The sequence below is a fragment of the Pecten maximus genome, chromosome 13 (assembly GCF_902652985.1).
Source record: "Pecten maximus chromosome 13, xPecMax1.1, whole genome shotgun sequence".
NCBI classification, from domain to species: domain Eukaryota; kingdom Metazoa; phylum Mollusca; class Bivalvia; order Pectinida; family Pectinidae; genus Pecten; species Pecten maximus.
The window spans coordinates 4,571,742-4,860,099 of NC_047027.1; the positions used below are offsets into that span (position 1 = coordinate 4,571,742).

The 288,358-nt window shown below is 38.2% G+C and overlaps 5 protein-coding genes across 23 annotated transcripts; 2 read left to right on the top strand and 3 right to left on the bottom strand.

The window, feature by feature from the left end:
* Positions 1 to 2,907: 2,907 nt before the first annotated feature.
* Positions 2,908 to 13,227, bottom strand: LOC117340274 (E3 ubiquitin-protein ligase DZIP3-like). The gene is made up of 3 exons (XM_033902036.1): positions 13,141 to 13,227; positions 12,128 to 12,325; positions 2,908 to 5,833 (listed from the first exon to the last, which is right to left on the bottom strand). The coding sequence occupies exons 1-3, from the start codon at positions 13,210 to 13,212 to the stop codon at positions 5,744 to 5,746; spliced, it is 360 nt and encodes a 119-aa protein (XP_033757927.1). The 5' UTR covers positions 13,213 to 13,227; the 3' UTR covers positions 2,908 to 5,743.
* Positions 13,228 to 23,724: 10,497 nt separating this feature from the next.
* Positions 23,725 to 60,429, bottom strand: LOC117340273 (E3 ubiquitin-protein ligase TTC3-like). 4 transcript variants are annotated; one of them, XM_033902034.1, is made up of 30 exons: positions 60,314 to 60,429; positions 55,290 to 55,427; positions 53,982 to 54,150; positions 53,192 to 53,279; positions 50,496 to 50,623; positions 49,347 to 49,426; positions 48,742 to 48,818; positions 46,477 to 46,580; positions 46,043 to 46,105; positions 45,704 to 45,758; positions 45,241 to 45,551; positions 43,648 to 43,702; positions 42,577 to 42,681; positions 42,131 to 42,187; positions 41,141 to 41,317; positions 40,520 to 40,600; positions 40,067 to 40,176; positions 39,467 to 39,590; positions 38,934 to 39,056; positions 38,416 to 38,523; positions 37,299 to 37,388; positions 36,471 to 36,541; positions 35,765 to 35,928; positions 34,966 to 35,090; positions 33,362 to 33,519; positions 31,675 to 31,791; positions 29,276 to 31,185; positions 28,317 to 28,456; positions 25,477 to 25,545; positions 23,725 to 23,830 (listed from the first exon to the last, which is right to left on the bottom strand). In XM_033902034.1, exons 2-28 carry the CDS (start codon positions 55,375 to 55,377, stop codon positions 28,425 to 28,427), a joined length of 4,770 nt encoding a protein of 1,589 aa, XP_033757925.1. In that variant the 5' UTR covers positions 55,378 to 55,427; positions 60,314 to 60,429; the 3' UTR covers positions 23,725 to 23,830; positions 25,477 to 25,545; positions 28,317 to 28,424. The 4 variants fall into 4 exon arrangements, with proteins under 4 accessions (XP_033757925.1, XP_033757924.1, XP_033757922.1 ...); XM_033902033.1 differs by lacking the exon at positions 60,314 to 60,429 and adding an exon at positions 60,220 to 60,307 and having other exon boundaries at positions 42,592 to 42,681; XM_033902031.1 differs by lacking the exon at positions 60,314 to 60,429 and adding an exon at positions 60,220 to 60,307.
* Positions 60,430 to 73,400: 12,971 nt separating this feature from the next.
* On the top strand, positions 73,401 to 77,352 carry LOC117340239. Of its 2 annotated transcripts, none has more exons than XM_033902000.1 (3): positions 73,401 to 73,571; positions 74,388 to 74,724; positions 75,932 to 77,352. In XM_033902000.1, the coding sequence occupies exons 2-3, from the start codon at positions 74,406 to 74,408 to the stop codon at positions 75,949 to 75,951; spliced, it is 339 nt and encodes a 112-aa protein (XP_033757891.1). In that variant the 5' UTR covers positions 73,401 to 73,571; positions 74,388 to 74,405; the 3' UTR covers positions 75,952 to 77,352. The 2 variants fall into 2 exon arrangements, with proteins under 2 accessions (XP_033757891.1, XP_033757890.1); XM_033901999.1 differs by having other exon boundaries at positions 73,446 to 73,575.
* Positions 77,353 to 77,405: 53 nt separating this feature from the next.
* LOC117340237 lies at positions 77,406 to 106,849 on the top strand. Of its 11 annotated transcripts, none has more exons than XR_004535408.1 (11): positions 77,406 to 79,734; positions 79,933 to 79,991; positions 81,035 to 81,094; positions 81,456 to 81,767; positions 82,247 to 82,823; positions 86,032 to 86,541; positions 86,737 to 86,795; positions 88,350 to 88,661; positions 89,602 to 92,948; positions 102,435 to 102,762; positions 104,525 to 106,849. XR_004535408.1 is itself a non-coding variant. In XM_033901994.1 (6 exons), exons 2-6 carry the CDS (start codon positions 79,961 to 79,963, stop codon positions 89,622 to 89,624), a joined length of 738 nt encoding a protein of 245 aa, XP_033757885.1. In that variant the 5' UTR covers positions 79,362 to 79,746; positions 79,933 to 79,960; the 3' UTR covers positions 89,625 to 90,724. The 11 variants fall into 11 exon arrangements, 6 of the variants coding, with proteins under 6 accessions (XP_033757889.1, XP_033757885.1, XP_033757884.1 ...); XR_004535406.1 differs by lacking the exon at positions 86,032 to 86,541 and adding an exon at positions 87,928 to 87,987; XR_004535409.1 differs by lacking the exons at positions 79,933 to 79,991; positions 81,456 to 81,767; positions 82,247 to 82,823; positions 86,032 to 86,541 and adding an exon at positions 87,928 to 87,987.
* On the bottom strand, positions 106,348 to 202,914 carry LOC117340235 (nephrin-like). 5 transcript variants are annotated; one of them, XM_033901989.1, is made up of 24 exons: positions 202,070 to 202,914; positions 201,735 to 201,892; positions 169,163 to 169,294; positions 145,216 to 145,392; positions 142,685 to 143,017; positions 141,998 to 142,288; positions 141,094 to 141,393; positions 133,663 to 133,788; positions 133,153 to 133,317; positions 129,754 to 130,056; positions 128,371 to 128,655; positions 125,718 to 125,996; positions 124,194 to 124,312; positions 123,777 to 123,954; positions 122,955 to 123,152; positions 122,628 to 122,726; positions 121,796 to 121,954; positions 121,129 to 121,286; positions 119,831 to 119,911; positions 118,074 to 118,184; positions 115,698 to 115,863; positions 114,385 to 114,503; positions 112,606 to 112,831; positions 106,348 to 110,659 (listed from the first exon to the last, which is right to left on the bottom strand). In XM_033901989.1, the coding sequence occupies exons 2-24, from the start codon at positions 201,790 to 201,792 to the stop codon at positions 110,529 to 110,531; spliced, it is 4,194 nt and encodes a 1,397-aa protein (XP_033757880.1). In that variant the 5' UTR covers positions 201,793 to 201,892; positions 202,070 to 202,914; the 3' UTR covers positions 106,348 to 110,528. The 5 variants fall into 5 exon arrangements, with proteins under 5 accessions (XP_033757880.1, XP_033757879.1, XP_033757883.1 ...); XM_033901988.1 differs by having other exon boundaries at positions 201,735 to 202,914; XM_033901992.1 differs by lacking the exon at positions 125,718 to 125,996 and having other exon boundaries at positions 201,735 to 202,914.
* Positions 202,915 to 288,358: the final 85,444 nt, after the last annotated feature.

Sequence of the window (288,358 nt, forward strand, 5' to 3'; positions counted from 1 at the left end):
GAATTGGGGAGATGATGTTTGTGCCTGTTATGATTTGGGGAGATGATGTTTGTGCCTGGCCTGTTATGATTTGGGGAGGTGATGTTTGTGCCTGTTATGATTTGGGGAGGTGATGTTTGTGCCTGGCCTGTTATGATTTGGGGAGGTGATGTCTGTGCCTGGCCTGTTATGATTTGGGGAGATGATGTTTGTGCCTGGCCTGTTATGATTTGGGGAGGTGATGTTTGTGCCTGGCCTGTTATGATTTGGGGAGGTGATGTTTGTGCCTGTTATGATTTGGGGAGGTGATGTTTGTGCCTGGCCTGTTATGATTTGGGGAGATGATGTTTGTGCCTGGCCTGTTATGATTTGGGGAGGTGATGTTTGTGCCTGTTATGATTTGGGGAGGTGATGTTTGTGCCTGGCCTGTTATGATTTGGGGAGGTGATGTTTGTGCCTGGCCTGTTATGATTTGGGGAGATGATGTTTGTGCCTGGCCTGTTATGATTTGGGGAGATGATGTTTGTGCCTGTTATGATTTGGGGAGATGATGTTTGTGCCTGGCCTGTTATGATTTGGGGAGGTGATGTTTGTGCCTGGCCTGTTATGATTTGGGGAGGTGATGTTTGTGCCTGGCCTGTTATGATTTGGGGAGGTGATGTTTGTGCCTGGCCTGTTATGATTTGGGGAGGTGATGTTTGTGCCTGGCCTGTTATGATTTGGGGAGGTGATGTTTGTGCCTGGCCTGTTATGATTTGGGGAGGTGATGTTTGTGCCTGTTATGATTTGGGGAGGTGATGTTTGTGCCTGGCCTGTTATGATTTGGGGAGATGATGTTTGTGCCTGGCCTGTTATGATTTGGGGAGATGATGTTTGTGCCTGGCCTGTTATGATTTGGGGAGATGATGTTTGTGCCTGGCCTGTTATGATTTGGGGAGGTGATGTTTGTGCCTGGCCTGTTATGATTTGGGGAGGTGATGTTTGTGCCTGGCCTGTTATGATTTGGGGAGGTGATGTTTGTGCCTGGCCTGTTATGATTTGGGGAGATGATGTTTGTGCCTGGCCTGTTATGATTTGGGGAGATGATGTTTGTGCCTGGCCTGTTATGATTTGGGGAGATGATGTTTGTGCCTGTTATGATTTGGGGAGGTGATGTTTGTGCCTGGCCTGTTATGATTTGGGGAGATGATGTTTGTGCCTGTTATGATTTGGGGAGATGATGTTTGTGCCTGGCCTGTTATGATTTGGGGAGGTGATGTTTGTGCCTGGCCTGTTATGATTTGGGGAGGTGATGTTTGTGCCTGGCCTGTTATGATTTGGGGAGATGATGTTTGTGCCTGGCCTGTTATGATTTGGGGAGATGATGTTTGTGCCTGGCCTGTTATGATTTGGGGAGATGATGTTTGTGCCTGTTATGATTTGGGGAGATGATGTTTGTGCCTGGCCTGTTATGAATTGGGGAGATGATGTTTGTGCCTGGCCTGTTATGATTTGGGGAGATGATGTTTGTGCCTGGCCTGTTATGATTTGGGGAGGTGATGTTTGTGCCTGTTATGATTTGGGGAGATGTTTGTGCCTGGCCTGTTATGATTTGGGGAGATGATGTTTGTGCCTGGCCTGTTATGATTTGGGGAGATGATGTTTGTGCCTGTTATGATTTGGGGAGATGATGTTTGTGCCTGGCCTGTTATGAATTGGGGAGATGATGTTTGTGCCTGTTATGATTTGGGGAGGTGATGTTTGTGCCTGGCCTGTTATGAATTGGGGAGATGATGTTTGTGCCTGGCCTGTTATGATTTGGGGAGGTGATGTTTGTGCCTGGCCTGTTATGATTTGGGGAGATGATGTTTGTGCCTGTTATGATTTGGGGAGGTGATGTTTGTGCCTGGCCTGTTATGATTTGGGGAGATGTTTGTGCCTGGCCTGTTATGATTTGGGGAGATGTTTGTGCCTGGCCTGTTATGATTTGGGGAGGTGATGTTTGTGCCTGGCCTGTTATGATTTGGGGAGATGTTTGTGCCTGGCCTGTTATGATTTGGGGAGATGTTTGTGCCTGGCCTGTTATGATTTGGGGAGATGATGATGTTTGTGCCTGGCCTGTTATGAATTGGGGAGATGATGTTTGTGCCTGGCCTGTTATGATTTGGGGAGGTGATGTTTGTGCCTGGCCTGTTATGATTTGGGGAGATGATGTTTGTGCCTGGCCTGTTATGATTTGGGGAGATGATGTTTGTGCCTGGCCTGTTATGATTTGGGGAGGTGATGTTTGTGCCTGGCCTGTTATGATTTGGGGAGGTGATGTTTGTGCCTGGCCTGTTATGAAATGAGTAGATGATGTTTGTGCCTGGCCTGTTATGAATTGGGGAGATGATGTTTGTGCCAAGACATACCTTACCTGCAATAAGCCAAGGGAGATAATCCAAAAATGAGCGGACTTCTTGCAAGTCCGATAGCATGTGTCATTCCCACTTGACATTGGTTCTTATGCGATTGACTTGTTAGTCCCCGACCAGGATATTGGGTTATGGACTGAAGACATTCACACACGAATGGACCCCAACACAGATGTTCAGACTGATATCTTTATCTCCCCTTATTAGGAAGGGTTATATAAATACCTCATAAAATTAAGAAAATTAAATTGACTTTACTGGGTCGCGAGTTCGAAACCTACGTGGGCGCAGTTGCAAGGTACTGACTGTAGGCCGGTGGTTTTTCTCCGGGTTTCCTCCACCTCCAAAACATGGCACATCCTTAAATGACCCTGGCTGTTAATAGGACGTTAAACAAAATAAACTTCTCAAGTAACTGACCTGTCTGAAGTAATTCACCGAGTTTATATATAGCTGACCCTTCTGAAATAATAGTGAGGTTATACTGAAGTGCAGCCCTTGAACTGTCTTGGTAAGTAAAGTTAAAACAAATAGATTGCGTTTCAAAAGAAATTTATTTTATTCTTGATCATTAATAATATTTAAGTTACAAATTGAGAACAGACGACATCACACATTACTAGATAACACCAATGATTGTATTGATAAGGATCAAGAGTCTCGCATCATAAATATTTTATCATACAGAAGTTGATTAAAATCAATATAAAAATCAATTTAACAGTGAAGCACGTAAAATCTCTTATTAAGACATACAATACTGGATTACTTCACATTTATCTGTCACTGGTAGATTAAAATATACAATTAATAATCAATTTGTGAGTTGTCTTTCTTGTGTTGTTTTTCTATCATTTTTTTTTTTTTTTTTTGAGGGAGTTGAAAAATTAGGCATTTGAGTGGATTAAGGCCATTAAGCAGCTTGTTTCACATAATATATCAAACATCTACATTCTAATGAATTGATCTAGATTTCAAAGATCTCGAAAAACTGTCATCAAACCAAGTAAGCTATAATTGCTATGAATAACTTTATATATATATGGAAAAATGACAATTTAGCCAATATGATATTAAAAAAAAAAATTAAAAAAAAATCCCAATACATGTACATGACAATTCTTGTTTTGGCGATAACATTCCTAGTTAGATAATGATAGGCTAATTCTTGTTTTGGCGATAACATTCCTAGTTAGATAATGATAGGCTAATTCTTGTTTTGGCAATAAAGGGCCCCGGCGAGACATCAGTCCATTTCTGGTCAGGAGATACATTTTCTAAATTTCGCTAGTGTCCGTTTCCATTACATACAATTTAGGAAATTCAGGATTTCATGAGAACTACACTCAGCCCTCTTCCCCATTTTAACTGCCTGGACCTGGGACTAAAGCAATAATATACAGTGAACACAGAATTCAAGGCCTTTTCCATTTATTTGGACCAACTGCTTCAATGGTTCCAACATGCATCAATCATAGGCTTTAGGATATTCGTGTGAAAAATGTAAAGATTTCAGTAAAACGACTCTTAAAAAATACCTTACATAGACACACTCATAATCGTAACTAGAGATATTGATGATCGTTTCCCGCCAACACCTTTCATTACAGATTATACATGTATAGTTAAATCAATTAAAACATACAATGTTGTTGTGAGGATCAATATACCATAGATTGTACATGTGACTTTAGATGTTTATACCTTGGAAGTCTTCAGAAAGTAAAATAAGATCAATTACATAACATCTTATTTCCTAAATGAAGAACTCAGGGTCCAACAATTCGGACCACGATAAAGGAAAAAGGTCCTGGTTTAAAATGAGAACATGCTAGAAACTTGTGATGTAAACAGACTACATTATAAAGACATTCTCATCGGGACTTTCACACTTCTAACATAAAGATGAAAACTATGGTCCTCAATTCTATAGTGAAAAACAAACATTTACATTTTGTTGTATTTCTCTTAATGAGAACTTAGGTCAAGACTCGGGTGAGTTTTGTGACAAGATGTAAAACTCAGTACTAAAAAAATCTGTGAAACAAGTGTAGACAGAGGATCACAAGCTTTCAATAGTAAAGACAGACAAATGTAGGTTCAGAGCCCCTTATGAAATGTTAAAAAACATTATGCTGGATAAATGAATGGTCTCGGCCAAACAAGAAAGCACTCCGAAATTCTCTGGATGTTTTAATTTCTAAATGTTAGGGCTATTCCAGTAAAATATCTACCCAATGTAAGGACTCCAGGTTTGTCCAACAGGGACCAGTGATTCAATCACTAATCATAATAATAAGCTGGGTTTTCTTCAGTAACAACCACATATAAAATTTCTTTTCTTTTTCTCGTTGTCTCGTAGGATATATATTTTACTGTAATATCTCTTTAATACATGATACAAAAAATATGTAGCAATGAACGATTTATTACCCCATCAACATCCAGAGTCAGAATTTCCTTGTAGTAGTTAGTGGCTACATCACTGAACAGCATGAAACCACAACAGCATGAACAGCATGAAACCACAACAGCACAGGATGGTCCATGATCTATGATTTTCCTGAGTAACACAAACCACCCTTGCCTGAATCGAACCACACATCTCGTATCTTAACATCCTTGAAGTGTATTGACTAACAGGTGTTGTAGACAGGTTGTAGTTATAGACATGGTGTTAACTATAGAAGCCGAGCTGTATAATTTAACCATATAAATATACACCAGTTAACTTAAAATAAACAAATGTAAGTTTCTAGTAGTTGTACTCGCAAGCAGGATAATTCTCAAAGGAGAAATATTGTTACGGGTAGTTCTGTGATCTGGCTGAACATTGAAGATGAAATCTGAGACCCACTACATAAAGACATACATATAATATCATCATCAATGGTAAAACTAAAGGGATTACAATAAAACTTCAAACATAACATTATAAATAGAGACCAACAATATCAATCATAAAATCAACAATAATTACAAATGGATCAGTTTAAAAGCAGTATAGATCATTAAATAATAAATAAAACAGCATAAACTCCCCCATTTTAAGGTTCTAATGATAAGCCCCTTGCAAAACTGAATGTGATGATCTTGATTGATGTAATCCACTTTATATTAGTGACGAAATTCAATCATTTTTAAAATAAATTATCTCTGATGATGTCCTCTTAGAGTCAAATGATTTTGACCTGAGGTTTGACTTATACAGTCCACCTGAAGTCAAAAGTATGCAGGATAAATGAGATGATTGATAAACTCGATACAATAAGCAGGGTTCAAATTTCAAATGATGAAAGTTCACTCCTAAAAGACTCCAGTTGCTTTGAAAATGCTAGCTCTCCCAAGAGGTTTACTCCATAGACAGAAGCTCACTTGAGAGAAGGGAACTCGTCTGGCAGCAGTGCGTGGATCCTACAATTAGGACAGGTGCTCTGTTCCTTAAACCACTTACGGATACACTGTAAACCAGAGAAAGTACAAGTTGTTAATATAAAATCTCAGTTTGAATTATATTTGGACATTTGTAAGCAAATAATTCCTCAATCAAACATTACTTCTATCAAGTCTACCTTCTATCAAGTCTACCTTCTATCAAATTTAATGAATTGCATAAAATTGGTAGGAGACCAAACCCCATACAGTACTAAATCTATTTTGGAGTCCGTAGGAAACCAAGCCTAAATCAAGTATTTGAGTCCATAGAAGATCTGGCCCTTTACAATATTTAACCTATTTTGGAAACTGTAGGAGACCCAGCCCTGTACAGTATTGGGAGTCTGTAGGAGACCCAGCCCTGTATAGTATTGGGAGTTTGTAGGAGACCCAGCCCTGTACAGTATTGGGAGTCTGTGGGAGACCCAGCCCTGTATAGTATTGGAGAGTCTGTAGGAGACCCAGCCCTGTATAGTATTGGGGGTCTGTAGGAGACCCAGCCCTGTACAGTATTGGGGAGTCTGTAGGAGACCCAGCCCTGTACAGTATTGGAGAGTCTGTAGGAGACCCAGCCCTGTACAGTATTGGGGAGTCTGTAGGAGACCCAGCCCTGTACAGTATTGGGGAGTCTGTAGGAGACCAAGCCCTGTATAGTATTGGGGGTCTGTAGGAGACCCAGCCCTGTATAGTATTGGGGAGTCTGTAGGAGACCCAGCCCTGTATAGTATTGGGGAGTCTGCAGGAGACCCAGCCCTGTACAGTATTGGGAGTCTGTAGGAGACCCAGCCCTGTATAGTATTGGGGAGTCTGTAGGAGACCCAGCCGTGTATAGTATTGGGGAGTCTGTACGAGACCCAGCCCTGTACAGTATTGGGAGTCTGTAGGAGACCCAGCCCTGTACAGTATTGGGAGTCTGTAGGAGACCCAGCCCTGTACAGTATTGGGAGTCTGTAGGAGACCCAGCCCTGTACAGTATTGGGAGTCTGTAGGAGACCCAGCCCTGTACAGTATTGGGAGTCTGTAGGAGACCCAGGCCTGTACAGTATTGGGGAGTCTGTAGGTGACCCAGCCCTGTACAGTATTGGGAGTCTGTAGGAGACCCAGCCCTGTATAGTATTGGGGAGTCTGTAGGAGACCCAGCCCTGTATAGTATTGGGGAGTCTGTAGGAGACCCAGCCCTGTATAGTATTGGGGAGTCTGTAGGAGACCCAGCCCTGTATAGTATTGGGGAGTCTGTAGGAGACCCAGCCCTGTACAGTATTGGGGAGTCTGTAGGAGACCCAGCCCTGTACAGTATTGGGGAGTCTGTAGGAGACCCAGCCCTGTACAGTATTGGGGAGTCTGTAGGAGACCCAGCCGTGTACAGTATTGGGGAGTCTGTAGGAGACCCAGCCGTGTACAGTATTGGGAGTCTGTAGGAGACCTAGCCCTGTACAGTATTGGGAGAGTCTGTAGGAGACCCAGCCCTGTACAGTATTGGGAGTCTGTAGGAGACCCAGCCGTGTACAGTATGGGGAGTCTGTAGGAGACCCAGCCCTGTACAGTATTGGGGAGTCTGTAGGAGACCCAGCCGTGTACAGTATTGGGAGTCTGTAGGAGACCCAGCCCTGTATAGTATGGGGAGTCTGTAGGAGACCCAGCCCTGTACAGTATTGGGGAGTCTGTAGGAGACCCAGCCCTGTATAGTATTGGGGAGTCTGTAGGAGACCCAGCCCTGTATAGTATTGGGGAGTCTGTAGGAGACCCAGCCCTGTATAGTATTGGGGAGTCTGTAGGAGACCCAGCCCTGTATAGTATTGGGGAGTCTGTAGGAGACCCAGCCGTGTACAGTATTGGGAGTCTGTAGGAGACCCAGCCCTGTATAGTATGGGGAGTCTGTAGGAGACCCAGCCCTGTACAGTATTGGGGAGTCTGTAGGAGACCCAGCCCTGTACAGTATTGGGGAGTCTGTAGGAGACCCAGCCCTGCACAGTATTGGGAGTCTGTAGGAGACCCAGCCCTGTATAGTATTGGGGGTCTGTAGGAGACCCAGGCCTGTATAGTGTTGGGGAGTCTGTAGGAGACCCAGCCCTGTACAGTATTGGGAGTCTGTAGGAGACCCAGCCCTGTACAGTATTGGGAGTCTGTAGGAGACCCAGCCCTGTACAGTATTGGGGGTCTGTAGGAGACCCAGCCCTGTACAGTATTGGGGAGTCTGTAGGAGACCCAGCCCTGTACAGTATTGGGAGTCTGTAGGAGACCCAGCCCTGTACAGTATTGGGGAGTCTGTAGGAGACCCAGCCCTGTACAGTATTGGGAGTCTGTAGGAGACCCAGCCCTGTATAGTATTGGGGAGTCTGTAGGAGACCCAGCCCTGTATAGTATTGGGGAGTCTGTAGGAGACCCAGGCCTGTACAGTATTGGGAGTCTGTAGGAGACCCAGCCCTGTATAGTATTGGGGAGTCTGTAGGAGACCCAGCCCTGTACAGTATTGGGAGTCTGTAGGAGACCCAGCCCTGTATAGTATTGGGGAGTCTGTAGGAGACCCAGCCCTGTACAGTATTGGGAGTCTGTAGGAGACCCAGCCCTGTATAGTATTGGGAGTCTGTAGGAGACCCAGCCCTGTATAGTATTGGGGAGTCTGTAGGAGACCCAGCCCTGTACAGTATTGGGGAGTCTGTAGGAGACCCAGCCCTGTATAGTATTGGGGAGTCTGTAGGAGACCCAGCCCTGTATAGTATTTGGGAGTCTGTAGGAGACCCAGCCCTGTATAGTATTGGGGAGTCTGTAGGAGACCCAGCCCTGTACAGTATTGGGGAGTCTGTAGGAGACCCAGCCCTGTACAGTATTGGGGAGTCTGTAGGAGACCCAGCCCTGTATAGTATTGGGGAGTCTGTAGGAGACCCAGCCCTGTACAGTATTGGGGAGTCTGTAGGAGACCCAGCCCTGTATAGTATTGGGGAGTCTGTAGGACACCCAGCCCTGTATAGTATTGGGGAGTCTGTAGAAGACCCAGCCCTGTATAGTATTGGGGAGTCTGTAGGAGACCCAGCCGTGTACAGTATTGGGAGTCTGTAGGTGACCCAGCCCTGTACAGTATTGGGGAGTCTGTAGAAGACCCAGCCCTGTATAGTATTGGGGAGTCTGTAGGAGACCCAGCCCTGTACAGTATTGGGGAGTGTATAGGAGACCCAGCCCTGTACAGTATTGGGGAGTCTGTAGGAGACCCAGCCCTGTATAGTATTGGGGAGTCTGTAGGAGACCCAGCCCTGTATAGTATTGGGGAGTCTGTAGGAGACCCAGCCCTGTATAGTATTGGGGAGTCTGTAGGAGACCCAGCCCTGTACAGTATTGGGGAGTCTGTAGGAGACCCAGCCCTGTATAGTATTGGGGAGTCTGTAGGAGACCCAGCCCTGTACAGTATTGGGAGTCTGTAGGAGACCCAGCCCTGTACAGTATTGGGGAGTCTGTAGGAGACCCAGCCCTGTACAGTATTGGGGAGTCTGTAGGAGACCCAGCCCTGTACAGTATTGGGAGTCTGTAGGAGACCCAGCCCTGTACAGTATTGGGGAGTCTGTAGGAGACCCAGCCCTGTACAGTATTGGGGAGTCTGTAGGAGACCCAGCCCTGTATAGTATTGGGGAGTCTGTAGGAGACCCAGCCCTGTATAGTATTGGGGAGTCTGTAGGAGACCCAGCCGTGTACAGTATTGGGAGTCTGTAGGAGACCCAGCCCTGTATAGTATGGGGAGTCTGTAGGAGACCCAGCCCTGTACAGTATTGGGGAGTCTGTAGGAGACCCAGCCCTGTACATTATTGGGGAGTCTGTAGGAGACCCAGCCCTGTACAGTATTGGGGAGTCTGTAGGAGACCCAGCCCTGTATAGTATTGGGGAGTCTGTAGGAGACCCAGCCCTGTACAGTATTGGGGAGTCTGTAGGAGACCCAGCCCTGTATAGTATTGGGGAGTCTGTAGGAGACCCAGCCCTGTATAGTATTGGGAGTCTGTAGGAGACCCAGCCCTGTATAGTATTGGGGAGTCTGTAGGAGACCCAGCCCTGTACAGTATTGGGGAGTCTGTAGGAGACCCAGCCCTGTACAGTATTGGGGAGTCTGTAGGAGACCCAGCCCTGTATAGTATTGGGGAGTCTGTAGGAGACCCAGCCCTGTACAGTATTGGGGAGTCTGTAGGAGACCCAGCCCTGTATAGTATTGGGGAGTCTGTAGGACACCCAGCCCTGTATAGTATTGGGGAGTCTGTAGAAGACCCAGCCCTGTATAGTATTGGGGAGTCTGTAGGAGACCCAGCCGTGTACAGTATTGGGAGTCTGTAGGTGACCCAGCCCTGTACAGTATTGGGGAGTCTGTAGAAGACCCAGCCCTGTATAGTATTGGGGAGTCTGTAGGAGACCCAGCCCTGTACAGTATTGGGGAGTGTATAGGAGACCCAGCCCTGTACAGTATTGGGGAGTCTGTAGGAGACCCAGCCCTGTATAGTATTGGGGAGTCTGTAGGAGACCCAGCCCTGTATAGTATTGGGGAGTCTGTAGGAGACCCAGACCTGTATAGTATTGGGGAGTCTGTAGGAGACCCAGCCCTGTACAGTATTGGGGAGTCTGTAGGAGACCCAGCCCTGTATAGTATTGGGGAGTCTGTAGGAGACCCAGCCCTGTACAGTATTGGGAGTCTGTAGGAGACCCAGCCCTGTACAGTATTGGGGAGTCTGTAGGAGACCCAGCCCTGTACAGTATTGGGGAGTGTGTAGGAGACCCAGCCCTGTACAGTATTGGGAGTCTGTAGGAGACCCAGTCCTGTACAGTATTGGGGAGTCTGTAGGAGACCCAGCCCTGTACAGTATTGGGGAGTCTGTAGGAGACCCAGCCCTGTACAGTATTGGGGAGTCTGTAGGAGACCCAGCCCTGTACAGTATTGGGGAGTCTGTAGGAGACCCAGCCCTGTACAGTATTGGGGAGTCTGTAGGAGACCCAGCCCTGTACAGTATTGGGGAGTCTGTAGGAGACCCAGCCCTGTACAGTATTGGGGAGTCTGTAGGAGACCCAGCCCTGTATAGTATTGGGGAGTCTGTAGGAGACCCAGCCCTGTACAGTATTGGGGAGTCTGTAGGAGACCCAGCCCTGTACAGTATTGGGAGTCTGTAGGAGACCCAGCCCTGTATAGTATTGGGGAGTCTGTAGGAGACCCAGCCCTGTATAGTATTGGGGAGTCTGTAGGAGACCCAGCCCTGTACAGTATTGGGAGTCTGTAGGAGACCCAGCCCTGTACAGTATTGGGAGTCTGTAGGAGACCCAGCCCTGTACAGTATTGGGGAGTCTGTAGGAGACCCAGCCCTGTACAGTATTGGGAGTCTGTAGGAGACCCAGCCCTGTACAGTATTGGGAGTCTGTAGGAGACCCAGCCCTGTACAGTATTGGGGAGTCTGTAGGAGACCCAGCCCTGTACAGTATTGGGGGTCTGTAGGAGACCCAGCCCTGTACAGTATTGGGGAGTCTGTAGGAGACCCAGCCCTGTACAGTATTGGGGAGTCTGTAGGAGACCCAGCCCTGTACAGTATTGGGGGTCTGTAGGAGACCCGGCCCTGTACAGTATTGGGGGTCTGTAGGAGACCCAGCCCTGTATAGTATTGGGGAGTCTGTAGGAGACCCAGGCCTGTATAGTATTGGGGAGTCTGTAGGAGACCCAGCCCTGTATAGTATTGGGGAGTCTGTAGGAGACCCAGCCCTGTATAGTATTGGGGAGTCTGTAGGAGACCCAGCCCTGTATAGTATTGGGGAGTCTGTAGGAGACCCAGCCCTGTACAGTATTGGGGAGTCTGTAGGAGACCCAGCCCCTGTATAGTATTGGGAGTCTGTAGGAGACCCAGCCCTGTACAGTATTGGGGAGTCTGTAGGAGACCCAGCCCTGTATAGTATTGGGGAGCCCCCCCCCAACCCTACACCCAAGTCTTTCTTTATGAATTGAAATATCCAGCGCATTTCATTGGGAAAAATCATTTGCAAACAAAAAATAATTGAAGTTGCTGATATACATACCTCATCATGGAATCTATGACTGCAGTCCAGAGTGCGTGTAGTTGTGGGTGTCATCTCTTCATGACAAATAACACATGGATCTTCATCCTCCTCAAACACCTCATTTGTACCATCAGACGCCTGGAAGGCCCAGTTGGTGGCTAGCCCCGGGGGTGGGGCAATAGGCTTAGGGGGAGTAGGTCTTTGTGTGGCAGACATCTATGTAGTATTGGGGAGTCTGTAGAGACCCTGTATTGGGGAGTCTGTAGGAGACACAGCCCCGTATAGTATTGGGGAGTTGCTGATATACATACCTCATCATGGAATCTATGACTGCAGTCCAGAGTGCGTGTAGTTGTGGGTGTCATCTCTTCATGACAAATAACACATGGATCTTCATCCTCCTCAAACACCTCATTTGTACCATCAGACGCCTGGAAGGCCCAGTTGGTGGCTAGCCCCGGGGGTGGGGCAATAGGCTTAGGGGGAGTAGGTCTTTGTGTGGCAGACATCTAGGGACAAGATCAAAAAGTTTTTAAATTTTCATTTATTTTGTTTCAAGATAAATAAAACAAAACAATTTTCAGTTGAGGAGGATTCTATTGATGCTTTCTATAAACAATGGGTGAACCAGTCAACCCACTCCTAAAATGCTGTCAGATGGTTTCAGATCTGTTTGGTAAAATCTTTTAAAGTGTGGTAAAAATTTTGGATCATTTAATAAGGGTACAATATACTAATAATTTTTCAACTAGAAATATTGTGGTGAAACTCACACAACCCAACTTCTGTTTTTGATGAAAATGGAACTGAACTAAACATTTTGCCAGATCCAAATGTGTCAAAAATTTGAGGGAGGAGGGCATTCTAAATTTAGAGCACAACATAAACATTTTTTCCATAAGAACTCTTACTAATGCTAAATAATAGCATCCTTTTACTATATCATTGTTAAAAAGTGAAATTTCTCAACTAACTAAATCTGTTATTGACAGAAAGATTGGCAAAAAGAAACACTTTATTTCTCTGACCACTTCATGGTGGGGTATAACGTGAAAATTATTTATGACAGAAGCCTCCATTAATGAATTTTTCAAGGACTTAAGACATCTATATCAAATATTCAAATATAATGTTTATTTCTGGAGACATATCTAAGGTAGCATGTTGTTTCTGGAGACATCTCTACATTTGAGGAAGTATTTTGTTTCTGGAGACTTATCTCTACCTCTGAGGAAGTATTTTGTTTCTGGAGATATATCTCTCTACCTTTGAGGAAGTATTTCTTTCTGGAGACAGTATTTTGTTTCTGGAGACTTATCTCTACCTTTGAGGAAGTATTTTGTTTCTGGAGACATATCTCTCTACCTTTGAGGAAGTATTTTATGTCTGGAGACATATCTCTCTACCTTTGAGGAAGTATTTTATGTCTGGAGACATATCTCTACATTTGAGGAAGTATTTTATGTCTGGAGACATATCTCTCTACCTTTGAGGAAGTATTTTGTTTCTGGAGATATATCTCTACATTTGAGGAAGTATTTTGTTTCTGGAGACATATCTCTCTACCTTTGAGGAAGTATTTTATGTCTGGAGACATATATCTCTACCTTTGAGGAAGTATTTTATGTCTGGAGACATATCTCTCTACCTTTGAGGAAGTATTTTGTTTCTGGAGACATATCTCTACCTTTGAGGAAGTATTTTGTTTCTGGAGATATATCTCTACCTTTGAGGAAGTATTTTATGTCTGGAGACATATCTCTACATTTGAGGAAGTATTTTGTTTCTGGAGACATCTCTACATTTGAGGAAGTATTCTATGTCTGGAGACACATCTCTACATTTGAGGAAGTATTTTATGTCTGGAGACACATCTCTACATTTGAGGAAGTATTTTGTTTCTGGAGACATATCTCTCTACATTTGAGGAAGTATTTTATGTCTGGAGACATATTCTAATTGAGGAGAGTATTTATGTCTGGAGACACATCTCTACCTTTGAGGAAGTATTTTTGTCTGGAGACAATCTCCTTAACAGTTTGGGAAATATTGAGAAAGTTTATGTTCTGGAGACATATCTCTACCTTTGAGGAAGTATTTTTTTGGGTATGCTGGAGACACATCTCTACCTTTGAGGAAGTATTCTTTGCTGGAGAAGATTTCGGAACTATCTCTACCTTTGAGGAAGTATTTTGTTTCTGGAGACATATCTCTCTACATTTGAGGAAGTATTATGTTTCTGGAGACTTATCTCTACCTTTGAGGAAGTATTTTGTTTCTGGAGACATATCTCTCTACATTTGAGGAAGTATTTTATGTCTGGAGATATATCTCTACATTTGAGGAAGTATTTTGTTTCTGGAGACATATCTCTCTACCATTGAGGAAGTATTATGTTTCTGGAGACTTATCTCTCTACATTTGAGGAAGTATTTTGTTTCTGGAGACACATCTCTACATTTGAGGAAGTATTTTATGTCTGGAGACATATCTCTACCTTTGAGGAAGTATTTTGTTTCTGGAGACATATCTCTACCTTTGAGGAAGTATTTTGTTTCTGGAGACATATATCTCTACCTTTGAGGAAGTATTTTGTTTCTGGAGACATATCTCTACCTTTGAGGAAGTATTTTGTTTCTGGAGACATATATCTCTACCTTTGAGGAAGTATTTTGTTTCTGGAGACATATATCTCTACCTTTGAGGAAGTATTTTATGTCTGGAGACATATATCTCTACATTTGAGGAAGTATTCTATGTCTGGAGACACATCTCTACATTTGAGGAAGTATTTTATGTCTGGAGACATATCTCTCTACCTTTGAGGAAGTATTTTGTTTCTGGAGACACATCTCTACATTTGAGGAAGTATTTTATGTCTGGAGACATATCTCTACCTTTGAGGAAGTATTTTGTTTCTGGAGACATATCTCTACCTTTGAGGAAGTATTTTGTTTCTGGAGACATATATCTCTACCTTTGAGGAAGTATTTTGTTTCTGGAGACATATATCTCTACATTTGAGGAAGTATTTTGTTTCTGGAGACAGTATTTTGTTTCTGGAGACTTATCTCTACCTTTGAGGAAGTATTTTATGTCTGGAGACACATCTCTACCTTTGAGGAAGTATTATGTTTCTGGAGACTTATCTCTACCTTTGAGGAAGTATTTTGTTTCTGGAGACATATCTCTCTACCTTTGAGGAAGTATTTTGTTTCTGGAGACATATCTCTCTACCTTTGAGGAAGTATTATGTTTCTGGAGACTTATCTCTACCTTTGAGGAAGTATTTTGTTTCTGGAGACATATCTCTCTACCTTTGAGGAAGTATTTTGTTTCTGGAGACATATCTCTACCTTTGAGGAAGTATTTTGTTTCTGGAGACATATCTCTCTACATTTGAGGAAGTATTTTATGTCTGGAGACACATCTCTACCTTTGAGGAAGTATTATGTTTCTGGAGACTTATCTCTCTACATTTGAGGAAGTATTTTATGTCTGGAGACACATCTCTACCTTTGAGGAAGTATTATGTTTCTGGAGACTTATCTCTACCTTTGAGGAAGTATTTTGTTTCTGGAGACATATCTCTCTACCTTTGAGGAAGTATTTTGTTTCTGGAGACATATCTCTACCTTTGAGGAAGTATTTTGTTTCTGGAGACACATCTCTACCTTTGAGGAAGTATTTTGTTTCTGGAGACATATCTCTACCTTTGAGGAAGTATTTTGTTGTTGTCTTTGTTCATGAGTATGAATGAGTTCTACAATCTGGTTCACGATCTCGTCCATAGTTGCCCCTGACAACGAGCCTCCTTTGGCCTGTCTTAACTCCTGGATCAGCCTTACGAATACTGGCCTGGAATTGAAACAGTGATATTAAACTATAATGTAGACAAGTGCATTCATAAGTATCAAAACATCAAGCTGTCTATCTAAAGACAGGTCACAGAACAGGAAGTTATAATCCTGTCCACGTAACACCTTGGTGTACATAAACTTCACCGGTCTTCTGTATGATGAATGTGACAATAATTAAGTCATTGTCTGATGAATGTGACAATAATTAAGTCATTGTCTGATGAATGTGACAATAATTAAGTCATTGTCTGATGAATGTGACAATAATTAAGTCATTGTCTGATGAATGTGACAATAATGAAGTCATTGTCTGATGAATGTGACAATAATTAAGTCATTGTCTGATGAATGTGACAATAATGAAGTCATTGTCTGATGAATGTGACAATAATGAAGTCATTGTCTGATGAATGTGACAATAATTAAGTCATTGTCTGATGAATGTGACAATTAAGTCATTGTCTGATGAATGTGACAATAATTAAGTCATTGTCTGATGAATGTGACAATAATGAAGTCATTGTCTGATGAATGTGACAATAATTAAGTCATTGTCTGATGAATGTGACAATTAAGTCATTGTCTGATGAATGTGACAATAATTAAGTCATTGTCTGATGAATGACAAGAATGAAGTCATTGTCTGATGAATGACAAGAATGAAGTCATTGTCTGATGAATGTGACAAGCATAAAGTCATTGTCTGATGAATGTGACAAGCATAAAGTCATTGTCTGATGAATGTGACAAGATTTGTCAGTCTGATGAATGTGACAAGATTTGTCAGTCTGATGAATGTGACAAGATTTGTCAGTCTGATGAATGTGACAAGAATGAAGTCATTGTCTGATGAATGTGACAATTAAGTCATTGTCTGATGAATGTGACAATAATTAAGTCATTGTCCGATGAATGTGACAAGAATGAAGTCATTGTCTGATGAATGACAAGAATGAAGTCACCGTCAGATGAATGTGACAAGAATGAAGTCATTGTCTGATGAATGTGACAAGAATGAATTCATTGTCTGATGAATGTGACAATAATTAAGTCATTGTCTGATGAATGTGACAAGAATAAAGTCACCGTCAGATGAATGTGACAAGCATTAAGTCATTGTCTGATGAATGTGACAAGATTTGTCAGTCTGATGAATGTGACAAGCATTAAGTCACTGTCTGATGAATGTGACAAGAATCAAGTCACTGTCTGATGAATGTGACAAGATTTGTCAGTCTGATGAATGTGACAAGCATTAAGTCACTGTCTGATGAATGTGACAAGAATAAAGCACTGTCTGATGAATGTGACAAGAATGAAGTCACCGTCAGATGAGTGTGACAAGAATGAAGTCATTGTCTGATGAATGTGACAAGCATAAAGTCATTGTCTGATGAATGTGACAAGAATAAAGTCACCGTCAGATGAATGTGACAAGAATGAAGTCATTGTCTGATGAATGTGACAAGAATAAAGTCACCGTCAGATGAGTGTGACAAGAATAAAGTCACCGTCAGATGAATGTGACAAGAATGAAGTCATTGTCTGATGAATGTGACAAGAATGAAGTCATTGTCTGTTGAATGTGACAAGAATAAAGTCACCGTCAGATGAATGTGACAAGCATTAAGTCATTGTCTGATGAATGTGACAAGAATTAAGTCATTGTCAGATGAGTGTGACAAGAATAAAGTCATTGTCTGGTGAATGTGACAAGAATAAAGTCATTGTCAGATGAGTGTGACAAGAATAAAGTCACCGTCAGATGAGTGTGACAAGAATAAAGTCACCGTCAGATGAATATGACAAGCATAAAGTCATTGTCTGATGAATGTGACAAGAATAAAGTCATTGTCTGTTGAATGTGACAAGAATCAAGTCATTGTTCGATGAATGTGACAAGAATGAAGTCATTGTCTGATGAGTGTGACAAGAATGAAGTCATTGTCCGATGAATGTGACAAGAATGAAGTCATTGTCTGATGAATGTGACAAGAATTAAGTCACCGTCAGATGAATGTGACAAGAATTAAGTCATTGTCTGATGAATGTGACAAGCATAAAAACATTGTCTGATGAATGTGACAAGAATGAAGTCACCGTCAGATGAATGTGACAAGAATTAAGTCATTGTCTGATGAATGTGACAAGAATGAAGTCATTGTCTGATGAATGTGACAAGAATGAAGTCACTGTCTGATGAATGTGACAAGAATGAAGTCATTGTCTGATGAATGTGACAAGAATGAAGTCATTGTCTGATGAATGTGACAAGAATAAAGTCACTGTCTGATGAATGTGACAAGAATGAAGTCATTGTCCGATGAATGTGACAAGAATGAAGTCATTGTCTGATGAATGTGACAAGAATAAAGTCACCGTCAGATGAATGTGACAAGCATAAAGTCATTGTATGATGAATGTGACAAGAATAAAGTCACCGTCAGATGAATGTGACAAGAATTAAGTCACTGCATGATGAATGTGACAAGAGTGTAGTGACTGTAATGATTATGTCACAAAATCCAATACACTGTGTGATATACACACTCATTGCAATGAAAAGCAACTTGGAGCATTAAATATCTGCCACAAAGACCGTTTACATCTCCTGGGATAATTTAATGACACTGATTTACCTGTTATATTTGGGGACAGCCACTTGTAATTTAGCAATGAGTTTCTCAAAGCTGTTCTGCTTTGGCTGTGGGACAGAAAGTCCTGGTCTAAGTGGGGGACGCACCCCGGCAATGAGTGGTGGGCGTGGGCCTAATGGACGTGGAGGAAGGAACCCTGGTGTCCTCGTAGGTGGAGCCAACGGACGTGGCTGGGAGCCATTGGGAGTAGCTAAGGGCTTCGGTGGCAAAGGTTTCTCAGCAAGTTTGGTCCTGCTGGCTCCATGATCTAAACTGACTTCATTAATGGATGGCATTGTGAATGAAGCCATTCCATCAGCTTCCGGAGAGTTATCTCCCCCTCCTTTCATACCTGACAGTGGTGAGCTAAATGTTATGCCTCCCTGTAATAATAAACAATTTCAATGGTTTTATGTAAGACGATGTTTCCTCTACTTTTTTCCTTCCTGTCTCTTTTCCTCTTTTTGATTTGATAACAAGTGAAACTTCCATATGAAATCGAAACATTTAAGAAAAATTCTCTGACAAAAAGTGATAAGAAATTTCAGGTGTAAAAATCCAAGATGGCTGCCTGTTTTTCACTTACTTTCAAAATAGCATTCTTCCAATACTTCACTGGGAAAAGCAATTACAAAATTCAGGCTAAAGGGTCTTACAGTCACTCGAGTTGTAAAATATTTCGTCAATATGATCCATTTTGAACCTAACAATCAGAGCCCCAGGGGGTCAGTCAGGTCCAAAATGTGTATACCATCAAATCACCATCCCATCCTTATTTTCATTCAATGAGATGGAAATTCAATTCACTACAGATCTATACAAATTAAATACCCCTCAAAAATGATCACTACAAATTAAATACCCCTCAAAAATGATCTCTACAAAATAAATACCCCTCAAAAATGATCACTACAAAATAAATACCCCTCAAAAATGATCACTACAAACTAAATACCCCAAATACCCCTCAAAAATTATCACTACAAATTAAAAACCCCTCAAAAATGATCTCTACAAATTAGAAACCCCACAAAAATGATCTCTACAAATTGAATACCCCTCAAAAATGATCACTACAAATTGAATACCCCTCAAAAATGATCACTACAAACTAAATACCCCTCAAAAATGATCACTACAAACTAAAAACCCCACAAAAATGATCTCTACAAATTGAATACCCCTCAAAAATGATCACTACAAACTAAAAAACCCTCAAAAATGATCACTACAAATTGAATACCCCTCAAAAATGATCACTACAAACTAAATACCCCTCAAAAATGATCACTACAAACTAAATACCCCTCAAAAATGATCTCTACAAACTAAATACCCCTCAAAAATGATCACAAACTAAATACCCCTCAAAAATGATCACTACAAACTAAATACCCCTCAAAAATGATCTCTACAAATTGAATACCCCTCAAAAATGATCTCTACAAATTAATTACTCTTCAACAATGATCAACCATACAGTGATAGAACAACTTACCGGCTGCTGTAGAGATTGTAGAACAGGGGGAGCTGGGGGTGGAGGTGGAATTTGGATCTCCGGTAAATCTGACAGACACTGTCCATTCTTCACCTGTTGTATTTGCTCATCAAATTCATGCTGCAATACGAAAACATAATAACATTGTGTAATGACCAAATATCTAGTCACAACCTTCAAAATCAAGGGTGAAATGGTGTTTACATTGTCAATACAATGTTTTTACAACCAACTTTATATATCAATAGATCAAATGACAAAATAGTGACTTCCCATTGGCTACACACTGTAAACATACTTATTTTAGCGCAATCAAATTTTAGCGCATTTGCAGATTTTAGCCAGTTAGCGCAATGATGAATTAGCGCATCCACAGACCTTTCTATAGAAATAGAACGTACAAAAAGTAATTAGCGCAATCATAATTTAGCGCAAGGCTTCCAGCGCGAAAAGCGCTAAAATAAAATTACCGCTAAAATAAGTACGTTTACAGTATTACGTGATAGTGCCTGATCCTCTGGCCACTACCAAATTTGGCGCGAGCATAAATCTATTGTGATGACACTGTTGTGATTGATGCAGATGACACAAATGGCTCAAAGCTGACAGTTGTGAAATATTGAAATAAATAATTTTGATGTGCTAAAATAATATTATTTTTTGCTAGCACTCGACAACACTATCAGACCATAGTGCCTAAAATTTCTAAAGGCAATATTTATAAATAATTAGGGCTATTCCAGTCAAAAACCTACGAAAAAAAATCCAGAAATAAAGAATGAAGAAAATGCAGCTTATCCTTTGGTACTGTTTGAATTTAATCACTTCTATAGGTGGGCCATGGTTGACAAGCCTGTTTTGCAGATATTTTACTAGAATAGTTCTCATCACATTTGTATATATTAAAATAAGGTAGCATCCAATGCCTTGATCATTTAATTTTTTATTTTATTTCTATTATTTTTGTAATCAAATGTAACTAAATAATCGTAATTCCAGTGTTTTCCACAATGTGAGGTCACGATCTGGTCTAAGCGAATCGGGTGAGTGTGTAAACCTATATCTTACCGTCAGTCTGTTGATGGTATCTTTACACTTCGGGGTGATCACCTTGTAATGGTCCATTACTTGTTGGAAATGTTTCGGGATTGTCTGGTTTTGTTCAAGCATTCTTTGGAGGAAAAAAAGAACATATTGAGATATTTATCAAACACGTTATAAAAGTGTCGGACATCAAACATGTATGTAAAGCTTGTCATCCTATCTCACTCAAATCATTAATATCAATAAAGGTAGTATGCTGTGAAATCAAACATTTACATGTTTTTTTTTGTGTTTTTTTTTGCTTTGACATCAAACATCTCCCCCCCACCTTTTTTTTTTTGCAGCAACATCAAACACCTACATGTTATTTTTTTTACCAATCAGAGAAGGCAGCAGCCATTTTAAAATGTGTTACAGCAAAAAGCAAAATGTGTATGTCTACTCGATCTCTTCATTCTTATGTGACAAAAATCCACCCTACCTAATCCAACATCACTAGAATGATTTATGCACAGGCTCTGTGTGTGATGGTGTAGCGAGCGTGTATATAACATGTAGCATGTAAGTGTAGGGTGTTGTCGTGTGTAGTGACCTGTGTCTATGAAAACGTAGGGTGTTTATCGTGTGTAGTGACCCGCGTCTATGTAAGTGTAGGATCGTGTGTAGTGACCTGTGTCTATGAAAGCGTAGGGTGTTTATCATGTGTAGTGACCCGTGTCTATGTAAGCATAGGGTGTTTATCATGTGTAGTGACCCGTGTCTATGTAAGTGTAGGATCGTGTGTAGTGACCTGTGTCTATGAAAGCGTAGGGTGCTTATCATGTGTAGTGACCCGTGTCTATGAAAGTGTAGGGTGTTTATTGTGTGTAGTGACCCGTGTCTATGTAAGTGTAAGTGTAGGGTGTTTATCATGTGTAGTGACCCGTGTCTATGTAAGTGTAGGGTGTTTATCATGTGTAGTGACCCGTGTCTATGAAAGCGTAGGGTGTTTATCGTGTGTAGTGACCCGTGTCTATGTAAGTGTAGGATCGTGTGTAGTGACCTTTATCGTGTGTAGTGACCCGTGTCTATGTAAGTGTAGGATCGTGTGTAGTGACCTGTGTCTATGTAAGTGTAGGATCGTGTGTAGTGACCCGTGTCTATGTAAGTGTAGGATCGTGTGTAGTGACCCGTGTCTATGTAAGTGTAGGATCGTGTGTAGTGACCCGTATCTATGTAAGTGTAGGATCGTGTGTAGTGACCCGTGTCTATGTAAGTGTAGGATCGTGTGTAGTGACCCGTGTCTATGTAAGTGTAGGATCGTGTGTAGTGACCCGTATCTATGTAAGTGTAGGATCGTGTGTAGTGACCCGTGTCTATATAAGTGTAGGATCGTGTGTAGTGACCTGTGTCTATATAAGTGTAGGATCGTGTGTAGTGACCCGTGTCTATGTAAGTGTAGTGACCCGTGTCTATGTAAGTGTAGGATCGTGTGTAGTGACCAGTGTCTATGTAAGTGTAGGATCGTGTGTAGTGACCTGTGTCTATATATCTTACATGTTATGTCCATGTCTAGGGTCCTGTCGCAGTCTTGATGCAGTGTCTGGCTCTGGTGTGATGTGTCCAGGTATAAATGTTGAAGACTGAGTTTGATTGGTCAACACAGTGAGAGTAAGTGAATGTTACCTGTCCTTTCTCCAGGTCTGGGTCCGACCTGTACAGACATGGTCATCTACCTACATGTATGGTTACATAATGCTCATGGTAGGATTTTACAGCTGTGCTGGGGTAAATGGTACAGGTATATTTCTGTAGTAATACATTTGTACTATAATTGGTGAAGATGTGATATGTAGGCTGGTAAATAGTGTTAATTCACAGGCATTTAGCTGACACCACATTGTCAGGGTGATATTTTTGTACTTTGTTCTCTGTCAGATATGTAATTCCATAGGTAATGTTGTTTGTATGTCATTGCAATGTATTAATATTGTCAGTTATCATCTAACACAGATTTCGTCTGATACTGAATAAATGTGTGAATGTGGAACACACGATATTGTTTTGGCAGGGCACCTCCAGTCATGTGACATGACTTTTGGAACAGTATTTCTTTTCTCAGTAACATGTCAGGTGAAATATACCCCTAACTTAACCAGTTACTTACTTTTGGATCATTGATCCAAGTCTTCGTTGGTGGAAATCTGCTTCTTTCTGACTACGCTCTAACATTGACAGAGTAAATTGTTTTCTCAGCTTCAATACCTCCACCTGTAAGTCAGTCAACGAAATAATAATAAATTAATAAATGGTATCATACAATATCTCAGTTTTCTTTGAACCTCAATACCTCCATTTGTAAGTCAGTCAACAAAATAATATCGATTAAAAAAACAATATCTTAGTTTCCTTTGAACCTCAATACCTCCATTTGTAAGTTAGTCAAAAAAATACTATTGATATCATGCATACATGTATTGTATATATCATAGTTTTCTTTAATGCTCAATACCTCTAAATGTAAAACAGTTGATTACATAATTTAATGATAAAAGTAGATTTAAAAATTTAAAGGATCACAGTTTTCTCTTTTTCTAAATACCCACACCTGATATACAGTCAATAATATCTAACTACAACAAAGCTACGACATCACGTCCGACCTCAATCTCCATTATTTCTGTTTTCAGATTTCTCCTTGTGATTAATCAACAAACAGCTTCTATTAATAATTTCTTTTAAAAGTATCAGTTTTTCTCTGCTTCCATACCTACAATTGTAACGGTCAATAATTTCTCAAATAAAGCTATGACCTACGACCTCTACCTGTCCACATTTTGCTAGATTGAACTTTGGTGGGTCGTGATATTACATCTATTGCGGAGACTAACCTCGGCACTGGTGGCTCGTGCAATATCCTGGTCATGTGACTTCTTAGATGTCTTAGATATTGCTATGGCTTCATCCTTCTCTGCTGTAATCTTCATAATTTGGTCTCTGTAACAGAAAAGCATTCATCACGTAAAATCCTCCCAGAATCCAGATCGTCACATTGATAAAACAAAGAGATCCCCATCATACAGTTGTTATTAGTTCTAGACATGGTTTGTCTTTTGTTCACTTTTCATCTCTTATATCTCTGTTACTTGTTTCAGGAAACTATAGTACCATATCAATCCTCAAATAAATCCCCTCCCCTATTGTTAAAGGTTTTTTTGTTTTGACTTTTTAGGTCACCTGAGAAGAAGTTTCAAGTGACCTATTCTAATCGCCTGTACTTTTCATCTCTTATATCTCTGTTACTTGTTTCAGGAAAATGTAGTACCGTATCAATCCTCCCCTATTGTTAAGTTTGGGAGAAAGAGGTACTGACTTACTTGTGGTCCGAGACTTATCTTTGGGCATAAACTCATTCACAATTAAAACTTCTGTTGCCGTGATTAGTCCCAAAACTTAAAATGTAAAACTAGGGACCAAGGGTAAGCAACATTTGTTAATTTAGATTCTTCAGTATTGAAGAAACTGCAATTGGGTATTTTTTTCTTCCATAAATAGTCATACATTACATTGTTACTACATGTTCCATTACATCAATTTCTGATGTTTAATATTCACTTATCAAGAACACGTATACCTCAGAGCAATTGTTGTAATTTTACTAAAACCATTAAATCTGTTGATCTATTAGGATGTCATATGATAAAAGGAGCCTGTATCATTACTGGTTTTTTTACCTCTACAAACGACGAAAAGATTTCCAAAATGTCTTTAACCTATATTGTGGCAGCAGATGCTATGGTGGACAGAACAGGGTTAAAACCTAGATATATAAGCTTGACTAAGTAGTATATATGGGGACATACAAAAGTGGTAACAGGAAATGTTTAGGACTGTACAGACCAAGGACGACAGAACTTAAATCACTGTCATCATAAGATCTGTCAGGGAGGAAAACATCACTGTCATTATAAGATCTGTCAGGGATGAAAACATCACTGTCATTATAAGATCTGTCAGGGATGAAAACATCGTCGTCATCATAAGATCTGTCAGGGATGAAAACATCACTGTCATTATAAGATCTGTCAGGGAGGAAAATATCACTGTCATAATAAGATCTGTCAGGGATGAAAACATCACCGTCATAATAAAATCTGTCAGGGATAAAAACATCGCCGTCATCATGAGATCTGTCAGGGATGAAAACATCACTGTCATCATAAGATCTGTCAGGGATGAAAACATCACTGTCGTTATAAGATCTGTCAGGGATGAAAACATCACCGTCATTATAAGATCTGTCAGGGATGAAAACATCACTGTCATCATAAGATCTGTCAGGGATGAAAACATCGTCGTCATCATGAGATCTGTCAGGGATGAAAACATCACTGTCATTATAAGATCTGTCAGGGATGAAAACATCACTGTCATCATAAGATCTGTCAGGGATGAAAACATCACCGTCATAATAAGATCTGTCAGGGATGAAAACATCACCGTCATCATAAGATCTGTCAGGGATGAAAACATCACAGTCATCATAAGATCTGTCGGGGATGAAAACATCACTGTCATTATAAGATCTGTCAGGGATGAAAACATCACCGTCACCATAAGATCTGTAAGGGATGAAAACTCACTTGTCCTCTTTAAGAGCTTTATCATATAAAGTCATCTTCTTTTCAGCTTCCTGCATTTTGCCCTGGTACCTGAAATGCATCAACACATTAAATGTCTCAGTAATTCACCAGAGATTTCTTAGACATTTCAAGACAGTTTATAGCAAGGATACACATGAAGATTTTCATAGAAAATGCAATGTTCTATGACGGAACCCTTTGTGACCAACAGCCAAGACATTTGAAAATATCCAACACGTTCAAATGCCTTGGCTTTTGGTCACATAGTGTTCCATCATAGAACATGGCTTTGTACCTGTAACGCTAGCCACCACCTTCGGCCCAGGTCAGCCAAAGGGTTCATGGTTGTTATTTCAACTACTACCCAAAATACTAGTCTTACTGTATCTAATTGTATTTTCTAGTACTGTTTATATATCATGTGATTGTATTTGTATTCTCTGTGTCTTGACAAAGGGGTGGATTGCCTAGAAAAATTGACATTTTTCATGTCCACACTGTTAGAATTACTTTGCCCCATATTAACATTTCAAGTAATTCGTATCCTGCAGACAAACCTTTGTAAGGATCCAGCGTTACCTGGATTATTACCTTAATATTACTTCTTTGACTCATGCTATTATTTAATGATATACCATGAAATGTAGATCAATATATATATATCTGGTTGACTGAAATAATGGTATCATTGTACTATCCGATGTGTCATGTTATACAAGGAAATCAAAGAATCTGAATATTTGGTCAATATTTATTGTTGTGAAAGACGACCGAATACACAATGTTATATATTCAATATCTATATTGATGACAATGGCAAGTGTAGTCTATGATCAACCTGTATAAGCACGTGAAATATGTCTGACTTGACCAAGTGTAGACTACCCCAATTACAGTCACGCATAGACAAACATCAACTTGGGGACCAGCTGACATAACACCTGCTCATCACATACATTCACAATAATATCATTATGCACTGGTTTTAACCATAAAGAAGGCATCTCTTTTCCCAACCGTTAACTCACTTTTTAAAATCTCTTAACTGAGATAATCACAGGTAAAGTTGTACTCTCCCCTGTTGATTTCCTCGTGACTGTGAGATAATCACAGGTAAAGTTGTACTCTCACCTGTTAATTACCTCGTGACTGTGAGATAATGACAGGTAAAGTTGTACTCTCCCCTGTTGATTTCCTCGTGACTGAGATAATCACCAGTACAGGTGTACTCTCACCTGTTGATTTCCTCGTGACTGTGAGATAATCACAGGTAAAGTTGTATTCTCACCTGTTGATTTCCTCGTGACTGAGATAATCACCAGTACAGGTGTACTCTCACCTGTTGATTTCCTCGTGACTGTGAGATAATCACAGGTAAAGTTGTACTCTCACCTGTTGATTTCCTCGTGACTGTGAGATAATCACAGGTAAAGTTGTACTCTCACCTGTTGATTTCCTCGTGACTGTGAGATAATCACAGGTAAAGTTGTACTCTCACCTGTTGATTTCCTCGTGACTGTGAGATAATGACAGGTAAAGTCGTACTCTCACCTGTTGATTTCCTCGTGACTGTGAGATAATCACAGGTAAAGTTGTACTCTCACCTGTTAATTTCCTCGTGACTGTGAGATAATCACAGGTAAAGTTGTACTCTCACCTGTTGATTTCCTCGTGACTGTGAGATAATGACAGGTAAAGTTGTACTCTCACCTGTTGATTTCCTCGTGACTGTGAGAAAATGACAGGTAAAGTTGTACTCTCACCTGTTAATTTCCTCATGACTGTGAGATAATGACAGGTAAAGTTGTACTCTCACCTGTTAATTTCCTCGTGACTGTGAGATAATCACCAATAAATGACAAGTGTATTCTCACCTGAGTACAGGTGTACTCTCCCCTGTTAATTACCTCGTGACTGTGAGATAATCACAGGCTAAGTTGTACTCTCACCTGTTAATTACCTCGTGACTGTGAGATAATGACAGGTAAAGTTGTACTCTCACCTGTTAATTACCTCGTGACTGTGAGATAATGACAGGTAAAGTTGTACTCTCACCTGTTAATTACCTCGTGACTGTGAGATAATGACAGGTAAAGTTGTATTCTCACCTGTTAATTACCTCGTGACTGTGAGATAATGACAGGTAAAGTTGTATTCTCACCTGTTAATTACCTCGTGACTGTGAGATAATGACAGGTAAAGTTGTACTCTCACCTGTTAATTACCTCGTGACTGTGAGATAATCACCAATAAATGACAAGTGTATTCTCACCTGAGTACAGGTGTACTCTCCCCTGTTAATTACCTCGTGACTGTGAGATAATCACAGGTAAAGTTGTACTCTCACCTGTTGATTTCCTCGTGACTGTGAGATAATGACAGGTAAAGTTGTACTCTCACCTGTTAATTACCTCGTGACTGTGAGATAATCACAGGTAAAGTTGTACTCTCACCTGTTAATTACCTCGTGACTGTGAGATAATGACAGGCTAAGTTGTACTCTCACCTGTTAATTTCCTCGTGACTGAGATAATCACCAGTACAGGTTTACTCTCACCTGTTAATTTCCTCATGACTGTGAGATAATCACCAGTAAATGACAAGTGTATTCTCACCTGAGTACAGGCCTACTCTCACCTGGGTACAGGTGTATTCTCACCTGTTAATTACCTCGTGACTGTGAGATAATCACCAGTACAGGTGTATTCTCACCTGTTAATTACCTCGTGACTGTGAGATAATCACAGGTAAAGTTGTACTCTCACCTGGATACAGGTGTATTCTCACCTGTTAATTTCCTCGTGACTGTGAGATAATCACCAGTACAGGTGTACTCTCACCTGTTAATTTCCTCGTGACTGTGAGACAACTGCTGTTGGAGACGACTCAGCTCCCCAATCATGGCTGTATACTTCTCCTCAAAGACCTTCTGATTCTTCTCAAATATCTCACTCCTGTTGTTCAAGTCTATTTCCATGTTCTGTCATAGCATAAACGTAAAAGATTATGTTTTGTACATATGTTCTTACATATGCATAGTGTATTTTTTATGTATAAATACATCAGAAACACAAGATTGGCAATTACTGTATTTACTGGGGTAAATGTTGTAGAACCAAACTTTCATATTTAAGTTTGGGTTTATTGCCTGAAAGATGTTATCACTGTAGTTAGGTCTTACTATGTATTAATACTGTAACACTTTGATTCAAAATACGGGTCAATCTTATTGCAGAATAATGAAATTGCATATATGATTTTTATTACTGTAGATTTATCTATCATTTCTGATCTGTAACTGAAAATACTTGAGTAGAAATATCCAACTTTCTCTCCTAACAGGGTATAACAATAAAACATAAAATTAAAAAGGATCATTTTTTCAAAGGTCATTCCTTCTTTCAGACATCAGAAACATGCACAATTTCTATTGATGGAATCTATGTCTGAACGATGATTATATGAGTGTTTGTGCCTACATGTAAAGAAATTAATGCCGAAATGTACAAGAAAAAGGTGCATCATACACAAATAATACCGTATGTCTTTGCAGTAATTAGTGATACTTCGGGTCAAATTAAGAAATTTCAGGACTTAATACTCGAAGAACTTTGGTTTATCTTGAAAGTAAAACTGTCTCAGAAATTAATGTAATGATTATAAATTTTACTACTTTGAAAAAATGCATATTTTCCAGTAAGTTTAATTTTGACGGCCTATAAACTTTAATCAAACGAAGGAATGCCCCTTTAACTTTGATGAGAATAAGATCATAGAAATAATTTTGTTTTTGACTTACCTGGTAATCCTGATTTCGTTTTTGAAGCAATATTGTTAGGTCCTGTAATTTTTTTGTAGCAATAAGTAGCTCCCTCTTGTAGGTGGTCTCTCTCCCTAACAGCTCGCAACATGTCCTCCTTGTAGGGCTCATAAGGGTCAGTCAGGGTACTAGCCGTCCTGGTTTCCACGGAAACTTGAACAGCCATTGTGGCCGTGACGGTGTGAGTTGTAAAAGGTTGAAGAGGAGGCTTGGTGCCAGGGTAGTTGTGGGACAATGGTGAGGGCTGTGTAAACATACCGGGGGATGTGGAACTTGTCTGTCCCATACTGAAGTTCATAGTGGTGTAGGGAGAGTATGCAGACAAAGATGGTGGCATGGCAATAGGTGGTGGGGGAAATGAGGAATAGGAAAGGTTGGAATTCTTGATAGAATCATCACCTGTCGACCAAATACTGCTGGTCGTCACAGATGGGAACCCTGTCACATTCATCGAATAACCCTTCTTTTTCTCATAATGGTTTTTCATATACTGATCTACCATACTTTTCTTGGTTTTTGTTGGAGGTGGACCCATGTTTTTCTGTGAACTCATATCCTGCCAAATATCTTGGCTGACTTGTTCTAGAGTCTTGGTCCGATCTGATTCACGGATCATGCCGTTCATCAACATCTCCTCCACTGTATCGTTGGCCAGCTCCTTCACAAATTTATTGTCCATGCGCTGGCATTCCTTTTGTGTAGCCATAGTAACTTCCTCCTTTAGTGTGTGGCCGAAATTTAGTCCAATCGGAGGAGGGCGAATCACAACTGGCGATACGGAAGGTGAGACCTCCGTGCGTCGAGACACATTAACTAGAGGCGAGCCTAGAGGGGCGGGTCTGTTCACAACAACAGAACTAGGTGAGCTATCTGTAGCAGATGGGACTGGCGACCCAATGGGACCAAAGCCCTGTCTGACAGCAGGAGAACCTGGCGCTGGCCAGGATGTGGGGCCGGGCGACATCCTTGGTGACGAACCATCACCAGGCCCACTATATGTGTTGGCCATCATTTCTGAAACGTCTGATTTATCAATGGAACTGAAACGTTGATCACTTTTATAAGATTTAGTCATTAGATCAGATATATCACTATTGCGATCACTAACATCGGACCTAGAGCTGCTTCGGCTCATTAAGTCTATCTTACTATCCACACTGAGGATCTTACCAGGAAGGTCCTGTCGGTCGTCTAACCCCCGCCCCTCAAACAAGTCCCCGCGACTACTTATGCTTTCCCTGTCAGATATACTGCTTTTCACACTCTCGGTATCATTTTCCGATGTCCAACGAATGTCTTCACATGCATCCATAGAGTTGTTTCCTTTAGGTCGCTTAAAAATATCAATATCGTCGATAGAATCCAGACTATCCAGGTCATGCATCCTTGATTCAGGCTTTGCATACTTCACAGGACTATTTAAACTAAAATCGTCCAAGCAATCTATACCTCCACCTTTCTTATAAGTAGCTTTCTCTGGAAACAAACGTGTACTAGCAGTCTCTATTGTTTTCGATTCATTTTCACTTTTACTGCCTACATTTTTATTGTCAGAGTTATCCCCCCTTTTGACATTCCATGCATTCGGTCTTTGTTTAGGTTCAAATTCCATAGCATTTGGATTTAAAGTATCACTCTTTCCACCAAAAATGGCATTCTTAGATTTGTCCCGAGCCAAAGAAATTGAACGTGCTTTACCAGCGTCGACCAACAAACACACAATGCTGTCAATCATTGCAAATTTCTTTGACTGTTGTAAGAACTGACTTAGTCCGCCAACCTTTGTCACACGATCCTTTGCCTCCGGTGGGAAATCTTCAAACATAGAGGTTATTTTAGTATCCTCAACATGAAGAGGTCCATGAGCCCGTAACAAATCTTCGAAGAACCTAAAAAATATATATATATAAAGTAAAGCATTCTTAAATTTTTTTGTAAATGCTCTGAATTTTTTTTTATGTTATAATTTTGATCAAAATATTATGATAAAAAACTTGAACACAAATTAACAGGTTTTTTTTCTTTTTTTTCTAATTTACAAACAAGAGATATCAAAATTAAGGAGTAGTTTATAGCAAAAATGTATGAGCCCCATAAAGGGCATCTTTGAACTCTAGAAATTTGCTTTTGTTATCTTAATAAATCAATAAAGGTTCAACTCTATATAATTGTTTTACAGAAAATAGGTTTAGGCCACATAAAGGGTAACAGCTATTTTTTAACTAAAAAGTGGTAAAGGCACATTTAGTTAGTTTGGGGTCCACAATGAATATATATCTATAATCTCTGTAAATATTCATATGAGCTACTAGACAACATAAAATATATAAACATAACTACTATGTATCATTTCCAACATAATATATAAGAACACTTACACAAAAAGGTTTTCTGTGATGTCATCAAAAGGAATCTCATGTTTGTGATAGGACCGTTCAAAGACATTCACTGAGTGTTCAAGGTTGTTAGGTACGGAGAAGGGTTCACGTCCGCCTCTGCTGAAGTTAATACATGTAATATCAGACAGTTAAGTGTACACTGCTAAAGTCAGCATCAGCAAAGCATGTGTTTGTCTTCACCTGTGGATTTTACCTCAAGGTTAGTTAAACCTACTGATGTTTATCAATGTGTGAAAACTGTTTTATGTTGTATATTTCTGAGTTTGCAATTTATCAATATTAGATGTAAATGTTTTTAATTTAAGTGTCTAAAACTTTCAATAATGAAACAGACAAAAGACTTAATCTTAGAATTTTAAGGTCAAATCCAAATTTACCATTTCACTGTTTTCTATGACCGACTTTTAATGTATGAATATACAGTGGAACTTCGTTAACTCGAAGTCGACGGGACCACGAAAAAACTTCGAGTTATCCGAGTGTTCGAATTAAGCGAGTTGTCGTATTTGGTGAAAAGTTTGGTCAATATTTGTCAACATTATATAATCATTATAACTTCGCTCTGTCGCTCATCAGTTTAGTGTGAAGACTGGTCAATACATGTAAATACATATGTAATGTTTCATTATGTCACTTGTAATTTGGTGTAGTTTTGCCGATATAGAGTCACGATAAAGGTTCTTTCACTTAGTCACTTCAATAACGATCTGATGTGCAAGTCATGTTTGCAAAAGGTAAACGATAAAACGGAATTCTACAAAATAACAAGTTATTAATGTCAAAACAAATAACCGTTTAAGTTTAACACAGATTGCATACAAAACGTAACAGAACCATTACCTTTTATTGGACATATATAAAATACTGTTTGATCGGCCTACTTACTTTTTATTGATAACCACGCCATTTCCATGTGTATTAGCACCGGAAGTTGGGCTGCGCATGTGCGTATAAAATGTTACTGTAACTGAGTTGGCGTTTTACCCGATTTAATAGACAGCACTGACCGTTACAGTTGTACTCTGAACACCTCGGCAGTAATTACGCTATTGTTTCAGCAGTTTAAAGATTTAATAGGCGCCGGTGACTGTGTCATTTCTACACCTGTAAAAACATTAGCCGGGTAGATCTACCGGTGTGTCAGAGATTAGTTCCGCTTGAGCAAACGGGTAGATGAGTTGTTGACTATCGTGTGTACTGATATCGGCGACCGCCTTGGGAAAATTACCTGATGTAAGTAAAGCAGTACTTTTTATCACCAAGACTTGTTGTTATAAGATTCAACCGACAATTTCTTTTATGAATTTATGAAACACTTATAATAGCATGTAGGTTAGTAGTGCCGATATGTTCAGTATTACAAACGGAATTAAGTTTTTAAAAAATGTCGGCGTTTGCCACCGATCGACGAAAATTATACTTCGAGTTATTCGAACATTTCAAGTAGGATTTTTATTGTTGGGACCAAATTTTTACTTCGTATTATCCGAGTTTTTCGAGTTATCCGAATTCGAATTATCCGAGTTTTGTTTACTAAGATAAAGAGAGAATTCGGCCGGGACCGGCGAGGTACTTCGAGTTAAGCGGGGTATTCGAGTTATCCGAGTTCGAGTTAACGAAGTTCCACTGTATTACTTTTCCCTGACTTATAACTTTGACCTCTGACCTCCGATATTGCTGTTGTTGTTCCTCCTCTTCATCAGCATTATGCTCCCCATACAGCTGTTTCTCATGGTCGTCAGAGAAGTTCACCTCCAGGGACAGTAACACTGGCTTTGTCCTTTCTCGTTCCTTCTTCTTTTTAGGCTTTTGTTTCTTTGCAATCTGATGAGCATAAATAATGATATACCAGAACTATCCTAACCTCAACAATAGACTTCATACCATATTTGTCCCGAGATAAGCTCCCTACCCAAGTTTAAATGTTTTGTATTAAAGTTTGGAAGGCCACTTCTAGCTTATTACTGAATCAAAATTGCTGTTTTTGCAATAAATACAGTATATCATAGCCAATATTGGATTTCTATGTATGACGATTCAGTCAACAGTCAAAACTCTTTCCCGACGTGTTGGGACCAACCTGCTGATCTGTTTCCCAAGGCCGCAAGCAATATGCAATTGACAACCCGCATTAAAATCCAATATTCAGATATACCATGTACTGTATGGTATCGCGGATTTTGGATTTTAGCTTCAGGTGATAATTACCAAATATAAATGTATAAGTGTCTGTGGCCATGGTCTGACTGACAGTAATAAGGTATTAATGTGTAGCATGGTGTTAGATACGGTCTCTATCTCTCAGCTGACGGAGCATAACTCTTTCGCTCAGATGGTAGAGCTGTGGATTATCATGCTGAAAACCTGACTACGATTCCTGCGGGGCACTTTTCTTTTACTATTGTGTCCAACAAAAATCTAACAGTGGTATTGAGAGACTCAAAAGCAGGTAAAATTGACATATTGGTCCCAACATTGAGATGAAAAAAGTTTATTGTTGACTGATATCAAAGTCATGAAACTGTTTTACCTGAATAACCAAACATAATCAGATATAGGCCATTTAAATATCAGATATAGAAGACCCTCGCATGATATCTCTAAATCATCATGTATCAGACATCGGCAATTACGATCAGAGAGGCGCTTCATCATGATCATTTGAATGCTTCAGTGACTTTTAATGTTTCATGCCAGTCAACAACTTTGACTGTTGACCTGCTTGTTACTATTTTCTAGCAATCTTACTGGGAAACAGTTGAAATACTTCAACTTACATTTACATAGAGATTCAATTAATAATATGTTAATGTAAGAATAGGACATTGGCATCTTCACTCAATAACACAACAATAATATAAAGACTATTTAAATATAGACCTTGTATTAGAATAATATAAAGACTATTTAAATGTAGACCTTGTATTACAATAATATAAAGACTATTTGAATATAGACCTCGTATTACAATAATATAAAGACTATTTAAATGAAGACTTTGTATTACAATAATATAAAGACTATTTGAATATAGACCTCGTATTACAATAATATAAAGACTATTTGAATATAGACCTCGTATTACAATAATATAAAGACTATTTGAATATAGACCTCGTATTACAATAATATAAAGACTATTTAAATGAAGACTTTGTATTACAATAATATAAAGACTATTTAAATGTAGATCTCGTATTATAATAATATTATGACTATATAAATATAGACCTTGTATTACAATAATATAAAGACTATTTAAATGTAGACCTTGTATTTATCCAGGTCGTCGTCATCATCATCCCGGCGGAGTACAGCTGTTGGTTTTGGTTTTTCCTCCCCGACCTCAGCACCTTCTACTTTACTCTCCTCTTTTTCTGTAGTATCTCCCACAACTGTCAATAAAACCACTGTTAGTCGACACAAAATAATAATACCTAAAAACAAAACCGTGTTACTAAGTCAAAACATCTACAGGCAGAACACAAGATCATTTACACTTATAACTTCGAAATACTTTTTAAAATATAAGTTTGAATACATTGTCAATGGGAGTTTTATTAATTAGATGATATTGACTACAATCAAAATTGTTTACACTGTCCTGTAGTTTTCATTTTGATGAAGCTGACAATAATTAAGTTTGAATACACCGTCCTTGTAGAGTTTTTCATTTTGATGAAACTGACTATAAATAAGTTTGAATACACCGTCTCGGCGAGTTTTTTTATTTTGATGAAACTGACTATAACTGTATTATAATTCATATACATGCATCTACGTAAAGATGTGATGTAGAGAGGAACTTCAATGGGAATATTTTTTCTTGACTTGACACTTCCTTTCAACATGTGTTTAGGTGTACATGAATAAACAATCTGGGTCTAGTGAACAAGACATAAAGACACAAGGTCTCTGCTACACCTCAGTATATCAGGAAACTCAAAAACTTTATACATATATATATATTTGGTTGTTTTGATGATTTTTTCTGTGTATACCTGTTTTAGTTGGGGCTGTTTTTTCTGTGTATACCTGTTTTAGTTGGGGCTGTTTTTTCTGTGTATACCTGTTTTAGTTGGGGCTGGTTTGACCTCAGTTTTCTCCTCTGTTTTATTATCCCCTAACATAGCATCAATATCCTCCACTAAATCGTCCGTCTCCTCTTTTAGTTCTCGCTTCCTTTTCTTCCTCAATTCTTTTCTCTCCATCTTTCGGTTAAGTTTGTATTCACTATGGACAAAAATATCTCATTATAACTTCATTACATTTATAATAGTGAACTTTCTATCAACATTAAAATTACTTCTTTAGGACTTTATTTCTAAAACTTCAAACAGAATTCCTTGAATTAGGTCTCTATATTCCAGTAAAATTGATATTCCATTGAAGAATCTAGAAACAAAACAATGCTATGCACTGGCAGAGGAAATGTGGAATATGATATGGTACTAATTGAGTAACAGATCATTTTTGTGGTGGTTCCTGTCCGAGGCAAAGAACTTTTTTTACCCTTTTAAAGCTATCAGAATTCAATATGCATAAAAATTCCATATAAAATGGTTTGATGTATACAATATTCTGAACTGTCTGAAAGCTATCAGTTTGTTCCATAGCATATAACTAACCAAAATTACCTTTTCTATCGACACATCATAATTTTTTCACTTGTTAAGTTTGTTCCATTATAGACCCTTTCTAGTAACCATTTATTGTCCATAATGTCCTTGCTTGTGTTAAGAATACAACAATACTTATCCAAGTAAGCACTATACCTGCAAGCTGGCAGCTTTTTGGGAGGAATCCTAGGCTTTACTGGTGGTTTGTAACTCTTGTCGGAATCAATCTGGAAGATTTAACAGAATTGTAGGTTTTCTTCATTAGTGACAGATTAGTGTACATTGGTCATATAGTACTTCTGATTGGAACTGATGACTGATTTTTCTCTTAATTTGAAGTTAATAAATTTTTGCCATAATATTAAAATTTCACAATTTAAGTGGGCAGAGGCCGTCAGAAAACTAAGAAAATAACACTGCTATCCAGCATATGTGGCTCAGTTCGGTGGACAGGGATATCTCAACCCAAGTGTAAGGGTTTGGTTTGTCAGCACGAGGCTTGCTGAGTGTTTGCCAGCTATACTCTTACACAGGGGTTGAGATATATCCATGTCCACAAAACAGACTCTCTCACTGACTTAAAAACATCACAAATCTTAACTCTCTCACTGACTTAATAACATCACAAATCTTAACTCTCTCACTGACTTAATAACATCACAAATCTTAACTCTCTCACTGACCTAATAACATCACAAATCTTCAGCTGTTGTGAAATCATTTCATCGTGCCATCATAACTGACCCACAAAATGTACATTGGATTTGATGACATTATCAATTTGTGACATCTAAAGAAAATGATGACGCTACGCTGTTATGAGTCACGTCACAGCAAGTGTGAGCTGTCGTTCCCAACCAAGTGTAAGATAGTTATCCAATCCCCAGCAACCAAAGGGTCAGCCTTCAAAGTATGTGAAAATTTAACTTTTTCATGTAGGTGTTGACAAAACATGACTGATTGTTACACTAATGGCATACTTACCTCCTTTGTGGTTTTGTCTTGTTTGAATATAATAATCTTAATAATGACAGCATGACATTCTGGTGTGGGACAATTCTTATCCAGCATCTCCTGTAATCGATGTTTTATCATGTAGTATCAGAAAACAAAATAATCACAAACAAAGTCTGAACAATACCCCGCCCCAAAATCAGATCACAGTCCATTGTCAATTAAAGATAACGCTTAACAATACCCCGCCCTACTCCTATAACATAAGAGGCCGCTGGTCGGCTCTTTTTCTATCGGATATTATTTTGCCGACTGCGACCTCTTATTTCCGAAGCACTAATTCTTTGATGCAGTTTCCGCCCGAAATCCGGGCGGAACTAAATATGCTTGAAAAAAACTCTTAAGAGGTTGACAGGTCATTACAACGATGTCTACGTATCATGTATGCAATATTTATCCCATATGTATGTCACAGACACAAATATATAGTATAATACGGTGTATAACACACAAAATACATGCCCATGTCGTTGTAGCACTTTTCTAGTCGTTTTTAAAAATGGCTGCCTAAAGGTTGATGCAAAATAGGTGTCATTATTTCAAACGGAACGAAATGATACGGACTTTGTTGTATTCCGCTTGTAGGACAGAGATTGTAATCCATTTTTGTATTAACCGACAAATCACGTGGTATTTCTACTATCACTACCGACAGTATTGTCTGCTTGAGCTCTGCTCCGCTTCGGAAGAAGAAAACTTCATAATTTGTGTTTTTTTTACGAAATTATTCTCATTTAATCATTCGATTATGGAAAGAAATATATATTGGACCCTGTGGATCATTTAAATGTAAGTTGACACGCTATGTTTTTTCAATATACGAACTTTGAAAATTTCATCGTCAGCATCGGGAAAATCAGCTATGGGCAGTTAGAGGTTACACGGCGCCTGTCAAAAGTATCTCGCCGTGTAAAACCTCTAACATTGTTGGAGTATACCCCGCCCCAAAACCAGTTCACAATTTATTGTCAATTAAAGATAATGCTTAACAATATCCCGCTCCAAAATCAGTTCACAATTTATTGTCAATTAAAGATAACGCTTAACAATACCAACCACAGAATCAGGTACTAGTTAACAAATTTACCTTGTCTGCAACCCGATCCATGTCTCCAAATTTACACTTGTACACCTTCCAGCACTGAGTGTGGAACTCTATGATACACTGGGAACCACAGCGAATCCTCACAAAGCCCTGAAATAAAACAAACTCTCACACTTATAAACCATCCTGAAACTATCTTTTTTTTCTGCTGACAAATTGTCAAACACTTTTTTTCTTTTTACATAAAATCTAATAAAAATCAAATATTCAATGAAATTTATTGTCCTAACACTAATAGAATTACACATTTCATTAACACAAAAATATTTTTATTTTTACTTTAATTTTTCATTTTTATTTCTTTTTATTATCAAACTTCTGAAAAACCTTCACAACACCAGGAATTAAACATGGTGTCCTACTAGAACAAGACATCTACACAATACATATTTTTCATCCTTATGTTTCTTTATTATCAAACTTCTATGGAAAACCATCAGGAGAAATCATAAGGAATGAAATGTCTATTACTATAAACCCCACAGAAATCTAATATCTACCTTGAAGTCTGGATCCATTAAGTAGATAACCGTCCTCTTGTCTTCATCATCACTATGGTAACGACAACGTGCATCAGCTGGTGGAGGGTATTTACATCGTAATTTCAACTGCTCAATGCGTTTCTGGAAACAACAAGTGGCTCATTTTTTACTGTCAGCATTTCTTAGTGTAGAACATCAAAGGTTGATCTTTCATTGTAAAATGTGACTTTTTTCTTTATAATGATTAACCATCTTTTAGGATGAATGGACTACCAGTGTTGGGGACTCTTGATTACATTGTAACTTCTGTAATCATTCTTTAATATATATATAGATGTAGTATTGTGCACTAAATAAAGAATTTTACTTTTAAAAATTCTATACTTTTTTCCCCAATTATTCAAAACCTCAAAGTTTATTTATCAGGGTAATAAGACTGTTTTCCATGTAGAGTGTGAGTGTTGGGAAAACAAGACTTTGTACTTTCATTACTATTTCACAAGTCCCTATATAATCCACCAGTGTAGATTCTGGTTGTCTAGAAATCTTACCTTAAGAACATTGTGTGTGTTCTCCTCAATCTTGTTTTTGGTGCCTGGCCACATGACAGGGGTGAGTTTGGTGTTATTGGTAATCTTCCATGCATCCGCTAATGGTACCTTCGCCTCAGAAAATCTACAAAAACATTTATCCCATTTTATATGATGTTTGTTTATTCCCAGTTTCGACATGCATGATTCCTCAGTTAGAATTTTATTTTTTCGACTAATGATCCTTCAAAAATTCAACCAATGATTTCTGTCCTGATTTTAATGAAGAATTCAGTTTCTTATGTAATTTAAATTTTACCTTCGACAAAACTTTTTAGCCAATTTTAACCAATTATTGAAGGAGAAAAATGTTAAGTCCTACGAATTGCCAAAGCCATAAAACATTTTATTTTTAGTGAAATCCGTGTTTTTTTCCCCATGAATTTCCCAAGCTCAAGATTTGTCATTTTTACAGTGAAATGTGCGATCTGTATTCCTACTGAAATATTTTCAGGAATTGAACATTACTATAAACTAGATATCATTACTGAACATTTATTGTCTCAATGAAATTTTCCTAGACACAATATAATTATCCAGAAACAAAACCTATGTCCATACCTGTTTAGAGCAACAAATGCTTTAGCTCTACCATAATGGGCAAGAGGGAACTTTGTCTCCGGATGGTTAGCAAGAATGTCTTCAAACTTCTCCATACCCTCCATAATAAACTATAGTAAAATGAAAGCAGAGACTTAAAAATACAGTCCATAATAAATCATCAAATCAAAGTGAAAGTAGAGACTTAATAATACAGTCCATAATAAATCATATCAAAGTGAAAGTAGAGGTTTAATATGTTTAATATCAAATGCAATTTTCAATGTGTATAATCTTTACACATGAATGTAGTGATTTGGGAGATCATTATCAGATATGTAGGTAAAAAGAGAATTTTATTTGATAACACAAAATTAGTCTCTTAAATCTCTAAACTTGATTTCAGTATTTCCTTGTTTTTTTTCTTAAGTTTTTACTTATGTTCGCAACAAAAACCAAAGGGAGATAACTGACCTTGTATGTGCCGGTAGACACAGCTGATTCCCCACAGGCATACTTGAGGGCGACCACATCATGGAGGTCCATGTCAAAATGCTGAAATATAAAATTAGATATTAATGGCAGCTGTAGTGATATTAAATACACACATGAGGACAATGGGAGGGAGTGATTCTTCATACATTATATTGATTTGGGGGGGGGGGGGGGGGGGGTGGAAGAGATATTTGTAATTACAGGGCTTTTTCCACTGGTTTGGGAAAGGGCCTTTTCTTCTTTTTGTCTAGTTTTAGGAAGAAAATTTGTGAATTGAGAGATTTTTCCAGGGGTAAACTGCCATTTTTGGGAATGAGGATTCAATATGAAACAACTTCAATTGGGAATGGGGCCCAATAACGGCCCCAAAGAGCCGCCAGAAAAAGCCCTGAATTTTAACACATAAGTAGAGGACATGCACAATCATTCTATCATTCATACTAGGCGGACTTATCTTTCACATGAAATGGGACCAGGGAGGTATACAAACTAAATGAGAGGAGGGTAGGAAAGTTCTCATAATTCTGAGTTTGAAATCTTGTGATGAGTCTCGTATTTGTCCATTTGAATTATTGAGTATAGATTGAGGTGATGACCTACCTTGGGTTTGTACTGGCCTACAAGATCTAAAGCCTTGTCATACATGGTGACTGCATTTTTTAGAACACCGTTGGAATAAGCATCATTTCCATCGGCAAGAAGCTTCTTCATTTCGCCAATCTCTGAGGCTTTGACTGGAACCTCGGGCTTCTTCTTACCGTTGGTTTTCTGATGAACCTGTAATTATGATCAATTTGTTAGGGTAGGAGAAAATATTCTACAACCTCTTTCCCTCTACTACAAACTTTCCCAGTCTTCTGTGTTAAAACCTAGTCAGTAACTAGACTTTTGTTTATGAGTGTTTACCAGTTTTTCTATAGCTAATTCAGTATAAATTCTAGCTTTACATGATGGCACACACCAACTCTGACTCACAGGTGCTTGCATAGAAAATGTGAATTTTGAAAATTTTTGATATGGCAGTAGTACACATAACACTGCCATATCATTTTCTCTTTGACCCTTGACTGTCCTTTTTTTTCTTACATATTTTAAGTGATATTTGCCAGATACACTCTTTCTTTCTCAGTTCGAAATTTTTCATTTCTTTTAGTGGAAAATACGGCAAAAATGCTTTGGGAATAAGGTTGTTTTGCACACTCAGCCATACAGGCAGGACAACACTGAGAGTCTAGAACCTGACACTACACACAGCATTGTACAGACTGTACCTGTACCAGAAATTAAGAAATCTTCTGTTACATCAACCAACTTTTATATTGTGTACTTCTATTTCTTTTCGTATTGAAATGTAAAATCGAGTCAGTAACTGAATTGAGTCCACTGTATTTTAAAATACTATCATGTTTCATTTTTTAAGTCCATATCTATATTCTAGAAATCTCGGAATCTGCAGACAAACTTACTATTCAAAATATAATGGTCTCATATGTTGTCTTCAACTGTTGAAAACCGAAATGCTACTTTGGTTAATAGAAAAAGGTTTTTTTAACAGACCCAAGTCCTTTAGAACTGACTTAGAGTCCCTACCTTTGGTGACGCATGTCCGTTCTGTTTGACCTCTGGTACAAGAACCGGAGGAGGCACCTGAAACATCAACACGAGTGTTACTTCTAAATTAGATAAATGTGTTGTTATTCAAAAATGTTTAATTATTTTACAACAATTGTGAAGCAAGTTACAATCAATCAATTTATCTATTAAGTGTCATATATCACAATTACATTACACAAGTATAGAGCTACATTCACTTATATCAATCAAGCTTGCTGGCATGGATGGAAGCATGCACCCGAGAAAACGCAAGTAATCACACAAGTGATTCCTGTTCATGTTCAATCGGGATATTGGACCCTAGCCAGCTAGATGAAAGCAAGCGTCTTACCTGACCAGCCAACTGTTGTACTTTAATAATACATTCACAAGTTAAATTTAGAGTGATTTTTTTAACGATTCCTCGTAGATATAAATATTACCAGTTGAGTATCCACCTTGATATATTTCCCATTCTGGTTCTTTTTAACAACCTCTTCAACATCGTCCTCATCATCATCGTCGTCGTCGACCAGTTCTGGGGGGTCCTTGAACACATAAATATCACCACATAAAACCAATGATGAGGTCTGCACATTAATTACTGAAAACATAAATATAGTACCAATCTTAAGTTTTCTAATCAAAGCCAGGTTTTGCTTTAAAAGTTTACCCATCTTTAGCTTTCCAACTAGAGAATGGTTTTGTTTTAATAGAGTACTAATCTTTAGTTTTCTAATTAAAGAGTGGTTTTGCTTTAAAAGTGTACCCATCTTTAGCTTTCCAACTAGAGAATGGTTTTGTTTTAATAGAGTACCAATCTTTAGTTTTCTAATTACAGACTGGTTTTGTTTTTTTCTAATTAGAGACAGGTTTTATTATTTCAGAGTTAACTGTTAAGGGAGACATAAGTAAGAAACTGAGACAGGTCTATAAGACATGATTGCCACTACTCCTATTGCATGGCGACCTTTGACTCTTTAATCTTAATGCCACTACTCCTATCACATGGCAACCTTTGACTCTTTAATCTTAATGCCACTACTCCTATCACATGGCAACCTTTGACTCTTTAATCTTAATGCCACTACTCCTATCACATGGCAACCTTTGACTCTTTAATCTTAATGCCACTACTCCTATTGCATGGCGACCTTTGACTCTTTAATCTTGATTCATGACCAGCAGAATTTGATCAGATTTGAAGTGATGTTATGCTACTATAGCATAAATACATTGTCATTGATTCAGAATGAGACATACATTTCCTCCCCGTTAGAAATAGCAACAGTGACCTTGACCCAAAAACCCTGAAACTCAAACTTAAAAAAGATATTATGATCCTTTATCATTGTACAAAGATCGAAATCCCTCAAAGAATGAAGCCGCTATAACACGGACAAACTCTGGCTTTACGTACGTACAAGACAGAGGGAGACAAAATTTATAGTCTTCCATGCTAGGAGACAGCATGTACCATCTGTACACCAGGGCAAACTCAAGGTAACACTTACCTCATCAGAAGATGTGTCCTCTGGAACAGAGTCTACTGGCTGCTTATCAAACTCACTGAAAACCAGAACATGATGGTAAGTTAACAGAAATTATCAGATGAAGCTCCAGGCCATGTCATTGTATCTACATTAACCTTATCAGATTAAGCTACGGGCCATGTCATCGTATCTACCTTAACCTTAATATCAGATGAAGCTCCAGGCCATGTCATTGTATCTACATTAACCTTAATATCAGATGAAGCTCCAGGCCATGTCATCGTATCTACCTTAACCATAACACATGTAATGCAAGTTTATCATACAAAATTAAGACACCAAGATTCGTACAGATATTTTTCACATACCAAACACATTTTAACTCATAAGATTATAAGAAATATCAAACTTTCAAAATCATGTTTCATGGCTACTGGTTTGTGTCAGATGACTGACAGAGATTATGTCGGCTTATTGAACATTTTAACACTATGTACAAGCCACGCTAGTCTGTTCCTGAAGCCGAGAGACTGTATTTAACAATATATACAAGCCACACTGACTCACTCCGACAGCTGAGTGATGAAGAGACCATATTTAACACTATGTACAAGCCACACTGACTCACTCTGACAGCTGAGTGATGGAGAGACCATATTTAACACTATGTACAAGTCACACTGACCAGCTCCGACAGCTGAGTGATGGAGAGACCATATTTAACACTATGTACAAGCCACACTGACCTGCTCCGACAGCTGAGTGATGGAGAGACCATATTTAACACTATGTACAAGCCACACTGACCCACTCCATCAGCTGAGTGACAGAGACTGTATCTAACACTATGTACAAGTCACACTGACCCGCTCAGTCAGCTGAGTGAGAGAGACTGTATTTAACACTATGTACAAGCCACACTGACCTGCTCCGACAGCTGAGTGATGGAGAGACCATATTTAACACTATGTACAAGCCACACTGACCTGCTCCAACAGCTGAGTGATGGAGAGACCATATTTAACACTATGTACAAGCCACACTGACCTGCTCCAACAGCTGAGTGATGGAGAGACCATATTTAACACTATGTACAAGCCACACTGACCCACTCCATCAGCTGAGTGACAGAGACTGTATCTAACACTATGTACAAGTCACACTGACCCGCTCAGTCAGCTGAGTGAGAGAGACTGTATTTAACACTATGTACAAGCCACACTGACCTGCTCCAACAGCTGAGTGATGGAGAGACCATATTTAACACTATGTACAAGTCACACTGACCAGCTCCGACAGCTGAGTGATGGAGAGACCATATTTAACACTATGTACAAGCCACACTGACTCACTCCGACAGCTGAGTGATGGAGAGACCATATTTAACACTATGTACAAGCCACACTGACCTGCTCCGACAGCTGAGTGATGGAGAGACCATATTTAACACTATGTACAAGCCACACTGACCTGCTCCAACAGCTGAGTGAGGGAGGACATTTAACACCTATGTTCAAGCCACACTAACCTGTTCCTTTTAATTTATTTAAGACTTTTCAAGAATAAAATCCAAGACCTGTTCAGGTTTGCATGAACCCTTGCTTAATGACTTACCCCATGGCTTTGAATGCCCTTGACAAGTTGATGACGCGCTTCTCTCCGGGAAGGTTCCTTATATGAGGGGGTAAATTTGCCACGTCGTCATCATCAAACGTAGTTTCCTCTATAACTTTTCTGATCTTTTCGTCCGTTTCTTTCGATTCCTTCGCCATTCTGAAGTCCTTTCCCTGGTGCTCTAGGTCACGGATATTACTGTCAGTGGCCAGTTTGTTATTTTTACAGATCTCTAGACCCTTCTTGTTAGCCTGTATAGCCTGGTCCAGTCTGCCCAACTCATTAAAGGCTTGAGCATATCTGTAGTGACCCTGTACAAAAACATTACACCAATAAAATCTCAAGGATATGAAGTTTAGGATATTTTTCTGTATTACTACTTTTGGAAAAAAAATTTGTTCAGTCAAGTACTCATTTCAGAATGTAGGTAAGTTGTATTTGTATCATCAAATTAAATATTCACCTTCGGCCAATCTGGTTTCAGAATAACAGCTCTTCTTCCATCAGCCAAGGCCTCCCTGTAAATATCATACATTAATCAGTATCCTCTTGTATATACAGACAACACTTCCCTGTAAATATCATACATCAATCATTATCATCTTGTATAGTTCAGTTATAGTAGCAATACAAAGTATACACAACTTTCAGTTAATAAAAATTTCACACTTTACTAATATTGCAAAGCTGCATTCATTGAATTTGAAGTTCTGCCTATCATAGGTAGGTTACAACCTCACATTATTTATCTGTATTCTACTTTAATATCTAAATTACTTCTATGGGCACACTGGTTTCTTACCTGAACTTCTTTAGTCGATTGTAAGTCTGAGCTCTGTTCCCAAAGAAGATGTGGTTAAAAGGACTAAAATTCAGAAAGGAGAAGGAAAATGATCAGTAATTGAAACCCATTCCACATATGTAAATAAACACAGATATTATTTTACACTTAGTTTTATAATCCATAACACAGTCAACTTTGAAATGAGGTGGTAATAACAAAATTTTAGTAATAAATGAAGCATTTTTTAGCAAAATATTTTCTTAATCAGGAATAATGAACCCAGAAAATTATGTTTTTCTGGTATTATAAATTAATTGTAACCAAAGTTTACTGTATGGGATGCTCACTACAAAATTCAAAAATAAAGCTGTCAGGACACAAAAAAAACCTCTTTTTGTCATAGTCAATGGCTGATCTGACCCCCGACCCCCACTGATGTATCGGACACTCACTCTGCCTTCGCGGCCTTCGTGTAGTAGTCGATAGCCGTTGAAAACTTTCCATGCTGGTATTGTTCATTACCAGCATCCTTAAATTTCATAGGATCAGTGCCATCCTGAAACAAAGAATTACACATAAATGTATGTCTCATTTCTCCCACTAAGACACATAAATATATGTCTCAATTCTCCCACTAAGACACATAAATATATGTCTCATCTCTCCCACATGTCTCATCTCTCCCACTAAGACAATAAATATATGTCTCATCTCTCCCACTAAGACACATAAATACATGTCTCAATTCTCCCACTAAGACACATAAATAATGTCTCATTTCTCCCACTAAGACACATAAATATATGTCTCATCTCTTCCACTAAGACACATAAATACATGTCTCATTTCTCCCACTAAGACACATAAATACATGTCTCATTTCTCCCACATAGACACATAAATATATGTCTCATCTCTCCCACTAAGACACAAATATATGTCTCATCTCTCCCACTAAGACACATAAATATATGTCTCATCTCTCCCACTAAGACACATAAATGTGTCTCATCTCTCCCACTAAGACACATAAATATATATCTCATCTCTCTGACTAAGACACATAAATACATGTCTCATCTCTCCTACTTAGACACATAAATATATGTCTCATCTCTCCCACTAAGACACATAAATATATGTCTCATCTCTCCCACTAAGACACATAAATATATGTCTCATCTCTCCCACTAAGACACATAAATATGTCTCATCTCTCCCACTAAGACACATATATATATGTCTCATCTCTCCCACTAAGACACATAAATATATGTCTCATCTCTCCCACTAAGACACATAAATATATGTCTCATCCTCCCACTAAGACACATAAATATGTCTCATCTCTCCCACTAAGACATTTAAATATGTTCTCATCTCTCCCACTAAGACACATAATATATTCTCATCTCTCCCACTAAGACACATAAATATATGTCTCATCTCTCCCACTAGACACATAAATATATGTCTCATCTCTCCCACTAAGACACATAAATATATGTCTCATCTCTCCCACTAAGACACATAAATATATGTCTCATCTCTCCCACTAAGACACAAAATATGTCTCATCTCTCCCACTAAGACACATAAATATATGTCTCATCTCTCCCACACTAAATAGTCATCATATAATAATATGTCTCATCCTCCCACTAAGACACATAAATATATGTCTCATCTCTCCCACTAAGACACATAAATATGTCTCATCTCTCCCACTAAGACACATAAATATATGTCTCATCTCTCCCACTAAGACACATAAATATATGTCTCATCCTCCCACTTAGACACATAAATATATGTCTCATCTCTCCCACATGTCTCATCTCTCCCACTAAGACACATATATATATGTCTCATCTCTCCCACTAAGACACATAAATATATGTCTCATCTCTCCCACTAAGACACATAAATATGTCTCATCCTCCCACTTAGACACATAAATATGTCTCATCTCTCCCACTAAGACACATAAATATATGTCTCATCTCTCCCACTTAGACACATAAATATGTCTCATCTCTCCCACTAAGACACATAAATATGTCTCATCTCTCCCACTAAGACACATAAATATGTCTCATCTTTCCAACTAAGACACATAAATATATGTCTCATCTCTCCCACCAAGACACATGAACATGTCTCATCTCTCTCACTAAGACACATAAATATATGTCTCATCTCTCTCACTTAGACAATGCAGTAAAACTGAACTCCAAAAGTCACTAAAGTTCCCAAAAACCACCAAAAATCTAAAAAAAATTAATAGTATGACAGTACCTAGTACATATTTTAGACATGTGTTAATATTGACAAATTGCAAAATAAATACTTATTTTCACAAAATCACTAATTCTCAAAATTCACCTAAATACGTCATTTTTACCCCAAAAATCACTCTTTCTGAAAGTGAAAGGAAAATACATTTGCTATGATGGAATTCTTTCTGATATGACAATAAATTGATTAGTAAATCAATGAAGATTTTATATCTATTTCTCAAAATCGTAATCTGATGGATGTGTTGAAATGTCCATACTACAATGCAACTATATTCCAGGTTTGATCGAAATAACATTGATTGTTGAGAAATCGAGCTAAATACAAACCTTTAAAGTACAGATACCAAGCGTCCCTAAATTCCTGTCACGAACTTCATTCATTGTAGGAATCAATTAACTACAAACAAGTTCACTTACCTTTGACCGGACACTTCTTCTTATTTCTTCGGTAAAATCTTTAGCTTCTTTAGCCAACGACATAACCACCATTTCATCTGAAATTAGAAAAACAAAATAAGATGCAATATCTTAGAACACCTGTAAAAAAAATTTAAAAAAGTAATTATAAATTATCTTTCATATTAGAGTATAAATATATGTCTCATCTCTCCCACTAAGACACATAAATATATGTCTCATCTCTCCCACTAAGACACATAAATATATGTCTCATCTCTCCCACTAAGACACATAAATATAGAGTAAATAAGATGCAATATCTTAGAACACCTGTAAAAAAAATTTAAAAAAGTAATTATAAATTATCTTTCATATTAGAGTAGATTGTTTCATGACAATTAAATATTTTCATCTTGTAACTAGTGTATGAAAGCACATAATACAAACTATAGAATGTCTTTAGTTGATAAGATAAATGGTTCTCAAAATTATGAGTTCATAACAAAAAATCTTACATTAATTTCAAATATCATAAGGCAGGGAACAGTTTGATTTCCTATAAATAACTGACAGATATCTAATGAGGGGTAGCTGAGGTAATATTATGTCTGTACTATACTTACAAAGCTTGGCGATGTAAAGAACGGCACATTTAGCTTCCTTCTCCCTCATTTTACTAGGTGGTACTTTCAAGGCTCGGTCCCTGAAAAGTAATGTAAAGTCTTGATTAACGATTAACTTAAAAAGTATTTATACAAATATATTCTTAAGTTTTAATATCAAAATCTAGGAAAGGTACTTCTGCATTGTGATACAAACTTAAATTTGGAAATTCAACATGGTTGCCCATTGCTTCCCCTCCCCTATTTTTTTCTTTTGTTTTCAGACAGTCTAAAAATTGTTCAAGCTTTACCACAACTGGAGACCAACAAATCTCTGATTGTATATATTAGATGTGAGAAAGGGCCTTCCATTTCTTCTAGAACCAGTAGAACTACAAAGAAAATCACAAAGCAAAGGCAATTTGAGTAGCACACAGTCATCAGAGTAACACGATGTATTCTAAATCAAAATTTCAAGTCGCATTCCAGAAATGTACTACCATCATCCTACCAGTATTCTTCGTCAATAGGCCATACTTAACTAATATTGTAATGAGAGCTGCCGTCTGTCGGTCTAACTTACCACAGTTTGAGGATGAGGTCGTACTTCTCCACACTGTGATGACAGATATTGTAGGTGAGAGCTACCGTCTGTCTGTCTAACTTACCATAGTTTGAGGATGACGTCGTACTTCTCCACACTGTGATGACAGATATTGTAGGTGAGAGCTACCGTCTGTCTGTCTAACTTACCACAGTTTGAGGATGAGGTCGTACTTCTCCACACTGGGATGACAGATATTGTAGGTGAGAGCTACCTTCTGTCTAACTTACCACAGTTTGAGGATGAGGTCGTACTTCTCCACACTGGGATGACAGATATTGTAGGTGAGAGCTACCGTCTGTCGGTCTAACTTACCACAGTTTGAGGATGAGGTCGTACTTCTCCACACTATGATGACAGACATTGTAGGTGAGAGCTACCGTCTGTCGGTCTAACTTACCACAGTTTGAGGATGAGGTCGTACTTCTCCACACTGGGATGACAGATATTGTAGGTGAGAGCTACCGTCTGTCGGTCTAACTTACCACAGTTTGAGGATGAGGTCGTACTTCTCCACACTGGGATGACAGATATTGTAGGTGAGAGCTACCTTCTGTCTAACTTACCACAGTTTGAGGATGAGGTCGTACTTTTCCACACTGTGATGACAGATATTGTAGGTGAGAGCTGCGGACTTCTGATTATCAATCTCACTTATACACTCTAGAACCTGAATCAGCAAAGTCTTCCTCCTCTGTAACAGTAGACAACACTATTATAAAATACTTGACTGGCCTCAAGTAATGTATCCTTACCAATCTGTGAGAGGCTTTAGAGTTAGTATTGCCAAACATCAGATACATTATCTAGTGACAGTTAGCCAAACACCAGGTATTATACAGGGTTCATACGGATTATGTCAAACCAAATTCAAGGCCTTTTCAAGGCTTTTTCACTGTCTTGATTAAATATCCAAGGCCCATTTTACCAGTCATCTAAGCCAGCTTGATAGGGAACAAGAGAACAACAAGGGCCCAATGGGCCCAAATCGCTCACCTGCAATGCAGTGATCTTTTCATATATGGATCCTGCAGTTATTTGAAAGCATGCTACAGGACCAATATAATAATGTCTCTCTGCACTTTGGCTTTTCACTAAAAGTCATTCAAAGATTTAAGCATACTTGATCGACGTGACCTTGAATGCGAGTCAGGGTCATTCATTTGAACAAACTTGGTAGCCCTTTACCCCAGCATGCTACAGACCCAATATTAACTCCATGGGACTCTTGGTTATTGAGAAGAAGTCGTTTCAAGATTTCAGCCTTTTTGACTCCTGTGACCTTGAATGAAGGTCAAGGTCATTCATTTCAACAAACTTGGTAGCCCTTTACCCAAGCATGCTACAGACCTTATATCAACTCCCTGGGACTCTTGGTTATTGAGAAGAAGTCGTTTAAAGATTTTAGCCTTTTTGACTCCTGTGACCTTGAATGAAGGTCAAGGTCATTCATTTGAACAAATTTGGTAGCCCTTTACCGCAGCATGCTACAAACCCAATATCAACTCCCTGGGACTCTTGGTTCTTGAGAAGAAGTCGTTTAAATATTTTAGCCTGTTTGGTCCCTGTGATATTGAATGAAGGTCAAGGTCATTCATTTGAACAAACTAGGTAGCCCTTCACCCCAGCATGCTACAGAGCCAATATCAATTCCCTGGGACTGTTGGTTATTGAGAAGAAGTTGTTTAAAGATTTTAGCCTTTTTGACTCCTGTGACCTTGAATAAAGATCAAGGTCATTCATTTGAACAAACTTGGTAGCCCTTTACCCAAGCATGCTACAGACCCAATATCAACTCCCTGGGCCTCTTGGTCATTGAGAAGAAGTCGTTTAAAGATTTCAGCCTTTTTGACTCCTGTGACCTTGAATGAAGATCAAGGTCATTCATTTGAACAAACTTGGGAGCCCTTCACCCCAGCATGCTACAGGCCAAATATTAGGTCTCTGGGACTCTTGGTTATTGAGAAGAAGTTGTTTAAAGATTTTAGCCTTTTTGACTCCTGTGACCTTGAATGAAGGTCAAGGTCATTCATTTGAACAAACTTGGGGGCCCTTCACCCTAGCATGCTGCAGGCCAAATATTAGGTCTCTGGATCTGTTGGTTATTGAGAAGAAGTCGTTTAAAGATTTCAGCCTTTTTGACTCCTGTGACCTTGAATGAAGGTCAAGGTCATTCATTTGAACAAACTTGGTAGCCCTTCACCCCAGCATGCTACAGGCGAAATATCAACTCCCTGGGCCTCTTGGTTATTGAGAAGAAGTCGTTCAAAGATTTTAGCCTTTTTGACTCCTGTGACCTTGAATGAAGATCAAGGTCATTCATTTGAACAAACTTGGGAGCCCTTCACCCTAGCATGCTGCAGGCCAAATATTAGGTCTCTGGATCTGTTGGTTATTGAGAAGAAGTCGTTTAAAGATTTTAGCCTTTTTGACTCCTGTGACCTTGAATGAAGGTCAAGGTCATTCATTTGAACAAACTTGGTAGCCCTTCACCCCAGCATGCTTCAGACCCAATATCAAGTCCCTGGGTCTTTTGGCTATTTAGAAGAAGTCGTTTAATTTTTTTTTAGCATATTTGACCCCTGTGACCTTGAATGAAAGTCAAGGTCATTCATTTGAACAAACTTGGTAGCCCTTCACCCCAGCATGCTACAGACCTAATATATACTCCCTGGGACTCTTGGTTATTGAGAAGAAGTTGTTTAAAGATTTTAGCCTTTTTGACCCCTGTGACCTTGAATGAAGGTCAACGTTATTCATTTGAACAAACTTGGTAGCCCTTCACCCCAGCATGCTACAGGTCCAATATTAGGTCTCTGGGCCTTTTGGTTATTGAGAAGAAGTTGCTTGAATGGAAAAGTTGACGACGGCCGGACGGACGACGGACGCCGCGCCACGGCATAAGCTCACTTGCCCTTCGGGCAGGTGAGCTAAAAAAGCAACTTATAACTATCTTCTTCATCAAAGTACAACTTGACATGGTTATTATTCTTATCAAACATTTATTTAAACAGTAACAACTGTAGTGGAGGCGGTAAAGACAAAGTTGAATTCAAATGACCAGTGGCCAGGGTTTCACTTATCCTAATAAAACCTTAATATTCAAGGATTTTTCAAGACTGTAGACCCATTTTCAAGACTTTTCAAGGCTCAGAATGAAATAAAGGCTTTTCACGGCCCAAGGTGTAATTTAAGGCTTTCTAAAGGCCCGTGGTAACCCTGATATATTTTGTGAGTTTTGAGGCCTTATACTCATACTGACCAATTTCCTGATCATAAATGATGTAATGGCTTCGACTAAGTCTGCTATAGCCCATTCCTCCCAGTCAAGGCTGGACAGTTCCATCTCTCTGTCAAAATAAAAAACAATATTATCTTTAATCATCCCTGCTTAGGAGGGGAGTGGAAGAGTGCGACAACACAAACTTGAGAAAGGGAAACAGATGTAGAGTTCGCTAACCAGACTGAAACTACTACAGCTACAATGTTTTCCTGGACATTTTGGTAATCGCTACCTTGTAATGTTTTGTGCAACTTCAGGTGTAAATTAGGAGGAAAGTGGATCAGATTAAAAACTCATGGGCACAGCTTGGAACCATGGGGCACCTACATGTGAAGTTTGTGAAATATCCTTCCAGAACTTTTCAAGAAATAAGGGTTACAAATTTCTACTGCCAAAATCAAAGATGGCCATCTGTCGACCATTCTGTTTACACTATATTAGAATCAAAATTAAATGGGCACAACTAGGGACCAAGGGGGACTACAGGTGAAGTTTGAGAAATATCTATCCAGTACTTCTCAAGAAAAAGTAATAACAAGGATTTTTTACAGACCATGGACGAACATCTAAGAAAGATATTCACAAGTCAGCTAGCTGTCAGAAATTCATCTGAGCAATGCCCTATATCTTCCAGTTTTTGTCTTTTAAATAAGTTTAAAGCAAGCAAGACAAACCTAGGATTCAGGAAGAAATCAATACTCAAACACATAAATTTGAATTGTGTGGCCAAAGGTTCAGACATTATGTCAATGGTTTTCCATCAACCCACCTTTTTTTGTACTTAATAAGTCCTGAGTTCCTCACAAGCTCCATCCACCCTGCAGGTACGATGTTATTAACTGCAAATAGGAAGGGTCCCATGGCAAATATTCGCACATTATTCTCCTGTTTCTCAAGAAACTTGCCGCTCTTCTTCAGCCAAATGTCAGCATAGTCATCTGTAGGGAAATCATCAGGTTTATAAATTCATAACAACTCTATATTTAATTTTCTAACTAATGAAAGAGGAAACTTCAGCAAAACATCTGGAAGTAATACACTGTATATCTTGCTCCTTTTATTTTCCATTTGTAGTATTTTCAAGTATTTTGCAGTACCGTATTTATTTGTAAATAAGCCCCTTTCTTCTTTTTTGAAGAATCTATAATTACAAAATAGTAAACTAAAAGTGGTTCACAAATAAACCTTCCCCATACTTTAATACTTGAATTTTACACAAGAGCTCATTTGAGGATAAATACCATACTTAACTGTTACCAGTAAGTTTTAAGGATAGATAAGATACTTAATCTTTTACGCTATATGGGGAGCTTATTTGAGGATAGATATGGTACTAAACTCTTACACTCAGGAAGGAGGCTTATTGAGGAGAGATATGGTACTAAACTTTTACTCTTAGGAAGGAGGCTTATTTGAGGGTAGATATGGTACTAAACTTTTACTCTTAGGAAGGAGGCTTACTTGAGGATAAATATTGTACTAAACTTTTACTCTTAGGAAGGAGGCTTATTTGAGGAGAGATATGGTACTAAACTTTTACTCTTAGGAAGCTTAAGGAGGCTTATTTGAGGAGAGATATGGTACTAAACTTTTACACTTAGAAAGGAGGCTTATTTGAGGGTAAATATGGTATTAACCTATTATACTAGGAAGAGGGCTTATTTGAGGATAAATATTGTACTAAACTTTCACACTTAGGAAGGAGGCTTGTTTGAGGATAAATATGGTACTAAATTTTTACACCCAGGGAGAATGCTTGTTTGAGGAATAATTTTGTTACTTAGTCACAGTGTAAATCATATTTATTTATTTGTACAGATCTTATATAACAAATGAGAGTTTTAATAAATGTAGAAAGCACTTGTCTTAATTTGATTTTCTTTCGCAATTTAATTTCCTTTGTTGTTTAATTTTATAGCACTAGGGACACACAATCAAGTTACTTCCATACTATTAATGATATGATGTGTACAAATCTTGCAATTAAAGTTTTCTTCACAATTTTAACATCAAAGAAAAGTAGTTTCTTTTTTGACTTTAGAGCACTATGATAGGTAAATGTGAGGCTGGTCCTTACTGAAGGTTTTTTCTGGTGCGCTAGGTATGGGTTCCTCATCCGAGGAGTCCACTAAATCCGGAATACCGTCACTATCCGAATCTGTCATGGTTTTTATATCATCTGGGACACGGCTGTCAATGTAGGTATGCACACTCACTGAAAAATAAAGTAAAAGTTAACACCATTTAGGATGCTAATTTCATCCTCAGGGTCACGACACCTCAGTGATAGCTACACATAACCTCGGGTGAAGATACGAGACGTATGGTTTGATGCTAACTACCGATGTCAGTTTGTGTATCAGAGAAACGTTTAGTGAGGTAGTTACTAACTAATACAAGGAGAACCTGCCTAAAAATGACCCTGGCTGTTCAAGGGGTGATCAACCCAACAAACCAACAAGCATAAATAATGAACATATAACATGCTCCATTTATACAACATAAGATTTCCTTTGTCCAATGATGTTCCAGACCAAATTTCATCAAAAGTCATTCTATCGTTCAGGACTATAGTTAGCGATTTACAGGACTTACCTCAATTTCCCCTATTGGACCCTACCCCTCCATCTCGAAACGAACCACACCTTCTATTTATACAACATTAGATCAATTTTGCCCTATAATGCTCCAGACCAACAACATGGGTCATCCAAATGGATGCTGGCGTTAGTTCACAGGCCCTTAATTATGACCAATTGCAAGTGAGCTAAAAAAGCTAAAAACCCTATCAGACTTGAAAACAATGTTTAGAAATGTAGTCATTTTAACTAATGACTTGAATAAACAGGGATTACATACAACACTAAGTAATTCTCTAGTGGCAACTCTGTTCTCACTAAGTTTTAAAACAACAGGTGGTAGATTTTATAAAGTTGCCGTTAAATGTATGGCTAATTATGTAAAATTAGACTTAACAGGTAACCTGAAAATATAGTCTGTTCAAAGTCAAGGAATATTATCAAATGTTTTTTTGCTGACAAATGCCTTTTAATGAGAACATTGAGTGGAGTCATTTTCAGATGGACTAGTGTCCTATGGAATTCTGTATCCATATATGGCTTGGAAAGTTATTTAATTCTATTATCACAAAATTTAATCTATAGACAGAGATAACTTCATGCAAATTATGCTTCTTAGGAAGGTAAAACTGAAGAATTTTTTTTAAAATATATTTTTAATTTGAATTATTTCCATTTGCTCTGCATTGTCACTATATAATCTTACCAAATTAACAAAATAGTAAGTTTTAAAGCATGTAGTAATGATTTAAAATATTGTTTTAATTTAATGCATTTGGATGTAAATTTACCAGCGATTTTGGTCATTTATTGATTTTCCAAGGCTTAGTCTGCTGTAAAAACCAATAACTCCCGAAAATTTCTGTTATAGTCAAACCATGATGGATTAGGCAAAACAACTAATGATCTAAACTTAATAAATTGATATATTCTGAACAACACTAAAAAGTCTGGACATTCACATGATGAGAGAGAGACCTTTTGAGTATGTTCTTGCATTGGCTCCCTATATGAGACTAGACTCGTGTTTAGTGTAGGGAATCACTGGAAATCGATATCACTATCAATTTCATAATCAATCATCATCATTATTTCTTAAAAGATCAATGATCGATTATTGATCGATCATGAACAGAAAGGGAAATATCTGCAAAAACCTTAACCAAAATAGGGGAAAATGTTGTGGATATGTTTTAGACATTAGCTTTGTTTTAAAATGTTTTCAATGCATTTTTGTTTTAATTTGCCAGTGATATTGTTCATTTATTAATTGTAGAAGTCAGATGTACCAGCTAGGACATCCAGTTGACCCTGGACTTTTAGCAATTTCAGAAGTCAAATCACTACTTCTCAGAGATCTGAAGGGTCAAAACATTATGCCAAAAAGACATGTTCCTTCAAATTCAAGAGTCAAATCTGATTTCGGAGAGTCAAAAGCATACTCTCATGGGTCTACTGGATACCCTGTGTACATGTAAATCTTGAAAATTTCCATGTTATAGTCAAACCATGATCGATCATAAAAATCATGATGGATTAGTCATAGTCAGAGGTAAAGCAGCTAATCATCGATTAAATTAATTAATTGCATTTGGAACAACACTACTCAGGTTGAAAGGGACATGTCTATTGGACTATGTTTTGATCCTTCAGATTTTTTGAAAAATAGTAATTTGACTTCTGAAATTGCTAAAATCAAGGGTCAATTCGATGCCCTGAAAGTGCACTTCAAATTCAATATATATATATAGCATATATAGCCAACAATGAATCATCATTCTTGCTTTATACTCATATCAAATATAAAATGTAATCTATGCATTTCATTTTAAACAGGCAGCCATGAATCCAAAATCAAGGTTAAATATTTAGCTCATAAAAAAACTTACATAGTAATGTTCAAGCTTCTGGATTTTTTCCAAATTCTAACATCCATGGAAACATATGCTGCTATATATAAACACTTGTAACACTGTGTAAAAGTCATGAATTAATTAATGTGTTTTATCTTTAGCCACAGGTAATACTGAAAATTTTCAATGGGGAATTCCCATTGTAGAAAAAATAGCTTGGGATTTCCAGATAACTCCTGGTTACAAATATATGCACAGTATATAAATACACGTGCAATTATACTTCCTTGTGTAAAGGGCCTCGGGAAGAGTTGTTACACATGTACAGACTTGAGTACATTGTTTCCATGACAATCCAGGTTGAGTCAATGAGAATAAAAAGGTCTGATGGCCCCGGGACAGTAGATTCGGTCTGTGGGCAAGTAAATAATGTCTAATCATCTCAAGAGTAATTTGAGATACCACTAACTCAGTTAAATTGGACCACTATGTTTCACCTTTAGGCAAGTACTTTTTAACCAAAACTTTCCCAAAGGGCAATCTTTCTTCCTGCTAACATTTTTTTATAGAAAACTATATTAGCTATAATATAACACTCCTGCTCTGCAAGCACTTAAAGAACGCATCAAAATGCATTTTTATCAACAAGATATATAGAAAGGAGCCATGAAACATACCCTGCCCAGCGTGCCTGCACCAGGGCTCTATGTTAAATGTCAGTGATATGCTGATAGGCAAAATAATAATAATAATAAAAAAAAAAAAAAAATTAAATAGTATCTTTGTCAGTATCATTGAATGAAATATTTAACACGGAAACAAGTTACCTTAATTACAGAGTTATATTAATGGATATAGAAATCGATAAAATTATCACCAGTAAATAAAAGTTTGGTACATGATCTGAAATAAATTAAACTATATTACGATACATGTTCATGAATTAAGTGGTACTATAACGATGTTGTTCTGCTGTCAGAGGGTTGCTATTTTCTGCAGTTTGGCAGATAAAAATGTACATGTGTGACAGTGTATGCTAATTTATATATAAGGGCCTGCTGACAGCTATGATTATTTTAGGCCAAACAGTTTTGAGCTGGGGTGCATGGAATTTTAAGTTGGCTGGATTATGTAGATTTTTAAAAAAAATGTAAAAATCATGCTGTGAAGGCCTCTAAAAGTGGTATATATGAGTGTTTCAAAGACTGTGTGTATGGAATGTGTGGCTTGAAGTCCTCAAGTGTAGTGCATAGTACAAATAACAAACAATATAATATCATATCATGATCAGAAACATTTACAATATCAAGTAAATACAATTTCTATCAGTCTCTCACAAACTTCCTGGTATCTTGATATTGGCCAGCTGTATAACCCTTATGTGATACGATACAATTGAGTAATGAGAGATAAAAAGAAATATCTTGAAAAAAGATAAACGGCATAATGTTAATGCTGGTGGTTATAATGTAATACTGCTGGTGAAATAAATCAACGAATAATGCATTTCAGCATGGATAACAAAATTAGATCAGTTTGAATCATTTTGGTAATAATAAGACTGCATTTGTATCAGGAATATGATTTTATTAATGTCTCATTTGAAAAGATGCATCCACTTATTTAGCTTGCATTCAATCTTAACTTTGTTTCGTTTTTAACTGCATATCTGCATTTTGCATTGACCGCTACATTGACCAATCATATACTTCATCTTGACCTGTAACGCCACCTCTCTCGTCATATCCGGGGCCAAAACAAAATTAGACGGCTATGCCGAAAAAGTAGCGTGCCGTTAGAACCATATAGCTTTATCATTAGTTTTATTTGGAACCGATGAAGGGTAATGCTCTTTCAATCATACATTGTCACTGCTTTCGTTAAGTCTGCAGAGATTTACATTTGTTTGTGTTACGCCTATTAGTTCTGTTACACATGTAAACAGAGTTGTATGTCAAAATAAACAGCGAGTTATATGTCATTATAATAAACAGAGAACTGTCTGTCAAAATAAACAATTTAGAATATTGTGTCATTATACCAAAGAATGAGAAATGAAATGACAATCTTCTCTTACTTGACTCTTTTATTAGTCAAAGTCTAACGTGTCTTTACACTATAAGACATCTTTTTATTTATATAATATTACTTTTTATTAGTATTAGCCACGTACACACACCCTTGATTCCTGGCAGTATTGGACTATGAAACTTTATGTAAAACAGGTTTTTAACAACTAGATAACTAGCTTTAATAAACTATATGTCCCTGGTTTTGCATAGAATAATCTAGATCCGACCAGAACCGGGCGACTTCATTCCGATTCGGTTTAAACCTAATAGGCCTACTCGGTAATCCTCTTTCCGAGATTAAAAATCAAAACAATCAAATCGACAAGCAGATTTACCAAGTTCACGGATGCGGACATGTAAACAATAACAAACTACAAAGATATACTACTTGTAACGATGCGATTCTGTCAAGTTCCAAGCACCGATTGCTGTGAAAAATTGAAAACACCATCACAATCACAACGAAATGTTTTGTTTTGGTAGAAAAGTGCATCTGCACCCACCTTGGTTACGAAGTTTGCTTAGGGCACTAAAGCGGTAGAACATTCCTCAAACAATGGTCATTGATTTGGAGATACGCTTCCGTGAGTTGCTTACCTATTTATGGTTGAATGTCTATCCTCGTCATATATGCAAATCACCTCATAACTTTCGACTGCGCGCACATGGTCTTCTTGGAAATCCAAAATGGCGACTCCGTTTATTGTTGAGGAAGTAGTCATTCAGCCTCGTTTTGAATTGTCGAAGTAAATTAGCGCGAAATTCAAATATTTTCTTAAAATAAATAAGCTGGATTAAATTATATCACTTAGTATCTAGCAAACAAATGTTATCTTTCCCACCACTGTGGCCAATAGAAGGGATACCTGACTTTCAATCAAATTATGATTATGAGTGTTTCAAAACAAAAACAAAAACAAAAAAACATACACACACACACCATTTTAGAATGACTATGCTGGCAAGTTCATCAGGTGATCAGATAAAACTTGTTCAGAATCGTGACCAAAAATAGTATTTAATGAAGTGATGCACATTCATACATAAATGGATTAGCTTTTGTGCACATGCTTGCCTTTTTTAATTACATGTCACAGGAAAGGGTACATTAATACCATTCAATATTGACAACAACAATGATGATAAAGACAAACATCAAATCAGCACAACTGACCATGACCCACGGTTTATTGCACTACGCTACGCTCTAAAATTTACCTGTATTACCTGGCCAACATGTCAAATTTTACCCCTGAATGAGTTTCTTAATTTTCATGAAAGAAAATATGAAAATGACAAGTTGAATATGACTTTTGTAATAAAGATTTAAATGAATTTATGTAGGCTACTTATCATAATAAATCTTAGATGTTTGTGGTAAATACTTAAACTTTACCCAATTTGATTTAATCGACATATATCATGAAACATAGCTTCATCTCTAGTTTCAAGTTTAAATTGTGCTGTGCTTTAAATGATAAATGTACTACGTGTCTTTAATCACTATTACTTAAATAATCTGTGTGTACGTTTCTTCTTCTTCTTATTTTTTTTTTTTTTTTTTTTTTTTACAAAATGACGGATTTAGAAAAGAAACCAAATGAAATCTATTCCCCGTGCATACAGTACTTATAAACTTATTTCAAACTAGCAGCGGATGTGTTTCTGAATGAAGTTAAACAAAGTTATCGTGAAGAAGTTTGTGCTATTCCAACTACCAGTAAGATACTACACGATCTGAATTATTTACCCTCTGTTGTACGTTTTCCCAAAACCTTTCCTTTTTGCCGTGGTGAAGGAAACACATGTTACAGACGTAGGTGTTTGGTTTACTCCAAATTTTAACTTTTCATTACATGTTTAATAAGTGGTTGGTAAGGCCATGCCAATATTTGGATTTTTAAAACGTGCTTACAGGCCGTTTACAAACGTGTCTGTTATCCGCTCTCTGTACATAAGTATGGTACGAATTCAGTTAGAATACTGCTCTGAAATATGGTCACAATATCAGTTGTTATAGTTTCTGCATTAAATCAAAATCAAACTATGATAGTCTATCTTACTTGCAAATGTGTACACAATTCATATTTCCTAGTCTGGAATGTAGACGAAAATTCATATATTTTATATGTTTGATTGAACTTTTTAGTTATTTCAAAGGAGAAATGAACTTTTTAGTTCCACATCGGTTTTTAAGGTTGAGTAGCTCAACTCTGTTTTATCCCTGTAAATACCGGATTAACGTAACTTACGGAAAATGTAGTGTCAAAACTAATTCTAACTACCTTGGGCATTTTTCTGACAGGGTTTTAACGTGTTACTTGAAAGATTTTAATTGGACTTAGAGATTTGTTTTTTTAATAAAGTTTTTTTGTTATATGATTGTCTTGATGATATTTATTCAGGACATTAATTCCGTTTTACAGGTGTATGCTCTTTATATACCATTATTATTTGTTCTTACTATGCATTTTATTTACTCTTATGGCATATTTTATCAATTTGTTATCAATTCTATAATTGGACCTTTTGGTCTGTTGAAATTGAAATAAATAAGAAATAACTCAATACAAATAGATCACGATGACAGACTCATTAAGGTTTAGTTTTATAAAGCAGTCTATAGCCTTACCTGTAATTATCTCCTATTGTTCTACCTTTCACACCTTGTGTCACTTGGTCAACAAAATACCTTACCTGTAATTATCTCCTATTGTTCTACCTTTCACACCTTGTGTCACTGGCTGTATCTCCATTTGCCCACTTTTTAAAATCACAATATGGGGAAAATGTTGTGATAGGGATTATAGTCTATTTCAGAGTAGTTCACCTTGTTTTTACCTGGGATTTACCTGGGATTTTCACCTGTGTTACCTGTGCTACATGGCTCATATAAGGAACTATAAGATATAAGTAGCTACATGTATAATTTTATGCAGTACTTTATATAGGAAAAAATACACATTGATTACAGTATTATTATTTTGTTGTTATTTATGATGCGCAATGTACCTGTTTATAAGTATTTATATTTAAATATACAGTACTTTATATGAAAAAAAATAATATAGACCACTACTACAGACACCATCACTACCGAGACCACTACTATCATGGCAAATGCACAGATACAGGAGATCAAGTTTGTTAGGAACATTTAGCAGTGATGCGGCGTTGAATGGGTACTGCACAGGACAGACTCGATTCCTCGGAAACACTTATGTTTCTATCGACTGGATTTACGTTATTTTAAGAAGAATATCATCTCTTAAATTGTAAATGAACGTCGTCTTGACAGTAGGCGAAAACGATTCCAAGGATATTTCATTAGAAACAGAATCCAGTCTAACCGGTCACATCAGTGTCGCTAACTTAGCAGACGATGTTCAACTTCACAGGGGCTCGATTTTGGAGTAAGGTAGGCCTTTGACATCAGTGAATAACCACATAACTATAATTCAGTATGCATACACAACCAGAAACTATGTCGATACTGCCGATTTTTCGCAAGATTTAAAAAAAATTCTGGACTTTAAATGTTGTCGTGTCTAGCATTTCTGACAATTCGACAACGAGCCCCTGTGTGACGACAGTGACAATTCGATTACTTCCTATAGATTAGGAATAGAGCTTATAATAATTTTGTATCGAGTCGGTCGACTTCATTTTTTCTATTAAATTTTACTCTCATCACTTGCGTTGCTTTGTTTGTGGTGGTTTATGTAGATAAATACTAGCATTTGAAATCTCTCCTGGCCGAATGTAACTGGGGACCATTGTTTTTACCAGCAACACCCGGGGCTGTATCCCTATTCTGACCGAATCACTGTAAATTGTAGTATACAGTCTCATGAATACAATTTGGTTGACTAACGACATATAGGAAAATGTAACACAGAATGTAAATATATATGTGTGAATATGATGTTCTTTTTTAACTGAAGAATGTAATATAAAATGTATGAAAAATGTTTTTAGCATATATATTATAATGTATTACCAGTGCTTATGTATAATGTTTGTGGATATGTTAACTATCTAATGTGTGTTCTTTCTTATATATATGTATGTAAATATGATGTGTGTATGATGACATTCACGAATTAATGATAAAAAAAAAAAAAAAAAAAATAACTTAGTGTTATTATTCCAACTACCAGTAAGATACTACACGATCTGAATTATTTACCCTCTGTTGTACGTTTTCCCAAAACCTTTCCTTTTTGCCGTGGTGAAGGAAACACATGTTACAGACGTAGGTGTTTGGTTTACTCCAAATTTTAACTTTTCATTACATGTTTAATAAGTGGTTGGTAAGGCCATGCCAATATTTGGATTTTTAAAACGTGCTTACAGGCCGTTTACAAACGTGTCTGTTATCCGCTCTCTGTACATAAGTATGGTACGAATTCAGTTAGAATACTGCTCTGAAATATGGTCACAATATCAGTTGTTATAGTTTCTGCATTAAATCAAAATCAAACTATGATAGTCTATCTTACTTGCAAATGTGTACACAATTCATATTTCCTAGTCTGGAATGTAGACGAAAATTCATATATTTTATATGTTTGATTGAACTTTTTAGTTATTTCAAAGGAGAAATGAACTTTTTAGTTCCACATCGGTTTTTAAGGTTGAGTAGCTCAACTCTGTTTTATCCCTGTAAATACCGGATTAACGTAACTTACGGAAAATGTAGTGTCAAAACTAATTCTAACTACCTTGGGCATGTTTCTGACAGGGTTTTAACGTGTTACTTGAAAGATTTTAATTGGACTTAGAGATTTGTTTTTTTAATAAAGTTTTTTGTTATATGATTGTCTTGATGATATTTATTCAGGACATTAATTCCGTTTTACAGGTGTATGCTCTTTATATACCATTATTATTTGTTCTTACTATGCATTTTATTTACTCTTATGGCATATTTTATCAATTTGTTATCAATTCTATAATTGGACCTTTTGGTCTGTTGAAATTGAAATAAATAAGAAATAACTCAATACAAATAGATCACGATGACAGACTCATTAAGGTTTAGTTTTATAAAGCAGTCTATAGCCTTACCTGTAATTATCTCCTATTGTTCTACCTTTCACACCTTGTGTCACTTGGTCAACAAAATACCTTACCTGTAATTATCTCCTATTGTTCTACCTTTCACACCTTGTGTCACTTGGTCGACAAAATACCTTACCTGTATACCTTAAAATTCAGAACAAATCTTCTTTTTGTGGACGTGAAGAATCTTAGAATATCTAGTTTCTTGGAGTGATAAAACATTTATCTTTACGGTGGTATGTAATAAATTATAGCCCATAATATACAAACGATACAAAATATACAAACGATACAAAATATACAAAATATATAAATACAAAATGTATACAAAATATATGAAATATACAAAATATATAAAATATACAAAATATACAAAATATACAAAATATATGAAATATACAAAATATATGAAATATACAAAATATATAAAATATACAAAATATATAAAATATAAAAAATATACAAAATATATGAAATATACAAAATATATGAAATATACAAAATATATAAAATATAAAAAATATACAAAATATACAAACGATACAAAATATATACAAAATATACAAAATATACAAATATACAAAATATATGAAATATACAAAATATATAAAATATACAAAATATACAAGCGATACAAAATATATACAAAATATATAAGATATACAAAAGAAAGATACAAAAGATAACAAATATACAAAATATACAAAACTTACAAACGATACAAATTATATACAAAATACACAAAATATATAAAATATACAATAGATACAAAAGATACAAAATATACAAAAATTAAAATATAAACAAAATATACAATTAAAAAACGAAATCCTTGTCAGGTTTTCTCTTGGTTGGGTTGGAAACTGGTGCCAAGTCTCTGTTTCCATATAAAATATGATTCCAAAGCGTTTTTTATTTTTTTATTTTTTTTTTCGCAATGTCGTAGAAGATATTATATAAACTAACTCCACGCGTTCAACAACAGAATAAAGTTCTAAGACATTAATAAATTACTCAAGATATCATTTGCCTAGCTCAGCGATAACTCAATCGCCTGTGAACGGGCTCGGACTTTGATATACAATATCTGATATATACATATGTCTGTAGCGTTTGTCTATCCTCATACCACACCGGAATTTTCAAGTGACTCAAAAACTATTTTTCTCGTTTTTATTGATTTTTGTCAGAATTTGTTTTATTCTTATCCGACCGCGAGGCTGTTGGACCTAACATGACTATACAATGAAAGAAGGGAGATAATGCAGATATTATGCTGGGGAAGTTATCAGTTATAAATACAGCATACATCTCTTATTTAGGTAGATCTTGGAGATGTAATATCAGAGTCTCTGGTAATATATAATATGTATCTCCTATATTTCATATGGTATCACCTATATGATAAAAGACACATCATTAATCATCATATTGGATCGATAAGATCTCTTATAAAGCTTAAAACATATCTTACAAAGTAAATGAATTGTAAAAGATATACTAATTAATTATATATTTGATGTCTCATACATAAGTACTGCCTTCTGGAGGTAGGGTGTACATGATCGTAAAAGGCGACTAAATTTGGGATCTTATATTTATTCATTGAGTCATTTATTTATTTTGTCTTCTTTCTAAACTTTCGTCAGTATGTGACCGGGTGGGGTGTCCTGCTTGGTACCTTGGGCAGTATGCTTCAGCGTGATTGCACTATAAAGTCGGTATCAGTTCCGGACTAAAATGACATCAGCTGTTGATAATACGTTAAACACCATACAGGGGACGCCGTCCTAAAATATCCCTAGCTGTTGATAGGGTGTTACTCAACACCACAGGGGACGCCGTCCTAAAATATCCCTAGCTATTGATAGGACGTTAAACACCATACAGGGGAGGCCGTCCTAAAATATCCCTAGCTATTGATAAGATGTTACTCAACACCACAGGGGAGGCCGTCCTAAAATATCCCTAGCTGTTGATAGGATGTTACTCAACACCGTGGGGCGCTGAAGCTGAAGTTGACATAAATGATCTGCGTCACGGCTATCATTTGCTTTGTTGCAAAACATAAATTTACTTTTCCATGCTTATTATTCTATACCGGTACATTTGGAGAGAACATGCAATTGAAAAAATCCAACAATAACAATAAAAGAACAATAAATGACTAGATAAATAAATAAACGAAAACTATTTTTTCAAAACAAGGAAGAAAATTACGCAATGCTCTGCAAATGTTTAGTGGTTACAGGGATAATCTATTGCACTTGTGAAACCTAACCTACAAGTATAAATTTTATTCGGAGGGCATTTTGATTTTTACAAAATATGGAAATTTGAAAATATGAATTTGTTACGAAGGAAATCATATAGCCTTTTTGCTGTGATTGATTATGATCAATACTAGATTGTGGTAAAATAAAAACATAGCCTTACCATAAAAATAACGAGAAATATCTTTAAAGAAGATAAACGGCATAGTTTTAATGCTGGTTGTTATAATGTAATACTGCTGGTGAAATAAATCAACGAACTAATGCGTTTCAGCACGGATAACAAAATTAGATCAGTTTGAATCATTTTTGATAATAATAAGACTGCATTTGAATCAGGAATATGATTTTATTAATGTGTCATATGAAAAGATACATCCACTTATTTAGCTTGCATTCAATCTTAACTTTATTTCGTTTTTTACTGCATATCTGCATTTTGCATTGACCGCTTCACTCACACGGGTGTAACTCTTACGAGCTGTACTCACACGGGTGTAACTCTTACGAGCTGTACTCATACGGGTGTAACTCTTACGAGCTGTACTCACACGGGTGTAACTCTTACGAGCTGTACTCATACGTAGGTCAGGTGTTCGATTGGAAATCTTTTTCTCGGGAGATATCTTTTTCATATTTCATATCACATCAAAATGTGTCGCATCAATTCTTCCCTATCAACCAATGACAGTCGCGTTTCTTTTTCCAATAAAACATCTTACCAGTTATTTAATTATAACTTTGCATGCAATCATTCTCGCCACAACATGGATAGTCTAGATGGTAAGATGGCAGATCTTATCGATAAACATATCCAGAAAATTGGAGATACACCGAAACACTTTACCTTCACGACAGCTCAGACCGAACCATCCCCAGCGGATGTGTGGACGGTTTGCCCCACTGTAATACCTCTGAGGGGTTGTAATGAGATGCCTGCCATTATTGGAATCAGAACCTCTGTGAACATATAGCGGTAACGTACAATACAGCTGCCTGTTATGAAAATATCCCCAATCACAGATCAGCACTTCCATCTCTCCAAGAGAAAGTAAAAACTTCCGCCATGATAGCGTCCATTTCCACAGAGCAAAACGACAAACAGAACCCTCCTACCATTATCTCGATAAAAACTAAATGACCTAAAACATGAATAAAGGAAAATGGCACTACCCATATGGAGGAACAACTTGGACACTCTGCAAGTGTTATAACGTACCAGGAAATGAAAATAAACAGGCTTGAACAAACCAACCACCTGTTACAACATCAAGGTAATACAGCCGGATACTTAAATGTCCACCATACATAACTATGTACCATCTCACTTATCCGGACATCACGAACAAGACACCATTGATGACAAACTTCATCGACATCAACACGAAGGGTACTAAACAAGACCCCTAAACATACAGCAGTACATATCCAACAGGTCATATCCAGTACTACCATACCTCCGGGGTTCATGGTCCTGCTAGCCTCATATTGCCGCCCTGTGATGACGTCATGTTCAACCGTTTTCTCACCACTGCCTACGCCGATCCACCTGTGACCCTGCCAAGGACAGCCGCAACTTGAGGAAGCTGACTCTAGGACAATTTTACCAACCTCGTACAAACAAGGCATAGGGAATCCCGGCGAGGCCCATTGGACAACCGGGATATCATTATGACCTTCATTGACTTTAGCCTCAGTACTGTAATAATCCAACATAGGGCAGAACACCAGGAGTACAGAGGAGACCAACAGAACAGCGGTCCTCGGAAACATCCAAGTCTGCTCGGTCTGTCTGAAGGGAAGCGTCTGCGGAAGTCTGACATCAGTGCAAAGGAAATAAGAGAAACATGGGTACTCCAGCTATGCACTCCACGCCACATGTCATGGCTACCGAATATCCGTGTAATGAAGTTCGTGCCCCGACCCAAATCGGGATAACAAGCCCTGATCGCTCTATCTTTTTTGGACGATGAGAAAGCCAAGGAACAGGTAACAGACGACACCAAAAACAACAACCCTTAATGGAGAATGAGGCAAGATGGCCTGCATTAAAGACCAGCAGTCCTTTTGTGACGCACGGCAGAAAGTCGGAAATAAATTGACCGACCCGATAATAACAGTAAGGGAATCTTTATAAATAGCCATCCTTTATGGAAAAACGTCAAGAGCATCTTCGCCTTCCTTAAGGAACTTTTTTAAAATGTAGTGTGCCTGCAAAAACGCTGGCTATATGACTTTGAGACCCAGCTGATGGACAGAACATCATCATAATAACTAAACCGAATTTCGAACTCAAAATCGGAAAAAAGGACGACAAAATATGATCAAAACTACAGATTGTCATGGAGACCCTCCTTAGGACGAGATGTTCCAGAAGGAGAAGCGTGATTTGATCGCGGCCAATTCATTGACCTTTAACCTTCAAAACCATTTCCTAAATAACCTTGTCCAACTAAAGGCCAAAAGTAAGGCTGTGTCAAAGGAGGTTTGTTTGTTTGTTTTGTTTGTTTTGTTTGCTTTTGTTTAACGTCCTATTAACAGCTACGGTCATTTGAAGACGTGCCAGGTTTTGGAGGTGGAGGAAAGCTGGAGTACCCGGAGTTGTGCCCTACAATGATAAAATGGATTTGGAGGGCTGGTTTCGGAGTTATAATACATTTATCCAGCTGGAAACAAAGCAACATATACTGTATGGGTTATATAAGGAAAACATTTTTGTTTTGTATACTGGATTCTTGGGCCCCCATTGCTCTGAAAAATAATGTTTCTTGCGAAAGCAGATACATAGTTTCACTACAACACTTAAAAAAAATAACTGCTTCTTTTAATAGAAAGACGAAGGATTGAAATTAAGCAGGTCATTTCAAACATAGATACATATATCATATATTGAGCATTTTAAGTAGAATTTACTGTATTGATTATAGTCAAAGCTAACACCAGGTAGTAAAGTCATGTATATAGGTGTAAGTTATGGCTGCGTCCTATACAATAAGATTTTTGTTGCTATAGGAATGTATATAAGCATCAATTAATATGACGTATAACAGGCTATAACAACCTTTTTTTTTTTCATTTCATCAGAGCCCCATTAGGGAAGAACACTTTTATTGTGTGTCGTAATTAAAACATAGATCATGAGGCCCGGTTGTTCGGGAACTGTTTCTCCGATGTCTTAATGGACACATTTTATATCACAGGTAGTCGACACTGCGGTTGGTAATACTTTTGTTTTTATGTAATACTTTTGTTTTTATGTAATACTATTGTTTTTATGTAATACTATTGTTTTTTATGTAATACTATTGGTTTGATGTAATACTATTGTTTTTTGTAATACTATTGTTTTTTATGTAATACTATTGTTTTTATGTAATACTATTGTTTTTATGTAATACTATTGGTTTTATGTAATACTATTGTTTTTTATGTAATACTATTGTTTTTTATGTAATACTATTGTTTTTATGTAATACTATCACTATCCTCGTCCATTAATCTGCTGTTTCCGCGGTGTTTACACCACGAAAGTTCCCGCGAGTCACACATAAAGTAAGTACGAACATAATAGCGTAGTTTTTTCATTCAAGACGTACTCATTTTGTAATGGTATTTACTAAAACAACGTTTTACATGCGGACAGACGAAATAACCCGTAAATCACATATACATCAACGTAAACAAATATCTCGACATGTCTTCAAGTTTCCGTAGGCTTTACATATCGTTTTACTGACTAGTTTTATGGTTATGTTCTGGTTCGAAACTTATTTTTGTAAAGAATGTATTCAGGTTCTGGTAAAGGTGTGCAAACAGGTAAAAAACATGGCCGCAGGGTCAGACCCCACACGTTGCTTACATGCAAGATAAAATGAATGCGAAATTAAAAACATAAAAAATAGGTGAATATATGGTCATCTGGTTAGACCCCCCTCACACATTGATCACGTGACATTACATCAATCACTTGAGGTATTATAAATACATGTTAATGTTAAGCGACAGGATCAATGGTCATTCAATTAAAAAAAAGTTTTGTAATAAACCATCATGTGATTTTTGGTGCTCGGTCTACTAAGTTGTGTTCTATTCCCTGTTACCATACAAGTACATATAGAGACAATGGCTTGATTTATGGACTTCACAGTAGCAAAAAATGGTTAAGTTTAAGTTAATTTATACATGTGGTAGTTCCGTACTTATTAACATTTTGATCTTTGATCCCTTGAGATCAAATGGTTATCCAAGACGCCTCACCATTGCTGTGTACCACATTGTATAAGAGCTACTCGTCTTGTAAGCTGTAAAGAGCTTTCCTTCCACAACATCCCACAAAAACATGAGTTGAGGAAAAGGTGGATCACCAACATAAGACGAGATATCGGTAAACACTTTAACATATCTGAAGGCACACGTGTCAGGCGCGGATCCAGGAATTTGAAAAAAAAGGGAAGAGGGGGGTCCAGTAATTTAGTGGTAATGGGGGCGTCGTTAGCGCGAGCCGAATTGTGTTTTGTCGTGGGGTCTGGGGTCCAAAATTTCGGAAAATGAAGCAAATGTAATCTTTCGGGAATAACATTTTCGATAAGCGTGATCCCCCTGGATCCGCTAATGCGTGTGTGTTCATAACACTTAACCCAGAACAGTTTCGGTTTAATGCGACGCAGACTGAAAAGGGACACCATACCAACACTATTCTAGTGGACATTAGAGAAGACATCTCGACGTAAACTGTTCAGATCATCTGTGACATTGAAACTTCCTGACAATAGCAGAAGAAATTCAACAATTGATATTAATCCCAACGGTAATGACCCTAGGCCTTCTTGTTCAGCTTGGAACAAAGTATATGACAATTCGTATGCTTCACACCCAGAAGAAAGCTGCAACGATGAGGACATACTGGACACATCTAGAGAATGGCCTGCCAATACATCAAGTAGTAGTGAGGACAGTTTAGTCAACATTGAGTGTGGACCATCTCTCGACAAAAACAATCTTCGGATGTCTACTTTGAAATTGTTCCAGTTACGAAATGAGGAAAAATCTGACAGCGACATAAATTATTACATAGGATTCCGTTCGTACCAGTCACTGGATTGTTTTTCGCAGTTCCTATCATCTGAATGTGATTTTCTCTATTATACAGTTTGTCACCGGGACATGTGGCAAAGATAACCAATACCTGGATTATCTTTCCATCTGACAGACTAAAGCGCCTGCCAATTCGGCCAGGAAAAGACCATGTAAAGAAACACATGCCATCTTTTTTCATGGAGTTGTATATTCCACAACAAAGGCAATTGTTGACTGGACGGAGATCTTCAGAGTACCCATCAGCTGCAGCTTGCCAGAGAGAAACAGTTTCTACCTACAAACATCACAACACAGTAAAAGGTCTTCCTGCTATCTCTCCTGATGGACAAATTATCTTCATATCACCACTTTATGCTGGGAGATGCTCGGACAAGAAAATAATTCGACATTGTGGATTATTTAGATCTCATCGAAGACGGTGATGGAGGTATGGTGGATACAGGCTTTGATATTGAAGAAAACCTGCAGAAACGTGGTGTTTCTTTGATCATGCCCTCATTTTTGAGTGGACAGGATCAGTTTACATCAGACCAATTCAAGGGGTCAAGGAACATTGCAGCAGTCAGAGTTCATTTTGGGCTGTACGACGTGTGAAGGAATTTTAAATATTGAGGAGTGTGTCCATTATATTGTGTACCATGCTGGATAAGATTTGCATAATTTGTTGCCACCTCTCCAACTTTACAGGAACTCTGTTTAAAACCCCTGCAATTTGAAGTGTACTATATACATTGATGTCTTTCCATTACATATGTTTTACTGGGACGTAACTTTGAAGCTTCTGCCCGACAAGGTCTAGTTTCGTTTTCTATTTCTCGGTTAAATATTTACTTTCGTTTTCCGTTACAAAAGCACCTTAGTTTATGAATTATAGAAGTGATGAACTGCTCAATCATTTAAACATTTAGTATCTGTTAAAGTTGTTTCAGATACATGTGCACATTTTCGAAGTTCAATTAACCAATATTTGATGTGCAAATGACCAGCAATGTTAATAAGTTGTAAACCATCAAGGACGTTGGCTAAATCTTAGGTTACACATGGACACTCTGTAGTTCATCAACAAAGTGAGGTAAAAGTATTGTGAAAAATGTTTTGCTAACTTTCAATACATAGAAATACATAGTAGTCCTTGTCACGTTTGATCTCCAATATGGTTATGTCATTCGTTACAAACACCACAAAGTCACAAACATAAAATTCTAAATATAGGTCTGGGTATACCCGACGCTGTGACCTCAGACCTATATTTAGAATGCTAATTACGCATTTTCGTTTTGCTATATTACATTGAGACGCCTTCCGGGTACATATATCTACGCAAGCAGTCGCAAGGGACATACCACCTTGGACAACTAACAGCGAGATACAAATCAGTACCCGATACACATTACTCCTAATCCGGATACGACTTTGAAAACGTAGGTAAGTTGTACAATTATAACTCATAATAAGGAAACTGTATGATATAATTCATTTTCTTGTGTTGAGCCTGTAATTAGTATGTTTTTTCCTGTGTTGAATTATAACAACGTATTTTGTAATGTTCACGATAATTTTAGAAATCTGCTAGACGATTTAAATTTGAATAGAAATCACTCTTTAGATCTGTGTTTAAAATGCCTTCTATTTTTATCAGAATCAGCCATTTTTAGAAAGATAAACAAAACCACAATATTTTTTAGACCTTAACATCAACATGTTATATTGATGTAAACATATAAACTTAACTATAATTTTATATTACAATATTAAGTCCGGGTTTCCCTGGTCTCGGGCTATGCCAGGTATCTAGCTGTCAGAATGTCTAAGTCTGGTGTCCAGGCCAGAGGAAACTCAGGCTATGTAATAAGTATAGATACCTCTCAGTATATAATATATATCAATAACAAACCTGGTAGTATATATATTATAGCAAGTTACTATTCCCTACCCGAGTAAGCTTGATTCTTGCTGATAAATTGGCGGGTCTGTGCTGTCATGGTTTTGTACCTTGGCAAGATACTTTAGCCTTATTGCCCTGGTTGGCATGCGGCGGGCGTCCCTATGTTGTTCAATGAGGTAGTCACCAACTACAGCAAGGGGGCCCCTAAAAATGACGGGACGAAAAAGGCAAGAAAGAAACAAACTATTTGGTAGATCTTTATTGTATACAGGTACCGAATGGTTTAATTTCTATATGTATTCCATACATTTATTTGCAAAGTTCATTTTTTTTCATTTTCTATTGGTTACAGAAATAAACCTCTGTATCTATGGCAGCTGGCAACTATTCCATGGAGGTGCGGGAATTACACAACGAAATGGTGAACGTATTAGCTGGAGACCTTGGACCCACCGTGAAGCCGCAATGGGATAAATTACTAGGTCTATTTTCAAACAGAGCTCCCCTGACAACTTTACAGATTGCAACAATAAACAATATAGGTGATCTAGTCCGTGAGCTGATGACAGCAGAATATATCTGTTTTGAAAATTACGAGCCATTTGCAGCAAAACTGGAAAAAGTAAATAATCAAATGGCTCGAGTTGTACGGCAATACGGATTGAAGATAATGGAAGAGATTGAAAAAGGTAGGATTTATATATACATATATATATATATAAAGGTCAAAGAAGTAATATGAACAGTATAATCCAGATAACACTGGATCCTCACATAAATGTATGGAGGATACGAATTACTTGTAATGATTATATGGGGCAAAGAAGTAATTCCAACAGTGTAAACAATAAGGGTTGTTAAATTTTCGAGGCAATCCGCCCCTTTATCAAAACACAAAAAATTGTTTGAATTACTTCTTTGCCCCATATATATATATATATATATATATAGAGAGAGAGAGAGAGAGAGAGAGAGAGAGAGAGAGAGACAGAGAGAGAGACAGAGAGACAGAGAGAGAGAGAGAGAGAGAGAGAGAGAGAGAGATTAAATCCAAGCCATGAGCATTCATTTAAATGATATCGTTATTAAGGAATAACGAGACATATTTATCAGTATGTGACAGAGACATCAAACACAACACAAATATAACATTTGTCTTTGTTTGGACAGTTCTCTCTATCACGTACTATTTATGATATAATATGAGGACGATTCTCTATCACGTACTATTTGTGATATAATATGAGGACAATTCTCTCTACTATGTACTATTTGTGATATAATATGAGGACAATTCTCTCTATCACGTACAATTTGTGATATAATATGAGGACAATTCTCTCTATCACGTACTATTTGTGTTATGAGGACAATTCTCTCAATAACGTACTATTTGTGATATAATATGAGGACAATTCTTTCTATCACGTACTATTTGTGATATGAGGACAATTCTCTCTATAACGTATTGTTTGTGATATAATATGAGGACGATTCTTTCTATCACGTACTATTTGTGATATGAGGACAATTCTCTCTATAACGTATTATTTGTGATATAATATGAGGACGATTCTCTCTATCACGTACTATTTGTAATATGAGGACAATTCTCTATCAGGTACTATTTGTGATATAATATGAGGACAATTCTCTCTACCACGTACTATTTGTAATATGAGGACAATTCTCTCTATCACGTACTATTTGTGATATAATATGAGGACAATTCTCTCTATCACGTACTATTTGTGATATAATATGAGGACAATTCTCTCTATCACGTACTATTTGTGATATAATATGAGGACAATTCTCTATCACGTACTATTTAAAGATCAGTGTCAGATTCTGAAGAATACATTGTATAAAGGGACATATACTTTTGTTTTACAGATGGCGTATCGCAACGATAAGACAGGTAACCAGATCAACATGGATCGTTTGACATGAAAGATATACATTCTATAAGGAGAGGAATTATTGATCAGATAGTAGAAATTCGTCTTTTGGAATCGTTGATGGAATTCCCCAAGAGCAACTACGGACGGACGAAATTAAAACATTTGTTTTATTATGTGTTATAGATCTATCTTTAACAAAATAGAAATATTCGATACCTTTTCATTTCATTCTATGATATGTTAAAAAGATGGCACGTTAAAGATGATTTGTTGGTGTCCTATGTACTTTGATATTCATCGTTCTATCTTATGGTTATATCCGATGACGTACAAACATCTATTGTGACATGCTGGTCGACTAGTTTTAAGTGCAAAGTTCAAATCTATTTTAATATCAACTCGTGGAAGAGTTACCTCATATAGGTCAATTATCAATTTACGAACATCCCTATTCGATCTTTAAAAGTTCAAATCTATTTTAATATCAATTCGTGGAAGAGTTACCTCATATAGGTCAATTATCAATTTACGAACATCCCTATTCGATCTTTAAATGTTACAATGAAGCTTCGAGGGACAATACCAAGAGTTGAGTCACTAAGGTACTGGTTGATATATGATGTTTTAATTCCATCACGACAGGGAAATACAATATCTCTGTCACGTGATGTTTTTTAACTAATCTCGGACGATGTTACAAACATGAAATGTGATAACATTTATTTGGATTCAATTACACACTGTATATCCACATGTTGAAGACAGGGTTACTGTTTGAAATTGCATATTTTTGAAGCGAACGTTTTCACTCAGAGATGGAAGACTGTTATTACACAGCATCATTGTTTCTTCATTGTTAAATGTCGATTGTGATATACTACTTTTGTATATACTTGTAGAGATTTTGCTAACACATTTCATGTTTCAAGACAGAGACAGAATATCAATGTAACAACATACATTGCCGTACAGGCAAGAGTTGACAGACCCCAAAACAGTCAAAGAGAAAGAGGGGGGATATTACAGGCACTTTCGTACTCTCCACATACAGTCTAACACAAGGCGTGCATGTTTGTTTTGGTTTTACGGCCCATCAACAGCTAGGGTTATTTAGGGCCAAACAACATACGGCCCATCAACAGCTAGGGTTATTTAGGGCCAAACAACATACGGCCCATCAACAGCTAGGGTTATTTAGGGCCAAACAACATACGGCCCATCAACAGCTAGGGTCATTTAGGGCCAAACAACATACGGCCCATCAACAGCTAGGGTCATTTAGGGCCAAACAACATACGGCCCATCAACAGCTAGGGTTATTTAGGGCCAAACAACATACGGCCCATCAACAGCTAGGGTTATTTAGGGCCAAACAACATACGGCCCATCAACAGCTAGGGTCATTTAGGGCCATATTATTATTTTATGTTATTCGAGTTTAAAATCAGATAAAAATGTCTTAAAAAGCATTCATGCTGTATATTTAGATCATTATGATAAAAAGGCGGGTTAAAATAATTAAAAAAATATACAAAGAATAGATTATATGAGCCTTGTGATATATATGCAACATCAAAGGGAGTAAAGTAAAAGCACACGAAAGTCTATAGGACAGATCGAGGTATTTTAAATAGCTAAATAGTGCCCTCGAATCCAAGGAATTGAGTTTTCATATCCGGAACTCGAAAGGTAGTGCAAATGACAGGTTTCAAATCTGTATATGGTATTTTGATATTTGTTGGAAATTCAAAGTTCGTTGCCTTTGATTCCGACATGACTCGGAATCCAAAGTAATGTTATTTTGCATTTTTTTAAGATATGAGATATTCGAAAGACAATGTTTTGTACAAGTGTGTTTTAGTATTCCGTAATTGTAAATTCTGAAGGACAGACAGAGAGCCTGAATAAATTATTGTCAATTTAATGCAATGTTCATCGATGTGGTCGAGGGTCAAACCGATGGCACATGCTTCAACAGAGAAAATAGAGGCACCATCTAGTAAGCGGCTTGAAGAACAATGATGAAAGTTTGAAAATATCAAATGTTGGTAAGAGGTTTTGTTTTTGATTGAATATGTTTCGGTATTAAGGATTGAAAACAGGATTAAAAGCAGGTATTGGTTTGATTAACACCCCCGGGGTGGGTATACAGCCAACACTGTGGTAACCTGGCCTTTAGGTACCAACCATTGGTTTGATTAACACCCCCGGGGTGGGTATACAGCCAACACTGTGGTAACCTGGTCTTAAGGTACCAACCTTTGGTTTGATTAACATCCCCGGGGTGGGGTATACAGCCAACACTGTCATTCACCCGACAGCACTACCGTCCTCATTTACACAGACCACGGTTGAGTAAAGTTTCTTCCTCAAGTATTCAATATAGTGCCCGTGTTAGGACTCGAACTAGAGACCCTTCGATCCCTAGCCCCCATCCTACAAGACCATCATGCCTGTTTTTTACACCCAGAGGTAACGATTGTATATTGACACATTAAATGTTTTGCTATTTTACTTGTCAGCCCAGTTACATATGGCAAATTCAACTATAACAGGATCTAGCAATGACTTATAAATCATATTTCATTTCATAAATGTGTACAATATGTCATCCAACCAATATAACGATGGAATCAGATCCAGAAAAAAGTTGTTAAACTTATATAAAATCTGTCTCCTTAGCAGAAATTAAAGCGGATAGCAGGATCTTTATTAGCAAAAAAATAAAACTAATAGAAATATCCAACAGCATTATTTGATTATTCGAAAAGGAGAGTGCAAGAATAAAGCGAAAAATGAATAGGGAAGGGGAGAACATTTGCCCGAGTCCAAACTAGTACATGATCTGTTACAGTTGAAACATTACAAAATATGTTTGATGCTCTGAAACTGCTGCTAGTTGATATAAACCAAGAACGTGACATGGTTCGAGCGTAAACAGAAATAATTCACAATGATGAGATTTGAAATCAGAAATTATTATATCGGTGAAAAGGGTTAAGGAAAACGTTTAGAACTGATAATAAAGTTCTGTACACAAATAATAGGCCTTGTTCAAAATATCAGCAATAGCATTGGGTGGGTCAACTGGAGAATATAAAGAAGTATCGGCAAACAGCTATATAATTGATAAAAACAAGAAATAACAGTTGGCCTAATATGGAATCTTGTGGCACGCCCGCATTTACCAAGACGAATACTTATTGTTCATGACATCTCGCTGTAAACGATCAGGTATTCTGTAAACCATGACAGAAAATTTACCAGATATTCCAAAACTTCGTTGTTTAGTTAAAAGACCACGGTGCTAAACATGGTCAAACGCCGTGCTGATGTCGCAAAATCTAGTCTTATTTCTTTATTCAGCTTTCACAGATTTGTTAAAGTATTTGGTCTTGTATATTGCATATAGATTTAAAAAACAACCTTTGTTCTACTCGATGACTTTACCAATGATATCAAACCTATATTTAGGAAAATAGATTTCCATTCTTTAGAACTATGTCTATATATACATGTTTTAGTCACTGACTCTACCCGTGATATCACACCTATATTTAGAACACTAATTACGGATTTCCTTTGTCTTCCCACTTTCTCTTTAGCATATGTATATATAGAGGGAGACCCGATTTACCTTATACATTTCCCGGTAGTGTGCGTGTAAGAAAATATCATTAATAAAACATAATTTATACTTCGCCAGGGACACACTCTTAAACAACAGCGAGATACAAATCTCCTAAGCACCCGACACACATTACTCCTAATCCGGTGTCGACTTTAAAAACGCAGGTAAGTTGTAAGGTAAGTTGTAAGGTAAGTTGTAAAACTATAACACAACACGGAACCTATGTTTCCTGGGTTGAATTATAACATACATTGTAATGTCCAGGATATTTTTTTGATGTCCGTTATAAGTTCTCAAACGTGGTACAGTAGAAAGCCACTTTAATAGACTTAAAGGCCGTTGTTTTTTTTATTCCTATTCAGGACGTACAGATCAGTTGAAAGACAAGACATGGCAGATCAAACAACACGCCGAGTGAACGGTAAGTTGAGTAACTGAATCTGTGATTGTGTATTGTTATTTCAATGTTAATATTTGTATTTCCACAGTTTCCTCCGTACATGTTAACAATCCAAATAACATTATGAAATATATAATTGTCAAGTAGTAATAGCGACAGTACAGACATGTAAGTTGTCGAATTTTCGAGGCAATCTGCCCCTTTATCAAGACACAGGTAAATTACATAAGATTACATAAAGATAACACAAATTCGTTTAGAATCGTAGACGGAATTCCTAAAGAAATTATTTTAGTTTATTTTTTTGTGTGTATAGTATCTATAAAAAATAGAAATATTCGATACGTTTTCATTTCATTCTATGATATGTTAAATATATGGCACGTTGGAGAGGATTTGTTTGTGTCATATGAAGTTTGATATCCAATGACGTACAAACATCTACTGTGACATGCTGGTCAACTGGTATAAAGTGCAAAGTTCAAATCTATTTTAATATCAATTCTTGGAAGCTTTACCTAATATAGGTCAATTTCTGGAAATCCCCAACCGTTCTAAATGCGAGTTGACAATGAAGCACTGAGCGTAAGCAGTATCGGCCAGTGTCTCTGACAAGACAATAACATTGGTAAAATGTGTTTAAGTGAAACAGGTAGTACATGTATGATGCATTGATCTCCCCAGTTACACGGTAATAGGATGGTCTAGTTATATGTATATATAGAGGGAGACCTGATTTACGTAATACATTTCCCGGTAATGTGCATGTAAGAAAATATCATTAACAAAACATAACTAATACTTCGCCAGGGACGCAATCTTAAACAACAGCGAGATACAAATCCCCTAAGTACCCGACACAAATAACTGTCGACTTTAAAAACGCAGGTAAGTTGTAAAACTATAACACAATACGGAACCTATGTTTCCTGGGTTGAATTATAACATACATTGTAATGTCCAGGATATTTTTTTTATGTCCGTTATAAGTTCTCAAACGTGGTACAGTAGAAAGCCACTTTAATAGACTTAAAGGCCGTTTTTTTTTTATTATTCCTATTCAGGACGTACAGATCGGTTGAATGACCAGACAATGGCAGATCAAACAACACGCCAAGTGAACGGTAAGTTGAGTAACTGAACCTGTGATTGTGTATTGTTATTTCAATGTTAATATTTGTATTTCCACAGTTTCCTCCGCACATGTTAACAATCCAAATAACATTATGAAATATATAATTGTCAAGTAGTAATAGCGACAGTACAGACATGTAAGTTGTCGAAGTTTCGAGGCAATCTGGTCCCTTTATCAAGACACAGGTAAACTACATGCGATTGCATAAAGACATAGAAATATAGTGGGTAACAATAAACATGGCTATGTTGAAATATATGAATTGTGTGTTAATTTCTACATATAAACTGCCACAAACTCGTTGATAAATCATAATCGCCATGTTCACAGTTTCCCCCCATTTGTTACAGAAGAGAGACAGTATTCCCGAACCGTAGTTGATTTACACAACACTCTGGTGAATAAGTTAAGCAAAGAAATAGCACCATCTTTGCCGGTGAAATGGAACAGTCTGTTACATTTATTTGATGAAGCTCCACTGGGTAAGGCGGAGCTGGCGAATATAAAGAGCGTGGGTGATCTGGTCCAAGCGCTTTTGACAGAAAAGGACATCAGTTATGAAAATTACGAGCCGTTCGCAGAGAAACTTGAACAGGTAAATAAACTAATGGCCGGAGTTGTACGGGACTACGCACGGAGGATTAAGGAACAAATTAACAGAGGTAAGATTTACAAATACGTATTATTTTCTTTAAGGACAATTCTCTATCGCGTGTTATTTGTGATATAATATGAGGACAATTCTCTCTATCACGTACTATTTGTGGTATAATATGAGGACAATTCTCTCTATCACGTACTATTTGTGGTATAATATAAGGACAATTCTCTCTATCACGTACTATTTGTGGTATAATATGAGGACAATCCTCTCTATCAAGTACTATTTGTGATATGAGGACAATTCTCTCTATAACGTATTATTTGTGATATAATATGAGGACAATTCTCTCTATCACGTACTATTTGTAATATGAGGACAATTCTCTATCACGTACTATTTGTAATATGAGGACAATTCTCTATCACGTACTAGTTGTGATATAATATGAGGACAATTCTCTATCACATGCTATTTAAAGATCAGTGTCAGATCCTGAAGAATACATTGTATAAAGGGACATATACTTTTGTTTTACAGATGGCGTATCGCAACGATAAGACAGGTAACCAGATCAACATGGATCGTTTGACATGAAAGATATACATTCTATAAGAAGAGGAATTATTGATCAGATAGTAGAAATTCGTCTTTTGGAATCGTTGATGGAATTCCCCAAGAGCAACTACGGACGGACGAAATTAAAACATTTGTTTTATTATGTGTTATAGATCTATCTTTAACAAAATAGAAATATTCGATACGTTTTCATTTCATTCTATGATATGTTAAATAGATGGCACGTTAAAGAGGATTTGTTGGTGTCCTATGTACTTTGATATTCATCGTTTTATCTTGTCGTTATATCCAATGACGTACAAATATCTATTGTGACATGCTGGTCTACTAGTTTTAAGTGCAAAGTTCAAATCTATTTTAATATCAATTCGTGGAAGCGTTACCTAATATAGGTCAATTATCAAGTTACAAACATCCCTATTCGATCTTTAAATGCGGGTGACAATGAAGCTCCGAGGGACAATACCAAGAGTTGAGTCACTGACAAGAACAACACTGCGGTGAGATCAGCATTAGTCGACACGTATTATACATTAAGGTACTGGTTGATATATGATGTTTTAATTCCATCACGACAGGGAAATACACTCTCTCTGTCACGTAATGTTTTTCATCTAATCTCGGACGATGTTACAAACATGAAATGTGATAACATTTATTTGGATTCAATTACACACTGTATATCCACATGTTGAAGACAGGGTTACTGTTTGAAATTGCATATTTTGAAAGCGAACGTTTTCACTCAGATATGGAAGACTGCATCATTGTTTTCTTCATTGTTAAATGTCGATTGTGATATACTACTTTTGTATATACTTGTAGAGATATATCAATGTAACAACATACATTGCCGTACAGGCAAGAGTTGACAGACCTCCAAACAGTCAAAGAGAGAGAGAGAGAGAGAGAGAGAGAGAGAGAGAGAGAGAGAGAGAGAGAGAGAGAGAGAGAGAGAGAGAGAGGCACTTTCGTACTCTCCGCATACAGTCTAACACAAGGCGTGCATGTTTGTTTGGGTTTTACGGCCCATCAACAGCTAGGGTCATTTAGGGCCATACAACATATTATTATTTTATGTTATTCGAGTTTAAAATCAGATAAAAATGTCTTAAAAAGCATTCATGTTGTATATTTACATCATTATGATAAAAAGGCGGGTTAAAATAATTTAAAAAAAATTACAAAGAATAGATTATATGAGCCTTGTGATATATATACAACATCAAAGGGAGTAAAGTAAAAGCACACGAAAGTCTATAGGACAGATCGAGGTATTTTAAATAGCTAAATAGTGCCCTCGAATCCAAGGAATTGAGTTTTCATATCCGGAACTCGAAAGTAGTTATCACGAATGTGCACGAGATCGGAACATTCTATTATAAAATGCTCGACTGTGAATTGGGTGTCACGTGCATGATCGTCTCGAGAGACCAGCGTTGCTTCCAAATGACAGGTTTGAAATCTGTATATGGTATGTTGATATTTGTTGGAGATATAAAGTTCGTTGCCTTTGATTCCAACATGACTCGGAATCCAAAGTAATGTTACTTTTCTTTTTTTTAAGATATGAGATATTCGAAAGATAAGGTTTTGTACGAGTGTGTTTTTAGTATTCCGTAATTGTAAATTCTTAAGGACAGACAGGGAGCTTGAACAAATTATTGTCTGTTTAATGGCATGTTCATCGATGTGGTCGAGGGTCAAACCGATGGCACGTGCACAGAGACGCCATCTGGTGGACGGTTTGAACGATAGTGATCGGTGTAGCACGCTGTTGAGACTTATTCACCATCTTTTGAGCTATCAGTGTAGATCTGAACATGATCAGGAAAATCTGCGATGCGCTAAAGTGTCTAAACTTATGCTAAGTTCATGTAGAAAGTTTGAAATCCTTATATCAAATTTTGGTAAGAGGTTTTGTTTTTGATTGAATATGTTTCGGTATTGAGGATTGAAAACAAGATTAAAAGTAGACATTGGTCTGATAAACAACCCCGGGGTGGGTATAGCCAACACTGTAGTAACCTGGTCTTTAGGTACCAACCATTGGTCTGATTAACACCCCCGGGGTGGGTATACAGCCATCACTGGGATAACCTGGTCTTTAGGTACCAACCATTGGTCTGATTAACACCCCCGGGGTGGGTATACAACCAACACTGAGGTAACCTGGTATTTAGGTACCAACCATTGGTCTGATTAACACCCCCGGGGTGGGTATAGCCAACACTGCGGTAATCTGGTCTTTAGGTACCAACCATTGGTTTGATTAACACCCCCGGGGTGGGTACACAGCCAACACTGTGGTAACCTGGTCTTTAGGTACCAACCATTGGTCTGATTAACACCCCCGGGGTGGGTATACAGCCAACACTAGGGTAACCTGGTCTTTAGGTACCAACCATTGGTTTGATTAACACCCCCGGGGTGGGTATACAGCCAACACTGTGGTAATCTGGTCTTTAGGTACCAACCATTGGTTTGATTAACACCCCCGGGGTGGGTATACAGCCAACACTTGGATAATCTGGTCTTTAGGTACCAACCATTGGTCTGATTAACACCCCCGGGGTGGGTATACAGCCAACACTGAGGTAATCTGGTCTTTAGGTACCAACCATTGGTCTGATTAAAAACCCCGGGATGGGTATAGACAACACTGGGGTAATCTGGTCTTTAGGTACCAACCATTGGTCTGATTAACACCCCCGGGGTGGGTATACAGCCAACACTGTAGTAATCTGGTCTTTAAGTACCAACCATTGGTTTGATTAACACCCCCGGGGTGGGTATACGGCCAACACTGTGGTAACCTGGTCTTTAGGTACCAACCATTGGTCTGATTAACACCCCCGGGGTGGGTATACAGCCAACACTGCGGTAATCTGGTCTTTAGGTACCAAACATTGGTCTGATTAACACCCCCAGGTTGGGTATAGCCAACACTGTGGTAACCTGATCTTTAGGTACCAACCATTGGTTTGATTAACACCCCCGGGGTGGGTATAGCAAGCACTGTGGTAACCTGGTCTTTAGGTACCAAACAGGCATGTCGGTCAAACTCGTACATGAGTTATTACAGTTGAAACATTAAAAATATGTTTGATGCTGTGAAACTAGAACGTGACATGGTACGAGCGTAAACAGAAATAATTCACAACGATGAGATTTGAAATCAGAAATTATTATATCGGCGAAAAGGGTCAAGGAAAACGTTTAGAACTGATAATAAAGTTCTGTACACAAATAAATATATCTTTATTTTGACAGAAAAAATGTTCCTGTCGCCATACAGTAGGGCTTCTAATGATATCTGGTTTTGGACATGTTGCCCCCAATGCATGGTCGGAAACATATTTGCCTTATGCATTCGTATTTCCGACAAGATGATAAATAATGGGCGTTTGTTTCAGTGGCCTCACGACAGGAACACAGTGGGCTTGCTACTACATGCCTGTGGGAAAGATGATCGTTTAAAACACTGCATTTCATTCAGAGTCTGGCATGACATATTTGGCCTATTCTAGTGCTACAGAAATAATAGGATTATTCCTCAATGTCTTCCTGAGAAATCAAAGTATTGTTCAAACTTTGATCCATAACATTTATAGGTAATACTGTATTTGTTTCGTCAAAATTAGATTGCATACAAAAATAATCCATAAATCCATCTGCTTTCGTAGTGTTATCATTTAAAATTTCACCATCGACAATCACTATAGGAACACAACTTTCCTTTTCAGAGTTCAACATAAACCTGTTAACTACGTTCCACCAAGATTTTCCACTTACGGAGGAGTTTATTAAGCTTTCACAGATTTGTTAAAGTATTTGGTCTTGCGTATTGCATATAGATTTAAAAAAAAACTTTGTTCTACTCGATGACTTTACCAATGATATCAAACCTATATTTAGGATAATAAATTTCCATTCTTTATAACTATGTCTGTATAGTTATAAATAATATATACTTGTTTTAGTCACTGACTCTACCCGTGATATCACACCTATATTTAGAACACTAATTACGGATTTCCTTTGTCTTCCCACTTTCTCTTTAGCATATGTATATATAGAGGGAGACCTGATTTACGTAATACATTTCCCGGTAATGTGCGTGTAAGAAAATATCATTAACAAAACATAATTTATACTTCGCCAGGGACGCAATCTTAAACAACAGCGAGATACAAATCTCCTAAGTACCCGACACACATTACTCCTAATCTGGTGTCGACTTTATTTAAACGCAGGTAAGTTGTAAGGTAAGTTGTAAGGTAAGTTGTAAGGTAAGTTGTAAAACTATAACACAATACGGAACCTATGTTTCCTGGGTTGAATTATAATATATATATATTTTTTGATGTCCGTTTTAAGTTCTCAAACGTGGAACAGTAGAAAGCCACTTTAATAGACTTAAAGGCCGTTTTTTTTTTATTCCTATTCAGGACGTACAGATCGGTTGAATGACAAGACGTGGCAGATCAAACAACACGCCAAGTGAACGGTAAGTTGAGTAACTGAACCTGTGATTGTGTATTGTTATATCAATGTTAATATTTGTATTTCCACAGTTTCCTCCGTACATGTTATCAATCCAAATAACATTATGAAATATATAATTGTCAAGTAGTAATAGCGACAGTACAGACAAGTAAATTGCCGAATTTTCGAGGCAATCTGCCCCTTTATCAAGACACAGGTAAATTACATACGATTACATAAAGATAACATCAATTCGTTTAGAATCGTAGACGGAATTCCTAAAGAAATTATTTTAGTTCATTTTTTTGTGTGCATAGTATCTATAAAAAATAGAAATATTCGATACGTTTTCATTTCATTCTATGATATGTTAAATATATGGCACGTTGGAGAGGATTTGTTTGTGTCATATGAAGTTTGATATCCAATGACGTACAAACATCTATTGTGACATGCTGGTCTACTAGTTTTAAGTGCAAAGTTCAAATCTATTTTAATATCAATTCGTGGAAGAGTTACCTCATATAGGTCAATTATCAATTTACGAACATCCCTATTCGATCTTTAAAAGTTCAAATCTATTTTAATATCAATTCGTGGAAGCTTTACCTAATATAGGTCAATTTCTGGAAATCCCCAACCGTTCTAAATGCGAGTTGACAATGAAGCACTGAGCGTAAGCAGTATCGGCCAGTGTCTCTGACAAGACAATAACATTGGTAAAATGTGTTTAAGTGAAACAGGTAGTACATGTATGATGCATTGATCTCCCCAGTTACACGGTAATAGGATGGTCTAGTTATATGTATATATAGAGGGAGACCTGATTTACGTAATACATTTCCCGGTAATGTGCATGTAAGAAAATATCATTAACAAAACATAACTAATACTTCGCCAGGGACGCAATCTTAAACAACAGCGAGATACAAATCCCCTAAGTACCCGACACACATAACTGTCGACTTTAAAAACGCAGGTAAGTTGTAAAACTATAACACAATACGGAACCTATGTTTCCTGGGTTGAATTATAACATACATTGTAATGTCCAGGATATTTTTTTATGTCCGTTATAAGTTCTCAAACGTGGTACAGTAGAAAGCCACTTTAATAGACTTAAAGGCCGTTGTTGTTTTTTTATTCCTATTCAGGACGTACAGATCAGTTGAATGACCAGACAATGGCAGATCAAACAACACGCCAAGTGAACGGTAAGTTGAGTAACTGAACCTGTGATTGTGTATTGTTATTTCAATGTTAATATTTGTATTTCCACAGTTTCCTCCGCACATGTTAACAATCCAAATAACATTATGAAATATATAATTGTCAAGTAGTAATAGCGACAGTACAGACATGTAAGTTGTCGAATTTTCGAGGCAATCTGGTCCCTTTATCAAGACACAGGTAAACTACATGCGATTACATAAAGACATAGAAATATAGTGGGTAACAATAAACATGGCTATGTTGAAATATATGAATTGTGTGTTAATTTCTACATATAAACTGCCACAAACTCGTTGATAAATCATAATCGCCATGTTCACAGTTTCCCCCCCATTTGTTACAGAAGAGAGACAGTATTCCCGAACCGTAGTGGATTTAAACAATACTCTGGTGAATACGATAGCCAAAGAAATAGCACCATCTTTGCCGGTGGAATGGAACAGACTGTTACATTTATTTGATGGAGCTCCACTGGGTAGGGCGGAGCTGGCGAATATAAAGAGCGTGGGTGATCTGGTCCAAGCGCTTTTGACAGCAAAGGACATCAATTATGAAAATTACGAGCCGTTCGCAAAGAAACTTGAACAGGTAAATAAACTAATGGCCGGAGTTGTACGGGACTACGCACGGAGGATTAAGAAACAAATTAACAGAGGTAAGATTTACAAATATGTATGATTTTCTTTAAGGACAATTCTCTATCGCGTGTTATTTGTGATATAATATGAGGACAATTCTCTCTATCACGTACTATTTGTGGTATAATATGAGGACAATTCTATCACATACTCTTTGTGATATAATATGAGGACAATTCTCTCTATGACGTACTATTTGTGGTATAATATGAGGACAATTCTCTCTATGACGTACTATTTGTAATATAATATAGGGCAATTCTCACTATCACGTACTATTTGTGATATAATATGAGGACAATTCTCTCTATGACGTACTATTTGTAATATAATATAGGGCAATTCTCTCTATCACGTACTATTTGTGATATAAAATGAGGACAATTCTCTCTATCACGTACTATTTGTGATATAATGAGGACAATTCTCTCTATGACGTACTATTTGTGGTATAATATGAGGACAATTCTCTCTATCACGTACTATTTGTGATATAATATGAGGACAATTCTCTCTATCACGTACTATTTGTGATATAATATGAGGACAATTCTCTCTATCACGTTCTATTTGTGGTATAATATGAGGACAATTCTCTCTATCACGTACTATTTGTGATATAATGAGGACAATTCTATCTATCACGTACTATTTGTAATATAATATGAGGACAATTCTCTCTATCACGTACTATTTGTAATATGAGGACAATTCTCTCTATGACGTACTATTTGTGGTATAATATGTTGACAATTCTCTCTATCACGTACTATTTGTGGTATAATATGAGGACAATTCTCTCTATCACGTACTATTTGTGATATAATGAGGACAATTCTCTCTATGACGTACTATTTGTGGTATAATATGAGGACAATTCTATCGCGTACTATTTAAAAATCAGTGCCAAATCTGGAGAATACATTGTATACAGGGGCATATAATTTTGTTTTACAGAGGAGGAAGAATCGATCCGATAAAACAAGTGATCAGATGAACATGGATCGTTTGACACGAAGGATATACATTCTATAAGAAGACGGATCATAAATCAGATAACACAAATTCGCTTGGAATCGTAGATGGAATTCCTAAAGAGGAGGACGAAATTATTTTAGTTGATTTTTTGTGTATAGTATCTATAATTTTTTTTTTAGAAATATTCGATACGTTTTCATTTCATTCTATGATGTGTTAAAATAAAGATGGCACGTTAGAGGGGATTTGTTTGTGTCATATGAAGTTTGATATCCAATGACGTACATACATCTATTGTGGCATGCTGGTCTACTGATATAAAGTGTAAAGTTCAAATCTATTTTAATATCAATTCTTGGAAGCGTTACCTAATATAGGTCAATTTCTGGAAATCCCCAACCGTTCTAAATGCGAGTTGACAATGAAGCAGTATCGGCCAGTGTCTCCTACAAGACAATAACATTGGTAATATCTGTTTGAGTGAAACAGGTAGTACATACACGGTAATATGATGGTTTAATTACCCGAAGATATCATATTTCCAGAGGTCTTGCCCAAAAATAAACCTACGAGACTGGTTATATTATCGTAAATGTACATCTATGTAAAGGAGGCAGGTAATACTTCATCCTGACGGAGAATTCAGAAATTGACTATATTATCCTTAATGTACACCTGTGTTAGAGAGATGGGAAAGACTTCGTCCTGAAGGAGAATTCAGAAACTGGTTACTATATTATCGTTATTGTATATCTCCTTAATGCATGGAAAGACTGCACCTCACATGAATTTAGAGACTGGTTTGATATCGTTATGAACATACAAGTATAGGCGTTTACGCACTAAAGGTAAAACAAGACTGATTTTATTGTATAAATTGACATCTCTGTTAAAAAAGGAGATGGAAAATACACATCATGGAGAAGAATTCAGAGACTGATTTTTTAGGGTTAGTGCAAAATTAAAATGAATGGAAAGACTGGTTATTGTCATTATGCACTTAACGAAATGAGGAATTCGATAATTACAAAGATGAATATATTAACCAAACCTATTGCCTGTAACTTTAACTAGAGATGAAATATTAAATTAGGAGAAAATTGCCAATCGTTTCAATATTTTTTTAACATGTACCTGGAAAACTTACTCCATTAAGTGATGACATTCAAAATTTCCCCTAAAGTAGCTATGTTCTTTTGAGGAGCACCACGTCATCAAGTTAGATGAACTCAGTTCGAAGCATCTAAAGCATCATCTCCCACCTACGGAAATCCAAAGTGGTTAAAGGAGGAGTGTCAATTTAGGCCATCATGCGGCCTCTCGGTGTTAAGCATAATATTTTGCAGGAAGATACTTTAAGGTTAGATGCGGTATGATGGTCAAAACTTCAGATTTTTTTTTCTAGATTTTTAAATTTTATTGACATATGGAAAAGTCAATTGGATTGAATAGCAGGCAAAGCCTATATAAATTCTCTCCATAGGTCGAACACGTTTTACAAATAAATATTCATTATATGATAATTATGATATGTGAAATGAAATTTTAAAAAACATATACACAAATGATAACAAAAACTATGTAAGGGGAGGTAATTCATTTGAATGAAATTATACACATCCACTCACACAAAGTACAATAGCTACAAACATGGTCAATGTTTAGTATATACATGTAGTTGAAATTAATAAGTAGTAAATATAATCAATCATGCACATACAAATTACAACAGTTGAGTGGCTAGACCAAAAGTTCATGTTCAATTACTGCACAGGTCATCACCATCCAAACTGTTTAATGCCTAATATAATAAGGATATGGTCTATAATTGAAATGCATGCACATGATTTTAACAAATTAATTACAATATAAATAACAAACAAGATCATTGAAAGTAAATTTATTAATACTTAACCAATTTATTTCGCATGCTCAACTGGCCTCACATATCATGGATTAAAAACTTCAAAATAAAATAGATGTCATAATAATCATAATAAATAAATTAATTAATTAGCATGGTCATTGTGAAGTGACTCACTATAAGATATTTTTTTTAATCTTTTAGACTTCCCTATACAATAATGAATGTTATTTAGAATTTGCCTATTTATGAAACCATTACAGTTAGGACATCCATATAGGAAAATGTCAATGCTAATATGGTTATGATCATGTGTATAATTATTAAGAACTTGAAAAAGATTATAACGGAGATCATTGTAAAAGCGACGTTCTAAGAAAAAGTGAGAAACTGTCTCAAGTGCGTGTGAGCGGTTACAAGCAGGACTGTCTGTGAGGTGGTCATGATGTTAATCAAATGTCATAATAGCTATTAGTTCTGCATAGTGGCGGGTTAAATTGCCTTGTGTGACGGAGAGGATAGTGATTTTGATTGGGAATGTTAGTAAAAGGAGTGAGTACATCTTGTAAATAAGTTGGTGCGTGTCCATGCATTAGTTTGTACATCGGGATGTATTTGTGTTTTTCTCGTCTGGCTGCCAGAGATTTCCAATCAAGTTCGGTATACAGTTTATGATGTGAGGTTCCTGATCTGAGTCCTGTAATAATTATTGCTGCTTCTAGCTGTATGGATTCCAAAAGTTCAGATAATTGTTGGGTGCAATTATCCCAGACAATGTCTGCATATTCCAAAATTGGTCTTATAAATGCTGTATAGATTAATGTAACTAATGTTTTTCTGTTGACTTTAGTTTTTATGTTTTTGTGTCGGGCTCTTCTAAAATAAACCTTTATTATATCCAGTAACTATACCCGTGATATCACACCTATATTTAGAACTATAGATTGCCATTTCTTGGTATGTATCTATAAATGTATTTTGGGAAATCCAAAAATAAAACCTGTAATGGATGATACGGTTACCCATGACCCCTTTGTCCTACTGGGTGACTGTATCCGTGACGTCACACCTATATTTAGAACTATAGATTACCATTACTTGTTATATATCTATAAACATATTTTGGGAAATCCAAAAATAAAACCTGTAATGGATGATACGGTTACCCATGACCCCTTTGTCCTACTGGGTGACTGTACCCGTGACGTCACACCTATATTTAGAACACTATATTCGGATTTCCATTGATCTACTTTCATTTTAATATTTGTTTATTTTATAAACAGATAACTGATTTACATAACACATTTCCCGTTAATGTGCAGTAGTAACACATCGTTTACATTACATAATTTACACGACTCCTGTAGTCATCAGGGACTTACTGCCTTGGTCAACATCGAGATACGAATCTCCTACCCGATACACGTACTCCGAGCGGGCTACGACTTAGATAACGTAGGTAAGTTTAACAAATGTAACACACAATAGGAAAACTATGTTATGATTCATCTTTCTTAAGCTGGATTTTAATAAAAACAATACATGTTCGGGGTAATGTTAGAAATTCGTTTCATTTCAGATACGATACAAAAAAACCCCAAGTTTGTTTTGAATTTCTTCTGCAGTTTATTTGTATAATTTTATCTACGAATTACAGACGACGAGACACTACACTCTGACTAATAAAAAGGCGAAGCCCCAATCTGATAAAAATCCAGATTGTCATACTCACTATCACGACGTTACATGAAGGTTTATGAAACGTAGTGAGACCGAGCATCTATTTCTAAATTAGATTGGAGAAATCCATTTCTATGTTCTTTTGTCCAGTGAATATGTGTTCCAAATGTTTACAAGGAGGCTTTGAGCGATACACATTAATTAGTTGTATATTTTAGAACTGATAATTGTTAAGTACGTCACAGTTATCTACACAGCTTTAGATAGGGTTACTGTTTAAATTAGTGAACATTATTTTGGTATGTACACAGTATATCTAAACAACTTTTAGGCAGGATTTCTCTTAAAACATGCTGTTTACTTCTTCGAATTGATCATTGTTAAATTATGTAAACAATTAACCACACATCCTATATACAACAATTAAGTCACATCATCACCAGTAGTATATATAAACTAATGTTGTCATTACAGGTGACATAAAATATAGGTCAGCCTTGACATTTAAGTGTTTATTTAGCACTGTATATGATGTGGTACTACTTGATGTGTAGCTATGTAAAGAAGCCGAGTAAATATATCATATTTAAGTAAGGAGCAGGGTTAGTGTTTGACCTGGGGTAGAAAGAGAGGGGTAAGAATTTGTCCTGGGTTAGAAAGAGTGGGGTGTTTGACCTGGGGTAGAAAGAGTGGGGTAAGTATTTGACCTGAGGTAGAAAGAGAGGGGTAAGTATTTGACCTGGGGTAGAAAGAGCGAGGTAAGTATTTGACCTGGGTAGAAAGAGAGGGGTAAGTATTTGTCCTGGGTTAGAAAGAGAGGGGTAAGTATTTGACCTGGGTTAGAAAGAGCGGGGTAAGTATTTGACCTGGGTTAGAAAGAGTGGGGTAAGTATTTGACCTGGGGTAGAAAGAGTGGGGTAAGAATTTGACCTGGGGTAAAAAGAGCGAGGTAAGTATTTGACCTGGGGTAGAAAGAGTGTGGTTAGTATTTGACCTGGGGTAGAAAGAGTGGGGTAAGTATTTGACCTGGGTTAGAAAGAGTGTGGTTAGTATTTGACCTGGGGTAGAAAGAGTGGGGTAAGAATTTGACCTGGGGTAAAAAGAGCGAGGTAAGTATTTGACCTGGGGTAGAAAGAGTGTGGTTAGTATTTGACCTGGGGTAGAAAGAGTGGGGTAAGTATTTGACCTGGGTTAGAAAGAGTGTGGTTAGTATTTGACCTGGGGTAGAAAGAGCGAGGTAAGTATTTGACCTGGGGTAGAAAGAGTGGGGTTAGTATTTGACCTTGGTTAGAAAGAGCGAGGTAAGTATTTGACCTGGGGTAGAAAGAGTGGGGTAAGTATTTGACCTGGGTTAGAAAGAGTGTGGTTAGTATTTGACCTGGGGTAGAAAGAGTGTGGTTAGTATTTGACCTGGGGTAGAAAGAGTGGGGTAAGTATTTGACCTGGGGTAGAAAGAGTGGGGTAAGAATCTGACCTGGGTTAGAAAGAGTGGGGTAAGTATTTGACCTGGGGTAGAAAGAGTGGGGTAAGTATTTGACCTGGGGTAGAAAGAGTGGGGTTAGTATTTGACCTGGGGTAGAAAGAATGTGGTTAGTATTTGACCTGGGTTAGAAAGAGTGGGGTTAGTATTTGACCTGGGTTAGAAAGAGTGGGGTAAGTATTTGACCTGGGGTAGAAAGAGCGAGGTAAGTATTTGACCTGGGGTAGAAAGAGTGGGGTTAGTATTTGACCTGGGGTAGAAAGAATATGGTTAGTATTTGACCTGGGTTAGAAAGAGTGGGGTAAGTATTTGACCTGGGGTAGAAAGAGCGGGGTAAGTATTTGACCTGGGGTAGAAAGAGTGGGGTTAGTATTTGACCTGGGTTAGAAAGAGAGGGGTAAGTATTTGACCTTGGTTAGAAAGAGTGGGGTTAGTATTTGACCTGGGTTAGAAAGAGTGGGGTAAATATTTGACCTGGGGTAGAAAAAGTGGGGTAAGTATTTGACCTTGGTTAGAAAGAGTGGGGTAACTATTTGACCTGGGGTAGAAAAAGTGGGGTAAGTATTTGACCTTGGTTAGAAAGAGTGGGGTAAGTATTTGACTTGGGTTAGAAAGAGTGGGGTAAGTGTTTGACCTGGGGTAGAAAGAGTGGGGTAAATATTTGACCTGGGTTAGAAAGAGTGGGGTTAGTATTTGACCTTGGGTAGAAAGAGAGGGGTAAGTATTTGACCTTGGGTAGAAAGAGAGGGGTAAGTGTTTGACCTGGGTTAGAAAGAGTGGGGTAAGTGTTTGTCCGGCGGTAGAAAGAGCGAGGTTAGTATTTGACCTGGGGTAGAAAGAGTGGGGTAAGTATTTGACCTTGGTTAGAAAGAGTGGGGTTAGTATTTGACCTGGGGTAGAAAGAGTGGGGTAAGTATTTGAACTGGGTTAGAAAGAGTGGGGTAAGTGTTTGACCTGGGGTAGAAAGAGCGGGGTAAGTATTTGACCTGGGGTAGAAAGAGTGGGGTTAGTATTTGACCTTGGTTTGAAAGAGTGGGATAAGTATTTGAACTGGGTTAGAAAGAGCGGGGAAGTATTTGACCTTGGTTAGAAAGAGAGGGGTAAGTATTTGTCCTGGGTTAGAAAGAGCGGGGAAGTATTTGACCTTGGTTAGAAAGAGAGGGGTAAGTATTTGTCCTGGGGTAGAAAGAGCGGGGTAAGTGTTTGACCTAGGTTAGAAAGAGAGGGGTTAGTATTTGACCTGGGTTAGAAAGAGCGGGGTAAGTATTTGACCTTGGTTAGAAAGAGAGGGGTAAGTATTTGTCCTGGGTTAGAAAGAGTGGGGTAAATATTTGACCTGGGGTAGAAAGAGTGGGGTAAGTATTTGACCTGGGTTAGAAAGAGTGGGGTTAGTATTTGACCTGGGTTAGAAAGAGTGGGGTAAGTATTTGACCTGGGGTAGAAAGAGTGGGGTAAGTGTTTGACCTGGGTTAGAAAGAGTGGGGTAAATATTTGACCTGGGTTAGAAAGAGTGGGGTAAGTGTTTGACCTGGGGTAGAAAGAGTGGGGTAAGTGTTTGACCTGGGTTAGAAAGAGTGGGGTTAGTATTTGACCTGGGTTAGAAAGAGTGGGGTAAGTATTTGTCCGGCGGTAGAAAGAGTGGGGTAAATATTTGACCTGGGTTAGAAAGAGTGGGGTAAGTGTTTGACCTGGGGTAGAAAGAGTGGGGTAAGTGTTTGACATGGGGTAGAAAGAGAGGGGTAAGTATTTGACCTTGGGTAGAAAGAGAGGGGTAAGTGTTTGACCTGGGTTAGAAAGAGTGGGGTAAGTGTTTGTCCGGCGGTAGAAAGAGCGAGGTTAGTATTTGACCTGGGGTAGAAAGAGTGGGGTAAGTATTTGACCTGGGGTAGAAAGAGCGGGGTAAGTATTTGACCTGGGGTAGAAAGAGTGGGGTAAATATTTGATTAGGGTTAAAAAGAGCGAGTTATTCGACTTAGGGTGGAAAGAGCGAGGTAAGTATTAGATAGAGGAGAATGAGTCTTCGTCCTAAGGTAGAAGTTAGAATGTCGATATCTACGTATTAAGCTGACAGATCTGACACACTCTAGTGTGTATTATGTATAGAATTGAGCGTCCCCCCATATAAGTGGGTATATCAATCATGTGTAAGTCATTGTTCTCTCCATATGTATAACAGTTCAGCGTTTTAACCCCCCCCCCTATGTCTGTGTTTTATCAGTCATGTGTAAGTCTTTGTTCTATATGTATATAAAGGTTAAGCGCCCCCCCCCCCCCCGATATCTGTGTGTTTTATCAGACATATTTAATGCGATTCATGAAATATGTCTAGAAAGCCAATGTTGCTATGATTTCATGAAGGTTGAAAAAATAAATTTTATTCCTTAAATAACTTTATATGCCTTGAATCTGGTATGGAGAATTTCCATCAGTAATCTAAGTATCGGTATCATTCAATGCATAAAATAACTTCGTCATAGAGGTGGGTGTTGATGTATCTATATTTTGAGACTGATGGTCCAAAGCATCACTTTTTTTTTTAATTTTTAATTTTTCAAAATTTTTACATGTATAAAATACACATCTTTTTTTTTCTTTCTTTTCCCACACACGCTTAATATTCTATTGTTTTTTTTTCCAAATTATACTTTTTGATACAAGATAATCAATGAATATCAATAAAAGATATCCAATCATTCTTACATTAATTTTTAATTACTATTTAGAAATCGCCATTTCATATATATTTTTCTCTGTATAGTTACCATATATGCACATGGTAGGCTTATTCTTAAAAATACTTGAAAATAATCAGTCAAAATTCCAAATCTAAATTTTATGATTGTTGAGTATGTTTTAAGCTCGTTAGAACCCAAGCACAGTGAGAGAAAAGAAAGATAGAACAAGAAATGTAAGGAAATAGAAAAAGAAGAAAGTTCACATTTAGAAAGAGAAAGCAAGAGAGAGGGAAAGGGAAGGGTCAGACTTAAACACTAAAAACATGATCATCTAAACCACTGTAAACACATAATTTCATATTACCACAATGTATGAGATAAAGGTCTATATGAGATCAAAATTATTTATATTACGACAAGTATACCTAGTCTAATTATAGGTTAAGAAAGGTCAAGTTCTACCGAATTTTGCCATTTATTCCACTCAAAAGTAAATTTTTGAAAAACTTTCTCTCCTTTGCCCACAGCAATAAACTTCTGCACATTATAGTAATCTTTAACATGGTTAATTAGTGATGAGACTATTAGAGACTTGTGCAAACACCTGGCTTTATATATATAATGCTTAATGAAAAGAATTATCTCGTTGTCAATTCTATTATAGATTCCATTGTGCTGGAAAGCACCAAAAAGAATCATTTCTTTATTTAATGAAAATGGAATAGAAACTGTTAATAAAAGGTTTTCAAAATTTGCTAAAAAATTCTGGACTTCATTACACTCCCCAAAAAATATGTGAAATTGTCTCCCTTTCCAAATTACAAAAAACACAAAATGGATTATTTGTAAGTCCAATTTTATATAAATATGAATTAGTAGCTAGAATATGATGATTTATCCTAAACTGCAGCCATTGTAATTTTGTGTTTTCTGTAACTCTGAATGCAATTAGATAAATTTTTCCCAAGCCTTCTGATTGTAGTCAAAAGTATTTCCCCACTTGTTTTGTGCAGTTATAGATGCACTATTTGTATTAAGCATATTATAAAAATCTTGAGAACCTTTGACTTTCTTCAACACAATGTCAAGACATAAAGGAATGAAGGGATACATACTAGCATCTCCTGACCATGTGAACTTTTTCAGATAATTCTTGATACTAGCTATTAGACCATAATAATCGAAGTAATTAGTAATTGTGCCATGTAAAGTGGTGAATTCATTGAAAGTTAAAAAAGTACAATCATTTTTGTTTTTCAGTAAATCATTGATTACCATAACTCCTTTATTAAACCATCTCTGATAAAAAACAACTTCATTGCCAACAGTAATATTTGAATTATACCACAAAGGAATTTTACCCAAAGATTCACCTTTATGTCTTAGTACATGTAAATCTTCCTTGCACCTTAATTTGTACCAAGAATGAAACACATCCTTCCAAAATATATTTTTACAAGAACTTATGATATGATTTAAATACTCATTACCTGTGTTAGCTAAAATATGTACATTAACATAAGAATTCAAAATGTTTAACCACTTTCCTTCAGCTCTGAAAATTCTTCGAATCCAGCTTATCTTGAGTGACTCGATAAATGAATTTAGATTTATCATTTTAAGTCCACCTTCTATATAATTACGAACAATAACATCTCGCTTAATCTTATCAGTTTTCCCATTCCATAAAAAAAAATTAAAAAAAAAGAGAATTAAGTTGTTTAATAAAGGTTTCACTGGGATTGGGTAATGCAATAAAAAGATGATTCATTTGGGATACTAACAGAGATTTAATTATACTTATTCTGCCAATAGGTGTTAACAACCGTTTGCTCCAAGTCTTAAGAAGAGTTTTGATCTTAACTAACTTTTTATCGAAGTTCATCTTGGGCATTTTGTGGAGATCTACATGAAAATCAATTCCTAAAAGTGAGAAATTGCTGAACTTTTTGCTGCCAATCCAGACCACCTCAGTTTTACTAGCATTTACTTTCAGCCCTGATATTTTAGCATATATATCTAATTCTATGAGTGATTCTTTTAAGGATTTTTCAGAGCCATCTAAGATTAAAGAAGTGTCGTCGGCGTACTGCGAGTTCAGAATAGGACAGCCGTCAACATTTATACCACTAATATTTTTATTATTTCTGAGGCGTATTGCTAACACTTCAGCACATAAGATGAAGATATACGGGGCGATTGGGTCACCTTGGCGGCAACCGCGGTTAATACTGAAAAAGGAGACAAATTACCCCCCTGGTTTATGGCAGAACTACAATTACAATGTAAAACTTTAATCCAATTTCGTATATCATTTCCAAATCTAAAATATCTGAGAACTTCATCTATAAATTTCCATGCGACCGAATCAAAGGCTTTTTCAAAATCAATCATAAGTAGCATTCCAGGGATGTTATTTTCTTCTGTATACTGCATAATGTCATAAACCAGGCGAGTATTTTCTCCTACATAGCGACCGGATAAAAAACCTGTCTGGTCTGAACTAATAATCTTTTGTAAATTCAATTTCAATCTATCAGCTATTGAACCAGATGCAATTTTGTATACAATATTTAAAAGAGAAATAGGACGCCAATTTTTAATAAAATACTTTGATTTGTTAGCTTTTGGTATGCAGGTAATAATTCCTTGACGCTGAGTGACTGACAACTGACCATTTACATAACCATAATTTATAGCCCAATTTGTTTCCAAAAACATTTAAAAAATTCTGAAGTGAAACCGTCTGAGCCTGGGCTCTTATTTTTTTTCATGTTTTTTAGAGTTCTGGATGCTTCTGCAAGAGTAAACTGACCTTCTGAACTGGCTGCATCTTCAGCACTTAATTTTGGTACATTAAAATCATCTAAAAATTCATCTAAATAAACATCTTCAACATCAGTATCAAGTGCATATAACTCTGCATAAAAATTTTTAACCTCTTTTGAAATATTTTCCTGATTTGTAATTGTTTCCCCGCTTTCCAGCTGTAACTTTGGAATAATTTTAGACACAAAATGTCGGTTTTCTAAATTAAAAAAGTAATTAGTAGGCTTTTCTCCTTGGTCAATCCATAAGGCCTTAGCTCGAATTATACTACCTTATAACCTATAAGACCTTAACTTCTCTAATTCCTTTTTTCTCTCCTCTAATAATATTAAATTAGGATTACTTTCATTTTCTAAAGAATGTATTTCAGCTTGTAAGTTTTTTTCTCTTTCACCCTTTTGTTTCTTTTTGAAGGAGGAGTATGAAATGGTCCTACCTCTAATCTCCATTAAAACAACTTCTAAAAATAGTTGGTCATCTATTACAAAGTGTAACTCTGAATCAGGTATATTGTCTAAGTTTTTAAAGTTATATATAGGAAGGCAATATTGTAGCTTTACAGTTTTGATAAGGTCTTTAATTATATTGAGATATTCTAAATCATGTAGTAATGAACTGTTAAATTTCCAAAGACCTTTACCTCTTTTAAACTCATTAAATCTTAGTATAATTTTTGGAAACGAGTGGTCTGATCTGTAACCTGGATCTATACCTGATTCACTTACACTTGGTATTAAATTACCAGAAACTAGAAAAAAAGTCAAGCCTAGCTTGCTTTAAGGGGTTACTTCTACGCCATGTAAACCTAGAAATATCAGCATGTTGTTCCCTATAAATATCTGCAAGATCTAAATTCTCCATCATTTCTAATAATCTAGCCCTTGCCTACTGATTGTTTACATTTTTATAATTTTTATCACAATCTAACTTGGGATCTAACACTAAATTAAAATCACCACATATAATATAGCTGTCATTATTGAACTCGTAAATAGTTTGTTCTATTTTTTCATAAAAAGGATTATCAGTATTAGGGCCATATATTGTAATTGAAGTCATCCTTTTTCCTGCAATTTCTATATCCAAGGCAAGGAAATTCCCTGTTAAGTCATTCTTTTCCTTTATCAATTTAAATTCAAAATTATTATTGATGAGAACTGTAACCCCTCTAGCGTTAGATTTAAAAGAGTTGAAAAAACACTGGTAGCCCCATTCATTTTGTATAATAATTTCCTGTTCTTTTGTAAAATGGGTGTCTTGAAGACAGTAAATGTGATAATTTTTCTCCTTTAAATACATAAATAAATCCTTTCGCTTACCCCTGTCTTGTAGACCTTGACAGTTGGCAGACAATATTTTAATCCCTTCCATTACAATTTAAGAAATTAGAATAATGAGTACCTGTACAGTAAGAGTGAAGCCACTGAATACATTGGAACTTAATAGTTATTAAAATATTTGTAAATGAATTCAAGATAAGATTAATTCTACAAGTAGGAATTAATAAATGGTAACACCTACATGTATACTGTAGTAGAGGTTCTGATTTAATAAAACACTGAATATGTCTGACCCTAAAGAAAGGCAAAGAAAGGGAAAGATTAGAAAAGGAGGACAGACAGAAGACGGTAGACATCAAAACATATAAAGACAAAAGTACATGAATAAACAATGTCATTAAACATACACACTTCTACTTTCCTATCCCAACAAAGAAAAGGGAAAAAGCAGCATTCAGCATCAGCTATAGTAGTTACACATGTATGTAGTATACAGTACAGGTACATATATGGCAGAGTTTCCGTGCTGTACAAAAATATACTGGACATTGCATCTCGTATGTGATGCATGAATGAATTATATTTATTCCATAAGTATTTATTTACCAAGTAGTTGCTTCTGGCTTTGGAAACACCGAGTACATGTATGTCTACTCACAGGCGTCTGAAGTTCTGACAGTAAACTGAGACACAACGCCATATAAAAAATAAGAGTATCTACTATAAAAAAAGTCTTATTTTTTATATGGTATTATATCTCAGTTTACTGTCAGAACCTCAGACGCCTGTGGTCTACTGCAGTTACTTGTTCAAGTTACAATGTATTTGACAAACCGTGTACATAAAGCATCACTTAATAAACATCGGTTGTATCTGTTTGATGAATTTCTATGTTTCAGTGGCAAAAAAATGTAATAAATTCTTTTACTGTATACCTTAATGTTCAAACGTGATGATCGTCTGTTAGTCTGGTGTACAGTCATAACTGACTTTACTTACAGGTACAATCCAGCTACTGACATGGAGGACATGAAAGCCTTGGAGAATGAAATGGTATTGCATCTCGATAAACATATTCACCCACGACTGAAGGTCAGGTGGGCAGAGTTTGACATAAGATTGAGTGCCCACCTCGGTGCGGTCTGTAGAGGAGGTCTAACAGATATATACAAGGCATTCGACGCTTTGAAGGATGAATTGGTCATAAAGACAGGGAGGTATGGTGAGTTACGGGGTATGCTGGAGCCTATAGATGTCGAGATGGGAAAAATCATCGACGCTTACACTGCTAAAATGCTGGGAGACGGCGCAACCCACACGAAAGATTCGGTAAGAATTTCTATCTATCTATCTATCTATCTATCTATCTATCTATCTATCTATCTATCTATCTATCGAGAGAGAGAGAGAGAGAGAGAGAGAGAGAGAGAGAGATGATCATTGTACATTATTATCGATTGAATAAACAATTCAAAAACTATTTTATTGCTATCAGAATTTTTACACTATTCACTTAACCTAACACTCTGATATCACTAGTACTAAAAATATATTAAGTCCGTCACATCCAAGCTATTACTAGTACTATTATTAAGTTCGTCCGAAATCCAAGCTACTACTAGTACTATTATTATGTTCGTCACATGCTATGCCATGGTTTGCGTTCTCAATTTCTTTCCTTGGGTTCCGAAATATCAATTTCTCTTTTGGGAGCATTGCTACTTTGCCGGTCTCTGGAAAAATGGTGGTGAAGCTTAACACCGTCTTAGGTGTTGTCTTATAAATTCTAATCTAGTTTTTTTTTTAGGTCAAATTGAGTTCTACATACCTTATTTCTGTTAAAAACTAACGTTTTGATCGTTGTTTTTTAAGTGCGAAATCGCATAGCTTTTATGATGGTTTCTCGGTTCACATTTTTGGAAATTCCCCTCCGTTGACAAAGGGGCACGTGCGGCGCATGCGCAGTTGTGATGTTTACATTGGATTCAAAAGTTTACCATGCCTTTCCGATTGCGAGATTTAGTATCGAAATTTGAAACTTTAACCAAGTGGCTTATCAGCTTGGGATTACTATTGGACAAACCAAGTAAATGTTGTGAAAAAGGCGTTTTTGGACTCCGTACAGACAAATCCTACTCCAGTGATGGTTATGTTTGGCGTTGCAGTGACAAGAAATGTCATAAAAAGGTTTAAGGGTTAGATCAACAAACAGTACTGTCTAAGTCGTTTCCAAAAAACCTAGACTTCCATTTGCGAACATAACTAATCTAAATGGAAGCCTGGATGACTTTCAAGTGTAAGGTGAGTCCTACTGCCGCCCCAAAACGCCACTTAGAATACAACTGTCTGATCTGACCTGACAAAAGCGAGAAAACAAAACGGCGGATAGTATTAATCGACCAGGCGACCGACGTCAAAACACTTCTTGGGACTATCAAAGTAAAAACAAACCCCTCTTTTGAAAAACAGAAATATTCAATACGTTTTCAAACATTGCTTATATGATAAGTAAACATGTATCTTGGTATTGTGGCTATATACATATGGTGTCATATATAGTAAGTTCTGGTCCTAACAGGTTACGACTAACAAGCTATTTCCTTTTTTATGTTCAACATACAGACATGTCCGTAGCGTCGATACTACTTGTTAAATATACATTGTACCTATTTCAGTAATACGCATCTAAAGAACTCCTGTTTTTATCGCTACCTATATTATATCATACCGTCGCTTTTACTTACTAGACTCTACTACTTGTTAAATATACATTGTACCTATTTCAGTAATACGCATCTAAAGAACACCTGTTTTTATCGCTACCTATATTGTATCATACCGTCGCTTTTACTTACTAGACTCAACAACATTTACGGTTAAACATACAACTTTCGTTTTGTCAGAGACCTGTATAAACTTTCGTTTTGTATAAACTTTCGTTTTGTATAAACTTTCATTGTAAATGTATATAAACTTTCGTTTTTATCGTGGTTGCTATATCATTGTGCATTGGCTAACAAGCTTATACTTTTATATCATAACATCATCATTCGAGAATGCAGATACATTTCTAATATTTTCTTTTGTACAGCGTGATGACAAGGACATTAAAGACAGCAATGTCACTGAACGAATGAAAAAGTTAGAAAATGAAATGGCGGTCGAGTTGAGTCATCACCTCCATCCAGGATTGAAAAATAATTGGAATATTTTTGACTGTTTGCTATCAACCTACCTAGACGTCGTCTGCAGAAAAAGAATGGAGACTATTTTTATGGTAATAGAAGAGCTAACAAATCAGAAGATCATCAAGTTAGGAAAGTACGATGTTCTAAAAGAACTCGTTAAACCTATTCACGTTGACATGGAGAAAATAATTGACGAATATACTGCAAAAATAAGAGCTCTGATCGAGGGGGAACCAGTCGCCAGTGAATAACACTATAACAAAAGTAAGCCAGGAGTCAAGTGACCGTCTGTAATAGAACGTAACCCAGGAGTCAAGTGACAGAATCTGTAATAGAAGTAACGTAAACCAAGAGTCAAGTGACAGAGTCTGTAATAGAAGTAACGTAAACCAGGAGTCAAGTGACAGTGTCTGTAATAGAACGTAAACCAGGAGTCAAGTGACAGTCTGTAATAGAACGTAACGTAAACCAGGAGTCAAGTGACAGAGTCTGTAATAGAACGTAAACCAGGAGTCAATAGAACGTAAACCAGGAGTCAAGTGACAGAGTCTGTAATAGAAGTAACGTAAACCAGGAGTCAAGTGACAGTGTCTGTAATAGAAGTAACGTAAACCAGGAGTCAAGTGACAGAGTCTGTAATAGAACGTAAACCAGGAGTCAAGTGACAGTGTCTGTAATAGAAGTAACGTAAACCAGGAGTCAAGTGACAGTGTCTGTAATAGAAGTAACGTAAACCAGGAGTCAAGTGACAGAGTCTGTAATAGAACGTAAACCAGGAGTCAAGTGACAGAGTCTGTAATAGAACGTAAACCAGGAGTCAATAGAACGTAAACCAGGAGTCAAGTGACAGTGTCTGTAATAGAAGTAACGTAAACCAGGAGTCAAGTGACAGTGTCTGTAATAGAAGTAACGTAAACCAGGAGTCAAGTGACAGAGTCTGTAATAGAACGTAAACCAGGAGTCAAGTGACAGAGTCTGTAATAGAACGTAAACCAGGAGTCAATAGAACGTAAACCAGGAGTCAAGTGACAGTGTCTGTAATAGAAGTAACGTAAACCAGGAGTCAAGTGACAGTGTCTGTAATAGAAGTAACGTAAACCAGGATTCAAGTGACAGAGTCTGTAATAGAACGTAAACCAGGAGTCAAGTGACAGTGTCTGTAATAGAAGTAACGTAAACCAGGAGTCAAGTGACAGAGTCTGTAATAGAACGTAAACCAGGAGTCAATAGTAACGTAAACCAGGAGTCAAGTGACAGTCTGTAATAGAAGTAACGTAAACCAGGAGTCAAGTGACAGAGTCTGTAATAGAACGTAACCCAGGAGTCAAGTGACAGAGTCTGTAATAGAACGTAAACCAGGAGTCAATAGAACGTAAACCAGGAGTCAAGTGACAGAGTCTGTAATAGAACGTAACCCAGGAGTCAAGTGACAGAGTCTGTAATAGAACGTAAACCAGGAGTCAAGTGACAGAGTCTGTAATAGAACGTAAACCAGGAGTCAAGTGACAGAGTCTGTAATAGAACGTAAACCAGGAGTCAAGTGACAGTCTGTACGAGGATTGTGCTTTCTTTGACTATCAGTTTTGATTTTCAATGTAATTTGATATATTGTAGAGGTTGCTGAAGATCAAGCAACATGCCAGACTATTTGATGATTCGTAAGACAACTTTGCTTGATGGCCAAATTGTTACTACACGATGAATGAAAGACAAACAACGATCTTAATATCATTCTTAAAAAATGTTTATTTCTCTTTGATATGAAACATGAAAATGAACCAAGTATGCAACTTCTCAAAACAACATTCAAACAAACTCTAAAATAATCGTACTCATTCAAAATCATCAGAACCCTGACAATCACTCGATGGCTGGCAAGACATCACAAATCCATGGTAACATAAATATATATTTATTTAGTCATTGCAATGTATCTTACATAATTACATGTACAAGCATACCAAACTTCAAATAAAGGTATTAGGTACAGGGCCAGTATCCCACAACACTCATTTCCGGTAAACACATGTTTTGATACCATATCTCTGGTAAACACACGTTTTGATACCATATCTCTGGTAAACACACGTTTTGATACCATATCTCTGGTAAACACACGTTTTGATACCATAACAGTTTAACCCATAATACTGCATAACAACTCTGCTATGTGGCTACTTTCTTGGAAAAAATAGAAAAAAAAATATTAAAATTTTCCAAATTATCACCAACAGGAAAGTCGGAGCCTAAAATGAACATCTAATGAAATGTGAGTCACAACCTACGTTTGACACAGATATGATACCTAGTCCCCGGTATTTGAGTCACTCGGTGGAATTGTTTATGTAATTCTGTTTATCAGTGACACCTGGGCACGTGGTTTAAACAACATTACCCGGGCAGTGATAGTCAACACTACCAGATTACCTGTATTATCTTTGTGTAAAATCATGTAAATAGAGGATTCATAGCTTTATGTATAACTCTACTGAGCTAATAGAGGATTCATAGCTTTATGTATAACTCTACTGAGCTGCTAAATTTCAAGTTTTGATCATAAACGATTTACATTAACATCTTATAATTTAATTTTGCTTGTAACAAGCAGTTTCATTGGCTCAAAAAATTCTGTTATCATCTCATTACATAAAAAAAATAAAAGGAACCACTTTCAGTTATACCGGAAGTACATAATGTAGTGTGTTTTTAAATATCTGGAGCAAAATAAACATGTTAAACTTAATGAAAATGTTTCTTATCGTTGTTAATTAAATTATAAGGGTTAACTGTAATATTTTTTTTAACGTTATTGAGCAATAACAGAAAAGACTGGGGTGTACTCTTTTCATTAACCGCTTCGCGTCGCGGTTTATTCCGAGTACACCCCAGTTTTTTGTGTTATTGCTCAATAACGTAAAAAAATATTACAGTTAACCCTTAAATGTTTGAATATATTTGTAGCTGAAGTTTAATCCAGGGGAGTTAATAAAGGGAGGTAATCTGGTGGTTGGCTACTTAATATGACTCTCCTGCTGCAAAATTAACATCATAAAAAACCTTTTCATTCTACCAAAATCAAACAAATATTTCTTTTGAAGATGTCAAAACAAAAATCCTCCAAAACTGCCATAAAATGGAATCAAACATAATTTATTCTGATGATAAAAAGTAAATAAATGAAAAGCATGCTTATAAAATGATTGATTCCTATGCACACAACTCGTGAATTGTTAAAACTGTAAGCAAAGATATGTTTCTTACAAAAAGAAATGTTCACATGTAACGTTTAAGTACAAAATTAAACTGATTTGGCACCCAAGGCATAGCAAAATGGTCATCCCGACATAATATCTCCTTTGACATTTTCTCTGTAACAAATCGTGAACAGAAATCTACCAAAGTTTTTAGCTGAACACTTTGTCTTGTTTTGTCTTTTCATGTTTTTTTCATACTTATTTGAACCCTAGAAAGTGTTACTTTGCACTTTTTGAATCACATATAGAAAACTACATTTTTCGACATAGCACATTCATTTTGATATTTTATCATTTTGATATTTTTTAAGAATACAGCTGATAGATTTTAACAGGGAGTTTGATTGGCTGGAAGGAAAATTCACCAGAATAAAACGAAAAAATATTTGAACACATGTTTTGACATATGCCACGTTTTCATCTTGTTATTTCTTTAATATGTTTTAATAATTGCGTGTAGAGATTGTTCATGGAGAGATCTATACTCAGAATTTAAATTGGTGTATAACATGGTTCATGCTGACTTTGAGTCATAAAATTCAAAGGCTTTCGGGACTTTATCACTAGACTCAAGGTTCAAAGACTTCCGTGACATTAGATTAGAAATAATCAGACTTTCTAGACACGATATGGAGTAAGACTATATCTCTATAGAAGATCGGCTATCATCTACGCTGAATTCCATTCATTGACCAATCAATGTCCATTTTCACGTAAGTACAAATGACTTAAATGCATAGTGAATACTCCACTATTTATAATCTCTGTAGCACGATGGCTTTCATACCAGAATTTAGGAAACATATTTATCGTAATATATACATATGTACAAAATCATAAATACTGTGGTTTATATATATAGTTCTCTTAGTGATATAAATGAATATGAAATGATTTACAATTTACATACAACTGTTCTCATTAGATCAGGTAATATTACAGACATACTACACTGTCCAGGTAATATTACAGACATACTTCATTCTCTCCAGGTAATATTACAGACATACTTCATTCTCTCAAGGAAATATTACAGACACACTACACTCTCCAGGTAATATTACAGACATACTACACTCTCCAGGTAATATTACAGACATACTTCATTCTCTCCAGGTAATATTACAAACATGTTTCACTCTCTTGTACTCAACTTTTAAATACATATTTGATCTCATACAGGGGAAAGTTTCAAACCTACTTTGCAAAACAAACTTTATCACCATTTAACAAATAAACAAAATACATTGAAAGGGAGATAACTCCTACTCAAAAGGGGGATAACTTCCATTCACAAGGGAGATAAGCTCTCGCAGTAAAAGGCATACATGTATATTCTATTTGGCAAATAAAAGTGATTTGGATTTCGTTGAGAGTGGACTTGGTATGCAGCTATCATTGAAGAGTGGTACAGACTTTTGTCCTGATTGTTTTCTGTAGTGGAAAGTCATATTCCACTGTTGATTTTGCAGCATTCGGCAATATATTGATATATCTTAATACAGATTTTTTTTGTAAGCATTTGAGAAACTCTGTATGAATTTCTGACGATATTATAATCATTAACGAAACAATTTTATTTGATCTCAAAGAATGGATTGATTAGCGACGTCGAAACTTCAGTCGGAGTTTGTCAGTATTAACCACTGGATGTGAACACAAATATGTGATGTCGTACACAAATCAGGGAGAACTCAACAACGCACCACCTACTGGTCTGTAAGGGGACATAACTCACACAAACATGACGATATTTTATTTTGATTACCTGATCACTGTTAGTTGCAGTAGATTTATTTCAGGGCATTTGAAATGAGGTTCCTTGAGGGCATTTATAAATGATGATATACCAATTTAAAGGTCTCAACACTTATGGCCTCCAGAAACTCTCAAAATGTATCTTGAATGTTATTAAACGGAGATTGTTGTCCCTGTTGAATATAAATGACATACCACAGGTCGTCACAATGGTCTGAGACTTATCACATGTTTTAACAAATCTCCTCAGGTTGTCTGTTACATGTTATTAAGACCAGACACCAATAGAAGATGTATCAACGGTTTTATAAAAGGTCTCCTTGCATAGCCTCTTACATGTCTTTGAATATGTCTCTGGATAGGGATCCAAAGGGAGTATTATTACTAGGTACACCAAATATCCTTTAATGGTGCCTCATATGTCTCCGGAAAGGGGCCCCAAAGGGAACTTAGTCACTGGTGATATACCAAATATCCCTTAATAGTGCCTCGATCGTCTCTGACAGGGGGCTCCAATAGGGGGCTCCAATAGGGAGGTAGTCACTGGTGCTATACACTTGATGTCTCCCTTGATGGCCTTTGAATGTGTCTGTCACAAAGAATACAAGGATTTATAATTTGATTTTAAACCTTGATTGCTGCTGACCAGTCTATCACATGGGGCTCCTTAGGGATGCATCTATCATTTGTGCTGCACCAATTATCCCATAAAGGCCACTAACCAGTCTGTCACAAGGGGGCTCCTTAGGGATACATCTATCGTTTGTGCTGCACCAATTATCCCATAAAGGCCACTAACCAGTCTGTCACAAGGGGCTCCAAAGGGGATATCCCTTCAAGGCCACAGACAGGTCTCTCAAGAGGGGCGGCTACAAAGGGAAAATTATCACTGGTGCTATACCAAGTCTCCCCTCATATCGTCTACTGGTATGTGATTCCGTTGGGCCATGTTTCCGCCCTCACTCGGTCCCTCATAAGTGGGGTTGCTTATCACATTAGGGTTCACGTACCTCCCCCCTGTTGAGCCTGCAATAAAACAAGATAGTAATTAATACCAGTACATAATGATTGGTGACTTACCATGATAATAACAAAACAATTGTTGTCTTACCATGATAATAACAAAACAATTGTTGTCTTACCATGATAATAACAAAACAATTGTTGTCTTACCATGATAATAACAAAACAATTGTTGTCTTACCATGATAATAACAAAACAATTGTTGTCTTACCATGATAATAACAAAACAATTGAAGTCTTACCATGATAATAATAAAACAATTGTTGTCTTACCATGATAATAACAAAACAATTGTTGTCTTACCATGATAATAACAAAACAATTGAAGTCTTACCATGATAATAATAAAACAATTGTTGTCTTATCATGATAATAACAAAACAATTGTTGTCTTACCATGATAATAACAAAACGATTGTTGTCTTACCATGATAATAACAAAACATTTGTTGTCTTACCATGATAATAACAATTGTTGTCTTACCATGATAATAACAATTGTTGTCTTACCATGATAATAACAAAACAATTGTTGTCTTACCATGATAATAACACAACAATTGTTGTCTTACCATGATAATAACAAAACGATTGTTGTCTTACCATGATAATAACAAAACAATTGTTGTCTTACCATGATAATAACAAAACAATTGTTGTCTTACCATGATAATAACAAAACGATTGTTGTCTTATCATGATAATAACAAAACAATTGTCTTACCATGATAATAACAAAACAATTGTTGTCTTAACACGATAATAACAAAACAATTGTTGTCTTACCATGATAATAACAAAACAATTGTTGTCTTACCATGATAATAACAATTGTTGTCTCACCATGATAATAACAAAACAATTGTTGTCTTACCATGATAATAACAAAACAATTGTTGTCTTACCATGATAATAACAATACAATTGTTGTCTTACCATGATAATAACACAACATTTGTTGTCTTACCATGATAATAACAATTGTTGTCTTACCATGATAATAACAAACAATTGTTGTCTTACCATGATAATAACAATTGTTGTCTTACCTTGATAATAACAACAATTGTTGTCTTACCATGATAATAACATTTGTTGTCTTACCATGATAATAGCAAAACAATTGTTGTCTTACCATGATAATAACAAAACGATTGTTGTCTTACCATGATAATAACAAAACAATTGTTGTCTTACCATGATAATAACAAAACAATTGTTGTCTTACCATAATAATAACAAAACAATTGTTGTCTTACCATGATAATAACAAAACATTTGTTGTCTTACCATGATAATAACAAAACAATTGTTGTCTTACCATGATAATAACAAAACAATTGTTGTCTTACCATGATAATAACAATTGTTGTCTTACCATGATAATAACAAAACAATTGTTGTCTTACCATGATAATAACAAAACAATTGTTGTCTTACCATGATAATAACAATTGTTGTCTTACCATGATAATAACAATTGTTGTCTTACCATGATAATAACAATTGTTGTCTTACCATGATAATAACAAAACATTTGTTGTCTTACCATTATTTATCATTATCATCTTATAATGACCTGTTATCAATCGCTTGGTTTGTTGTGTCTACGACATACATGTACTTAAACTGATCCGTTTTATTTCAACTAAGAATGTACAAACCTTGATTCAGAATAACAACAGACAAAGAAATATGTCTATATCTTAAAAAGCAACGACCCTTTTTTGAACACATATTTGATTTCTTCTAAGAAATCATTTTTACATATAGTATGACTGCAGACAAGAATCACGACAGCACACAGGAATAAAAGCCATGCAGCGCCCTCAACACGTGTAAAACTCATTGAAATGGAGTCGTGTAATCAACAACATGACATTGTAGACCATAAGAATGTGATCTCTGTCAGGTCAAGCCTGTAAACGGCAATATGACAAGTCCTACCTGGGGCTGGAGCGTATCTAGGCTGTGGAGTATCGTCATACAGAGGTGGAGGTAGGTCGTCCACATCGTAATTCCTGGCAGGAAGGGGTGGAATAGGGGAGTGACCATAGTTATTGGCCACACCCTTACTAGACGATCGGACGGGTGGGGGAGGGGGAGGGGTCGTCCCCAGTCCATTACGACTTGATGATCGACTTGAACGTTGGTCGGAAAAGTCTGTCACACTCTGTAAAGCGGAAAAGCAAACAAGGGATAAGACGAGCAAAGGGAGACAATCACATATGAACTGGCAACTTGATCGCACTGACATCCAGCTGACTGGGTACTGGGGAAAAAAATCTTTAAAGCAAAATCCTACGATCATACAAAACAGCTGAGTTGGAACTGAAACACAGCAAACAGGCAAAATCTTCACACCAATATCCAGGTTGGAAAGCTGACTGGGTACTGACACAGACACGAGGTAATATCGCCACCTGTTGTAGCTGACTGGGTACTGACACAGACACGAGGTAATATCGCCACCTGTTGTAGCTGACTGGGTACTGACACAGACACAAGGTAATATTGCCACCTGTTGTAGCTGACTGGGTACTGACACAGACACGAGGTAATATCGCCACCTGTTGTAGCTGACTGGGTACTGACACAGACACAAGGTAATATCGCCACCTGTTATATTTCCAGGTAACTGAATTGCACATAATTATTTTATACAAATTTAGAGCAATAACATAAACCCATAAAACAGTTCTTAGTAAAGTTTATAATGTTTTGAAGATAGATATGAAATGCCAATTTTTGTTTCACTTTTGACATTTTTATTTAGATTTTCCACATAAAGTATTCACATGATACAGAAAGAGGTAAGCATATAGATGTCTAGGAACAAGGATAAAGACCTTTAACGAAACATTGTGTTAAATGTTCGTGTATCTTTGCTTTAATAGAGATCCATTTTTGTGAATCAATATGAATAACACAGGTAATTACTGTATAATTATGGTTGCAAATAGAAAAAAATATCACTTGTAAAATTGTTAACCTACATGTACATGTAACATTTAGCAGTCAAAGCATTTTAAAGCTATTCCACACGACATGAATATATGGTACGTTACCCACTGAACATGAATTGTTTTAAATTGTCTGAATTATATACATCATCACTGGAATAATATCAACACATCAAAGCCACACACCACACGGGAGGCAGTGAGTCACTGGGAAACAGGGAATCAGAACTGTGGGTATTTGTATTGAAAGTGATGGTGATATATAAGATACCTGTGTTTACCTGTGTTTACCTGTGTTCTGACGAGGTACAACACCTGACGTCTAAGGATTGTAGTTATAGTACCTCTTCTGGAACACATTACACGCCCTATACCTCACTTTTAACACCCATTTATAAAAGTTTAGACAAATTTTTAAAATTTATAAAATATTTTCTTGTCACATGATAGTATTGCTGGGTAACAGATTCCGTGTTTAATAACGACAATTACATCTACCGAACTCAATCTCACAGACCATTCCATCATTATTACAGAACTATTAATTCAAACTGTAAAATCAAACACTGCAACATATTACTCAAACTAGCCAACACATAGCTATAGGTTCCCACTCACAGAATACACTTCACCCTAAACACAAATAAACAATTCTTCTAAGATCAAGACAGTCGATGATGACTGATTCACAAGGACAATCTTCTACATACTGACCACAGTATCGTACTGACCACATGCAGTATCGACAATCATCAACACCTACCTTGGGCCTGGTTTCCGGCCTGCCGTTGTAATCATGAAAATGTGTTGGAGAATTTCCATTTTGTAGTGGGTTCATATAATCACTATCGAATGTTCCCTTGCTTCTACTTCGATATGGATCTACAACAAACATCACACACGTGTTAACATACTCAAAACACAATGTCTCTAACCACAAGTTTCAATTACATAATCATATTTTTTAATGTCTGAGATCAATCAATATTTATACGACCCCCACCCAAAACTATGACTTCAAGTAAAAGACATCAAAGATAATCCCCAATTCTGCAGGCGGCCTACATTCAGTTCCTCCATCCATGGAAATATATTTCCCCCAATATTGCCCGAATAGAAGACAAAGAAATCTCCCCTGGCTGTTTCAGTTGTCATGATATACATACTCTAAGGAGGAAATTTTGTTGGAAAGGCCTAAATTGGAGCTCGAAGGAAACCCAGTCATGGGGAAATGTAAGAGAAAACAGAACAAAGACTTGGAACTACTGAGGCGGAGGAATGTCAAACCCGTTATTAATGTGGAAGTGTCACAGATACAAAGGTAGCCATTCCCGTCTCTTGTAGTGATATCCAAAAGACATGAAAGTAATCGCAGATTCTTAAAGTTACTGAAATAGTTGTCTTTTAATCACAGGCAATGGGCAACAGGTCAATTGGCTCAATGAAGGTTTTGCCTTCTTTGAGATTTCACCCTGCATGTTCCTTTCATGGCATCACCCTAAAGACGAGGAGGAAATGAATGCTGGTAAGGTCATGCTTTGAAGAGCCAGTCCAACTGTTTGACCCACTAAGGTATTGTCCAACTGTTTGACCCACTAAGGTATTGTCCAACTGTTTGACCCACTAAGGTAGTGTGCGACTGTTTGACCCACTAAGGTATTGTCCGACTGTTTGACCAACTAAGGTATTGTCCGACTGTTTGACCCACTCAGGTATTGTCCGACTGTTTGACCCACTAAGGTATTGTCCGACTGTTTGACCCACTAAGGTGTTGTCCGACTGTTTGATCCACTAAGGTATTGTCCGACTGTTTGACCCACTAAGGTATTGTCCGACTGTTTGACCCACTAAGGTATTGTCCGACTGTTTGACCCACTAAGGTATTGTCCGACTGTTTGACCCACTAAGGTGTTGTCCGACTGTTTGACCCACTAAGGTATTTTTAATCTGCTGCAGTAGATGATACTGCTGATCCATAAGAGCGATCTGAGAAGAAATGTTGAAAATGCAAGATTTGTGAAAAAGGGGCAGTAACTCCTGACTTTTATGACGTGAAAAATATATAATTAGTCTTACCCTCGTATTGCCACTGTGCTGCCTGTCTTTCATCGTCTAAATATGGTCGTGTTTCAGTCAGAAAAGATTTGTGGGTATTTCCTAGATTTGGAGAGTCCATTTTGTTTGGTGTATAAGATCTGCTGTATCCAGGAGGTGGCAGGAAAACTCGCTTAATGTCTTCATCCTGTTGGAAACATGTATTTACTCATTGAAAAGCAGACTTTAATTGTTATACACTCTCAAAATATTTTTATCTTCTCATAGCAATATTGATTTATCTAGTTACCTCCCCTTTTACTTAAATAATTACCTCCCCTTATCTAGCTACCTCTCCTTTAATTTAAACAATTACCTCCCTTATCTAGTTACCTCCCCTTTTACTTAAATAATTACCTCCCCTTATCTAGCTACCTCTCCTTTAATTTAAATAATTACCTCCCCTTATCTAGTTACCTCTCCTTTAATTTAAATAATTACCTCCCCTTTAATTTAAATAATTACCTCCCTTATCTAGTTACCTCCCCTTTATTTAAATAATTACCTCCCCTTATCTAGTTACCTCTCCTTTAATTTAAATAATTACCTCCCCTTATCTAGTTACCTCTCCTTTAATTTAAATAATTACCTCCTCTTTAATTTAAATAATTACCTCCCCTTTAATTTAATTAAACCTCCCCCTTCATATTAAATAATTACCTCCCCTGATCAGATTGCCTGCTTCTATTTTATGAGTTACCTCCCAAAAGACAATTATCTTACGATCCATGATCACAGTTTTTCCCTTGATATATCTTCCTCTTAGATAAAATCTTCCCATTTTTATAAAGTGATCATATTAAATTATATTTTATGTTCTGTATATGAAATGTTTGTGATTTTTTATTTTTATTTTTACCTTTTTGTGGATAAAGTAGTCAAAACCGAATTTCAAATCATTTATTTTTTATAATTCAAAAATGACAATGAGAACCATGTAAGCTATAAACAACAAATATTAAATGGTATCTATAACTTATATCAAGTTTCTGAATTTGTTTAAGATCACCTCTGCTCTCCATTTAGTTCTAACAACATCTATATCCAGTGAAGTGTTTACATGAGTGCACACATAAATATATGATTGCCAATATAAGCATGTGATAACATACGTCTTACTAGATATCCTGTTTATATGACCTCAGTATAATCATCCCGACATTGACGACACCAGTTATAAATATTCTGGTTTGATGAATCCAGCCCCATTGGCTAGGGGTTTACTGCACATAAACATCAGTAACATGATCAAGTCATTTGAATTTTCAAATGTATATTTCATGTGGTAAACTTTTGGTCTCAAGTCCTGTGCTAAGACAAATATTACTTTGTCAGTCGTATTGATAAAAAGAAATGTAGCCGTGAGAAATAACCAACTGTATTAATATCCAAGTATCTCACAATCAAAATATTTTTGTGACATCGTCCTCAGTTTAAGATACATCATTACGTAAACTTCAGGGATTATTATACTGGAGGTCAATACATAGTAAGTGTTCAGATCAAACAATAAATAGTTGTGAACATATTGAAAACACACATGTACCATTCTAAAACCTTCCTCGGGACCATATCAATTGAGTGCCAAATAATTATTTGCAGCATTTTATCAAAAAAATTGTTGAAGAGAGACAAAAAGTCTATCACAGTAAATACTAAAAAGTTCTTGCTCCTCAGCAATACTCTCCTATTGTTAAAATTCTGTTGAACATTTACAACTTGAAACAAACAGTTTGATTGGTGGATGTTCAAGCTTTTGGCCAATCAAAAAATGTATACTTGATATTTTTGAAAGTTTTAGGTATATCTCCCCAGTCCAAGTCTAAAATTCCCCAAATTAGCTAATTACATAAATACTTTGCTTTGCTGAGTACAGTTTGATTTTGTTCTTAACTTGTATTTTACAAAATCTTGATAAACATGTGTATGTGTATATAAATTGCAGATATCACAATATGGAGATATAGTGATAGTGTGCCTATTACAGTGGAACCTAGTTAGTCCAGACCTTGATAGTCTTAAGGCTAAATCCAACTTCATTTCAAACACGAATTTTTAATTTATCAGGCTCCAGTTTTATCAAATTTCCTTCATTTAAACAGATATCTTAAATCAAAATTGTTCTGTATTATTTAGAATTCAAGGAACCTTTCTCTAAGATTTTTTCCATCACTTCAATAATGTTTTGTTGCCAATGAACATTTTAAGTTAAGGAATTTTCTTTTGGAATGTTGATGAAACAAAGTCCTTGAGAAGCAACATTTTCTACATGTTTTTTCTTAGAGGAAGAAAACTGTTCAGATGAACGAGGTTCCACTGTTCTGTGTGACTGGTGAGAAACATGCCACGCGTTATTACCCCGGACGAGTCCATGGACAGACAACTACATTTCCCGCGGGACACAGTCTTCACCTTGACCTGTACACAGTTACAGGTGCACTGACTACTGTGCATGCTTTTCCTGTCATGCTGTTAGGGAAAGAAACAAAGGTCACAGAGGTCAACATGCAAACAATTCAACACGTGCATGCAGATTAAAATGTTGGTCATGCATAGCAGAATCAGGAACATTTAGGGACGGTGATTATATGGGGTAACCATGGAAACCATGCATATGCATAAGAGAGAACTTTGTTTTGTTTTGCACTTTCTGTTTGCTCACATCAAAGTTGCAGTTCACTTTTCTACAATCTTTTGAGGACATGATTGTGATCAAAATATTAATCTGTCCAAATTGAGTTTTTTTGTGAACATTGTTATCTCTTTATTTCTAACTACTTTTTTCTTCTTCCTCATCTCACAATAACACTATTGGAAAAGGCACTTAGTGTCCCCTCCTATCAGTGTCCAGGTGTGATATTTCAGCATGATAACACTATAAAAGTGTCTACCAGAGTCACCATCGTTTGTGGACACGTCTTTATATTTTCTGAACTCAAACAAACCAAACCACCACTCATTAAACCATAGGAGAATTTACATCATACAAACAATAAATACAATTTGTACCAAGGATCACAGAGCTTTCTTTATCAGATGGACCCTGTTTCTGCTATTCATGATCAAATGAAAAATCGCAAATGAATCAATTCAAAAACAGAAACATATGCAACGAATTTAAGAACACAAATTATCAAAATATAACAATACAAAATTACATTTCAGTGCTTAAAATTGTTCATTTTTAATCAATTTAGCAGAAAATGTGTTAATTTTTGTGACAAGAAGTATGTGATAATATGCCAAGTAACAAATATTAAAGCAATAAAAGAAATCTGACAAATCAAAGAGGAAATGAAGGTGTAATTAATACCTTGGTGAGAAAAAGCAGTAATTTTATTCCAACCTACTAATACAGAGACAAGTCTACACTACTAGCTAAGTGTTATTATTTCAGACTTATGATAATTAATATTGGCAGATTTGATACAAATACCATAAAAGTTAATAGTGCATGAACAATTGTAGGTTTACAGCAAATATTATAGATTATAGCTGTCACAAGTATATATATAAAATATCATTGACAGTATTATACTGTTGTCCAGAATGTTACAGCACTGTTTACCCCACACTGCCTAGCTATGCCAATAACGGTGGTCATCAAACTAAGCTTTCAAGGCAATTAAGCTCTAAAATGTTAATCTGCCCAATTTTAAGTGGCGACTGCTCACCCACCAAGATATGCCTAGTGATTCCATTGTCTCCCCACTAATTCCCATTTTGAGAATGTGATGTAACCCTGCTTTTATTTGTAAGACAGGTGTTGTCAATGGAGGAGAAGATGCTCACTCTTCAGAAACACCTGGTTGTGTTATCTTTTTCAAGGTCTCAATAAAATCTACATATTTGTTTATTTCAGGGTCTCCACATAATCTCTATCTATGTTAATTTTTGCCCTCATTTATTTAAGAGTCTCCATAAAATCTATATTTTTGTCCATTTTCACCTCGTTTAAACAATTTTGAGTTAGAATTATGGTTTTGTTATTATATCAGTATTCTCTGTTGTTTTTGAGTGCTTCAAAATGAAAGAAAGCAGAACATTTTAAATAACATTGAAACTGATAAACATCACGTTAAGCAAGGAATACACAACTTGTGATATCTATGTACCGTGTCATCGTCGTTACTGGATCCGGGCATTTCTACGAGAGGTTGTAGCCAGACCGGCTTGGGTCTCACCAACCCTCTACCCTGTTGCCATGGAAATAGGCAAGTTATTTGTAAAATTGTGATAAAATCAAGTCAAACTTGTTAAATATGTAGACTTATTTATCAGAAACGATAATGCTGTATTATTGTAGTCCTTATAACAATATTTGGTATTCCTCAGCAATCACATGAATTTCAAGCAAAACTATTATGACTGTTGAACATAGAGAAACTTCCATTTGTTGGTGTTCAATTTGTTCTCTAAAAGTCATCGCTGAGCACTCAAAAGATAAAACTTCTCCCATTAACATAATTTGTGTGCTCTTTTATGTCCAAATTTTTTTATTATTATTTTCAAATCGACGGAAAATACAAGTAAATGAAGAAATATTTAATAATTTTAAAGGATAATTTGTGATTTGAATTAAAAGTGAATGATTTGTTCATATTTTAAAGAAGAGAAACAAAATTAATTGGGCAGATTGTAATTAAAGGGATCCATGCATTGTAACAACTGTCCACCATTATTTTATATTACATGCATAATAATCTATTAGTGAGAGGCTGAAATATTTCATTAAATGTATCGTTACAGAGGAATTCAACATATTAACCAATATATTATATTTTTATTAACTTTTATTTGTTAAGAACTTATCACATCAAAAAGTCTTGTTCAATAGCATCTTGAAATTGTAATGTCAATTTGAACAGAATTTATTCGTTTTGAAAAAATCTTTTTCTTTTTTTTTTTCATATAAATGAATTTTTGAAAAAAAGATTCAAAGCTTTTTATCATAAAAAGATTCAAATAAGTACATTTGAAACAAATATCTGGAAAGGAGATTTGAAACCAAGGACAAAGTGTTACAGTTGAGTTAAACATTACTTTCAATGGAAACGATACACATTCAAGTAAGTGCAGAATTTAAAACAGTTAAGGTCAAAAGGTCATATGGGTTTGTGAACAAGGTGCAAGGATTTTGCCACACATAACCTCAAAATGTTGCTATGGTTACCAGGTGTGGCAAACTTTAAGACTAAATATATATTTATAGTGACTTTGAGAGTGATTTTACAATGAATGGTCTACACAATGATATACCAAATCAACAATGAGTAACTATCATAATATTTCTATTTTAAGATTACAAGATGGAATCGTTCATGCGTGCATTATGTAAAAAAGGTGATTATTTACCCATGCATTTCACTGTTAACAAGTAACTGTATCTAAAACTACATTTAGACAAACATACCTCAAAATTTTTATAATCATCTGAAAAATCATCCATATTTTTTTCGTAGGTGCCGTAGCTGCGACTATCATCTGAGGGAGTTATAGGGTATAGGGCGGTTTCCTTGGTAGGGCCATATAACTCGATTGTGTTGGTGTGGCTAGTGGTATCACTATTGTCTGTAACATAACACAGATATACACTGGACATTGTCATACACTTCAAAACTTTAATCCTGTATGTGATCGATGCTCTGGTAGAGCCTCTGGTTCGAAATTCAGTATTCTTACCTGAGTTTTTATAAAATATTTTGATGCATTAAAAGGAGAGGAATAGATATTCGACTATCACTCCATTATGTGACTGTAATTGTAAAATTGAACTTGTTAACTTCTACATTTGTTTGTACATTGACAAGAGTCTATTCATCATAAAGCAGATATTCAAAATAGGGAAAGTCCTAATCTTGACATGGACAGTACATTTTTATCTACCAAGACATTCCTCACCCTGAACATTGATGACCTCACAATAAATATCATATTACATATAACACATCTCCTAACACAATCACATAACTTTTAAATTAAGAAAGAGATATTCTACGTGGACAGGAGACACATGTTAAGTATGAAGTTTACTTTTAGAATATATACATTATATTTCCATGGAAACGTCCATGACTTACTCTCCAGCCTCTTTTTCCTCCTCCTGACGAAAAAGAGTATTAGTCCGATGTTGAGAGCGAGGAGGAAGATTCCGACGACACAGACGACGAGGATGATGATGACAGGGGTGTCGTCACTGGTCTGTATGGTGGACGCAGCTTCACCACTCAGGGCCGACGCTGCAATACAAGGAATTCTCCCCTTTACTAGATTCTGAATTATTAGTTAGTAATGCTGTCATCGTATCCAGGGAGACAAAATGAAGAAACATGGAGACAACATCTGTTGGGGCTGTGACCTATCGGTTTACAGACTACTAATGATATTTAAACTAAATGGTACCTGTATGTATTTTACCGTAACAGGAATATGAATACATGTACACATTAATGTATAGTGTATGATAATAAATTGTGTATGTTGTGTATATGTTTGAAGACTTGAACAATTATCACTTGATTTTTCAAATTCAGATTCTTTTGATCTCAGTCACTCCCAAACTTCCTGCATCTAGAATCCCTGTTTCTAGCCTTTACTGCTTCGGTGACAGACAAACTCTCCGGTACATGTTATATAATACGAGCCGTTCAGACCGTTTAGCTGACATTACACGGTACTTTCAACTTAATCATTATGTTAGTGCAGGGTTAGTCACAGACACTTTGAGAAAGACAATAGGAAACAACACACAAGTGATCTCCCCTAGAGTTGTTATTATGTAATAAGATAAATACATTTATTTCTGAATATTATGACATCAAATATCACTTGACTAAATTCTTCCCCTCCAACATCTTTGTAATTACAGAAGTATGTATTGTAACAGAAATAACTTGATTTGACCTCTCTTACCTGATGTTCTGACCTCTATCTCCGGAGGTGACCCTTCTGCTGGTCCAAGGTCATTAGAGGTCAACACTGCCACAAGATATGAAGTGTCTCTTCTGAGACCTGGAAGTATTCAAACACATTGGTCTAAAGGTGAAATCCTTCAAACAACTTCACTCAAATCAGCTGCCTTTACTTTTACATGACAGTATAAACCTTGTATCAATTGTTGATATAATGATGACCTTTATTTACACAGTAACAGAAGTTTAAAGTAAGTAGTTGCTATGGTGATGGCCTTTATTTACATGTTAACAATATGATTTAAAAGTAAGTAGTTGCTATGGTAACCTTTGATGACAAAAACAGTGGTGACTCGGTTGTCTATGGGTGTTATGTCGATGTGTGTGTAACCAGGCCGATTCTTCTCCTTGTATCGGACCTTGAACCTCTGAGGAAGTCCACCATTAAAACCAGGGTTCCAGGAGATGGTTAGCATGTCGTGCGTTGCATTGATAAATGTGAGATCGCCTGGTTGATCTGGTCGACCTACACACAAAACAAATCTTTCAGTACCACGGTAATACAGTACCATGGTAATACAGTACCACCGTAATACAGTACCATCGTAATACAGTACCATCGTAATACAGTACCATCGTAATACAGTACCATGGTATTACAGTACCACGGTAATACAGTACCATCGTAATACAGTACCATCGTAATAGAGTACCATCGTAATACAGTACCATGGTAATACAGTACCACGGTAATACAGTACCACTGTAATACAGTACCACGGTAATACAGTACCATCGTAATACAGTACCATCGTAATACAGTACCACTGTAATACAGTACCACGGTAATACAGTACCATGGTAATACAGTACCATCGTAATACAGTACCATGGTAATACAATAGGAGTATCTTACAACAATCAAAACCTGAATTTTATCTAAATAAAACTTAAAAGTTTACCAATAAGACATCAGCGGTAGGTCAAGGTTTTTCTTAACTTTACCAAACCAAATCTTTCTGACCAGAAATTTCAATCCATTAAAATACATTGATCTCCCTAATTACACTCCTCCCAGAAATTTTCCATATTTCAATGAAAAATTACGTTAAAACTGTTTTTACAGTTTATAGAGTTGACTATATCTTACTTGTGCCATCCACTGAAATATCAAACGTATCCTGTCCCTTCTCGTTGGTGGCGGAACACACATATGTACCGTACTCAGACTCGGCGATGTCAGATATGGTGACCACACTGCGGTATTTAATGGTGTTCACTTTCTCTGACTCTATGTGGTACTTGAAACTTGACATGTCACCATTCCTCTGCAACCAATCAAAAGAGGTTTCATGTAACAATGGAAACAGTAGAACCAACCAAATTGTAGGTCACACATGACCGTGGAAAGACTTCTTGAAGGGCAACAACTCTTGTCTGGTTTGATGTATAATAGCTATACAAGATATACTATGAAACATTTAAATAGATAATCATCCTATCCATATATATATATTTTTAAATCAGAATATATCTAGGATATACATAAAGCGGCCATATGTGTTACCTTGGCCCAGTCAAAATTGACCTCCGGAGCTCCCTCTGCCAGACAGATTAGCTGGACAGTTGATCCATGGTCACCGGCCGCTTTGGAGTACTGGGCCGAGTCATCAATGATTGGTTGGACTGTGGGGTCAGAGGTCAAAACAAGTTAAAAAGTATACCAGCATGCATAGATAATTATTTCCTCCCAGGGACAAGAGAAGCATCTCCTGTGATGACTTAGGCTATTGAGCAGGTACAGGTATAAGATTCTCATATACTTTACAGGATGATCCTGTTGTTGCTAGGGACCAGGGATCAACCAATCTCACAAATGGTAGGGTGGAACAGCTAGCTGGCACACGCTATGATGCCACTCACCAAAAATAGTGAACGTCAAAATTTATGTAGCACACTACAGATTGTTTCTTGAAAATATCCAACACTCCCTGAATTGAAAAACAAAAACTTTTTTTCTTCTTACGAATATTTCTATAGTTATAAATTGTTCATTATGTAAAAGTAACAAATGACGGATTTAATCAATTTTCTAAAGCCTGCAACCAGGTCCAAAACTCAAACTGGCTCCAGCAACTGTGGCAGCCAAACTCAAACTGGCCCTAGCAAATGTGGCACCCAAACCCAAACTGGCCCTAGCGACTGTGACACCCAAACCCAAACTGGCCCTAGTGACTGTGACCTAAATACCAAACTGGCCCTAGTGACTGTGACACCAAAACTGCCCTAGCAACAGGCACCTAACCCAAACTGACCCTAGCGACTGTGACACTCAAACCCAAACTGACCCTAGCGACTGTGACACCCAAACCCAAACTGGCCGTAGCGACTGTGACACCAAAACTGCCCTGCAACAGCACCCAACCCAAACTGGCCCCAGCGACTGTGACAACAAAACCCAATCTGGCCGTAGCGACTGTGACAACAAAACCCAATCTGGCCGTAGCGACTATGACAAATTTCAACCAAAATGTAATCGTTATCCAGTTACATTATTGTTAAATTTACAGAAGAAAGGTGAAGCTTCTCCGAAAGTGTGAGTCTGACAGTGAGGTGAAGTATCAATGCTATATATCTAAGTAGCAAGGTGAGAGAGTATATATATATATACAGTACAGAGTTAGTAAAGCTATGTCTGGGTAGGCATGGCTACGAAGTCCAGAAAATATGCAAGTGAAAATGATATTTTGATATTTTGTGAGTAAAAGCTGAAGTTTGATTGTACTGTAAATGCTGGTGTTGAACAATTATGAATTGTTCCACATTTTCATCTGTTTATTTTTTTTCCAAAAGTTAATAAATTTGTTGATATTTTATTCATTAGAACCCATTGAAATCAACCTTTACAGTACAATAGATCTCATAGCTCAAGTGACCTTAATTTGACCTTTCATTGAGCTTCCCTTGACCTTTGGCCTTTTACTTTCAATACATTTAAAACATTAAATAATTGAATGACTTAGAGATAGCATATATGGATAAGAACATATCCCTTTCATTGAATTCTTCCCTAGAGTGAAATACCACATACATTTAACAATAAGAATGGCTTCCATCACTGACGGCTCTCCGATCTGGTTGTCAGCCGTGCACGTAAACGTCCCAGTGTCCGTTTTCTCCAGCTCGTAAACAGTCAGATGACCTTTGTTGTTCTCGAAAGCCTGCTTCGTCTTGGACATATCAAAGTCACTACGTGACCATGTTATCATATTCTCTGTGATGGGGTTGGCGTCTGCGATACACTCGAAGAAGGCTGCACCCCCGATCTCCTCCTCCACGGGGCTGGTGATTGTCGTGATGGAGGCGGCATCTGTAGTAACCATGGTGACAAAGGTCACTGACAAGGCTGCTCACAACAACCAACTTCTATTGTAAATTTAACCTACAAACCCTTTTTATCCATAAACATTTCAGCTACATATCGATATTGTAAGACTGATCCAACTATTATAAACATTTCAGCTACAGATCGATACTGTAAGAATGATCCGATTATTTGATGAACAGGAAGCTTTTGATGAATGTTTTTATCACTTTTAAAGAAATGTAATCAAGAAAGCAAATTAGTATCAAAGAAGCAGATAGAAAATCTAGCTGGAGCTACATCTACCGTCACCCAGAAAAACAGGATTACAAAAAATAATATAATTTACCTTCTAAACCAATTATTCACAAACCTTAATCTTAATGTCATCTCATTTGTTTGATAATATTATGATTATGTTGTTGTTTAATTAAAAAGAAAGAAAATTTGTTTTAATAACACTACAAAGATTAAGATACTTAAAATTATTATATTAAGGGAAATTTGACCATCCACTTAAAAATGAAAAATTAAAAAAAACATGCATACAATGTTGACACTATAAAGATTCCTGGTTATTCTTGTGGGACAGAGTTTGTGGGGATGAAGTTTCCCCTGATCTTACATCTGGGTGTTTATATTCTGGTATGTAATACATATCAGCAGCATATTTAAATTCTAAATTTCAAATTCTCACCAATCCGACAACTAATGAGAAATTTGTTTGATATACATCTGATTCCTTTTGATGGCTGTGTTCACTGAAGTCTATAAATAGCTGTGTTCACTGAAGTCTATAAATAGCTGTGTTCACTGAAGTCTATAAATAGCTGTGTTCACTGAAGTCTATAAATAGCTGTGTTCACTGAAGTCTATAAATAGCTGTGTTCACTGAAGTCTATGTCTTTTAAAGACAAAAGTGAACAGATTTTAACAAATCTTGGGCATGAATGTAAAAATTTTGATTTTGTGACAAAGAATGCTCCAGTTTACATGTTAACCTACAATTCACTCTCATATTCAAAAGTGAAATCTCTAGAATTATTAACATTTAAACTTTTCAATGAGAAATCAACACAAGAAATGATTCCACTCTATCAGTATAATGTTGATTATATTTTTAATTATAAAACTATTAATAGAACCACACTAAGCCAAACTAGGTCACCCATGTTAATTTATATATAACTGCATCAAGGTCACACTTCAAAGTCACACAAGGTCAAGGTCATCCATAGTAGTCGACCAGACCACAGCATTAAGTAAATCATCACTTTCTCTGTAGATTCAACTTTGTCCGATTTAATACTTGCTGTCTATTTACTGACATATCAATCCATCTATAATATCCTGTATCTGAAGCAGCCAGAAAATAAAAATATTCTATTAACTTCCATCAAAATCTAGTATTTATGCAATTTCAATTTTAATAACCCATAACTGATAACAGTTTCCAAGTTAATATTTAATTTTCCCGTTAATCAAAATAATTGTTGTCAGAATTTAAAAATCATGAGAATTTTTATCTTTGGTAGTGGTGATCTATTTCTTAAATAGAAATGATTTAGTTAGTTTGGCTGAAATAACAAAGCATTAAATAACAGTTTCCCTAATCAACAAAAGCTGTGTGATAATATACCTGTGATTTATACATGATTTGCACGTGATTTACATGTGATTTATATGTGATTTACACCTGATTTACACGTGCTTTATGCATGATTTATATGTGATTTATTCATGGCTTCCATGTGATCGAATGAGAGAGCATACATGCAAAACAAGATAAATTTTTTGGTGCATGTGAACCTGAACTTCCATTTCAATGAGAGTTACCTCCCCTACTCCATGTTTTCTATATGTTTCAGGTAAACTTGTTTTAAGAATGGTTATAAACAACACCACCTAATAATTATTGACCATTTTTTGGGGAATTTGACTTTCAAATATAATCTACTTTCCAATACAGAATTTCACTGAATCGTTCAATAACTGAAAAACATTTGCTCGGGGACATCTAAGTACTAAATATAAAACTATGGATATTATAAAAGATGATGAATACTTTCAATGAGTTACATGAACCATAAATTTTAACCAAGCATTGTTGGCTATTCCAGTTTCTTTAATCCAGCAAGATTCAGAGTAAAAAACATGGAATCCTTCTAGGCTGGATGGATGGAGATGGTCAAACATTTTATATATGAATGAAAAGTTGAAATAAGAGAAAAGTACAACATTTATATATAAAAAAAAAACTTACTGAAGCCACATCACAAAAACTCAAAAATTAACCAGCATAAAAAATAAACTCTGTCTAGAGTAGATTTGTAATAATGATTTCTAAACGGAGCTGTGACTAGAGGATATGTGTACTTACACAGGACATTTAGCGTGAAGTTGAAAGATGAAGCGCCCTCAGCATTGCGAGCTTCTAAACTGTACCGCCCCATATCGCCGCGCTCGATGTTTGATATCTGAAGTGCTCCGTTGTCGAAAGTGAAGCTATTTATATCACCTTCCACGTTGACCTCAATCCCGTCCCTGTAGAACTTGTAACTGAGCACAGGTGGGTTGGCAGTGGCTGTGAGATTTACTGAACGACTGTCGCCCTCGGTGATCTCAATGTTGGTCGGAGACATGGACAGGTCAAACACTGGGGCAACTGGTAGACAGAAGGAGGTACGGTCAATTCACTCTTCAAATACTACTATCCTAAATATACTCTCTACAACTACTACTATCCTAAATATACTCTCTTCAACTACTACTATCCTAAATATACTCTCTTCAAATACTACTATCCTAAATATACTCTCTACAACTACTACTATCCTAAATATACTCTCTACAACTACTACTATCCTAAATATACTCTCTTCAACTACTACTATCCTAAATATACTCTCTACAACTACTACTATCCTAAATATGCTCTCTTCAACTACTACTATCCTAAATATACTCTCTACAACTACTACTATCCTAAATATACTCTCTTCAACTACTACTATCCTAAATATGCTCTCTTCAACTACTACTATCCTAAATATACTCTCTTCAACTACTATCCTAAATATACTCTCTTCAACTACTACTATCCTAAATATACTCTATTTACTTCCCTCACCAGGTGGACTAAAGGACCGGTCAATATGCTCTACCTTATCAATACTTATGTCCGACACCAGGTGGACTAAAGGACCGGTCAATATGCTCTACCTTATCAATACTTATGTCCGACACCAGATGGACCGGTCAATATGCTCTACCTTATCAATATTTATGTCCGACACCAGGTGGACTAAAGGACCGGTCAATATGCTCTACCTTATCAATACTTATGTCCCTGACCAGGTGGACTAAAGGACCGGTCAATATGCTCTACCTTATCAATACTTATGTCCGACACCAGGTGGACAGAAGGACTGGTCAATATGCTCTACCTTATCAATACTTATGTCCGACTCCAGGTGGACTAAAGGACCGGTCAATATGCTCTACCTTATCAATACTTCCCTCACCAGATGGACAGAAGGACCGGTCAATATGCTCTACCTTATCAATACTTATGTCCGACACCAGGTGGACTAAAGGACCGGTCAATATGCTCTACCTTATCTTACCTGTTTTAATTAAGATTTCCACCTATCTTACTGCCATAAACAGGAACAAACATATTTGGTAATTATTAATGTCCTCCCTGGTAGTTATTCCTAGATCTAAAGATTAATTTGACGAGATAAAGATGTACTTCACTTACACAGAACACTAAGGGTGATAGCATCATTGACTTTGTCACCGATCACAAGGTTTGTAGCCTGACAGTGGTACTCCGCGCGGTGGTCAGCGGCTGTTGGCGTGATGTCCAGAACATTTGTAGTGGTCATTCCGCCGTTGCTGGAAGGGGATTTGTTGATGGTCACACCTTGCCGTAAAACATTGTCCCTGACCCACATGATGGCTGCAGGGGGATTACTGGACGCAGACAGACAGGTGAGTCGGAGTCGCTGGCCCGCCTTGGGTTCTGCGGGATCCGCAGTTAATGTCACTTGGGCAGGGGGAACTGTGTGAGGAGTGAAAATGAAGTAAAAAAAATCCTAACCAGATTTTGTAATCATTCCTAAACCTTACAGTAACTTTGTTCATCCTCTGTTCTCAGACAATGACTGCATAAGATAATGTCAAATGGCTTTCTAAGACAATGATTGGATAATAGTATGTCATGTCATGTGATTGGATGAGAGCATGTCACACGTCAAATTCCTGGATAGTGATTTGATGAGAGCATGTCACACGTCAAATTCCTGGATAGTGATTTGATGAGAGCATGTCACACGTCAAATTCCTGGATAGTGATTGGATGAGAGCATGTCACACGTCAAATTCCTGGATAGTGATTGGATGAGAGCATGTCACACATCAAATTCCTGAATAGTGATTTGATGAGAGCATGTCACATGTCAAATTCCTGGATAGTGATTGGATGAGAGCATGTCACAAGTCCTGTTGCAGTGATTTACATGAATGTCATGATCTATTATGTCTATAGTAAACTGCTATGAGGACGTTAGACTAGTAGGATTGGTTTTATATCAAATAAATCAAAACTGTATAAAATCTGACGGTAGTATAAAAACTGAAGTGAGATGACACAGGACTAGACACTCATTCCCACAGAACGAAAACACAAATCTCACGCCAGCACTGTTTGCCATTCTGTAGTATAAATATGGACATACAATATACATCCACATCAAAACCCTTCAAATTCGTAACCAAGTAAAATTAATGTTTATGCAGATCTGTTTTATTTCCCAAGCTAGCAATAATTTATATTACTACTTGTAAGTTTTTTTTTCTATCAAAGTGTACTTTTTTCAAAACCTTGAATACATGTATTTAAGAATTTTTCAAAACTATTTTGTTACTAAAAAACTTAAAAATGAATTTATATATTGATAAAGCATTAATACAAGCCATGACAAACCATATCTATTGTTAATAGACTCAGGATCTATGGGTACAGATGGGCAACTGTGAGTATAGACTTGGGATGCATCCAAAGAACATTTTCTTCTATTGTAGAGAAATTTGTTAGTAAAATTACCAACAAATGTAATTTCATTGTCCTGTAATAAGCCCACCCATATCTATTGCTGTTCAGTAAAATTACCAACAAATGTAATTTCATTGTCCTGTAATAAGCCCACCCATATCTATTGCTGTTCAGTAAAATTACCAACAAATGTAATTTCATTGTCCTGTAATAAGCCCACTCATATCTACAATTCAGTAAAATTATCAACAAATGTAATTTCATTGTCCTGTTATAAGCCCACCCATATCTATTGATGTTCAGTAAAATTATCAACAAATGTAATTTCATTAATATGTACACCCGACCGACTGTGTTGGCCTGCCCTCTGGTCGTATTATAAGATAAATACGGTATGTACTGTGTTGGCCTGCCCTCTGGTCGTATTATAAGATAAATACGGTATGTACTGTGTTGGCCTGCCCTCTGGTCGTATTATAAGATAAATACGGTATGTGACTGTGTTGGCCTGCCCTCTGGTCGTATTATAAGATAAATACGATATGTACTGTGTTGGCCTGCCCTCTGGTCGTATTATAAGATAAATACGGTATGTACTGTGTTGGCCTGCCCTCTGGTCGTATTATAAGATAAATACGGTATGTACTGTGTTGGCCTGCCCTCTGGTCGTATTATAAGATAAATACGGTATGTACTGTGTTGGCCTGCCCTCTGGTCGTATTATAAGATAAATACGGTATGTACTGTGTTGGCCTGCCCTCTGGTCGTATTATAAGATAAATACGGTATGTACTGTGTTGGCCTGCCCTCTGGTCGTATTATAAGATAAATACGGTATGTACTGTGTTGGCCTGCCCTCTGGTCGTATTATAAGATAAATACGGTATGTACTGTGTTGGCCTGCCCTCTGGTCGTATTATAAGATAAATACGGTATGTACTGTGTTGGCCTGCCCTCTGGTCGTATTATAAGATAAATACGGTATGTACTGTGTTGGCCTGCCCTCTGGTCGTACTATAAGATAAATACGGTATGTACTGTGTTGGCCTGCCCTCTGGTCGTACTATAAGATAAATACGGTATGTACTGTGTTGGCCTGCCCTCTGGTCGTACTATAAGATAAATACGGTATGTACTGTGTTGGCCTGCCCTCTGGTCGTACTATAAGATAAATACGGTATGTACTGTGTTGGCCTGCCCTCTGGTCGTATTATAAGATAAATACGGTATGTACTGTGTTGGCCTGCCCTCTGGTCGTATTATAAGATAAATACGGTATGTACTGTGTTGGCCTGCCCTCTGGTGGTATTATAAGATAAATACGGTATGTACTGTGTTGGCCTGCCCTCTGGTCGTATTATAAGATAAATACGGTATGTACTGTGTTGGCCTGCCCTCTGGTCGTATTATAAGATAAATACGGTATGTACTGTGTTGGCCTGCCCTCTGGTCGTATTATAAGATAAATACGGTATGTACTGTGTTGGCCTGCCCTCTGGTCGTATTATAAGATAAATACGGTATGTACTGTGTTGGCCTGCCCTCTGGTCGTACTATAAGATAAATACGGTATGTACTGTGTTGGCCTGCCCTCTGGTCGTATTATAAGATAAATACGGTATGTACTGTGTTGGCCTGCCCTCTAGGTCGTATTATAAGATAAATACGGTATGTACTGTGTTGGCCTGCCCTCTGGTCGTATTATAAGATAAATACGGTATGTACTGTGTTGGCCTGCCCTCTGGTGGTATTATAAGATAAATACGGTATGTACTGTGTTGGCCTGCCCTCTGGTCGTATTATAAGATAAATACGGTATGTACTGTGTTGGCCTGCCCTCTGGTCGTATTATAAGATAAATACGGTATGTACTGTGTTGGCCTGCCCTCTGGTCGTATTATAAGATAAATACGGTATGTACTGTGTTGGCCTGCCCTCTGGTCGTATTATAAGATAAATACGGTATGTACCTCACTGAATCACCAAAACTATTAGTAGAGCAACAAGGTTACAAAAACGAAGGGTTCTGAGTGATGCCACAGAACGATACACATGTGCTTGATCGGGGCCTCATGCAGTGTGGAGTTATGGAAACACACTCACAGTAGACAGTCAGCTTCTTCAGGATCTGTAGTGGAGTCGGTGTGGCCTCATTAGACGCCGTACATTTGTAGATGGCGTTGTTGTCCCCGGGGGTTGTGACGATGGTCAGCTCAGAGCTGACGATACTTCCGCGAGTCTTCGGAGTCGAGTCTAACAACTCATTCCCTGTTCACAATAACACTATTGATCATACAAAATCTGATGAGTTTATTATCAACATACTTTTCCGAAAAATCAAATTCGACTGTGCATGAATACAATTTCATATGTAAACTAGCCATGATTTGAGAAACATCTTGATGTAAAATATTGAACAAATGGTTTTACTGGACATATCAATGTATTTAGTATTTTTTGCCCATAAAACCAGAAAAAGTTTGTAAAACACATGCTGTATATTCCCAACTGTAAATTTAGCCCACAAAAATTCAAGTTAAAACATAACAAATTTGAGAAATTAAATTAAGATTTGAATTATTCAAGGGAGAGTACTCCTGTTTATCCACTGACCTTTGAACCATTTAAGTGTTGCCATGGGATTGCCCCCTGCTGAGCTACAGGTGAGCCTCTTGACGTCACCATCCTTGACAAAGTCTCCTTCCTCGTACCCAGTGATGACGGGTGCCCCTGGTGGGTCTGTAAGTACGAACCAGACGTAACCATGGTGACAATAAGTGTTGTACTTATAACACCTTTACATACGAACTTAGTACTAAATAATGAATATAAGACTACACGTTTCCTCTCAGGACTCGTCATTGATGCTATAAGACAAAATTACAGAAAATCCAGGAAAATCATAAAAACATGAACTTAGTTACATTATTGTTATTTTACAAGTGACTTGATCTTTTACAGTTTTCTGATGGATCATCAAAGTTTAGAGATTTACAATGGCATGTACATGACTACTATTTAAACCAATTCAGTCCATGTTTATTGATTTACAATGGTATGTACATGACTACTATTTAAACCAATTCAGTCGATGTTTATTGAACAAGTATATAGGGTATGACATTTTGTAGTTCTATGACCTTTTGTGACATTTCTTTTTATCATTATGATCTCCTATGTTGAATTTATGGATCCAAACAAAGTGTTGTAATAAATCTCTGAAACAAGAGTTTGATGTAACTAATCCTCAGTATGTGGTCATAACCAAGTATGGACTCTAGTGAAGCCTTCAAGACTTAAAATCACCACAATTAAAAAGCAATATCCATATGGTCTACTTTTGGATTTTCTGGAGAAGGGTTTAACCCTTAACCCTAACTTTATGGAGTTGTGGGGTAGGTGATGGTGGGGGAACTCTCCTTCCCCATCCTCCACCACACATATGATATTCTGACCCACTCCCTCCAGTTCTAGACATGTGATGTTCCATTAGCTGTACCCACTCCCTCCAGTTCTAGACATGTGATGTTCTATTAGCTGTACCCACTCCCCCCAGCTCTAGACATGTGATGTTCCATTAGTTGTACCCACTCCCTCCAGCTCTAGACATGTGATATTCCATTAGCTGTACCCACTCCCTCCAGTTCTAGACATATGATGTTCTGTACCCACTCCCTCAAGCTCTAGACATGTGACGTTCCATCAGCTGTACCCACTCCCTCCAACTCTAGACACGTGACGTTCCATTAGCTGTACCCACTCCCTCCAGCTCTAGACACGTGACGTTCCATTAGATGTACCCACTCCCTCCAGTTCTAGACATGTGACGTTCCATTAGCTGTACCCACTCCCTCCAAATCTAGAAACGTGACGTTCCATTAGCTGTACCCATGGCACTCCCTTCAGCTCTAGACACATGACGTTCCATTAGCTGTACCCACTCCCTCCAGTTCTAGACATGTGATGTTCCATTAGGTGTACCCACTCCCTTCAACTCTAGACATGTGATGTTCCATTAGCTGTACCCACTCCCTCCAGTTCTAGACATGTGATGTTCCATTAGTTGTACCCACTCCCTCCCAACTCTAGACATTTGATGTTCCATTAGATGTACCCACTCCCTCCAACTCTAGACATCGGACGTTCCATTAGCTGTACCCACTCCCTCCAGCTCTAGACATGTGATGTTCCATTAGATGTACCCACTCCCTCCAGTTCTAGACATATGACGTTCCATTAGCTGTACCCACTCCCTCCATCTCTAGACATGTGATGTTCCATTAGCTGTACCCACTCCCTTCAGCTCTAGACACGTGATGTTCCATTAGCTGAACCCACTCCCTCCAACTCTAGACATGTGATGTTCCATTAGCTGTACCCACTCCCTCCAGTTCTAGACATGTGATGTTCCATTAGCTGTACCCACTCCCTCCAGTTCTAGACATGTGATGTTCCATTAGATGTACCCACTCCCTCCAGTTCTAGACATGTGATGTTCCATTAGCTGTACCCACTCCCTCCAGCTCTAGACATGTGATTTTCCATTAGCTGTACCCACTCCCTCCAGCTCTAGACATGTGATGTTCCATTAGCTGTACCCACTCCCTCCAGTTCTAGACATGTGATGTTCCATTAGATGTACCCACTCCCTCCAGTTCTAGACATGTGACGTTCCATTAGCTGTACCCACTCCCTCCAACTCTAGACACGTGATGTTCCATTAGCTGTACATACTCCCTCCAGCTCTAGACACGTGATGTTCCATTAGCTGTACCCACTCCCCCCAACTCTAGACATGTGATGTTCCATTAGCTGTACCCACTCCCCCCAACTCTAGACACGTGACGTTCTATTAGCTGTGCCCACTCCCCCAACTCTAGACATGTGACGTTCCATTAGCTGTACCCACTCCCTCCAGTTCTAGACATGTGACGTTCCATTAGATGTACACACTCCCTCCAGCTCTAGACATGTGATGTTCCATTAGCTGTACCCACTCCCTCCAGTTCTAGACACGTGACGTTCCATTAGCTGTGCCCACTCCCCCCAACTCTAGATACGTGACGTTCCATTAGCTGTACCCACTCCCTCCAGTTTTAGACATGTGACGTTCCATTAGATGTACACACTCCCTCCAGCTCTAGACATGTGATGTTCCATTAGCTGTGTATCACTTTCAAACTAATTTGTACCCAGAGATTGTTTGTAGTATCAGTATCACTTCATTACAGAATCCCATGTCTGTCTAATTTAACACATATCCTATTTTACATCACTGAATAATCGGGTATTTGATCTTTTAATAGAAAATGTTCACTATTACGGCATGTTACGATTTTGTGAAGATAACATATGGCTATTTTTTTTTCTTCAATAATCACGACATTTCATCAGCTTAAAACACTGGTCCAGTTTCAATGTTGGCTATGTATGCAATATGTATTTATGTGACAAAACCAATCTAAAAAGGTGGCTTATATTTCTACCTAAATATTCTCAAGTGAACCCTGTGGATGTAATATGATGGCGGATGTCACAGGAGAAATCTCCATTACTTGTGGGCACCGAGATGGATTCGCTGTATTGTATGTGACTGTAGCATTTGTAGATTATTACACAAGAGTTATCTCCCTTGAGACATGATAGCAGTCTCGTGAGGTGGAAACTTGTGCGAGCTACAAAACACTGTTTGGTTTATGCCTACAGATAAAACAATAGAATTGTAATTGGAGACAATGCTCTCTAATGTAATGTTAATTGATCAGGAGGGAAGGGAGACTCAGAGGTCCTCCACCACCCTAACACAGCTGTTATATAAATGTCACCAACCAGTAGTGTCTAAATATTCAAACCCTCCTTCACCCACCACTACTACCCCCCCCTCCCCCCGCACTTATCCTCCCCCCTCACAGTTTGACCCAGAGATCCTCCACCACCTATCTCCCCCCTCACAGTTTGACCCAGAGGTCCTCCACCACCTATCCTCCCCCCTCACAGTCCTCCACCACCTATCTCCCCCCTCACAGTTTGACCCAGAGGTCCTCCACCACCTATCCTCCCCCCTCACAGTCCTCCACCACCTATCTCCCCCCTCACAGTTTGACCCAGAGGTCCTCCACCACCTATCCTCCCCCCTCACAGTTTGACCCAGAGGTCCTCCACCACCTATCTCCCCCCTCACAGTTTGACCCAGAGGTCCTCCACCACCTATCTCCCCCCTCACAGTTTGACCCAGAAGTCCTCCACCACCTATCTCCCCCCCCTCACAGTTTGACCAAGAGGTCCTCCACCACCTATCTCCCCCCCCTCACAGTGTTATATCAATGTAATGTCACCAACCAGTTGTGACTAAATATTCATCCCACCACTACTACCACCCCCACCAATCCTCCCCCCTCACAGTTTGACCCAGAGGTCCTCCACCACATTTCCTCCCCCCTTACAGTTTGACCCAGAGATCCTCCACCACCTATCTTCCCCCTCACAGTTTGACCCAGAGGTCCTCCACCACCTATCTCCCCCCCTCACAGTTTGACCCAGAGGTCCTCCACCACCTATCTCCCCCCTCACAGTTTGACCCAGAGGTCCTCCACCACCTATCTCCCCCCTCACAGTTTGACCCAGAAGTCCTCCACCACCTATCCTCCCCCCTCACAGTTTGACCCAGAGGTCCTCTACAACCTATCCTCCCCCCTCACAGTTTGACCCAGAGGTCCTCCACCACCTATCTCCCCCCTCACAGTTTGACCCAGAGGTCCTCCACCACCTATCCTCCCCCCTCACAGTTTGACCCAGAGGTCCTCAACCACCTATCTCCCCCCTCACAGTTTGACCCAGAGGTCCTCCACCACCTATCCTCCCCCCTCACAGTCCTCCACCACCTATCCTCCCCCCTCACAGTCCTCCACCACCTATCTCCCCCCTCACAGTTTGACCCAGAGGTCCTCCACCACCTATCTCCCCCCCTCACAGTCCTCCACCACCTATCTCCCCCCTCACAGTTTGACCCAGAGGTCCTCCACCACCTATCCTCCCCCCTCACAGTCCTCCAACACCTATCTCCCCCCTCACAGTTTGACCCAGAGGTCCTCCACCACCTATCCTCCCCCTCACAGTTTGACCCAGAGGTCCTCCACCACCTATCCTCCCCCCTCACAGTTTGATCCAGAGGTCCTCCACCACCTATCCTCCCCCTCACAGATTGACCCAGAGGTCCTCCACCAGCTATCCTCCCCCCTCACAGTTTGACCGAGAGGTCCTCCACCACCTATCCTCCCCCCTCACAGTTTGACCCAGAGGTCCTCCACCACCTATCCTCCCCCCTCACAGTTTGACCCAGAGGTCCTCCACCACCTATCCTCCCCCCTCACAGTTTGACCCAGAAGTCCTCCACCACCTATCTCCCCCCCTCACAGTCCTCCACCACCTATCTCCCCCCCCTCACAGTTTGACCCAGAGGTCCTCCACCACCTATCCTCCCCCCTCACAGATTGACCCAGAGGTCCTCCACCAGCTATCCTCCCCCCTCACAGTCCTCCACCACCTATCTCCCCCCCCCACAGTTTGACCCAGAGGTCCTCCACCACCTATCTCCCCCCTCACAGTTTGACCCAGAGGTCCTCCACCACCTATCTCCCCCCTCACAGTTTGACCCAGAGGTCCTCCACCAGCTATCCTCCCCCCTCACAGTTTGACCGAGAGGTCCTCCACCACCTATCCTCCCCCCTCACAGTCCTCCACCACCTATCTCCCCCCCCCCACAGTTTGACCCAGAGGTCCTCCACCACCTATCCTCCCCCCTCACAGTTTGACCCAGAGATCCTCCACCACCTATCTCCCCCCCTCACAGTTTGACCCAGAGATCCTCCACCACCTATCTCCCCCTCACAGTCCTCCACCACCTATCTCCCCCCTCACAGTTTGACCCAGAGGTCCTCCACCACCTATCTCCCCCCTCACAGTTTGACCCAGAGGTCCTCCACCACCTATCTCCCCCCTCACAGTTTGACCCAGAGGTCCTCCACCACCTATCTCCCCCCCCACAGTTTGACCCAGAGGTCCTCCACCACCTATCTCCCCCCTCACAGTTTGACCCAGAGATCCTCCACCACCTATCTCCCCCTCACAGTCCTCCACCACCTATCCTCCCCCCTCACAGTTTGACCCAGAGGTCCTCCACCACCTATCCTCCCCCCTCACAGTTTGACCAAGAGGTCATCCACCACTTATCCTCCCCCCACACAGTGTTATATCAATGTAATGTCACCAACCAGTTGTGACTAAATATTCATCCCACCACTACTACCACCCCACCTATCCTCCCCCTGAACAGCTTGAACCAGAAGTCCTACAACCACTATCTTCTGCCCCCTTAACAGCTAACAGTTAGACCTAGTGGTGACCCCTCCACTACCCCCCCAACCCCAACAGCTAGACCTAGTGGTGACCCCTCCACTACCCCCCAACCCCAACAGCTAGACCTAGTGGTGACCCCTCCACTACCCCTCCCCCACCACCAACAGCTAGACCTAGTGGTGACCCTCCATTACCCCTCCCCAAACAGCTAGACCCAGAGGTTACACCTCGACAACCTCCCCCCCACCCCCAAGGCCGTGAGGTGACCCCTCCACTACCTTCTCCCCCCCCCCCAAGACCCAGAGGTGACCCTTCCACTACCTTCTCCGCCACCTCTTACCCCTTGAACAGCTGTCACATTAATATGTATATATTGTATAGGTTTGTATCAGGGTTTCCGATTGGACATACTGTATAATTAAGCAGATCTGATTGGATAACAAATTGCTAACTAAAAATACTACAGATACTATTTTTTTCTGGAATTTGATGGAAATTCATTTCTGTTACGATTCTGTTTTCTTGCTTGATTCACGGGAATAAGAGAAGATAGAACCTTCTATAAATAAACAGGCTCGGTATTTAATCATGTAGCTATTATTATTCATTTCCCCTTACCCTAGGAAGATGACATATTACATCATTTAACCTTCAGAATGATTAATGGTTTAAGATTTTGAATCTTGATTCCTATTACACAATAATCTATCACAGTTCTGTTTTTCTAATTTGACTTTTAGAGTTTTTAGTGATTCACCGACCTTGGTACGACATGGACAATACAATTCTACACCACACGATTAGTGACAGAGAATGTACCGCCAGTTTTCTGTCTGAGTAAAACAAACTTCTACACCACACGATTAGTGACAGAGAATGTACGGCCAGTTTTCTGTCTCAGTAAACAAACTTCTACACCACACGATTAGTGACAGAGAATGTACGGCCAGTTTTCTGTCTCAGTAAACAAACTTCTACACCACACGATTAGTGACAGAGAATGTACGGCCAGTAAAACAAACTTCTACACCACACGATTAGTGACAGAGAATGTACGGCCAGTTTTCTGTCTCAGTAAACAAACTTCTACACCACACGATTAGTGACAGAGAATGTACGGCCAGTAAAACAAACTTCTACACCACACGATTAGTGACAGAGAATGTACGGCCAGTTTTCTGTCTCGGTAAAACAAACTTCTACACCACACGATTAGTGACAGAGAATGTACGGCCAGTTTTCTGTTTCAGTAAAACAAACTTCTACACCACACGATTAGTGACAGAGAATGTACGGCCAGTTTTCTGTCTCGGTAAAACAAACTTCTACACCACACGATTAGTGACAGAGAATGTACGGCCAGTTTTCTGTCTCGGTAAAACAAACTTCTACACCACACGATTAGTGACAGAGAATGTACGGCCAGTAAAACAAACTTCTACACCACACGATTAGTGACAGAGAAGGTACCGCCAGTAAAACAAACTTCTACACCACACGATTAGTGACAGATAATGTACGGCCAGTTTTCTGACTCAGTAAAACAAACTTCTACACCACACGATTAGTGACATAGAATGTACCGCCAGTTTTCTGTTTCACTAAAACAAACTTACACAACACACGATTAGTGACAGAGAATGTACGGCCATGTACAGCCAGTTTTCTGTTTCACTAAAACAAACTTACACAACACACTGAGAGTGACAGTGTCGGTGACGGGCTGCGATGATCCGTCATTCATCGCCTGACAGGTGTATACGATCTGATCCTCACGATCTGTCAGTGTAACTTTGATTATCGACCTTGTGATGTATCCACCATCCTCCGACTCCTGTACATGGTTTTGCGTGCCTGCGATCTGTCGACCTCGTACCAACCATGTGACCACAGATGCAGGATTACTGTTGGCTGTTTCACAGGTAAGCTCCACTTCCTCTCCTGCTGTTGCTAGACGATTCCCAGATATTGTCACTTTCTCTGGCGGAACTAACAAAAAAATATACATCTGTTAAATAGACCCCCTGGATCAGGATTGATTAAAGTGGCCTTCCCAGAATGTTCAAATTTCCTGTACAAATTTTATTTAGAAGTTTCTATCTTTGTGTACAGAATATCATGAGTAAATAGATAACAGACAGTAGAGACATATTATAAATACAATTTATCATGATATTCAATACACATTTCATGAAAAGTGCATTCTGTTTGCTTCCATTTCTTACTTATAAGAAAAATACATTCTTTCTGCTTCAAGTAAGGCCTCAAATGTCTGAAAAATAGAAAATTAACTTAACTAAAACGTCTCCAGATCATTGTCAATGGTGGATACACGTGTCTATACAGGTAGATAGACATTAACCTTACTAAAGTGTCTCCAGGTGGATAGACATTAACCTTACTAAAACGTCTCCAGATCATTGTCAATGGTGGATACACGTGTCTATACAGGTAGATAGACATTAACTTAACTAAAACGTCTCCAGATCTTTGTCAATGGTGGATACACGTGTCTATACAGGTAGATAGACATTAACTTAACTAAAATGTCTCCAGATCATTGTCAATGGTGGATACACGTGTCTATACTTACAGTAAACAACAGTCTGAACTTGTGCTGTCAGTGGATATTCCGTGGCAGCGTTGGTCGCCTCACACCTGTACACAGCGTCGTTATCTGATGCCCCCACAGTAAAGGACAGATCATTGGTTGAGCGATCATTAGAACTCGAGTAGGAGAAGTCAATCTTGACATCATTTCTAAACCAGACGACCTGAGCGAGAGGGTTGCCTCCCCTTGATACACATTCGAGGTTCAGAGTGTCCCCACGTTGTACTGTCTGTCCGCGTCTGTACCCCGTTATCTCGGGAATGGAAGGCGGAACTGAAAATAACCAGTACTCCACTTAAATATGTCTCAGTCAACATGGAAAACATTTTGGAATGGTCTTTGTGTAATACAAAGTTAATTTACTCCAAGTAAACATTGTTTACTCTGAATTAGGAGATGAACTCACTAACTGGTGTAACTACATTTTAACATGTTCAGGATAGTAAATTGTGGGGAGATTCTAATACTGACTGGGAATTTGAAAATATGAAAATAAAACCGGATATCACAAATATCAGGTCAATGAGCCCTGGATGTGTCGTTCCTACCCATATCTACTTTGGCTCAGTGATAATGCTACCAAATTCATTTTCCTACAATAATCCAGCACCCTCTTTGTGTCAAAGTAGATTACAGGATAAATACCACTGTTTTATTTCGCAGACTTACACTGGACGTTGACAGTGACAGTAGTCTCCAGGAACTGCCCTCGAATCGCCTCGTTTGTACCTTTACATGTGTACACTGCCCCATGTTCCTTGACCCGGAAATCTGGCGTCAGTGTGAGGGTGTTGTGGGCATTCTCTCGCTTATCATTGGCAATCTGTTCTACGGTGTAATCCACATTTTCTGTCACGACGACGCCGTTCTTGTACCAGGTAATACTGGCTGCAGGTCGTGCATTCCGAACCTCACACGTGAGCTGTACGATTGGGTCCGTGTGTCGTATGTTAATCATTGAGCCATTGGGATGGCCGATTATCTGAGGCATTTCGGGAGGCACTGAAATAGACACAGTCTGTGTTACAAATAGTTACTTTATATTTCTATAGTCATGTGTTACAAACACTTACTTTATACTTATATAGTCATTTACAAACAGTTACTTTATAAGTCTATAGTCGTCTGTGTTACAAACAGTTACTTTATATTTCTATAGTAGTCTGTGTTACAAACAGTTACTTTATATTTCTATAGTCGTCTGTGTTACAAACAGTTACTTTATATTTCTATAGTCGTCTGTGTTACAAACAGTTACTTTATATTTCTATAGTCGTCTGTGTTACAAATAGTTACTTTATATTTCTATAGTCGTCTGTGTTACAAACAGTTACTTTATATTTCTATAGTCGTCTGTGTTACAAACACTTACTTTATATTTCTATAGTCGTCTGTGTTACAAACAGTTACTTTATATTTCTATAGTCATTTACAAATAGTTACTTTATATTTCTATAGTCGTCTGTGTTACAAACAGTTACTTTATATTTCTATAGTCGTCTGTGTTACAAACAGTTACTTTATATTTCTATAGTCGTCTGTGTTACAAACAGTTACTTTATATTTCTATAGTCTGTGTTACAAACAGTTACTTTATATGTCTATAGTCGTCTGTGTTACAAACAGTTACTTTATATGTCTATAGTCGTCTGTGTTACAAACAGTTACTTTATATGTCTATAGTCGTCTGTGTTACAAAGTTACTTTATATTTCTATAGTCATGTGTTACAAATAGTTACTTTATATGTCTATAGTCGTCTGTGTTACAAACAGTTACTTTATATGTCTATAGTCGTCTGTGTTACAAACAGTTACTTTATATTTCTATAGTCGTCTGTGTTACAAACACTTACTTTATATTTCTATAGTAGTCTGTGTTACAAACAGTTACTTTATATTTCTATAGTCATTTACAAACAGTTACTTTATATTTCTATAGTCGTCTGTGTTACAAACAGTTACTTTATATTTCTATAGTCATTTACAAACAGTTACTTTATATTTCTATAGTCGTCTGTGTTACAAACACTTACTTTATATTTCTATAGTCATTTACAAACAGTTACTTTATATTTCTATAGTCGTCTGTGTTACAAACACTTACTTTATACTTATATAGTCGTCTGTGTTACAAACACTTACTTTATATTTCTATAGTTGTCTGTGTTACAAACACTTACTTTATACTTATATAGTCGTCTGTGTTACAAACAGTTACTTTATATTTCTAGTCGTCTGTGTTACAAACAGTTACTTTATATTTCTAGTCGTCTGTGTTACAAACACTTACTTTATATTTCTATAGTCGTCTGTGTTACAAACAGTTACTTTATAAGTCTATAGTCGTCTGTGTTACAAACACTTACTTTATATTTCTATAGTCGTGTGTTACAAACAGTTACTTTATACTTATATAGTCATTTACAAACAGTTACTTTATACTTATATAGTCATTTACAAACAGTTACTTTATACTTATATAGTCATTTACAAACAGTTACTTTATATTTCTAGTCGTCTGTGTTACAAACAGTTACTTTATACTTATATAGTCGTCTGTGTTACAAACAGTTACTTTATACTTATATAGTCATTTACAAACAGTTACTTTATACTTATATAGTCATTTACAAACAGTTACTTTATACTTATATAGTCATTTACAAACAGTTACTTTATATTTCTAGTCGTCTGTGTTACAAACAGTTACTTTATATTTCTAGTCGTCTGTGTTACAAACAGTTACTTTATATTTCTAGTCGTCTGTGTTACAAACAGTTACTTTATATTTCTATAGTCATTTAATTTTCAATTAAAATCTAGTTTAAAGTGTTGAATATGAAGTATGAAAAGTGCTATCTTTCAAATTAACCTTACATTTTCAATGCAATGGTTGTAGCAGACCTTATCATTTCAATATAATCACAAATTACCTAATATGGTTAATTGGATGAACCTTATCATTTCAATATAATCACAACTTACCTAATATGGTTAATTGGATGAACCTTATCATTTCAATATAACCACAACTTACCTAATATGGTTAATTGGGTAGACCTTATCGTGTCATTATAGGTATAGATCTTACCTTATATGGTTAGGTGGGTAGACCTTATCGTGTCATTATAGGTATAGATCTTACCTAATATGGTTAATTGGGTAGACCTTATTGTTTCATTATAGGTATAGATCTTACCTAATATGGTTAGGTGGGCGGAAGCCTGGAGAGCGGGGTTCCCCTGTGACGGAAGCACCTGACATTCGTAAGTGGCATCGTCCCAGAGTGTTGTGTTGACGATGTATAGGTTGAATCTCTCCGGGGATGTCTGGATGATGGAATAGCGGGGGTATCCAGGGATACTAAGATCAAACCCTACAACACAAGGAAATGTTTTGTTATGTAATGTCAGATAATGATCAGATATTACAGTGTATCTTCACTGGCCAGCACTAACTGTTTGTCTGGATCACTAATTACATGTAGTAAAAGTTGTTGAACTGGGAATAAAATGTAAGTAGAATGTACATTACATGTACCTCCATAAGCTACTGATATAAGGATTTAAATATGTCGTCCACGTGTGATGACGGGTGTGAGTGACCATCAAACTGCTCATAACCAGTTTGGTCACTGTGGACCCTTGTATGTTCTGTAGTGCTGGGCATACCTCCTCTTATGGTACCATGTATATAATATGTGTACATCAATTTTGAAGCCAGCTTTGAAGTAACTTAGGAATTATCGCCAATTCTCCAAAACCTGGATAAGCATATGTGTTCCAAATCTGTATTTGTTCCAGGTATGGTCCAACTATACTTTGCTTGGTTGTTTAGTCGGGTACTATTCCACAGACCGATCGTAACAAAACTTCACACTTATACGTTAACGGAAAAGTAACAACTTCCACTCCTCCGTCCAGGAGAGACGAGAATGGCCACCAAATAATTACATCTATAAGCTAGGTAATCTCTATATATTATCCACCAGAAGTAAAAAATCATCTAGTCCCCGTGAATTCCTTCTACAGACTAATAAATCATTAAGGTTACATCAGTCTGGGAGTTATAGATATATTTTGTCATGGCCTCCGGCTATAGATAATTACGCTCAATAGATCCACAACTTCTCCCGTCATAATCGGCTCAACTGGATGTCCAAATTTACACCATCTACATTTGTACATACTGTAAACAGACATATTTTAGGGGTGATCCTATTTTAACACATTTCGTATTTCCTTCCTCTAAATCATGGTCGTTTCTGTATACCGATTCCTACACCAAGTACTGAGTAGCAATTCATCATTTCACTTATCTCTTCAAATTCTGATTTGTGCCAAAAATTGAGGACATCAGAATAAATACATTTACAGTTAAACAGCGGGTAACTTATCATCTTCTCAGAAACACAATCTTCTCCACATCGGGAGACTTTTAGCAAACCCTCAATATAATACCATTTTAGTGAAGTAATGTATTTTGTATGAGAATGACTCATTACAAGTGTTTCTATGAAGTTTATGTGTGACAGTTAATGTCTGCCGTGTTCCCAGGTGTCTACGGTTAAAACCCTGTTAAGTCCCGCCGCAGATCGTAGGGTATGAGGAGTATGACAATACAACAGGGTCCTCCCTTACAGCTTTGACACCAACCAGTCCTTGGTGAGTATAGCGATCTCTACTCGTCGTCTTCCACAACTCCATACAGCAAACATTAAAAACGCATGTTGGAGAGTTTTGTTAAAATTGACACACAAAACAGAAAACAATCTGGATTCATCAGGATAAAATCAAAACTAAAGAAATCATTGGTAAAATAAAAACTGTCACAATAACTGATGTTTGAAGTTTGACAACGTATATCTCACTCTGACCAGCCATAGGGAATGAAATGCACTTTTAGTTTCCACAATAATTTTCTCTAACAAGCTGAAGTAAGTCATTATGTAACATCAGTGATAACCATGAAATATAATCGCTGACAATACACTTTCACAGACTGATGATCAAAATACATTCATTTTTCCATTACCAGTCTCCATCAAACCACAGTTGGCAGGAATGCCTAAATTACGTTCGGTAAAAGACTCCTTTAAAATAACATCAATCATTGCTTTTGAAAACAAATAGAAGCAGTTTTGCCAGAATATGATACACAATATATTGCTCCCTTTTCAATGGAGTAGCGTCTGAGCGTACCACTCCAGAAATTTATTTCCCCGGACAATTCTGTTGTTATTCTACATGCATCAGATTGTCAAATCAAAATGTATTATCAGGGACGGCTGAAACACCATCGTGTGATCAGTGTGCACAGCAATGTTTAATGAGAAAAATAAATCACAACTTTTGGAAGTATTGTGACAATGAAAGTAGAATGAGACTGATGAGAAGATACCTAATGAGTATCCGTGATCTATTTCTTTACCATTCTGGGAACTTTTACTGTACATTACATTTGATATTGCGTACAATGTAGGATTTTATAACCCACAGAATATAACTAGTTATCTAGGACATATCTGGGAATTAGAGACAGTCCTCTGGTACCACATGTGGTGTCATTAAAGAGACATCAGTCCTTAGGTACCACATGTGGTGTCATTAAAGAGACATCAGTCCTTAGGTACCACATGTGGTGACATTAAAGAGACATTAGTCCTTAGATACCACATGTGGTGACATTAAAGAGACATCAGTCCTTAGTTACCACATGTGGTGTCATTAAAGAGACATCAGTCCTTAGTTACCACATGTGGTGTCATTAAAGAGACATCAGTCCTTAGTTACCACATGTGGTGACATTAAAGAGACATTAGTCCTTAGGTACCACATGTGGTGACATTAAAGAGACATCAGTCCTTAGGTACCACATGTGGTGTCATTAAAGAGACATCAGTCCTTAGGTACCACATGTGGTGTCATTAAAGAGACATCAGTCCTTAGGTACCACATGTGGTGTCATTAAAGAGACATCAGTCCTTAGTTACCACATGTGGTGTCAAAAAGTCATGAGGCTGCTAAATATGGCACCCAATAACACTGACCAGAAATTTTCAGGATATTTTGAGGGTGCCACAGTGTAACGATGACAAAAAAGACACTGTCTATACATTCTGAATGTGCCATTGTGGTTATACTTAACACTGACCAGAGACTACCAGGATCCCGAGGTGCCACATGTGGTGACTTAACACTGACCAGAGACTACCAGGATCCTGAGGTGCCACATGTGGTGACTTAACACTGACCAGAGACTACCAGGATACTGAGGTGCCACATGTGGTGACTTAACACTGACCAGAGACTACCGGGATCCTGAGGTGCCACATGTGGTGACTTAACACTGACCAGAGACTACCGGGATCCTGAGGTGCCACATGTGGTGACTTAACACTGACCAGAGACTACCAGGATCCCGAGGTGCCACATGTGGTGACTTAACACTGACCAGAGACTACCAGGATCCTGAGGTGCCACATGTGGTGACTTAACACTGACCAGGGACTACCAGGATACTAAGGTGCCACATGTGGTGACTTAACACTGACCAGAGACTACCAGGATCCTGAGGTGCCACATGTGGTTATACTTAACAATGACCAGAGACTACCAGGATCCTGAGGTGCCACATGTGGTGACTTAACACTGACCAGAGACTACCAGGATACTGAGGTGCCACATGTGGTGACATAACACTGACCAGGGACTACCAGGATACTGAGGTGCCACATGTGGTGACTTAACACTGACCAGGGTCTACCAGGATACTGAGGTGCCACATGTGGTGACTTAACACTGACCAGAGGCTACCGGGATATTGAGGTGCCACATGTGGTGACTTAACACTGACCAGAGACTACCGGGATACTGAGGTGCCCTATGTGGTGACATAACACTGACCAGAGACTACCAGGATCCTGAGGTGCCACATGTGGTTATACTTAACAATGACCAGAGACTACCAGGATACTGAGGTGCCACATGTGGTGACTTAACACTTGACCAGGGACTACCAGGATACTGAGGTGCCACATGTGGTGACATAACACTGACCAGGGACTACCAGGATACTGAGGTGCCACATGTGGTGACTTAACACTGACCAGAGACTACCGGGATACTGAGGTGCCACATGTGGTGACTTAACACTGACCAGAGACTACCGGGATACTGAGGTGCCACATGTGGTGACTTAACACTGACCAGGGACTACCAGGATACTGAGGTGCCACATGTGGTGACATAACACTGACCAGAGACTACCGGGATACTGAGGTGCCCTATGTGGTGACATAACACTGACCAGAGACTACCGAGATCCTGAGATGCCACATGTGGTGACTTAACACTGACCAGAGACTACCGGGATCCTGAGGTGCCACATGTGGTGACTTAACACTGACCAGAGACTACCGGGATCCTGAGGTGCCACATGTGGTGACTTAACACTGACCAGAGACTACCGGGATCCTGAGGTGCCACATGTGGTGACTTAACACTGACCAGAGACTACCGGGATCCTGAGGTGCCACATGTGGTGACTTAACACTGACCAGAGACTACCGGGATCCTGAGGTGCCACATGTGGTGACTTAACACTGACCAGAGACTACCGGGATCCTGAGATGTAACATACAGTAGCCACTACAATGACCAGACAGGGACAGTGTAACTGTGGTAAGGTATTGTTTATAAAAACAAAGCCAATTTGATACACATTGATACTTTCAGATGCGACCAGCATGCACTTCATTGGCGATAAAATGTCATCATATGATCTACTGACTTCAATAAGTGCCAAACCATTACAACATTACTGGCAAACGACATAAAAATTGATTTTCCAGTACAACACAGAAAACGTGTGGAACTCCTAAATTGTGGCAGGATTACCACTTGCTGGTGTCGGTAAACCAAGCTTTACGACTCTTTGTTACAATGAGCAGATCATCATCATGTCATAAGATGATAATACAATGATGGCCCCGATCTAAAGAATAGCGGATCGTCAGATTTCATCGGTAGATATTATCAGTAGAGAAGATGATGATACAATCATGGCCCCGGCGACCTAAAGAACAGCGCATCGTCAGATTTCATCGGTGGATAACAGATAGAATCAGTAGATGGCCTTAACAGATGTAAGTGGTTTGTTTTTTTGTTTGTTTGCAGAGTTTATTGCCCTGTGAACAGCCAAGGTAATTTTGAGGCGGGGTCCCCTTGTAGTAGTTGGTGACTACCTCACTGAACAGCATACAGAAGACTTGTTGCATACCATCTATAGCAATTAGAGTAAGTGTCTTAGTGTCCAAGGACACAGCCACATCAACAAGAGCACAGTCGGACCCATTTAACAGTTTCAAGAGAAACACAAAACCACCTGAGTAGGGAGCATTGAACCACACACCTCGGAGGTGGGTTGTCATTTATATAACAGATTTTTTTCAACCCTTTTTTTTTTTTTAAATCTGTGGAATCACGTAGGAGATAAAATCAGTGGATTATCATAGCAGATATTACTGGACTGATCTCAGGAACAAACAGCAACTCATAAACTCTTCAAACTCAGGGCTCCTGAGGAACCACCAAAGTCCCACAGTAACAGTAACAGTTACGTGTTCACACACCTACATTTATAATACCATTATGTTATTACATGGATGTTAGCGTAATTAAGTAGACAATCGTGACACCATTAGGCACTTTATCTACTGAGCCTTATCAAAGTAATTAAACGATACTAATACCATATCTAAAAATGACAAATTGTGACAACGCCCTGGTGACGAGTGTGTCTCCGAAGGCTCGTGTCAGCATCATCTCCCCAGGCTCGTGTCAGCTGTACCACCAGATATCTTACAAAATTATCATTTTATGACATTTGTAATCTCGAATGTTTCTTGGATAAAAATGTTGTGGATCCTTATAGCAATAAATAAATGGGTTCTTATCCTTGTGACATGCATATGTACTTAATGAGATTTAACTTGGACCATGTTACAGGGAATACTGTGAACCAGTCTACAATACTGACGTACAGAATATCAATATAGGAATACTGTGAACCAGTCTACAATACAGACGTACAGAATATCAATATGGGAATACTGTGAACCAGTCTACAATACAGACGTACAGAATATCAATATAGGAATACTGTGAACCAGTCTACAATACAGACGTACAGAATATCAATATAGGAATACTGTGAACCAGTCTACAATACAGACGTACAGAATATCAATATGGGAATACTGTGAACCAGTCTACAATACAGACGTACAGAATATCAATATAGGAATACTGTGAACCAGTCTACAATACAGACGTACAGAACATCAATATAGGAATACTGTGAACCAGTCTACAATACAGACATACAGAACATCAATATAGGAATACTGTGAACCAGTCTACAATACAGACGTACAGAATATCAATATAGGAATACTGTGAACCAGTCTACAATACAGACGTACAGAACATCAATATAGGAATACTGTGAACCAGTCTACAATACAGACGTACAGAATATCAATATAGGAATACTGTGAACCAGTCTACAATACAGACGTACAGAATATCAATATAGGAATACTGTGAACCAGTCTACAATACAGACGTACAGAATATCAATATAGGAATACTTTGTACCCGTCTACAATACAGACATATAGAAAAGTACAGATCATAAAACTGACTTAGGTGCCATTGGTAAAATAACGGGCTGGAACAGACAAAGCAATCGGTCCCAGCCATGCTAACGCAATGCTCTTAATAGCTTCTAATATGTCAGGACAACCTGGGTCAAGGGAAACAACTGGACTCAAACTGTGACAATGATGGGGACAGCCGGGGTCGAGGGAAACTCAAACTGTGACAATGACGGGACAGTCTGGGTCGAGGGAAACACAAACTGTGACAATGACGGGACAGTCTGGGTCGAGGGAAACACAAACTGTGACAATGACGGGGACAGTCTGGGTCGAGGGAAACTACTGGACACAAACTGTGACAATGACGGGACAGCCGGGGTCGAGGGAAACTACTGGACACAAACTGTGACAATGACGGGACAGTCTGGGTCGAGGGAAACTACTGGACACAAACTGTGACAATGACAGGACAGTCTGGGTCGAGGGAAACTACTGGACACAAACTGTGACAATGACGGGGACAGTCTGGGTCGAGGGAAACTACTGGACACAAACTGTGACAATGATAAGACAGTCTGGGTCGAGGGAAACTACTGGACACAAACTGTGACAATGACGGGACAGTCTGGGTCGCGGGAAACAACTGGACACAAACTGTGACAATGACAGGACAGTCTGGGTCGAGGGAAACTACTGGACACAAACTGTGACAACAACCGGGACAGTCTGGGTCGAGGGAAACTACTGGACACAAACTGTGACAATGATGGGGACAGTCTGGGTCGAGGAAAACACAAACTGTGACAATGATGGGACAGTCTGGGTCGAGGGAAACTACTGGACACAAACTGTGACAATGATGGGGACAGTCTGGGTCGAGGGAAACACAAACTGTGACAATGACGGGACAACCGGGGTCGAGGGAAACTACTGGACACAAACTGTGACAATGATGGGGACAGTCTGGGTCGAGGGAAACACAAACTGTGACAATGACGGGACAGTCTGGGTTGAGGGAAACTACTGGACACAAACTGTGACAATGATGGGGACAGTCTGGGTCGAGGGAAACTACTGGACACAAACTGTGACAATGACAGGGACAGTCTGGGTCGAGGGAAACTACTGGACACAAACTGTGACAATGATGGGGACAGTCTGGGTCGAGGGAAACTACTGGACACAAACTGTGACAATGATGGGGACAGTCTGGGTCGAGGGAAACACAAACTGTGACAATGACGGGACAGTCTGGGTCGAGGGAAACTACTGGACACAAACTGTGACAATGACGGGGACAGTCTGGGTCGAGGGAAACTACTGGACACAAACTGTGACAATGATGGGGACAGTCTGGGTCGAGGGAAACACAAACAGTGACAATGATGGGGACAGTCTGGGTCGAGGGAAACTACTGGACACAAACTGTGACAATGATGGGGACAGTCTGGGTCGAGGGAAACACAAACTGTGACAATGACGGGACAACCGGGGTCGAGGGAAACTACTGGACACAAACTGTGACAATGACGGGACAACCGGGGTCGAGGGAAACTACTGGACACAAACTGTGACAATGATGGGGACAGTCTGGGTCGAGGGAAACTACTGGACACAAACTGTTACAATGACGGGACAGTCTGGGTCGAGGGAAACTACTGGACACAAACTGTGACAATGACGGGACAGCCGGGGTCGAGGGAAACTACTGGACACAAACTGTGACAATGACGGGACAGTCTGGGTCGAGGGAAACACAAACTGTGACAATGATGGGGACAGTCTGGGTCGAGGGAAACTACTGGACACAAACTGTGACAATGATGGGGACAGTCTGGGTCGAGGGAAACTACTGGACACAAACTGTGACAATGACAGGGACAGTCTGGGTCGAGGGAAACACAAACTGTGACAATGACGGGACAGTCTGGGTCGAGGGAAACTACTGGACACAAACTGTGACAATGATGGGGACAGTCTGGGTCGAGGGAAACACAAACTGTGACAATGATGGGGACAGTCTGGGTCGAGGGAAACTACTGGACACAAACTGTGACAATGATGGGGACAGTCTGGGTCGAGGGAAACTACTGGACTCAAACTGTGACAATGATGGGGATAGTCTGGGTCGAGGGAAACTACTGGACACAAACTGTGACAATGACGGGGACAGTCTTGGTCGAGGGAAACTACTGGACACAAACTGTGACAATGACGGGACAGCCGGGGTCGATGGAAACACAAACTGTGACAATGATGGGACAGTCTGGGTCGAGGGAAACACAAACTGTGACAATGATGGGACAGTCTGGGTCGAGGGAAACTACTGGACACAAACTGTGACAATGATGGGATAGTCTGGGTCGAGGGAAACTACTGGACTCAAACTGTGACAATGATGGGGACAGTCTGGGTCGAGGGAAACTACTGGACACAAACTGTTACAATGACGGGACAGTCTGGGTCGAGGGAAACTACTGGACACAAACTGTGACAATGACGGGACAGCCGGGGTCGAGGGAAACTACTGGACACAAACTGTGACAATGACGGGACAGTCTGGGTCGAGGGAAACACAAACTGTGACAATGATGGGGACAGTCTGGGTCGAGGGAAACTACTGGACACAAACTGTGACAATGACGGGACAGTCTGGGTCGAGGGAAACTACTGGACACAAACTGTGACAATGATGGGGACAGTCTGGGTCGAGGGAAACTACTGGACACAAACTGTGACAATGACAGGGACAGTCTGGGTCGAGGGAAACACAAACTGTGACAATGACGGGACAGTCTGGGTCGAGGGAAACTACTGGACACAAACTGTGACAATGATGGGGACAGTCTGGGTCGAGGGAAACACAAACTGTGACAATGATGGGGACAGTCTGGGTCGAGGGAAACTACTGGACACAAACTGTGACAATGATGGGGACAGTCTGGGTCGAGGGAAACTACTGGACTCAAACTGTGACAATGATGGGGATAGTCTAGGTCGAGGGAAACTACTGGACACAAACTGTGACAATGACAGGGACAGTCTGGGTCGAGGGAAACTACTGGACACAAACTGTGACAATGATGGGGACAGTCTGGGTCGAGGGAAACTACTGGACACAAACTGTGACAATGATGGGGACAGTCTGGGTCGAGGGAAACTCTGGACACAAACTGTGACAATGATGGGGACAGTCTGGGTCGAGGGAAACTACTGGACACAACTGTGACATGACGGGACAGTCTGGGGTCGAGGGAAAACACAAACTGTGACAATGACGGGACAACCGGGGTCGAGGGAAACTACTGGACACAAACTGTGACAATGATGGGGACAGTCCTGGGTCGAGGGAAAACTTACTGGACACCAACTGTTACACATGACTGGGACAGTCTGGGTCGAGGGAAACTACTGGACACAAACTGTGACAATGACGGGACAGCCGGGTCGAGGGAAACTACTGGACACAAACTGTGACAATGACAGGACAGTCCTGGGTCGAGGGAAACACACAACTGTTGACAATGATGGGGACAGTCTGGGTCGAGGGGAAAACTACGGACAAACTGTGACAATGACTGGGACAGGTCTGGGTCGAGGGAAACTACTGGACTACAAACTGTGACAATGATGGGGACAGTCTGGGTCGAGGGAACTACTGGACTCAAACTGTGACAATGAGGGGATAGTCTGGGTCGAGGGAACTACTGGACACAAACTGTGACAATGACGGGACAGTCTGGGTCGAGGGAAACTACTGGACACAAACTGTGACAATGAGGACAGCTGGTCGAGGGAAACTATGGACACAACTGGGGGTACAATGACTGGGGACAGTCTGGGTCGAGAACTACTGGAACTACAAACTGTGACAATGATGGGACAGTCTGGGTCGAGGGAAACTACTGGACAAACTGTGACAATGATGGGGACAGTCTGGGTCGAGGGAAACTACTGGACACAAACTGTGACAATGACGGGACAGTCTGGGTCGAGGGAAACTACTGGACACAAACTGTGACAATGATGGGGACAGTCTGGGGGCTGGTGAGGGACACTGGTCGGACACAAACTGTGACAATGACGGGGACAGTCTGGGTCGAGGGAAACTACGGACAACAAACTGGGACAATGACTGGGACAGGTCTGGGTCGAGGGAAACTACTGGACACAAACTGTGACAATGCAGGGACAGTCTTGGTCGAGTGGAAACACAAACAGTGACAATGACGGGACAGTCTGGGTCGAGGGAAACTACTGGACACAAACTGTGACAATGATGGGACAGTCTGGGTCGAGGGAAAACCTAAACTGTGACAATGATGGGACAGTCGGGGTCGAGGGAACTACTGGACACAAACTGTGACAATGATGGGACAGTCTGGGTCGAGGGACACTACTGGACACAAACTGTGACAATGATGGGGGACAGTCGGGTCGAGGGAAACTAATGGACCAAACTGTGACAATGACGGGGACAGTCCTGGGTCGAGGGAAACTACTGGACACAAACTGGTGACAATGATGGGACAGCCGGTGTCGAGGGAAACTACTGGACACAAACTGTGACAATGATGGGACAGTCTGGGTCGAGGGAAACTACTGGACACAAACTGTGACAATGATGGGATAGTCTGGGTCGAGGGAAACTACTGGACTCAAACTGTGACAATGATGGGGACAGTCTGGGTCAAGGGAAACTACTGGACACAAACTGTGACAATGACGGGGACAGTCTGGGTCGAGGGAAACTACTGGACACAAACTGTGACAATGACGGGACAGTCTGGGTCGAGGGAAACACAAACAGTGACAATGACGGGACAACCGGGGTCGAGGGAAACTACTGGACACAAACTGTGACAATGATGGGACAGTCTGGGTCGAGGGAAACTACTGGACACAAACTGTGACAATGATGGGGACAGTCTGGGTCGAGGGAAACACAAACTGTGACAATGACGGGGACAGTCTGGGTCGAGGGAAACTACTGGACACAAACTGTGACAATGATGGGGACAGTCTGGGTCGAGGGAAACTACTGGACACAAACTGTGACAATGACGGGACAGTCTGGGTCGAGGGAAACTACTGGACACAAACTGTGACAATGATGGGACAACCTGGGTCGAGGGCAACTACTGGACACAAACTGTGACAATGATGGGACAGTCTGGGTCGAGGGAAACTACTGGACTCAAACTGACTCAAATAATGGCACAGTTGACTGTGTAAAGGAAAACGGCTGGATTCAAAATGGAACAATAACAGTACAGCCTGGGTTAAGATAGTACAGCCTGGGTTAAGAGAGTACAGCCTGGGTTAAGACAGTGCAGCCTGGGTTAAGACAGTTCAGCCTGGGTTAAGACAGTACAGCCTGGGTTAAGACAGTACAGCCTGGGTTAAGACAGTACAGCCTGGGTTAAGACAGTACAGCCAGGGTTAAGACAGTACAGCCTGGGTTAAGACAGTATACAGCCTGGGTTAAGACAGTACAGCCTGGGTTAAGACAGTACAGCCTGGGTTAAGACAGTACAGCCTGGGTTAACACAGTACAGCCTGGGTTAAGACAGTACAGCCTGGGTTAAGACAGTACAGCCTGGGTTAAGGGTAACTATTGGACACAAGCTTTAACAACAACGGGAGAGCCTTGGGTAAGATGCGGGGACTCAAATGATCCAGGTCAGTAACTAAGTAGCCTCAGGCAGGGTGGGGAACTACTTGAAAGAAAACATATCGACAAGAGCAGTATAAAGCAATGCCTAATTAGCCTTTATCAAGCCCTATAAAACAGGTATGGTAGGAATGTCATTTATTCCTAATAGGGAGTTTTATCAGCAGCAAATGATGCTGACAAATAAACAGCAACAGTACACAAAATCATCTCTGTACCTGGGTCTACCTCTACAAGTCAGTAAGCAATGTGACAGAATACTCCTCCACCTTTCTATAGGTCACACTGTGAGTAACCATGGCAGTACAGAAATGTGGTTTCTTCAGAAAATTATTTTTAAAGGGAAAATTTTTCACTATTTTATTTATAAAGGACAGTTAATTTCACCTCTTACAAATATATAACTTTCTTAAGACAAACAGACTTAAAATAAATTTTTGCTTATTAAAAAGTACTCTAAAATCCACAAATTTGACTTAGCCTAGTTTGTATGAAATCTTTGAACAAATTTCTGATAAACTATTTACCCTGGTCCAGTGGAATTTACTGCAATACTATTTCTAGATGACATAATTTTCATAATTTCACCTACAAAGAACATATTCTTAATTGGAAATTTTAGGGACACAATTAATATCTCTGAATCATCATTTAATTCGATTCCATTTCTTATGGACTAGAATTTCTGTTCATCCTTCCCTGGCTGAGTTTTTTTACATACATATCGTACTTACCTATAAGCACCTCAAACGACCTTTGTTTCAAAGTCAGAGGATGAGTTGTAACTTTACTGAACCCCGATGTCCATGAGAGGACTAACTAAGGCTGATATCATTGTATAAATATGGGGAGAGGTGAAGTATTGAGGGAAACAGCTACTTCACAGTACTTTATCCATGACTAACGGTAACCAACATTTCAAGGCACTAAGAATATTCTTAACAACATGCAAATTACTTTCAGGTGACTCAACATGACATCATAACTCCGTAAATGTCGCCAAGATGGCTCATATTACGTAAGAGCCATGTGTGATGTAACAGGCCCTCGAGTTTACCTTGGAGAATTAGACATGAGACACTGCTCGTCAATCTGTTGCTCAATTAATTCACATTCCCATGCGCGAGTCAAATTCATAAAGTCTGAATCAGGCGTTTTTTTCTTTTAATTTAATTTTCAGGCCTTAAGCTGTATAAATGCACAAATTATGATGAAATGAATTCATCTCGACGTTAAAACATTATCATAATTGAAGGAGTTTGTTTTTAAAACCAAAATATCTATATAATTGAGTTAAAGAAAAATGTTTAAATTTAATGAAAAATAAACTTAAGTACGAAATTATCAAGAAAATAAAATGCTCTAAGGACTGAATCATGATAATGACTTTACAGACAACATCTTGTAATATTTATCAAGATATTTTTGCCTAAAATCTTTCGCACCCGAATTATTCTTGATTAAATCAAAGGCGATGTTAATGGTTCCTACCGTAGACGTGTTAAGTGATACCGAGGCTGTCTCTCAAACCACACAGAAATGTGACATCACTCTAGAGGGACATTCCCTATGTGACACATGCTGCACGATTTAAATGGAGAAATTCTAACCCGTTTCTTTGGAAGTGACTGATCTTTCTGATTAACACCTCTAGCTAGGGTTTTCTAACCGATCCACGGCATATCGTCATGACTTGGACCTATCATGATCCTCGACGATTCTGATGGCCATTTTTCAATCTCACAGCAAATTGAATACAAGCTGAAAACAAATGCCATACGAAGCTAGAATCCAATAAGGAGCCTCACAGTGACTGATACACTTGTTGGTTTTTACACTTGAGTGACTCAAGCCATTTTGGGTAACACCAATTTGACAAATGCATAGAATCATTTGATGCATTAGTCTGGTAAGGGGAGAGCCATCTGATAGTTGGTAATCCTGTCAGGAGAGTTTCTGGGTCAATATGGGATATGTATGCCCACGCGATGAACCCTGGACACTGATACTGAAGTCATCAGTATGTTTGGATCGAAAACACAACTTAGCCGTCATGAAAAATTTAAACGTACTTGTCTGCTAATAACGTTTGGTTTACATTTGTCTACATGCGTCAGCTAGGTACACAAGGGACCAACAAGACTATAGTCATCACAGAGGAAATAAAGAAAGAAGAAACCATCAGTCCTGATGAACATAAAAACACAAAACCATTTGTATTGAAGACAACAACTTCTCTAGAGAAAATGAAATTTTAACCAAAACTAACCTGAGTTTCCAAAATGAGATATTTTTTGATATTCTACAAAAAGAACGAGAGGAAGCAGCAGATACTCGGTCAACAGGAGAGTATAATGGGTTTTATTTTGTGTCACCTGTGTTAACTCTAGCCCTGTACAGCTATATCTTAGATGGGTTTCCCATCTTCTACATCAATTATAAATCAACATAATGATTAAACACTAACTGAGACAATAATGCAGGGACAATCACCTCTGTATATAAACATTTATTACCAACTATCAAATTCAGAGTCTGGTTCAATATCGTCTCTGAATCGCCTCATATAGATTATTGTATGATTATTATTTTTTTACAGAGATAATTCTTCTTTTAAAAGATTTCTTTACTTTAAAAGTGGTCAAGTGTGACCTTTGACCTTTAATTTTGACCTATGACTCAAAACCATTACTTGACATATTTCCTGACGAGATGTACAATAAAGATTGCTGGAGATTTAATTCCCACATGAGGAAGGATGTCATTCGTGCTGTTGACATTTCTCATTTCAAAATAATTTCTGCTCCTGTAGTATAACCAGCTAACCTTCCAACTTATCATCAAAATGTGTTAATGTCTCGAAGAAAAAAACTCCACACAATTTCAAACCTATTTGTTTACGTTGACATTTCCATCAATATTAAACAGTACATCCAGCGCTATGATTACACTACCAAGTTAACGAGGACAAGAACAACTGAAATTTACACAAGTAGATAATCCTCCTCCTCGTACAGACGTGATAGTCTAATTACATCATCGTGGTGCTGATGGCTTCTTTACGATGTCATTTAATATCCTGACTTCAATTGTTCTTCTGAAGTCAACAGCGACCTACGAGTGTGTACACTAGTCATATTGTGTGTACAATAGTCATATTGTGTGTAACTAGTCATATTGTGTGTACACTAGTCATATTGTGTGTACAATAGTCATATTGTGTGTACACTAGTCATATTGTGTGTACACTAGTCATATTGTGTGTACAAAAGTCATATTGTGTGTACACTAGTCATATTGTGTGTACAATAGTCATATTGTGTGTACACTAGTCATATTGTGTGTACAATAGTCATATTGTGTGTACACTAGTCATATTGTGTGTACAATAGTCATATTGTGTGTACACTAGTCATATTGTGTGTACACTAGTCATATTGTGTGTACACTAGTCATATTGTGTGTACACTAGTCATATTGTGTGTACACTAGTCATATTGTGTGTACACTAGTCATATTGTGTGTACAATAGTCATATTGTGTGTACACTAGTCATATTGTGTGTACACTAGTCATATTGTGTGTACACTAGTCATATTGTGTGTACACTAGTCATATTGTGTGTACACTAGTCATATTGTGTGTACACTAGTCATATTGTGTGTACACTAGTCATATTTACAAAGTTAATGGGTATGTTAAATATCCTCCTTACTCTCACGTACAATAGTCATATTGTGTGTACAATAGTCATATTGTGTGTACAATAGTCATATTGTGTGTACACTAGTCATATTGTGTGTACAATAGTCATATTTACAAAGTTAATGAGTATGTTAAATATCCTCCTTACTCTCATGTACAATAGTCATATTGTGTGTACAATAGTCATATTGTGTGTACACTAGTCATATTGTGTGTACAATGGTCATATTTACAGTGTTAATGAGTATGTTAAATATCCTCCTTACTCTCACGTACAATGGTCATATTTACAATGTTAATGAGTATGTTAAATATCCTCCTTACTCTCATGTACAATAGTCATATTGTGTGTACAATAGTCATATTGTGTGTACAATAGTCATATTGTGTGTACAATAGTCATATTGTGTGTACACTAGTCATATTGTGTGTACACTAGTCATATTGTGTGTACACTAGTCATATTTACAAATGTTAATGAGTATGTTAAATATCCTCGCTACTTTCCTCTCATGGGGATATTGTGCAATTGCTTTGGAAATGGGGCCCATGACTTTGAATTTGAGGAAAAAGTGTGACAAAAATTGAAAATTGGGAAAAATAAGAAAATACAAAGATGATTAAATTAATTAATATAATTAATGGGTGTATTTCTATCCAGTGTGTCTCATATACCTCGCTGAAGCGAGTAAACAACCATCTGAAACCAAGGCTGTCTCTTAACAAATATTACAGGAGATGGAACATCCAGACTTTTTGACGAATTTTTTAACTACCGTTATTTTTAGAATTTTGATGCTTGGATTCGAAAAAAACACCCCAATAATTAAAGGCTTTGCCATTGAGAATGGGGACTATAAAAAGCCCTATTGTGTAATCATCAATGAGCTACAAGTTTGAGTAATCTATTTTCCTGACATGATATTTTTTTTTAGTCACCAACAAACTACAGATGTGTGCAGTTGCTCACCTATAGTCATATTCACAATGTTATTGAATATTTCCAATATATCACCAACAAACTACAACATGGTAAACACAGTAGTTGTGTCTACCAATGTTACGGAGTACACCTACAATATCCTGACTAACATTTGTACTTCTTTTCACCGAAGAACTACAGATATCCACAGTAATACTACACGAGTACAAATCCAGGATTTCCTCTTGTTGATCTGCCAACCTTAGGACAGACAGACTAAAAACAGGATGTGTATCTGATACAGACGAATGATAAGGAGACTGGTCATGTGATCACAGACAGCTAGCCAATACTATCTGTATCCTCACATGTTATCCATTCTCATTAAGTTGTTTATCCCCCAGGGAAGTATTCTCCCATCTAACAGTTATAGCATCTATCTCTTATTATACAGGTGACATGTCACAATACACATCATACCCATGATTAGTGTGAGAGTTATCTCCCTTTAGGTTACATACCGCCTTAAACAGGTTGACGACTGGTACTGGTATTACAGCCTTGTGATGTCTGTTAGTCAAGATGAAATTTACATTGGGGTTAAAGCAACTATAACTTCAGATTCATTATAGTGATTTTTTTCTGATAAACAGTGATAACAGTGGATAGAGGGAATAGAAGTGGGATGGAGAGAATAGAAGTGGGATAGAGGATATTGAAGTGGGATAGAGGGAATAGAAGTGGGATAGAGGGAATAGAAGTGGGATAGAGGGAATAGAAGTGGGATGGAGAGAATAGAAGTGGGATAGAGAGAAAATAGAAGTGGGATAGAGAGAATAGAAGTGGGATAGAGAGAAAATAGAAGTGGGATAGAGAGAATAGAAGTGGGATAGTGAGAATAGAAGTGGGATGGAGAAAATAGAAGTGGGATAGAGAGAAAATAGAAGTGGGATAAAGGGAATAGAAGTGGGATGGAGAGAATAGAAGTGGGATAGAGAGAAAATAGAAGTGGGATAGAGGGAATAGAAGTGGGATAGTGAGAATAGAAGTGGGATGGAGAAAATAGAAGTGGGATAGAGGGAATAGAAGTGGGATGGAGAAAATAGAAGAGGGATAGAGAGAATAGAAGTGGGATAGAGAGAATAGAAGTGGGATAGAGGGAATAGAAGTGGGATAGAGGGAATAGAAGTGGGATAGATTTGGGATAGAGGGAATAGAAGTGGGATAGAGAGAATGGAAGTGGGATAGAGAGAATAGAAGTGGGATAGAGAGAATAGAAGTGGGATAGTGAGAATATAAGTGGGATAGAGAAAATAGAAGTGGGATAGAGAGAATAGAAGTGGGATATAGAGAATAGAAGTGGGATAGAGGGAATAGAAGTGGGATAGAGGGAATAGAAGTGGGATAGAGAGAATAGAAGTGGGATAGAGAGAATAGAAGTGGGATAGAGAGAATAGAAGTGGGATAGAGAGAATAGAAGTGGGATAGTGAGAATAGAAGTGGGATAGAGGGAATAGAAGTGGGATAGAGAGAATAGAAGTGGGATAGAGAGAATAGAAGTGGGATAGAGAGAATAGAAGTGGGATAGAGAGAATAGAAGTGGGATAGAGAAAATAGAAGTGGGATAGATTTGGGATAGAGAGAATAGAAGAGGGATAGAGGGCACCATTTATCAAAAAAATTGTTTCCATCACAGCTGATAAGAGTTCATTCATAAAATTTTATGATCTTTTCTCCACAAGTTCTTCCTCCTTGATGTTCCACATACTCACTCCGAGCCATATATCTCCCTTGGGAGGAAGGCCAGAATCACCTCACTGAGCAAATGTTATCATCTAATGTTTAGTGTACGCTCAAAAAATATTTGTTCAAATAAACAAATTAGTTTTAATCACTCCCAAAATGCTATCAAAGCTCAGCTGTCTTCATAAAAATATTTGTCATAATAAAATCACAAAATGTCTTTTAATTTCTTTTCTCTCTGCTATGCATCAAATGAGAGTCCCATGTTGTTGTGTTTCATTGTCTCTCTTTGTTGTTTCTGGCTCCGTACCAGAAGTTTGAGGAAATAAAGACAATTAGTACAATCTGTGGGCTCAGAAAAGTTTTCCGTCTTAGAAAAAACATCAGCTCTGTAATTGAACATAATGCAACAGGATTTTCTTAGATGGGAGAAAGAAAATCTGAACGGCAGGATCTAAGGGTATTATGGTATGTTGTAACGGCCTAACATGAAATCACGCTCAGCAGTAAAAATGGTTATATATAAACTGTAAATATCCGATACATGTAATGAATCCAGCGAGAAAATAGACAATTACCCTGCAGGTCCCACAGACAGATACACAACTGCTAGTACAACCTGGTTTACACTACAGTACAGATACACGCCAATAAGTACAAAGAGATATAGGATGATAGGCATTGCACAATTCCCCCTCCCCCTCATGTTTTTTGTTGTTTTTGTGTGAGTGTTGAGAAATGTGGAAGAGTTGTAGAGTTGTAAGAGATGTGAGGTTATACAGCGTGAAATGTATTATCCAGGCCAAGTCATTACATCATCCGTATACCACCTCGTAATATGTCCATCAACTCCAAACAAATCCAATCTATCGTCATAGCGACAAAAACAACTAAAAGGCAGAATTATGGAAGGACCACCCAAATATTTCAAACTCATTCTAAAACACTTAATTAGTGTACCACATACTTTGATTTGACATTCCCCAGTCCTAGGAATGCTCCATCAACACAATTCCTTAATTTCTTAAGTGAGTTTTGAGAAGAAGTTTTTCAATATCCAAAAAAAGGTTGATGACAGACATACAACAAAAGAACGGACAACTACAGTCAAAATTCTTTGAGTCATTTTAGAGGAGTAGCATTTAAAGTTTTAAAAGAAAATTTGAAGACTGACATACAACATGGAAGGACAAAAAAGTTATTAAAATCCCAGTCATTCTGAAGAAGTATTTCAAGTCTTTAAAATAAAATTAAAGACAGGCGTACAACAAGAGCACACAAATCATCAAAATTCCTCATTTTGGAAAAGTAGTATTTTTAAGATTTTGGAAAGATAAGTTGATGATGAACTGACGGGTGTGACACCAATTTATAAAGTTTGGGCCAAAAGTGCTTTTAGGCAGGCAATGTCTGAAAATGATATTTAATGAAAGATTTGAAATAAGTTATATTGATTTAGTTAGTGATATAGTTAGAAACTGATACATGACCTTGACCTTTAGACCGGAGGTGACCTCCTAACACACAGGTCTGGCATTACACCTTAAAGACGGTTATGTCATGACATGTAGCTTGTGATTACATCAACTACTGTAAAGTTTGCCAAAATTCCACACAACAAATACCTCTCAACCTCACATGTACCTCAGCACCCAACACCTCTCGTCCTCAAGGTCACACAAGGTTAAAAAAAAAGGCTTCCAAGATAGCAAAAAAATCACAAAATGGCTCCCAAGACAGCAAAAAATCAAAAATGGCTTCCAATTAAGAGAGAAAAAAAATCTAATGTGGTAGCAAAAATTAGCTTCTTCTTTTCTATAATAAAATGATATTCCTACAGAGACAAATTATACTCTGAATATATATCTGATAAAGAAATGTATCTTTCTGTGGTAAGTGGAAGATATACCATAGTAAACAGTTTTCTATAAATCAGGACTGATGCCCATCTATCGGAGCACACAGAGGGAGAATTTTATTTTCTAGACAATACAGGATTTGTACAGGACAGAGTCCCAAAACACTAACACTGCCTACAGTCCTAAACCTCCATTGATTATCTGTCATACGGGGCCAATCTCAGCCTTTTTAACCCAGAAGCTTCTTGAAAAAGTTTGACATCTTGCTCAATTATGGGTGAATTTTGTCTGCATGTAACCTCCATTTAGCCTCTACTGGTATCACGTCTCTTGTCAGTTTTACATTGTAAGATGACGGTACACGTCTGGATACTGAGTGGACAATGTTGTCTTTGTGAGTTCAGTGTCTGCTTGGTACACCTGCCCTGCATGGGGCACACAATAAATGTCTATAGAACATCAGGAATGTCTACAGGGAGGGTCACACAAGGAATGTCTACAGGGACGGTCACACAAGGAATGTCTACAGGGACGGTCACACAAGGAATGTCTACAGGGAGGGTCACACAAGGAATGTCTACAGGGAGGGTCACACAAGGATTGTCTACAGGGAGGGTCACACAAGGTAATGTCTACAGGGAGGGTCACACAAGGAATGTCTACAGGGAGGGTCACACAAGGAATGTCTACAGGGACAGACACACAAGGATTGTCTACAGGGAGGGTCACACAAGGAATGTCTACAGGGACAGACACACAAGGATTGTCTACAGGGAGGGTCACACAAGGAATGTCTACAGGGAGGGTCACACAAGGAATGTCTAGGGTCACACAAGGATTGTCTACAGGGAGGGTCACACAAGGATTGTCTACAGGGAGGGTCACACAAGGAATGTCTACAGGGAGGGTCACACAAGGATTGTCTACAGGGAGGGTCACACAAGTAATGTCTACAGGGAGGGACACACAAGGAATGTCTACAGGGTCACACAAGGAATGTCTACAGGGAGGGTCACACAAGGAATGTCTACAGGGAGGGTCACACAAGGAATGTGTACAGGGAGGGTCACACAAGGAATGTGCACAGGGACGGTCACACAAGGAATGTCTACAGGGAGGGTCACACAAGGAATGTGTACAGGGAGGGTGACACAAGAAATGTGTACAGGGAGGGTCACACAAGGAATGTCTACAGGGAGGGTCACACAAGGATTGTGTACAGGGAGGGTCACACAAGGTATGTCTAGGGTCACACAAGGAATGTCTACAGGGAGGGTCACACAAGGATTGTCTACAGGGAGGGTGACACAAGGTATGTCTACAGGGAGGGTCACACAAGGAATGTCTACAGGGAGGGACACACAAGGAATGTCTACAGGGAGGGTCACACAAGGATTGTCTACAGGGAGGGTCACACAAGGTAATGTCTACAGGGAGGGACACACAAGGAATGTCTACAGGGACACACAAGGAATGTCTACAGGGAGGGTCACACAAGGTAATGTCTACAGGGAGGGTCACACAAGGTATGTCTACAGGGAGGGTCACACAAGGAATGTATACAGGGAGGGTCACACAAGGAATGTGTACAGGGAGGGTCACACAAGGAATGTGTACAGGGAGGGTGACACAAGGTATGTCTACAGGGAGGGACACACAAGGTATGTCTACAGGGAGGGTCACACAAGGAATGTCTACAGGGAGGGTCACACAAGGAATGTCTACAGGGAGGGTCACACAAGGATTGTCTACAGGGAGGGTCACACAAAGAATGTCTAGGGTCACACAAGGTATGTCTACAGGGAGGGTCACACAAGGATTGTCTACAGGGAGGGTCACACAAGGAATGTGTACAGGGAGGGTCACACAAGGAATGTGTACAGGGAGGGTCACACAAGGAATGTCTACAGGGAGGGTCACACAAGGAATGTCTACAGGGAGGGTCACACAAGGTATGTCTACAGGGAGGGTCACACAAGGAATGTCTACAGGGAGGGTCACACAAGGATTGTCTACAGGGAGGGTCACACAAGGAATGTCTACAGGGAGGGTCACACAAGGTATGTCTACAGGGAGGGTCACACAAGGAATGTCTACAGGGAGGGTCACACAAGGAATGTGTACAGGGAGGGTGACACAAGAAATGTGTACAGGGAGGGTCACACAAGGAATGTCTACAGGGAGGGTCACACAAGGAATGTCTACAGGGAGGGTCACACAAGGAATGTGTACAGGGAGGGTCACACAAGAAATGTGTACAGGGAGGGACACACAAGGAATGTGTACAGGGAGGGTCACACAAGGAATGTCTACAGGGAGGGTCACACAAGGAATGTGTACAGGGAGGGTCACACAAGAAATGTGTACAGGGAGGGACACACAAGGAATGTGTACAGGGAGGGTCACACAAGGTATGTCTACAGGGAGGGTCACACAAGGAATGTGTACAGGGAGGGTGACACAAGAAATGTGTACAGGGAGGGTCACACAAGGAATGTGTACAGGGAGGGTCACACAAGAAATGTGTACAGGGAGGGTCACACAAGGAATGTCTACAGGGAGGGTCACACAAGGATTGTGTACAGGGAGGGTCACACAAGGAATGTCTACAGGGAGGGTCACACAAGAAATGTGTACAGGGAGGGTCACACAAGGAATGTCTACAGGGAGGGTCACACAAGGAATGTCTAGGGTCACACAAGGAATGTGTACAGGGAGGGTCACACAAGGAATGTCTACAGGGAGGGTCACACAAGGAATGTCTACAGGGAGGGTCACACAAGGTATGTCTACAGGGAGGGTCACACAAGGAATGTCTACAGGGAGGGTCACACAAGGATTGTGTACAGGGAGGGTGACACAAGGTATGTCTACAGGGAGGGTCACACAAGTAATGTCTACAGGGAGGGACACACAAGGAATGTCTACAGGGTCACACAAGGAATGTCTACAGGGACAGACACACAAGGATTGTCTACAGGGTCACACAAGGAATGTCTACAGGGTCACACAAGGAATGTCTACAGGGACACACAAGGAATGTCTACAGGGACAGACACACAAGGATTGTCTACAGGGAGGGTCACACAAGGATTGTGTACAGGGAGGGTGACACAAGGTATGTCTACAGGGAGGGTCACACAAAGAATGTCTACAGGGAGGGTGACACAAGGAGTGTCTACAGGGAGGGTCACACAAGAACATAAGGAACCTCCACAGCACACATCTACAGGAAAGATTGGGTAGTAGGCACAAGGAACAGAACACAGAGTTTGTCAGGGAACAATATGTGACAAGATCACATAGGGAGGGTCCATGCAGAATCTCCACAATAAGGGTTGAGGACACAACCGTCTTCAGTTCTGGACTGTAGCCTCCATAATCTTCCTTGAAGTGACCTTGACATACATTTGCCGTTATAATTGATTCTTTTCCTGAAGATTAATCTCCATTAAGTAACCTTGAACTTTAAATCCCACAGCTGACACGAGATTCTCCTATATTTTCCAATGAGATTTAATAGCCAACATAACTGTGACATTGACCTTCAGTAATGACCTTGACCTAATTTGTATCACTTACCCAGTAACATGTCATCTTTGGCCCATTGTACCCTGCCTACGCGGTCACCCACAGAGCAGTTGAGCATGGTACTACGTCCCATGACGATTCGTGTATCTGCAGGAGTCTGTAGGAAGTGTTGTTCTCCCAATACTGAAACAGAAACATTGTGACATTACACAAACAGCATTCCATTAATTTATCTAGCAATAATTCCATGTCTGGTAATAAGCCCACCTTTCCATGTCAGTTTTGTAATAAGCCCACCAATATCCATGTCAGTTTTGTAATAAGCCCACCAATATCCATTTCAGTTTTGTAATAAGCCCACCAATATCCATTTCAGTCTCGTAAAAAAATCACTTTTTCATTTTCCTGTAATATGCCCTTCCTTAACCCTTTCAACCCTAAGAAGCTTTAGTGGACTCTGCCATTCATTGATCATTTTAAGTCCAATATGGTCAGTAGGGGTGAAAGGGTTAACTTTAAATCAAAGATTATGTGTTAAACCCCCAGTATAAGATGTTGTAGACTCTCCGGTTTCTGATGTTGATCTACCAGCTGACCAGATAAGGGACAATTCTTTAACATTTTCAGTCATAAAATCAGTGTTTATTTTCTAATCCACTAGTTACCAACTTCCAGTCACTTGTGAAATCATTTTTCATTACACAATACCAGTATTGAATATAAATTCTTCAGACGGCCAATGAAAATGTCAAAGGTATTTCACACATCATCAGGAATTCACTGATCGTATCAAAATGTCAAGTTCTTAAATGTACGAAGCTTTTGAAGATTTGGTATCCTGACAGAGGATTAAACACTGCAGATAGTTGTGTATATATATGGGATGGGTTATAAAAGGGAGACAACTTCTGTATTCTCAGTGTTGCTTTTATTTGGTGGAACTCTCCAGGAGGAGAGAGAAGAAAATGTGTTTGGTTTGTTTAACGTCCTATTAACAGCCAAGGTCATTTAAGGACATGTCAGGTTTTGGAAGCATCGGAAAGCTGGAGTATGCGGAGAGTATCCGGCCTACAGTCAGTACCTGGCAACTGCTCTACGTAGGTTTCGAATTTGTAACCAAGAGGTGGAGGGCGAGTGATAAAGTGTTAGGACACCTTAACCACTCTGCCACCTGAAGAAAACGTGAAATAAATGGAGCCGCACAGATATTACCACGGAGGAGATATGGGTTAGGGGTGGAGAAGACTTCATATTTTATAATTAGCTAGACTTGTCATATTACTAAGTTTGTTGATCCCCCAATATCCTGTTACAATTGGTGGAGAATCTGAGAATCTGCACAAAACTGCCGAATCCACGCAGACACAAAATCCTGAAATGTCTAATCGAGAGGCGATGAGACGTGATATTTCTACGCTACAGCAGTGCCTTTGACTTGCATTTCATTGCTCTTATTTTTTAACTTAATTTTCCATAATGATCACCAAACATTAATGAGAGTACAATTTCCCGGCTTTGATCAATGGCAGGGAAACTGTTACATCACCTAACACCAGCGACAACTGTACTGATGCAATTATCATCCCACAAAATTAATGATGTAATTTGCTAGTGTTTTAATATCTTCTCAAAGTCCATAACAAAGGCAAGTATGGGGGCTTGTAATGGCTGGAAATATGGAGAGCCCAACACAAACGGTAGGTATAGAAGTTATACACACAAAGTATGGGGTATGGGCCGAAATAAACAGGGCCTGTCACAAACAGTAGGTATAGAAGTTATACACACAAAGTATGGGGTATGGGCCGAAATATACAGGGCCAGTCACAACAGTAGGTATAGAAGTTATACACACAAAGTATGGGGTATGGGCCGAAATATACAGGGCCAGTCACAAACAATAGTTATAGAAGTTATACACACAAAGTATGGGGTATGGGCCGAAATATACAGGGCCAGTCACAAACAATAGTTATAGAAGTTATACACACAAAGTATGGGGTATGGGCCGAAATAAACAGGGCCTGTCACAAACAGTAGGTATAGAAGTTATACACACAAAGTATGGGGTATGGGCCGAAATTTACAGGGCCTGTCACAAACAGTAGGTATAGAAGTTATACACACAAAGTATGGGGTATGGGCCGAAATAAACAGGGCCAGTCACAAACAGTAGGTATAGAAGTTATACACACAAAGTATGGGGTATGGGCAGAAATAAACAGGGCCATGCAGTCACAAACAGTAGGTATAGAAGTTATACACACAAAGTATGGGGTATGGGCCGAAATAAACAGGGCCTGTCACAAACAGTAGGTATAGAAGTTATACACACAAAGTATGGGGTATGGGCAGAAATAAACAGGGCCATGCAGTCACAAACAGTAGGTATAGAAGTTATACACACAAAGTATGGGGTATGGGCCGAAATAAACAGGGCCAGTCACTAACAGTAGGTATAGAAGTTATACACACAAAGTATGGGGTATGGGCCGAAATAAACAGGGCCAGTCACTAACAGTAGGTATAAAAGTTATACACACAAAGTATGGGGTATGGGCCGAAATAAACAGGGCCAGTCACAAACAGTAGGTATAGAAGTTATACACACAAAGTATGGGGTATGGGCCAAAATAAACAGGGCCTGTCACAAACAGTAGGTATAGAAGTTATACACACAAAGTATGGGGTATGGGCCGAAATAAACAGGGCCTGTCACAAACAGTAGGTATAGAAGTTATACACACAAAGTATGGGGTATGGGCCAAAATAAACAGGGCCAGTCACAAACAGTAGTTATAGAAGTTATACACACAAAGTATGGGGTATGGGCCGAAATAAACAGGGCCAGTCACAAACAGTAGGTATAGAAATCACACAAAGTATGGGGTATGGGCTGAAATATACAGGGCCAGTCACAAACAGTAGGTATAGAAGTTATACACACAAAGTATGGGGTATGGGCCGAAATATACAGGGCCAGTCACAAACAGTAGGTATAGAAGTTATACACACAAAGTATGGGGTATGGGCCGAAATATACAGGGCCAGTCACAAACAGTAGGTATAAAAGTTATACACACAAAGTATGGGGTATGGGCCGAAATAAACAGGGCCAGTCACAAACAGTAGGTATAGAAGTTATACACACAAAGTATGGGGTATGGGCCGAAATATATAGAAGTTATACACACAAAGTATGGGGTATGGGCCGAAATATACAGGGCCTATCACAAACAGTAGGTATAAAAGTTATACACACAAAGTATGGGGTATGGGCCGAAATAAACAGGGCCAGTCACAAACAGTAGGTATAGAAGTTATACACACAAAGTATGGGGTATGGGCCGAAATATATAGAAGTTATACACACAAAGTATGGGGTATGGGCCGAAATATACAGGGCCTGTCACAAACAGTAGGTATAGAAGTTATACACACAAAGTATGGGGTATGGGCCGAAATATACAGGGCCAGTCACAAACAGTAGGTATAGAAGTTATACACACAAAGTATGGGGTATGGGCCGAAATAAACAGGGCCTGTCACAAACAGTAGGTATAGAAGTTATACACACAAAGTATGGGGTATGGGCCGAAATATACAGGGCCTGTCACAAACAGTAGGTATAGAAGTTATACACACAAAGTATGGGGTATGGGCCGAAATATACAGGGCCTGTCACAAACAGTATAGCTATAGAACTCACATATAAAGGGGGTATTGGCCAAAATAAACAGGGCCATGCAGTCACAAACAGTAGGTATAGAAGTTATACACACAAAGTATGGGGTATGGGCCGAAATATACAGGGCCTGTCACAAACAGTAGATATAGAAATCACACAAAGTATGGGGTATGGGCCGAAATAAACAGGGCCTGTCACAAACAGTAGATATAGAAATCACACAAAGTATGGGGTATGGGCCGAAATAAACAGGGCCATGCAGTCACAAACAGTAGGTATAGAAGTTATACACACAAAGTATGGGGTATGGGCCGAAATAAACAGGGCCAGTCACAACAGTAGGTATAGAAGTTATACACACAAAGTATGGGGTATGGGCCGAAATAAACAGGGCCAGTCACAAACAGTAGGTATAGAAGTTATACACACAAAGTATGGGGTATGGGCCGAAATAAACAGGGCCAGTCACAACAGTAGGTATAGAAGTTATACACACAAAGTATGGGGTATGGGCCGAAATAAACAGGGCCAGTCACAAACAGTAGGTATAGAAGTTATACACACAAAGTATGGGGTATGGGCCGAAATAAACAGGGCCAGTCAAAAACAGTAGGTATAGAAGTTATACACACAAAGTATGGGGTATGGGCCGAAATATACAGGGCCAGTCACAAACAGTAGGTATAGAAGTTATACACACAAAGTATGGGGTATGGGCCGAAATATACAGGGCCAGTCACAAACAGTAGGTATAAAAGTTATACACACAAAGTATGGGGTATGGGCCGAAATAAACAGGGCCAGTCACAACAGTAGGTATAGAAGTTATACACACAAAGTATGGGGTATGGGCCGAAATATATAGAAGTTATACACACAAAGTATGGGGTATGGGCCGAAATATACAGGGCCTATCACAAACAGTAGGTATAAAAGTTATACACACAAAGTATGGGGTATATGGGCCGAAATATACAGGGCCAGTCACAAACAGTAGGTATAGAAGTTATACACACAAAGTATGGGGTATGGGCCGAAATAAACAGGGCCTGTCACAAACAGTAGGTATAGAAGTTATACACACAAAGTATGGGGTATGGGCCGAAATATACAGGGCCAGTCACAAACAGTAGTTATAGAAGTTATACACACAAAGTATATGGGGTATGGAGTCTGATAACGGGTTCTCCCCCTCAAATCTGGACACAAATTACTGTTTTTATTACCGTGTTGTTTTTCTCCTGATATTTCTGGTCCAGAACGGTGACCAATTGACAATGTTATGGCTGCAGTATGAACGATGATAAAATGTTAACTGTCACCACGGTAACACAATGTACTTTACTACTGTTGTCATCTCAATAACATTTTCCATCAATTATACGTTTTAAAGAATACTGAAATCCTTTGTTGCAAATTCATTCTCAATAATCAAATCAAAAGAGTATTTGTTTTAAATACACATTTATCACATAACTAGCCTGTTCTATCATGTCATCGATATTGTAAGACAAGTGTGTAATAACACCGTTGTGACATTGCATGGTTGTCTCCGTAGAAAAGACCTACAGTCCGATCAAAATTGGCCTTTCTTCAGAAAATAGTTTGAGAGTTTTTGCTTACATTCTCATAAATATGAGTTTTGTGATAAACAGCAACCGACACTTGTCACTAAGTTTTGTGGAATATATCAATCTCATTAGGATCCTCTATTAATACAACAGTAGAAGAATAGATACAGAAGTGTTTCTCCTTAATGTAGAAAGTAAGGGAGGACCTTCAGGGATTTTGATTTGGTATTGTTTGAGGTATCAACGTAATAAGGCCATGGGAGGAAGCTTTTATAGTTTTATCACACTGAAATGTCACTCCTGGACACTCTTAAAGTGTCATCACACTGAACTGTCATACCTGGACACTCTTATAGTGTCATCTCACTGAACTGTCACACCTGGACACAGCAGTGTGACCCCTGGTAACATACTGAAAACGGTAAACCAGTCCCACACCTATACACTCTTATAGTGTCATCATACTGAAATATCACACCTAGGCACTCTTATAGTGTCATCACACTGAACTGTCACACTTGGACACGGCAGTGTGACCCCTGATAACATACTGAAAACGGTAAACCAGTCCCAAGCTGAACATGAAGCAGAGAATAACAAGCAATTTTAAAGGCTCTGGTTTGTCTCAGCCAGTGGGGCATGCAGTGTCAAGGGAGACATTGTCAAATCATTAAAGTAGAGAAGTCTTGCATTGAACCAATAAGAAGTAGCAACCACCATTTTTTAAGACTCAGATCTGGTTTGTCTCGGCTAGGGGACAGAACCCAAAGCCTTCCTTACAGGGGCGAACACTAAACTAAAGGCCAAAAGTGAGGCATTGTCAAGGGAGACATTAGGAATAAAATTGCTAGAAAGAAAAGAAAAGATATGAAGATCCTAAAGAAATTGCCTCTCTTTAATCATGCTATGGGGACAGCAGGTACAATAATCTTACACCCTTTCTACAGGGTTGGTTTGACAAAACTTTTACTATATCAACAATTGGAAGAACTATGAAAATCATAAATATTAATTTTTTACAGATATGACAGAACTCTTCCAGACATGATATGACCTTTAAAACTGTATTCAAAGTTTGAACCTGAAATGTGATATCAAGGGTATGTTCCAAATCTTAGAACGTTTGAAATTTCTCGGCTGTCAGGTATCGGTGAATATTGATCTGGACATGAACAAGGAATCCTGGCAGTATGTCCAGCCAAGTATAATACAATATTGTCTTTATTCTGTACGACTCCATGAAAACATGACTTTCTTCCTTCTAGGAGATTACACACACCTGATAAGCATGGCATCCTGCCCATCGTACAAATAACTTTCCTCTAGTTTTCCTCCAAACTGATACAAATAACTTCCCTCTAGCTTCCCTCCAAACTGATACAAATAACTTTCCTCCAAACTGATACAAATAACTTTCCTCTAGCTTTCCTCCAAACTGATACAAATAACTTTCCTCTAGCTTTCCTCCAAACCGATACAAATAACTTTCCTCTAGCTTTCCTCCGAGACGATACAAATAACTGTCGTCCGAGCCGATACAAATAATTTCCCTCTAGCTTTCCTCCGAGCCGATACAAATAACTTCCCTCTAGCTTTCCTCCGAGCTGATACAAATAACTTCCCTCTAACTTTCCTCCAAGCCGATACAAATAACTTCCCTATATCTTTCCTCCGAGCCGATACAAATAATTTCCCTCTAGCTTTCCTCCGAGCTGATACAAATAACTTACCTCTAGCTTTCCTCCGAGCCGATACAATTAACTTCCCTCTAGCTTTCCTCCGAGCCGATACAATTAACTTCCCTCTAGCTTTCCTCCGAGCCGATACAAATACCTTTCCTTCAAGCCGATACAAATACCTTTCCTCCGAGCCGATACAAATAACATTCCTCCGAGTCGATACAAATAACTTCCCTCTAGCTTTCCTTCGAGTCGATACAAATAACTTCCCTCTAACTTTCCTCCAAGCCGATACAAACAACTTTCCTCTAGCCGATACAAACAACTTCCCTCTAACTTTCCTCAGTATTCCACCTTAGCTATCAATACACAATAAAGCACCCCTAACATTGTACTGTGTATTAGTGTAGCCGAGAGATATACATCTGGTTAGACTAATTCATATCTTCCTATATCTCTACTGTGTTACAGAGCCAGGCTGGGATTCCAGGGCGGGGAAAACAACGCAGGTCCGATGGCCCAGGGCCAGTAGATTTGGTCCGTGGGCAAGTAAATATTGGTGACTACTTGTCTGATTAACAAATGCAAAATTTCTCTTTTTTTTACCATTCCCCTGGAGTAATTTAAGATACTGCATACTAACTCAGTTTAGTTGGACCACTATGTTTCACCTTTGGGCAAGTTCTTTTGAATCCTAACTTGCCCGAAGGACCAGTTATGCTGAAATTTTTCTTCCTGTCCTGGATTCAAACCAATGACCTCTAAAATCTAGACAAAACCGCTGCAAAAATTTCATGAATGGTACCATGAAAGTGGAAATGGCCATTATCAAGAGTTCATGAACCAATAAGTTCATGAACCAAGAAGTTCATTAACTGTCAGATGATCTTAAATAACACATCAACTTTGGTAATGTGATAAACAAAACATTTCTGAATTTCCTTGGACTGGTTTCATAAACCTCTGAAGTAACACTGCTGGCAGTATACCCCCTCGACATTTTGTTGATACTCATGGTGTCAGGTCCATGGAAGTCGAGTTCATGGATAATTTGTCTAGAATGTCAAAATATATTTCTATCAAGAGACACAACCTTGAAAAATTCCCCCACCACTTATACAATTCTCAATTAACAGTCACAGAAACGTTTGTTGTCAGTGAGGCTCCGAATGATAACTTGATCAAGTTTGTTTGACCTCATTTCACTTCAAACTAGGAGTGAAGTATCACATTTGGTTTTGCTTGCAACATGAAAACGTCAATTTTACTATAAAGCCTCACTTTGATTTATGTCCTGGTACCATGCAATGCTACCAGACGTCAGACCTTGTAGACGGTGAACACATCTTTAAATGGAGGCTTCAATTAATTTTCATTGCCAACCAGCTATACAGGAGAAAATCTCTTCTCCCTCAATTTGTCATGTCTCGTATTGAGATTGATATCCAGTACTTTCTATATGTAAAACTTTGTCAGATTCCTTGGAAGGATTGCATGACTATAGATACAATGTTAGTTACTTTGACTACCTAGATATGGTGTTACTTTGACTACCTAGATATGATGTTACTTTGACTACCTAGATACGGTGTTAGTTACTTTGACTACCTAGATATGGTGTTACTTCGACTACCTAAATACAATGTTAGTTACTTTGACTACCTAGATATGGTGTTACTTTGACTACCTAGATATGGTGTTACTTTGACTACCTAGATATGGTGTTACTTTGACTACCTATATACGGTGTTACTTTGACTACCTAGATATGGTGTTACTTTGACTACCTAGATATGGTGTTACTTTGACTACCTAGATATGGTGTTACTTTGACTACCTATATACGGTGTTACTTTGACTACCTAGATATGGTGTTACTTTGACTATACCTAGATATGGTGTTACTTTGACTACCTAAATATGATATTAGTTATTTTGACTACCTAAATATGATATTAGTTATTTTGACTACCTAAATATGATATTAGTTATTTTGACTACCTATATACGGTGTTAAATCTACTTTGACTACCTATGAACTAAGAATTGTTAATATTTTTTGAAAATAACAAATTTCCATGATAATCTTGAGTCACCACAAACCTGCCAAAGACCCTGATCAGTAAAGCTTCTTAAAGACTAAAGTTCAGATTTCATTTATTGGCAGTTAGAGTACAAACAGTCAAATGGCTGTAATAAAAACAAACATCCTGATGCCTTAGATATGATGTACAAGCCTCTGTAACACCTTGATTTGCTGACGTCATTGCTATGTTTGATACGGGAGTGTTCCAGTGCTGGTACCTCACAAAACAAATGCCCGCATGTTTTCATTAAAACTTTACAGGATTCATGTATCACTGAGGATTTTTTCACCGACGAATTGCCATCATTCAGCTTGGCACTTCAGCTGACGCGGAATGAAAGACAAAGCGGACTTGTTAACTTCTATGGAGAATTGACTCACCTCAACATGCTGCTCCATTAGGAAGTCTCTGTGGACCTTAGATCCAATATTGTATTCACAGTTTCTCAGAGCTATGATTTGATTGTGACTTCAACAGCTACGTGGCATCAACTATCATATTTTTAGTCGTTAAACATGACAAGTTCTGCTCAGTTTGTTTCCTTCATTTACCCAATTATCTGGCAATCAAGTGAAATTAACTACGTAGAACTTTAAAAGTACAATGTAGATTTCAGACACAACAACCCACAGGGTACAATATATGCAGGCCACAAAAAGGTATTCCAAATCAAGTTCAAAGGTTTTTATTGATTTGGGATTGGGACATTTTGGCCTCATTTGGGAAGAAATTTGGTGAAATGGAAAGAAAATTTTCAGGAATATACAGCAAAATTGTAGGAATTTAGCTTGAATATATGAAATAATATAACTGGTTCAGAAAAAAGCCTTTCAATAGAAATGTATCTACGTATTAGTACAGAAATATTTCCAGTATTCTTTATGTCTGTAATAAGCCCTGGAGGTCAATATTACTTTACTTGGGGATGAGCTGGTCAGTAAAATACAGTGAATTACATATTTCAGCTGTTATCTAGCTTATTTCAGGGTTTTACACTGAAAGTTTTCCACTAAATCATCATTGTTTTAATTTTCTGTATATTGTTTTCTACGACAAGTACTGTAGGTGTACTTATACATCATTGTGTCAATATTTTAAAATTCTGTCGGGCACATAACTCGGATAGAACCAAAATAAATATATTTCTACTCCATCCTTTAATAGCCTTTGTACGGAGCTGTAACATGAATACATATATGACGAGGAGGACATCTCCATGGGCTTGTATCCCAAGAGTTCCCTTCACCTCCATATCAGTACATATACATATATATATGCAAATCGGAATCATGTCGTAGAACAGAGAAATTATTGGAAGCGCCGACGTCTATTTGGAAACAGGCCCGTAACGTCTGATTAATGATGGAATAATCCTCATTATGGAAATCCCAATCCTATCAACTCGACCAGACAGCAACAAATTCACGTCCCACATTTTGGCAGATCAGAGTTTTATTCTGGTACAAAGTGTGATGGTTCCAAATTTGGTAAAGTTGAACAGTTTGTATAAGAGGATGCAACACGTTGAGACTTCTGTAAGTCCGGTGTGTTATGGCACTGTAAAACAGGATCATACCTCCAAATAAAACACTGAAAAGGAGGCTTTGGATAGGACTAAAATAGGCCTGGTGTCCAATCCTTTTTACTTTGTCTGAAAAATGTCATGTAATGTCAACCATATCCATTTAATTATGCTAAACATTGCCCCTTTTTCTACAGTTATGGCCATTGAAGGAATGTAATATTAAAACTAATCTTGTTTGTTTGTTTGTTTTTCTTTTGTGTGTATAGTTGTAGACTCTTTACTATCAAATCTTGTTCAATCTTTTTGTCACCAGTTTTTATGTCAATAAAACTGTTTGAAATTGAATTGAAAGGATGCCTTTATATTACTAGTTTGTGAATATTAATTTTTGACACATCTTGGACAGTTTTTATAACAAATTTTTGTTTTTTGTTTCATTTTTTGACAGAATGTGAAAGAGTTTCAGCCCCTGACTTTGTTTGCTATAACTCACACAATTCTCTGTAAACCCTACAACGTGTTGTGAACTCTAGACATTGAAGTGCTCAGTGACCTTATATGACCTCTATGACCCCTGACTTTGTGTGCTATAACCCACACAATTCTCTGTAAACCCTACGACAACGTATTGTGAACTCTAAGACAGATATATCAGATGAACTTGATTGTTGCATCCTTTTTGACCTTTAACCTGGTGTGTTATGACCTCTGACCTTGTGTATGTCCTTTATAACCTGTTATGATCTCCATAACCTTTCTATTGTGACATTGTATGACCTCTGAACTGGTGTGTGACAGGTCACCATGCATTGTGACCTCCATTATGTTGCAGTGTACATGTATGTTTGACTTGGAAATGTGACCTTGACCTCTGTGAGAGCATAATCCATTCGCCAATGAAAAACAGTTTTGTTATCTATAGTATAATAATGGTAAAAACGTATTTCATGTATATTTTTACGATATTACACCAGGAAGTTTTAATTCTAGTCGGGCTCTAATTTCGTTGCTTGTATTCTACAAACAGGAGGCAGGATCATCATTTATTTACTGGGTTATCTCCTCACTTCGACACGGAAATTATGACAGAGTTGTGAAGCATCAACATTAAAACCATCTCTTTCCAAGGTCAGATCATTTCCAAACTTGTAAATTAAACTACTTTGTTCCCCAATTATGTCTCTGAAAACACAATTCTCAAATCATCTCGACATTTTATAATGACGCAGATGACTATCTTGTAAATTACAAATTTAATTCCGAGGCTTTGCCGCACTTGATATTTGGCATGCTCCATCAAACTAGGGTACGTTTATGAGTTTGACAAAAACTTTCGTAATTAAAGCTATAAAAATCTTTGTACGCCATAGTTAAATCTGTCGTTTAGGTTCACAAGCCTGAATGATATAACTCTCTCAATACAGCTTACAGCAGAATCTGTTTCAGCGGGAGAATAATCTGATAGGCCTTGTGATCACAAAAATAATCACGATTCTTTAAGAATGCATCTTTGTAAACACTTAACAACTAGACAATTCACTTCTAAATGATCAAATCTGACTATTTTTATTTACCATTTCAAAAGTTTAAAGTATTTTAATATTTCCACTTAAAATTTAAATGTTACATGAATAATATAAAGTATGATTACATTTAGACATTCAAGCCCTGGAGAAGTACATTCTCAGATCTCCTTGTGAAAATGTAATTCCCTAAACATCATATTTTAAGCTTTTTTTTCTCATAGACAAACAAGATGTTTGAAATTTGGCCAAAAAAGTGCTTCCGGGATTCCTATCAACCTGATATTAGATAACCATTTTTATAACTACTAAAATCGTGGCCATTCTATCATATTTGTCCTGCAACATACGTCTTTTACAGGACAATGAAATTACAGACCTGCCAACCTTTCAAATTCAAAAATAGTAATTTGGCCCATTTTTGAGCAAAAAAAGAGTAATTCTTAACAATTCTTGCCAAATCTATTGCATCAAAAAGAGTAATTTGCTACTATTTCGAGAGAAAAAAGAGTAACGACCACCACAAAATAGTAAAGATTACTATAAAATAGTAGTAGTTGGCAGGTCTGAAATTATATTTGTTGTTAATTTGATTGAACATCAATAAACACAGGTGGGTTTATTAGGTATTTAAACCTAATGGACTTGTTGAATCTTTAACTACCTTTCTGTTTTATTCTATAACTGTAACAAACATGAATTTACAAATTTAAGAGTAATAAAGTTTTTTATGTGATAATATTACTCCCCACTACGTTTTGGGTTAAATCCTCTATAAACCAAGGGTAGTTCAGACCTGACAGGACAGCTACGGTAATCTGTAAAACACAGTACACACAGGGGTAGTTCAGACAAGACAGGATAACTACGGTAATCTGTAAAACACAGTACACACAGGGGTAGTTCAGACAAGACAGGATAGCTACGGTAATCTGTAAAACACAGTACACACAGGGGTAGTTCAGACAAGACAGGATAGCTACGGTAATCTGTAAAACACAGTACACACAGGGGTAGTTCAGACCTGACAGGATAGCTACGGTAATCTGTAAAACACAGTACACACTTGGATGTTCTCCAGACCTGACAGAATGGCTATAGATCCTCAGAGATTTAGTACTGAAGAGTCCCATAAGAGTTCAGAGGACCAAGATTGCCATAGATATCAGCTGCGAATTATCAGCGTAACACATCATGCCGTTACTTTGTCTTTCCTACACACAAATTTAGTGGCGATTTTTTTTACATTTCCTTGTCATTCTGATGCTTGTAACAAGTACAAAAATTTAGTGGCGACCTTTTTTGTATTTCCTTGTCATTCTGATGCTTGTAGCAAGAAAATGGGATAACTTCCAAGTCAGTTAAATGTTTGAGAGACAGTGACAATTACAAGCTCATTATTTACCAACAAACAAAATACACCATGTAAATAGATTGTATCACAAATCCTATTGGCGAAGTGTCTGCTTCCCTGGCTTTTCTCTGTTTTTGTTTGTCTGCTTTAGACAGATGCTTGGGGATATTTGGAGTTACCTCCCCTTGTTTTCTGACACTGAAAGATAAACTAGGTGCCAGATCCATGAGTTTTGTTGTTATTTTGTTTTAAATCCTCACAACAAAAACAAAGGTCAGACACCATATACTACTTATTGACTGATACTACAGACGGTCAGACTTATTGACCAATACTACAGACGGTCAGACTTATTGACCGATACTACAGACTGTCAGACTTATTGACCGATATCACAGACTGTCAGACTTATTGACCGGTACCACAGACTGTCAGACTTTTTGACCGATATCACAGACTGTCAGACTTATTGACCGATATCACAGACTGTCAGACTTATTGACCGATATCACAGACTGTCAGACTTATTGACCGATACCACAGACTGTCAGACTTATTGACCGATACCATAGAATGTCAGACTTATTGACCGATATCACAGACTGTCAGACTTATTGACCGATACCATAGAATGTCAGACTTATTGACCGATACTACAGACTGTCAGACTTATTAACCGATATCACAGACTGTCAGACTGATTGACCGATACCACAGACTGTCAGACTTATTGACCGATACCACAGACTGTCAGACTTATTGACCGATACCATAGAATGTCAGACTTATTGACCGATATCACAGACTGTCAGACTTATTGACCGATATCACAGACTGTCAGACTTATTGACCAATACCACAGACTGTCAGACTTATTGGCCGATACCACAGACTGTCAGACTTATTGACCGATATCAAAGACTGTCAGACTTATTGACCGATATCACAGACTGTCAGACTTATTGACCGATATCACAGACTGTCAGACTTATTGATCTATACCATAGAATGTCAGACTTATTGACCGATATCACAGACTGTCAGACTTATTGACCGATATCACAGACTGTCAGACTTATTGACCGCTATCACAGACTGTCAGACTTATTGGCCAATACTACAGACTGTCAGACTTATTGACCGATACCATAGAATGTCAGACTTATTGACCGATATCACAGACTGTCAGACTTATTGACCGATATCACAGACTGTCAGACTTATTGATCGATATCACAGACTGTCAGATTTATTGACCGATACCACAGACTGTCAGACTTATTGACCGATAACACAGACTGTCAGACTTATTGACCGATATCACAGACTGTCAGACTTATTGGCCGATACCACAGACTGTTAGAATTATTGGCAGGTGTCAAATAAAAAATTACAGAATTTATTTCTTTCTATTTTCTTTTTTCAGTATTGAGAAATTACAGAAATTGATATGGATGTCTAGGAGTTGTGACTTCAAGTCAGAACCAATCTGGGATCACTGAATATTATCTGTATTGTTATGTTCATGTACCCTTTCGGATCAATGATTTGGGTAACCTGGCATTCCCCAGTCACTTCAATTCAGTGAAAAACTGAATCCCTAAAAAAATACAGATACAGCCGAGATGGCAGGAGTTTACATCAACAAATCGCAACCCAATTCTGTGTTACTGCGGAGCCTATTGGCCTCTTGTAGAAAGACCTGCTTTAAAACTTATAAATTATCCACAGAGACGACAGAACGTCTGACTTCAATAAAAACGACAATATTTCGACTATACATATCAGTATTAAGACTATGATCTACAGATACATAACACGCCGTGCCGTAGTATTGGCAGACATCCTACCACACAACTCTTATACAAACAAATCGGCCTCGCTAATTACCATGGATTTCAATATTGATGTTTCTAAAAAACCAAAAACACATATTTATCAATATTTAACATTTGAATATGACAGTAAAATTGTATCAGATCAAGAATTTCTGTGTCGTATTATGATTGGGATGTGACACGGGGCACCAGTATGGTATATAATTATGTAACGTTTACAGATACAGATCTATCACGATTACACATCGTATATAATTAACAATCAGATTTCCTACGGAAGGAGACAGCATCCTCCAATTTCTTGTACTTGAAAGGGACGAACACTTTGGCAATCTCCGCTTCACGACTATCTATATAAACACAAGTCTCTGCTTCAGAGACGACTATCTATAAACACAAGTCTCTGCTTCAGAGACGACAATCTTAGCCCCTAATTTTTTTGTGCTGTAATTACATCGTGTTTCTTATTGAAATTTTATGACAGCAATGTGAAACATTCAAATAAACTGGAAATCTACATCTACTTGATCACATTTAACAAAAACGTTATTTCTTTTTGCAAACTATTTTCATCCAAGGAATCTTCTGGCCAAATATCATGACCCTACCACGATTACTTCTTGAGAAGGAAAAGTTTGATGGCATTTACCTTACACTGAAATAACTGTAGAAGGAATGGCTTGAAGGAAAGCTGCCTGTACAAGAAATGCAGAGGTGCCAACAATGATTAATTGAAAAGAGGAAGGTTTTCGAGCGGAGCGAGAAAAAAAAAAAATTCAGGGGGTGTGGGGGCCGACGAGGCCCCCAGACGCTGACGGGTTTCAAGTGTCCGGAAATGCATTCTGGGCATAAGCAGCACACAATTCAGATAATTTGGTTTGGGAAAATAACTCAAATATATGTTTAAAAAAATAAGAAATGTTAATTTTATTTAGTTTTACCTTGATATAGTCTGTCTGTGATTTCAGTGCTTCGTATGTATGATGTCATTTTCCCCACCGTGTGCAATGCTAAAATCACAATTGCAAGTAACAAATCTTGCAGTATATTCATCCCGATTGGATTGAACAATAAAAGGAAAACGCTCCTTGTATTCAGATTTAAATCTCTGGTCCCATTGCGACTTAACTTTTTTCTTTGGTGTTACTGATTTTACGGTTTCGTCTTCAGCTGTCAGACTACGTTTTTAAACTTGGGAAGACCATTCATGATCGTTCATATGCTTGAAAATGATGTATAAATAATACTAATGGTGACAAACGTACAGGAGATCGAGAGCGCAGATTCTAACAGATCTAGTGGAAACGGACATCAGAATTCCGGATTTAGGAAACATTTCGATTTTTTTTTATAAAATCGTACAAAAGTCATGAAAAAGCGGAAGGCGTATTTTATACCTAAAAATCGTAAGGATTACGCCAAAAGAGGAAGGGTTGGCACCTCTGGAAATGGCTTGAAGGAAAGCTGCCTGTACAAGAAATGGCTTGAAGGAAGCATTTAGGTCGGACAGAGGAATGCCAGATGCCCATTATGGTATATAAAACATCGGGAGCTTACACATAGAACATTTTAACTTGCTTTTTTATCAAAACAGTTGGATAGATAAAAATATTCTGATAGAATTTAAAGGAGGAAGAAAAAAGACAAAAATTTAACCCCAGACAAAATAGCATGTCAAGTAAAATATAAAATTTCCAACTTTCACATAAAAAGGTAGAATTCCTCTGTATTAATTACCATTCAATCAATCAAGAGTTATCTCCCCCTGGATCTGTCTCCTTATCTTTAGTACGATCTTTAGTGCCATCGCATATGATGAATGCATTCTTGGCATCAGAACCTAATTAGATGACTTTCTACAAACTTCAATAGTGTTAACAATGATACGGCTACAAACACACAACATCCAGGTTTCCATGGTAACAATTAATCAAATATGTGGATGTCTTTTTGTTTGATGTCAGAAAACTATAAACCAACATAATGTCATGTCTCAGTGAATGATGGAGTCACTTTTGATGTCAGCAAGATAAGATTTCAATACGGCTTCAATAAATGTTTAGTTGTTTTATATAGATAGGACCCTAGTACATAGATATACAAAGTACAGGTTTAATTTACTCACAAATAGAACCCTTCTAGTACTTGGATGTGTAGAGGTTTACTCACAAATAGGACCCTTCCAGTACTTGGACAAATATGTAGAGGTTTAATTCAGAAATAGGACCCTTCCAGTACTTGGACAAACATGTAGAGGTTTAATTCAGAATAGGACCCTTCCAGTACTTTGTCAAACATGTAGACGTTTTACTCAGAAATAGGACCCTTCCAGTACTTGGACAAATATGTAGAGGTTTAATTCAGAAATAGGACCCTTCCAGTACTTTGACAAACATGTAGACGTTTTACTCAGAATAGGACCCTTCCAGTACTTTGACAAACATGTAGACGTTTTACTCAGAATAGGACCCTTTTAGTAGTTGTAGTGGTTGTATTGGAAGACTTATATAATGTCATTGTTGGGAGTTGTGGTACCTCTGTATAAACTAGAAGGAAACCAATGAATCTAGAGATGAATAACAAACAAGGACAAACAACCATATCATGTCTAACATTACTATCATAAATGTTCCATTGATGTTAAATTCATGGAAAACAAAACTCCCTCATGAAATCTCCTGTTTACTGTATACAACCATTTTATCTATTTGAATTTGCTGTTCTAAAATCTTTCTTACCTGTTGTTAAATCACAATGGGGAATTTGTAATGATCAAATCACTGCCTCGACAATATTTGTATCTATGTTACTACATAAACATGTTAAATTGTGTATAGCAGTACGACGTACAATCTCCGTACAAACATGTTATGTAAGTATACAATTACCATTACTGTTAGAACAACCAAACTATGAAGTATTTAGGACAGACACCATTACTGTTAGAACAACCAAACGATGAAGTATGTAGGACAGACACCATTACTGTTAGAACAACCAAACTATGAAGTATTTAGGACAGACACCATTACTGTTAGAACAACCAAACGATGAAGTATTTAGGACAGACACCATTACTGTTAGACCAAATGATGAAGTATTTAGGACAGACACCATTACTGTTAGAACAAGTATGTAGGACAGACACCATTACTGTTAGAACAACCAAACGATGAAGTATTTAGGACAGACACCATTACTGTTAGAACAACCAAACGATGAAGTATTTAGGACAGACACCATTACTGTTAGAACAACCAAACGATGAAGTATGTAGGACAGACACCATTACTGTTAGAACAACCAAACTATGAAGTATTTAGGACAGACACCATTACTGTTAGAACAACCAAACGATGAAGTATTTAGGACAGACACCATTACTGTTAGAACAACCAAACTATGAAGTATTTAGGACAGACACCATTACTGTTAGAACAACCAAACGATGAAGTATGTAGGACAGACACCATTACTGTTAGAACAACCAAACTATGAAGTATTTAGGACAGACACCTTTACTGTTAGAACAACCAAACGATGAAGTATTTAGGACAGACACCATTACTGTTAGAACAACCAAACTATGAAGTATTTAGGACAGACACCATTACTGGTAAAACAACCAAACGATGAAGTATTTAGGACAGACACCATTACTGTTAAAACAACCAAATGATGAAGTATTTAGGACAGACACCATTACTGGTAGAACATCCAAACGATGAAGTATGTAGGACAGACACCATTACTGTTAGAACAACCAAACGATGAAGTATTTAGGACAGACACCATTACTGTTAGAACAACCAAATGATGAAGTATGTAGGACAGACACCATTACTGTTAGAACAAGTATGTAGGACAGACACCATTACTGTTAGAACAACCAAACGATGAAGTATTTAGGACAGACACCATTACTGTTAGAACAACCAAGCGATGAAGTATTTAGGACAGACACCATTACTGTTAGAACAACCAAGCGATGAAGTATTTAGGACAGACACCATTACTGTTAGAACAACCAAACGATGAAGTATTTAGGACAGACACCATTACTGTTAGAACAACCAAACGATGAAGTATTTAGGACAGACACCATTACTGTTAGAACAACCAAACGATGAAGTATTTAGGACAGACACCATTACTGTTAGAACAACCAAACTATGAAGTATGTAGGACAGACACCATTACTGTTAGAACAACCAAACTATGAAGTATGTAGGACAGACACCATTACTGTTAGAACAACCAAACTATGAAGTATTTAGGACAGACACCATTACTGTTAGAACAACCAAACGATGAAGTATGTAGGACAGACACCATTACTGTTAGAACAACCAAACTATGAAGTATTTAGGACAGACACCATTACTGTTAGAACAACCAAACTATGAAGTATTTTAGGACAGACACCATTACTGTTAGAACAACCAAACGATGAAGTATGTAGGACAGACACCATTACTGTTAGAACAACCAAACTATGAAGTATTTAGGACAGACACCATTACTGTTAGAACAACCAAACGATGAAGTATTTAGGACAGACACCATTACTGTTAGAACAACCAAACGATGAAGTATTTAGGACAGACACCATTACTGTTAGAACAACCAAACGATGAAGTATTTAGGACAGACACCATTACTGTTACAACAACATGATGATGAAGTATGTAGGACAGACACCATTACTGTTAGAACAAGTATGTAGGACAGACACCATTACTGTTAGAACAACCAAACGATGAAGTATTTAGGACAGACACCATTACTGTTAGAACAACCAAACGATGAAGTATTTAGGACAGACACCATTACTGGTAAAACAACCAAATGATGAAGTATGTAGGACAGACACCATTACTGTTAGAACAACCAAACGATGAAGTATGTAGGACAGACACCATTACTGTTAGACCAAATGATGAAGTATTTAGGACAGACACCATTACTGTTAGAACAACCAAATGATGAAGTATGTAGGACAGACACCATTACTGTTAGAACAACCAAGCGATGAAGTATTTAGGACAGACACCATTACTGTAAGAACAACCAAACTATGAAGTATTTAGGACAGACACCATTACTGTTAGAACAAACAAACTATGAAGTATTTAGGACATACACCATTACTGTTAGAACAAACAAACGATGAAGTATTTAGGACAGACACCATTACTGTTAGAACAACCAAACGATGAAGTATTTAGGACAGACACCATTACTGTTAGAACAACCAAACGCTAAGTATTTAGGACAGACACCATTACTGTTTGAACAACCAAACTATGAAGTATTTAGGACAGACACCATTACTGTTTGAACAACCAAACTATGAAGTATTTAGGACAGACACCATTACTGTTTGAACAACCAAACTATGAAGTATTTAGGACAGGTTTGACAGACAATTACAGTAAAATCCACAGCACTTAGCTAACAGGGAAATTCTCCGTTGGATGAAGATAGAAGGCACTATCACTATTTACAATTGAAACCTGCCTTAAAGAAATAGATTGAATAATGTCTACCTTACGGTTCACAGAAAACTGACAGAACGGTACATGGAGTATTTATTTTCTAACCACTGATGTATATATGTACAGTAAAAGTGTAGCACACCCCAATAACACAGATACAAGCTACATTAAACTCTAGGCATCAATGTTCACTCAGCACTCGGAATAGTAAACTGGTATTACTTATCAACGTCAGACAGCTAACTGTTAACAATGAATGCCTAACTATTGTCTATCGTTACTAATGAATGCCTAACTATTGTCTATCGTTACCAATGAATGCCTAACTCTTGTCTGCCCTAGTACATAGGTACTTATAACTTGTGTACTTCTTCACCTCAAGTTTTTCCGCTAACAAAGTTTTTTTATGATTTAAATCTGGTTGCTTTGAATCAATCAATCTGATTTTGTTTACATTTTCCAATTGTCTTTGATGAAGTTTTAAAATAGGCTTGAGAGATTTTTTCACATTTCAGGAGACAAGGCAAAATTTACTTTACATCTTTAACACTCGGGTATATCTTTTGACTATATTGTCACTCCACTGTCAAAATCTATAGGACATCCCCTTAGTAACCCTCAAAGGTTGATTGTTCTTCACTATGAAGTGCTAAGTCTCGAGAAATGAAAAAGTTACATTTTCAGGTCTTTATAAAAGCAAATCCAGACCCGATACATTGATTCAGAAAATTGTCATCACCAGAAATGTCAAGAGTTATCTCCCCTCTATAACATCAATGTCCATACCTACTTTACAAGTTTTATTCTGCAGAACACTTTTGTTAAGGACATGACAAAATAAGTTGAATGTATCATACATCCTTAAGTAGAAGTCTTTCTCAGTTTTACTAATTAAGTAAGAAAACCATGCTGTAAAAGGAAAAACAGGAAAACACTATAATAATTTTATTAGTTTTAACTCCAAAGATCTCAAATTCCATGTCAAATTTCATATGAGTCATGCACTATCACTATATATTTGTATGAATTTGGAAAACTATTCCTCTAAATTTACTGAGGGTTTCATTTCTATAAAACACTAAAACATATTCCACAGAGACTTCGGAATATATCTAATTTTAAATCAAAATGTGGATTTGATTTAAGACCCCTGAAAGTCCGTGATGTGGGGGACTACACAGCATTGCCTTACAATATATGTCATTATTTATGCGACACATATTTCCATAAATCGTTGATAAATTTAAAACATTTTCATGTAAATCCATAACTTTCAACCGAATATTTGTTATGCATTCAAAACCTTGGAGCTATAAAGTGCCTGATTGCATTTAAACGTTTGTAGAATTATTGCTGCTTTGAGAATTAACCATTGTACAGAACATGTTTATCCTTGTAGAGCCACTCGCAGTGCCTGATGGGTAGTGGAGATTGCCTTTTATAGAGTCTATTGTATCGCTGTTACCACGGATACAAACTTCTCCATTTCCTTATCAATATTCATAAATCTACTATCTGTTGTAAGTGAAATGAAATGAAATTTAAAGGTTTTATCGGTAAAATTTTCAAAAAAAAAAAAAATTTAAAGAGGCAGTTTCTGTGAATCTAGATTCCACATAAAAAACAAATAAAAGTGAATTCCATCAATAATATTTGTACATTATTGTAACAAACGTCCTACAGAAATTCTCTGTCTGCCTGAGCTTACTGATTCATTGTATTGTAAATGACAGAAATTTTAATTTCTCAAACTTGACAAACAGTTCTTGGTGTATACAATTCAGTGCCTATATTACAGTATCATATCATTCTGTAACAAGCATGCTGGGTAATGTTAAACAATACATGTCCCTATAAACAATACATGTCCCTAAACAATACATGTCCCTATAAACAATACATGTCCCTATAAACAATACATGTCCCTATAAACAATACATGTCCCTATAAACAATACATGTCCCTATAAACAATACATGTCCCTATAAACAATACATGTCCCTATAAACAATACATGTCCCTATAAACAATACATGTCCCTATAAACAATACATGTCCCTATAAACAATACATGTCCCTATAAACAATACATGTCCCTATAAACAATACATGTCCCTATAAACAATACATGTCCCTAAACAATACATGTCCCTATAAACAATACATGTCCCTATAAACAATACATGTCCCTATAAACAATACATGTCCCTATAAACAATACATGTCCCTAAACAATACATGTCCCTATAAACAATACATGTCCCTATAAACAATACATGTCCCTTAACAATACATGTCCCTATAAACAATACATGTCCCTAACTCCTTGATATCTATCATAAGTAAGCTTAGTGTAAAAATCTGGCCAGAAGATTTATTGATAATATTCGTCTTATTCACTTTCGGCAAATGTCTGAACAACTTTCCATGGTCATCCTTGTGTTTGAAATGAATACATATAACTGTGTACAAAACAAACACTGAGTTGACTTAGATTATTGTTGTCTGCTGGCAGCTACAATATTGTAGTTTGGCAGGAAAAACCCTGCCAAGTTTAGGTTATAAAATGTTCAGCCCTGAAATTTGTGTTATTTATTTATGAATGATATAAAGAGTGTAGTGTTCACCATTGCCAAAAGAAAACACTATTTAATAAATATCTGTTCTGCTGGGGTGCTGCACTTCTAACTGCAGGTCCCCACGGGGGACAAACGCTGTGAGGATCCTGCGTGTCTAAGCATCCAAGATACCGTTGGTTTTTAGCCAGTAATGGGAGACATCGGTAACACAATTGGTCATGAAATATTTACCTTGCCACATTTTCTACGTGAGTTAATCACATTTGAATTTAGATACATTTTTATTTTCTTTCAAAATTGAAATTTCATTTCAACAGAAGCAATAAGATTATCTGGCATGGTGACAAATTACGGAAAACTTTTCTATTATTAAATTACCATGGCGACTTAAAGGAAGATAAAACAATGGTAATTCAATGGTTTTAGGATAAAAATGGACACATTTACATGACACTAACACACTTAACTCTACTCCATCTGTTACAAGATGATGCTGACTATGGTAACAAAATTAAAGCATTATGATTGGTTGATAGTCTGACTTTGAACCTCACTTGTTATTTAATCACACCAAAACAACTACCAACATCAGCGAGACAGACTGCTTATTATCGTATATTATCAATGTATATTCAAATGTAAGAACATTTAATACCGTATATATATATATATGTTGTATTTATCCTACCATAAGCCCTACAAGGGTCTCATAAGCCAATCCTGGCTGGGTATCAGTTCGTAATATGTATCTATTTTACTGTGCTCTTTTATAAAAGTTGTATTGTATTGTATTGTATATACCAATGTTGTATTTATCCTACAAAAAGCCCAGGGGGATAGCACATAGACTGTGTCACATTGTAGGGGGTAGTTTTATTGCAGGACAAGAAAACTCCCATTTGTCTGCAAGGGCTTATTGCTGGATAAATATAGCAGGTTCAGTTCTTTTATTTTTGGCCAATCAGTCAATAAAACAAGAAACTTTAGAATTTACTGTTACCTATCATGTTTCCATCAATAAAAGTCTCACTTAAGTGTATACAAGCAGCCAGATTTATTTGTCTCTGATCCCAATATCATCCCCTCAATCTCCACAGTCAATCTATAGAGGATATCTAACAGTGTCTTCAGTAATCCCAAATATATTTCACGAGTGGGGCTAATATTTTGATATTTTTCACGAGTGGTATTACTGAAGACACTGTTAGATATTCTGTTTATTACATTTTTTATCAACGAAAAACCTACCCCGTATGCTAACTAGGCCTACAGCGAAAGTTTGCATACAAAAAAAGTAGTTCCCCCTGTCCAGGTGCTGACATATATGTCGGGCTTTCTGATTGGTCAATTATTTTGGTATTTTCTAATCATGAATTTGATTGGTCAAATCAGCAAAAGTGATATTTAGTGAAAAATATGATATTCTTCACTAGTGAAAAATATCACTTTTATAGAATGAATAATTTTTGATATTTCACTGGTAAAAATGTAATAAAAATTCTTATTTTTAGTAATCTGATATCTCCAAAACCTCCACAACTCCAAAATATCTAAAAACAATAACAACTCCACTTAAAACTAAAAAATGACTACACAACAACAAATACTTCAAATGACCAATTCCCAACAAAAGCCTCCACAAATCCCCTTACAATCGCTCCACTTTATCTCATTACAAACATTGGCCTCACCATTTCCATCAATCTGCTGTCCTCGCATGACCTGAACACTCACACTTCAACTCATCAACTCCTTCCTTCCAATCCCCCACCCCCCATATCCCTATCCCTACTAAACGACCCCCCCCTCCCATATTACCCTAAAAAACAAACTTTATAACCCTTCCCCTCCCCTTAGCTTCCTACTACAGAATCTTCAACTCATTATAAGGTTAACATCTATTTTATCACCCACCACATTAAAGATTTTTCCAAACTCTATCTACAGAGGTTACAGACGATTAGATGGGAACTCTGTGGATTGTCCAGATATATCTATGTTTAATCACTGTTCCTAACAGGTGAGCTGAAAACATTGATAGCTCTTATACTTATATGATGGACATAATACAACACTTCTCCCTTTAAGATCTGAAAATATGGGAAACATTTCAGTCCTGGGATGAGGAAACTAAAGTTCAATTGATGATAAAATAGGCATTTCTCTTTAAATATATATGCCTTTTGCTTCTGTGTTGTTTTGGAAAATGATCTTAACGGAGATCTAAAGAATTTGATTATGCATACATGATGTATAGACACAAGGAGTCGTCTCCCTTGGATTACAATAACTTCTATACTGACCAATTTAAAATGATTTTAACTTCCCCTTCTCCCCCGCATTATCTTTTATCAGCCAGCACCTATTTTTTGCTTAGAGAACTAGAGTGCTGATGGAGAGCTGATTCAACATGTCCAAGGTTTTACCCTCCAACAAGTATAATTACTCTGAATAATTGATGTAGACTTACTTTGATGAGTTTAGTGAAAATAAAGCTCACTTTTGATTGACAGCGAGATGTTTGATGCTTAAATATTGATGCTTCATGGTCGACACATTAACACAAGAGTTTATTATAACATTTGTCTGAATGACCTAGAAATAATACTGAAATTAAAACTAATTCATGTTACATTAATTGTGAAATATCAACTGATAGTGATATTTCTTGTTTACTCCCCTTAAAGTGTAACCCTGGTAAATACTAGCTGCAATATACCGCTCGGCTAGAAAGATATTCTCTTTAGCTCAATTGGTTGAGCGTAAGACTAGTAAGCCATAGGTCTTGGGTTCGATCCCTAGCGGAGGCAGTGATTTAAATTTAATTAATCATGCACTTTGTTACAAAGGCCTGACAGGGGTGTTACAGTAGGAGAGATCTGGAGTACCCAGAGAGATACCACTGTGGAACAGCTGATGACCACTGTCAGGGATTCGAACCCAGATCACCGAGGTAATAAACGAGAGTGTTAACAACTGCTCTGTCTAATAACGATACGTCAATAGTGATGCATACAACGTAGGGATATCAACTAAAGAAAACAGCTGACAATCGTAACTGGTAGGAGGGCCACACAGTGGTTAACAGACTTATTGATGTGTTTGAGAAAGGTCATGTAAAACTGTTTCTGGTCGTAGCTCTTGACAGTGAGAATGACACATCTTAAAGAAAAGTCTTGAAAAAAACATGAAATATTCTCAGAGTAATGTACGTCTGGTAGTTACTTAGAATGGTCTACAGTTCCTACAGGTAATCGAGGACATGCCTGATATTGTCTTCTGTAACCAAGTTAAATATATCTATGACTATTACAATATTTAACTTCAAATCAGCCTGATCCCCTAGTGTAAATGTGTTTAGTATTGAAGTTTGGGGACAGCTAATTTGTAAAACACTTTCTGCTTATTATTTGAAAATTAATTATTCTGCAATGATGAAGAAGGGAGCTTATTTGTAGAGCAGGGTATTATTTGTGGGCAGGGTAGTATTTATGGGCAGGGTATTATTTGTGGGCAGGGTAGTATTGATGGGCAGGGTATTATTTGTCGAGAGGGTAGTATTTGTAGAGAGGATAGTATTTGTGGAGAGGGTATTATTTGTGGAGAGGGTAGTATTTGTGGAGAGGGTTGTATTTGTGGAGAGGGTAGTATTTGTGGAGAGGGTAGTATTTGTAGAGAGGGTAGTATTTGTAGAGAGGGTAGTATTTGTGGAGAGGGTAGTATTTGTAGAGAGGGTAGTATTTGTAGAGAGGGTAGTATTTGTGGAGAGGGTAGTATTTGTAGAGAGGGTAGTCTGGTAGCCTGGTAATAAGCCCACCCCTTACTTCTAACCTCGCCTGGTAATAAGCCCACCCCTTACTTCTAACCTCGCCTGGGTAATAAGCCCACCCCTTACTTCTAACCTCGTCTGGTAATAAGCCCACCCCTTACTTCTAACCTCGCCTGGTAATAAGCTCACCCCTTACTTCTAACCTCGCCTGGTAATAAGCCCACCCCTTACTTCTAACCTCGCCTGGTAATAAGCTCACCCCTTACTTCTAACCTCGCCGCCTGGTAATAAGCCCACCCCTTACTTCTAACCTCGCCCGGTAATAAGCCCACCCCTTACTTCTAACCTCACCTGGTAATAAGCCCACCCCTTACTTCTAACCTCACCTGGTAATAAGCTCACCCCTTACTTCTAACCTCGTCTGGTAATAAGCTCACCCCTTACTTCTAACCTCGCCCGGTAATAAGCCCACCCCTTACTTCTAACCTCACCTGGTAATAAGCCCACCCCTTACTTCTAACCTCGCCCGGTAATAAGCCCACCCCTTACTTCTAACCTCGCCTGGTAATAAGCCCACCCCTTACTTCTAACCTCGCCCGGTAATAAGCCCACCCCTTACTTCTAACCTCGCCTGGGTAATAAGCCCACCCCTTACTTCTAACCTCGCCCGGTAATAAGCCCACCCCTTACTTCTAACCTCACCTGGTAATAAGCCCACCCCTTACTTCTAACCTCACCTGGTAATAAGCCCACCCCTTACTTCTAACCTCGCCCGGTAATAAGCCCACCCCTTACTTCTAACCTCACCTGGTAATAAGCCCACCCCTTACTTCTAACCAAAGATAATGTGTCATCCTCTCTTATTACAGGATAAATAGAGTACACGGTATAGATATTGATACAGCCGAGTCGTTGTGAGAATAAGAGGATATTGTAATTGCTTTTTAATTATTCAGTCAAAGTCTACTCTATTTAGAGGACATCCATATTGTAATGACCTTGGAATTTGACCTTAGGTTGGAGGAGTCACTTTAGATCATAACTGATTAACCTGGGACTGGATATTGACAGACTTGAGGGAATGTCAATATTACAACAATAATAGAAAGTCAAAACCTGTTCAGCTTGGAATAGGTATAGGAGGAAGACAGCTGACGTCAGAGTTATATTGAAATAACATGGATTATGTCAGAGTTATATTGAAATAACATGGATTATGTCAGAATTATATCGAAATAACATGGATTATGTCAGAAGTTATATTGAAATAACATGGATTATGTCAGAGTTATATTGAAATAACATGGATTATGTCAGAGTTATATTGAAATAACATGGATTATGTCAGAGTTATATTGAAATAACATGGATTATGTCAGAGTTATATTGAAATAACATGGATTATGTCAGAGTTATATTGAAATAACATGGTTTTGCCAGAGTTATATTGAAATAACATGGATTATGTCAGAGTTATATTGAAATAACATGGATACCCTCTCACTCCTGCTTCAAACAAATCATATCTATATCAGTATTGCAGATTTTGTTATTCAGAAAGATTTGAACTGTGACCTTGACCTTGGACTATTAGATACTGACATACACACATAATATCAAAGTATTACATGTAACATTACCTTCAGCTATATATATACAACAATAAAGGTATGAAGCATAGTAATTGTCTGGAGACAAGATTTCCATTTGACCTCAAACAGTGACCTTGACCCAAGGAATATGGATATAGTGTCCGACATTAGTGTTATTACGTAATAACAGGCATTTCAAGTTTTATTTTTACATTTGTAACAATGACCTCGACCTTAGTCAAAGAAAGCGAATGTGGCATGTGACACACCCCTGGGGAGAGGGTACGAGAGGGGTACGAGAGGGGTATGCGAGGGGGTACAAGGGGTACGAGAGGGGTATGCGAGGGGGTACAAGGGGTACGAGCAGGGTACAAGGGGTACAAGATGGGTATGATCATGGGTACGAGGGGTACGAGATGGGTATGATGGGTACAAGGGGTACAAGAGGGGTTTAGCATATGTGTGTGATTCAGGACATAAGAAATATAGATACAGAATAAGATGGATAGGAATAGGGACAAACAACAAAGATAGAAGGAAAGAAGGAGAGAGAACAGAGAGGAAGGAATTTGAGGGAGGGTGGTGGTGGGTAAAAGGGGGTAGAAAAGGAGTACAGGAGATGTAGGGAGACAAAAAAGGAAGGTAATAGGGGGAAAAGAGGAATGTTGGTAGAGAATGTCAGATGGATGTAGTGCTGACAGTGGTGAAAGTAACCTGGAGTATGGCAGTATGTGTGTTGTGTAAGCTAACTGTATGTGGGGATTCCTGGCATTCGCAGAGGGTACAAGTGTATAGATGTGAATCTGTGTTCTCCACAACATGTAGACGGTATTATATCCACAACAAAGATCTCAAGCCAGGTAAATTGTTATTTGCATCAATAACAAAATCTCAAGCCAGGTAAATTGTTACTTGCATCAGAACATTTTCATAACATGTCAAGTTTAATCATGAAGAACATGTCAGACTCTATCTGATAAACCTATGGAATATGTACCTGTAAAATCAGTTAATCCAAAATAAAGCTTGGAAGAGGCCAAAAAGACCTGTACCCTTCAAAACTGAAATAGACTATTTTTTGCAGTTTGCATTGCAAGGTCCTCTTATATTTGACATAGACTGAAAATAGCCGAGAATTTTCCCAGCCAGAAGTATATGTGTGATTTAATTGATCCCTATGGAGTTGTCCTGACATGGCAGCCTAATAGGATTTGTTACCATTTAATTACTGTCCCTCGAGACTCCATAAGAAATACTCCTCCCCCACCAGATACAGACTGAGAGTAACGCACCTGTCTCCTCATCCCCAGACACAACCTGGTAATTATCTAGCAGATTCTTACCCCCCCCCCCCCCCCCCCCCCCCCCCCCATCCCATCCCCTACCAAAGATATATGGTGGAGATTGGTTTTAGGTTCCTTCCCTATACACTACATTTCTCCCTATCCCCAAATCCCCAGACATATGCTGAATATTGGCTATAGAATCCATCCTTGAAAGGCCTGAAAACCTTTCCCTAAAAGATTCTTAACCCCCCCCATCCCCTACCCCAAGATATATGGTGGAGATTGATTTAAGGATCCTTCCCTATACACCACCGCTCTCCCTACCCCCAAATCCCCAGACATATGCTGAATATTGGCTATAGAATCCATCCTTGAAAGGCCTGAAAACCTTTCCCTAAAAGATTCTTAACCCCCCCATCCCCTACCCCAAGATATATGGTGGAGATTGATTTAAGGATCCTTCCCTATACACCACCGCTCTCCCTACCCCCAAATCCCCAGACATATGCTGAATATTGGCTATAGAATCCATCCTTGAAAGGCCTGAAAACCTTTCCCTAAAAGATTCTTAACCCCCCCATCCCCTACCCCAAGATATATGGTGGAGATTGATTTAAGGATCCTTCCCTATACACCACCGCTCTCCCTACCCCCAAATCCCCAGACATATGCTGAATATTGGCTATAGAATCCATCCTTGAAAGGCCTGAAAACCTTTCCCTAAAAGATTCTTAACCCCCCCATCCCCTACCCCAAGATATATGGTGGAGATTGATTTAAGGATCCTTCCCTATACACCACCGCTCTCCCTACCCCCAAATCCCCAGACATATGCTGATCCTTGAAAGGCCTGAAAACCTTTCCCTAAAAGATTCTTAACCCCCATCCCCTACCCCAAGATATATGGTGGAGATTGATTTAAGGATCCTTCCCTATACACCACCGCTCTCCCTACCCCCAAATCCCCAGACATATGCTGATCCTTGAAAGGCCTGAAAACCTTTCCCTAAAAGATTCTTAACCCCCCCATCCCCTACCCCAAGATATATGGTGGAGATTGATTTAAGGATCCTTCCCTATACACCACCGCTCTCCCTACCCCCAAATCCCCAGACATATGCTGATCCTTGAAAGGCCTGAAAACCTTTCCCTAAAAGATTCTTAACCCCCCCCCCCCCCATCCCCTACCCCAAGATATATGGTGGAGATTGATTTAAGGATCCTTCCCTATACACCACCGCTCTCCCTACCCCCAAATCCCCAGACATATGCTGAAGATTGGTTATAGAATCCTTCCTTCTGAGGCACCTTTTCCCACCCTCACCACCCAGACAAATACCAGGGACCATAGCCTGGCCTTAGGACCCATTCCCTCCAGGTACCTGTCCCTCCATCTCCTAGACACATGCCTCCCTAAAACACACCTGTCTCGACCCCATGTGAAATACCTGTCCTATGTAAGTTTGTTATAACAATACAACAAAAAATGTAATGCAATTTTTCCCATCAATTTCAAATTCTGTTTTTTCTCAAAGTGAAAGTTTAAATCTAAAGTGAATATCAAATTTCCAATTTAATGTAGAAAGCCACTGATAAAACATTTTCACCTGTATTTACCTGTAAATTCAGGTATAGGTTGTGACAGTGACAGATTAATTGCAATTTACACCTTTATAGCATTCACCTGTATAGACAAAGTAACGACAGTGACGAGGTCAGATTGGAAATCAATTAAACCTTAAGTGTACCTCTCCGTATACCTGTTCGTAACAATTATCACCTGTATTATCTACCTCTAACGAGCAGTAAATTGTACTATAATTAGCCACATCTACCTGTGATTCCCCAGGTAATTATCAGTTTGGTCATAAAAGTAATCAGCAAAGTTTACAATTAATGTCTCTAGTCTACTTTTCCTTAAACTGTTAGGTTTCCCCTGTTGATAATAAAAACCTACACATTTTATACTATTGGTATCAATACGGTCATTATTCATCTCAACAGTGGTGTCTAATACAAATCTGGCCATGGGTACCTCCCAATCTGAACAGGTGAGCAAAAGCTAAACTTTTGATCAATTGAAACTTGTCTAAAAGTTTTACGACGGACAAATTGATAAATAAAATAATCATATAGAAATATATTATATATATACTGATCTATCATGTCTGCCTCAGTGATTTGGGTATCGGTAGATTTGTATAGCCTTGAGCTTATAGAATATTAATACCCAAAACCGTCTGAATAGCCGTGTACCTGAACTCACCTGTACTCGTTAGGGTCACTGGCTGGTAGAGTACAAATTCTAATACCTATCGATTAAAATTGGTCCAAAGTAGAACACTTCCTCCCCTTAAACTTTCGTTTTAGATATCAGAATTATTATGTAAATTCCACAACAGTATAGATATTGTGTTTTCAATTTCAAAATTGTGTGCATTTCGCCAAATAGGAATTATGTTTTCATCTCAAAATGTCCCGTTGGAATCGTTTTCAGATTTATTATGGAAATTACATCCATAAGAATTTGAAGACTATTTACCAACTTAATTTCCGCCTAACAGTTGGGCATTCAAGTGTGAAATCAACTACATGGATCAGCGAGTTACAGAATGTGGCCGTCAGTATACATACCTTCATAGATGCTCCACGCTAAGAGGATTAACGGTGTGAATGACGATAATCCAATCATGGTGAACAATTTCTGTAGATGCTTGCTAGATTTAATTCCCACACTGGCTTGTAAAGCTTTCCAAGAAGAGCACTAATTCATCATATTGCTGCTGCTGCTCCTGTTGTAAACAATTGAGATAGGTATCACTCTCCTGTGTACAAATCTTTAAACAAATTACATATAACTACACAGCCAGAACATTAAAAGTCCTCCTCCGAATGAAAACACAAAATCGAAAACCAAAACTGATGATTATTAAATATCACCGAGAATGAAATGTAATTGGTTTTCTTACACTGATGTCTTCTACTCAGGAAACGACAAATTGTATTGTTTTATCTCCACTCCTGTATAACACAGATAATCTTTTAGCATGAGAAGAGAACGTTGAAAATCCACACGTGTTTCACCCCCGAATTCTGTCAGGTGATCCACTTCACAGTAATCTCCACCTTAATTTCCCGTCTCACAACAAACTTGGCCTCAACTGAATCGGAATTCTTGTAAAAAAACATGTGCACGATAAGAAAAGTATTCCGCAGCCAAAAACTACACACCCTTCCCTTTCACTAGTGATAGCGGGGCAGTGTGCTCACCCGCCCTGGTACACATCGACATGATTGCAGCGGATCTATTCAAACAGAAATCCTTCTATTCCGTTCACGATTGCTTCACTTTGCGCTACAATACACAGTGAAAAGCTACCCCTAGAAATCAATTGTGTGTCAGTCAATGTAAAAGGGGCTCCACATTGGATTCTCTACTATCTGAATTCACCTCACACTGCTACGATTAAATCACTCACATCTTTCAACAGCGAAACGGTGTCAGTTTTTTCTATTTCTGTGCCAAACAAATTAATACACAATGAGCCAGTCAAAAGAACTTTCTAAAGCATCCAAGTTGTATATAATACTTCCGAGGGAGTGGAATCTGTAAAATACCAAATATACTTGAGTAAACTGTTAAACAGAATCGTGGTCCCTGATGTACCAGGAAACCAGTACAGTATTGTTATACTGCAGTTACTCCTCGCCTTCTATCAGGTATAGAACCAGACTGGTAAGATCAACAGTCAGGAATACCTACTCTGTACAGTATACACACACGTGTGTTACTCCTCACCGGCTCCTCACCAACATACCTTTGTAGGCTCATAGGAACCACAGCATAAAAACTCGGGATAAAACGGATCAGTCAGTGTGCCGATCCTATAACATCACTGTTGATTATTATCACTTCCTAAAGTCACCAGAGGTTTATTCGTAACGGGGAAAATTCCAGGTACGAGTTTGACACAAGCGTTAGTAAATCCCAGGGTTACCACTGAGGCTGTATAACTTTTATCAATGTATTCCTTCACAAGTCCCTGATGCTCTCCTAAGTTTGTGGTGCTACACACCCTCTCTATTTAACGTAAGTTTGTGGTGCTACACACCCCTCTCTATTAACGGCCCTCACAGGTCTCTGGCTACCAGTGGTGCATGTATTGTTCCAGTATCAACCCTTTGTATAGAAAATTCTGACAGACGGTCACAACACTTTCACCAGGCCACACAAATTAGAATTTGGCTGTCTGTGGTATCACAGAGGACAGGATGACATGTTTTCTCTGTGTAGTAGGATACCGAGTCTCCAGTGGTAGGTCTACTGCCGTACCTCTCTCAGCCTTGGTAGAAGTGAGTGTACCCCATACGCCTGTAAAGAGAGGAAACAGCTATAAAGCAAGTGCTATTTATAGTAACACTAAAAGATAAGACGAAAAGAAATCTTGCACCTAACAGAAACATGAAGTCTGTAAAAAATATGAATATTTCTAACCCTTTTTTATCCTTTTATAATATCTATGAATGCGGACATATCCATATTTGATCTGAAAATCCCAAGAAAGTATTTTCTGTTTGTAGGCCAGCCTCTGTACCATCCGAGGGGAGAATTACACCATAGCTATTTATACATTTTTGGCATGCTGAGGAGAAGGAGAGCTTACAGGGTCTGTAATTACATTAAAATTCCAACATTGAAAATGTGAAATAAAACTCTGCTCCAGCCTCTGAGTGAGGAAGAACCATTCAGGAGCAGGGATCAGTTCCCACACCGAAATAAAGTACAAAAAAAGTATGGGAAAAAAGTACTAAAAAAGCATAGAAAAAGTATGCTTTTTTTGACTCAATTTGGAACCGATATTCCAACACGGTTCCAAATTGAGTCAAAAAAAGTACTAAAGTACAAAAAAAGTCTAACAAAAGTATACCTTTAGTACATTTTATTGTTTTCATTAAGTACAGAAAAAGCACAAATATAGTACAGAAAAAGTACATTAAAAGTACAATAATAGTATAAAGTGCACAGGGCCAAATTGATGGTGTACTTTTTTTGTGCTTTTATACTTTTTTAGTACTTTTACAGGTAAGTCCATAAAGTACAAAAAAAGTACAAAAGTACAAAAAAAGTATGAAAATGGTACAGAAAAAGCAGGAAATTAGCACTGAAAAAGTAGGAAAAAAATACCAATAAGGTAGGAAATTAGTACTGAAAAAGTAGGAAAAAAGTACTAGAAAAGTAGGAAAATAGAACTAAAAAAGCAGGAAATTAGTACTGAAAAAGTAGGAAAAAAGTACCAATAAGGTAGGAAATTAGTACTGAAAAAGTAGTGGAAAAGTAGGAAAAAAGTACTAGAAAAGTAGGAAAATAGTACTAAAAAGGTAGGAAATTTGTACTGAAAAAGTATAAAAAAAAGTAGGAAAATGGTATTGAAAAGAAGGAAATTAGGACTGAAAAAGTAGGAAAAAAGTACCAATAAGGTAGGAAATTAGTACTGAAAAAGTAGTGGAAAAGTAGGAAAAAAGTACTAGAAAAGTAGGAAAATAGTACTAAAAAAGTAGGAAATTTGTACTGAAAAAGAAAAGTACCAAAAAAGTACTGAAAAAGTAGGAAGAAATTACCAAAAAAAGGGACTTAATTTAATGGTGTAGGAAATTAGTTCTGAAAATATAGGAGATAAGCTTAAATGAGAATACTGCATGCTTAAACAATACATACATCAGTCCCATTCCTAAGAGAAATGCACAATTGTATCAAGTGAAAACAAACATTGAAATACAAGATTAGTTATCCAATCACAATTCCACTGAGTATAATTTCATGCCATAGCAAAGTCTTGATCTAATAAGCTCGAAATTTGTTTAAGGGTGAGGTTAAGGATTTACAGATGGACATCTATGTATAAGGGCAATAACTTTTGATAAAAACACAATTTTATATCATGTGTATGTAGGAGATCCAGACAAAAAAAATATACTATTCTAAATAAAAAGGGCAATAACATTTGTAAAAATTGTCGAATCATAATTCCTCTTCAGGAAACACAACAAAAAAATGTAAATAAAAAACGATGCATAAATGCATACTGAATACAATGAAGTATGGTATATGCATAATGTTGCTTGCTTAAACTGGTCAAATCCAAGTAAGTGTGAATTCGAAAAATAAAATGTCTGATTTTCTTCATTCCTTTTTTGCTTTATGCGAATCATTGCCCTCAATTCGGACCACAATGCAATATCTTTAAGCTTTCCCTCACTTCAGAATGTACTGCATAATCTGTTGGAAGAAAGAGAAAATTTTAAAATATTTTTTATATCAAAACTTAGAATAATTGTGAAGATTTGTTTAATATAAAAATGTAGATAATTTCCTTATATATGCACCTGATCACTTTACTGTCATTTATTACATGCATGTCTGCTTGGAAGTCTTTTTATCAAGAAAAGCTAGCCACAGGTATACAAGTTTAAAGCTACAACATAAAACTTTTAATTATAAGGATAAGTACTTTAATAAAAATCAAGCTACTCCAGAATTCTCTGACAGTTTGTTTCATCTTAAATTATGCAACTAACTATCAAAATACTCCAAAACACAGATTTTTTTTATTCAATCATTTCTTGAGATCATTTTTTTGTGAATTGATCATGATCATGACATACAACAAATTTTCAATGGATTTTATTGACTTCGTTTTTGAATGTATTTTCTTCAAATTCCATATACTATAGTAGACAATTATTAGCTCATTTACCGATATTTTTACATATGTTCCCTAAAATAGATAGATATACACATGTTGCCCGAAATGTGACGTTACTTTCGTTCTTAAATGTGACGTTACTTTCGTTCTTATATTCTAACTTAAAAATGTCATTGCTATTTTTTTTTTAAATTTTATGCAATATCTCTTGAAATCAACTACAAAAAATTCTGTAAATATTATTAGATGAATAAGCAAATAATTCTTTACATGCAAGTGAAATTTCAATAAATTCCATTGAAAAACGAAGTCATAAAAATTAATTGGAAATTTGTCAAAATGCATGAAATATGTAGTAAAGATATTACGAATTTACCGTTACGTGACAGAAATAAAAATACAATATAACTACGTCGAAGTTCGTCAATAAAGAAATAAAATTCTTCTTGTTCTCAATATTCGGGTGCTATCAATCAGGATGCTTATAAAATCCCAGGCGTATGGTAGCATAAATCTGTAAATTGAATACTTACGATTGAAACACACGTGGATCTAGCAGTTCTTTGTTAATTAAACTCGGGCCGTGTAAACTGTAATCGGTGATGAATTCATTATGAAAACCCTGAAACACGAAGTAATCAAGTATTAATATTAACATGTGTAGGCCCCTATTCACCTATATAATGTGAAACGATGTAGGAACGTGCAGAAGACGAAATAGATTTAAATAATAAAATTGTAAACTTACCTGGTCGCGATATCTGTGATATTTTCGGGTGAAAATGAGCATTTGTCGCCAAAAACAACAAGAAAGCTGATATTCTTTGGCCACTTACAGACAGATAGTCGATCTTCTCCAGTTAGGCAAGAAAATGAATTTCGTTTTTAGGCTATTCTATATCAAAATCGTGTTTGTTTATGTTTCTTCCGTAGATAAACATCCGGTGAAATTCAAACATGGCTATCAGACTTCCCGCTAAAATCTCGCTGTTTGTTGCATCATGGGATAAAAAAAAAAGTTTTGTCGGAGATCTACTGTATCGATTTCATTCTTTTATTACTTGTTTTTTATATTCTACTTCCTTAACCTCTATTGTTCCATACTTTTGGTATTACTACTTCAGCATTTAAAGCTTGCACATTGCACAAAATGATCGCACGAAGCGAACTCGTCAAATCTCGGTAGATTCCGTAAACCGAAGTAAACAAACGAGATCACGGCCCCGAGGTCATAGGTGAACCGACCGATGGTAATCCTGACACAGGTATAAGCCTCGTCAGTACCTGTTATGTAATCCGGATGTTTTGTTTAAATGAGGGTAGGCACCTGTGATCTGATCGTAGTGAAAGGCAGTCAAGCTTGACAATATAAATTGTTATAATTAACGCCGCGGGCATAAGACTTAGTCTAAGAGGGGCAATATGTGTACAGGTGAGAAGGGAGGTACACAGGTAACTCCAATAAACAATAAAGCTAGGTATGATTTGCCATTACAGTCGACTGTCGCTTATATTAATTAACACCACGGGTGAAATTAACTTTCGGTACGACGTTAAGCATATATCCTGATCGCTTTGTTAGCTTAACACACAGGTTTCAAGATTTAGTTTAAAACAGTTGAAATATTTTTGATCGATCTTGGTGTTGCAGTTATTCAAGCCGTCTACTATATCAATTAAAATATTTATGATAGATCTTGGTATTGATCTTGATTTTTGTATACAATAGAGTATTTTATTTGTACACACAACACTCCTACGAGATCATTCTACAACAGATTAGAGTACAGCTACATTGTGTCGTTGTCCGAATTATCGTACGATCTTGCTAAATAAATATCAGACAAATTAAAGTTTTCTTTTTGTGTTCACTTTCACCATTTCAATGAATGCGATGTAATTCTGATTTAAATACCGGAATATTGTTCCTTGATCATGCCTGTTTGTTGTCAGTCAAGCCATATCGAGATCGAGATCATCACAGCGCTTGACTTCAATATACGTTTTACAAAGAAGCGTCCGAGTGACTATATCAGTATTACACATGTTTATATGAGTATATCGGTGAATATTTTGACAGAACACGACGTGATTTCGGGTGCAATTATCAGATGTAATCTTAAAACCACGTATATCCAGCAAGTATATGATATGCAGACAAAGAGCAGGTGATTTTAATTTCATTTGAATGAATTAAAAGCGTATTACAGGCACGGGCACATGTGTAGAGTGATCCCCGATCTGGTAGAGGTTAACGTTTGGATAAACGAAATGTTTTAAACTCCGTTAAAGAGTTTATAATTAAAGCTAAAATACTGTAACTTCAAAGAACGATCTTGAACAAAATTTTTATAGAGCTAAGTTTTGACGTTCGTCACATGAACGTATAGTAACATTCATCAATGTGAAGTTTATTACCTCTGAGATGCATATGGAAATACAAACGAAAAGTGACAAAGAAATCACCGTTAAAATGTGTGAACCTTACTAACAAAGTACATTGAAGTGAAATACTTATGATAATAATTGTTGAATTTTAATTATTTTTAGATAAATTTCTGTGGTACTGATCAAAGTATGAAAAGTATTTTTTTAGAACATAAAAAAGACAAAAAAAAAAAAAAAAAAAACGAGATCAAAAACATTTGATATTACCAAATGATAATTTTCTCTATCTTATTTGATAGATATTTGTTGTGGTTAATCCTGGGTATTATTTTTTTAGTCTTAGATTTGTAGTCGACTGAAAAAGTCAGATTTAATTTTGAAAATATTAATATGCTATAACCCCTCGCAATGTCTGAAAATATTCTAAGTCCATAATAAGTACAAAAAAAGCACAATGGCATTAGCTGAAAAATTCTAAGTCCCAAAAAAGTAGGAAAAAAGTACATCCATATTTTCACAATCTTTCAAAAAAATTCTAAGTCAGATTTTAGCACAAAAAAAGTACTCTGAAAAATTTCAGAGTCCAAATAAAGTACAGAAAAAGTACACTGAAAAATTTCTAAGTCCAGAATAAGTACAAAAAAAGTACTCTGAAAAATTTCAGAGTCCAAATAAAGTACAGAAAAAGTACCCTGAAAAGTTTCTAAGTCCAGAAAAGTACAAAAAAAGTACTCTGAGAAATTTCAGAGTCCAAATTTAGTACAGAAAAAGTACTCTGAAAAATTTCTAAGTCCAGAAAAGTACAAAAAAAGTATACTTTTTTGGTACTTTTTCAAAAAAGTAGGAAAAAGTGTATACTTAAAGAAGCATAAAAGTATACTTTAGTGTGCTTTATTTCGGTATGGGTTGACATGCACCGGTACTTAGTGGGGCAGTTTATGACTCTCTGGTTTGTGTAATGATGAGAGGGGGAGTATGTTAGGACTCTGTCAATGAAAGTCTCCTCAGCTTAACAGTCAAATTAATGAAAATTTCTTTCTAAAGTCATTTTTTGTTGTTGAAAATTCCAATCTAAAATTTCTATGTTTCCATGTTGAATTCAAACAATACATGTTAACAAGAAATACAGAACATATTTTTTTTTTTACTTTAAAAAAATTTAAACAAAGTTTATTTTGAAACTTCAGATTAATGCAGTATAAAGCTGACAGTTATCCACACCCAGTATAACCTTGATGTTTTTCGTTTTGTCAGGTTTGAATGTTTTCCTATTGATGTTTCACATTGACTTTAACAATAAAGCTACTATTCAGTCCACTTTGTTTTAACACTGATGCAGTTATACGGTAATTTTTTTATCTTTTTTTTCTGTTGTACTTCAAGAAACACATTCTATTAACCTGCCGACTTTATTGTGTTATGGAGATGTTCTAAATCTCTGGCCCACTTCAATCAAAGTCATTCTCAATCTGTTACATCATACTTCCTAACATTTCCTGCCTTTTATACATTCACTCAATACAGCTCATCTTTTTTAATTAATACCATATCATTTACCTGACCCTGTGTTAATGCCATAATATTTACCTGGTCCCTGTGTTAATGCCATAATATTTACCTGGCCCCTGTGTTAATGCCATAATATTTACCTGGCCCCTGTGTTAATGCCATAATATTTACCTGGTCCCTGTGTTAATGCCATAATATTTACCTGGTCCCTGTGTTAATGCCATAATATTTACCTGGCCCCTGTGTTAATGCCATAATAGTTACCTGGCCCCTGTGTTAATGCCATACTAGTTACCTGGTCCCTGTGTTAATGCCATAATATTTACCTGGCCCCTGTGTTAATGCCATAATATTTACCTGGCCCATGTGTTAATGCCATAATATTTACCTGGCCCCTGTGTTAATGCCATAATATTTACCTGGTCCCTGTGTTAATGCCATAATATTTACCTGGCCCCTGTGTTAATGCCATAATATTTACCTGACTCTGTGTTAATGCCATAATAGTTACCTGGTCCCTGTGTTAATGCCATAATAGTTACCTGGCCCCTGTGTTAATGCCATAATATTTACCTGACTCTGTGTTAATGCCATAATATTTACCTGACTCTGTGTTAATGCCATAATAGTTACCTGGCCCCTGTGTTAATGCCATAATATTTACCTGGTCCCTGTGTTAATGCCATACTATTTACCTGGCCCCTGTGTTAATGCCATGATTGTTACCTGGCCCCTGTGTTACTGCCATAATATTTACCTGGCCCCTGTGTTAATGCTATAATATTTACCTGGCCCCTGTGTTAATGCCATAATATTTACCTGGTCCCTGTGTTAATGCCATGATTGTTACCTGGCCCCTGTGTTAATGCCATGATTGTTACCTGGCCCCTGTGTTAATGCCATAATAGTTACCTGGCCCCTGTGTTTATTTCTGTTTTAACATTTAGTTGTAGTTGACTATTTTTAGAAGTGTATTGTTTATTTAGAAAAGTACCTGTCAATCAATCCCACACAAATAGTTTCTATAACAACATCTTTATTTTAAAATCTCTGTCTTGTCTTCACTACCAATCATTATCACTAGAATGTTTGACTCCAACAAGAAAGTCTTATTTATGTGAAGTCACGTATCCCACATCACACTGACAGAAGATTCCAACACCAACACTTACAGGATCTGACACTGGTGTATTGTCTGACTTATAGGGATAAGCTGTGTTTATTATCCTCAACTTGTATAAAAATAAACCTGGACAGCTAACAAAAGTTTGGTTCTTTCTCCCCTTTGCAGCAGGGAGGCAATGACAAACCTCCATCACTTATGTACAACAGAACAGTTGGTATGTTCACAATTGTATTTGAAAAACAAATCAATTCTGGTAAGTTAAAATTCATAGCAATTGAAAACTACTACCATCAAATTCTGGATTTTAATGAACAGAATTTGGTCTGGTCATTTATTTTCACATGATTCCACTTCATTATACATAACATGTTTGTACAATATAATTACATCTCTTGAGATTAAAAATAATATCCTTGTTATCACTATTACACAGACTAAATATTGCCTTCAACATTTTTTAAGAAGCAACATGTATGGTTATAATCTCCCTTGACATGGATGGTTATCTCCCCTGATATGTATGGTTATCTCCCCTGACATGTATGGTTATCTCCCCTGACATGGATGGTTATCTCCCCTGACATGTATGGTTATCTCCCTTGACATGGATGGTTATCTCCCCTGACATGTATGGTTATCTCCCCTGACATGTATGGTTATCTCCCCTGACATGGATGGTTATCTCCCCTGACATGTATGGTTATCTCCGATGGTTATCTCCCTTGACATGGATGGTTATCTCCCCTGACATTGATTGTTATCTCCCCTGACATGTATGGTTATCTCCCCTGACATGGATGGTTATCTCCCTTGACATGGATGGTTATCTCCCCTGACATGTATGGTTATCTCCCCTGACATGTATGGTTATCTCCCCTGACATGGATGGTTATCTCCCTTGACATGGATGGCTATCTTCCCTGACATGGATGGTTATCTCCCCTGACATTGATGGTTATCTCCCCTGACATTGATGGTTATCTCCCTTGACATGGATGGCTATCTTCCCTGACATGGATGGTTATCTCCCCTGACATTGATTGTTATCTCCCTTGACATGGATGGTTATTTCCCTTGTGCTTTTATACAACATACTTGTCTCCTCTGAAATCAATATATAGTTACATAAAACATGTGGTGTATAAGGAGTATCTGAAGGAAGAATTTTCATATCTACTGTGAAAGTCAATTTTCTAATAGAATATATGAAGCTCTAGGTATCTTTAACCTGCACCATGTTCGTCCTGACTTCCATAAAATTAATTTTCTGATGAAACATCAAATACCAATAAAGTATCTGCATACCCTAGCTCTATCCTGTTTACTTAGACTATCAATATTACTCCTGGTAAAACATCGCAGGCCCCAGACCAAGGTCAGGCTAATAACTGTGTTTAAAATTGTTTTCTTACATGAAGCACGGTTATAATAATGGGTTTTCTTGCAGGGAAGCATCCTTTACTTGACAAATACTACATTGTTTTGCTCAATATTTCACTTCATAGATGACAACCTTTGATTTATATGTGTGCCCAGCTCAGCAAAATTTTGGAAATATTTTACATAATTATAGGATAAAACAAAGCACCTGCCAATCTTAAATGTAGATTTTATATACCAGAAGTTTGTAAATTACCAGGTTTCTTAGTTTAAACAAGTAGTATGTCTTATAAAGCTAGTCAATGTCTTGAAAAAGTCAGATTGTTATAACAGGCTAGTTTGTCGCTAGTTTGTCAAGGCCAAAATAAAAATAAAGTTGGTTTTGCGTAACCCGCCTGACCCTTGAAAAAATGGCCCTATATTTTGTTGTGAAAAATAGAACTTTTTTTTAATGACTTGACCATTCCGGATATGTAGTCTGGAAGTTGCGTTGCAAATTTGAAAATATGTGTCGCAACTGTGAATCAAGTGTAGTTGAAATGGTGTTTTATTTTGAACAAAATAACGCAAATGTCAACAGAGGGCCATAAATCTGTATTCATTTGGGTACAAACCTCAAATTCAAACATTACTTATAGACTGACCACCTGGTCACTTCTTATAGACTGACCACCTAGTCACCTCTTATAGCTTGACCACCTTGTCACCTCTTATAGACTGACCACCTGGTCACCTCTTACACACTGACCACCTAGTCACTTTTTATAGACTGACCACCTAGTCACGTTTTATAGACTGACCACCTAGTCACCTCTTATAGACTGACCACCTGGTCACCTCTTATAGACTGACCACCTAGTCACCTCTTATAGACTGACCACCTATAGTCACCTCTTATAGACTGACAACCTAGTCACGTTTTATAGACTGACCACCTAGTCACCTCTTATAGACTGACCACCTAGTCACCTCTTATAGACTGACCACCTAGTCACCTCTTATAGACTGACCACCTGGTCACCTCTTATAGACTGACCACCTAGTCACCTCTTATAGACTGACCACCTAGTCACGTTTTATAGACTGACCACCTAGTCACCTCTTACAGACTGACCACCTAGTCACCTCTTATAGACTGACCACCTAGTCACCTCTTATAGACTGACCACCTTGTCACCTCTTATAGACTGACCACCTAGTCACGTTTTATAGACTGACCACCTAGTCACGTTTTATAGACTGATCCTGAAGAGGTCTTTACCAATAAAACCATCACCTAATCACCAATTAGAGTCTGATTCTGGAGAGTTAATGGCAGAAAGATGGCAATGAGTCTATAAAAACATTCCCACACAAACCAAACATCCAATGATCAACACTTTTTTCCCTCATAATACACTCATAAATGTTGCTAGGTTGTAATAATCCTAAAAAGGTGAACCACCCGGTCACACCTTTAAGACATAAAGCCGGGGTAATGGTAGGGCCCGATGAATCACTGGTGTATGTTTTAATGTTTACTGATGTATTAATAACCAGTTCTGTTTTAATGGTGTCCTACCGACAGGTGAAAACTACATTTCTATAATGAGGAGAGCTAATGTTCCTATACAGCTCCTCACAGAGGACCAGGTAGGACATCTGGAGAAACCTTAACCCATCACCTGTCTGAGGGAATCAAGACTGGGCTTACACACAGCCTCCTTCTCTACAAGGTTTGGTTCTCACATACCACAGTCTAGTCAGTTTGAATGTTTCTAACAAAACAACCAGTTGACCGTAAACGGAACAGAGTTCATCAATGTATAAATATTGGATTTTTTTTATATTATGGCATATGTAAAAAGCTAACCTGACCCAAACTTTACAATAACGGATTAAAACTTGAGACGCTCTCTTTAAAACGCTGTGACTTACATTTACAAACTTCTATACAACCTAGACTAGACAAACTTCTGTGTAACTCAGATTCAAGCTGCTGGCAATCTTTACCTACCAATAGAAGCAGACCTCCAGGAGAGATTCCATCAAGCATGACATAAACAGTGAAGTCACTGGGGCGTGACCTTATCAGCTAATCACTTAACCAGACCTTTCTGACTCATACTCGGACTTACCTAAACAACAAGGTTTATACTTATAAGTATCTGTTTTGGACACCTTGAAACACCTTTCAATAGTGAGAGAGGTACATCGACATTGGAGATTGAATCAACAACACCCAGCAAAATGTTGTCCACAACTAAATTGATCGACTAAAGGGAAGTTTCTCTCCACTAAAACTTGACTGTATTTCTGTAATCCTGTTTACACTAATGTCAAACTATAACTGCCATACGACTCTCTACCTTTTCAAATGTATTCACCTCAAACATTTTAATCTACCAAGATTCTCAGTCTTGTCAGTTGTCAATGATACCAGTAAAGCACTGGTTGCATCCACCATGGACCGAACCTGTGACCCTCGGTGTAACAGGCCACCATGAATCGAACCTGTGACCCTCTGCGTAACAGTCCACCAGGGATTCAAACCTGTGACCCTTGGCATAACAGTCCACCATGGATCGAACCTGTGACCCTCGGTGTAATAGTCCACCAGGGATTCAAACCTGTGACCCTCTGCGTAACAGTCCACTAGGGATTCAAACCCGAGACCCTTGGTGTAACAGTCCACCAAGGATAAAATCTGTGACCCTTAGCATGACAGTCCACAAGGGATCAGACCTATGACCCTTGGCGTAATGCTCCACTGCTCTATTGATCGGGTGCCTAGAACCTTATCACTATCCACACTGTATACAATCAAAACCTACCATAAATGTATTGATTTTTTTCTTTAAAATTTCAATTTACATTATCCACCTAAAAAATTCAAATGTTACATTTCTGTGTCAAGAACTCCCATTATTTCTAATCTTTGGCAGACACCAGTTTGACACCATATTCAGAAAGGAAATCAATTTTGTTCAGTACTGAATATGAAAACTGAAATATACACCACCTTCTCCTGGGCACTTCATTCTTCATTGATGACTATAGACCTTGATACCTGAAGGTTCTAAAACAGTTCAACAAATCTAAAGACATTAAAATATCACTTTTATATCCTAGATACGAGTTATTTTTGGGCTTTGACTTTGAAATATTTAGGCAAAGAGAAATTATTGGTTGACTAGAAACTGTTGTCATAGTAACATGGCACAACATTGGCTGACTAGAAATTATTGTCATAGTAACATGGCACAACATGGCTCACTAGAAACTGTTGTCATAGTAACATGGCACAATATTGGCTGACTAGAAACTGTTGTCATAGTGACATAGCAAGCATTGGATGATAGGAAACTATTGTCAAAGTAACAAGGCAAGCAATTGCTGACTAGAAACTGTTGTTATAGTGACATAGCAAGCATTGGATGATAGGAAACTATTGTCAAAGTAACAAGGCAAGCAATTGCTGACTAGAAACTGTTGTCATAGTGACATAGCAAGCATTGGATGATAGGAAACTATTGTCAAAGTAACAAGGCAAGCAATTGCTGACTAGAAACTGTTGTCATAGTGACATAGCAAGCATTGGATGATAGGAAACTATTGTCAAAGTAACAAGGCAAACAATTGCTGACTAGAAACTGTTGTCATAGTGACATAGCAAGCATTGGATGATAGGAAACTATTGTCAAAGTAACAAGGCAAACAATTGCTGACTAGAAACTGTTGTCATAGTGACATAGCAAGCATTGGATGATAGGAAACTATTGTCAAAGTAACAAGGCAAACAATTGCTGACTAGAAACTGTTGTCATAGTGACATAGCAAGCATTGGATGATGGGAAACTGCTATCACAGTAAGGAGACACAAGTAACTGACAGCAATGAAATGTCAATTACAATTTCCCTAGAAATAGAATCCCCATGACCTTTAACCCCCTAAACCTGTGTATGATGAGGACAGTGGTCTGATCATTGACTGTCAATAGTCTGTCAGCAGCCTTACTGAACACAAATGTCAGGGTCACCAGCAGAAATACACATCAATGTTTAGGACCAGTCCCTCACCACCCATATAAACCGCTCCATACCACACACACAAATCTGCTGTCAATTCACACAGAAAATGTCCCTCACTCTGAATACCTCCAGATCACCTCAACATTCAGAGCAAAATAACAAAACATATTTTGGCAATTTAAATTCTGCCATCATTGAACAACCAACAAGATTATATCCAGTGAGAACATGATGTCTAATGTTTCTATAAATGGATGGGACATTGTGATTGTGTATGTCTCCACATGCGGGGGTGGGGGTGGGGGGTGGGGAGATGTCAACACAATGGGTATAGATAGAGGGGCTGATAGTGGGGGAGTAGACATTGTGATTGTGTATGTCTCCACATGCGGGGGTAAGATGTCAACACAATGTGTATAGATAGAGAGGCTGGTGGTGGGGGAGAGACATTGTGATTGTGTATGTCTCCACATGCGGGGGTGGGGGGGTGGGAGATGTCAACACAATGGGTATAGATAGAGGGGCTGGTAGTGGGGGAGAAGACATTGTGATTGTATATGTCTCCACATGCGGGGTAAGATGTCAACGCAATGGGTAAAGATGGAGGGATTGGTGGTGGGGGGTGGGGAGATGTCAACATAATTGGTATAGATAGAGGGGCTGATAGTGGGGGAAAAGACATTGTGATTGTATATGTCTCCACATGCGGGGTAAGATGTCAACACAATTGGTATAGATAGAGAGGCTGGTGGTGGGGGAGGAGACATTGTGATTGTGTATGTCTCCACATGCGGTGGAAGCTGTCAACACAATGGGTACAGATGGAGAGAAATGAAAGTGGCTGTCTGGCCGTTGTTTGTCACACTCTCTAGACACTGTCATGTTCCAGCCTGCTTACATTGTTATTGTAACGCCTTCAGGTACAACAATAAAAAATTCTCCATTTATTGCGGATTAAAATGCACTACAAAGCCCTTGACTGTGACAATAAAACCTATACAGCCTGTGTAACATGTTCTCAATGATTTTAACGTTACCAAATTTTCCTTCCTTACTGTCACCATAGAGTTCACACACATCCGTTCAATCACAGTTCAATTTCTTTTCAACAATGTAATAAAATAGTACAAACAACCTTAAATAGTATTACCAAAAACTAGTATCTCAAACCGTCCGAACACGAATCCTCCAGTAACAACTAGAAAATGTCTCCTATACAACAATCTGTTCCGTGCTGAAGACCCTTCTACCCTGACCAACGACCAACAGAATCAGAACTGTGATTAAAAATGGAACAGGACAGGAGAGACCAGGAAAATATCATCTGAATAGTCAGGATTTTTGTTGAGGACTTGACGAGGCCAGGATGGAAGAACCCCAAACAAGAATTTGTAAAGAGAAAATTATTGAAACAATAGACTGCTGACCATGTAAACTGATTTAGATAAGATTATATGATTACGACCCCTGTGTGGGAGGGTTTGGTTAAGGTCATGTAAGGTCATGTTGTCTGTACAATAGAGTCAGAGGATGGAGCCGAGGTTGCATGGTTAAGGTTGGTAAAAGTTGTATACATATTGTACTATAAAGTCGCGGCTTTAGCCGATAGTGACATCAAAAAATAATAGGTAGTTTGTAGTCTGGTCCCGCCCCCATCATTCTAAGTGACCCTCACACCGCCCTAATCAGTCTGACTGTACCGACATGCCGTTATTACGTGACCATTAACCCACTCTGAAGACCACTGGTCAAGGAAGTGGGTCCACCAGACTTACTGACCAGTGATTACTGAGTCTAGCCCCCTCCGTCAAGATTGATATCTGTCACGACTGAAATCACTCAAAGTCCAAATAAGGTATTAGATACATTGTTTTTTCCCCTTTCTGTTATCATGCTGTTCTATTTATAGTAACAAAACCTAGTCCGTCACATTGTTTTTTCTTCTTCCTCATTTCATCGTGTGATTCTATTTATTGTAACAAGCCCTAATCAGCTCTCAAAAACATAAAAATATATATATAAAATACTACATTTGTATATGCAATATTATCTTTCAGTTTTTTGACATATTGGAGGAATCTAAGCTAGATCTGTATTATAATTTAGTATATTGTATATCTGAACCACAAACACAGTAGTAACACTGGGTTTATTTATGTAGCTTTCTTTTCGGTTTCAGAAGAAAATAGTGAACAAGGAATTGATAGGAATTGGATCTTGTGGCCTTATTTCATGAACAACTTGTTTATAGTACAAACTTCTCTAATATGACTTCCTTTATAGTACACATGATATAAATATTGACCATTTAACTTCTGTAACATACAGAACTAGACCACTGCCAATATAGCTGAGGTAGATGTTTAATATGTGGACTTCAAAAGCAAGGAGGACAAATCTAGTTTACATTTACTATGATGTAACTCTTGTTTCCTTCTATCTCTATATTTCCTGGGTGACAGAAATGTAAATACTGGTGTAACACTGATTTGCCAGTTTGGATTTGTTTTATTTCAATTTTAAAACCTCCTCCATTTCAATCACCCCGCCAGGGATCGAACCCTGGACTTCTTGGTTATTACTCTCGACCAATCAAGCTATAGAGAAGTTCTATCTAGCGACCAGTATATTGTGGCAAGTATGTACTAGGGTTATCCTTGACAATATTATATCAGAGCTTGTATGATATATAAACTCTACCCTGTACTACAACTGAGTTTAATTTTAGAAGATTTGGCAGAGCAGCATCTTGATTACTAAACTTTAATTACTAAAAGCCACATCTGCTCCCACAAACAAGCAGAAAGTGTGTAGCCTGTCATAATCAATCTATTACATCAACCATCACTGTTTTTCAGTGAATCCGTGTACCTGTTACTCTAAGTACATGAGGGTAGACTTAACACTACAAGTCAGTACTTCGTTGAAGTGATTCATATTAATTTTGTTAAATTGAAATCAACTATGAGTGTGTGTATGTGTACTGAATCATGATTTCTGATTGTAGATGTTTCTCTAGCTGAATTAGAGCGGTTTGTATCACTAGATTACACTATACATTCATATACCATATTTACCAGTATTTTTGATATAAATATATTATTTTGTTTTTGCTATTTCTCTCTCTTGATCCCCTCTTTCTTTCTTCCTTTTCTTACAAATTTCCATCGTCTGGGAAATCAAGCGAGCTGAAATTGCGGATATTTATACAAGATCAATTTTATGATAGCTAAAACCTTTTTTGGCTCCCCCATTACATACTGAGGTGATATCAGACTTAGGTATATCTAGCTTCGACAGTGTTACATGTCCGAGGAAATCTTCACAATATGTTTGAACCGGTAATGAAGGCAACACCAGTATGTCTAGCAGAGGTGCTAATTCAATTGTTCTCTCACTTTAACACCGTTATTGTCTGTCCTGAATTTCTGTACCTACTCAAATGTCCAGTAGTCAAATCCAAACAAGGCTGGCATGAGGGATCATACATTGTTCAGAGTAAACCAATTACTGATTACTCCACTGTCACAAATCAAATGGTCATTACCACCAGGGGGCACCACAATCAGACAGACTGGGCTACATAGCAACACTGTACACTAAGATTTTCACAGTTTGGCTCCCTAGGGGCTCTGCCTGACCCTACATGGATACTCACCCAGTCTCCCTGGACCAGAGAGACAGTTTACTGGCTATAAGACCAGAATGGCCTGGTTTGCTCCCTGGGGTCTCAGCCTGGTCCTATAGGGATGTGTATTCACCCAGTCTCCCTGTACCAGGGACACTATGTGAGGGCACTATGGGTCTGACAGGACCTTGACCAGTCGGGTTGTGTGAGAACTCTCCAGTAATTATATACTAACCATACTAGATAGGTATTTAGTGTCACACTGCTGGACCTCACTGATATCATCATTTACACATGTCCTCCCCTTCACACCGACTTTCTTACTTTCTTACGAATTAGCAGATTTGTCCTCAATTATCTCCCCTTTTCACTTAATGATTTACCATCCATCTCTGACTGAGAAAATTCTACTTTCCATTTTCTTCCCATCACCCCATATACAGATCATTAGACTCTGGCCCCTGGTTCTGTAACATTGAAATTAGAGGTAATTCTTAGAGACTTGTCTGATTCTAGAGTTACCATAGTTCCATAGAAAGGGGAGATAATCCTGCATACCAATTTAGCTGGGCAATTCTTTACAAATCTTTGGGGCTGGTAGCCAGTCTTACAGATATGTATAGTCAAGGTTTATTGTTGCTATTCCTGGGAAATATAACTATCTGTTATATCACTGTTACACAGCGCATGATTAATTAGATTTAAATCAGGGATCCAACTTTGTACCTCTGGCTTACTAGTCTGAGGCTCAACCGATTGAGTGCTGTATATTGCACCTAGTATTTACGGGGTTACATATACTCCCCCTCAAGGAAAGAACTCATCCTTGAGTTTTTTCCAGGTGTAACTGCGATGCTTGTGGAGCGAGACAGAGTATTTTCCCCAGGTCCCTACAGGAGGCCAATGTAACGGAGTACATGGTTAATTAGATCTAAACCACTGCCTCCGCCAGGGATCGAACCCAGGACCTCTGGCTTACGTAGTCATACACTCAACCGATCGAGCTAAAGAGGAGCTCACTCTAGCCGTGTATTGCGGCTAGTATTTACCAGGGTTACATTACTATATAGGTCTCTGATTGATGTTGTTTGGGACACACCATTCTGGTCAGATTAAACAGGTGTACAGAATATACAGACCTATATAGATAATCTAATTTTCAAGCAAATAAATGGAAACTGTACCATTTTAAATATTTTGCAATGCTTCTGTCAGAACTAAAAACCATGTAAAACCCCAGATTATCTTTGTCAGGAAAAAATTAAAGACGAGCATCTTAAATGGGTTACGAGTAAGAAATATTAAGACCTCAGATCTCATTCCATTTGAAACAAAACACAGCTATACTGTTATTTCAAATATGTGAAATATGAAAAAAACATTAAATGTTTGGTAGAAAAAATTGAAAATTCTTGTTTAAGAGGATAACATCTGACATTGATCATAACCTGTCGACTGCCTCTACAATATTCTGAGAGTACCGACCTGTCGACTGCCTCTACAATATTCTGAGAGTACCGACCTGTCGACAGCCTCTACAATATTCTGAGAGTACTGACCTGTCTACTACCTCTACAATATTCTGAGAGTACCGACCTGTCTACTGCCTCTACAATATTCTGAGAGTACCGACCTGTCTACTACCTCTACAATATTCTGAGAGTACCGACCTGTCTACTGCCTCTACAATATTCTGAGAGTACCGACCTGTCGACAGCCTCTACAATATTCTGAGAGTACTGACCTGTCTACTGCCTCTACAATATTCTGAGAGTACCGACCTGTCGACGGCCTCTACAATATTCTGAGAGTACCGACCTGTCGACTGCCTCTACAATATTCTGAGAGTACCGACCTGTCGACAGCCTCTACAATATTCTGAGAGTACCGACCTGTCGACTGCCTCTACAATATTCTGAGAGTACCGACCTGTCGACAGCCTCTACAATATTCTGAAAGTACTGACCTGTCGACTGCCTCTACAATATTCTGAGAGTACCGACCTGTCGACAGCCTCTACAATATTCTGAGAGTACCGACCTGTCGACAGCCTCTACAATATTCTGAGAGTACTGAAAGAAGAGAAATGTCTTTACTTTGTTAAGTACAGCTGAAGTACACACTGATATAGACTCTCCTACATTAAAATAAAACTAACAATGTGATTTTGATAATAAAATTTGACATAATCTTTAAAAGTATGCTGTTAAATTTGTACCCTTAGTAAGGGTGTTGATGGATGTTGATCAAGATAAAAAGCTTTTGTCTTTACAACAGACATGAAAATACTGCGGGAGGAGACAAGGATGATACAGGGACGATACAGATACAGGGACGTTACAGGGATGATACAGGGACGATACAGGGACAATACAGATACAGGGACGATACAGGGACGATACAGATACAGGGACGATACAGATACAGGGACGATACAGGGACGATACAGATACAGGGACGATATAGGGACGATACAGTGACGATACAGGGACGATACAGATACAGGGACGATACAGGGACGATACAGATACAAAGACGATACAGATACAGGGACGATACAGATACAGGGACGATACAGATACAGGGACAATACAGATACAGGGACGATACAGATACAGGGACGTTACAGGGACGATACAGATACAGGGACGTTACAGATACAGGGACGATACAGATACAGGGACGATACAGGGACGATACAGGGACGATACAGATACAGGGATGATACCGATAAAGGGACGATACAGGGATGATACAGTGACGATACAGGAACGATACAGGGACGATACAGATACAGGGACGTTACAGATACAGGGACGATACAGGGACGATACAGGGGCGATACAGATACAGGGACGATACAGGGACGATACAGTGACGATACAGGGACGATACAGGGACGTTACAGGGACGATACAGGGACGATACAGATACAGGGACGTTACAGATACAGGGACGTTACAGATACAGGGACGATACAGATACAGGGATGATACAGGGACGATACAGATACAGGGACGTTACAGATACAGGGACGATACAGGGATGATACAGATACAGGGACATTACAGATACAGGGACGATACAGATACAGGGACGTTACAGATACAGGGACGATACAGGGACGATACAGGGACGATACAGGGACGATACAGGGACGATACAGTGACGATACAGGGACGATACAGATACAGGGATACAGGGACGATACAGATACAGGGACGATACAGGGACGATACAGGGACGATACAGATACAGGGACGATACAGATACAGGGACGATACAGATACAGGGATGTTACAGGGACGATACAGATACAGGGACGATACAGGGACGATACAGATACAGGGACGATACAGGGACGATACAGTGATGATACAGGGACGATACAGATACAGGGACGTTACAGATACAGGGACGTTACAGATACAGGGACGTTACAGATACAGGGACGATACAGATACAGGACGATACGATACAGGGACGATACAGATACAGGGACGTTACAGGGACGATACAGGGATGATACAGATACAGGGACGTTACAGATACAGGGACGATACAGATACAGGGACGTTACAGATACAGGGACGATACAGGGACGATACAGATACAGGGACATTACAGGGACGATACAGGGACGATACAGATACAGGGACGATACAGGGACGATACAGGGACGATACAGATACAGGGACGATACAGGGACGATACAGATACAGGGACGATACAGGGACGATACAGGGACGTTACAGGGACGATACAGGGATGATACAGGGATGATACAGGGACGATACAGGGATGATACAGGGACGATACAGGAACGATACAGGGACGATACAGGGACGATACAGTGACGATACAGATACAGGGACGATACAGATACAGGGACGATACAGGGATAAAGTTGTGATACAGTGATGATAAAGTTGTGATACAGAGATGATGAAGCAATACACAGAAGCTAGCCTGGTTCTGCTGTAGAGATTAGCTTGGTGTGCCTATAACAGTGTTTACCATATTTGATCTGTTAGAACACCAGTGGGTCAATGTCTGGAATAAAAAGCCATAGGTGGTTGGGATGGTAATGTTTAGGGGTTGTGGGGCGGTTATACAGATCGGGAGGAAAAGAATTGGATTGAGACATTAATCACATATTGTTACTTGCTACTTACAGGAAATAATATCAATGGCCAATTAAAGAAGCAGAATTTCATTAAATAGGGTAAAAACACGTTTTAGTTTCAGTCTACCACAGGCTTCAGATAGAGTTTGCAGCGATGGATACAACGTAGGTCTCCAGGGATCTATAGGCGATGGATTACATAGTTATAGGTCTGAACAGCGATATAAACTAACTAAATGCTCAATACCTGCACCTGATCTTTCTCTTGGTTACAACACAGCTATCTCTACACACCGGTGCCACGTTTAGTGTGAGTGTCATTGCTCCGAGCTCATGTTGGTTTCACCTTTTTTTTTATTGTGCAACATAAAATTTTTCAAAAATGTCAACAAATAGTATTGTAAGCCTGTGACACAGACAGAGGCCTAGATTTTACTATATAAAAAATAATGTCTTTACATTCACTTGTCATGGTCAAGATTTTCAAGAGAAAAAATATTGAACAATCTAAAATTTCAAAAATATGTTCGAGACAAGGTAGAACTACAGAGTTGAGACAGTACACCATACAAAGGAGTGTGTTATCACCTCCATCAGACCTATCTCATACCCAGGCTTACATCTGCTACAATATCTATCCAGTTTGGCAAACACTCAGCGCCAAAGAATACAAACTTTCTTCCTACCATTCTTAAACAGACCCAGTACCATCTCCCCTACCCTGTAAATCAGAGCGTGGTATCCCTGTACAATTAAGTATATAAGTCGTGATATATAACTATCATTCTTTATATTGGAACAGCTACCTGTATCTCATGTCTCACTCTGGCAGGAAACGAAGCCAACAAAATAATAATCCGTTTTTTCTGTCGTTTATCTTGATTTTTGACTTTACATATGTATTTGTAAGGTACAGGTGTACTCACGTCAAAACATCTGTATCCTATTCTGGCAAAACTTCACGATTTAGAATTTTCTGATTTTCCCTTCCCATAGCTGGTTACACTGTTTATATTCTGCATTACTATAAACTTCCTGTATTTGCTTTTTCTCTTCTCTAATTTAAATTCTATCTATAAATATTTATAAACTTACATTAATAATGTCGGCTACCAGAATTGATCTAATGATCCAATATAGATCTAGACTTTGTCCTATACTTACAATACTTCAATATAGATCTAGACTTTGTCCTATACTTACAATACTTCAATAGATCTAGACTTTGTCCTATACTTACAATACTTCAATAGATCTAGACTTTGTCCTATACTTACAATACTTCAATAGATCTAGACTTTGTCCTATACTTACAATACTTCAATATAGATCTAGACTTTGTCCTATACTTACAATACTTCAATAGATCTAGACTTTGTCCTATACTTACAATACTTCAATAGATCTAGACTTTGTCCTATACTTACAATACTTCAATATAGATCTAGACTTTGTCCTATACTTACAATACTTCAATATAGATCTAGACTTTGTCCTATACTTACAATACTTCAATAGATCTAGACTTTGTCCTATACTTACAATACTTCAATATAGATCTAGACTTTGTCCTATACTTACAATACTTCAATATAGATCTAGACTTTGTCCTATACTTACAATACTTCAATATAGATCTAGACTTTGTCCTATACTTACAATACTTCAATAGATCTAGACTTTGTCCTATACTTACAATACTTCAATAGATCTAGACTTTGTCCTATACTTACAATACTTCAATAGATCTAGACTTTGTCCTATACTTACAATACTTCAATAGATCTAGACTTTGTCCTATACTTACAATACTTCAATAGATCTAGACTTTGTCCTATACTTACAATACTTCAATAGATCTAGACTTTGTCCTATACTTACAATACTTCAATAGATCTAGACTTTGTCCTATACTTACAATACTTCAATATAGATCTAGACTTTGTCCTATACTTACAATACTTCAATATAGATCTAGACTTTGTCCTGTACTTACAATACTTCAATATAGATCTAGACTTTGTCCTGTACTTACAATACTTCAATAGATCTAGACTTTGTCCTATACTGACAATACTTCAATATAGATCTAGACTTTGTCCTGTACTTACAATACTTCAATATAGATCTAGACTTTGTCCTGTACTTACAATACTTCAATAGATCTAGACTTTGTCCTATACTGACAATACTTCAATATAGATCTAGACTTTGTCCTATACTTACAATACTTCAATAGATCTAGACTTTGTCCTATACTTACAATACTTCAATATAGATCTAGACTTTGTCCTATACTTACAATATAGATCTAGACTTTGTCCTATACTTACAATATAGATCTAGACTTTGTCCTATACTTACAATACTTCAATATAGATCTAGACTTTGTCCTATACTTACAATACTTCAATAGATCTAGACTTTGTCCTATACTTACAATATAGATCTAGACTTTGTCCTATACTTACAATATAGATCTAGACTTTGTCCTATACTTACAATACTTCAATATAGATCTAGACTTTGTCCTATACTTACAATACTTCAATAGATCTAGACTTTGTCCTATACTTACAATACTTCAATAGATCTAGACTTTGTCCTATACTTACAATACTTCAATAGATCTAGACTTTGTCCTATACTTACAATACTTCAATATAGATCTAGACTTTGTCCTATACTTACAATACTTCAATATAGATCTAGACTTTGTCCTATACTTACAATACTTCAATAGATCTAGACTTTGTCCTATACTTACAATACTTCAATAGATCTAGACTTTGTCCTATACTTACAATACTTCAATAGATCTAGACTTTGTCCTATACTTACAATACTTCAATAGATCTAGACTTTGTCCTATACTTACAATACTTCAATAGATCTAGACTTTGTCCTATACTTACAATACTTCAATAGATCTAGACTTTGTCCTATACTTACAATACTTCAATAGATCTAGACTTTGTCCTATACTTACAATACTTCAATAGATCTAGACTTTGTCCTATACTTACAATACTTCAATATAGATCTAGACTTTGTCCTGTACTTACAATACTTCAATATAGATCTAGACTTTGTCCTGTACTTACAATACTTCAATAGATCTAGACTTTGTCCTATACTGACAATACTTCAATATAGATCTAGACTTTGTCCTGTACTTACAATACTTCAATATAGATCTAGACTTTGTCCTGTACTTACAATACTTCAATAGATCTAGACTTTGTCCTATACTGACAATACTTCAATATAGATCTAGACTTTGTCCTATACTTACAATACTTCAATAGATCTAGACTTTGTCCTATACTTACAATACTTCAATATAGATCTAGACTTTGTCCTATACTTACAATATAGATCTAGACTTTGTCCTATACTTACAATATAGATCTAGACTTTGTCCTATACTTACAATACTTCAATATAGATCTAGACTTTGTCCTATACTTACAATACTTCAATAGATCTAGACTTTGTCCTATACTTACAATATAGATCTAGACTTTGTCCTATACTTACAATATAGATCTAGACTTTGTCCTATACTTACAATACTTCAATATAGATCTAGACTTTGTCCTATACTTACAATACTTCAATAGATCTAGACTTTGTCCTATACTTACAATACTTCAATAGATCTAGACTTTGTCCTATACTTACAATACTTCAATAGATCTAGACTTTGTCCTATACTTACAATACTTCAATATAGATCTAGACTTTGTCCTATACTTACAATACTTCAATATAGATCTAGACTTTGTCCTATACTTACAATACTTCAATAGATCTAGACTTTGTCCTATACTTACAATACTTCAATAGATCTAGACTTTGTCCTATACTTACAATACTTCAATAGATCTAGACTTTGTCCTATACTTACAATACTTCAATAGATCTAGACTTTGTCCTATACTTACAATACTTCAATAGATCTAGACTTTGTCCTATACTTACAATACTTCAATAGATCTAGACTTTGTCCTATACTTACAATACTTCAATAGATCTAGACTTTGTCCTATACTTACAATACTTCAATAGATCTAGACTTTGTCCTATACTTACAATACTTCAATATAGATCTAGACTTTGTCCTATACTTACAATACTTCAATATAGATCTAGACTTTGTCCTGTACTTACAATACTTCAATATAGATCTAGACTTTGTCCTGTACTTACAATACTTCAATAGATCTAGACTTTGTCCTATACTGACAATACTTCAATATAGATCTAGACTTTGTCCTGTACTTACAATACTTCAATATAGATCTAGACTTTGTCCTGTACTTACAATACTTCAATAGATCTAGACTTTGTCCTATACTGACAATACTTCAATATAGATCTAGACTTTGTCCTATACTTACAATACTTCAATAGATCTAGACTTTGTCCTATACTTACAATACTTCAATATAGATCTAGACTTTGTCCTATACTTACAATATAGATCTAGACTTTGTCCTATACTTACAATATAGATCTAGACTTTGTCCTATACTTACAATACTTCAATATAGATCTAGACTTTGTCCTATACTTACAATACTTCAATAGATCTAGACTTTGTCCTATACTTACAATATAGATCTAGACTTTGTCCTATACTTACAATATAGATCTAGACTTTGTCCTATACTTACAATACTTCAATATAGATCTAGACTTTGTCCTATACTTACAATACTTCAATAGATCTAGACTTTGTCCTATACTTACAATACTTCAATAGATCTAGACTTTGTCCTATACTTACAATACTTCAATATAGATCTAGACTTTGTCCTATACTTACAATACTTCAATATAGATCTAGACTTTGTCCTATACTTACAATACTTCAATAGATCTAGACTTTGTCCTATACTTACAATACTTCAATATAGATCTAGACTTTGTCCTATACTTACAATACTTCAATAGATCTAGACTTTGTCCTATACTTACAATACTTCAATATAGATCTAGACTTTGTCCTATACTTACAATACTTCAATAGATCTAGACTTTGTCCTATACTTACAATACTTCAAAATAGATCTAGACTTTGTCCTATACTTACAATACTTCAATATAGATCTAGACTTTGTCCTATACTTACAATACTTCAATAGATCTAGACTTTGTCCTATACTTACAATACTTCAATATAGATCTAGACTTTGTCCTATACTTACAATACTTCAATAGATCTAGACTTTGTCCTATACTTACAATACTTCAATAGATCTAGACTTTGTCCTATACTTACGATACTTCAATATAGATCTAGACTTTGTCCTATACTTACAATACTTCAACATAGATCTAGACTTTGTCCTATACTTACAATACTTCAATAGATCTAGACTTTGTCCTATACTTACAATACTTCAATAGATCTAGACTTTGTCCTATACTTACAATACTTCAATAGATCTAGACTTTGTCCTATACTGACAATACTTCAATAGATCTAGACTTTGTCCTATACTTACAATACTTCAATAGATCTAGACTTTGTCCTATACTTACAATACTTCAATAGATCTAGACTTTGTCCTATACTTACAATACTTCAATAGATCTAGACTTTGTCCTATACTTACAATACTTCAATAGATCTAGACTTTGTCCTATACTGACAATACTTCAATATAGATCTAGACTTTGTCCTATACTTACAATACTTCAATATAGATCTAGACTTTGTCCTATACTTACAATACTTACATAGATCTAGACTTTGTCCTATACTTACAATACTTCAATATAGATCTACACTTTGTCCTATACTTACAATACTTCAATATAGATCTAGACTTTGTCCTATACTTACAATACTTCAATATAGATCTAGACTTTGTCCTATACTTACAATACTTCAATATAGATCTAGACTTTGTCCTATACTTACAATACTTCAATAGATCTAGACTTTGTCCTATACTTACAATACTTCAATATAGATCTAGACTTTGTCCTATACTTACAATACTTCAATATAGATCTAGACTTTATTGTCCTATACTTACAATACTTCAATAGATCTAGACTTTGTCCTATACTTACAATACTTCAATAGATCTAGACTTTATTGTCCTATACTTACAATACTTCAATAGATCTAGACTTTGTCCTATACTTACAATACTTCAATAGATCTAGACTTTATTGTCCTATACTTACAATACTTCAATAGATCTAGACTTTGTCCTATACTTACAATACTTCAATATAGATCTAGACTTTGTCCTATACTTACAATACTTCAATAGATCTAGACTTTGTCCTATACTTACAATACTTCAATAGATCTAGACTTTGTCCTATACTGACAATACTTCAATAGATCTAGACTTTGTCCTATACTTACAATACTTCAATAGATCTAGACTTTGTCCTATATTTACAATACTTCAATAGATCTAGACTTTGTCCTATACTTACAATACTTCAATAGATCTAGACTTTATTGTCCTATACTTACAATACTTCAATAGATCTAGACTTTATTGTCCTATACTTACAATACTTCAATAGATCTAGACTTTGTCCTATACTTACAATACTTCAATAGATCTAGACTTTGTCCTATACTTACAATACTTCAATAGATCTAGACTTTGTCCTATACTGACAATACTTCAATAGATCTAGACTTTGTCCTATACTGACAATACTTCAATAGATCTAGACTTTGTCCTATACTTACAATACTTCAATAGATCTAGACTTTGTCCTATACTTACAATACTTCAATATAGATCTAGACTTTGTCCTATACTTACAATACTTCAATAGATCTAGACTTTATCCTATACTTACAATACTTCAATATAGATCTAGACTTTGTCCTATACTTACAATACTTCAATATAGATCTAGACTTTGTCCTATACTTACAATACTTCAATATAGATCTAGACTTTGTCCTACATTTACAATACTTCAATATAGATCTAGACTTTGTCCTATACTTACAATACTTCAATATAGATCTAGACTTTGTCCTATACTTACAATACTTCAATAGATCTAGACTTTGTCCTATACTTACAATACTTCAATATAGATCTAGACTTTATCCTATACTTACAATACTTCAATATAGATCTAGACTTTGTCCTACATTTATAATACTTCAATATAGATCTAGACTTTGTCCTATACTTACAATACTTCAATATAGATCTAGACTTTGTCCTATACTTACAATACTTCAATATAGATCTAGACATTATCCTATACTTACAATACTTCAATATAGAACTAGACTTTGTCCTATACTTACATATATAGATCTAGACATTATCCTATACTTACAATACTTCAATATAGATCTAGACTTTGTCCTAATACTTCAATATAGATCTAGACTTTGTCCTATACTTACAATACAGTACTTCAATACCACTATATAGACGTCTTGTAAATCTATTTCGTTTTTCTGAGAAGCTCTTTTACAATTTTCCAAAAGTTTAGGTCAACTTAAAATGCAGAAACTTTGGGGAAAAAAATAACTAAAAAAATGTTACTTATGTGTTTTTCTTCGACTATTTTAACATAATTTTCCTTTAATCTAAATCTCATTTTGGATGAAGACATATTTGAGAATCATTTAAACATCTCCGTTCTCAAAAGTGAAGCACATAAAAAGTATCTTCTAACTGGTAAAAGCTATTTGCATTGTCTTGCCAAAAAGTTTAAGAATTCCACAAACATGTGCTTCAGATTAAGATTTTATGTCTCATTGAAAATTTCCTTTTCATTTTGATTGTATCTCAATATGTCATCTGAGGAATTCACAGAGCTCACATCCATGTTTTTAAACCTACTGTGCACTTACTCAATCCATGTTGTAAGATATAAACTACAATGATTGATAGAATTTCTTTGTTATTTTAGAAGAATGGAAATCTTTTTACTGTCTACAATGTGAAACACATACTAGTAGTTCCATCCTCTAATGTATTCTCTAAATTCATCATTACACTACTGACCACCAAATCACCACTACACTACTGACCACCAAATCACCACTACACTACTGACCACCAAGATCACCACTTCACTACTGACCACCAAGATCACCACTACGCTACTGACCACCAAGATCACCACTACACTACTGACCACCAATATCACCACTACACTACTGACCACCAAGATCACCACTACACTACTGACCACCAAGATCACCACTACACTACTGACCACCAAGATCACCACTACACTACTGACCACCAATATCACCACTACACTACTGACCACCAATATCACCACTACACTACTGACCACCAATATCACCACTACACTACTGACCACCAAGATCACCACTACACTACTGACCACCAATATCACCACAACACTACTGACCACCAAGATCACCACTACACTACTGACCACCAATATCACCACTACACTACTGACCACCAAGATCACCAATACACTACTGACCACCAATATCACCACTACACTACTGACCACCAATATCTCCACTACACTACTGACCACCAAGATCACCACTACACTACTGACCACCAATATCACAACACTACTGACCACCAAGATCACCACTACACTACTGACCACCAAGATCACCACTACACTACTGACCACCAAGATCACCACTACACTACTGACAACCAAGATCAACACTACACTACTGACCACCAAGATCACCAATACACTACTGACCACCAATATCACCACTACACTACTGACCACCAATATCACCACTACACTACTGACCACCAATATCACCACTACACTACTGACCACCAATATCACCACTACACTACTGACAACCAAGATCACCACTACACTACTGACCACCAAGATCACCAATACACTACTGACCACAAAGATCATCACTACACTAATGACCACCAAGATCACCACTACACTACTGACAACCAAGATCAACACTACACTACTGACAACCAAGATCACCACTACACTACTGACCACCAAGATCACCAATACACTACTGACCACCAATATCACCACTACACTACTGACCACCAATATCACCAATACACTGCTGACCACCAAGATCACCAATACACTACTGACCAAAATGCACAAAATGGACAAATTATTGATGCTTTACATTTCTTTACAAAACAAATTTTGAATATGATGGTTGTGGTAAAGAGGATGAATAGTTTGTGCGAGTAATGTTTAACATCCAATCAACAGCTATGACCATTTAAGGACAACCTCCCCTGTGTGTGTTTAGTTTGCTTTTGTATTTTGTATCTTATCAACAGCTCTGGTTATTTATGATGGTGATGTATAAAACATCCATTTACTAATAAGATAGGAGACACATCATTCTCTCTTAAAACATGGAAAAGTAACCTTAATTTTAGTTTTTTAAAGAAACCTAATTTTATTATTTTTTGATGAAGATATCAACTTAAAGAAGATGTGAAGTATTTTTTTTTAAATTTAGAAAAATAGAAAAAAGTTAATTTGCTGATGTAAAGGGAAGAGAATGAATGAACAACCTTGTAGGGAAGGCGGAGCACTCTATCAATTCTACAGTAAATAATGGAGCTGACTTTTCTGTTTGAAATTTAAATGTGATCTTGTTTCCTGCTATATCATTGTCGTGTGTGTGTACATATAGCTGCCTCTCTGTCTCGCCATCCTTTCCTCCCGTCACTTACATCAACTTTAATATAGATCTCACTTTAAAACTTCTCAGCCAAAAAACACATTCTGAAAATACTTAAAGATTGGATGTCAAACATCAGTAACATTTAAATTTTAAAATACGGTTATAAACATGTTTGACATTCATTTAGGATAAAAAGTGCCACCTTTCTCAATCTTAAGTGAAAGACAGACTGAATTTAGATAAAAACTTTTTTTTTTTAATTCCTGTAACTAAAGCTTTGTCTGTTTGGCTGTAGTCGTTGTGGCTGTAATAATGAATTTTATTGTGATACTAAAATAAATAAATTTTTAAAAAGATTTCATTGCGATACTAAAATGAAGTTTTTCTTTGTTTAATTTTAAGACAAAACAATGCAGTGTTTGATCTGGGGCCTACAATTAATGACATGGAGACTACAAGTTGTGGGCTTGTAATAAACATTGTTTCTACTGCCAAAAGCATGCTATCAATGAAATGTAATTAAAACTAAAACCAATCTAATACCATAATAGTCAAATATTTGGGAATTGCTTCATTATTCATGATCAACTATTACAAGTTCAGATCAATCAATTATCACCAGTTCAGATCGATCAACTATCACCAGTTCAGATCTATCAACTATCACCATTTCAGATCGATCAACTATCACCAGTTCAGATCGATCAACTATCACCAGTTCAGATCTATCAATTATCACCAGTTCAGATCGATCAATTATCACCAGTTAAGATCGATCAATTATCACCAGTTAAGATCGATTAACTATCACCAGTTCAAATCGATCAACTATTACAAGTTCAGATCGATCAATTATCACCAGTTCAAATCTATCAACTATCACCAGTTCAGACCTATCAATTATCACCAGTTCAGATCGATCAACTATCACCAGTTCAGATTGATCAATTATCACCAGTTCAGATCTATCAAATATCACCAGTTCAGATCTATCAATTATCACCAGTTCAGATCTATCAATTATCACCAGTTCAGATCGATCAATTATCACCAGTTCAAATCTATCAATTATCACCAGTTCAGATTGATCAACTATCACCAGTTCAAATCTATCAATTATCACCAGTTCAGATCTATCAACTATCACCAGTTCAGATCTATCAACTATCACCAGTTCAGATCTATCAATTATCACCAGTTCAGATTGATCAACTATCACCAGTTCAGATCTATCAATTATCACCAGTTCAGATCGATCAATTATCACCAGTTCAAATCTATCAATTATCACCAGTTCAGATCGATCAACTATCACCAGTTCAGATCTATCAATTATCACCAGTTCAGATGGATCAATTATCACCAGTTCAGATCGATCAGATATCACCAGTTCAGATCTATCAATTATCACCAGTTCAGATCTATCAATTATCACCAGTTCAGATCTATCAATTATCACCAGTTCAGATCTATCAATTATCACCAGTTCAGATCTATCAATTATCACCAGTTCAGATCTATCAATTATCACCAGTTCAGATCGATCAAATATCACCAGTTCAGATCGATCAATTATCACCAGTTTAGATCGATCAATTATCACCAGTTCAGATCTATCAACTATCACCAGTTCAGATAGTTAACATTATCATGATCAAAATCACTTATGACTGCAGCAGTCTTAAATTAAATCTGGCGTCACCATTACACAGTAAAGATATTGGTCTGGTGACACAGTGGTTAACACACATGTCTCGTTCTGCCAGCCAGGGTTTTGTTTCCCCGATTGATCAACTGAATAAGACAATGTATGGGGTCACCATGGCTTTTTCTCACTGGTTTGGGATTGGGCCTTTTCGTCTCATTTTGGGAAGAAAATTGGTGAATTGGGACAGATTTTTTCAGGAGTAAACTGCAAATTTTGGAAATTTGGCTTAAATATGAAATAATTTCAATTGGGAAAGGGGCCCATTAACGGCCCCAAAAAGCCCCCAGGAAAAAGCCCTGGTGACTACATGGGTTTTCTGAGGTACTTTGGTGTCCACCAACAGTAAGATTCCATCTGGGCCAATAAGAGTGATTGATATAAGTTGATATAACTTTTTTCACAATTGTTGTAAAATAAATAACATTCACAGACAGAAGGAGACTTGAGGAGGGGATTCCTCTGATATGTGTCTCCCATCAATAGAACAAAGACAGGAAATAAGTATATCCAGTTCTATAGGAGCTCTATTATGTGTGATACTGAATAGTTCCCTTGTTTTCCACATTCCCCTTCCCTCCCCCCCTCACAAATCCCCTCCCCTCCATCCTCACAATTAACCTCCCCCCTCACAAATCCCCTACCTCCATCCTCACAATTAACCTCCCCCTCACAAATCCCCTCCCCTCCCCCAACTGCCCTCCCTCCAACATCACAACTGCCCTCCCTCCAACATCACAACTGCCCTCCCTCCAACATCACAACTGCCCACCCTCCAACATCACAACTGCCCACCCTCCAACATCACAACTGCCTTCCCTACAACATCACAACTGCCTTCCCTCCAACATCACAACTGCCCACCCTCCAACATCACAACTGCCCTCCCTCCAACATCACAACTGCCCTCCCTCCAACATCACAACTGCCCTCCCTCCAACATCACAACTGCCCACCCTCCAACATCACAACTGCCCACCCTCCAACATCACAACTGCCCTCCCTCCAACATCACAACTGCCCTCCCTCCAACATCACAACTGCCCACCCTCCAACATCACAACTGCCCACCCTCCAACATCACAACTGCCTTCCCTCCAACATCACAACTGCCCTCCCTCCAACATCACAACTGCCCACCCTTCAACATCACAAATCTCCTCCCCTCTTCCCCTCTTAACTCCCTTCCCCTCCACCCCCATAACTCATCTCCCCCTCCCCCTCTTTCCCCACTCCATGTCTAATGACTCCAGATCATATACAAAGAATCTCCCTCACAAAGACAGTCTTTGTGAACTTGTCTTGTAGATTTGAGGGCCATTAGATATCGGATATAAAGTTCTGTAAGGAACAGTCAACAATTCACAGTCTCACATTGTATAGCCCTACTTACCCCACCTACCAGTATATAAACATGTGTCCTCAAAGACATATCATCCTGTCCCCCCCCCCCCCCCCCCCCCACCCTCCAGTAGACATATAATCCTGTCCCCTCCCCACCCTCCAGTAGACATATCATCCAGTCCCCACCCCACCCTCCCATCCCCTCCCCACCCTCCAGTAGACGTATTATCCAATCCCCTACCCACCCTCCCATCCCCTTCCCCACCCTCCAGTAGACATATCATCCCGCCCCTTCCGACATACAGGTATAACATTAGTTCCTCCCCACTTTCTGGTCTACACCTCTAGCATCAGTTTCCTTACTCACCAGGTCCCAATTCTATCAACATTCCTGAACTTCCATTGGAAAGCATTAATGGATTTAAAGTAATCCTAGTTAAATAACTTTCTTTTAAATATATAATGCTTTCCTAAGGAGAATTCAAAGTCGAGGGATATTGATAAAACTTGGACCAGAGTTTCTGATACCATGACTGCTACAGTCCAAATTGGAAAGGTAAAGAGGCTGATAGAGGGGTTGGGGGTAGGAAGTTAGTGTTGGGGGTTGGAGGGGTTGTGGGTGGGGAGTTATTGGTAGGGGGATGGAGGGGTGGGGGGTTGTGAGTTAGTAATTGGGGGTTGGGGGTTGGGGGTTGGGAATTAGTGGTTGGGGGTTGGAGGGGTTGTGGGTTGGGAGTTATTGGTTGGGGGTTGGAGGGGTTGTGGGTTGGGAGTTATTGGTTGGGGGTTGGAGGGGTGGGGGTGGGGGGGAGGAGTGGTGGTGGTGGGGGGTTGGAGGGTGGGGGGTTGGGGGGTTGGTGGGTGTGGGAGTTTGGTGGGGGTTGGGGGTGGGTTGGGGGTTGTGGAGTTAGGTAATTGGGGTGGGGGGTGGGGTGGGGGTTGGTTAGGGTTGAGGGTGGTGGGGTGGGGTGGGGGTGGGGTTGGAGTAGTGGGGGGGTGGGGGGGTGTGGTTGGGTTGGGAGTTAGTGTTGGTTTGGGGCTTGGGTTGCGTTGGTGGGTTGGGTTGTTGTGGTGTTTGGGTTTGGAGGGGTTTGTGTGTTGGGGTTGGGTGATGGTTTTGGGGTTGTGGTTTGGTGTGTGGTTTGGTGGGTTGGGATGGGTGTTGTGGGGTTGGGTAGTTAGTTATTGGGGGTTGGAGGGGTGGGGGAGTTAGTGGTTGGGGTTGGAGGGGTTGGGGGTTGGAGGGGTTGGGGGTTGGGAGTAAGTGGTTGGGGGTTGGAGAGGTTGTGGGTTGGGAGTTATTGGTTGGGGGTTGGGAGGGGTTGGGGGTTGGAGTTAGTTGGTTAGTGGTTGGGATTTGGAGGCGTGGTTTGTGGGTTGGGAGTTATTGGTTGGGGGTTGGAGGGGTTGTGGGTTGGGAGTTAGTAATTGGGGGTTGGAGGGTGGGGGGTTGGTAGTTAGTTATTGGGGGTTGGGGGTGGGGGTGGGAGTTAGTGGTTGGGGGTTGGAGGTTTTGGGATTTGGGTTCTGAGGGTTGAACTTGAAGCCCAGAAAACACTTCTACATCTACCACAGCATCCTCCTGTTCTGTTAAACATGTGGTGCACACTTTGGAACAAGTAAACTGATAAATCATGAGATTTTCTCTCTGAAACAGAGGGAAATCTTCAGAACATGTTGTAGATCACAACAAAGTGTCAAAATGTCAGTAAAGCTCCTATTTACCAGCTCCAGGAAAATGAAGTAAATTAATTACTACAGAAATATGGCTAAAATCTCTCAATATACCATCACTCACTCTGACCCTGAAGGGAGAAAGAGAGGAATTCTCACAAGGATGGAAGTAATTAGTCCATCAACTGGTCAAATAAACATTCCTCACAGGTCAATCAGCTTATTCCTTATTATCCTACAGCTGACCAGTAGTGGTCAGTACACTCTTCCACCAGTGGCTGAAGTACTGACCCCTTACTGGCCAGAATGGTTAAGAACCAGCAGGACTGTCCTGAAAAAAGATGTGAATACAAGACTAATTATCTCCCCCTAGTTTGACACTCTAGAATCTCTCCCTAGTTTGACACTCTAGAATCTCCCCCTAGTTTGACACTCTAGAATCTCCCCCTAGTTTGACACTCTAGAATCTCCCCCTAGTTTGACACTCTAGAATCTCCCCCTAGTTTGACACTCTAGAATCTCCCCCTAGTTTGACACTCTAGAATCTCCCCCTAGTTTGACACTCTAGAATCTCCCCCTAGTTTGACACTCTAGAATCTCCCCCTAGTTTGACACTCTAGAATCTCCCCCTAGTTTGACACTCTAGAATCTCCCCCTAGTTTGACACTCTAGAATCTCCCCCTAGTTTGACACTCTAGAATCTCCCCCTAGTTTGACACTCTAGAATCTCCCCCTAGTTTGACACTCTAGAATCTCCCCCTAGTTTGACACTCTAGAATCTCCCCCTAGTTTGACACTCTAGAATCTCCCCCTAGTTTGACACTCTAGAATCTCCCCCTAGTTTGACACTCTAGAATCTCCCCCTAGTTTGACACTCTAGAATCTCCCCCTAGTTTGACACTCTAGAATGTCCCCCTAGTTTGACACTCTAGAATCTCCCCCTAGTTTGACACTCTAGAATCTCCCCCTAGTTTGACACTCTAGAATCTCCCCCTAGTTTGACACTCTAGAATCTCCCCCTAGTTTGACACTCTAGAATCTCCCCCTAGTTTGACACTCTAGAATCTCCCCCTAGTTTGACACTCTAGAATCTCCCCCTGGTTTGACACTCTAGAATCTCCCCCTAGTTTGACACTCTAGAATCTCCCCCTAGTTTGACACTCTAGAATCTCCCCCTAGTTTGACACTCTAGAATCTCCCCCTAGTTTGACACTCTAGAATCTCCCCCTAGTTTGACACTCTAGAATCTCCCCCTAGTTTGACACTCTAGAATCTCCCCCTAGTTTGACACTCTAGAATCTCCCCCTAGTTTGACACTCTAGAATCTCCCCCTAGTTTGACACTCTAGAATATCCCCCTAGTTTGACACTCTAGAATCTCCCCCTAGTTTGACACTCTAGAATCTCCCCCTAGTTTGACACTCTAGAATCTCCCCCTAGTTTGACACTCTAGAATCTCCCCCTAGTTTCACACTCTAGAATCTCCCCCTAGTTTGACACTCTAGAATCTCCCCCTAGTTTGACACTCTAGAATCTCCCCCTAGTTTGACACTCTAGAATCTCCCCCTAGTTTCACACTCTAGAATCAGACATATCTTTTGATGTAGAGAGACACATCATCAGTACACCAATGTCATTTTCACTCTTAAAGGAATATTGTAGGTTAGGACTTGTACTGATTTAAAACAATTTCTGTTTATTTAAGAAAGTGGAATAGATTTTCCAAAATGAAATTCTTAACACTGAGATTTTCAGCAATCATAGAGATATAATTATATGTCCCCAAAATAACAATGAATTAGGATTTGTTTTTATTTTATTTTTTAGATGTCACCTCAAATATTATTTCTGCATCAGCCATCTACTTAATTAAATGTGTCCCCCTCACCTAAACTGTATAATAGACTTGCCCCCCCCCCCTCATCTCACCTAAACTGTATAATAGACTTGCCCCCCCCTCTCACCTAAACTGTATAATAGACTTGCCCCCCCCCCCCCCTCTCACCTAAACTGTATAATAGACTTGCCCCCCCCCTCTCACCTAAACTGTATAATAGACTTGCCCCCCCCCCCCCCCCCCATCTCACCTAAACTGTATAATAGACTTGCCCCCCTCTCACCTGAACTGTATAATAGATTCACCCCCTCACCTAAACTGTATGATAGACTTGCCCCCCCCCCCCCATCTCACCTAAACTGAATAATAGACTTGCCCCCCCTCTCACCTAAACTGTATGATAGACTTGCCCCCCTCTCACCTAAACTGTATAATAGACTTGCCCCCCTCTCACCTAAACTGTATAATAGACTTGCCCCCCTCCCTTAACTGTTTTATAGACTTAACTAAATCCTCTCTTTTTTAATTGAATAAAAACAAAATCTCTTAAGCTTAACTTTTACACACTATAAACATGTTTACTTTTGAAAGAGTGAAATACTTAAGCTTGTTGTCAACTGTGACAAGTTGGAAAATAAACTTTAATTAAAATAGATGTGATCTCCCCCCAGCAGATCTACATCTTAATCAGAACGGCATTAACGTGGAAGGAGACACCGTTCAGATCTAGTCTGACAACAATTGTCCTGGATCCAGTTTGATGTACATATAGAGAAAATCTTCTCCAGATAATTATCTTTATACAACTTCCAGAGATACCCCTCTCTTTCATCCAAACACAATCAGAAGATTGCCCCCCTTATCTAAACTGTATTGACTGTCCCCTCTCCAATATTAAATAGACATATCCCCCCTTCACTACACGTATTAATTGCCTCCTCGTTTACTATTATAAACAATTTAAGTAACTTACCTATCTTTTTGATGCTCTAAAATACAATCTTTCCGCCTACTCATTACTACCTAAACGTACTATTTGAAACAGCCTGAAATACTATCAAGACTTTTGTCATTACAATCGTCGAAAATAAACCTTTATTAACATAAATGACCCTCCCACAACATCGATAGAACTGGATTCAACAGAATCCTAATTACCAACTAATGTCCTACACATTAATTACAATCATACCAACACCTATATTACTAACCTCCACAACATCCCTCATTTTTCATCACCCACACACAATACAGAAATATTAATACCTACCAATCCGTTCTATTAAGCAAGACCCCACACAAAATGATATCCTAACCTCCACCTACACCAATATACCTCATTTACCAACCCATACACTACCCCACACACAACACCTCAATTGACCAACCCAAACTACCCCAACACACTACCGTCTTAGCCAACCCTAAACGTACCCCACACACCATAACCTCAATACCAACCCTAAACACCCCACACACAAACCCATACCAACCCAACACCCCACACACAATACCTCATTACCAACCCGAAACACCCACACACAAACCTCATGTACCAACCCTAAACTACCCCACACACAAACCCTCATACCAACCCCAACTACCCCACACACAATACCTCATACCAACCCTAAAACACCCCCCACACACAATACCTCAATACCAACCCTAAACTACCCCACACACAACACCTCATTACCAACCCTAACCTACCCCACACACAATACCTCATTACCAACCCTAACCTACCCCACACACAATACCTCATTACCAACCCTAAACTACCCCACACACAACACCTCAATACCAACCCTAAACTACCCCACACACAATACCTCAATACCAACCCTAACCTACCCCACACACAATACCTCAATACCAACCCTAAACTACCCCACACACAACACCTCATTACCAACCCTAAACTACCCCACACACAATACCTCATTACCCAACCCTAACCTACCCCACACACAATACCTCAATACCAACCCTAAACTACCCCACACACAATACCTCAATACCAACCCTAAACTACCCCACACACAATACCTCATTACCAACCCTAAACTACCCCACACACAATACCTCAATACCAACCCTAAACTACCCCACACACAATACCTCATTACCAACCCTAAACTACCCCACACACAATACCTCATTACCAACCCTAACCTACCCCACACACAATACCTCATTACCAACCCTAACCTACCCCACACACAATACCTCATTACCAACCCTAAACTACCCCACACACAATCTCAGTACCCTGTACCCTATCTCTCCCCGACACAATACCTCATTACCAACCCCAAACTACCCCACACACAATACCTCAATACCAACCCTAACCTACCCCACACACAATCTCAGTACCCTGTATCTTATCCCACCCTGACACACTAAACCACTTTATTTATTTGTTGCCCTCCTAATTACCAACAGGTTAATTACATTCGAAACTATCCCTCCTACACACAATCTACCAGGACTCAGTAACACTAGTGATGGCTGATAAAGTTAATGATATGTAAATTTATTCATAAACTTATACATAGGCCTGTATCATACCTTTGAATATCTATTATGTAAGCTTCTACACACAGTCAACTGAAAATTATTACAATATCTTGTAATCTTTGTGATATCTGATATAAAGTGTGAAGATGGTATCAGATCCCGATTTAATTTGATAGCTTATCAGACATGTTTCTTCACAAGAATAAATCAAATTTTGATGATCCACTCTTTAATGTCTGATTGAATTATCAATCATTTTTATAAAATAGGAAAAATATAACATAGCATCAAATTCATGAAAATTTCAAAAGTGCTCCCACTAGTTATGGGTTAACAACTAACCTTGACTGAAGGTCAGGAGATGGGTGTACTGCTGAACTGGAGTAGGAATGGGTCGGTACTTCTTGTGTGGGCGTTCCTCTCTGTACGAGATATCAGACGAGATATCAGACGATTCTACGAAGGAGTAAAAGATAGAAACATAAACTAGAGAAAGAAACAAAATTTTGTGGCTATGACCACTTTGAGGAGTGGACATACATGTTCACATATGATTAAATGAGGTGGATACATACAAGTTCACATATAAATGTGACAGGGACATACAAATTCACATATAAATGTTAGGGCTGGGTATTGCGGACCAAAACCGTATTGCAATATATTGCAATATTCCACAGAAACTTGCAATACGTATTGCAATATTATTGACCTTAGTACCATCAACTTGCTCGTCGTCCGCCATTTTTCGTTTCTAGTAAACAATCATAATCTCGAAAGTGCTTGATTTTAACGTAGATGTCCCATACGGCCAAGCGCTTTAGAGACAACGAAACAAGCGCCCCACCAATACGACATAATGACGTTCTCGTGTGTTTCTTTCACGTTTACATAAGTAATTTACGTTATTGGTGCCAACACATAATGTTAAATCAGTGATTAATATGCCTTTTTGTTAACCATCGCGATATACCGGTTTCCAGGGTTTGTGTACCGGTATATCGTATCGACCTGCCAAATTCGCGGTATACCGGTATTTCGATATTATCGCGCACCTCTAATAAATGTACAGGGGACATACATGTTCACATATAAATGTACAGGGGACATACAAGTTCACATATAAATGTACAGGGGACATACATGTTCACATATAAATGTGACGGGGACATACAAGTTCACATATAAATGTGACGGGGACATACAAGTTGGTACACACGCCATTATCCCTGCAGTAAACTATGACACAATCTGTTAACAATAGAAGCTGGCTGTAATGAACTTGATGTCTCTGTATCCCTTGCAGCATTAATTAAGACAACGCCCCTAGAACAATGATAAATTTTAATGAGATACATCAATGTGTAGTAAGATATGTTAATCTCATGTGTCAGTTTTACTGATAACATGTAAATATCCACGATTATCTGACAAATTTCTGCGATATCAGCCAGGTTTTGGGTACAGGTTGGCGGAGTAAATGACCCTATCACTTACCAATTAATTGGACCTGACGGCCAATATGTTAACAATTAAATTTCTGAGATCATAGATCAATTATAGAATACATAGGGCACCTGTCAGCAGGTCCCAAACATACGCCCTAGGTCTGATAAGTCAATTACCATATTAGGGCAGTCGAGTCAGATCAATTACTTGGTGATACCATATTAGGAGAGAGGAATTAGCAGTCTGCTGGGATTTCGACTGGAAGGTAAATGAGTTTTCTGGCCCCCAATTAAAGGGAGGTAATTATAGTCTGCATGTGTAACACCCTCAGATAGGGCACTTAGTCACATGGTAGGGGGCGGGGTGGAAATAATCACCAAGCAGTCAGGTTGACCCATAGACTTACACAAGTCACATACAAAGATGGAATCGGCTCAGAATTACTGATCCTAATAAATTTTAAGATAATAATGCATAATTAATATCAGATTAATATCAGGGTTTTAAACCTCTATACTTATCATTTTTAATTCTATTGATGGAGTATCGTGTGGAAATATACTGTTGATGACAACAACTTCCTGATGTATTTGTAATAATTAAATATAACTTAACAAGTAGTTATACCATAACTTTTACTGCTAATTATCTCCCTTGTCAATTAGACTTACTCAAGCCCAAAATTAAGATGTAAAGGAATACAGAATCAGCCATGTACAAAGTGTGTATTGTTAATGAAAATGGAAGATGTATGGCATATCAGTATTATGACCTTGACATTTGTACAAAAATATGTGACCTTGATATTTACATCAGGTTGTATATGACCTTGACACTTTTTTCCTTAAAGAATATGACTTTGACATTTACAATAAGTCCCATTGGGAGATTATATATAGTTAACGCAGCCGAAGTTTTACAGATTTCTCTAGTTTCAAAAGACAACATTTTTACGTTTTACATGGAAATGAATTTAAATCCTGAAAACTACATTTAACATTTCAAAACGTAACTCCCATAGTTTGTGGGTTTGAAGGCAATATTTCACAGAGACCACGACAAGTGCTGGTGAGATTTATAGGAGACAATATCACCAGTCTGACAAACACTCACAAACTAAACCCTTTTAATTACATAGTGGCAATCCTGAGCAAATAATTTCTACTGTCTCTGAAATTTAAATCTCAGAAACAAACCTCTAACAAGATATTTAAACAAACTTTGATAAATCATGCTAGAATTTAAAAAAGATTCGTTAAACTGACAATTTAAAACTGATAAATACGCTTTATGTGATTTCCATCATTTCAAGTAGCTGTTGGTTAAAGTGGTAGCCTCTTCAACCAAGATATGTATTCACACATTAAGTTCTTTCCAACATCTTGTCCATATGGCCGACATACATCAACAAAATGTTTAACTTGTCGACTTATCTACCCCCTCAGTTTCCGTGTCCATTCAGGCAGCTCATAAATACTGGCTGTATCTCACACTTGTTTAAATCACTCGATCAATCTCAAAGATAGAACACATACTTCTTTTGATTTTCATCACCAGTACTTGAGATATGGCAAGTGCTTCCTGTAAAAATGTGGTCATTTTGATGAGAAGTGACCATTATAACATCTTAATGTTGTGGTTAGAAATGTGGTCATTTTTTAATGGTGTGGTCATTAATGTCAGAACATTTGTTACCAAAAATAACATTAAAACAACATCAGGAAGTTGTGTTTTAGTTTGTGTGTGTGTCTAATCATTATCTATAAATAGTAACAATGAACTTAACCTTGACCTTTTAACCCTGAAATATAATTTCTAAGGTAACTATATAGTTGACATCAGTGTACAATTTGAACAAATCTGGTTAATGAAGGTGAACAAACACCAAATTTATAAACATTTGGGGACATTGCACATATTTAACAGCCTTAAAGGGATTTAAAGATATTTTTAAAAATACGAAAAAAAAAACCATAATTAACCTAGTCAGCACACTGCCCCTATTAGCACATATCCACTTTCTTTCAGGAAAAGAGGGTCAGTGTACAATTGAAAACTATAAAAAAATTCCTTACCTCACGAATCTGTTAATAAAATCTTTAGTCTTTTAGTTGTTTTAACTACTTAACGTTTGGTTTTTTTCAACCTAGATTCCACATGGACATTTTTCTGTATATGGTTTCATTAAGAGCATCCCTTATTTTTATAATTTTATGTGTTTAATAAGCACACATTACATTTATCAGATTTATACTGTATTCAAAGCTTCTTTTTCAGTTGGATTTATTAGATTTTTAAAATCATGAACAATGAACAAGATGATTTGATGATAATTGACAGCTAAATCTAGGGTCCAAAAATTGGACTTTCTTTCTCAAAAAGGCAAGCATGGCAGTGAGGCTGAACAAGATGGAGCTGAATTAGGTGATTGTACAGGGCAAAGTGGCAGACATAGGTAAACACTCAATAAAGTCGTCTATTTACAGAAAATTTCAGAGGCGTCATTTTACGATTGATTAAACAAACATTTATAATTAGAGGTCCATCCTGATGTATCAGTGTGTAGGGATAGGGTCCATCCTGATGTATCAGTGTGTACGGATTGGGTCCATCTACACTAGTGGAGTTCTCAGAGTCAGACATTAGACTGAGAGACGGAGAGATTTAACAGATTACCACATATCACACAAGTGATATAATGCCTATAAGTCTACATCGGTCAATCTGTCTCAGGTCTTGTGATCAGTCTGTCACCACTGAAGGTCAGTCTGTCACCTCTGAAGGTCAGTCTTTCACCCCTGAAGGTCAGTCTGTCACCCCTGAAGGTCAGTCTTTCACACCTGAAGGTCAGTCTGTCACCCCTGAAGGTCAGTCTGTCACACCTGAAGGTCAGTCTGTCATATCAGTCCACAATGCTTAAAGGTCAGACCACCACAATGAAGGTCAGTCTGTCATACCTTAAGGTCAGTCCATCACACATGAAGATCAGTCTACAGTCATACCTGAAGGTCAGTCTGTCATCAATAGTGTTTACCTGTAGTGGTCAGTTAATTTAGCTCCCACACAGATCCTTCCACTGGACATACACTACCTTTCCAGTAGGGTTGAAGAGTTTGAGGACAGTTAGTATCCCAAAAGGTTATACATATCAGTGTGGACAACTACAGGAAATCACAATGTTAAACACCTTAATACATATCAGTGTGGACAAAACAGTAAATCACAATGTTAACACCTTAGAACTAAAGTTATCCTGTAGTACTATGGCACACTTCACAATGTTAACACCTTAGTACTAAAGTTATCCTGTAGTACTATGGCACACTTCACAATGTTAACACCTTAGTACAATAGTTATCCTGTAGTACTATGGCACACTTCACAATGTTAACACCTTAGTACAATAGTTATCCTGTAATCCTATATCACACTTCCTCTGTAATCCAGTACTATCCATACTCTACACTACAGACTGACCAGTGAGGAGGACCCCCACATAGAGGTCAGTGATTAGATAAGAGGTCAATGAGGGGATTAGATCTGTTATAGTAAACATATTAACACACTGGTACCTTCTGCCCCCCTCCCCTTACTGTTCCTCATGATGTTCCTTCCCCCTACACCATCTAATGCCCCCCCCCCCCCCCCCCCCCCCCCCAGAGCCCCTCATGTTCTTCAACCAACCAACAAACCAACTCCCTAATATTCCTCAATTAGCCACCCCCTACCCGTACCCCAATACCAACTATTTTCTCAACTCCCACACCCACCTCTCCAATCTCCCACATAACTATAAAGAGCCGTTGAAAATCTTTTTGTTTCAGGTTCATCAATTACATTTATTTACGACATCATTTGAGAAATGTCAAGGTTGAGATTCCTGGGTCCATCTCTCTAACAAAATGTCACCTCACACAGGTGGTCTCTTTCTCATTTTACATTATTATAGTTCAATTTCTTCCTTCCTTTCTTTCTCATTTTACATTATTATGATTTTATTTCTTCCTTCCTTTCTTTCTCATTTTGCATTATCATAATCTATTTTCTTCCTTAATTCTCTCATTTTATACATACACTGTATGAAGACAAGTTGAAGATAAAATTTACAAGAGATAAATAATAAATACTTACAGTTTGATTTTGTTTATACCTCCGACATCCCATTACACTGTACCAACAGTATGCTCCCTTCCTACACACAAACTCCCTACAGAGCCCTCCCCCGTGTGGTTCCCACAGTACCCTATGTCACATGACCATCAACTGCCCAGATTAAAGCTCATGATCTATAATTAAATCAGTAGAATTAAGACTTGTTTGTGGTGGACACATGTCCACTCATACATCATCAGTGGTCAGGAGATATTCACACCGGTCAGTTAATTAATATCTATACCATGTGTTGTCCTTCACGCCTCATTAGGGTCACTCTTATCAGGTATTAGAGCACCTGACTCACAAACACATGCTGTGGCACCCGTGTACACAGGGAACCTTAAATATCACAAAATTAGATTGCACATTTTTACAAAGAATTAGATTTTAACAGACTACACACATTAAGTGTATATTTTCATTATCTCTTTTAAATCAATTATCAATTATCTTTCATTTATTTTATCTCTGCAAAATACAACATAATCAAATTTGAACAATGAATGAATCACACGTTTCTTCCATCAAAGGTTGCAATAGAAAATATTCGCAGCTTTAATCTTTTTTTTAACCTCAATTATATAGGAAAATACATTTCTTTTACCCCTGCCGCTTTGTTTATGGGTAATATATTCTAAAACCCTAAACACTTCAGTTAGGTATCTACACTCGACACTTTTTATATAGGTTTATATAAAGAAACTCATATAGTTATCTTGGTATTTCTTTTAACAAATCTGTGAATCCCCCCTCCCCTAGTCTTTAGTGTATATTATAGCTCCTCCCACAGACTTAGGGTTATATTATAACTATATGTACACATACAACCTCACACATAGTTAGATATCTCAAACTTTTTTTTAAAAGTCAGCAATATTTCTCCTCAGGTACAATTCACAAACCCCCCCACATACAAAATGTAGTTAGGGATCTCAAACTTTTAAAAAACATCAGCCACATACAAGTTCAATGATGAATCCCTATCTTACCTGCTGGGTCATAAATCCATTGGTTTTATCACTTAAAACAGGAACCAAAATCTCAGCATCCTGGAACTATTTTTCTAATTTTGAAAACTGACAACATAATCCCAGTTTCACTTATCTGTACATGTTTTGCCTCTAAAAGTCGACACAATTTTCTCTATCTGTCATCTGTGGAGATAGAACACTTGGGTACAACCACAGGTAACACTAACGAGATATTCCCGTCCTCACAGGTGTCACAGTACCTGTAGTGTAGCTCCTTAATTAACCGGCTACAACTCATCGTACTGATATCCAGCACTAAGATTCCATCATTGGATCATTTTTACCTGTAATCTTCAATAATTGGATCATTTTTACCTGTAATCAGAGATTATGAGGTCATTTGTACTTGTAATCAGTAACGTCCAGGTGTGATGTCCCACCTATCTTACCTGTGGAGATATTGACCACTCACCTTTCATTCCTGGTGTGCTGATTTAACCCGTGTCACTCTTTACATACTCCATAATTGAATTAAATTCTGAAGGAGTTTCTCCACTGTGTGGGCTGAGTGTGTCTGTACGAGTAATATGTTATACCACTAGAATATACCAACCATTTCATACATATAGTCTTCACTGTTTTCAGTTGGCATTCATGTACACTATGAATGCAATCTTGGCAAATGCAATTTCAATGCATAATGAAGCATCGTAGACTGTAAATAGTATATAATTTCCAGAAGATGATAAAATATCTTGATCTTAGCTGAATATTGTCCACAATATCATTGCATGGGTGTAAATCTTTATAGATTGAATACCTTAAATATTTGAAATATGGACTTTATGGACTAAATATGACCGTCGTTAATCAAAATATAATAAATAAATATAATATTTAATTGATTAGATAATTTTCTTATCAACATTCATTAAAGTATTATCCAATTCAGAATATTGTCACTTGAATTATGGAGGTAATGAAAATACTAAGGATAAAAATCTAAAGAGAATAAGGTGAGACAAGAGAACACAATGTGACCCTGGATTACGTAGGAATTGTCAAAAAATCACACGCTGAAAAACTATGGTGAGATCAGACAGTCAGATCTGTGGTGTTGGATTAAGAATGGTAAAAAAATCACACGCTGAAAAACTTTGATAAGACCAAATTGTACTGTGTGGTGTTGGATTAAGAATCGTCCCACAGTATCGGCTGATTAACAAACACTTCTCCTATCTCTGTAGGACCCTTAACCACCCTTAGTCCCTTCAAACCGTTCAAACAAGCCCCGAGTCAACAGAGATTCCTTACAAGTGTCTGCCACTTAACAGTGATCAGGGAATATCACTCTAACAGATAGTGCTGGGAATTAAACGTATGAAATGGGGAAGATTGCTGTGGATTTAAAACCAGCATTGAACTAAAGACATTATACTAAGATCAAATAAGAGTGACAAATAGATGCATATATTAGAATTATATTAATGTAATTAAATCAGAACTAAAGTGAATCTTATAGACACTGCTAACTGTATAGTACGTGAGAATTCTAGTAAAAAAGCTTCATTTTTTATAGCATATTGCCAAAAGTTTGAAGCAAAAAAGGGGCACTTTTTTACAGAAATTACAATGGACCAAACATACTTGTCTGCACCAATTTTGTCTTCAATGCAATTTTTCCTAATTTCCATTTCACAAAAATGTTGTCTTTTATGGCTAGATAACCACATAGATTCATATACACAAAAATGGTGTTATATTTGGAACCAAGATCAGTGTCCCTTATAGAGAGGTAAATGCTTTATAGACAGATGACCTTTATATATAGGTGACCTTTATAGACAGGTGACCTTTATAGACAGGTGACCTTTATATACATGTTGCTAGTACATCACAGAAAAAGAGTAATTATGATCAATTGAAAAATTGTTGTGATTTTTATACAATACCAAAACTAACAAACTTTACACTATTACCACCCTCCAAACGTTACATACTTTACACTATTACCACCCTCTAAAAGTTACATACTTTACACTATTACCACCCTCTAAAAGTTACATACTTTACACTATTACCACCCTCCAAAAGTTATATACTTTACACTATTACCACCCTCCAAACGTTACATATTTTACACTATTACCACCCTCCATAGGTTACATACTTTACACTATTACCACCCTCTAAAAGTTACATACTTTACACTATTACCACCCTCCAAACATTACATATTTTACACTATTACCACCCTCCACAGGTTACATACTTTACACTATTACCACCCTCTAAAACTTACATACTTTACACTATTACCACCCTCCAAACATTACATATTTTACACTATTACCACCCTCCATAGGTTACATACTTTACACTATTACCACCCTCCTAAAGTTACATACTTTACACTATTACCACCCTCCAAAAGTTACATACTTTACACTATTACCACCCTCCAAAAGTTACATACTTTACACTATTACCACCCTCCAAAAGTTACATACGTTACACTATTACCACCCTCCAAACGTTACATACTTTACACTATTACCACCCTCCAAAAGTTACATACTTTACACTATTACCACCCTCCAAAAGTTACATACGTTACACTATTACCACCCTCCAAACGTTACATACTTTACACTATTACCACCCTCCAAAAGTTACATACTTTACACTATTACCACCCTCCAAACGTTACATACTTTACACTATTACCACCCTCCAAACATTACATATTTTACACTCTTACCACCCTCTAAAAGTTACATACTTTACAATATTACCACCCTCCAAACGTTACATACGTTACACTATTACCACCCTCCAAAAGTTACATACTTTACTGCCCTCCAAACGTTACATACTTTACAATATTACCACCCTCCAAAAGTTACATACGTTACACTATTACCACCCTCCACACGGTACATACTTTACAATATTACCACCCTCCAAAAGTTACATACGTTACACTATTACCGACCCTCTAAAGTTACATACTTGTACATATACCACCATCCTAAAAGTGACATACTTTACACTAGTACCACCCTCTAAAAGAAGTTACATACTTTACACTATTACCACCCTCTAAAAGTTACATACTTTACACTAGTACCACCCTCTAAAGTTACAGACTTACCATATTACCGACCCGCCAAAAGTTACATACTTTACACTATTACCACCCTCCAAACGTTACTATACACTATTACCACCCTCCAAACATTACATATTTTACACTATTACCACCCTCCATAGGTTACATACTTTACACTATTACCACCCTCTAAAACTTACATACTTTACACTATTACCACCCTCCAAAAGTTACATACGTTACACTATTACCACCCTCCAAACGTTACATACTTTACACTATTACCACCCTCCAATAGTTACATACTTTACACTATTACCACCCTCCTAAAGTTACATACTTTACACTATTACCACCCTCCATAGGTTACATACTTTACACTATTACCACCCTCTAAAACTTACATACTTTACACTATTACCACCCTCCAAAGTTACATACGTTACACTATTACCACCCTCCAAAAGTTACATACTTTACACTATTACCACCCTCCAAAAGTTACATACTTTACACTATTACCACCCTCCAAAAGTTACATACGTTACACTATTACCACCCTCCAAAAGTTACATACTTTACACTATTACCACCCTCCAATAGTTACATACTTTACACTATTACCACCCTCTAAAAGTTACATACTTTACACTATTACCACCCTCTAAAAGTTACATACTTTACACTATTACCACCCTCTAAAAGTTACATACTTTACACTATTACCACCCTCCATAGGTTACATACTTTACACTATTACCACCCTCCAAAAGTTACATACTTAACCCCCTCCATAGTTACATACTTACACTATTACCACCCTCCTAGTTCATACTTACATATACACTTAAAGTACATACTTTACACTATTACCACCCTCCAAAAGTTACATACTTTACACTATTACCACCCTCCAAACGTTACATACTTTACACTATTACCACCCTCCAAAAGTTACATACTTTACACTATTACCACCCTCCAAAAGTTACATACGTTACACTATTACCACCCTCCAAAAGTTACATACTTTACTGCCCTCCAAACGTTACATACTTTACACCATTACCTCCCTCCAAACGTTACATACTTTACACTATTACCACCCTCCAAAAGTTACATACTTTACACTATTACCACCGGCCCTCTAAAAGTTACATACTTTACACTATTACCACTCTCCAAAAGTAACATACTTTACACTATTACCACCCTCTAAAAGTTACATACTTTACACTATTACCACCCTCCAAAAGTTACATACTTTACACTATTACCACCCTCCAAAAGTTACATACTTTACAATATTACCACCCTCCAAAAGTTACATACGTGCCACTATTACCACCCTCCAAACTTTACATACTTTACACTATTACCACCCTCCAAAAGTTACATACTTTACACTATTACCACCCTCCATAGGTTACATACTTTACACTATTACCACCCTCCAAAGTTACATACTTTACACTCTTACCACCCTCTAAAAGTTACATACTTTACACTATTACCACCCTCCAAAAGTTACATACTTTACACTATTACCACCCTCCAAAAGTCTGAGCTTTGTTTTTCATCTCTTTTGAATTTGAAGTGAATGAAGAAATTCTACCATTTCCCAGCTGCCTCTGTTTCATTTGCAACCTTTAGTCTTAAAAGCAATCATTTTGCGTCACTGCTTTAATTGTTTTCATCTTTTTAATGTTAGTTAGACATATTTTTATACCGTAGGTGTTATTTCATGTATTTTTGTGAGAAGCAGTGTAAATTCTGTCGTTCTATGTATAATCTTTTCTAAAACTATCCTCTGTTACGAAAACCATCTTTCTGTATCCGACATGAAAAATTTCCCTAGAGTCTGTTCCGCTAATTAGTACCACGCACCTTCCCCATTGTCCTACCAAAGCTAATTACAACTGCAGTTCATAGGTAATTTCACTGGTACAGTTGAGGAGACAGACATTGACACAAGTCACACAACTCCTCTTGTAGAACTCATTTCTCAGTTAATGAAGAACTCCATTTTTGTAATACTTGGAGGTGTATCTTCCATAATTAGGTCACAGTGTTGTGGAGAAGTTCCACACCTGCTTAATTAATCCTTGCCATTATTTTCACCTGCATTTCTGTGACGCAGCCCAGGAAAAAAGTCTCCTCATAAGGCTCATCAGGGAAAATTAACTGTGTCATCAATAATATTAGTTTTTCTTTAAATCTGGAGTTATGGCCCTTGATGGAACTCTCCTCAAACTAAGGTGAAAATGAATTGAAACAAACATAGAAACAACATAATATTATACTCTGTTCAGTGAATTCTGACTTCTTAGGGATGCTGTGTCCTGGAATGACCTTGTCATGGGGAGGACATGTACTGACAATGACCTTGGCTGTGTGGTGACTCCCTTAGGGTGGACACGTACTATAATGACCTTGGCTGTGTGGTGACTCCCTTAGGGTGGACACGTACTATAATGACCTTGGCTGTGTGGTGACTCCCTTAGGGTGGACACGTACTATAATGACCTTGGCTGTGTGGTGACTCCCTTAGGGTGGACACGTACTATAATGACCTTGGCTGTGTGGTGACTCCCTTAGGGTGGACACGTACTATAATGACCTTGGCTGTGTGGTGACTCCCTTAGGGTGGACACGTACTATAATGACCTTGGCTGTGTGGTGACTCCCTTAGGGTGGACACGTACTATAATGACCTTGGCTGTGTGGTGACACCCTTAGGGTGGACACGTACTATAATGACCTTGGCTGTGTGGTGACTCCCTTAGGGTGGACACGTACTATAATAACCTTGGCTGTGTGGTGACTCCCTTAGGGGTGACACGTACTATAATGACCTTGGCTGTGTGGTGACACCCTTAGGGTGGACACGTACTATAATGACCTTGGCTGTGTGGTGACTCCCTTAGGGTGGACACGTACTATAATAACCTTGGCTGTGTGGTGACTCCCTTAGGGGTGACACGTACTATAATGACCTTGGCTGTGTGGTGACTCCCTTAGGGTGGACACGTACTATAATGACCTTGGCTGTGTGGTGACTCCCTTAGGGTGGACACGTATTATAATGACCTTGGCTGTGTGGTGACTCCCTTAGGGTGGACACGTACTATAATGACCTTGGCTGTGTAGTGACTCCCTTAGGGTGGACACGTACTATAATGACCTTGGCTGTGTGGTGACTCCCTTAGGGTGGACACGTACTATAATGACCTTGGCTGTGTGGTGACTCCCTTAGGGTGGACACGTACTATAATGACCTTGGCTGTGTGGTGACTCCCTTAGGGTGGACACGTATTATAATGACCTTGGCTGTGTGGTGACTCCCTTAGGGTGGACACGTACTATAATGACCTTGGCTGTGTGGTGACTCCCTTAGGGTGGACACGTACTATAATGACCTTGGCTGTGTGGTGACTCCCTTAGGGTGGACACGTACTATAATGACCTTGGCTGTGTAGTGACTCCCTTAGGGTGGACACGTACTATAATGACCTTGGCTGTGTGGTGACTCCCTTAGGGTGGACATGTACTGACAATGACCTTGGCTGTGTGGTGACTCCCTTAGGGTGGACACGTACTATAATGACCTTGGCTGTGTGGTGACTCCCTTAGGGTGGACACGTACTATAATGACCTTGGCTGTGTGGTGACTCCCTTAGGGTGGACACGTACTATAATGACCTTGGCTGTGTGGCGACTCCCTTAGGGTGGACACGTACTATAATGACCTTGGCTGTGTGGTGACTCCCTTAGGGTGGACACGTACTATAATGACCTTGGCTGTGTGGTGACTCCCTTAGGGTGGACACGTACTATAATGACCTTGGCTGTGTGGTGACTCCCTTAGGGTGGACATGTACTGACAATGACCTTGGCTGTGTGGTGACTCCCTTAGGGTGGACACGTACTATAATGACCTTGGCTGTGTAGTGACTCCCTTAGGGTGGACACGTACTATAATGACCTTGGCTGTTGTGTGGTGACTCCCTTAGGGTGGACACGTACTATAATGACCTTGGCTGTTGTGTGGTGACTCCCTTAGGGTGGACACGTACTATAATGACCTTGGCTGTGTGGTGACTCCCTTAGGGTGGACACGTACTATAATGACCTTGGCTGTGTGGTGACTCCCTTAGGGTGGACACGTACTATAATGACCTTGGCTGTGTGGTGACTCCCTTAGGGTGGACACGTACTATAATGACCTTGGCTGTGTGGTGACTCCCTTAGGGTGGACATGTACTGACAATGACCTTGGCTGTGTGGTGACTCCCTTAGGGTGGACACGTACTATAATGACCTGTGTGGTGACTCCCTTAGGGTGGACACGTACTATAATGACCTTGGCTGTGTGGTGACTCCCTTAGGGTGGACACATACTATAATGACCTTGGCTGTGTGGTGACTCCCTTAGGGTGGACACGTACTATAATGACCTTGGCTGTGTGGTGACTCCCTTAGGGTGGACACGTACTATAATGACCTTGGCTGTGTGGTGACTCCCTTAGGGTGGACACATACTATAATGACCTTGGCTGTGTGGTGACTCCCTTAGGGTGGACACGTACTATAATGACCTTGGCTGTGTGGTGACTCCCTTAGGGTGGACACGTACTATAATGACCTTTGGCTGTGTGGTGACTCCCTTAGGGTGGACACGTACTATAATGACCTTGGCTGTGTGGTGACTCCCTTAGGGTGGACACGTACTATAATGACCTTGGCTGTGTGGTGACTCCCTTAGGGTGGACACGTACTATAATGACCTTGGCTGTGTGGTGACTCCCTTAGGGTGGACACGTACTATAATGACCTTGGCTGTGTGGTGACTCCCTTAGGGTGGACACGTACTATAATGACCTTGGCTGTGTGGTGACTCCCTTAGGGTGGACACGTACTATAATGACCTTGGCTGTGTGGTGACTCCCTTAGGGTGGACACGTACTATAATGACCTTGGCTGTGTGGTGACTCCCTTAGGGTGGACACGTACTATAATGACCTTGGCTGTGTGGTGACTCCCTTAGGGTGGACACGTACTATAATGACCTTGGCTGTGTGGTGACTCCCTTAGGGTGGACACGTACTATAATGACCTTGGCTGTGTGGTGACTCCCTTAGGGTGGACACGTACTATAATGACCTTGGCTGTGTGGTGACTCCCTTAGGGTGGACACGTACTATAATGACCTTGGCTGTGTGGTGACTCCCTTAGGGTGGACATGTACTGACAATGACCTTGGCTGTGTGGTGACTCCCTTAGGGTGGACACGTACTATAATGACCTTGGCTGTGTGGTGACTCCCTTAGGGTGGACACGTACTATAATGACCTTGGCTGTGTGGTGACTCCCTTAGGGTGGACACGTACTATAATGACCTTGGCTGTGTGGTGACTCCCTTAGGGTGGACACGTACTATAATGACCTTGGCTGTGTGGTGACTCCCTTAGGGTGGACACGTACTATAATGACCTTGGCTGTGTGGTGACTCCCTTAGGGTGGACACGTACTATAATGACCTTGGCTGTGTGGTGACTCCCTTAGGGTGGACACGTACTATAATGACCTTGGCTGTGTGGTGACTCCCTTAGGGTGGACACATACTATAATGACCTTGGCTGTGTGGTGACTCCCTTAGGGTGGACACGTACTATAATGACCTTGGCTGTTGTGTGGAGGTACAATCCTCAACAAAAAGAAAATGTGAAGAATTTTCCTGAGTGAAAATCTCCAGTTGACCAACACGAGGACAAAAGTGTCCATCTTTTCCTACTCTACAGTGTGACCAGATACAGCACCATATAGACAATACTGAAGTGATACTGAAGTGCACTACTGTCCAATATTGTCAACATGTTGGGGTGAGGAGAGACATGCTTGGAGACGCTGATGACAGGATCTGTAGCCAGCTCACGCCTACAGTGAATCAGGCATTCGCCCCACAGGGATACTCTGACTGACACCACACAAGGTTGGCCCTCGTATCCATGACGATGTCTGTTTGTCAGGACGATAGATAAATTGGTTCTAATTATAATCAGTGATTTCTTTATTACCATTTCCAAACTTCAGTCAAAGAATACCAGTTCATGTTCTCATCTCTCTCATCTCACTTTGTCATCAATGTGTCTTCACTAGCTACAGATTGTCATTAATCTAATAAACACAAAGACAAAATAACTATTCTTAAGATATATTTATGTACAGAAGTCCAGGGATAAATAGGTGTGTGGATAAATCCAGCGAGTATCAGATAGAACCAATCGGAACACACCGGCTGATTCACCGTTATTTGGTGTTTCGATAAATCAAGACAGAACATTAAGTGCATGGATAAATCCAGAGAGTATCAGATAGAATATCAGATGTGTGGATAAATCCGAGAGTATCAGATAGAACATCAGATGTGTGGATAAATCCAGAGAGTATCAGATAGAACCAATTGGAACACATCTTCCGATTCGCTGTGTTCATCAAATGAAAGATACTGTATTGGGGCAAGGTGTTTTGATTGCAGATAGTACATTAGGTGTGTGGATAAATCCAGACAGAACATTAGGTGCATGGATAAATCCAGAGAGTATCAGATAGAACATCAGATGTGTGGATAAATCCAGAGAGTCTCAGACAGAACATAAGGTGCATGGATAAATCCAGAGAGTATCAGATAGAACATAAGATGTGTGGATAAATCCAGAGAGAACTAGGCAGAACATTAGGTACATGGATAAATCCAGAGAGTATCAGACATAACATAAGATGTGTGGATAAATCCAGAGAGAACCATACAGAATGAGGAATGATCAAGGCTTAAATTGAGGGGGAATTAAGGTAAAGCCTCGTTAGGCAGGTGAACACTGGAGGGATTACAAGCTACCTCTACAGCCGTCCCAATAACTCATTACCCAGATCACCTGGCCAACATGGCAATACTCTAGACGAGTGATCTATCGGTCCGACTTCCTTTCCGTCACTCATGGCAACAGAGGGGATCATGTGAATGACAGCAATAGCTAACACTTTGTCAGACACAATGAAGGCATTGCAGAAAAAAATGTTTCAGAGGTTTTTTTAGATGACGTGAATGTTTTCTATTTTTTGAAATTGATAAAAATGAATGACATTTGCATTTTGAATGGCCCTTATTGCTCTCTATAGAATTAAAACTGCTACAAAACATCTCAATTGCTTTGAATTTGCGTCTGAAAAAGGGTTTTAATGCCAAAAATCAAAAGACCAAATGGCATTAAGTGGATATTGTGGTAATTAATGTCAAATCTGATTACATTAAAATAGATGAGAGAAGTGAACATTGCTACACAGTGAATCACATACGTACAGGGAGGATTTAACACTGCTGAAAATTCCTAGGTTTCCTGATCCAAACAAGATCAATTTGTATAACTAACTGTATGTGATCTAGCCAAAAAAGGCCCAGCTCAGCAGTACTTACATCTACCGGTACCTACGGTGTAATGCACGGAAACAAACATGGCTAAGAGCAGAATTTAACACCCTAGACAAAACACAACACTTACATGTGAAATAAACAGGTTTCAATTCAGGTCTGAGGTATAGCCTTCCATGTGTTAATGATTTTCTGCAGGCAAAAACATTTGCAGCAAGACAACCATTTGGTGTGTGTACTACTGGCAGCCATAAACAGCTCTATCATACAGGGCTACACTTATTGGCTGATCAAATAAACATTAGCCGTTTTAGACTTCTTCAATTTTCAATTTGTGGTCTTTGTCACAGTGACCTAATTTAAATTCACTTCTTCTGATGATGCAGGTCAGTTTCATATACTGAAAGGTTGTAGCAATTTGATAGAAAACTTCATATAATCTAGTTATTGAATCACTTTTAACTTCAAGATGAAGGCCACAGTGACCTTATTTCATACATGTGACTTTTTCATTGCAAGGGAAAATATAATGCCATCTGTTGGTTTGACAATCATTCTGTACAACTGGAGGATAGGGTACTCATAGAGGTCTGAAGCTGAGGACAGTGTTTTGACAGACATGTTTCCATGGTAACAAAGACATATACAAACAAGAAGTCACAATAGACTTGTATCCATGGCGATGAAGACATATACAAAAGGAATCAAGTCACAACAGAGACAAGTTTCCATGGCGACAATGAAATACAAACAGGAAGTCACAACAGAGACACACTACTTCCATGGTGACAAAGAGGTATACAGACAGGAAGATGCTGCCGATCACTATAGTTACCAGATGCCATGACGTAACAGTGATAAAAGAATAGTACATTGCGGCCACTGAGCAGTTGGTGTGAGCCGGACATTCATGCTGTGATACTCTGTAAGATGTTTTATGAAGACATATATCTGACAAACAGCACACAATCAATGTATTACAGGTCTGTGTGAGGTACTCCCCGATAACTATCTGTCTCTATCACCATGTCAGGCCACATGTACTACAGCCTCACTTCCAACTCCTAAGATTCAAATTTTACATTGTGCCTGTCTGAGCACATGTCCTTAAATAGTACTTGCACTTTCACTGATAAAGTTGAGCATAAAATCAGAGATGGCATCAAAATTGATGTCAGACAGTTTGACAACATCAACTAAATCAAAATTAGGTGAATTATTTAAGTCTTCAGAATTTTGACAGAAAAGAATGTTAGAACATCAGTTTTCTCTGGTTCAGCAGTAAACTTTTTGCACCCTTTATAAACGCTCCATCATGGACACCTATCACACTGTATACCAGCATAACCGAGATATACTGGGAATTTTATAGAGATTTACGATCCATTTAAATTCTCAGAAGAGTTCCAAAAGTACAGAACAACATGAAGGAAAATGTTTCTATGGATACAAAACATTAACGTGACATATCACATGGAGTTAGCCAGAATAATGGGGTAATGTCACAAAAACCTGGTATCAACCTCATCAAACCATACACAATACAAAGGAAACAATGCTCAAGACATGATGGTGTGTCCCTCGATACTAAAGACAAACCTGTCTATAAAGATCACTCAAGGAAGCAGCGAATAATGGTCTTTATAGACAAGGTTGTCTATATAGAGGTTCATAAATCAAACCGTCTATAAAGGTCACAAGGAAGTAGGGAACAATGGTCTTTATACACAAGGTTATCTATGTAGAGGTTTATATATTTGAATTGTCTATAAAGGCCACTCAAGGGAACAGAGAAAATAGCCTTTATAGATAGGTTTTGAAATAAAGTGATTTGAATGGTAGTTGAGGTCAATCAATGATTTTATCAATCCTGTTAAAATGACATAAGAACAAGTTTGCTATAAATCTGTGTGTTATTCTAAGCAGCGCCCCCCCCCCCCCCCCCCCCCCCCCCCCCCCTCCCCCTGGAAAATGCCAAATATTCCTAATCATCTGTTTCAAGGTCGTGACTTATTCTCCACACTCCATAACAAGGTCGTGACTTATTCTTTAGATTCCATTACAAGGTTGTGACTTATTCTCCACACTCCATTGCTGTACAAGGTCATGACTTATTCTCCAGAATCCATTACAAGGTCGTGACTTATTCTTTCGTCTCCATTACAAGGTCGTGACTTATTCTCCACACTCCATTACAAGGTCGTGACTTATTCTCCACACTCCATTACAAGGTCGTGACTTATTCTCCACACTCTATTACAAGGTCGTGACTTATTCTCCACACTCCATTACAAGGTCGTGACTTATTCTCCACACTCTATTACAAGGTCGTGACTTATTCTCCACACTCCATTACAAGGTCGTGACTTATTCTCCACACTCTATTACAAGGTCGTGACTTATTCTCCACACTCCATTACAAGGCCGTGACTTATTCTTCACACTCCATTACAAGGTCGTGATTATTCTCCACACTCCATTACAAGGTCGTGACTTATTCTCCACACTCCATTACAAGGTCGTGACTTATTCTCCACACTCTATTACAAGGTCGTGACTTATTCTCCACACTCCATTACAAGGTCGTGACTTATTCTCCACACTCTATTACAAGGTCGTGACTTATTCTCCACACTCCATTACAAGGCCGTGACTTATTCTTCACACTCCATTACAAGGTCGTGACTTATTCTCCACACTCTATTACAAGGTCGTGACTTATTCTCCACACTCCATTACAAGGCCGTGACTTATTCTTCACACTCCATTACAAGGTCGTGATTATTCTCCACACTCCATTACAAGGTTGTGACTTATTCTCCAGATTCCATTACAAGGTCGTGACTTATTCTCCAGATTCCATTACAAGGTCGTGACTTATTCTCCACACTCCATTACAAGGTCGTGACTTATTCTTTCGTCTCCATTACAAGGTCGTGACTTATTCTTTCAACTCCATTACAAGGTCGTGACTTATTCTCAAGACTCCATTACAAGGTCGGGACTTATTCTTCAGACTCCATTACAAGGTCGTGACTTATTCTTTCGACTCCATTACAAGGTCGTGACTTATTCTTTCGACTCCATTACAAGGTCGTGACTTACTCTCCACACTCCATTGCTGTACAAGGTCATGGCTTATTCTTCAGACTCCATTACAAGGTCGTGACTTACTCTCCACACTCCATTGCTGTAAAAGGTCATGACTTATTCTTTTGACTCCATTACAAGGTCGTGACTTATTCTTTCGACTCCATTACAAGGTCGTGACGTATTCTCCACACTCCATTGCTGTACATGATCCTGAGTCGTCATTATAACTGTTCAAAAGGTCAAAGTCTCTCTCCACCAGAGATGTATGACTAAGAACCTGTATCTATCTATAGAAAACTTTGTTATGGGTTTCAACGAATTTATCTTTGTAGTTATTTGAATCTGTAAAAGCCTTTTTAGCTATAATCATCTCCGACCTGTTTGTACCTGGTCCGTCCACAATGAGAAGTACAGATCCATTTGTTTAAAACCTTGACCTACATGTTACTGATGTAGCTTTATCAATGGGAACCCAAAAATCAAATTAAACTTTTTTCCACTTCCACTGTAATTTTAATTTATTTTACGGAACCAGACAGAGTTTGCACTCCCAAACATTGAGATAAAATTCTGTGTGATGCTGACATACAAATGGAAAGGTCACAGTTCCTGATCAGGGCACCAGTACTATGAAGATATCTCAATTTAACGGATATGTCCTAAGTTCAGTAATAATTAAACACACTATGAGGTGTTACTGTGGCTTAGGGTGAGAATGTGCAGTGAAATTTATCATAAAAGTGCACCATTCATAGAAAAAAGTACAGGAGGTAAATTTAAAGTGACGTATTAAATTGAGGAAATAGTATGCCCCCAAGAGAGATATCATACCCAGTCTACCCCTCAGACAGATATCATACCCAGTCTACCCCTCAGAGATATCATACCCAGTCTACCCCTCAGACAGATATCATACCCAGTCTACCCCTCAGACAGATATCATACCCAGTCTACCCCTCAGAGATATCATACCCTGTCTACCCCTCAGACAGATATCATACCCAGTCTACCCCTCAGACAGATATCATACCCAGTCTACCCCTCAGACAGATATCATACCCAGTCTACCCCTCAGACAGATCTCATACCCAGTCTACCCCTCAGACAGATATCATACCCAGTCTACCCCTCAGACAGATGTCATACCCAGTCTACCCCTCAGACAGATATCATACCCAGTCTACCCCTCAGACAGATATCATACCCAGTCTACCCCTCACAGATATCATACCCAGTCTACCCCTCAGACAGATATCATACCCAGTCTACCCCTCAGACAGATCTCATACCCAGTCTACCCCTCAGAGATATCATACCCAGTCTACCCCTCAGAGATATTTTTCTTCACTAAAAAAATAAATCACCCTGAGGGCCAGGCTAAATAAAAGTTCTCTGAAGTTAGTGTTTCTTGGTTGGTGTTTTGAAACCTTTTCATCATGATCATTAGAACATGGGGGAGCTTTAATAATAATTTACTTTCTTGATATTTTAGACATTTGTAATAAATTTAAAGTTAGGGTTATTTAATCAAAGTGTATCCAATATTAAAACAATGTGTTTTAATTGCTTCAACAAATATAGTATACATGCACTGGTTGTTTCTGGTAATATTATGGTTAGGAATGGTGGGGGAGCCGATAGACTTACAAGGAAGTATTTTTGCCGTTGTCAGTATAATGTGACCGGGTGGGGTGTCCTGCTGGGTGTCTTCAGCAGTATGCTTCAGTTAGGCAGCACTATAAATCTGCAAAAGTTCCGGCCTATCACAAGGACACTTTACACGTACATACCGCAGCCTTCCAAAACACGCATACGCACTCACCACACGCATGCATATCGCAAACACGAGAGGCCATCCTTAAATGACCTTAGCTGTTAATAGGACGTTAAACAAATAAAACCAAAACCAAACTGATAGATTTACAAGGAAGTATTATAAGGTTTCCATGGTAAACTATCAGGTTTCCAGGATAAACCACTGATCAGCCAGTATAAATGTTTAATAGTCTGGCCTGTGTAGGTACTTAGATAACATACCAATAAAGATTACACCACAGAAAACTGTACCTGACTAGTTCATTGTGAAATTTTCTTAAACCGTATTAAAGATCAACAAGATTTCACAGATAATTTAGAAAATATTCCCAAAAAATTCAAAATTAAAAAAAAATAGATATAGAATTTATAGCCAGGGAGAAAAAATCGTTTAAGTAATGAGAATATGGTATAAAAATCATAGTTAGGACAACCGAATAAAATCTTTAAAATAAGCAAACGTGGTAATCAAGATTAGCTAGTTAAAGACCTGCCGGAGGTTGGAAATCAGAAAAAACACATCTTAAACACTGAAATCAAATATGTGTGCTGTTTTTCATCAAAGAATTTATATATCTTATCTTGAACATCTTTAAAACAAACCCTGCAAAACAAAATGCCAGCAGGGTGACAAGTTTTGTGTGGTCATACACACAGACAAATAAAATGGTTTTTTTGGAAACTTATCACCATTTTCAATCCGATATATTTAATTGTGTTAAACCAGGCCAAGGTCTTTCTGGTGTTAATGTCAATCTTATATTTAACCTTGGTTGTTTTTTGTGTTTTATTTGTATTCTTTTTAACCTCAATTTCAGATATCATAAAACTGAAGTATTAAACTGAATTCCTTCACTCATGTTTAATGTCAGGTTTTTATCAGTGGCAGAAAAATAGAATTCACAGCTGAATATGTTACATTTGAATTTAGTGACTGAGATTTAAACAAAGAGTCACTCATCCAAGTTGGATTTAGATTTGGTTGTTGAGGGACTTAGATTTGGTTGTTGAGGGTATCAGGATGTGTCCTTCCATCAGGGCCAACAATTAATATAGGTTAATAATACCTGTTTCACAATTAATATTGTGGTGAAATAAATAAAGTTCATTTGCCCTACAGAGACAGTGCCCCCTACATTTGCCCTACAGAGACAGTGATCCCTACATTTGCCCTACAGAGACAGTGCCCTCTACATCTGCCCTACAGAGACAGTGATCCCTACATTTGCCCTACAGAGACAGTGCCCCTTCCATTTGCTCTACAGAGACAGTGCCCTCTACATTTGCCCTACAGAGGCAGTGCCCTCTACATTTGCCCTACAGAGACAGTGCCCCCTACATTTGCCCTACAGAGACAGTGCCCCCTACATTTGCCCTACAGAGACAGTGCCCCCTACATTTGCCTTACAAAGACAGTGCCCCCTACATTTGCCCTACAGAGACAGTGCCCCCTACATTTGCCCTACAGAGACAGTGCCCCCTACATTTGCCCTACAGAGACAGTGCCCCCTACATTTGCCCTACAGAGACAGTGCCCCCTACATTTGCCCTACAGAGGCAGTGCCCCCTACATTTGCCCTACAGAGACAGTGCCCCCTACATTTGCCCTACAGAGACAGTGCCCCCTACATTTGCCCTACAGAGACAGTGCCCCCTACATTTGCCCTACAGAGACAGTGCCCCCTACATTTGCCTTACAAAGACAGTGCCCCTTTAAAAGGTTCCCTTACAGAGAGAATGGCCCTACAGAGAGAATGGCCCTACAGAGAGAATGGCCCTACAGAGAGAATGGCCCTACAGAGAGAATGGCCCTACAGAGAGAATGGCCCTACAGAGAGAATGGCCCTACAGAGAGAATGGCCCTACAGAGAGAATGGCCCTACAGAGAGAATGGCCCTACAGAGAGAATGGCCCTCTCCCCTACAGAGAGAATGGCCCTACAGAGAGAATGGCCCTACAGAGAGAATGGCCCTACAGAGAGAATGGCCCTACAGAGAGAATGGCCCTACAGAGGAAACACTAAAGAGTAGATACTGTAAACATAAAGAACAAAGGTGATTCAATGGGGCAGAAGGTGTATTGACCAAATCAGTCTGTATAAATAATCTAATGAGTCTAGACGGTAGTGTATTCTTCTGTCTAAACTAATTAATCTGCCTTCCCCTGAACAAGGGTCAAGTCAACCTCCAGTCAACCTCCAGTCACTTCCCCTGAACAAGGGTCCAGTCAACCTCCAGTCAACTTCCCCTGAACAAGGGTCAAGTCAACCTCCAGTCAACCTCCAGTCACTTCCCCTGAACAAGGGTCAAGTCAACCTCCAGTCAACTTCCCCTGAACAAGGGTCCGGTCAACCTCCAGTCAACTTCCCCTAAACGAGGAGGAGGAGGAGGAGGAGGAGGAGGAGGACGACCGTCACCCCTCCCCCCTATGTTCCTTGTACGTCCGTTACCCCACCCACAGGGCTACGAAAATATCACAATAAATTTATCGTCACAGGGCTACGAAAATATCACACTAAAATTTTCATCACAGGAATATAAAAATATATTCCTACATTTCCAAGGAAGAATTCAGTCTCAGAAATATCACAGCAGGGATCTCCCTGCTGGAGAACATGTTTGGGATTTCTGTACAGTTAACTCATTAGGAGTGTAAGATCTATACACCGGTAGAAATCGTACCAGTGAGTACTAATTACTCTGTAACCGATTAAATCCAGACCAGAAACAAACACAAAAACAAACGTAATCATAACTGAACTGCAAGCAACACATTTTCAAAATCATTTTTTAGCTCCGATGATTTTTTTATGTAGGATTTATTATGTAAGCCATGTGATATTTAATTCAAAATCATCTTTCTTAGCAGCAAACATTTGGGAGAAAAAAACTCACAGAATGTAAAATATGAAAGATGTGCAATATTCAGATTTTTGATGGTAAATTTTTTATTTGAAAATCATGTATTATGAAATTCTAGATAGAAGATATGCTGAATACCAATAGTTTGCTCCTATTGGTGAGGGCACTACTTGAAATACTTGACACGGAAACATGTGTTACTGTAAACACAGCTATTTCAATGGTTATCATATTTTTGCAGTTTTCAGAATGAAACACTCTTCATAATTGAATTTTTAATGCAAGCCATTTCTCTGCATTACTTTGTCTATAAGGTAAAAATAGCGCAGGACTGTTGTGTCAATTTGTAGTCAAGCTGGGTTGTTAAAATTTGATACCACTCTAAAATTTTAGTGTGTGTTAAATACGGTTTTTTCATTAAACCATAAAAAACTTACCTGATTTGTATCAGTCTTTTCTTCCAGTTCAGTGTCTAGCAGTTTATCAAGTCACACACTGCAAAGATACAACAGGGCACAATGATATACTAATGAATTCTGATGAATACTAGCTGTTAAATATAATAATGTTTAGTCCACATGAAAATAACAAAATAGATAGATATAAACAAATAAACAAGAGATTTTGGAACCTACCAACACACCATCCTTTTTGTTTAGGTTCCAATCCAATTATATTTCTATAATATTTCTAGCGTTGAGATTTGACTTAATTGATTGATTATAAGTCACGGTTGATAGGTATCATCTGTAAACAAGGCTTTTGTAATAAACTTAATTAAAGCCGACATATCACCAATTCTTGCCAATAATTGTAAAAATATATGATTCAATTATACATTTCTGCCAGATTTTATTAAAAAGAAAAAGAAAAAAATTACAGTAAGCTACAGCTCTGTAATTGTTTAATGTAGGGGAAAGAATGATATACAAACTTAATATTTTAAAGACAGATATCTTTTTATTTTTATTTGGAAGATAGGTCATTCATTGGTACAGCTGGGCAGACTGACACAACCAAAGATTTCAAACTAGAACAAGCCCAGACACAACCAAAGATTTCAAACTAGAACAAGTCTAGACACAACTGATGATTTCAAACTAGAACAAGCCCAGACACAACTGATGATTTCAAACTAGAACAAGTCTAGACACAACTGATGATTTCAAACTAGAACAAGCCCAAACACAACTGATGATTTCAAACTAGAACAAGTCTAGACACAACCAAAGATTTCAAACTAGAACAAGTCTAGACACAACTGATGATTTCAAACTAGAACAAGTCTAGACACAACCAAAGATTTCAAACTAGAACAAGTCTAGACACAACTGATGATTTCAAACCAGAACAAGTCTAGACACAACTCAAGATTTCAAACCAGAACAAGTCTAGACACAACCAAAGATTTCAAACTAGAACAAGTCTAGACACAACCAAAGATTTCAAACTAGAACAAGTCTAGACACAACCAAAGATTTCAAACCAGAACAAGTCTAGACACAACTGATGATTTCAAACTAGAACAAGTCTAGACACAAATGAAGATTTTAAACCAGAACAAGTCTAGACACAACCAAAGATTTCAAACTAGAACAAGTCTAGACACAACCAAAGATTTCAAACTAGAACAAGTCTAGACACAACCAAAGATTTCAAACTAGAACAAGTCTAGACACAACCAAAGATTTCAAACTAGAGGCAAAACATTTTGGTGCTGAATTGATTGATCGCAAATATAGTGAAAATACCCCCCATCCCCTGCCCCAAAATTATGACTACCTATACAGTACCAATGATATCATAATCATCAGGTGAACTATATGTAAATATTTCTATCTTTATAAAAGGACAAGTAAACCGAGGATACAAAATGTGGTTAGTTTACACGGGCGTAATCAAGGTCAGTAGGATGTTTTGTCCGAAGGATTTGTGCTGAGGGCTATGATTGAATTGTATCGATTAATTACAAGAGGAAGAGGGAAGCAGATTCTTCTCTAATGACTTTTACAAGTGGGGCGTATTATTAGGACAAACTGACCAGTCGAGCAGAATAACGATGGGTAGTGTCAGAACTGTTACATACAGCCCAGCATTGTAATATAAACAATAGGCTAGAACGGAGTCATTTTATAAAATCACAAAACATATCATCTCAGGATACAAAATTCAATACTACATCAATAAACTTTGTTGACTTTTAACCATAACAGGTTTCTTTTACCCTAGGCAACAAAATGATTGTCAATTTTCATCTCTCGCAATCAAAAAGTCGAAGATTAGACAAAATAATGACACACTTTTGAGACTTGACAAACAATGATAGCGGATCAATGATGCGGCTTCATAACGATTTTATACAAGAACACTTTCTCCGGCACAAAAACTGCCATACTTGAACCTCTGCATGAACTCCAAGTCAGAAAAAGATTTAGAATCTTTCTTTTTTAATTACAAATGTCCAGTCAAGCAGACATACAATACATATTAAGTCTACAAATGTTCCGCTATAAACGTTAACAAATTTCCTTCCTGTACAGCATGTTACACATACACCAGGCTCACAATAGAGGGTTGTTTCCTGGAGCCGAAGCAGTCAATAGGGATGATGATCCCAAAATAAACAGAACAATGGCAAGCAGTTCATACTTCAACAACAGTTATCTTTTGTTTTAGTTCTAAATGGAGAGGTGTCGTCTTTCTTGGAAGGTGTGATCTTTCTGTGCAGGTTTGTTTAGGACAGGTATGATATACTTTCAGACAGATAGGGCCTCTATAGACATGAGTAGTCTTTCTTGGAAGGTGTGATCTTTCTGTACAGGTGTGTTCGTTTAGGACAGGTATGATATAGACAGACAGATAGAGCCTCTATAGACGTGTGTAGTCTTTAAAGACATATGATGTCTAGATAGCTCTGGTCTTTAAAGACAGGTCCGAACTACTTGACTGAAAAAAATATCTTTAAATTTGGAAGGTGGTCTCTTAAAGACAGGTGGTCTATAAATATACCGGTGTTTTATTTTTGACATATGGCCTCTATTACAGGTTCTACCAATTCTCTGACAAATTAATAGGTCTCTTTAGACAGGACCTGACAAATTAATTGGTCTCTTTAGACAGGTTCTACTGATCAACAAATTGTGTGGTCTCATTGACAGGTTCTACTGATCAACAAATTGTGTGGTCTCTCTAGACAGGTTCACACAATCAACAAATTGTGTCGTTCCTCTAGACATTAGCCATGTGGTCTCTCTAGACAGGTTCATTCAATCAACAAATTGTGTGGTCTCTCTAGACAGGTTCACTGTATCAACAAATTGTGTGGTCTCTCTAGACAGGTTCATTCAATCAACAAATTGTGTGGTCTCTCTAGACAGGTTCACTGTATCAACAAATTGTGTGGTCTCTCTAGACAGGTTCACTCGACCAACAAATTGTGTGGTCTCTCTAGACAGGTACACTCGACCAACACATTGTGTGGTCTCTCTAGACAGGTTCATTGGATCAACAAATTGTGTGGTCTCTCTAGACAGGTTCATTGGATCAACAAATTGTGTGGTCTCTCTAGACAGGTTCACTGGATCAACAAATTGTGTGGTCTCTCTAGACAGGTTCACTCGACCAACAAATTGTGTGGTCTCTCAAGATAGGATGTAATGGACAATTCATGTTACCCTAACATAATATCTTTACAGACATGTATTTTATAGTCCCGTCAAATCTACATGACCTTGGAGTCAAGAGTTCAAAGGTCAGATTGCTCACATGCATGGAACTACGTCCTTGAAATCCTCACCATTTCCCACTGGAATTCAAGACAGACAGTCATAACGTGTTGATTCCAGCACCTAATGTCCATTTCACCGAGTACTACTATCATTCACACATCAAATTTACGCGTTGTTTGTCTGGAAAAAAATGCAAATCAATTCCAATTTTGTTAAATTTAATAACTCTAGCCCACAGTGCAGATGACCTCCTTCCACAAGTGACAAGCATAAATTTTTCAAATGTTTTTGTTTCAAAATTTATACATTGATCATAATGCTTGCCTTGCAGGCGTGTCAGAATCATTGAGGGAATCTCTGAGTTTCATGAAAAAATCTTTGAGTGGTAATCAATGTCTGCTGTGAAATCATACCAGCATCAAGCACCTCGTATACAGTGTTTCAATTTGTGCAAGTTAAACAAACCCTCACAAATAGTAAAGACGGTACTGTAACACTATAACGAGGTGGGAACAATACAGAGCTGACTTCCAGATGAGGGCCAGAGACTAGTCCTGTAAAGATTGTTCAACCTCAACATGTATAAATTAAATATTTGATATTTATAGACAAGGACATCACCATGAACACTTCTGATTTTTACCTTGACTCCTTTTGACTTTTACCTTGACTACTTCTGATTTTTACCTTGTTTTTACCTTAACAGGAGTTGTCTTCCCCTGTTTTAAGGTGTGTGCCATATAATTATGATGAACAGGAGTTGTCTTCCCCTGTTTTAAGGTGTGTGCCATATAATTATGATTAACAGGAGTTGTCTTCCCCTGTTTTAAGGTGTGTGCTATATAATTATGATTAACAGGAGTTGTCTTCCCCTGTTTTAAGGTGTGTCCCTGGGAATTTTGATGAACAGGAGTTACCTTTCCTTGTTTTTGCATGTACTCCACAGAACTGTAACATACAAGAGTTGCCTTTCCATGTTTTCTAATTTTTGTGCCAAATTACTTATGTAAAATGCTCTTATTAGCTTAATTGTTACAGGGAAGGGAGGGATTTCTCAATGGGGTTTAAATAAGAGTACTTATTGGAAAACTGCAAACAAATAGCCTTTCAATATTTCATTAACAGACTTGGGGGTTTAGTCATTTACAGTCTATAAGCTGACGGCGGTAATTTCATAATTAAATTATACAGAGCAGTGTTTCCCTACCAGTATCATGTTGAACTTAAAAGTTTACACCTCAATGTCTGATAATTAAATTTGTAGTACGTATGTACACCCATTACGGCCCTCACTGATGGGAGCCTCTGACAGGACTTACTGCCATGATAACCCATTAGTCAGCCTTGGGTTTAAGTCCAAAATAGTTAACTTAGTTAAAGTTTAAATCAAAACTGCAAATACACAGCTATTTATCCTATCTAACTCACTACCATCAAATACTCTCCTCTAACACCACTCCTCCAACACAGGAGAGTTCCCATCACACGATACCCCTATACAATGATACCTCAAGGTTATGAAGCCACGACCTTGACAAGAATCTTCCCTAGATAAGCGGATTTCCCACACATTCTACACTTTATACTGGTACAGGTAATTAATTTCATTACTTATCAGGAATTTCGAGCTGAAGTATTTCTTTTACTTTTGTGCCTTTTTTTCTACTTTTTACCCTCAGACTCATTGAACAATAACTGTATATAGAATACCATATTTTAACAAATGCAGGTTAATCCATTTCCTATTTTGAGTTCATATTTTATGTGTTGGTCCGTGGCATGGACTAAAGGCTAGTAAAAATATTCAAAATTCAAAATACTCAAGAAATTCCACACATCAAATTAAATTGCCAGCTGCAGTAAGGGCAAATACATTAATAGATTAAATGTTTCATGGCCAAGAAATAATTCAGATTTGGACCAAAACAATACAGATGGACAGAAACAACAAGACGGAAGGCAATAACCATGGAAACCAATGAAGGGCAATCATGTCCAGCAGTTACCACAGCGATAAATACTTATTTTATTTGTGTTTTCTATGAGACAGGAAGTAGCTGGGAAACACAGTACTTTCGTATATACACCGGTGCTACGGCAACGTAAAGTAATGTTTAGCACTTCGTGGAAAACTTGACCTTTGTTCGGCCATCTAAGTAAGACTAATTTATATCCTGATACATACAGTAAAAGGGAAGGGGAATAAAAAAGTAGAGGTAGCGCTCCTCTCTCATTAGCTATGGTTACCCATCAATTTATCACCGAATTCCCACCAGGGGGAGCCAATTTAGATAAGATACTGGTGTAGAGTTATTTCCCTTCATCACTGTAGCCATCACACATCTGTAACTTAACCATTGGAATCCAATCTATAGCCGAGTCCTCGTCCATTTTACTCTTATTTGGTAATGTCTGTGATTTTTCACTGATTGACAAAGTATTGTTTCAAGGATTACATTAATAGTAACACAGGAGGGCACTGACCGAGTGATTAGAGTCCACGTAGATATGTCTACTGACCGGTAGAGGGGGACACGTAGGTATGTCTACTGACCGGTAGAGGGGGACACGTAGATATGTCTACTGACCGGTAGAGGGGGACAATTGTATACCCAGTGATTATAGTCCACGTAGATATGTCTACTGACCGGTAGAGGGGGACACGTAGATATGTCTACTGACCGGTAGAGGGGGACAATTGTATACCCAGTGATTATAGTCCACTTAGGTATGTCTACTGACCGGTAGAGGGGGACAATTGTATACCCAGTGATTATAGTCCATGTAGATATGTCTACTGACCGGTAGAGGGGGACAATTGTATACCCAGTGATTATAGTCCACGTAGATATGTCTACTGACCGGTAGAGGGGGACAATTGTATACCCAGTGATTATAGTCCATGTAGATATGTCTACTGACCGGTAGAGGGGGACAATTGTATACCCAGTGATTATAGTCCACGTAGATATGTCTACTGACCGGTAGAGGGGGACAATTGTATACCCAGTGATTATAGTCCATGTAGATATGTCTACTGACCGGTAGAGGGGGACAATTGTATACCCAGTGATTATAGTCCACGTAGGTATGTCTACTGACCGGTAGAGGGGGACACGTAGGTATGTCTACTGACCGGTAGAGGGGGACAATTGTATACCCAGTGATTAGAGTCCATGTAGATATGTCTACTGACCGGTAGAGGGGGACAATTGTATACCCAGTGATTATAGTCCACGTAGGTATGTCTACTGACCGGTAGAGGGGACAATTGTGTACCCAGTGATTATAGTCCACATAGATATGTCTACTGACCAGTAGAGGGGGACAATTGTATACCCAGTGATTATAGTCCACGTAGATATGTCTACTGACCAGTAGAGGGGGACAATTGTATACCCAGTGATTATAGTCCACGTAGGTATGTCTACTGACCGGTAGAGGGGGACAATTGTGTACCCAGTGATTATAGTCCACGTAGATATGTCTACTGACCGGTAGAGGGGGACACGTAGGTATGTCTACTGACCGGTAGAGGGGGACAATTGTATACCCAGTGATTATAGTCCACGTAGGTATGTCTACTGACCGGTAGAGGGGGACAATTGTATACCCAGTGATTATAGTCCATGTAGATATGTCTACTGACCGGTAGAGGGGGACAATTGTATACCCAGTGATTATAGTCCACGTAGATATGTCTACTGACCGGTAGAGGGGGACAATTGTATACCCAGTGATTATGTCTACTGACCGGTAGAGGGGGACAATTGTATACCCAGTGATTATAGTCCACGTAGATATGTCTACTGACCGGTAGAGGGGGACAATTGTATACCCAGTGATTATAGTCCACGTAGGTATGTCTACTGACCGGTAGAGGGGGACACATAGGTATGTCTACTGACCGGTAGAGGGGACAATTGTGTACCCAGTGATTATAGTCCACGTAGATATGTCTACTGACCGGTAGAGGGGGACACGTAGGTATGTCTACTGACCGGTAGAGGGGGACAATTGTGTACCCAGTGATTATAGTCCATGTAGGTATGTCTACTGACCGGTAGAGGGGGACAATTGTATACCCAGTGATTATAGTCCACGTAGGTATGTCTACTGACCGGTAGAGGGGGACACGTAGGTATGTCTACTGACCGGTAGAGGGGGACAATTGTATACCCAGTGATTATAGTCCATGTAGATATGTCTACTGACCGGTAGAGGGGGACAATTGTATACCCAGTGATTATAGTCCATGTAGATATGTCTACTGACCGGTAGAGGGGGACAATTGTATACCCAGTGATTATAGTCCATGTAGATATGTCTACTGACCGGTAAAGGGGACAATTGTGTACCCAGTGATTATAGTCCACGTAGATATGTCTACTGACCGGTAGAGGGGGACACGTAGGTATGTCTACTGACCGGTAGAGGGGGACAATTGTATACCCAGTGATTATAGTCCACGTAGGTATGTCTACTGACCGGTAGAGGGGGACACGTAGGTATGTCTACTGACCGGTAGAGGGGGACAATTGTATACCCAGTGATTATAGTCCATGTAGATATGTCTACTGACGGGTAGAGGGGGACAATTGTATACCCAGTGATTATAGTCCACGTAGGTATGTCTACTGACCGGTAGAGGGGACAATTGTGTACCCAGTGATTATAGTCCACATAGATATGTCTACTGACCGGTAGAGGGGGACAATTGTATACCCAGTGATTATAGTCCATGTAGATATGTCTACTGACCGGTAGAGGGGGACAATTGTGTACCCAGTGATTATAGTCCATGTAGATATGTCTACTGACCGGTAGAGGGGGACAATTGTATACCCAGTGATTATAGTCCATGTAGATATGTCTACTGACCGGTAGAGGGGGACAATTGTATACCCAGTGATTATAGTCCACGTAGATATGTCTACTGACCAGTAGAGGGGGACAATTGTATACCCAGTGATTATAGTCCATGTAGATATGTCTACTGACCGGTAGAGGGGGACAATTGTATACCCAGTGATTATAGTCCATGTAGATATGTCTACTGACCGGTAGAGGGGGACAATTGTATACCCAGTGATTATAGTCCACGTAAGTATGTCTACTGACCGGTAGAGGGGGACAATTGTGTACCCAGTGATTATAGTCTATGTAGGTATGTCTACTGACCGGTAGAGGGGGACACGTAGGTATATCTACTGACCGGTAGAGGGGACAATTATGTACCCAGTGATTATGTCTACTGACCGGTAGATGGGGACAATTGTATACCCAGTGATTATAGTCCACGTAAGTATGTCTACTGACCGGTAGAGGGGGACACGTAGGTATGTCTACTGACCGGTAGAGGGGGACAATTGTATACCCAGTGATTATAGTCCATGTAGATATGTCTACTGACCGGTAGAGGGGACAATTGTATACCCAGTGATTATAGTCCACGTAAGTATGTCTACTGATCGGTAGAGGGGACAATTGTATACCCAGTGATTATAGTCCATGTAGGTATGTCTACTGACCGGTAGAGGGGGACACGTAGGTATGTCTACTGACCGGTAGAGGGGGACACGTAGGTATGTCTACTGACCGGTAGAGGGGGACAATTGTATACCCAGTGATTAGAGTCCACGTAGGTATGTCTACTGACCGGTAGAGGGGGACAATTGTATACCCAGTGATTATAGTCCATGTAGGTATGTCTACTGACCGGTAGAGGGGACAATTGTATACCCAGTGATTATAGTCCATGTAGATATGTCTACTGACCGGTAGAGGGGACAATTGTATACCCAGTGATTATAGTCCACGTAAGTATGTCTACTGATCGGTAGAGGGGACAATTGTATACCCAGTGATTATAGTCCATGTAGGTATGTCTACTGACCGGTAGAGGGGGACACGTAGGTATGTCTACTGACCGGTAGAGGGGGACACGTAGGTATGTCTACTGACCGGTAGAGGGGGACAATTGTATACCCAGTGATTAGAGTCCACGTAGGTATGTCTACTGACCGGTAGAGGGGGACAATTGTATACCCAGTGATTATAGTCCATGTAGGTATGTCTACTGACCGGTAGAGGGGACAATTGTATACCCAGTGATTATAGTCCATGTAGATATGTCTACTGACCGGTAGAGGGGGACAATTGTGTACCCAGTGATTAAAGACCATGTAAGTATACCTAGAGGTGGACGACAATTGTGTATGTTATACAAGCCCAAGCCGTGTCAGCCATAATATGCATCCTCCTACCAAGAGGTATCCGGATTCTTTTCATTCCTGCATAAAAAAGTATCCCCCCCCCCCATCAAAATTGTTAATTTGATCAATCTGAAAGTGAAGATATTAATAGACTACACAGCCTTTATCATTTACAATGTTTCTGACCCCATTCCACCAAATCCACCTTTTTATGAAAAATAACAAGAATTCCACGGAAGTGGATGCATAGCCAGCACAGAAAGTTAGGTGATTACCAAAGTTTAACCAAAGTGACCTTGACCTTTGACCTTAAAAGCAAACCCAAGCCGGCACTTGTAACTAGAAAGATCTGCATGAAGTTTTAGTCTGCATGAGCAGCCCAAGGGACCTCAAGTCATCACAAGGACACCTCTGCTTTCTGCAGGCGACAAAAGTATCCAGATACTTTCTATGCAGGAGATGTATGACACCGCGGTGTCATATGTCTACCATAGTTATGTAAAAATGAAGTTCATTTTCCATACTGCAGCCATCATCTGCTTGGAGTTCAAGTTTATGTGTTGGCATATTACAGAACAAGCATACTAGGTAATACTAAACGTAAACCTGTATCAAATAAAATATCTAATATCTTGTAGCTGATTGGTCAATTCATTTTGGCCTTCTGTCACTGCCCAAGGTTTTGATTTGTTACGTTGATGCTGATTGGTTAATACAGTTTGCCCATACCTAACTTTCCTCTGTTTTGATATGTTATATTGATGTTGATTGGTTGATTACGTTTGCGGTAGCTTCCCTCCTTGCCCCTTGAATATAGAATGTCATTGTTTAGGTACCAGATCCTGTATTACAGAGTTAATGTAAGAAATGCTCGGCCTGTTAATATCTACCTAAAAACAATAAAACATACATTAGCCATTACCAGCAGATTGTGTTGGTTTTTCTGATATCTGTTCCATCACCACAGTTCTGAGTTCTTATCAGATCAAAGCATCTCTCGGTAAATAAACCAAATATAAATCTTATTTACAAATGTCATCACCGCAACAAACAGCCAGTCACTGACCTAATGTTAATTACGGAATAAAAATCTCAACATCTACTGACATCTATATCTCTGTCCACATTTATAGCTCTACTGACATCTATATCTTTGTCCACATTTATAGCTCTACTGACATCTATATCTCTGTCCACATTTATAGCTCTACTGACATCTATATCTCTGTCCACATTTATAGTTCTACTGACATCTATATCTTTGTCCACATTTATAGTTCTACTGACATCTATATCTCTGTCCACATTTATAGCTCTACTGACATCTATATCTCTGTCGACATGTATAGCTCTACTGACATCTATATCTCTGTCCACATTTATAGTTCTACTGACATCTATATCTCTGTCCACATTTATAGCTCTACTGACATCTATATCTCTGTCCACATTTATAGTTCTACTGACATCTATATCTTTGTCCACATTTATAGCTCTACTGACATCTATATCTCTGTCCACATTTATAGCTCTACTGACATCTATATCTCTGTCCACATTTATAGCTCTACTGACATCTATATCTCTGTCCACATTTATAGCTCTACTGACATCTAAGGACTCGTTTTTTATCAAATTTTTCAAATCAATATTTGAAATTTGTCTCAAAATATGACATAACGATTGTCTTGAAACCATATACCACTTAAAACTGAAAAATATAGAAAGTATCCCGTAACTATACAATACTGCTCCAGAATTTTTAAATTTATATTCTTAATTATATTCTTAACTATCATTTTTTTACTGAATATTTCAAATCGATTTTAAAATATGTCCTTTGATAACATCTTCCTTGTGAAATGCTTCACCGAAATGACAGAAGAATGAGGACAATATTCCCTTATGATAAAACTGAAAGAGCTCTACCCGCATCTGTTCCCTGTCCTAATAGCCACGATAAAACCATAGAACTAATGCGTCATTCTGGTAACATCAAAGGATTGGTCTCATGAACGTTGTAGGTAAATTCTCTGCCAGCTTTTGTTATGATCTACTCCAGTAAGTAAGGACAGCTACATCTGGTGTAACGGTACTGTAGTGTAAACTGTGACGGACCCAAGGAATGACATGTCAATGTGTGAGGAAGACATCTAATGACGATAACATGCAAAACCAGAGGGTATAATTCTGGGGTCTCAAGATTATGAGAAAATTCAAGATTTTTTTATTTTTTCATTGAGCCTTGAGTTAATGTATAAAATCCATTTGACTGTCACATGAAAAACACTAATGAAAAATGGTAGTTTAATCAACTGATAAACTATTTTTAGGACAACTCAGTACTTACATATATTTATCTAAGTCATCAAATTTAACAGGAGTTAATGGAGGGTGTTAATGGACATTTAAGGGGAGATAACTGACATTAATCTAAATGTAATAGCTTCACCTATAAATAATCATTAAATATATATATATTTTATTTAAATTTGCCACAAATCACTTGTTTACAGGTCCATACTATAATTTATGCAGTATGAAAATAAACTGTGTTATTGGTGCTGAAGTGATAATGTTCCCTTTACTGACTCTGGAAAGTTCTAAGGGCCATAACTCTGTTACCATAATTAATATTACTATAACTAATATTACTATAACTAATACGACCATAATCAATATAACCATAATTAATAGTACTATAATTAATATTACTATAACTAATACGACCATAATCAATGTAACCACAGTTAATATTACTATAACTAATACGACCATAATCAATGTTACCACCATAATTCAGAGTTGATATGTATGATAATGTTGTAGTCTTTTATCAATCAAGCTTGTAACTGCTACCTGAATTGGTCCAAATTATATGACACTGAGAACTTGATAGACCAATTTTAATGACTAGAGTTACCAATCATTCAATAAATATCGTTTGAGGATTAACTATAATAGCGTTGACATTACTAACCCACCACAGTTCACGGTTCTTCACTGTAGAGGTCAACAATTCACAACCCACATCATCACAATAACTATAATTATTTCATTGCTTAATCATTAGAAGTATTTTTTTTTCAAAAAGCTGTAGTTGAAACTTGTTTTTTCTATAATAATTTACTCGACATGCTGGCCAAGGATTTTTGGAAGTCTCTCTTTACTTGATGAGATTACACTGTATACAGTAGAGATTTTAGCTCAAATTTTACCATGTTGCCCCTTTAATACTTTTAAAAATACACCTGTGTTCTTGGTCTTCAACCCCCAACAAGCGGTACCACAGGGTACCACCGTAACACAGGGTACCGCAAAACACAGGGTACTGTTACACAGGGTACCGCCACACAGGGTACTGTAACACAGGGTACCACAACACAGGGTACTGTAACACAGGGTACCACAACACAGGGTACTGTAACACAGGGTACCGCCACACAGGGAACCGCCACACAGGGTACTGTAACACAGGGTACTGCAACACAGGGTACCACAACACAGGGTACCACAACACAGGGTACTGTAACACAGGGTACCACAACACAGGGTACTGTAACACAGGGTACCGCCACACAGGGTACCGCCACACAGGGTACTGTAACACAGGGTACTGCAACACAGGGTACCACAACACAGGGTACCATAACACAGGGTACCACAACACAGGGTACCGCCACACAGGGTACCGCAACACAGGGTACCGCCACACAGGGTACCGCCACACAGGGTACCGTAACACAGGGTACTGTAACACAGGGTACCACAACACAGGGTACCACAACACAGGGTACTGTAACACAGGGTACCACAACACAGGGTACCGCCAAACAGGGTACCACAACACAGGGTACCGCCACACAGGGTACTGTAACACAGGGTACCACAACACAGGGTACCGCCACACAGGGTACTGTAACACAGGGTACTGCAACACAGGGTACTGTACCACAGTGTACCATAACACAGGGTACCGTAACACAGGGTACTGTAACACAGGGTACCGCCACACAGGGTACTGTACCACAGTGTACCATAACACAGGGTACCGTAACACAGTGTACCATAACACAGGGTACCGTAACACAGGGTACCGTAACACAGGGTACCGCCACACAGGGTACCACAACACAGGGTACCACAACACAGGGTACCGTAACACAGGGTACCACAACACAGGGTACCACAACACAGTGTACCACAACACAGGGTACCACAACACAGGGTACTGTAACACAGGGTACCACAACACAGGGTACTGTAACACAGGGTACCACAACACAGGGTACTGTAACACAGGGTACCACAACACAGTGTACCACAACACAGGGTACCACAACACAGGGTACTGTAACACAGGGTACCACAACACAGGGTACCACAACACAGGGTACCGCAACACAGGGTACTGTAACACAGGGTACCGTAACACAGGGTACCGCAACACAGGGTACCACAACACAGGGTACCACAACACAGGGTACTGTAACACAGTGTACCACAACACAGGGTACCGCCACACAGGGTACCGCAACACAGGGTACTGTAACACAGGGTACCGTAACACAGGGTACCGTAACACAGGGTACCGTAACACAGGGTACCGTAACACAGTGTACCGCAACAGTGTACCGTAACACAGGGTACCACAACACAGGGTACCACAACACAGGGTACCGCAACACAGGGTACTGTAACACAGGGTACCGTAACACAGGGTACTGTAACACAGGGTACCACAACACAGGGTACCACAACACAGGGTACTGTAACACAGGGTACCATAACACAGGGTACCACAACACAGAGTACCACAACACAGGGTACTGTAACACAGGGTAACGCCACACAGGGTACCGCAACACAGGGTACCGCCACACAGGGTACCGCCACACAGGGTACCGTAACACAGGGTACCGCCACACAGGGTACCGCAACACAGGGTACCGTAACACAGGGTACTGTAACACAGGGTACCACAACACAGGGTACCGTAACACAGGGTACCGCAACACAGGGTACCACAACACAGGGTACTGTAACACAGGGTACCGTAACACAGGGTACCGTAACACAGGGTACCACAACACAGGGTACCACAACACAGGGTACCCTAACACAGGGTACCACAACACAGGGTACTGTAACACAGGGTACCGTAACACAGGGTACCGTAACACAGGGTACCACAACACAGGGTACCGTAACACAGTGTACTGTAACACAGGGTACCGTAACACAGGGTACCGTAACACAGGGTACCACAACACAGGGTACTGTAACACAGGGTACCACAACACAGGGTACCACAACACAGGGTACCGCCACACAGGGTACCACCACACAGTGTACACAGGGTGCCGCCACACAGGGTACCACCACACAGTGTACTGTAACACAGGGTACCGTAACACAGGGTACCGTACCACAGGGTACCGTAACACAGGGTACTGTAACACAGGGTACCGTAACACAGGGTACCGTACCACAGGGTACCGTAACACAGGGTACTGTAACACAGGGTACCGTAACACAGGGTACCGCCACATAGGGTACCGCCACACAGGGTACCGCAACACAGGATACAAAAACACAGGGTACCGCCACACAGGGTACCGCCACACAGGGTACCGTAACACAGGGTACCGTAACACAGGGTACCACAACACAGTGTAACATAACACTTTACCAAGCACTAAACAAATCACAACTTTATTGTTTATTATGTTTATCATTACAGGATGATCAAACAGAATCTGATAGTTTTATAGAATTGTAAAATACAATTTTTCTGAAAATATAAGTCATCGATTAGTCTCTTCATACCTGCTTATTTTGAAGAATATACACACACACAATTTGAAACAAAGGTGAAATGAGATTCACTAATCAAATAGTTAAGCTAATCACCTTTTGAACAACTAGGCCCAGATAAATATGGTAGAGACATTCTGTTTTCTATACTCAATCTTTCTCTTTGACACTTGAGAGTGGCGGTGATCCCATAAATTAACCCTAGCATCTCGATAATCACTAACATTGTTTATACATTATGAGAACAATTCACGGGAAATACCTTTTTTTTGTACTATATGAGGAATTGTTGATCAGATTTGTAGTTTAAACAATATCTGCCATCAACAGATTAAAAATCTCCAATCGTGTACTTTAGTTGAACTGGCTGAGATGATCGTGGCGTCTTCAAACTAGAATGTACTTCGAGCGTTGTTAATCACGGGGGGAGTGCAGTTTACGTTTGTCACAGTAAATCACATGAGTTACGCGGATGAATGATCACACTGCATGTCGCATGCTCGCCAATCTTACTGATGCATTGTGGGTAGCAATTACACATGGCAAATGATAAACTACTGTTGCATGTTATCTGCTGTGGTAGAACTTTCCCACCGATAGTGTCCGAAATCAACACATACAAACTTCCTGTTTCTATATTTAGAAATTGATAGCAGTGCATCTTTGATTCTAATAATTCAAGACAGGCCCAAGGAGTCCTTGGCCCATACAATTTGAAAATGTGGGCATTTTGAGTCTCTTTCCAAGAAAATACAATATATATATCTATAGTAATATGCTGCGACGTCAGTTTTCCAGACAAATAACATGTTCAGGTTCTGTTTTTGAAACAAGTTGTTATTTATTAAGTTGTTTTTTTTTTACAGAGAGAAAATTGTGCAGATATGATATTGCATGTGTCTGATATAAGGCGTTAGTCCTTGGAAGCCAACAGCTCTCTGATCACCTGCTCAATAACCAGCCCGACACACGGGACCTTCCCGGTGAAAAATCAGTCATCATCGTGCCAACATTTAGGGTGCAGACTGAATCCAACAAAATTATTGTTACAGTATTTCTTGATGGAGCCTTCCCAATACCTTAGACAAATACAATATCAGTATGTATAACCGTTTATAACCATTCAAAACCTACTCCATCCAAATGGCCCCCGTAGGGACGACCATCACACAAAATTCCACTCACGATCGCAACAACAGTATGGAATTTTATACAAAACAAACCTACTCTGTATGAAAAACTGTTGAAGATTGTGTTGATAAGATCTAATTGTTTGTATCAATTATAAGTTCCTATTATCCTGGAACATTCATACTAACCTTCCTAATCATTTTATAAACTAGAAAATTTCTGTAAAACAACCTCGATACCACTTGACATCCCGACACAGTTGGTGCGGATTGCACCTGGGGTTCCTGAGAAAAGCTAGTTTGTTGCATCAGGATGGGACATTTATTTATTCAAGGTGTGACATTTCAGTGTGATGACACTATAAAGCCATCTGTTTTAGGCCCAATCATTCAAGGTGTGACATTTCAGTATGATTACACTATAAAGCCATCTGTCATAGGCCCAATCATTCAAGGTGTGACATTTCAGTGTGATGACACTCATTCAAGGTGTGACATTTCAGTGTGATGACACTGTAAAGTCATCTGTTTTAGGCCCAATCATTCAAGGTGTGACATTTCAGTATGATTACACTATAAAGCCATCTGTTTTAGGCCCAATCATTCAAGGTGTGACATTTCAGTATGATTACACTATAAAGCCATCTGTCATAGTCCCAATCATTCAAGGTGTGACTTTTCAGTGTGATGACACTATAAAGTTATCTGTTATAGGCCCAATCATTCAAGGTGTGACATTTCAGTATGATGACACTTTAAAGCCATCTGTTTTAGGCCCAATCATTCATGAACACAGTCCTTAAATGATCTTAAAAGGATCTAAAGCTCAAAACACAAAATTTCATAAGCCAACATTGTACACATTTTCTATATTAGTGCTTAATATTCCGTAAAAAAGTCATATGGTATTTGAAATTCAGAAACTATTTTCAATGGCATATAACACAAGCATCATGGAATCAATGTAATCACCTATCTCTTTGATTGGCCCCCTGAGTAGATATGGTAATGTTAAATGTGTGTGATTACTTACGATCCGAGTGACAGAATTTTAACCAAACTTTCCCTCCTCCAGTGATAACATCACAATTAATTTCCGTGGTTATCTGAATTCTCTGCAGAAAACTAACGTAACACAACATCAGATTCAGGTGAATGTTTTCAACGTCAAACGTGTCTTCTAGAACCTTGAATCCCAGTTTTTTCTTTCTATATTTGATGTTCTCATAAAATTCTCGTGAAATCAATTTCTATCATCAGGCAATTTTTGCACTTTTCTTGATAATCAATAATTTCAGAAAGACTTAAAAACAGAAAACATTTTCAATGTGGAGACACTGAAATACATATCACACTGGAGGCTCCGAAACATTTGTTACGCTTACGAACACATCGCCTGACAAGACTATCGTCACAGGATGTACGAACAAGTCCGATATATCATCTCCATGGCGACACATTTTGACAGACATGATGCCCATCTGCAATGCCTCAGGAGCTCCCATGAAAGTTGACTTCAACTCCAGTGATGGTGCACATTTGGCTTTTAATTTGATTTACTAAAAGCAAAAAAAAAAAAAAAAAATCTTAAAAATAGCAGATTTATATTGTATCTTGTTTATCAGCAGAGTTCAAGGCTGAGGATCATACAATCATTGTAGAAATAAGTACTTGGAGGAATTATGGGTAATCCATAAAATACAATTACAGCAGGTAATGTCAGATGTTGTTACGTGATTATCTATGGCTTGTGCTTAAATTCCCTTCAGGCAATATGCGGGTGAGCAAATAGTCGTATATATTTATAACAGGAATATAGACATATAGTTTGTACCTTCACAAATTAACAAAATTTGTGCCTCATGTACCATATTTGTTGTAATGAATGCCCCATGTACTTTATTGGTAATTTCTAATGTCCAATGTACCGTATTGGTAGTAATTAACACCCCATGTACTGTATTGGTAGTAATTAATGCCCCATGTACTGTATTGGTAATAAATAACGCCCCATGTACTGTATTGGTAGTAATTATCGCCCCATGTACCATATTGGTAGTAATTAATGCCCCTTTTACTGTATTGGTAGTAATTAATGCCCCATGTACTGCATTGGTAGTAATTAACACCCCATGTACTGTATTGGTAGTTTTTATCGTCCCATGTACTGTATTGGTAGTAATCAAAACCCCATGTACCGTATTGGTAGTAATTAACGTCCCATGTACTGTATTGGTAGTAATTAACGTCCCATGTTCTGTATTGGTAGTAATTAACACCCCATGTACTATATTGGTAGTAATTAACGCCCCATGTACTGTATTGGTAGTACTTAACGTCCCATGTACTGTATTGGTAATTTCTAATGTCCAATGTACCGTATTGGTAGTAATCAACACCCAATGTACCGTATTGGTAGTAATTAACACCTCATGTACTGTATTGGTAGTAATCAACACCTCATGTACTGTATTGGTAGTAATCAACGCCCCATGTACTGTATTGGTAGTAATTAACACCCCATGTACTGTATTGGTAGTAATTAACACCCCATGTACTGTATTGGTAGTAATTAACACCCCATGTACTGTATTGGTAGTAATTAACGCCCCATGTACTGTATTGGTAGTAATTAACATCCCATGTACTGTATTGGTAGTAATTAACACCCCATGTACTGTATTGGTAGTAATTAACATCTCATATACTGTATTGGTAGTAATTAACGCCCCATGTACCGTATTGGTAGTAATTAACACCCCATGTACTGTATTGGTAGTAATTAACACCCCATGTACTGTATTGGTAGTAATTAACGCCCCATGTACTGTATTGGTAGTAATTAACGCCCCATGTACCGTATTGGTAGTAATTAACACCCCATGTACTGTATTTGTAGTAATTAACGCCCCATGTACTGTATTGGTAGTAATTAACACCCCATGTACTGTATTGGTAGTAATTAACACCCCATGTACTGTATTGGTAGTAATTAACATCCCATATACTGTATTGGTAGTAATTAACACCCCATGTACTGTATTGGTAATAATTAACACCCCATGTACTGTATTGGTAGTAATTAACACCCCATGTACTGTATTGGTAGTAATTTACATCCCATATACTGTATTGGTAGTAATTAACACCCCATGTACTGTATTGGTAATAATTAACACCCCATGTACTGTATTGGTAGTAATTAACACCCCATGTACTGTATTGGTAGTAATTAACATCCCATATACTGTATTGGTAGTAATTACCACCCCATGTACTGTATTGGTAATAATTAACACCCCATGTACTGTATTGGTAGTGATTAACGTCCCATATACTGTATTGGTAGTAATTAACACCCCATGTACTGTATTGGTAATAATTAACACCCCATGTACTGTATTGGTAGTAATTAACACCCCATGTACTGTATTGGTAGTGATTAACGTCCCATATACTGTATTGGTAGTAATTAACACCCCATGTACTGTATTGGTAATAATTAACACCCCATGTACTGTATTGGTAGTAATTAACACCCCATGTACTGTATTGGTAATAATTAACGCCCCATGTACTGTATTGGTAGTAATTAACACCCCATGTACTGTATTGGTAGTGATTAACGTCCCATATACTGTATTGGTAGTAATTAACACCCCATGTACTGTATTGGTAATAATTAACACCCCATGTACTGTATTGGTAGTAATTAACACCCCATGTACTGTATTGGTAATAATTAACATCCCATATACTGTATTGGTAGTAATTAACGTCCCATATACTGTATTGGTAGTAATTAACACCCCATGTACTGTATTGGTAGTAATTAACACCCCATGTACTGTATTGGTAGTAATTAACACCCCATATACTGTAT

Bases quoted from the DNA above. Each gene is read 5' to 3' on its own strand.
- LOC117340273 (XM_033902031.1), bottom strand. From the start codon at position 60,262: ATGTTCTACCGCTTTAGTGCCCTAAGCAAACTTCGTAACCAAG. The intron at 46,581-48,741 runs GTAAGTGAACTT...TCTTTGTTTCAG, and splicing joins GAAGAAGTGTCCGGTCAAAG to GATGGCACTGATCCTATGAA. The intron at 35,091-35,764 runs GTATACACAGAA...TTTTATTGACAG, and splicing joins ACCAGCCCCAACTAAAACAG to TTGTGGGAGATACTACAGAA.
- LOC117340274 (XM_033902036.1), bottom strand. From the start codon at position 13,212: ATGTCTCCAGACATAAAATACTTCCTCAAAGGTAGAGAGATATGTCTC. The intron at 12,326-13,140 runs GTAGAGATAAGT...TCTTGTCCCTAG, and splicing joins AACAAAATACTTCCTCAAAG to ATGTCTGCCACACAAAGACC. The intron at 5,834-12,127 runs GTATGTATATCA...TCTGGTTTACAG, and splicing joins GTCATAGATTCCATGATGAG to TGTATCCGTAAGTGGTTTAA.
- LOC117340237 (XM_033901994.1), top strand. From the start codon at position 79,961: ATGGCAGATCAAACAACACGCCGAGTGAACG. The intron at 81,095-81,455 runs GTAAGTTGAGTA...CATTTGTTACAG, and splicing joins AACAACACGCCAAGTGAACG to AAGAGAGACAGTATTCCCGA. The intron at 88,662-89,601 runs GTAAGATTTACA...TTTGTTTTACAG, and splicing joins TAAGAAACAAATTAACAGAG to AGGAGGAAGAATCGATCCGA.
- LOC117340239 (XM_033902000.1), top strand. From the start codon at position 74,406: ATGGCAGCTGGCAACTATTCCATGGAGGTGCGGGAATTACACAACGAA. The intron at 74,725-75,931 runs GTAGGATTTATA...TTTGTTTTACAG, and splicing joins AATGGAAGAGATTGAAAAAG to ATGGCGTATCGCAACGATAA.
- LOC117340235 (XM_033901989.1), bottom strand. From the start codon at position 201,792: ATGATTGGATTATCGTCATTCACACCGTTAATCCTCTTAGCGTGGAGC. The intron at 123,955-124,193 runs GTAACACATATG...GATTGGTTGCAG, and splicing joins TCAATTTTGACTGGGCCAAG to AGGAATGGTGACATGTCAAG. The intron at 121,287-121,795 runs GTAAGTCATGGA...GTTATGTTACAG, and splicing joins GAGGAAAAAGAGGCTGGAGA to ACAATAGTGATACCACTAGC.